Source organism: Xyrauchen texanus, chromosome 27 (genome assembly GCF_025860055.1).
Source record: "Xyrauchen texanus isolate HMW12.3.18 chromosome 27, RBS_HiC_50CHRs, whole genome shotgun sequence".
Lineage (NCBI taxonomy): Eukaryota > Metazoa > Chordata > Actinopteri > Cypriniformes > Catostomidae > Xyrauchen > Xyrauchen texanus.
Genome location: NC_068302.1, coordinates 27,917,149 through 28,149,123, shown reverse-complemented (window position 1 = coordinate 28,149,123; position 231,975 = coordinate 27,917,149). Strand labels below are relative to the sequence as shown.

The 231,975-nt window shown below is 37.8% G+C and overlaps 16 protein-coding genes across 69 annotated transcripts; 7 read left to right on the top strand and 9 right to left on the bottom strand.

Annotated features, from left to right (window-relative positions):
- Positions 1-6,163: 6,163 nt before the first annotated feature.
- smim24 (small integral membrane protein 24) lies at positions 6,164-8,462 on the bottom strand. Its single transcript, XM_052094957.1, has 3 exons — positions 8,308-8,462; positions 7,810-7,942; positions 6,164-7,189 (listed from the first exon to the last, which is right to left on the bottom strand). The coding sequence occupies exons 1-3, from the start codon at positions 8,372-8,374 to the stop codon at positions 7,090-7,092; spliced, it is 300 nt and encodes a 99-aa protein (XP_051950917.1). The 5' UTR covers positions 8,375-8,462; the 3' UTR covers positions 6,164-7,089.
- Positions 8,463-15,392: 6,930 nt separating this feature from the next.
- dohh (deoxyhypusine hydroxylase/monooxygenase) lies at positions 15,393-25,647 on the bottom strand. 2 transcript variants are annotated; one of them, XM_052094462.1, is made up of 5 exons: positions 25,529-25,647; positions 18,423-18,790; positions 18,254-18,330; positions 17,441-17,690; positions 15,393-16,182 (listed from the first exon to the last, which is right to left on the bottom strand). In XM_052094462.1, exons 2-5 carry the CDS (start codon positions 18,691-18,693, stop codon positions 15,866-15,868), a joined length of 915 nt encoding a protein of 304 aa, XP_051950422.1. In that variant the 5' UTR covers positions 18,694-18,790; positions 25,529-25,647; the 3' UTR covers positions 15,393-15,865. The 2 variants fall into 2 exon arrangements, with proteins under 2 accessions (XP_051950422.1, XP_051950421.1); XM_052094461.1 differs by lacking the exon at positions 25,529-25,647 and adding an exon at positions 22,499-22,655.
- Positions 25,648-26,951: 1,304 nt separating this feature from the next.
- On the top strand, positions 26,952-38,334 carry LOC127620931 (fizzy-related protein homolog). Its single transcript, XM_052094288.1, has 14 exons — positions 26,952-27,125; positions 27,833-27,953; positions 28,151-28,282; positions 29,982-30,045; positions 31,266-31,396; positions 31,490-31,569; positions 31,664-31,847; positions 33,091-33,156; positions 33,265-33,367; positions 34,553-34,737; positions 37,121-37,354; positions 37,462-37,566; positions 37,649-37,741; positions 37,848-38,334. Exons 2-14 carry the CDS (start codon positions 27,885-27,887, stop codon positions 37,887-37,889), a joined length of 1,488 nt encoding a protein of 495 aa, XP_051950248.1. The 5' UTR covers positions 26,952-27,125; positions 27,833-27,884; the 3' UTR covers positions 37,890-38,334.
- A 522-nt stretch (positions 38,335-38,856) lies between these two features.
- Positions 38,857-49,405, bottom strand: LOC127620930 (HAUS augmin-like complex subunit 5). The gene is made up of 19 exons (XM_052094286.1): positions 49,236-49,405; positions 49,093-49,155; positions 48,288-48,320; positions 47,493-47,517; positions 47,273-47,405; positions 45,764-45,923; positions 45,463-45,538; positions 44,501-44,586; positions 44,363-44,417; positions 44,128-44,261; positions 43,970-44,048; positions 43,706-43,848; positions 43,143-43,305; positions 42,952-43,032; positions 42,343-42,488; positions 42,161-42,257; positions 40,055-40,193; positions 39,582-39,714; positions 38,857-39,053 (listed from the first exon to the last, which is right to left on the bottom strand). The coding sequence occupies exons 1-19, from the start codon at positions 49,325-49,327 to the stop codon at positions 38,933-38,935; spliced, it is 1,959 nt and encodes a 652-aa protein (XP_051950246.1). The 5' UTR covers positions 49,328-49,405; the 3' UTR covers positions 38,857-38,932.
- Positions 49,406-53,661: 4,256 nt separating this feature from the next.
- On the top strand, positions 53,662-62,861 carry LOC127621062 (uncharacterized). Of its 2 annotated transcripts, none has more exons than XM_052094498.1 (14): positions 53,662-53,816; positions 53,972-54,194; positions 55,412-55,539; positions 55,639-55,727; positions 55,810-55,922; positions 58,546-58,590; positions 58,741-58,778; positions 59,005-59,091; positions 59,294-59,371; positions 59,698-59,822; positions 61,334-61,392; positions 61,575-61,718; positions 61,955-61,983; positions 62,278-62,861. In XM_052094498.1, the coding sequence occupies exons 2-14, from the start codon at positions 53,972-53,974 to the stop codon at positions 62,380-62,382; spliced, it is 1,263 nt and encodes a 420-aa protein (XP_051950458.1). In that variant the 5' UTR covers positions 53,662-53,816; the 3' UTR covers positions 62,383-62,861. The 2 variants fall into 2 exon arrangements, with proteins under 2 accessions (XP_051950458.1, XP_051950457.1); XM_052094497.1 differs by having other exon boundaries at positions 61,572-61,718; positions 62,278-62,856.
- Positions 62,862-65,308: 2,447 nt separating this feature from the next.
- On the bottom strand, positions 65,309-69,874 carry LOC127620985 (torsin-1A-interacting protein 2-like). Of its 3 annotated transcripts, none has more exons than XM_052094373.1 (8): positions 69,737-69,874; positions 69,298-69,432; positions 69,035-69,214; positions 67,896-68,060; positions 67,674-67,733; positions 67,362-67,490; positions 66,938-66,991; positions 65,309-66,857 (listed from the first exon to the last, which is right to left on the bottom strand). In XM_052094373.1, the coding sequence occupies exons 1-8, from the start codon at positions 69,804-69,806 to the stop codon at positions 66,070-66,072; spliced, it is 1,581 nt and encodes a 526-aa protein (XP_051950333.1). In that variant the 5' UTR covers positions 69,807-69,874; the 3' UTR covers positions 65,309-66,069. The 3 variants fall into 3 exon arrangements, with proteins under 3 accessions (XP_051950333.1, XP_051950335.1, XP_051950336.1); XM_052094375.1 differs by having other exon boundaries at positions 69,301-69,432; XM_052094376.1 differs by lacking the exon at positions 69,298-69,432.
- A 153-nt stretch (positions 69,875-70,027) lies between these two features.
- On the bottom strand, positions 70,028-90,444 carry zgc:112962 (uncharacterized protein LOC548348 homolog). 48 transcript variants are annotated; one of them, XM_052094119.1, is made up of 16 exons: positions 90,213-90,426; positions 89,839-89,909; positions 89,648-89,734; positions 87,202-87,324; positions 86,791-86,910; positions 84,337-84,459; positions 83,927-84,046; positions 83,672-83,746; positions 82,286-82,402; positions 81,869-81,988; positions 78,752-78,826; positions 75,788-75,910; positions 75,377-75,496; positions 75,154-75,195; positions 71,413-71,478; positions 70,028-71,255 (listed from the first exon to the last, which is right to left on the bottom strand). In XM_052094119.1, the coding sequence occupies exons 2-16, from the start codon at positions 89,861-89,863 to the stop codon at positions 70,480-70,482; spliced, it is 2,112 nt and encodes a 703-aa protein (XP_051950079.1). In that variant the 5' UTR covers positions 89,864-89,909; positions 90,213-90,426; the 3' UTR covers positions 70,028-70,479. The 48 variants fall into 48 exon arrangements, with proteins under 48 accessions (XP_051950079.1, XP_051950078.1, XP_051950077.1 ...); XM_052094118.1 differs by having other exon boundaries at positions 82,280-82,402; positions 84,343-84,459; positions 90,213-90,424; XM_052094117.1 differs by having other exon boundaries at positions 75,794-75,910; positions 82,280-82,402; positions 90,213-90,416.
- Positions 90,445-96,493: 6,049 nt separating this feature from the next.
- LOC127621277 (4-trimethylaminobutyraldehyde dehydrogenase A) lies at positions 96,494-114,102 on the bottom strand. The gene is made up of 12 exons (XM_052094800.1): positions 113,958-114,102; positions 112,597-112,760; positions 110,371-110,516; positions 105,759-105,888; positions 105,312-105,446; positions 104,881-105,077; positions 98,936-99,076; positions 98,520-98,708; positions 98,080-98,167; positions 97,795-97,936; positions 97,345-97,457; positions 96,494-97,248 (listed from the first exon to the last, which is right to left on the bottom strand). The coding sequence occupies exons 2-12, from the start codon at positions 112,745-112,747 to the stop codon at positions 97,154-97,156; spliced, it is 1,527 nt and encodes a 508-aa protein (XP_051950760.1). The 5' UTR covers positions 112,748-112,760; positions 113,958-114,102; the 3' UTR covers positions 96,494-97,153.
- Positions 114,103-116,121: 2,019 nt separating this feature from the next.
- On the bottom strand, positions 116,122-118,811 carry LOC127621122 (calcium load-activated calcium channel). Its single transcript, XM_052094584.1, has 7 exons — positions 118,638-118,811; positions 118,440-118,517; positions 118,267-118,326; positions 118,139-118,185; positions 117,934-118,001; positions 117,453-117,597; positions 116,122-116,718 (listed from the first exon to the last, which is right to left on the bottom strand). The coding sequence occupies exons 1-7, from the start codon at positions 118,705-118,707 to the stop codon at positions 116,620-116,622; spliced, it is 567 nt and encodes a 188-aa protein (XP_051950544.1). The 5' UTR covers positions 118,708-118,811; the 3' UTR covers positions 116,122-116,619.
- Positions 118,812-128,839: 10,028 nt separating this feature from the next.
- LOC127620987 (uridine-cytidine kinase 2-A) lies at positions 128,840-145,948 on the top strand. The gene is made up of 7 exons (XM_052094378.1): positions 128,840-128,953; positions 134,677-134,836; positions 135,183-135,279; positions 135,413-135,555; positions 135,708-135,805; positions 140,656-140,704; positions 142,830-145,948. Exons 1-7 carry the CDS (start codon positions 128,849-128,851, stop codon positions 142,964-142,966), a joined length of 789 nt encoding a protein of 262 aa, XP_051950338.1. The 5' UTR covers positions 128,840-128,848; the 3' UTR covers positions 142,967-145,948.
- Positions 145,949-147,478: 1,530 nt separating this feature from the next.
- LOC127621205 (protein mago nashi homolog) lies at positions 147,479-149,206 on the top strand. The gene is made up of 5 exons (XM_052094713.1): positions 147,479-147,687; positions 148,030-148,088; positions 148,181-148,291; positions 148,526-148,608; positions 148,979-149,206. The coding sequence occupies exons 1-5, from the start codon at positions 147,597-147,599 to the stop codon at positions 149,076-149,078; spliced, it is 444 nt and encodes a 147-aa protein (XP_051950673.1). The 5' UTR covers positions 147,479-147,596; the 3' UTR covers positions 149,079-149,206.
- Positions 149,207-151,158: 1,952 nt separating this feature from the next.
- LOC127621098 (carnitine O-palmitoyltransferase 2, mitochondrial-like) lies at positions 151,159-154,844 on the bottom strand. Its single transcript, XM_052094552.1, has 5 exons — positions 154,383-154,844; positions 154,000-154,080; positions 153,798-153,904; positions 152,395-153,699; positions 151,159-152,234 (listed from the first exon to the last, which is right to left on the bottom strand). The coding sequence occupies exons 1-5, from the start codon at positions 154,568-154,570 to the stop codon at positions 151,906-151,908; spliced, it is 2,010 nt and encodes a 669-aa protein (XP_051950512.1). The 5' UTR covers positions 154,571-154,844; the 3' UTR covers positions 151,159-151,905.
- A 1,727-nt stretch (positions 154,845-156,571) lies between these two features.
- Positions 156,572-165,020, top strand: porcn (porcupine O-acyltransferase). The gene is made up of 15 exons (XM_052094558.1): positions 156,572-156,716; positions 157,361-157,504; positions 157,628-157,820; positions 157,942-157,985; positions 158,691-158,872; positions 159,096-159,226; positions 159,729-159,749; positions 159,978-159,992; positions 160,116-160,241; positions 160,400-160,500; positions 160,728-160,804; positions 160,902-160,965; positions 161,203-161,288; positions 163,560-163,670; positions 163,758-165,020. The coding sequence occupies exons 2-15, from the start codon at positions 157,369-157,371 to the stop codon at positions 163,857-163,859; spliced, it is 1,389 nt and encodes a 462-aa protein (XP_051950518.1). The 5' UTR covers positions 156,572-156,716; positions 157,361-157,368; the 3' UTR covers positions 163,860-165,020.
- Positions 165,021-166,582: 1,562 nt separating this feature from the next.
- On the top strand, positions 166,583-171,366 carry LOC127621200 (SPRY domain-containing protein 4-like). The gene is made up of 2 exons (XM_052094708.1): positions 166,583-166,734; positions 169,525-171,366. The coding sequence occupies exons 1-2, from the start codon at positions 166,605-166,607 to the stop codon at positions 170,064-170,066; spliced, it is 672 nt and encodes a 223-aa protein (XP_051950668.1). The 5' UTR covers positions 166,583-166,604; the 3' UTR covers positions 170,067-171,366.
- A 14-nt stretch (positions 171,367-171,380) lies between these two features.
- On the bottom strand, positions 171,381-185,151 carry LOC127621199 (glutaminase liver isoform, mitochondrial-like). 2 transcript variants are annotated; one of them, XM_052094706.1, is made up of 18 exons: positions 184,840-185,151; positions 184,589-184,676; positions 182,765-182,886; positions 182,121-182,250; positions 181,475-181,554; positions 181,201-181,364; positions 179,753-179,811; positions 176,378-176,410; positions 176,228-176,286; positions 176,037-176,103; positions 175,881-175,931; positions 175,544-175,720; positions 174,551-174,682; positions 174,049-174,141; positions 173,892-173,953; positions 173,709-173,785; positions 171,682-171,745; positions 171,381-171,589 (listed from the first exon to the last, which is right to left on the bottom strand). In XM_052094706.1, the coding sequence occupies exons 1-18, from the start codon at positions 185,037-185,039 to the stop codon at positions 171,394-171,396; spliced, it is 1,854 nt and encodes a 617-aa protein (XP_051950666.1). In that variant the 5' UTR covers positions 185,040-185,151; the 3' UTR covers positions 171,381-171,393. The 2 variants fall into 2 exon arrangements, with proteins under 2 accessions (XP_051950666.1, XP_051950667.1); XM_052094707.1 differs by lacking the exons at positions 182,765-182,886; positions 184,589-184,676; positions 184,840-185,151 and adding an exon at positions 182,364-182,753.
- Positions 185,152-198,771: 13,620 nt separating this feature from the next.
- Positions 198,772-229,656, top strand: col2a1a (collagen, type II, alpha 1a). Of its 2 annotated transcripts, XM_052094019.1 has the most exons (54): positions 198,772-199,048; positions 201,349-201,558; positions 203,107-203,123; positions 203,256-203,288; positions 203,408-203,440; positions 203,678-203,731; positions 203,908-204,009; positions 204,141-204,218; positions 205,286-205,330; positions 205,490-205,543; positions 205,728-205,781; positions 205,882-205,935; positions 206,240-206,293; positions 206,381-206,434; positions 207,079-207,123; positions 207,250-207,303; positions 207,492-207,536; positions 209,231-209,284; positions 209,431-209,529; positions 210,135-210,179; positions 210,344-210,442; positions 210,670-210,723; positions 210,922-211,029; positions 211,146-211,199; positions 211,636-211,734; positions 211,850-211,903; positions 212,907-213,005; positions 213,097-213,150; positions 213,595-213,648; positions 213,774-213,827; positions 213,979-214,032; positions 214,950-214,994; positions 215,103-215,201; positions 216,552-216,659; positions 216,787-216,840; positions 216,957-217,010; positions 217,111-217,164; positions 217,332-217,385; positions 219,116-219,223; positions 219,431-219,484; positions 219,655-219,708; positions 220,164-220,325; positions 222,008-222,115; positions 222,862-222,969; positions 223,063-223,116; positions 223,275-223,382; positions 223,922-223,975; positions 224,796-224,903; positions 224,997-225,050; positions 225,182-225,289; positions 225,970-226,258; positions 226,512-226,699; positions 227,391-227,633; positions 228,204-229,656. In XM_052094019.1, exons 1-54 carry the CDS (start codon positions 198,955-198,957, stop codon positions 228,348-228,350), a joined length of 4,476 nt encoding a protein of 1,491 aa, XP_051949979.1. In that variant the 5' UTR covers positions 198,772-198,954; the 3' UTR covers positions 228,351-229,656. The 2 variants fall into 2 exon arrangements, with proteins under 2 accessions (XP_051949979.1, XP_051949980.1); XM_052094020.1 differs by lacking the exon at positions 201,349-201,558.
- The last annotated feature ends 2,319 nt before the right edge of the window (positions 229,657-231,975 follow it).

The window sequence follows — 231,975 nt, the reverse complement described above, 5'->3', positions numbered from 1 at the left end:
TGGCATGATGACATGCATCCAAGTTCTTTTGGAAAGCATCGGATTTTAGTTATTCGTCTATGTTCCTCTAGTCTAGAACCTCGCTAAACTGAAACCTATCAGCAAAAGTCGGTAATGTCAGTTTCGAAACAGATGAGAAAACACTTTCTGATTTTCTCATGCACAACAAACTAAATTTGCCATGTGTTTTTGAACTGGTGTGAGGGGGAAATTACAGCTTTAACAATATTTCATTATAACATTGTATTCAGCCATCGCTGTTCGCAAAACAATCGCTCATGAATACAATACTGGAAGTGAGTATGTTTCCCTATGCAAAAAAAGTAAATAAAATAAAAATGAATTAAAAATAATAATAAACAAAGCTATGCTACAACTCAGAAATGATGTGACTTTGTGTTTTTCTTCCAAACAATCCACAACAAGTTTGTGCTCAGAGGTGTGTGTGTGTGTGAGAGAGAGAGAGAGAGAGATGTCTTATACGTTGTTCTGTAGTGGGTCATCCTTCACCATGGCCCTGGGTGAAGACAGGCCTCATGTGGACAAGCTAATTTTAGCTCAGCTAAAGCTCTCTCACTGTTACAGAGCCAGAGGAGGGAAAATAATTCCAGGATGTGGAATAATGTTCTATTTATTGTAATGATGCATTAAATATCCAGATTAAGAGTCATGGCAGAATAGATTTTGGGTATTGTGATGTAGTTATGGTCAAGGAATTTTGGTGCCATTGCTAAGTAGGTGTGTAGGTCCTATTTCAAATGTTTTTTGGAAAATCACCTAATTTCTTAGTGATTAGTCTACATTGCTGTTCTGCTATTGTAATTAGATGTATTTTTCATGATAGATTTTGTAATGGCCACTCGATAGTGGGAACCAGGAAGAGAATTACTAATTTCTACATAGAACAAATGTTGGCAGACAGCAGACATCTTAAATGACAGTTTTAATTCTACGAGGAGGAACTGCATAGAACAGGAGAAATTAAAGAAAGGGAATGAAAGAGTGAACCGAACACTTGCAGTTGGAGGTTTATCAGTTCGACTTGGTTGCGGAGCCTAACACACCTGATTCTAATCATACCTCAATCCATTACCCCAGATACAAGAGTGCTGGAAAAGAATTTGGAAAAATTACATTTCAGCTTTGGAAAGGAAGTCAAGTTTTAGTTCATTTTAATGGTTCAAAATAGCATAAGCCAGCACAAATAATTTGTTCTATAATACATAAAGGGGGTGAATGAGTGCAATAGCACTTGGTTAAAACTCATCAAAAGCCATAAATGGGCTCACTGCAAAATGGAATCAAATTTCATAATAGACAATAACCAGAGGTACCTGTTGAATTTCCGTATACTTCAGTGTTTCTGTGAAACTTCAGCCTGCAGACACCACGGTAATAATACTCTTGTACAGTATGATTCTGTTTCACAAATTGGCCCATGAGGGGGAAAATGCTATGTAATCATATAGGCTGTAAGTAACCGTAACAAAAAAGTACCGTGGTATGCCATCACTGTACTGTGCTATCTCCATATTGGTTTTTATGTGAGTGCAAATGTTATATATTTACAGTATGAGTAGAGCCTATGATTCAAAATCTGTAACGCTCCTCACGTATATGTGACCTAATTAAAAGGTATTCAATTATTTATAGGGAATCAATTTGGCTGCAAGATAGGGAGAGCAAAAGAATCTTGATGTGGTGCCTGGTGTTACTATATTTAATGAAACTTAAGTCATAACAGCCCAGCTCCCAAAAGCCTGGGCAGGCTTCCCCCAGCTCAGCACGTCCACTCCAATGAAAACAGCAATTCTCTGGAGTTGAGTGAACTGCAGCTCAAACGCGGGAGGAAACACAGCTCACTTCATGAAAACTCTCAAAGTATCCAAAGGAACATTTTAATTACAGGCTAAGCTGATCTTGGCCAAATTAAAGGGTCACTACTCTACTGCCATGCGTACCAACACAGAACCTCGAAACATGGTAAGTCATGGTTACAGGAGTAAACATATGGTATACAGATGTAAACAAATGTTTGTTCAGCTATGTAAACATGCATTGATTGTAAACGTGTTAAGTACCACAAAGTAATTTTTACCCACATAAGATTGAAGTGATATTTTTTAGCTAACAGTGCTCTGCTGTATGTAAACTACAACTACATTGTAAAATATGACATTTTAATTCCATTGTAATACTCAAATGCTACCGTAAAACTTGTCAGTTGGTTGACTAAGTTACAGTGGAAAAGCTATATATAATGCATGCAACAAAATAAAGTTTTTTCAAACACATCATAACACTTACTAAAGTTAATCATGATTTTATAGTAGTAGTAACCAAAATGCCAAACATTTTTATTTACAGTCCTACAGTCACCCTATACTAGCCCCAACCCCTAAACCTAACCTCCTCTTACAAGAATTTACCATGGTTTTACTACAGTTTACTAAAGTATCAACATGGTATTTTGTAGTAAAATTATATTAACCACAAAATTAAACATGGTTACTATGATAAAAGCACATTACTGTAATAACACCATGTTTATTTGCATTAAAAGTATGGTCTCTGCCAAAAAAAAAAAAAAACATTTGAAATATTACTATAGTAAAACCATGGTTAATTTTACTCTGATGAAACCTTCACCATGACCAAATCACTATGAGGCAATTAGACTTTATATTAATTGTTAATAAGTTATATTATAGGAAATGTTAAGAATGGAAACAGGATGGGAAAAATTGGGATATAAAGGGGAATTGAACCCAGGTCGTCCACATGAATAAGCACATCCACACTGTCTCTACACACTACTTTGAGTGTAAATACTGATGCAATTATTCAGTTCAAACAGGGTGGACAATCTGGTGCTTTCGCAGCCTCCAGCATTTTTTCAGCAGCCCAGACTCTTTTCTCTCTCGCCGCAATAACGTAATCTTTCCCCGCTTGCTATAAATACATTAGAGTTTCCGAGTGCTGATGCAGTGACACGGTTAGAGATGTAGTGTATTTAATGAACGTAGTGAGGAGCAGAGATATCATAGCGAGTTCAAACATGATTCAGCTGAGAAAGAACAAGAGGTAAGGGTGAAAATATTTTAAGCTTTGGGCATCACAAGCCCAAAAGCTCAGCTGAATGTAACCTGTCATTTTGTTAGAGAAACCCAAGAGAAAGGAGATAATAGTGTAATAAAGATACTATTAAATCTGTGATTAAAGACTTAACTATTATTTCATTAATGCTTCTTTGTAATCTAAAATAGCCTAAAACTTCATACATGAACATCACATAATTTCTGACTCAATTTGAACACCAACTTATAATATTTTAAGTGGAATTTATTGGACCACATTTGTATTAAAACTGTGGCATTTGTAGGTAAAGTTTCTAAATGTATTAAGGCTACTATATATTTTTTTTGTATTATTATTTATTTTATTTAGAAAGACTAACTACATTGAGGAATCAAGGAGTCAACCGTGGTCTTACCTGCACTTAAATGGCATTGCACTTTAAATATACACTCTCTGAACACTTTATTAGGAACCCTTTGGTCCTAATAAAGTGCCTGATGTGGTCTTCTGCTGTTCCTCCTCAAGTTTTGACTTGCTGTGCATTCTAAGATGCTATTCTGCTCACTACATTTGTACAGAGTGGTTATCCGATTTACTGTAGCCTTTCTGTCAGCTTGAACCTGGACATTCTCCGTTGACCTCTCGCATCAACAAGCCGTTTCCGTCTTTCTCTTGTGTAATGTACGTTCTGTTTGAATGATGTTTGATATTAGCAAATAAACTTGAAATAATACTGTGCTGCGTCGCCACTTGATGTCCAATGTAAAATATGTGATACAAAGTAAAACCACTTGAGGACCATAGACATGCACCTCAATACATAAAATTTGTCACCATGTTTTTATATATTTTTCTGTCAAACAAACATTTTACAGGATTGTTTTAATATTATTATAACAGCGTTATGGCTCTTTGCATGTTCAGCAGCCTACTGTGTTCTTTTTATGTTTTTTATTTATTTTTGCAATAATACAGGACATACATTTTACAAGTACAGGATGGAGGTGGTCTGTTTTGTACCGCGAGACACTGAGAACTGCACAAGGTTGAATTGTGGCTGTTTTGATTATGTCTATTTAGACTTAAACTGATTTCTCTCTCCTCATTTTCTCTCCAGCTCTCTGGCTGTGCTTATGAATTTAATACCTCAATTTACAAAATGTGATGTGAAGGGCTTGTAAAAGCATGCAGCAATAATGGTCTCCAGATGTTTTAACAAAGGACTGCAGCTCCCTGAGGACCCCCCTCTCTGCAACACGATCACAATCAGGCCACTCTTTACAGAGTAATGGGAGTGAGATCTGTGTGCCCATCCAGTATGTTAGTGACCCCTGCTTCTCACATGCTCCCTAGCAAAGTTTTTGTGACCCAATATTTTGAATATAGATTTATATTAGTTTCTGTGAAATGGCAAAGGGAAGGTTGTAATGTCACTTTAAAGCAAGTGTGCAAACAGCAAGGCATTTCAGAGATATTTTATACAACTTTAATTTGTATTGGTTTAAGAAAGAAACAGAACAGATTGAAAGTTCATTTCATTCACACAGATTTGCCTGGTGCAGAGCTCAACTGATTGACTGATGAGTGTTTCATCGGTATCACTTACTCTTTGGCTTTCACAGTGTTTATATCTGGGGTTTTGTCTTTAACATTGCAATAATTAATGTTAGAAGGGAATGAATAACTCCTCTCTCACAGGCTCCCCAGTCTCTCAGATGCCAGAATAAAAAACATTGGAATACAAATTTCAAAGGCAGCAGTGGGTGAATGTGGAGACTAAACTCTCTCTCTCTCTCTCTCTCACACACACACACACACACTCTCTCACGTTCTCATTTTAAGGACCACAAGTTTAGCTGTCCACTATGAGATTTAGTTAAAGATTAATTTAAAAGGTAATCTAAAATGTTATGAAATAGCCAGGGATGTAAAGTACTTGAATAATTAAACCTCATTACTATACTTACTGAATACTTGGACTTTTACTCAATTAGGTTTATATTTTGTAGAAGACAAAAAAAAACATTATTTTTGCTCCTTACATTCAGACTCCCAAAGTACAAAGTAATTTTAGGATATAGGTTTCAGTGTAACATCAAGCGTTTCATAAGCCTCAAGAAGTTAGGAGGCTGAGAAAATTGTGATTCAATAAGTTGCTTTATATTGTCTATACATTAAAGGTAAATGAGGAGAATATCCATTGGTTCTGGATTTCAACCAGCAATTTCAAAAGCTGTGGGGGAAAAAATATTTTTTTTTTTTTGCTTTTTAATACTTGGGTACAATTAAATATCCCAGTACTTTTTAAGCCACTGGAAATAGCACTGGTTCTAAGTAATCTGTACTCACTGTATGAGAGTCCCCAAATTTAATTTTTGGAATATTTTAGCATTAAAAACTATACAGTCAACAATATAGTTTGTGAGCCTCACCAATGTTTTTGCATTGCACTTTGCTACGTATGAGGCTGCGTTGCCACAGACCATTCAGAGTGCTCATGATGACCCCAGTCCACTGTCGAAAGCACCTACAATGGGCATGTGAGCATCAGAAATGGGCATTAGAAGTGGAAGGTCACCTGGTCCGATGAGTCCCATTTTCGTTTAGATCATGTGGACGGCCGTGTACGTGTGTACATTTAGCTGGAGTTGCACCAGGACGATGGCACCAAGATGCACTGTGGGACAACGACAAGCCGGTGGAGGGAGTGTGATGCCTTGGACAATGTTCTGCTGGGAAACCCTGGGTCCGGGCATTCATGTACATGTCAATTTGACATGTGCCACCTACCTAAACATACTGCAGACCAGGTACACCCCTTCATGGCAATGATATTTGTGACCTCCTTCCGCAGGCTAATGTACCATGCCACACTGCACAAATTGTTCGGGAATGGTTTGTTAGTACAGACTGATTTATGAAATTAACCAATTAATGGTGAATCACTGTCTTGTATAGATTGCTCATGTTGGCAAATATGCTTGCATACAAACTGCAGAAAATGTTCGATACCAGATCATGATGATCACATGATGTTGTGGAGATGTCATTGTGAAAAAGTATTTTGTAGAATTGTGCTTTAGGTTTTTTTTACTGAGAAGCAGGTGAGCTTAAAAACATTGCATAGAAACCTGTCTGCATTATAAGATGTTTTGAATGTATCTGTGATGAAGGCACAGAAAAAGTCAGTTCAGTTTTTACTGGGTATGTACGTTGAAAGTTAAAAATTAGCTTTTATGTTCATAAACATGTAAAAGGAGGCACTGTAGATGTGTAGGGAGGGTGTATTGTTTCAAGGAGTTTAATGGACTAACAGCCTACCAGTTTTCCTGTTCACAGATTGTTAATTTAGGTGTTGACTGACCAAAGTCTACTTTCTACTTTCACAAGCATTGCACAGCATAACTATACATTACATCATTTTACTGGAAGCATTTTACATGTCCAAACTGTCACTCAAAATGAATAATGCATCTCATAGCCTTGTCCATTTAGAATACATGCATGCTGAACCCAGACATGTCATACAAGTCAAACCCCAGTTAATCAGCACATTATGTGGATCCTGTGACTCATTGAGCCAGTATTCATTTCTTTCAACATTATCGATGTTTAAATTCATTATAAATGAATGTTTAAAATTAAAGTTTGCTTCAGATACACCATAGTAGTAAATTATTACATTGTGAAAATGCCAAAAAATTAATCTCAACTTAATTCTTTAGGATATAGTTTTACCACATGTTGATTGTTGAAAGCTTTGACCCAGCGAAGGCCAGGCTGTACCATCTAGTGGATGATGTAAGTAACAACACACACCATATAAATAAAAAATGCATAAACAAAACAGATCAAAAGGGTTTTACATTTGGCTCATTTTATAAACCTCCTTCAAACTTAATCTGCAAATAAATTGCTCAAATTATAATACATAAATAATTACTCTGTGTAAAGCTGTGCAATAACATCCGGAGAGATTTTTCTTGACTGTGACCCTCTCTGATACTCTCATTAAAAATTGGTCTGCTTGGTGTCCTCATTTGCTTCCAAATCAGCTGCTTTGTTTTCATAAAATGCATGGTTTTCCTCCTCCATTTCTTCTTTCTCATCTCTGCAAGGGGAGACATGCATTGTGATGTGCGGTATGTTCAGAGAGTAACATTCCACAGAGGCAGGGCAGTTTTATAATTAATTCTCATACTAACTCAAATTGGTGTTTAAGTTGTGTAAATCAAATGGGAATGGCGGTAAATTGTTGTTTAAAATAGAAATCAATAGAAATAATTTTCACAATAGAAAAAACGGGCAAATAAAAACAATATTATCATCAAAGTGTTTCATTAATGTTTAAATATGGATATGACTGATGAGATGTCCTTGGTAATATGACTGTGCTTTCTGAAGTGTGGCTTGACTAATCATATGTCAGATTTGTGACTGTGTCTTTGGCAGTATCTTGTAGTGTACCGTAATAAAATGTCAGTAATCAACTCTCAAGTCATAAACACCTTATTACTATCCTGCTGTTTGGTAAGTATTCAACTGATTAATTACTGTCACAAGTATTATTGCCAATTTTAATATAGAGACGTGTTTATCCCGTCAAACTAAACTAAAACCACTAAAACTTTTTTGATAAAAATTGCATAAAGTATTTTATGTTTTGAAATGTTTGAGATATATTAATGATGACTGACTGCATATTTTAAAGATGTTAAAATGTTTACTCACTTGTCTTTCTTGAAAAAGATTCTTTGCACAATGAGGAGGACAAAAACAATAAAGAGGAATCCAACAACAGCTGCCAGTCCCACCAGCCATGGCTGTAACGTGACTTTAGATGTGTCCGCGGCTCTCAGACCACCTGAGTAACATTGTATCATATAAAGGTTTATTGCCTGTAAAGGTTTTACACAGCTGTATACTCTCTAAAGGTATTACCGTATATACTACTACTATATATTAAATCAAATGAACCTCTACTGAATAGATTCAAGATTTAAGCAATCTATCAATTGTTTTGTATTGTAGGACAGTATGACAGCAATTTAGTGAGCAAATTATCAAGAACAAGATACCTTCATAGAAAGTAACATTTGACAGACTCATGAGAGCATACTATAACCGAAAATATAACGCTTGCAAGTCAAGGAATACTAACAGGATTTCTTAGATATCAAAGATATTTTTTTTTAAGAATCACTTAAAAATGTTTCTAATTTTACTCACCAGCTTTCGCATGACAAATGTAGACAGACAGTAATGTCAAGGCAACAATATTCTTTAGATGAAACATGATGGTATTTGTACTCCGTGGACTCTGCTTTGTCTCTCTCTCTACTGTCTGTAAATATGTGAAGGATTCTTGATGGCCAAAGTACAAAAACCATTAGAGAGATCACAGATCACAACATGTCACTCGCAGACTAACCAAGCATAATTATCATTACGTAATCTCTTATTGGAGATGTTTTGTGCTGTTACGTTGTAAAGATAAAAAACAAATTACCAGCCAACCCATTATTCTAACAATAAACAGGTGGGTGTAGAATAAAATACTCAGTCAATTGTTTTGCCATGAAGATTCAAGTAGAGCAAACTAAATACTTTTAATAATAATTAAATACTGAAAAAAAATATAATAGAAATATAGTGCACCAGTAGTGAAAAAAAATGTGGAAACACTTTTTATTATTATTATTAAATCATGCAAATTAATTAAGAAAACAAGATCAACAACAACATTATATTACATAAAATTACAGAACCTAAACTTTTGTAGGTGATAGCTGTATGAACTGTATATTGTTCAAACAATGGCTTTTTTGGTGTTTATGAGAGATTTAATAAAAATAAAAAAATACCAGAAACACTTTGATACTCACACAAGTTTGATTTTGCAGAGCAGAAATGCTGAAATTTATCTTGCTTTTATTTCAAGTATATTGTAATCTAGTTGACGCTATTAACTCTGGGTCGGGAGGGTAGGGCGCACAGCTTATACCAGTCTGATATAACCCAGATGGCTGGCATTTCTTCTGTGCCCTCCATGAGTACTTCAATCTTTTCAACTTTAATCATGGCCTCCAGTTCAGTGCTGGTGTCTGGAATCCAATTTACCCTGAACTTATCTTGTCTTTCCCAGGGATACACATCCTCTTCCACAGGCTGCTCTCCGAACAGGAAATCTGCATGGTTCTGACAAAATATGGCGAGAGTGTTCAGCTTCATCTTGCCATTTAGTTCTTTCACTATGACAGAACTGTCATGTTTTTATTCAATAACAAATAATTAAAAAATGATTCACATTTCACTGATAGATATTCTTTCTTGGGATGTTGAAAGCTATTATAAGTATTATGTCATGAATAAAACTAAACAAACTGTCAGTCAAGCATTTACCAGTTAAATATAAAGTGTGTAATTTCTGCATCAGTCAAACAGAGAGCCCCGCCCCAAACTCACGCCACTCAATGCATTTACATGCACTTTAAAAGTTTGAATTTAGCCGGACAAAAACTATAATTTATCTTTTTTAAATTATCTTTAAAACGAGCCCACACACAACATAATCAAATGCATAGATCAGCAGATAATCCATAGAAAGCATACTGTGCACATAATGTGCTATCTGGGTAAAAACACATTCGATTTTCTGGATCAGATGACTTCATCAGAAATTATTTAGTACTTTGTCCAGCATCATGGAATGCTAAACCAATCATATTAGGATTCATCGCTGCAACCAGAGGTGGAAATCATTCAAATATGGGCAGAGAGGATTGTTCACTCTAATTACAATGGCTACCAGGAGATGGCGCCAAGTACATGACACAGACTCGATGGCTCAAATAGAATGGAATTTTTTTTATAAGCCTTTCATTTTGGGTATGCCGTTGAAACAGGAAATCTTTACAACACCCTCAGAGCTTAACAAGTTAAACTGAGATGTGAGAAAGTATTTTAACATTGGAAAAACATATACATTGCCTTTTAATAGGAATTTTTGAACAAATAGCGGTGCATAGAGGATTTGTAGTACATGTGTACAGTTTTTTTGTCACATACCTGCAAGATCGTGGATCAGATCTTTGATGAGGTGTTTTATGATGGCGAACAGAGTGATCAGTGTCACGCCAGCAGAATGTAGATGACATGCTTGGGTAGAGTAATCAGATTTTTTCCAGGGGTTTATAGTCCTTGAAAAACACATCCTCGTTAAGAGGATTTTTGTTGTTTTTGTCAAAATCCATAAGTACTTTCTTTTTCAACTTCACAATAGCTTGATAGTTTCCATATTATTCCTGTTGATCAGTGTGAAAACACCAAGTAAACATTTTGACATGAATCATTATATATTTTTGAGACTATTCATAAAGTTATGATATTTGTATATTACCTGTGTACTGTCTTTAATTGGGTCAAGGACATTGTGCTTATTTTTTTGTCTGGATCTATTATTACTTGATTCAAAAATACATTCAAAATGCAATTCATACAATGACTTCAAATGCAATATACCTCTTTGAACATAGGATGATAAAATTATGTAATTAATGAAAAGAAACCCTTATTTGGTAAAACTTTACAATGAGGTTCCATTTGTTAATATTAGTTAATGCAGGTATCATGAACAAACAATTAGCAATACATCGTTTAAAGCATTTATGAATCTTTGTTTATGTTAGTTAATAAAAATACAATTGTTCATTGTTAGATGATGTTAGTTCATAGTGCACTGACTAACATTAAAAAACAACATTTGATTTAAAAAACATTTATTGGTGTAGGTTGAAATGAACAATCAAGATTAATAAATGTTGTAAAAGTATTGTTCATTGTTAGTTCATGTTAACTAATGTTGTTAACTGTAGTAATTCAGCTTAATCTTTTATTTTTGTTATTTCTTAATATTATATGTAGTAAAGCTAAACGTAATTTCCTTTTCAAAAATATTTTTGGCATGTGAAATGGTACAACCCCTCTAAAACTAAATGTTTATTCATTTAAAATTAATTATGTTTGTAATCAAAACAAATCCCAAAAATTAATTCAAGGTGTAATAAGTAATGATAAGCTAATCTAAATAAATATTCAATACATTTTTACTTCATGGTTGCATTACCTGTCAAGAAATACCTTTTTTTTTTTTGTTCAAAATTACATGAACCCGAAATGAATACAAATATTGCATTTCTATAAAAATTTGGCACATGCATTTTAAACGAGGCGAGAATTATCTCAGACACCCTTATTTGTCATTGACTCAATTTGTCATAACACAACATAATGCTAAATTATTGTAAAGTCTGGATGTCATTATCAGTAGCCACGTTTAGGGATGTGTTAGAGAGATACTGTGTTGTGTACGTACCATTCGTTAAGCTTTTTTGTTCTCCTCATTTACAGACACCTGTCACCCTCCAACTTAATTCCTCGCTTACCTTCATTCTGGCTCTCTTGCTGATATCAATTGCTCCTCAATTGTTTTATTTACTGTTGCATATTCACAAAATCACAACAAAGGACACCACAAAATGCTAGGTCAGATGACAAGACTTCATCAAACTCAAAGTACTTAAACAGCAGAAGACAATCAAGATAATGTTCTAAGAAGGCTTGAGCCTGGATTTAGTTTTTTCTAGTGTCTACGTCTTAACACCAGCTGTTGTACTCTGAAGTACAATGGAGCCAGGGACATCAATATATCAACTGTGTCAGCATGTGTATGGGCCCGTTTTTGTTTAGACATTTCAGATCACGGTTAGAAAATGACCCTTTGTCGTTACTGAAGACGTCTTCTTAGAATGTACCATTTTCAGCTAAATCAAACACCCCTTGAAATGTTTGATTTTAAAGGGAAAGGGTTTCAGAAATGTTACCATACGGATCACAGTCCAGGATGTACAAATTGCTTGTAAATCCAAGTAGGTTTCAGCTTTCACTGAGAAAGACAAACAAAAGGCATGTCCTCTGTCTTCATTGAGCGCTTTACTGGAGTCAATGCATATTAAACATGCTAATGAGTTCAGAGTACTCAGGATCCCGAGTACCATATAAACAACCCAGTACCTTCTATACTTTATTCATTTATTATTGAGGCAATCAGATACATGCAGAAGAGTCAGAAGACTGACAGATATTCACTATGTGAGTGCATATAAAGTATTTTAGGATATCTGCAATAAGAACTTTTACAATTGAAAAACAATGGTTAGAATGGTTTACAAAAGCAAAACACACATTTTACTATAGACTTCAGCACATTATAAGCTTCCTTTTTGGGAGGGTAAATTACATCAGGCCGAAATGAGCACAACTGATGAACAAAGATGACAAAATTGCCAATTAGTTTAATTTCTGGAAATTGGGGAGAGATTAAGGAGAAGATTTGGGGTTGGAGACAGAGGAATGAGAGGGAGAGAAGAGATTATTTATAAATGTAGGCCTATTCATTGACACTTAAAAAACTTCATGATCATAAGATGTGTTTTGGAATAACACAGGTCACACAGAATAATTCCCTTCCGGTCCTCTTCCGCAGTCAGTATGTACCTCCTTTGTGTGTGTTTTCTCTCCCTCATCCCTCTGTTTGGTTCTTCTTTCTCTTCATCATCAGGGTAAGGGCCAAGGATCTAAGTGGAAAGTAAATGTGTGCCAATATTTAATGCAGTCTAAGATTAAAAAAAATTCTTAATTCTGTTTTAAAGGTCAGCGAATGGGCTCTGAAATAGCCTGATATGACTCTCTTAATCCCAGTCTTAATCCTTTGGTTTACATCTTGCTGACTCTGATATTCCAAGGCTGGTATTTGCAGCTGTCTTTCGTAAAGGTGAAATCTTTTACTCAAGGGTTAGCTATTCTGTAATCCACCTAATCCTGTCAGAGATGTTACTAAGGACTCTACATTTGGAGTGTGTATCTTATAAATTGTATATTAAATTACAGTTCTTTCACCAATTATATTCTGTTAATATGTGCCATACATTTTCCAATTAATTTCAATTTCCCATGCATGGAAAATTAAAATTATGATGATTAAAGAAAATCTAATGCAGGAGAAAGAGCAAACTTAGCTGTATTTTGTTTCCTAAATTATTATTATTATTTATCTATGTGGATGGGAACAGTAAGTAACCCATACAATTATTTTGTACCATCAAATTAAACTGAAAATGTAATATTTAACTAAATAAAATAATTAATCAACACTACAATAATAACACTGGTACCAGTGTTTGTCTTCCAGTAAAAATATGTAAACATACTTTAAAACAATTTACTTGATAATCAAAATTGTGTAATATCTTGATGTTTGTTTTTCTTTTCTCATTGTTTTTCCCCTTCTTCTTATTTTAAGCATACCTTTAAAAAAGTTTTTAAAAAAAAACATTGTGAGTTTATGCTTAAAACAAGAAAAAACTATTGGTCAATTGGCAAATTTAAGTAAAAAAAAAAAAAACTTAATTCAATACATAAGTCTAACAATGTTATGCAATTCGTTTTTTTTTTTTTTTTTAAGTATTTTTAAAAATTAGTATTTTTTTGTGTATTTTTTAAAGTAAATTGATCTTGTTTCAAGGATGTTTAATTTATTATTATTGATTTTTTTTGTGGAAAACAGGACAAAATACTGAATTTATTTATTTAGTATTAATTTTTGGCAGAAACCAGCAAAATATCAATGACAAGTTTGTAATCCAATAATAAACACTACAGTTCTTGACATATTAACGCAATTAAGGCAATTAAACCCAATTACACCTAGAACATTAATGCTACTCACTCAAACAGGAACTTGCTCTAGTTTGGGTACATCCTCAGTCTTCTTGCCAAAGTTCCAGTAGACAATGGTTAGAGATGTGTTGGCAGTCACTAAGCCGATCAATATGGGATGCATCTCTAGTTTTAGCTGTGGTGGTGTTCTTAACCAGAGGTTGATGCACAAACTTGAGCCAGTGACCCAGACAGATTTCCAGTTCTGATCTTTTATATGTCTCTTTATGAATCATATGATCTATATTTCTCCTCCCCCTCCCGCGATGTTGCAAAAAAAAAGTGCAAGCATTCAAGTCAGCATTCACAAGCACAGATGCCACATTCTTCTGGTAAGAGACATATAAACTAAAAATGTTACCAGGAGAAAACCCTTGAAATTTGGAATCATGGGAAATTTGCTTAGTCAAATTATTCAAATGGAAAAATAAATTCAGATTTTCTATACTAAAATAAAAGAATTATGCACAAGTGCACGAAACAAACTCTACCCTAACCTTCTCTATATAACCTATAACCGTATCTACACAGTTGGTTAAGCAGGGTTGTCTTTTTTGGCTTCATCTTCAATCTTCTTGTGAAAAGCTTCTGTCAGAATGAAGATCCAGTATGCAATGGCGATGGAGGTATTAATTGTAACAATGCCGATCATGAATGGGTGTAGCATGTTTGCAGGTTTTTCTCTGATTGCTGTCTACAGCCTTTTTCTGCTTTCCATCACTTTTAGTCTTTTTCTGTAGTTTGGTCCAGCCTCTCGCAGCAGTAAGTGGTCTTCTCTCCTCCCCCAGGCTCAAATAAGGCTTAAAAACCTCAGAGCCATTGCTGAGCACAGAACATTCCAGACTGATCACTTTCCACCAACATTATAATCTAGACATCATCACTAAATTAACAATGTACTTTTGTCTACTTAGGAAAACAAAACATGCAATACCCGGCTAAATGTTTTATGATTTTTCTTTTAATCAACCTCAGAATTTACGTTTTGAGATTTTAGGTGCTGTAATTGGTCATCTTTTTATGAATTTTTCACCATTTTTAATTAAAAAAAATTCTTAATTTATACATTTCAAAAGTCCTTAGGAATGACAAGTACAAATGTTCCATAGAGTCTCAATTAATATGGTTGTAAAAAAAATACTAAATTGGCAAAAGGCTGTTTAAAATTGTAGAAGATGGATAGCAGGTCACCCACACCTTCCCTTATACAGATTATTATTACCATTTAATATATTTAAAGATAATAGCTTCAAAAGCATCAGAGTGCAGTGCTTCTTATTTCTGTTTACTTATATTTATTTTGGTAGATATGCTACACAGGTTTGATCGCATAAGGATTAGAGCATTTAGTTTTAATTCTGTGTGTTTATTTGTAGAGTGAGAAATCTTAGTGAATGAGAGACTGCTGTGTGGATTAGTTAGTCATAATGTTGAGTACTGTTGTCTACCTCACACAAGCTCTATCTTTGCTGCCCTAATCACCTCTGTCCAGGGTTGAAGGATTTAGCCACAGTTACATAGACATCATTAAAAAAGAATAAACTTAATTAGTGAGGTCACTTAAATGTTTATGAAGCAGAATCTGCATGTGTAAGGACTTACAGTTCAAGAGAACAAGACAGTCGGTTATGTGGCCAAAGAAATGCATTTATTCTGTACAGATCTTCTTCATACTGGATTTTAAAAGGAGGAAATGTTCAGATTTATCTGAAAGTACTGATTATAGTGAATAGCTCACCCAGAAATACAATTAATTTACTCACCCTTATGTTGTTCCAAAACCATATAACTTACTATGTTACACAAAACAAGATGTAAGGCAGAATGTTAGAATGAGACTAACATTGTGTTCCACAAAGAAAGTCATGCATGTTTGGAATAACGTCAGAATTTAAATGACAGAATTTTAACAAAAACAAGCAGTGATTTACTGTCTCAGTCTTCATTCAAGTTTTATACATGAGCCTGTCGTGGAACAGTAACATGTTCTGGGAAATGTCTGTCAAAGTTTTCACTGGGTGCCCTGCAGTCTAAGAAGTACATCTGCGTATTGGAACTGTGAGCTGTTCTCATACTCCAGCATGTCCAGTGCTACCTCACAGCTCTCCTTCACCACCCGCTCCTGGTCTTTCCTGTAGCGCTCCAAGATCTTTAAGCATGCCTCCTTCCCAATGGAGCCCAGTGCTTCGGCACACTCATGCCTGACCATGGGGTTCTCATCCTCCTTTTCCAGAGCAGCCTGTAGCTGGGGGATACTGGCCTCGTGCTGGATCTGGCCCAAGACATAACCGATCTCATGACGGAATAAGGCGCTGCTGCACTGAAGACCTGGGAGAGGAAGATCATTGTCAAATAACTTACATTTAAAAAGTAATGAATGGTGACTAAAACATTCATTAATGAATAATGATGATGAATGAGCACTCTCCCTTTTATTTCATCCATTTAGAGCACAACAATGGGATTAAGGAAGTAATAGTCTCATTCACCTTTAATTGATTTTAGCGATAATGTTTTAAACTTGAAACACAGACCTAACATGAGCTTTGATGTTATTAAATGATGACATTCCAGACTGATCACTTTTCTGCACGATTCTTGTAAAATTCTTGTAAATTGATATCTATTGTATAGAATAAATTTAATTATTGGTAAATTACTGGATGTGGATAGTCCACATACAGTAAAATTAATAATATTATATATTCAATATTCAAACTTATTAACAGCTGATTTAAATTGACCAAGTTACTCCGTTCGATAAGCCCTTAGGTGGCTAGAAAGGGGACCATTCATCCTGTTAGATCTTCATAGTGATCTTGTTCATGTAAGATCATCGTTAGAGCATTTTTGGCCTCAGTGGTTGCAATTTGGAAATTAAAAACAGTAATTTGCGATCTGAGTTTGTACGATTCGTGAAAATGTTAAATCTACCAATACCCGCTGCATGGCAAATGGTCTTATTAGAGCAAATGCGATAACAATTAAGGTGTTAGTTTTCTATTGACCGCGATCACGTTCCCGCTTAGCCAGACGGGATTCAGTTGATAAATGTTTTTTGTTTTTTTGGTTTATGTAGGAGTCAGTGTTGTGCTGGAAACTGGACATTTGCTGGATTGCATCTCTAAGATAACATTACCTAGTGTTGCATATTGGAAGAAAAGCACTGAGGCTAGGTCGCATAAATGTCACATCATTTGGATTTTCCTGGCAAAAGTGACCCTCTCCCTTCGCATGAAAATCAGTCTTAATAGGCAACCTAGGTAGTCCTAGGATTGGAAGGATTCGTTTTTTTTTTTTTATTGCATTACAAGCCGTTCACACATTGGCAAATAAAATTGCACCTTTAAACAATTTAAAGGCAATGATACCAAATACTAACAAAGTGTATGTAAACTTCTGACCCACTTGGAATGTGATGAAAGAAATAAGTTTAAATAATTAATTCTCTCAACTATTATTCTGAAATTTCCCAAGTTTTCCTATTGTAGGACTGAGCTTAGCGTAAATGTATCCCTAAGAAATACATCCACTTACATATTCAATTTGCAAATAATATTTTTTTCCTCAAAAAAGCCTCTCTCACCATCTCCCAAAGCAAGAACAGCCTCCTCAGTCCCAAGGTTCCTCAAGGCGAACATAGCTCTGTATCGCTCAAACAGGGGCAGGCTTTCGTCCAAGAGTTGCGTCCTCAGTTCTGTGACACTTTTTCTAGGGGCTGGGGGTGCAGGGTCCACAGAGCAGTAGGGGTTTTCATCAGTTTTCTCTGCTGTCTTATCCCCACCGTTCATCAGCCACTCCAGCCTCCGGACTGCCAGTTGACACGTCTCTGCCACCTATAAAGGAACACAATTAACTTAACAAGCCAGATAAAAACATGTGGTGGCACAGCTCAATATGGGTTCATCTCAAATGTTGCTCATGGTAGATACACGTATTTAAAGTGATTGTTCACCAAAAAATGAAAATTCTCTCATCATTTGCTCACCGTCATGCCATCCCAGATGTGTATGACTTTCTTCTGCAGAACACAAACTTATTAGAAGCATATTTCAGCTCCTCACCTACTGGGCAGGGAGAATTTATAGTTAAAAAAGTACTTAAATATTAGACTTTGACTCACCCAAACCTATCAAATTGCTTCTGAAGATATAGATTCAACCACTGGAGTCTTATGGATTACTTTAATGATGCCTTTATATGCTTTATGGAGCTTGATAGCGCTGGCCACATTCACTTGCATATATATATATATATAGACCTACAGAGCTGAAATATCCTTCTAAACATCTTCATTTGTGTTCAGTAGAGGAAAGCCACATCTTGAATGGCACAAGGACAAGTAAATGATGAGAGAATTTTTATTTTTGGGTGACCATTCCTTCAAGAACTACTGTACCTCGATAACTGGATCTTCTGCATACTTCTTCAGTAAATCTAGGACTTTTGGATTTCCAATGGCTCCCAAAGCTTCCCCTTGAGATGATATGAATAAAAAGAATATACTGAATGTGACATCACTTATCTCATCCAAAAACAAAAAAAGACATGTCATTTTTGTGTCTCACCTGCTTCATGTCTGACCATTGGCTCTTGATTAGTGTCTTTCAGCACTGTCTCTAGAATAGGAATGGCTAGCTCATCCCGCATTTGTCCAAGGCAGTATGCCAGCTCATGCTTCAGAAGTGCAGATTCATCTACAAAAGCCTCACTGATCCATTTAATGGCCTCTTGTCCACCAAGATTACGCAGAGTAAAAAGTGCTCTAAAACGTGTTGTCAAGTCCTGCTTGGGGTTGACAAGTATTGACCCCACTGCTGCAATGTCCTTATTTGCCATGAGGAAGGTTTTGATGTGATTGCCTCTATATGTTCTTATGCTCAAGATAAACCACAAGATATCCCAGACAGCCTTTTCTGCACCACAGATTCAGCACCTACATATGCAAGCGAAAGAAGATCAGACACACACTTAGCAAGGTTGACAACTTCTGTTAAGTTGGCACCCCATATAATTAAATCATTACCAAATCTATACCATTTGTTTGTGCTGATTTGTGCCACAAATTAAAAAGAATCTGAATAATTTGTCTATATTAGCATTATGTACAGCTTTGTTCAGCAATGTCACATATAGCCTATATACTGTACAAATGATAATCTGCAGCACCATTTTGCATTTGTTGTTTGATGGGGTGAAAAAAAAAAATCTTTGCCCAAAAATGAATGCTTCAATGATAAACTAGAAGACAGCAAAAACGATAGAGACGGGTGAGAGATTTAATTATATTGAGTGCCAATTAGGGTTGGGTACCGAAACACCTACAGGTGAAACTCGAAAAATTAGAATATCGTGCAAAAGTTCATTCATTTCAGTAATTCAACTTAAAAGGTGAAACTCATAATCATTACAAGCAAAGTAAGATATTTCAAGCCTTTATTTGATATAATTTTGATGATTATGGCTTACAGCTTATGAAAACCCCAAATTCAGAATCTCAGAAAATTAGAATATTGTGAAAAGGTTTAGTATTGTAGGCTCAAAGTGTCACACTCTAATCAGCTAAACACCTGCAAAGGGTTCCTGAGCCTTTAAATGGTCTCTCAGTCTGGTTCAGTTGAATTCACAATCATGGGGAAGACTGCTGACCTGACAGTTGTGCAGAAAACCATCATTGACACCCTCCACAAGGAGGGAAAGCCTCAAAAGGTAATTGCAAAAGAAGTTGGATGTTCTCAAAGTGCTGTATCAAAGCACATTAATAGAAAGTTAAGTGGAAGGGAAAAGTGTGGAAGAAAAAGGTGCACAAGCAGCAGGGATGACCGTAGCCTGGAGAGGATTGTCAGGAAAAGGCCATTCAAATGTGTGGGGAGCTTCACAAGGAGTGGACTGAGGCTGGAGTTACTGCATCAAGAGCCACCACACACAGACGGGTCCTGGACATGGGCTTCAAATGTCAAATGTCTTACCTGGGCTAAAGAAAAAAAGAACTGGTCTGTTGCTCAGTGGTCCAAAGTCCTCTTTTCTGATGAGAGCAAATTTTGCATCTCATTTGGAAACCAAGGTCCCAGAGTCTGGAGGAAGAATGGAGAGGCACACAATCCAAGATGCTTGAAGTCCAGTGTGAAGTTTCCACAGTCTGTGTTGGTTTGGGGAGCCATGTCATCGGCTGGTGTTGGTCCACTGTGCTTTATTAAGTCCAGAGTCAACGCAGCTGTCTACCGGGACATTTTAGAGCACTTCATGCTTCCTTCAGCAGACAAACTTTATGGAGATGCTGACCTCATTTTCCAGCAGGACTTGGCACCTGCCCACACTGCCAAAAGTACCAAAACCTGGTTCAATGACCATGGTATTACTGTGCTTGATTGGCCAGCAAACTCGCCTGACCTGAACCCCATAGAGAATCTATGGGGCATTGCCAAGAGAAAGATGAGAGACATGAGACCAAACAATGCAGAAGAGCTGAAGGCCGCTATTGAAGCATCTTGGTCTTCCATAACACCTCAGCAGTGCCACAGGCTGATAGCATCCATGCCACGCCACATTGAGGCAGTAATTAATGCAAAAGGGGCCCAAACCAAGTACTGAGTACATATGCATGATTATACTTTTCAGAGGGCCGACATTTCTGTATTTAAAATCCTTTTTTTATTGATTTCATGTAATATTCTAATTTTCTGAGATTCTGAATTTGGGGTTTTCATAAGCTGTAAGCCATAATCATCAAAATTATATCAAATAAAGGCTTGAAATATCTTACTTTGCTTGTAATGAGTCTATATAATATATTAGTTTCACCTTTTAAGTTGAATTACTGAAATTAATGAACTTTTGCACGATATTCTAATTTTTCGAGTTTCACCTGTATATGACCGGTATGTACCGGACTGAATCAGAACACAGATTTCGTTGCCACTTAAATACCTGAGCTGTCGTTTAAAATATTTGACCTCTGGTGCGTAAGAAGGACGTAAGAAGCATCATCACCGCACATGATCGCTAGTTAAATTATACTGCATTCATGTGGTTTCAGAATAATTGGAAAAATTATTTCCCGACTGAGAAAATTCACATGAATGAATGAACAAGTCGGAGAACAAGTCGGAACAACAACACGGAAAGTCGAAGAACATGGCAGACAACAGTGATTGGTTGATGGTAATACACTTTTGATTAATGGGGCAAAATCACGTATTGCATATAAATGTTTTGCTAACATGTCATTTGTAATATGGTATTAGGTTATAACGGTTAGTTGCTGTCCATGTAGATTGACGTAGATTAATTAGAAAAGTTATTTATTAACCCTTTTCAGGTAAAGCAATATTTAGTGGTTTCAGGTAATGTACTGGTGCAGTAACAACTCTGGAACAAAATCACTTCGTAATATAAAGCTCTGATAATACAAACATTTGTAGTAACGTTAGTGTCCATGTTGTTTTCACATTCCGACTTAAAAGCACAACTCGGAAAATGAGTCCATCCGAGGAGCGCGTGAATGCAGCAATTACACTTGCTCAGCAGCAGGTTTCTTAGCTAGCTAAAAGAAACGTGCTTAAATTAATGTGAATAAATAAAATGCCTAACGCTAATGTGTGGCTTCGCAAGAAAGGATTCCGACACCGCGACGTGCAACAAATGTTTTACAACAATTGCGTGTAAAGGGGGAAACACGTCAAACCTAATGAAACATTTGAGGACACACGGGATAAACTTCAAAAAGCAGAAGGATGCACCGTGTTCGACAGCTTACGGACATCAGCTGGCAGTGTGGGCGTCCCCGGCCCTAGTCAGACCAACCCTAGCAATGTGGAGACCATTGATAATGACAATAAGTCAGGAGAGGTGTCGTATTTTGCCAGAGAATGCAAATATGGTCATATTTCTGCTAAATAATTGCTCAAATTTGAAGCTGTTTTTTGTATAATATCGACTACTTTGCTTTTATTAGTAGCCTACTGTAACTGTTATTTAGTGTTAAATAATTGTAGTTGGGTTAGGTGGCTTAGGTTTTATTGTGAATGTATGTACATTTTTTATTTTTTTTTATTATTTATATATACTTTAAAGTTTTAATATATTGTTCAATTGAAATAATGGTGTGTGTATATATATTTATATATATAAGCAAGCTGTTTTTTTAACGTCATCCACCGTCTTTATGTGGCACTTTTTTAAATATCGGTTCAGGCACGGGTACCGTTTTAAAAGTATCGATTTGGCACCTGTATTATAAAAACCCCGAACGATACCCAACCCTAGGTGTTTCAAAACTTAGTGAACCGTTAACCGAGATAGCATTTCTGGGCACTGAACATTCAGAGCACACCGTTAATGTCAAAATATGTTGTCTAACTAGGCAGCTCACTAGGTACTCATGGATGATGTTGCACTGTGGTGGAAAAAACTTCCGACATGATACACCCTCTTTGTCTACGCAATAAAATAGTATTATACAAATAAAAGTGTAAAATTTTTCCAAGCTGATGAGAGAGAGCGAGAGAACATCGCATATTTATGCAGCAGTCAATGGGTGTCACTCAGTTTCACATGTGTTCAAGCGTGTTATGTAGCCGGCGGAGTAATGGATTACGATACAAAAGACAACATGACATTTGATTGTTGCAGACCACAAACTTACTGTAAGCGGAGATGTTTTGTCACTCATTGAGTGCTCTCCATCCACCTTTCCATGCCGTCCACGGGAAAAGGAACTGCTTTGCTCTCGTTGTCCAGTGGCGAGTTTTACAGTAGCGCCACCAATTGGATTGGAGTCAACCGCCGTTCGACAACTAAAACCTTGCACTTCTCGCACATTTTGAACATATTGTCAGTCACCACAACTACTTTATTTTCACGAACCCAAAAGTAAACAAATGTTACTCTATCACTAAGAAAGCAATATTTTGGTGGATCCAGTCTTTACTATGTCTGTGCACGAGTCATACAAGAGAACTTCTAAAAGTTAAAGGAATGTTCCAGGTTCAACAAGTTAATCTCAATCAACCGCATTTGTGGCATAATGTTGATAGCCACAAAAAAAAACCTACAATATTCTTTATGTCCATACAGTGCAAGTGAATGGTGACAAGAATTTTAAAGCTCCAGAAATCACAAAGGCAGCATAAAAGTAATCCATAGGAGTATGACTCTAGGGGTTAAATCCTTGTCTACAGAAGCAACATGACAGTGGGTGAGCAACAGATCAATATTTAATACATTTTTAACTATTAAACCACTGGAGATGATTTTTGGAGCTTCAAAGTTCTGACCAGCATTCACTTGCATTGTAGAGCAGAATAATTCTTCTAAAAATCTTCATTTGTATGTAAGAAAGAAAGCAACACAGATATGGGATGCCATGATGGTGAATAAACAATGAGATCATTTTCATTTTTGGGTGAACCACCACTTTAATATTTACTTCCATTGTAACTTTCTAAGTGCCATAATGTAATCGTGATGTTTGGGACATCTAATATATATATATATATATATATATATATATATATATATACACACACTCACCTAAAGGATTATTAGGAACACCTGTTCAATTTCTCATTAATGCAATTATCTAATCAACCAATCACATGGCAGTTGCTTCAATGCATTTAGGGGTGTGGTCCTGGTCAAGACAATCTCCTGAACTCCAAACTGAATGTCAGAATGGGAAAGAAAGGTGATTTAAGCAATTTTGAGCATGGCATGGTTGTTGGTGCCAGACGGCCGGTCTGAGTATTTCACAATCTGCTCAGTTACTGGGATTTTCATGCACAACCATTTCTAGGGTTTACAAAGAATGTCCTGTGGGCGAAAATATCTTGTTGATGCTAGAGGTCAGAGGAGAATGGGCCGACTGATTCAAGCTGATAGAAGAGCAACTTTGACTGAAATAACCACTCGTTACAACCGAGGTATGCAGCAAAGCATTTGTGAAGCCACAACACGCACAACCTTGAGGCGGATGGGCTACAACAGCAGAAGACCCCCGCCGGGTACCACTCATCTCCACTACAAATAGGAAAAAGAGGCTACAATTTGCAAGAGCTCACCAAAATTGGACAGTTGAAGAATGGAAAAATGTTGCCTGGTCTGATGAGTCTCGATTTCTGTTGAGACATTCAGATGGTAGAGTCAGAATCTGGCGTAAACAGAATGAGAACATGGATCCATCATGCCTTGTTACCACTGTTCAGGCTGGTGGTGGTGGTGTAATGGTGTGGGGGATGTTTTCTTGGCACACTTTAGGCCCCTTAGTGCCAATTGGGCATCGTTTAAATGCCATGGCCTACCTGAGCATTGTTTCTGACCATGGCCATCCCTTTATGGCCACCATGTACCCATCCTCTGATGGCTACTTCCAGCAGGATAATGCACCATGTCACAAAGCTCGAATCATTTCAACTTGGTTTCTTGAACATGACAATGAGTTCACTGTACTAAAATGGCCCCCACAGTCACCAGATCTCAACCCAATAGAGCATCTTTGGGATGTGGTGAAACGGGAGCTTCATGCCCTGGATGCGCATCCCACAAATCTCCATCAACTGCAAGATGCTATCCTATCAATATGGGCCAACATTTCTAAAGAATGCTTTCAGCACCTTGTTGAATCAATGCCACGTAGAATTAAGGCAGATCTGAAGGCGAAAGGGGGTCAAACACAGTATTAGTATGGTGTTCCTAATAATCCTTTAGGTGAGTGTATATTCCGACATGTTAATCAACAGAATTTGTTGCATAAAATATATATATATATATATATATATATATATATTATTATGCAACAAATTCTGTTGATTAAGCTTAATTTACATTGAACCTGCAACATTCCTTTAAGACAGACAATCTTAGGAGTCTTCTCTGAATAATGTCCATAAACCATCAATGAGAAAACAAGGACATCTTATTTAAGTGCAGGCAATACTGTTTCTGTGCTGTCCACTTGAGGGGGCTCTCGCACTCCAGCCCTGGGCTGGAGATTGGAGACTTGACTGATCGAGTGGATTGATCAGCTGTTCTTGCAAAAAAGTTACAGATCAGAGAGCGAACAGCCTCTGCGTTTGGATTATCTATATAGAGTGCAGACACATCTGTGGGCTGTGGACATTCATTCTGACTCAATGCTTCAATCCCTTCCTCTTTAAATGTGATTTGATGCTCATTACAGATATTGTGCAAGATACAGCAGGCTACAGCCATCTTGGATACCAAGTCCATTTTACTGTCGTAACACTGTAGCTTTGAGGCGCTGGAAGGCATGCTCAGTGATTTTAAGACAGTGCTTTAGCTGGATGTTAAATGTTTGCTGTTGTTGGGTTAGGTTTGGGGACAGAGGGTAGAACTTTTTAGCTAGGTCTGCTGTGAATAAGCAGCGTCCCAATGGCTGACCCAGAATTTCTTTGTGCGGCTGAGAGCAGAGGCCTCCTTGTTAATGGTCTACATTTCTAAGATCTGCTAAATGGTCATGTCAACTGTTCTGCCAGTAAACCCAGAACAAATATCCCAGAAAGTCCCTTATGGAGACTTATTTTGGAAGCCACCAAGTATTTCATCTTTGCAGGATCTCTTGCCTCGTCCATTTTCAAGTCTGAACGCGTTTGTGTGTGTGATGTGTACAAATAAATACCGTGTAGTGTTTTTACATGCAATTCATTTAAAACATTACCGTTTCTCGATTAGGTGACATTCGTTTATATTCCTCAGATGGAGTACAAGCACAAAGCCGAAGTATCCACAATAATCGTCTGCAGAACAGTGTGGGCGTTTTCAAACCGGGATGGGTGTTTCTAAACTATCCAATTAAATGAGGGAATCTAAGAACCAGTGACGCAAATCAGGTGCACGAGCTCATCCACTTCCAGTGTCATGTGAATGTTTCAAAATAAAAGTATCTTGGGAGACGTTTAGGAGGATATTATTACAAAAAGAAGAACGCTTATGTATGATGTACATGTAACAATTTTAAAAACATTGTTTCAAAATAAACGTGCAGGGGTAATAAAGATAAATATAATAGACACAAATATTTATTTATATTACATTTACATTTATGCATTTGGCAGACGCTTTTATCCAAATAAATCAAATAGTCAATTGACTTTGGTAAATCAAACCCACAACCTTCTGATTACCAGTTATGTGCTTCAGACCATTACACCACCACCACTCCATATATATATATATATATATATATATATATATATATATATATATATATATATATATATATATATATATATATATATATATATATATATTTTTATATATAGCCTTTTTTGTCAACTCGACCCAGTCTGGTCTTTCTCTGTTGACCTCTCTCATCAACAAGTTGTTTCTGTCTACAGTACTGTATTTTTTTGTTTGTTTGTTTTTGTCACTATTCTGAGTAAACTCTAGAGACTGTTGTGCGTGAAAATCCCAGGAGATCAGCAGTTATAGAAATACTCAAACCAGCCCATCTGGCACTAATAATAACGGAGATCACATTTTTCCCCATTATGATGGTTGATGTGAAAATTAACTGAAGTTCATGACCCTTATCTCCATTATTTTATGCATTGCACTACTTCTCACGATTGGCTGATTAGATAACCGCATGAATACGTAGGTTTACAAGTGTTCCTAATAATGTGCTTAGTGAGTGTACATTTTAACATAGCATCTATTTGTTTAAAATAAATAATAATATTGGCTTCTTTTTGAAAAATACTTTTTAATTATTTCCGAAATTCTTGTGCTTAGGACAATCCGAATAATATAACTCTTTTATTTCAGTGCTAATTCTAATCTAGGGCTTTGATTTACCCTACCACTCTTCCTTAATTACTTTTTTCGTTCTCATTTTAGAAGATTATAACACCTGCATCTTATAATGATCCTCTTTATAATATAAATTAAAAAATCTATATATAAAAATCACAAACTCCCTCAAATGTAATGCATAGATTAACTTGACTTAAAAACTATACATTACAATAAGAGAGGGGGGAAACCCCACACAACATGATATTAAATTCGTAGGTCATAGCAACGTGACTTTATTTTGTTTCAAATATCGTGACGTCACACTTAACTACGTCCCATGATTCGTTGCGGTGCCATCGATAACAACAGCCTTGGCTTGCTAACGTTATCGGGACAGCATATCTTACATTATTTTTCAAATATTTCCGCATTATCTCTTCAAGGTTTTGACTCGAATGCTTTGTTGTGTTGTAAATTGAGCAGATCAGACTATAAAGTCAACGAATAACGCAATCAAGGTTAGTCTGATGACTTGTGAGATCAAATTAGCCTTACTAGCTACTCAGTGATCCATTGTCAATCAGCAGTATGATAATAATCAGGGTATTTTGGTATGTGCTATACATTATTACAACTAATATTGTTGTATTACATTCATCTGTATCTATGTGGTAATTGTATATGTGACGAAGAGTCACAGAAAGACGGATAAGTCTGCATCCATTTACACTGCTGTCTATGTTGACAAAGGAAAGTAGACACTCAGCATTCAGGGTTGAGAGCTTGGGACCTTTAAATTGGGTTGAGTTTAATGTGTGCTGTTTTTTTTTTCTATACGTGAGCTTTCAGTAAAGAAGCATTTGCCGTCTTGAAACTGCACAGGTCAGATTTGTACCAAGTGAATACATTTCAAGACCTTGTGTCTTTTAATGAATTTACATGTAATGTGAATTTCAGCCATAGTTAAATTCCCGTTTCTATCTATTTGACCGATGTTTGGGAGGTGGACGATTTGAGCAGCTGTTGTTTGACCCCTGTGTAAGGGGTATTGAACTGATGGCATTTGCTGAAGAGTCTCTGAACAGATTTCTGCCTCGTTAAACAGCAAACAAATGAATGCAATTTAAAGTGTAATCCTGCAGCTCTAGTTGTTCCATACAGTTAACTGTATACATACATTTATTTGTTAAATTTTTCTTGTACATCATTTTTTTCATGCATGCAGTTAGACACCGTGCCCCTGGAACTCCACACTCACAGACTTTTGAATCACATCCATGGATCAGGACTATGAGCGCCGGTTACTGCGGCAAATCAATGTCCAGAATGACAACACCAGCCCCATGGTAAGATTGTCATATTCCCAAATACTACAGACTTAAAAGAAACACAATATGGCACATTAATAGTATATAATACAATATTTTGTCATTTATATTTTCATAATAATTAGTTTTATGACATTTTCAATGTCTCTTCCGACTATTTATTTTATCTTATTTATTTCGTAATTTTATTCTACTGTGGGGATTACCACAAACAGAAAGTAAAAGATGTGATCTGTCACCTGACCCCCACCCCTGAGTCACCCCTGTCATCACCCAGCAAGCACGGTGACAGATTTATACCGTCTCGAGCTGGAGCTAACTGGAGCATCAACTTCCACAGAATCAATGTGGGTGAAATATTTAATATGTTTTTTTGTCATACAGTTGAAGTCAGAAGTTTACATACACCTTAGCCAAATCAATTTAATCTCAGTTATTCACAATTCCTGACATTTAATCGTACAAAACTCTCCCTGTCTTAGGTCAGTGAGGATCTTTATTTTAAGAATGTGAAGTGTCAGAATAATAGTAGAGAAATTATTTATTTCAGCTTTTATTTCTTTCATCACATTCCCAGTGGATCAGAAGTTTACATACACTTTGTTAGTATTTGGTAGCATTGCCTTTAAATTGTTTAACTTGGGTCAAACATTTTGGTAGCCTTCCACAAGCTTCTCACAATAAGTTACTGGAATTTTGGTCCATTCCTCCAGCCAGAACTGGTGTTACTGAGTCAGGTTTGTAGGCCTCATTGCTCGCACATGCTTTTTCAGTTCTGCTCCCAAATTCTCTATCGGTAAGGGCTTTGTGATGGCCACTCCAATACCTTGACTTTATTGTCCTTAAGCCATTTTGCCACAACTTTGGAGGTATGCTTGGGGTCATTGTCCATTTGGAAGACCCATTTGCGACCGAGTTTTAACTTCCTGGCTGATGTCTTGAGATGTTTCTTCAATATTTTTACGTAATTTTTCTTCCTCATGATGCCATCTATTTTGTGATGTGCACCAGTCCCTCCTGCAGCAAACACCCCCACAACATGATGCTGCAACCCCCATGCTTCATGGTTGGGATGGTGTTCTTTGGCTTGTAAGCCTTACCTTTTTTCCTCCAAGCATAAAGATGGTCATTATGGCCAAACAGTAACATTTTGGTTTTATCAGACCGGAGTATATTTTTCCAATATATCTTTGTCCCCATGTGGACTTGAAAACTGTAGTCTGTATTTTTTATGGTGGTTTTGAAGCAGTGGCTTCTTCCTTGCTGAGCAGCCTTTCAGGTTATGTCTTTATAGGACTTTACTTTGGATATAGATACTTATTTACCCGTTTCTTCCAGCATCTTCACAAGGTCCTTTGCTGCTGTTCTGGGATTGATTTACACTTTTCACACCAAATTACGTTAATCTCAAGGAGACCGAATTAATTAGGTTTGATGGCTGCATGGTCAAATGGTGTTTATACTTGCGTACTATTGTTTGTACAGTTGAACGTGGTATCTTCAGTGGTTTGGAAATTGCCAGACAAGGATGAATCAAACTTGTGGAGGTCCACAATTTTTGTTTCTGAGGTCTTGGCTGATTTATTTTGATTTTCCCATGATGTCAAGCAAAGATGCACTGAGTTTGAAGATAGGCCTTAAAATATATCCATAAGTACACCTCCAATTGACTCCAAATCTCCAATTAGACTATCAGAAGCTAATTGCCTAAAAGCTTGACATCATTTTCTGGAATTTTCCAAGCTGCTTAAAGGCACAGTTAACTTGGTGTATGTAAACTTCTGACCCACTGGAATTGTGATATAGTCAATTAAAAGTGAAACAATCTGTCTATAAACAATTGTTGGAACATTTACTCATGTCATGCACAAAGTAGATGTCCTAAACGGCTTGCCAAAACTATAGTTTGCTAATATGAAAACTGTGGAGTGATTAAAAAATTAGTTTTTATGACTTCAAGTGTATGTAAACTTCTGACTTCAACTGTATATTAAAATAACTGGAATTCTATTGTGTTTTAACTATTATTTTTCTCCCTTATTAAAGGAAAATGAAAAGTCCCCAAGCCAGAATAAAAAAACCAAAGATGCAACATCAGATACTGGCAAAGGTGAGTGTCGGGATGGGTTCTGTTCATAATTGTATTGATTTCTATCAACTGTTTTCACAACCTTCATTAATAAACTTGAAAGAGAGTGTGACAGAGGTTTGCTGTTTTATTTTGTTAATCATGCTGCTTAAAGGATATTCTGTGATGCTGTCAATTGAAGCTTAAGCTTCAATTGACAGCATTTGTTTCATAATGTTGATTACCACAACAATTAATTTAGATGCCAGCCTTTTCTTAAAAAAAAGCTAAAATCTGGGTTAAAGTTAGGCACTTACAAAGGAAGTGAATGGGGCCAATCTGTAGATGTTAAAATACTCACTGTTCCAAATGAATAGCCACCAGACTTAAACAATATGCATGATAAAATCACTCGCTAACCTTTTCTGTGTGAAGTTATATCCAATTTTACAACTTCGTTACCATGACAATGTAACACCTTAAACCCTGTAATCCTGCAAAAACAATCATTTAAGTAGCATTAAATGTTAGGTAATACACAGGTTTTTACAAAATATTTAAAATACTTTTATAAAATTATACATTTGAAATTTCTGCCTTTTTTAAACCCTCAAAAAATTGCCCCTATTCACTTCCATTGTATGTGCCTCACTGTAACTTCAATTTTAATTTTGTTTTATGTGTTTTAGTTTTTTTAGGAAAAGGGATGTCGAAATCAAATTTTTGTAGTAACATTATGCCACAAATACTATTGTTTCCTTTAATCACAGTTTTGATGTTAAACAAGTACTATAATCTTCTGTAAACAAGAGATACAAAATGTAAATTTTCTCTGAAAGAGCTCATTCAAATGCACCATCACTCCTCACATCCTTATAGGTGCATGCAGTAAAATTTTGTTTGTGTTATTTTGGACACAAAATCATTCAAAATCAATAGTTTTCAGTTACAGATTCCATTGTAAAAATTCCCTAGTCACAATCAGCCATGTATAATTCTAATTACTGAGTGTACCTTTAAATTCGGCTAACTTTTTCAAAACCATTAATGGCAATTTTTATGAATTTGCTAATACAGTCTCATATCAGTTTTTGTGAGAACCTTTAAAGACTATTTGTAGGTGATATTACAAACTTTAACTTCTTACTTGGTGGATCACATTTCCAAATTTGATGAGGCTATGATGCTGTAATACTTTTGAGTCGTACTACTTGCAGTGCAATACAGCATCAATTTTCTCCTTTTATCATATTGACTGATAGCGGATGGCTTGGCTTATTCTGCCCTGCTGAAAAATGAGTTGCTTGGAGCTGGGATTGAGAAGGTTCTGGATCCTCAAACAGAAGATAGGAGGCTGCAGCCCTCCACACCAGAGAGGAGGAGCCTCTTTAGTGTAATTCTCATTTTATTATCTGTTCATATTGTACATATGGAGTATGTTGATCTGTGTTTAATAGTAACTTTGGGCTTGTGTTTCTGTGCTCAGTATTCTCTTAGTGCCAAGAGATTCACGCCTGATGATAACAGTGTTTCTCCATACTCCCTCTCGCCTGTTAGCAGCAAAAGGTAAGTTAAATATCTTCTCTTGCGAAATACCATAATAGATAAAAAAAAAAGGAGCATATATGGTTTTAATTATATGCATGATTTTGGTTTACAGTCAGAAGTTGCTGCGGTCACCTAGGAAACCCACTCGCAAAATTTCAAAAATTCCATTTAAGGTTCTAGATGCACCCGAGTTACAAGATGATTTCTACCTCAACTTAGTGGACTGGTCATCCTTAAACGTTCTCAGTGTTGGTCTGGGGACTTGTGTTTACCTTTGGAGTGCCTGCACTAGTCAAGTAAGCATAATCTTGATATACTGTATGTCTATAATACTGTAAACTACATTGAACACTTGGACTTATCTTAAATGTATAAAAACCTCCAAAAAACTCCAGCCTAAAAAAAAACTGTTTGCGAAACAGAACTATTAACTGTAGAGTTCTGTTTAGTGGTCGACCGATATGTTTTTTTTTTTTTTTATGGCTGATGCCGATATACAGAGTGCAGGGTGGCCAATATATCACACAGTATAATATAGTAAATAAAATGAATGAACTCTTATTTAGCAATATTGTTTTCTCAATTTCCCACAAAATTTGTACTTTGAAAAAATAATATATATATTGCATTTTAAATGGTAGATAACAGTTTCTTCTGATTTCTGTATAGTCAGCAAATTTTTGTAATTTATTTGCCCATGAAGAAATTGTTAACATATTAGGAAGGAAAATAACAGTACACGCAGTAGTCCAGCAACCATGGATGGCATGTCCATGTCAGCAATCACATTTTGTCAAATCAATTGAACATACCGTGCATTGTGAATATGACATTTACTTATAGCGCACATGAAGCGCTTTAATTTTAAGTTGCACTCGTGCGCTCCTGCGGATCCAGCATGACAGTTTAAATGGCCTGGATCGCCTACTTTGATTGTCATGGAGTTACCGTCTTAATTTATGAATCAGAGGAACTTTGATCTGGATACAGAAGTTTTGATTCTGGCTGATAGATATACATGCTTCAGAGGAAGTTATTAGATAAGCGCTTGACAGGAAGAAAACGCTGGATTTTCATGAGGTTCGTGAATTGCATCTGTTTAAACGAGATATCTGAGTATTTGCAGATGGTATATAATATACGTTTTATTGATATTTGACTTTTATCATTAGAAAATAAAGTTTAAAGTGACAGGGAACTGTTGAGGAGAGACTGTTAGAATACATCAGAGGAAGATTTATAAGCACTCCACAGGATGCTGGATCTGCTGATGTTGTGTGAGGTTTACTTTATTACATCTGTTTAAATGAGATATGTGCGTATTTGTAGACTGAATGTGATATTCGTTTTATCAATATTTGCCTTTTTATCATTAGACAAGACAGTTAAAGGTTACAGGGAATTGTTGAGGAGAGAGAGGGAGCACTTTAACATAATTAGCTCAAACGCGTCTGCCGCAGCTCTGATATGCATCTGCAATAAATCAGTCAGTCACTATATCTGTTTACAGATTTTATCATCTCTTTGCTTTGTCTGCAGGTTACACGACTATGTGATCTATCAGTAGAGGGAGATTCAGTCACATCGGTGGGGTGGTCTGAGAGAGTGAGTAAAATCTTTACGACTTAGACTTTCAGAAATGAGCAGTTCTCAGGTAAAAGGTGCTTTAGTGTAGATTTGGCTGTTTTAAAAGTAGTTCTCACTCTGTTATAGGGTAATCTTGTTGCTGTGGGTACACACAAAGGCTTTGTACAAATTTGGGATGCTACTGCTGGTAAAAAACTGTTTGCCTTGGAGGGACACACAGCAAGAGTTGGTAAGAAGTTCATTGGAATGTTTACTTTTTTCCTTTGGTACTCCTCACATCTTGTCATGAATATATGTGATCACACAGGCTCAAAAAATAATAATAAAGTTTATTTTGGGGCTATTGTTTACAAATTATGAAAATTGAGGAGAAGTGTTTAGGTCTGCTAAAGCCCTATTACATTATCAACCCACATATGAAAACAATGGTTGTATAGAAATCATATAGAAGTCATTTTCTTAAGAATGGATTTGGGAAAAAAAAGATACAATTTCTATTCTTTAGTTCTGTTCTATAAAGTATCATCCTATTCAGTGAGGAGAAACTTTGTCCTGCAAATATTGTGAATTTGCACACAATGCCAATGCAGGAGCCAGATTATTTGTGCAGATATGTCATTGGCAAAAGAACAACTGAGTTGATTCTGTTCATGAGAGGGCTGATTCACACCTGTATATAGAATCAAATACAGTATAATCAGAATATTTGAAGGTTCAGTTTAGGTTATCACTTTTTTTATGAGAACTACAGACCCTGAACAACGACCGTTTGATACTTCATGATTAGTGAATAAAAGCAAAATATTCAGCGCATTTTCTTTGAACGATTGGTTTTCATAACCGATTTCTCTTTTGTTGCCTGGTGTGCATATATTTTGGCAACATGTCTGTAACATCTGCGGTGATAATTTTTGTATCTGTAGATTTGACCGCACACCACACAACTAAGCAATTTATGTAAATACATTTGATTGAAAAAGACACAATCAAATGCTCACCTAAACGGTGTGATGCATGTTTAGCAAAGCAGTGTAACGAAACGATTGCCAGAAAAGCTTAAACGCATGCACTGGTCTGGAAAACTGATGCTATTCGAATACTGTTGCATGCACCATTGAGCATTGTTAAACTCCCTGCTGATTGTGAAGGCTCAGGCTTAGGAACGCTGAGTTTTGAACAGAGGGTGCTTTGGTATTTGGTGAGGCAATTTCAACAAAAATCAGTCAGAGGGCCAGACAAAGATGATTGGCGGCCCACCAATTGACTAGCCTTGCTCTAAAGCTTTGTCTTGGACTGAAATATAATTTAGGTCTTTTATTATTATTATTATTATTATTATTCTAATCATGTCTAGTCCTTTTGTTATATGTTCAAAGTAAACCAGTTATGAAAACTGAGAGAAATATGCCCACAGGTGCATTGGCCTGGAATGCAGATCAGCTGTCATCAGGCAGCCGTGACCGAATGATCCTTCAGAGAGACATAAGGACACCACCTCTGCAGTCAGAGCGCAGGCTGCAGGGCCATAGGCAAGAGGTCTGCGGACTGAAGTGGAGCACTGACCATCAGCTGCTGGCCTCTGGAGGAAATGACAATAAGGTGACCGCTTGTTCTTGAGAATGCGTTAAGAAATTGTTCACCCAAAATATGTTATTCTCTCATTATTCACTTAGCCTGATGCCATACCAGATGTGTATGACTGTCTTTCTTCAGCAGAATACAAATGAAGATTTTTAGAAGATGGAGCTTATAATGTTAGAGGTCCTTACAATGGAAGGACATGGGTGCCAGCACATTGACTGTCCAGAAGTCATATTTAGGCAGCATAAAAGTAAAATGTCTTCTGAAGCAAATTGACATGTTCGTGTAAAAAATAAATCTATAATTAAAATGTTATTAACTTTTAAAAAAGCGCTTCCTGCAAGCAGCTGACATGAAGTGTGACGTAAGCACGTTGGCGAGTTCACACAAAAATTCAGAAGCAGTGCTTATTTACAACAGAAGAACGAACGTCATGCGAGAGGTTGGATATTTCAAACAGCATCAGAGCACTGGATGGAAGCGCTGATTTAAAGTTAAAAACTTTGTAATTATCGACTTGTTTCTTACATAAACCTATTGATTAGCTTCAGATGACATTCATTCATTGATTGACTGCTTGATTCATTGAGTCACATTAATTACTTTTATGCTGCCTAAATGTGACTTTTGGACTGTCCAAGTGCTGGCACCCATGTACTTCCATTATAAGGACCTGACAGAGCTCTTCTAAAAATCTTAAGACATACACATTTGGGATGGCATCAGTGTAAATGAATGAGAGAATTTAAATTTTTGGGTTAACTTCATTTAAGAAACATTAAGAATTTGTGTGTTAAACGGAAATATTCAGACCGTTTTTTGGACCATTCTTTCACATTCCATATATCAAATTTATATTAGCTTGACATTTCAAACACAATCTTTCTTGGAAGAGCTTGTGCTCCAACAAAAGGTTTGAACCTGTCAGTGTTCAACATGGAATACTAGCATCACAGAGCCCATTAGAGGATAGGACAGATATATATTTTTTTATTAATTGGTTTGCATGCCCTTGCAATAAATTTATCAAAACTAAAGTAATAATATAGGAAAATGAAAACTATGGTAATACAAATCTACATTTTGTGGTGATTATTATTTTACTAGAAACCAGAAGAATTACCATGGTACATTTTTTTGTAAAACCATGGGTAACATATGGATACAGTATACTGAATTTAAACTCTAATAACCACAAAATTATGATTTTTATTTCCATAGTTTTTATTTTCTTGTATTGCCATTAGGGATGTCCCAATGCCAATACTGGTATCGGTATCTGGTCCAATATCATGCTCATGTACTTGTACTCATAAAAATGCTCCGATACCAAAAAAACAATACCATCTGATGTACGAATGTCATTACGTAAACATTCAGCGCTAAAATTAAAATCACGTTATGTCCTAGTGAGATTATTTTACAGCAAAAGCTGTGATTTAATAATATAAATATATAGTTTGCATGAGTGGTGCGCTGTAAATGTGAGCACTTGTGAATGTGGGGAGACAGTGTTGTGCATATGCCAGCTGCACGTACATTTTAATCCTCCTTGGCTCGTACAAGGAACGAATGACCAGCAAGCACTCTGTTTGAAGCAGATGACAGCAAACGGAGCACAAATTCACTTTTTAAAAACAGAGTACATAATACAATATTATGTTGAAAATGTATTGTTATATTTAAGTTTGAATGAATTTATTTAAACATTTTGATGATAAAACTGACATAAACTTGATGTGCAGGTATCAGACTCTGTATCGGCGACCGATACCAAAAAATAAATTAAAATAATGTATTGGGACATCCCTAATTACCACTATGAATATCATGGTTAAAATAGGGTTACTGTAGTAAAATCATGGTAGACTTTTGCGAGGGCACACAAAACTATTTCAGAAAAAGAATTCCCACCCTGTCCTCTAAGGGGCTCCGTAATGCTCAGTATACTGCCTATAATCAAAAATGGCAAGTGAAATGGTAGATATTATTCAACAGTAAACCTTTAAAATGACCATTTCATTGAGCTAATGCTTTTTATTTAACATTGTGAGCAAAAATGCCTATTTTGCATTAAGAGATGTTAAAAATCAGTGCAGTAATTACTTCTGATTCATCTTCATACTGGAAATAGAAGATCAATTGAGTATGTTACATGTGGGATACAGCATTCCATGCAGGATGCTCTTTTGCATAATGCATTTGCATGCTTATTTTGCCAAATGTAGTAGGTGTTTTTGGAATTTTATGCATAAAAATTCTATCAAACATAGCCATGTTTCCTGATCATGCCCTGCCCATCATTTCCTGTCCTCTCTGCTGTACTGTGAACATACAAAAAATATGAAAATTTAACTGATCTAAATGCTTTCCTATTTTTTATTTTTATTTTTTTTTGCAGCTGTTGGTGTGGAACCACTCCAGCGTGTTACCAATGCAGCAGTACACGGAGCATCTGGCCGCAGTGAAGGCCATCGCCTGGTCTCCTCATCAGCATGGGCTGCTAGCCTCTGGAGGGGGAACTGCAGACCGCTGCATCCGCTTCTGGAACACTCTCACAGCACAACCGCTGCAGTGTATTGACACAGGGTCACAGGTCTGCAACCTGGCCTGGTCCAAACACACCAATGAACTGGTATGTATATTCTGATCAATTAGATTAGTTCATTAGATTATATTTTACTCTATAATGCTTGATTTTGACTCTTGACTCTTGTATAATCCAATGTTTGTCTTCATTAGGTGAGCACACATGGTTACTCTCAGAATCAGATCCTTGTGTGGAAATACCCGTCGCTCACTCAAGTAGCCAAATTAACCGGCCACTCTTACAGGGTGCTCTACCTGGTGAGTTTTCTCTGGCATTTTATTATTGACACATTTTTCAGTACATGGGACTGTTTACTGATACAATCCTTTTATCCTTAAGGCGATGTCTCCAGACGGGGAGGCGATAGTGACAGGGGCAGGTGATGAAACTCTGCGCTTTTGGAATGTATTTAGTAAAACACGATCAACAAAGGTAAGCTCCCGTCACTATTTTTTAAGTACGTACAAATATTATACTTTGATGACAGAGAATAAAGGTTTTCAACGTGTCTTTAACGCATACATTCTTTATCTTTCAGGAATCTGTGTCAGTTTTAAACCTGTTCACCAGAATACGATAATTGGACTGCTAGAAAGGATTTCATTGTTATATCATATCCATGTCACTGTTCACATGCAGTAGACCGGTCAACAACAAAAAAAAGACAGCACAACTAAAGGATCTACTGCTATCTTTGGACATTTTTGATTCTCCTCTGCATTGACATTTCATTTTAAGTTCAGATGTTATCTTTACTTTTATGTGTACAGTTCTGTTCCTGATTTTATGTGTTTTGTTTTTGGTTACAAAGAAGTCTGTATTATGAACGTCTTATCCAAGCCTTAAGCCAGAAACAATGCCATTGAATCAGGGTGTAAAGAAAAGAGAAAAAAACAGCCATTGTGAAACAGCTGCCTCTTGAATAATTTGAGTGGGCATTTGATTGTGAGGGTGAAAAAAATTCTCTTTTTAACTCAAGTTGCATAAGATTGATATGAAGTATTATAAAACACCCTGAAAGACGATTACATGCATTGTTGTTTCTTGTGAAAAATGAATGAAAATTAATTTATTTTTGTTTTACCAGAAATGTTTCAGTGACATATTAATAGAGGGGATGGCGGAAATAATTTCAGCCATGTGTAAGGCAGGCAACAGGTTCTGATGAAAGACCTGAATCTTCTGCTTCCCAAAGCATTACAGTTGTCTTTAGATGAACATCCTTGCTAGCTGGAAAATGTCATAAATTCTACCCAAAATGCGTAGAGAGAACTGTGGAAAAAAACACCTAGTCACATCAGATCTATATAGGGTCAGTTTGACTAAACAGGTTAAAGATGTAAAAGTAATTGTTCTTCACTCTGGGTAGCTCAAAATTCACTAAAACCCTTTAAAAAAAAAAAAAAAGACAACACAAAATGAAATCCACATGATCCTTTTCCCCAGAGTCCAACAGATTAGTTTGAGAAATCCTGTAAAATGAGTGATGAGATTAAACATCCTCAAACACCAATTGAATGTGGTTGAAGTAGTGTTAATGACTGGTAATGCTAATCAGTTTATTTTAAAAAGGTAAATTGAAATGACTTGTGTACAGAAACTGTCTATTAAGATTTTCATTTCTTAAAACTTGACAACTAAATCAGGAGTCTTTGTTGCCAGTTTCCATCGTTGTAGCCACTGTTGGAAAGTCAGACCCTCTCTCTGCATCTCTGGCAGGGCAAACTGACCAGGCTGCTCCCACCTGCACAGTGAAATAGTACCTTATATCATAGTTTGGACAGCTTGGCATCACAATTGCTGCTGTACATCTCATTTTAAAGGTGCACTATTAGACTCATACCTAGGGACATGGATGCAGCATTACTCAGTTTTCGGTTATTGAAGCCATTGTAGAAAATCACTTTTCACAGTCAGCCATGATTAAATTAATCTACAAGTGAAAGTGTCCAATCATACTTTCCAGACAGTCATGTGATCATAACATGGATGCCCCCATGAAAGGACCCTCTCCATGTAGAATAAAACAGCTTTAACACTGTTACTGATATGACTGGAGTCTTCATCTCATGTGAATGGTCATGATTTTATACAGGTGTCAAAATTGCAATTACTTCCTTTGAGTAAAACTTTTTTTAATGAGGAAAAATATACTGAGTGCACCTTTAAACATTTCCATCCCATGAAGGAACCATATTGGAAACATTTTAAAAATCACTCTTAGAATCTAAGATGTTAAGAGACACCTCTGCCCCCATTTCTGAACTCTTACCAGTGTGTGATAGCAGTTATTACTTGTTCGGCATAAAGCAGGCCCTTAGAGCACCTCTGGGTTACCTCACAGGCCCGAGGGAGCAACGTGTGCAGAATCTCTCCTTCTACCATCTTCACTTTCTGCAGCAAAGCTGAAACAAAAATGGTCTATTCTTAGTGAGAGGAATTTGGACCCTTTAACCACCCACTTGAATTCAATTGGAAGATGTGCTTATTTACAATCTCAAAATTAACACAATTTTGCTTAACCAAAAGTCAGTCGAGAAAATGTCAAATGTAACTGAGCACAAGCATGGTTGTATGTCTATGATTTAAGGTAGTTATCTGGGACTGGTACCTATACATACATTTGCAATACCTGTGAAATTTACTGTTTCAGTTACACTATGGAATCACCTAATGAGGCAGGCCATAAAAGGGAGTCTGAGCCTCTTCTGTAAAAATGATTAAAAAAGTACTGTGATGACATACTCTGATGATCGGGGGAGGGCAGCTCTGCCGTCAGCTTCTGCATGTCTGCTGCTGACTCTGAAAGAAGCTGAAGGAGTCTGTGAAAATTTCGTAGCTCCAGCCTCTGGGCTGCAGCCTGAGACCACAACTCCTCTGGAGCCTGGAAGATAGAACAAACAGAGGAAATGTAATGAAAGATGAGTCTACTGATAGACTCCATATGTTTTGTTAGATATTGGGTTGAATCAAACGTTTAGTATGGAAACTATCAATCTTTGCAGCCAATGCATTTGCAGTAACCATCAATGTGTTTGGGAAGTTTGTTGTACAGAGAGTAGACATTTAAGGTCTGTTTTGTAAAAAAAAAAATACAACACAGAGCATGGCACCTAAATTGCAAGCAGTGTTTTTAAATGTAGTCTAGGGTTCGTGACAGCTTGGCAACATGCGCACCGCAGCGGAAGGTGACCCAAATATGATTTTCTGCTCAAATCAAATTTGTGACGTTCACACTACATTTTAAATAAAACCCATATCAGACACTAGTCTGAACCACCGACGCTCGTTAATTTACTCACATCCCTATAACAAACCCTGATATGTTTATTAATTTAATATGTATTATTAAATTAACTAATATTGTTATCAGCAGGTTTTTTTTTTTTTTACCAAAATGGGACACTTATTGTCTATCTAATAAAATATCCATAAGTGATTGTAAATGGATAAAGTAATTTTAAATTAAGTTATTTGGAGTTGCATGGTGGAATTTGATTACGACTGAAACTCAAGAATGTAATATGCGTGAGACATCATAAAAATCGAAGGACAGCAGGAAAAACAGCATTATATACTGTACGTACACCAATCAGCCACAACATTAAAACCACCTTCCAATTATTGTGTAGGTCCCCCCTGTGCCACCCCGCATCTGAGAATAGCATTCTGAAATTATATTCTTCTCACCACAATTGTACAGAGTGGTTATCCGAGTTACAGTAAACTTCAAACCAGTTCAGTTCAAACCAATCTGGCCATTCTCTGTTGACCTCTCTCATCAACAAGGCATTTCTGTCCACAGAACTGCTGCTCACTGGATGTGTTTTTTTTTTAAACTCTACAGACTGTTGTGCATAAAAATCCCAGGAGATCAGCAGTTACAGAAATACTCAAACCAGCCCATCTGGCATCAACAATGATGCCATGCTCCAAATCACTGATCACATTTTTCCACATTCTGATGGTTGATGTGAACTATAACTGAAGCTCCTGACCCGTATCTGATTGATTTTATGCACTGCAGTCAATTGGCTGATTAGATAATCGCATGGATGATTGTTGGTGCCAGACGGGCTGGTTTGAGTATAGAGTAGGTAAGATAAGAGTTGTTATCTGACATTTGTTTCAGATTTCCATCAAGATTCTTGTTTTTGATACAGTTTGAGAAATATAGAAACTGTTTTCTGCATGAGCATGAATGACATAAGCAAAGAGCAGTGTTACTTGCCTAAATCCATCTCTGCATGTTTTCATGTGCATATTTTAATATGTGAAGCCTGTAATATTCATTTCTTAAAAAGGAACTAAATGCATTAACTAGAAAAGATATGACTCGAAATTAATGGTTCAAAGAAATACAATTTTTAAACCATAAGAGGATTATTACGTGGTAAATCAAGCATGCGAGTAAAGAATGTTGAGTCACTGATCTAAAAAAAAAAAAAAAAAAAAAACATTAAATCTGACCATACTGTTCACTCTGAAGGGACACATTGGAAAAAATCTGATAGATATCTGATATATTTCCACATATAAAAGTGGCCCAGATTGGATTTGAAAATGTCAGATTCAAAGTGCTTGTAGCTGTTCACACTGTCATCTAATTAAAATATGTGTCACATGTGAGTGAAAAAACAACAATAAAAACAGATTTGGGCCACTTTCAGCTGCGGCTCTAATGTGTTTATGTGTCATGTCAAAAAAGCAACAATAAGATGGTCAAATTTTACCTTTACTCACAGCTGCTTTGTGAGCCAATTCTTAATAATACTTATAATTCTTAAAATAGCCTTCAGAAAGATGAGGATAAAACTAAAAGTATTGAAGCACTAGAAGTGAGAGTTTTACCATATACATGGGAAATGAGAGACTTTCACAGAGTTTGTGGAAAGCAGGAGACTGTATCCGGTGAATGGAAAGCTGTGCTGCTGGTAGCTTCTTCCCCCTGCAGATTAAAGAAAACTAGATATTTTAAAAAGCTGGTTAAATCCCACTAATGATGGAAGAACAAGAAATAGAGATTTGCTGACCCCTTTATGACCCTGCGGTCCAGTGCGGCCAGTGATACAAAACTGAAGTGCATGACCCCTTTTGACACAGAGTTATGCAGTCCTTCGCAAGCTTTAATAATTTTACCAAACTGAGGACTGAGTTCTTCCAGCACAAACTGTCCAACCTGGGAAAAAAAAAGAAAAAAGGTTTTTTGTTACAATTTATCAAATTGTTCACGTTGAGATCAAACTGGCTTTTTAAGGAATTACTCTCCCAAAAATGAATGTCCCAAATATCTATATTGCTTACAGTACTTTCATCCATAGAACAGAAAATAAGATATTGAGAAGAATCTCTAAGCTGCTGATTTTCACACAATGAAAGCATATTATAACCAGGGGATTCAAGCTCCAAATTAGACAAAAAAGCCATATAAACGTACATAAATGACTGTAAATCATTAGATATATTGTTTATAGAAATTCAAAAGTATCTTATGTTGTGTTCCATAGAAGTCAGTCATATGTGTCTGAAACAACACAAGGGTACATTTTATTTTTTGGATGAACTTTTCCTTTAAATTGTGTTCTTTAAAACCAAAAGACTGCATTTCTGGGTACAAGTAATGTACTAGAATGAGATGATACCTCTGCATGGACAGTGGTTAATTCAGTCTTCACAGAGGAGTTCCCCTTGATTAGGCTCTGTATTTGTTTTTGTCTCCTGTCCTACAAACACAAAACTCATACTGTCAGTCACATCATATTCCTTTGTTAACATATTAAATGCCATAAGTTTGCAGACATTCGTAAGCAATTACCTCTCATTTGTTACATACCACAAGCTGTCTGAAGTCCATGACACTTTCCCACTGTGTCTGAAGGGTCCTGATGGCCTCTTGTCCTTCTCTTGCTTGTAGCTGTAGCAGAGTACACTGCTCCCTGATGCTGTCTCTAACTCCTGCCTGTTTCACTCCCTCCATCTCCAACTCAAACACACTCCTGTTTAGAGACAGAGCTAAACTATCATTTCTATTTTATAACATAATATACACAGACTGACCAGGAATAGACTTTAGTCAGACTCAGGATAGATGCTACATATAATTTCACACAAAATAAAACAAGTCTGTGAGTGATAGATGTAGTCTGTTCAATGGGTTGTACAGTTGTGGGACAGTGTCGATCGTTCAGCTGACAAAAAAACCTGTAAATATTTTTTTATAAAACTTTGTGGAAGAGTTCAAACAAACGTCTTTCACGATGTCATTATGGGGTATTGTTTGTAGAATTTTGAGGAAAATAATTAATTTAATCCATTTTGGAATAAGGCTGTAACATAACAAAATGTGGAAAAATTGAAGCGCTGTACAATATTCTGATTGGATGAGATAAGTTTTACCTGGTTAGTGGGTCTGTTTCTGGTGCCAGCACACCAACCTTTGCCTTTCTCATCAAAGCATTAAGATCAGTGTTCAGCTGCCCACGTCTGCAGCGAGTCTGTAATAATTCAATATAACTGTGCTCCACCTCTTCCCAGGCAGACTGTACAAAAATACAAAGCGAGAAATGTGAGATAAGTGGAAAATGCATTATTGTGTTCCCCATTTGCAAGGATGATTCAATGTATTTGAGAAAAAATGAGACTACTATTTGTGATGATCACCTGTAATAGACTTCTGACAGGAGGTAACTTCTCTTCCTCAGCTGACACATCTATAAGGTGATCATTCTTGTAATGAAACCTACAGTGCCAGAGTAACAGGCAGTTAAAAATGATGAAAATGGTGGTAGGTTTTTAGAATACACAATCTAATTGTTTACCCTAAAGCGGATCCGTCACTGCTCCGCTCTACATCAAAAGATGCAATCTTCTCCTCTAATGCCACCTGCTGTCTGGATGTCAGAGCTTGAAGAGCTGAGAGCACTTGGTTTGGAGGGTGGGAGTGTAGGATGTTCTGAAGAACAAAACAAGTTGAGGTCAGCATGGTGGGGTGTTAATTAGTTTGAAGGAAAAAACAAAAAAGAAATACATATATTAACTCAAAAAGACACATACCTCCACTGCACTCACCCAGTGCTGGATCATAGCATTCCTTTGATCATGAGTAAATCTGGATGCAAAGAAATGAATTAGTACGGTCAAAGGAGAAGCAAATGATCTATGATGTCAGGATTTGAGACCAGTTGTTCTTACTCAGTCGATGAATTTGATGTCAGTTCACTCTCTAGCAGGCATTGGAAAAAGAAAACTCTATCATCACAGAGGTCTCGGATATCTCTCTGAAATTAAATAGAAATACATTTTAAGGAATAGTTCAGCCCAAAATTTTAGTTCTCTCATCGTTTACTCACCCTAATGCCATCTTAGATGTGCATAATTTATTTACATCTGCAGAACAGAAATTAAGATTTTTAGAAGAATATCTCAGCTCTGTTGCTCCATAAAAGGCAAGTGACTGATGACCAAAACGTTGAAGCTTCAAAAAGCACATAAAGGTAGCATAAAAATAATTCATCAGACTCCAGTGATTTAATCGTGTCTTTTAATGCAATCAGATAAGAACAGATCAAAATATAACTCCTTTTAGACTTTACATCCTGCCATTGCAGACTTTAGGCTTGATGCACAGAAGTGTAATCGAGCTTGAAATCATGATCACCAAGGAGACTGCAGATGTCAAGATTTACAGTAAAAAAGGAGTTACAATTTGGTTTGTCCTCAACCAAAATTAATTGGATCACTTCAGAAGACATGAATTAAACCACTGGAATCATATGGATTACTTTTATGCTGCCTTTATGGGATTTTGGAGCTTCAAAGTTTGGTCACCATTCACAGCGGAGATATTCTTCTAAAGTTTGTGTTCTGCAGAATAAATAAAGTCATAAACATCTTGGATCGCATGAGGGTGAGTAAATGATGAGAAAATGTTTATCTTTGGGTGAACTATCCCTTTAAGGTAAGATTTTAATTCTAGGTACCATAACTATTGTTAGTCTTACTGATACTAAATGCATACATGCATAACTGATGCAGGCTTTGAGTGTTTATGATAATTTCTCTTCAACATATTCTGAATAGTCATGGAGTCAAAAACAGCCTTTAAAATATGAAAGTGTGCATCACAAATCCAATTAAATACAGCATTCTCTTACTAAAACCAAAGGATCTGCACCAATTCCACATTTTGTATTGCCGGATGGCCCAAACACCTGCTTCACTTCTGCTTTCCTGGACAAGAGAAAAATAAAAACTTTTGACTTGCTGCTTTTATGCAATATAAACAATTTTCACAATCTTTAATTTTATTATCTACAATTTACTGGTAGTTTTGTCTGTGAGTTACTATTTTAAAGTAGTAATACCATAGTTTTCCACTTTTACATCAATAACATATGTGAAACATGTCTGCAGCTTTAAAGCTACAGTTTGTAATTTCTGCAGCACTTTTCTCACTTGGACAGCTCTTCCAGGGCATATTGATGGGTGCCAATCATACGCGTGTCCTCTAGAACAAAGTTTCTATCCTCAGTGCAGCGTTGCCTAAAGGAATCCAACAGCAAACTTCTCCGCCTGTTCTCCATAAATTCCTCCCAGTTCCTGTTCACATTCTGCTCTGCTCAACAGTCAACAGAAAGAAGAGATATTAACAATATTAGGGACTGATTTCCTTTACAGTGAACCTGAAATACCATTCAGAACTTATTTTATTTCCATAACCTTGTGTATTTTCAAACATATGCTTGATTTTATCAGTCGGAAATTGACTGGAATGTGAAAAGTGTTCTCAATATGAAAAGTAGTTGGAGGGGACGTTAAATGACAGGGCTTGGTGACATCAGCTGAAAATTACAGAAACCCTGAACTGCACCATGAATTTTTTTTTTTTTTAGGTGTCTAGTACCTATGTCCTAATGTCTTTTTTCTCTCAAATTTATTTTCCCTCTCTAAATGTTTTTTCTCTTTATAAATTTTTTGTCCTCTCTCTCAAAAACTGTTTTGAGAGAGTGTAAATGTTAGCTAGCAAGTAAAATGTTTTTTTACTTGCTAGCTAACAATTAGCATGTGGTACCATCCCACTATCTGCCACTATCAATACTGCCACTATCAGTAAGCATGAAATCTTAGGCGACAGATGACAGCTGTGGTACTTGGCCAGTTGATTTATAGTTGTATAATACTCCAACAAGAATGTTTTGCAAACCTTAATCAATGAAAGAAATGTATATTAATGTTTGAGAGTCTACTAATACATGAAATACTACAATTAAAATAATATACCTCAGGTTACATATGTTTCATATGGCATTCATTGTCAAGTGGGACAACGGGAGTTGTTAATGGTTGTTTGATGACATTCACCACCAGGAATACTGATGCTGCTATTGATATTGTGCTTTTTTAATTTGTAGGCCCATTTAAACATGCACTGGATAGACATCTTTGGATCAAACTGAAGGACAGGCTCAAGAATGCACTAGAAACCTAAAAAAAAAAAACGTAACCTACAAATCTTTTTTTTCATGGAGGGGTTCAGGGCTTCCATAGAAAAGGAAAGTAATTTCAGTGGTGGAGCGAGACTTTCAGTTTAATGAAAAACATTCGCCAATGAATTGTGCACAATAAGATCAGGAATGTGCACTTAGAAACTTTTTGTTTGTGTTGTGCTGGCCAATATAATCATCTTCGACTTATACTGACATCCTGTGGCCTGGATGCCGCATCACACAAAAGCAATAATTTTCAGTTCAGTTAGCTGGTCATGTGATGCCCACGAGGCAACCCAGCTCCATATAAATTAACTGGAGTCTTCATCCAGAAAATGTACATGACTTAAAAAAAAATTCAAAATAATTATTCCTTTGAAACTTTTTAATGAGGTCCAATTTGATTTCATGTTGACAGACTATTTGTAGTATAGAGGGGAATTAGAAGAGAAAAACAGAAAGTAAAGACAGTATTCACCTTCAGCAGCAAGCTGATCCTCCACCCGACTGATCTTTGTGTCCAGTTGAGCAAGTTCAGTCTGAAGTGCATTAATCTCTCTCTGAAGCTCAAGTCTTCTTGTTTCTGTATTCTGATTTGTTAACTGTTCCAGCTACACAGAATTAATGAGAACTTTCACATACAATTTAAATCCTCCTACTTTAAATTTGGAAAGTGGCATTAAGCTTGTCTTTCTTACCTCTTCATCTTGTAAAACTTGGTACCTTAAGATTCAGACTGTCAAGGGAAATGACACTGTATATTTGCCCCCATAATCTCCCACAGCTCACATATGGTAGTCTGATATTAAAAGGAATTTTCCGGGTTCAATACAAGTTAAGCTCAATCAACAGCATTTGTGGTGAAATGTTGATGACCACAAAAAAATATTTTGACTCGTCCGTCCTTTTCTTTAAAAAAAAAAAAAAAAAAGCGAATATCGAAGTTACAGTGAGACACTCACAATGAAAGTGAAGGGAGCCCATTTTGGAAGGTTTAAAAAGGCAGAAATGTGAAGCTTATAATTTTATAAAAGCACTTGCATTAACTCTTCTGTTAAAACATGTATTATTTAAGATGCAAAGTTGTTTAATTTGTCAATTTTTGTCATTTAAGGGTTTGCTGACATTACATCGTCATGACATATAAGTTTTAAACTAAGTATTTTAACGTTTAGAGATTGGCCCCCTTTCACTTCCATTGTAAGTGCCTCACTGGAACCCACATTTTTGCTTTTTTTAAAGAAAAGGAGAGGCTAGTCAAAATACATTTTGTGATATTCAATATTATGCCACAAATACTGTTGATTGAGCTTAACTTGTATTGAACCTGGGATATTCCTTTAACAACTAAAGGAATTTTGACACTACACTATTAATGCAAGGACAATGTTGGGTCTTGTGATTACCTTTATATCTCACATGAATATTGTTTTATGTGCCATACATTATGCATTTATCCATATTAACAGGCTAACAGAGAAATAAAAGGATACCACCGAAGATTCCCCCGCATGACCCGAACATTCCTAAAAAGAGTATTTTGAAGTTACTTACATGAAAGTAGTAGTTAACAAATAATGCATATTTTAAGTACTATAATTGTTTGACATGTCTTTCATCCTTTTTCTATTATTTCATTTTAAATTACCTTAACTTAAATCACCAGCTATTTTTCTTTTCACTTAAATAGTCCAGCAGTAGGAAAAAAAAATTAAAATATATATAATTGAATTTATCCCCTATTCGGAATGCCCAATTCCCACTACTGAGTACTCAATCTGGGTGGCGGAGGACAATTCTCAGTTACCTCCGCTTCTGAGACAGTCCGCGCATCTTATCACGTGACTCGTTGTGCATGACACGTGGAGACTCATGCTACTCTCTGATCCAGGCACAACTACCACGCACCCCACTGAGAGCAAGAAACACTAATCGCGACCATGATGAGGTTACCCCATCACCCTAGATTTGAACTGGAGAGTCCAGGGGTGGTAGTCAGCATCAATACTCACCGAGCTACCCAGGCCCCCGACAAAATATTTTTTAAAGTATAAATATTCCTTGCGTCACAAATAATATAAGGTAATAAAAACAAAGTATGATGTTATAAAAAAAAAATATATAAAAATGGTTTAAAATAATTGAAGATTAAGGATAGCATATCACTGCTTGACACACACACACACACACACACACACACACACACACACACACACACACACACACACACACACACACACACACACACACATATATTCTGCATCAAAACTATCATCGTGTGGACTCTTGAAACCTCACCTCTCTTTATAAACATGCTGCGTGATATATTTCCAAATGGAAGCTCCGGGACCAACGCACAACCTAAACAAAAATGCAAACATATAATCACTCTAAAACCTTTGGTGAGAAATGAATGTTATGATTCACAACAACAAACGTACGTCTTTATATATCCGTCATCAGGGAGTCTGGCTAATGGCAGATCAAGTTCCTCAACAGCCCAACGCTTTAAATCATGGCTGAGGCTCGACATCTTTTATTAGAATTAAAAATGAACGAACTGATACATCCAAATCTCAGAAAATAAACAGTAGTCAAAATTAGCGGGAGAAGTTTCTTCGCCTCCGTTTGATTTCCGAATAGTCACAGATGATGCTGCCCCCACTGGTCTTAAACGACAATCAGAACATTTAAATATTATGACCCTTTTGCAAGAGACCCACTTCCTTTTATATAAAAGTAGCTTTAAAGTATTTTTTTATGTAAAACCAATTTAGCCCGAGTGTACTGGTGGTGACACAATTGACGGCAATTTGTTGCCAGTGACGCTAGTGTCAAACTTTTAATTCAGTGTCTAGTTGTTTTCAGAGCCATATAGAGAGAGTGTTGCGACAACGGAAGTTCTAAATGCTTGATCGTCGGAAGATAAATGCAGATAGTTCCAGGAAGTGCTTTTGCGGTCGTTCCAAACTGTTAGAGTAGAGTGACAGAACTGCGATTTCTGGTAATTAGTAGTCAATAAATGCATTTATTTTATATATTTATGTAACACACCGACATATGTATGTAGCATGAGTATGTTGTTACAGCGATGTTGTTTTTTTAAAGATCAAATCAGCTAATATTTGAGGATTAGTGTTCGCTTACCGTTATTTGCCTCAACTTATTTCAGGCTAGGGTTTCTGTTGCCTTTTTATGTTACCTCATGTTCATTGTTTTCACTAATCTCATGGTAACTAATGTCATATTTATGACTTTTCAGATAGTACAGAGACAGACTGGCGACAGGTGATTTCCAGCTCGCACCGCACAATGGGTCAATGAACTATTAACTATTAGCAGCAGTTACGTAAATGTAAAATTTAGTGAAATGAAGCTTATTGTTTACAATTCTTACAATTCTATATATAGTAATATAATTATTTATGTATTATAAATATTACATATCTAATGTATAATTCTTACAATACTTATTCATATAAACAATATATTCAGCTTTAAAACAACTTAAGCATACTCGTATATAAACTGCCGTTCAAAAGTAATGAGGCTGAAAATTCAGCTTGGCATCACAGGAGTAAATTACATTTTAAAATACATTAAAATAGAAAACAGTTATTTTAAATTGTAATAACATATTACGATATTACTTTTTTTTTGTATTTTTATTCAAATAAATGCAATAACTATTTACAGCAATTCATGAGTACATTTCTAATAAATTAAATAGCATGCCAAGCATTTTGTATGTGTCCTTTCTTTCATGTTGTCGTTGCATAGTCTTCACCATGGTTTGCTGTGCTGCATGGGGATGCTCCAATCAGCTCAGAGAAAGGTGTGCTGAATGTATGGCTTCCCCACTGACATGGAGAGGAGAAAAAAATGGTTGGCTCAAGTCAGCAGGAGCAATCTAAATATAAATAAAAATTACAACAACAAAAAAAATGTGTGAGGTATTTGCAAAGATTTTACAATTAACAGGGTGTTCGTTACTAACTTTATCCAGCTCCAATCCTTGCCTAATCTGTTAGTTATCCGATAACATCCCTTATCTCCTAATTTAATGAGTAATACTCAACTATAAGGTTTTAATTTACAAGTTATTTTTATTTAGATGTACTGATAATATACATAATAAGATAATATTATTCTTTAAACGTCTCACCTTTTAAAAGTGCATCGCAAACGGTTTGTTCTGCTTCATCTCTACGGTGCGGCATGTGTTTGCTGCTACTTCCGGGAACTATTGAGAGGCTCCACGAGCCGCCATTGCTGTAAAAAAAACGTTCCATTGGAGTCAATGGAGTTGTCGCAACTCTCTCTCTATATGGCTCTGGTTGTTTTCAATTCATTTTTCTTTTGTTCTACGAACCATTAGTTCGCGCCCAGTGGCAGAGCTAGGGGTGGCCACGGCAGTGAGTATTGATGCTGACTGCCACCCCAAGAGTCTCCAGTTCAAATCCAGGGTGTGCTGAGTGACTCCAGCCAGGTCTCCTAAGCAAACCCCACTCGCAGTTGCTGTTTTAGTAACAACAGTAGTATTTTTTTTTTCTCACAATTTAGTTATTTAGAGGTGAAATCATCTCTGTACAAATGTACAAACATGTGCGCACACCAAGGTCGGTGCACCACTCTATCCTGGGTGTCATTGTATCCACTTCTTTTTTTACTTGTTGCAGATATCGACAAAAGTTCATTTTAAAGTAGCAAAACTAAAAATACACATGAAAGTAAATTTTCATCTATGTTTTAACTGTTTATTTCAAATGAGGAAAACGTATCTTTTTAATCTCCAATGTTTTAGCTAGCATCTTACGTTAACATTTTAATTACATTAATTATGTGATAGCCAGCAGAAGTGACCAGCTAGGTTTAAATACCAGTTGCATCATAACACTGCTTTACAATTTGCCCCAGTTACAATTTAGTTATTTTTTAAATGGAGCAAATACATGCTTTTTTCCTATTGTGGAATAATAAATGCTTCTCAACAACTTCTCTGGTGATGTAATGTGGAATAATGAAGGCCTCTTTTAAACTTCTTTTGTTGGGTAGCTGCAGCTGTTCCCTGTTCTGAAGATGTTCTAAGGAACGTGTTTTTTTCTCTCTCACCTTTCACACGTAACTGAAACATGTATGTCACCCCCATATAAGGTAAAGAACTATTTCATTGGTGGGGGTCCAGTGGAATGTGGTTTTCTGGACCATATAGCAGAATGCTGAAACAATAAACGTTGAAGAGAGATTTTGATACCGTTGAGTCTATGTCATCTCTTTCTTCCCTCAGCTGAGCCGTATCGAGACGGGGATTGCAGATCAACAAATAAATTAAATACATTGGATGACAAAATAACCTAACACCTATTTTCTGTTTGCTGTATCATAGAGCACTGCAGACCAATTGAGTAAATGATGCAGCAAAAATTGTGTGGTTGGTATGGATGTCAGAGTGTGTTTTGTATGTGTGAAATGTGTGTGTGTAAAAAACAACAGTGGCATTATGTAAACAAACTGGAATATAAAGGGTTAAAATCTTGCAAATGAATATTTGGTAGTTATGATCAGGACTGATGTTGGTTAAAAATTTACTCATTGAAAGTGGACATAATATTAATATATAATATTATTATGGCAGTTTCTTGATGTGGACCTCTGAGTAACATTTTTATTGATGCACAAGGGTTAAATAAAGATTTCTTTGGTAAATGATGGTATAATATTACCCACTTCTGTCTTCTCATCTCTCTCTCTCTCTCTCTCTCTCTCTCTCTCTCTCAATAAAATCCAAAAAGGATTTTGGCTAGTACGGCCATATTTGTGCCTTTTGTTGGTGTTGGATGGATGGGGACAGAGTGTACTTTAATTTCTTTATTTGGATAGAATTTAAGTAAGTCATATTAGATTAGTGCCATAACACAAACGGTGAGACATGTATAATTTTAGCAAGCCTTGAACAAAAAATAACCATATTTCGATAGATTTTGCACCTGTTGTTACTCTAAAACTGCATAATGAAAATAAGTTTTGGGGGCATTAAAAACAATCCTGGGGAGTATGCCCAGACTCCCCTAAAAGAGGATTAGCCCCTTATCCACGAATCTCTAGTGACATCTCTGTATAAATATATACAATATATATAAATACAGAATAGACTTATACATGTACTGAGCACTTTAATAGGAACACCTGTACACTACTTATTAATGTGATTATCTAATCAGCCAATTGTGTGACAGCAGAGCAATGCATAAAATCATGCAGATACAGGTTGAGGATTTCTGTAACTGCTGATCTCCTGGGATCTACAGTTTCTAGACTCTATAGAGGCTATATTGTGTCAACACAAGGTGAGGAGGAGGGTCCGAGTGCACCAAAGAATCCAAGCATAGTGCTGAGTTTGGAATTGGATTCCATAGACCCATATGGTAGAAGTAATAAGAGTAGTATGGGTAGTATGCCAGGTCTCTGGAAATCTGTGGGCGTTTTCAAACTGGGAATGGCGTTTCTAAACTATCTAATGAAAGTGGGGAATCTCAATGGTTTGAAAATGCCCACTGATTGGGAAAAGCCCATTTTTGTTCTCCAAAGAGACATGTCTCAAAGAATCTCCAAGGATCACAGCTGGAAAATGGCAGAAATAAGTTGTTAATAAATACTATTTGCATCATTATAATAGCCTAACAGCCTACATTTATGAGATCCATTCCGAATGCTGCACTTTACAAGCTGTAATCATTATCACTTTCTTTGTGTGAGTTCATAATTGAGTTTACCAAAAGAGGGCATCAGATACACTTCATAGAAAGATTTCACAAGGTAGGCTATAAACTTGTTTGATCGGAAGGGTGATAAGAGGAAGAGATGAAACCGAAGAATCGACCCACAGATTCTCACAGTGAGGCTTTGAATACGGTTCACTTTTTTCTTTCTCAACTTTGATCAACAAACAGGTCTTGCGCGCGGCATACCAAACACGATTTATATAAATAAATCTTCATTATTGTGGACTACATAAAGAGACTGTAAGTTTTTGCTTTTATTCTTGTAGTTTAAATGTAGTAAATGTTGCCGAAAAACTATCATATCAAAACGTTGACATATCAAAACGTTTTACTGGAGCAATTTATTTTATGATTTTGATCAAACTGTTGTTATTTTTAATGTATGGTCGTTTCAGATGAATACGGACTGTCTCCTTTTTCTGTTATGTGGAGTTTCCATGTTTCCGTTCATCAGCTGTTACAGTGATGGAAGTTTATTGGAAGACCAATGTCAAGAAATGAATATCATTCATAGTGATGGATCTGATGAAATACCAGCACAAAACACGGAAGCTCCTTTTAATATCACGCCAGAAGTGCAAACCTTCAACTATTCTCAAATGGGGTCCACCATTACTGGTAGGTTACACTGAAAAAAACAACTTGTTTTTACCAAAAAAAAAAAAAAAAAAAAAACTGACAGCTGTGGTAGCCAGAATAATTGTGTAAAAATGTAAACAACTTTACATAACCTGTATATTTTACAGTTTTAAACGGTTGTAATTTACATGACCACGATAGTACTGTTAAAAAAAAGAAAATCTGTTAAATTAACAGTGATAAAAATGTGATGAACTTGATATTAGCCTTCTGAAACTGAAAAAAATCTGATTTTTACTTTATAAGGTATTTGATGATCACTGCAGTAACTACAAAAAGGCACATGATGACATGAAGTTCATCAATAGTGGCTCTTCCAGGAGCAATGACAAATAAACATGTAGTGACAGCTCAGTGTCACTCACACAAACAGTAAACACCATCAGGGTAACACATGTGAGATTTAAATAATGCAGTAAACATTAACTAAACTACATCAGATATAACACAGAACACCCCAATGTACATAACTGATGTAAAAATAAGAAGAAACAACTATTCCCATCAAAAATAATGAAATGTAAATGGTCACACAGGGAATTCTGGGAACACCCAATAACTGTTTTATTTACTCTAGTTTTAACAATAATGTACTGTAGAAATTTCATGTACTCTCTTGTTTAACATAATGTACATTTTGACCATTAATTATACAGGACAATCATACTTTTTTAAATGTAAAAAAAATTTAATGTTTTAGATTTTTAACGTTTTATTGTAAAAACTTTATTGTCTACTACTGTATATTTACTGTATATTTTACAGTGAATACTCATTAATCAACTATTATTTTGTAGCATTTTTACAGTCTTTTACTGTTAAAATGACAGACATTGTTTACAGTGTATACTAAAAAAATTGTAAACTGCTAAGGATTTATTTCTACTTGATCTCATCCACAACATGTATTTACATGTATTTAAATGTATTTTGTTTAAGCTAATTAAAGAACATTTCTGATTTTAATAAAACCAGTTAATTCAGATGTTACTACATGAGTCAAACTTTATACGTTTTCTGACAAAACATTTTTAACAGTGTAGATTCTCTCTCTCTCTCTCTCTCTCTCTCTCTCTCTCTCTCTCTCTCTCTCTCTCTCTCTCTCTCTCTCTCTCTCTTTCAGTTTAATGTGCTTTATGGACATGAAAAATAAGTGTGCATAAGTATCTGTTTTTGTTCATCTCTTTTTATCACAGTGTCACTTACGGCCATCAATTCAGTGTCATTTATTGGTTTTATGTTGGATGCTCGTAAGTGTGATAGCTGTCCACCTGCTGGTACTTTTAGTTTGGTTGACTTGAGCAGCACACTCCTGATCTGTAATGTGAGTCCACTGCCTATGTCCTTTTGCTCTTTAAATCATTCTCTTAAAATATCAAATGAATTCGTGAAATAACTTGTGTACCATACTGGTATATTTCAGAGCAGGGCTGTGAGTCACACTAATAATCTAGATAAAACATCCATCACAGTGAAATGGGTTGTTCCTGAGAATGGAACATTCTACTTCAGGTAGTTCTGCTGTGAATTGATAAGATGAAATTAAATAAAATACCCTATTGCATTTTCATTTTATCTTCAACTTTATTTTCAGAGGTGCGTTCACTAAGGACTTCTTCACATTTTGGCGAAGAAAGCCAATAATACTTCCGACGACTGCACCTACATCTGTGGCCACTACAATAAAATCCACTTCAAGCCAAACAGGTCTTTATAGTTTTAATAATCTTCCTTTTTCTTAGTTTTTTAGCAAATGCTTAAGTTGTAGTAGCTCTCTACATTTTGTGAAAACCCCATTCAGTTTTAATCTTATTTTAAATCTCATACATTTTCTGGAACTATTTTTGAGAACCACAATTCAAGCTGATCAATTATTATATTTTTAGGTTGATCCCATTTTTTTTTTCAGATTAATATGTTACATATAAACAACATTTCTGTGATTTGCGAACTGATATTAACTCCTCTTCAATCCCTTTTACTCCCAATATAATTATCTACATAATATAATAATTGTAACATAATAGAAGTGAAATGTATATATTTGAAAAAAGGCATAATCGCTGATATACAACTTGTATAAAGTTATTCAAAATACACCTTTATTATCAGTAAAGGGTCACATTTTATGTTGATAAAAATGGCAAGAACATTGCATAAAGGTTCACTTTTCATAGGGGAACTTTAGGAGTCATTACTTTTTTAATGAAGAAAAAATGACTGAGTGACCTTTAAATTAATACATTGTCTTTGTATGCTAGTCTGGAGTGAACTGGTGACACGCTGTTCTGTCTGCATGCACAGAGCATCTGTCTGCATGCACAGCAGGGCCAGTGGTGGCTCAGTTAAGGCTCTGGGTTACTGACCAAAAGGTCGGGGGGTTCAAGCCCCAGCACCGCCAAGATACCACTGTTTGGCTCTTGAGCAAAGCCCTAGACCCTATCTGCTCCAGGGGCGCTGTTTCATGGCTGACCCTGCGCTCTGACCACAGCTTAGTTGGGATATGCGAAAACAACTGCATTTCATTGGCTCTGTACCTGTACTCTGCACAATGACAATAAAGTTGAATCTTAATGTGACAGTGTTTTTAGCACTCTCAGAATGGATCACACATATTTTAAAAACAAGTGCCTCAGGTTCATATATTTGTAACAAACATTTGTAACTGCTACAAGTTATTATATCTGAAATGCGACACAGGATAATAGAAATAGGAGTCGACAGTATTTCAACAGATTTGTAATGAAGAACACTGTAGACTGTTATATGCACACTGACAATGCAATGAACTTTCAGTATTCCACCAAAATAAAACCTTAAGGTGGAATAAATATGATTATTGTATAAAACAAACCTAATTCAATTTATGTAAATTTTGTATGCACAGGTTATTACAGGTACCTGAGCATCTGTTTATCAATCAACTTGACTGGATCTCACAAAAATAATTCAGTATTATTAACAAAACAAAATTTGGTAGAATTACTGTAATAGATAAATAATGCTTTTAATTAGACTCCTTTTAATTAGTCTCCCATGTATCAATCAATGTAAATGAGTAAATATAGATTAAAAAATATTAATTTGCATTCTAGTTTTCATATAGTGAAAAACTGGAAAACATAACAAAAATGTTACTTCATACATTAAATAGTTTGAATCCAATGGCTGTTTGGATGAAATGATGGTTCCTGTAACAAAAACAAAAATAAAAACACTTAAAAGTTTTTTAGATTGCCCAGCCCTAATATATATATATATATATATATATATTTACATGGTTTTTGTTTTTAACCATATAGTGAAGTAGTCAAGCTCAAAAAGGGGCAAACAAACACCATAAACCACTTGTGTACTGTATTCCAAGTCTTCTGAAGCCATACAGTCCAAAGAACAGTCTAAAATTTAAGTTGTTATCCTCTCTCAAATCAAATAATTGATCTTGTAACATATAGGAAGGAAGTTCAGGAGCTGGATCTAGGTGCGGCAAAAGAGTTTAATGAAAAGAAATAAACAAGTACAAAATAACAGGTAAACACAGAAACAAATAATACACCCACGATGGGAAACAATGACATAAACAGGGGGGAAACATCCACGAAGGACATGGGCAAAACACAGCAGGTCTCAATACATTCAACAACTGACAACGAATGATCAAACAACAGGGCTTTAAATACACAAAGGATAATGACTAAATGAAACACAGGTGAGGACAATGAAGGACAGCTGGCAGAGATGAGAGCAGGGAATTATGGGAAGTGTAGTCCGGGAACAGATGACAGGGGAGAAACACAGGGCAGACAACAGTGAATCGTGACAGATCTACACATATATTTACATAAATATAATGACTACGGTGCAGGTTAGATGTCAAGAATTGTCTTGTGACCAAACATCCCATGTTACCAAAAATATTTATTGATGCTATTTTGTTAGACTAATTTGAATTCTCAGCTATTATTATATATTGTAGAGTACATAGACACAAGAAACATCTTTATAAAGCAAAATTACTCTTATGTTGCTGGATTGTATGTACAATTTCCCTGACAATACCAATAGCGGTGTGTGAAAAAAAAAAAAAGTTCTGCTCTAATGATATCCTGTTTATAATGTTGTATGAAATGCTTGAAATATTTGAATATTAGGTGTAAAATGTCTATTAATATTGACTTTATAATTGTAACCATATATATATATATATATATATATATATATATATATATATATATATATATATACAGTATTTCTTTGGTTAGGACACAACTTGACAGCTGTTTAATTTATTTAATGATAACACTTACATTTTGTTTTAATTTACCTGCAGTCCCAACAACATTGCCTCCAACTTCAAATACCAACTCTGCCCCAGGTAAAACTGCAAAAGCAGGACATGATATTACAATTGTTTTGCTCCTATATATATATATATGTGTGTTAATATATATGTCTTTAAGCAGGACACAACTTGACAGCTGTTAAATTTATTTGATGATAACATTTTGTTTTAATTTATCTGCAGTTCCATCAACATTGCCTCCTCAGTGTATGGATTATGTGGTTTGTATGCATGTGTATACTGTTCATGCTGCACATATAATTTGGGTTGCAGTCTTGCATGGCTTTCTAGCCCTCTCTCCCGGATGTTTTGTCTCTGACCTTTTTCTAGCAAATACATTCAAATCTGATGGTTAAATATGCATATTTTAATGCCTCCAATCTAACTTTGGATGTGTATGTGTGTGTGTATTTGTGTGTACGTGTTTGTACTGTATGTGCATGTCAGAGATATGTTTTAGCACTGTCACTTGTTAGTCGTCTGTGTTTTCTTGACTCCTCTCTCCTGGTAATCTTCAGGCCGGTTTTAAAAATGGTAAGTGCCTCAACAAAACAACATAATTTACACTTGTTTTTTTTTTTAAGTTTTTTTTTTTTATCAACAATCTAATAGCATAATCAGTCACATAGAGTAGTATCAAGAATAAATTTTCATGACTGCATGATTTACATTACTTTCTCGTCTTTCAATTAATTTAGATAACTGTTAGAGAGGCCATTAATGTCTCTCTTCACAGGTCACCATGATATGCTCTGTCTTTGAACTAGCATTCAAAATGATTGCTGTCATCATTGTACTGATAAGATCAATTCAAGTAAGGATGATTTATTTTCACTATATTACTGTTTGCTATGTGATCTTAGATTCTGTTAGTAAGTTGGTTTAAACTGAAGTAGTAAATGCCATGACATGGGAAGTAGAATCATAAAAAGAAACCACAGACACTGACACTAAAACATCTCAAACAAATACTCACATTTACATAGATATATCAAATTTACATCACATTTACATCAAAAATATAATTCTTCTCCATTTCATGTTCATATAGTTTTATATTTTTGTGTCATTGTGGTAAATGTTTTTGTTTTTGTATTGGAGAAAATTCAAAGTGGTCACTAGTTTATAATACTTTGTTAGTATGTGTGTGTGTGTGATTGTGCTGGTTTGGAGGATGCATTTCCTACTTTGACAGTGATTGCAATGGTGACAAGCTTGCTGCACACCATCACTGTTTTCCTTCACTGTGGACCAAGTCATGAGCTGTGAGTGTTCAAATATCTTCAGATTTTACACAACTACTTGCTTGATGAGTAAAGGTGCAAAGAAATGTTCAAAACCCTGCTGAAAAGACCAGTATATCTTGCTGTTTGTATATGCTGGTGTGCTGGTATGTCTGCACCTGCAGGGTTGGGAGGGTTACTTTTAGTAACGTAATCTAAATACAGTGGGTTACTTCTTCAGCACTGGTAGATTTTTTTCCACAAAAAAATCTGCCAATACAGTAAGACAAAATATATGTTAAAAATAAATCCTAAATACCTTATGCTCCTAAAACAAGATTAAGCAAATTGATCTTGTTTTAATTTTTTTTTTCTTTTTTTTTTACAGAAATTCTACACAAGAATAAGATTTTTCCTTAATATCAAAGGTCTTAGTATAGGAAAGAATATATGATCTAACGTGGATTTTCTTGTTTAAAAAAAATATGATCGTGCCTGGTAGCATGTAAATTGGCTAGAAATAGCATTTTAGCTTAGCGTAAAGCTGACCATTTACACAAGGTTTATTTCTTTCTAAATATTAAATTAAACAAATGATAATAAATTGCAAAATAATCTCTTCCGTAATCAAAATACTTTTTGAATGTAACTGTTTTCTAATTACCAATTATTTAAACTGTAACTGTAGTGGATTTTGTATTGTTAGTATGTAATCCCGTTAAATGTATTCCGCTAATCCTCAACCCTGTGCACCATGGCTTCTTAACTAGCTGGATTAGATAACTAGCAAGCTGCCTTGGTCAGCCAGCTTCATCACAAAGACTGTGCGGTAAACTAGCTTCACCAGCTAGGGTTTCATGCTGAGCAGCATGGCTACCAGCTAAACCAACTGTAAACCAGAATTAACCTGCATAAAATGATATGAGGAAATACATGCTGGTCAAAGCTGCTCTTTTCATGCTTTAATGCTCATGCACCAAAGTCAAAATAAACCTGGACAACTTGTAATTTGCAAGCCTAATTAATTAGAGTCATTTTAATATAAAACACACCCATTGAAGATAAAAAATCTTTCAGACTTGATATAACTGCTGGCTGTTACAATCTCACTATTCTGACCTTAACAAATAATGCATTATAATATCAGTGTGCCCATCCATGAACTGAAGCTTGCAAGAATGTTTATCATTAATGATCCTAAACACATGTTAATCTACAGCTGAGTAGATGAAGCAAAATATACTTCATTAGGCATTCTAACTACACCTAACAAAAATGATGCTAGTTAGAAATATCAAGAACCTATTATCTTTCAGAAATGCCTGAAAGTACCTTCAAATCAATGTGATTGCAAAAAAAAAGTTTGAATTGAAACAGCTTGAAGGTATTGCTGCTAAATAAAATGCTGATAGTTTTAAAAATCTAAAGGTCAACTCTTTCCAAGACAGTAAATAATTTGAGTAATAATGAGATATCGCTTTTTGAACTTTAGAGTTACACAATACCTCTGTTTTTGTTTTTGTATTTAACAATCTGAAAACTTTGACACACAGGAGGAAGTATTGGCTGTGCAGCATCATAATTGTGGACCTACTAAATACTTGCATTACAAGTAAGGGTTCAGTTTTCACACAATACATTCAATTTATATTATAACGATTCTTTTCCTATTGAAAACTAATTCCGAGTGAACTACCAAAACTACCCAATTAAGCTACATTTTAGTTGCTAATTCTCTATGTGCCCATCTCTTTGTTTCCTGTCTTCTCTCATCCCTATACTCTCTTTTAGCAGCTGCAATATTTGTTGGACTGCGGTGCTTTCAAGAGCACTGGCTTCTAATTTTAATGGTAGTTTTTGTCATTTGGGAGATCATACTTTACTTCAGCTCACTTTGCTGTGACAAGATGGAAAAATACCAGATAAGAAATGGAAGAGGTAAATACATTGGTACTAACATTAATGAGATATTCCCAACAAACAACATACCGTAATTGTACTCTACAGACTTCTAAAGAATGCAATCTGTAATGAGGCACACCCAGACAAATAGTCTTGTTTACTTCCTCATGCACATCCCAGATTGAATTTTCACATTGAAAAATAATGTAAAGTGAGGTATGATTAATTACTTTACATTTTTATATCTGAACACTTGGATTTTTCCTTTGCAGAAATTCATAATCAGATTCTGGAAAAAAGGGTAAGTGAACTTTACATCTGTTTATTTATACCAATAACTGAAAGACAGCATGCCAAACCTGCTATTCTCAAAATCCATGATTATGTAAGATCATAGGTCCTAGATCTGTATTATACACTTTAAATGATCAAACACCCCAGGGTGTCTCTGCATGGCCACACAGGGGGTTGACCTCAAACATTTAATCCGTTTATTTATAAGGCCATAGACATAGACTCACTCAAAAATTTCAACTGTTACATCTTACTACCTTAAAAGCATAACACTTAAAATCTCTTGTCTTTTTACTTGCAGATATCAACATGGATCCTTGTGTTTATCATCTTCTCTGTGCTTAGTTTAATGTTTACAATTGCACTTATTACAGGAGTCTTTTCAGAAAGAATGATAACGTTCTGATCAAAATAATTTTGATTTGTAAAATGATAGCATTCTGTGTGTTTTAGCATGGTTTTTGTTGTCAAATTACTTTTAATTTCTTATCTGAAACTTTATTGCCTTTTTATTACACATTAACTTTTTTCTTTGCACAAGATAAGTGTGTTTAAATGGTTTTATTTAGAGGGATTTTTTTGCAAGTTTATATAGTGCATTTTAAAAGAGATTTCCTTCTCATTTCTTTAAAACCTGTGAGCTGTGTGACTGCTAAAAGCTGGTAAACAGATGTGTATCATTTTAAATGTTATCAAAACTAAACTGTCTGTAAATAATCTGTAAATAATAAACTTCATCTTGATTCTAGTGTCTTGGTTAATTTAAAATGTTTAAGTGTTAGAGTTGGAGAAGGAGATCTCAGAAAGATGATGAATCATTTGGCAGTTTTTATTTTCATATGTTTTTGCAGCCTTTCAGATATGTGGAGATATTCACATCTGTGATCTCGTAAACTCAGTCGAGCTTTTAACAGCATTTTAAAGAATTTTGTTAAGAATAAGGAATATTCCAGGTTTAATAAAAGTTGAGCTCAATCGACAACATTTGTGGCATAGTGTTGATTACCACAAAAAATATATATATTTCAACTTGTACCACTTTTTCTTGAAAAGAAAATGAGAAAAGCATAAATCAAGTTTAGGGAGGCACTTACAATGGAAGTGAATGGGGCCATTTTTTTTTAGGGTTTAAAGCAGAAATGTGAAGCTTGTCATTTTATAAAAGCACTTACATTATTTGAGTTGTAAAGTGATTGCCATTTTTACAGACGTTTTATGTTTATTGACATTACATCGTCATGGTAACGAAGTTCTAAAATTGGCTATAACTTTACATAGAAATTGTGATTTTACCAAATAAAAATAATTGTTCATATATTTTGTTTAAACTTTTGAAACAGTGAGTATTTTAACATTTAAAAATTGCCAATAAAAATGGTCAAAATCAAAAGTAACAGTTAGTATCTGGTGTGGCCACCAGCTGCATTAAGTACTGCAGTGCATCTCCTCCTCATGGACTGCTCCAGATTTGCCAGTTCTTGCTGTGAGATGTTATCCCACTCTTCCACCAAGGCACTTGCAAGTTCCCTGACATTTCTGTGGGGATTGGCCCTAGCCCCCACCCTCTGATCCAACAGGTTCCAGATGTGCTCAATGGGATTGAGGGAGGAGGATGTCTTCCTGTAATGCACAGTACTGAGATTGACTGCAATGACAACAAGCTCAGTCCGATGATGCTGTGACACACTGCACCAGACCCTGTCCTTCCTGTTTCCCTGTAGCACTGTTTTAGGCATCTCACAGTACAGACATTGCAATTTATTGCACTAGCCACATCTGCAGTCCTCATTCCTCCATGCAGCATGCCTAAGGCATGTATATGCAGATGAGCAGGGACCCTGGGCATCTTTTTTTTGGTGTTTTTCAGAGTCAGTAGAAAGGTCTCTTTAGTGTCCTAAGTTTTATAACTGTGAACTTAATTGCCTACCGTCTGTAACCTGACCAGATGCATGTTCATTAATTGTTTATGGCTCATTGAACAAGCATGGAAAACATTGTTTATACCCTTTACAATAAAGGTCTGTAAAGTTATTTGAATTATTTTTTTAAATTATCTTTAAAATACAGTGTCCTGAAAAAGGGACGTTGCTGAGTTTACATTCGCCTAAAAAATTGTAGAGCAAGAATAACACAAAAGGAATATCAGTTCATCTGGCAGAATGGTCACATTTGTTTTTGCCCACTAACAGAGTCATTTTCAGTCAGTTGGCTGTCATTATTTTTTTTTTGGAGGACTGCCAAGAGGAACACCTCATGTCTTTCAAGTTCATGTTTTTGTATGTTGCCATCCATTGTGTTGCTATGGCAAAAAGACTGTTTACCTTACTGTTTTCACTGTTACTGTCAAGACTTGTCTTGCACAGGCCAACAGTTTAAATAAAACAATGCTATTGTTGTTGAAAGCACTTGGGACCTGTAGATGTCTGGTGATCAGGGCCATATCTGGGGTGAAAGGTGGTAACTATTATTGGGGTCCACAGGTCCAGGGGGGCCAACAACACATTTTAAACTGTATTTTTTTTATAAGTGGGCCCAGACCAATATGCAGTCAGGTGGCACAGAATACCATGCTATGCCCCTGCTGGTAATGGATCACTTCCTCCTAGGGCACTCAAGAAAGTTTCATGAGATTGCTTAGATACAGGAGTCATATGACTCATGAGTAGACTCCACATGGAATTTGGACCCACTAATCCACTCCAATCATTCACTCAGTTCTACACATACCACTAACCTCACATGTTTGTATACATTGGCTAATTTTACTGTTTCAATTACCAATAACACAAAAATTAGGTATTCCCTGTTCTGTTTAAAGGTGCACTCAGTAACTTTTTTGTCTTTTTCAACTTAGCGGTGTGTATGCACCATCATTCAACAATCAAGTTTTCAGTTACTGATGCCATTCTAGAAATTCACTACTCACAGTCAGCCATGATTTCTTTAATCCATGAGTTGTGTTTAACATCAGGGTGGTTACTGAAATGGAGAGAAATGTATTCGACTGGTCATGTGATCCTCACATGGCTGCCTCCATTAGGGGACCTACACTAACTACTTTTATAAGGTTATTGATATGAATGTTGTCTTTATCTCATGATTTTATACATGTTAATATCTTCATGAGTAAAACTTTTTAATGACGAAAAATTTAATACTGAGAGCACATTTAACACATCTTACCATATTCAAACGCATTCCACATTTTCTCCTTAGCACAGATAATACGAGAAGCCACAGATTCAGTCTTAACTTCAACAGCAATCAGCTATTGATTCCTACACAATGGTATCATGGGGACAGTCAAGAAAGAAATGATCTGTAACCAAATCATTTTATTATGGCAACAAGCTGCAGCAATAAAGCTTCCTTCAGTTGTCTTAAAACATAATTAGTTACACAAATACTCAGTATCAATAAATTTACACAATATTTTAAACAAAACATCTGTGACAGAAAATGTGAAAGCCATATAATTTATTATGGCATCAATTTAATACTCAAAGCTCTCAAGAGATTGTGGACACAAACAATCTATCTATGACAAAACTGCCCAAACCAGAGGTCTATAAAATGAAAACTCATTCACAAATATACTCACTTTTAATTTTAATATTTTTAGTCAAACAAAGATACAATAAAGAACCAAAAAGAGAATGTGGACTTGTAAAACACATCAGTGCCAAACTTATCAGTCATTAAATCGCACCTGGACATGGGAAGAAAAAATTATTAAGCTGATTTAGGTTGCATGCCAAATGCCTCTGTATTACCATTACATTATCAAATGTTCACCTTCACACACATGTGCATAGTACATTACCAAAAACAAAACAAAAAAACTGAAAGAACAAAAACTGAGAAGAATACAAAAACATTTCTTTATTATAAAACATTTAGAAACAAATATTTAATACACTTGTCTTTTAAAAACCTCTTTGGAATAAAGATTCCCTCTGTACACTTATGTGGCCCACAAATCAAACCATTTTAACAAGACCAGTTTAAGTAAAAAAAAAAAAAAAGGTACAAAACGACAAATCCAGCTCATTACAGTGATGCAATCTCATGTTTTCTATAAAGGCCAATCAGGTTAGGCCTCACAACCCTGCTGCTCAAACTTCTCCTCTGCTGCCACTGGCAGGATGAGGTGAGAAATTCTGCTCCAGAGGCCGCTCAGTTTGTCAACATCCATTTGATTAAACAGAGCTGACTTTTCTAAGACAAACTTGTCTTTTATTTTCTCATATATCATATCTTCCACTACACTCAGACTGGCCTCTGGATCTATTGTATCCACATTGAGAATCACAGTGAAGACCAGGGAAACATTCTTGAAAGCTGCATTCTCGTGGTCACAGTAACGATAGAATATGAGCGTAGATCCAGGAGGGAGTTCCTCAAAACGGTGGATGATGGCCGCAGATTTATTACCTCCAAATGCTACCCTCAGAACTGTATCAATGTCCAGCTTGACCTGGTCACTGTCTTGTGCCGTTTTGGTGGTCCCATCGATTTCTATGATTGAGGAATTAAGGGAAGTGGAATAAACTGCAGCTAACCTTCGAGCAAGGCAGCTCAATGTCCTTTCAGCCTTAAAACCAGAGGTCAAAATTAAGCTGACTGGTTCAGTGGGATTGAGTGTCTGCAGGTGGCGCTTGAGATGTTTTCTACTCCTTGTCCAGAACACTGAGCGCTGACTGGGAAAAAGGAGCTGTAGTGCAGCTAGCTCCACATCAAACTTCTCCATTGCAGCAGCTTGGACATCATCAGTTGTAGGCAATGGGGAGTCTTGAAACTTCTGATAGCCCAGCAAGCCCAAAGCCAGCAATCCTATTACCAGAAACCACTGAAGCGACTTGCAAATGTACCATGCACACCCTAGAAAGGACATCATTTTCTAAATTAACATCTAATCTATATTTTTAATTATGTGGTAGAAGGTGTGGGATTAAAAATACCTCTAGAGGTGGAAGCTGGACTTGGTTTTGAGATGATGACTGGTTTCTTTAATTCTTCAAATAGAGACAAAGAGTAGGAATTTCAATCTACCAATTTCTATTTCACTGCCCACCTGGAATATTTACAGTGACTGATTGGTCAATCGTGGCATTCCGTAATCAAATATTTTTGAATATCACACAATTTTAGAATTAACCTTTGCCCTGGCAACCACTCTTAAACACTGCTAGTTTCACATCACTTTGTGGTTTCTTCTCAAATCAATGAATGTGGTTTCTTCTCACATTTAAAATAATTACATTTCATGTTCAGTTCTTTATTTATTTGATAAGTAGTCATGTAATAAGCGTGATGATGCCAAATGCTGAGTTTCCGGGGTTTATTTTACATGTGTAGGAATAAAAAATTAGATATTTTTCTCACCTGGAATTTTGGGATTTTTGGGTTGTTTTCTGATAGGAAGGTTATTTGTTTGGTAACCATGAATGCTGTGGGGATCAGATGGTGGTGGGTACCTGTACGAACCCGTGAGAAGCGAAAATCCAAGCGCATCTATAGTAATGGGACATAAACATTTTCAAAGCAACACTAAAATGTAGGAAATATGTAACATACTATTCAATAATTATTTTATATAAATATGTAACAGGAACATTTGAAAAAGAGCACCTTGAAGTGTTCTTCTATCAGTAAAATGACAACTACTGTAACATATAATTACAAGATTTTGCAAACCTCTGGCTTTTTCCTCCTTGTGATCCTGATATTTTATGCTGCTCCTCTTTTGCGAGACCTCTTGATGGTTTTCCAGTGATTTGAGTTGAACAGATACAGCAGTCAAATTACAGAAATATGCAAGGACAGCTACATGTTAGTGAAATAAACTGGTATTTTGATTTATTTCACTATGAATCATTAATATTCGTAAACTGGAAGACTTCAGCAGTGATAACAAACCTTTAACTGTGGGTTTTGAACTGTAATTTGCTTGCGTTTTTGGTTTGTATAGCTCAGAGTCAACAGTCTTAGGGTTAAAGGATCTTCGGCTCCTCAAATCCGGCTTTGTTTCCGGATTTACTTGCCATACATGGTTTGGGTGCTTTTCATCTATCGCACGCCCATCTATGAAACCCATGGAAAAAAACATCTTAAAGGGAATGTTCACCCAAAAATGAAAAGTCTTATCATTTACTCGCCATAATGCCACCCCAGATTTGTATGATTTACTTTCTTCTACTGAACAAAAACGAATATTTTTAGTAGAATGTCAGCTCTGTTGGTCCATTCTATGCAAGTGAATGGTTGACCTTGAATCTCCAAATAGGACATAAAGGCAGCACAAAAGTAACCCAAAAGATTCCAGTGGATAAAGGTGCACTCAGTTTCTTTTGTCTTTGTGTCATCTTGGACTTACACTGACACCTAGCGGCTTGGATGCAGCATCATTTAAAATCACTAGTTTTCAGTTTCAGATGCCATTGTAGAAATATACTATTCACAGTCGACCATGATTACTTTAATCAATGAGTGAAAGTGTCAAATAACAGGACGGTTACTGAGAAAAAGTGAGTAGTATTCGTCTGGTCATGTGATTCTAACATGACAGCCCCCATGTGCAGACCCTCTTCGTGTAGAATAAAACAACTTTTATAATATTATTGATATGACTGGAGACTTCATTTTAATGTGAATGGTCATGGTTTCCAGAAGCAATATGATGAGTGTGGGTAAGAAACAGATCAATGTTTAAGTTCTTAAATATTGGTCTGTTTCACACCAACACCTATAATATCGTTTCAGAACATATGGATTTAACCACTGGAGTCTTATGGATTACTTTTATGCTGTCTTTGTGTACATTTTGGAGCTTCAAAATGTTGGTACCCATTCACTTGCATTGCATGGGCCCACAGAGATGAGATATACTTCTATTTCATCCTTGTGTTCAGCAGAAGAAAGTCATACACAACTGAGATGACATGAGGGTGAGTATATGATGAGAGAATTTTCATTTTTGGGTGAACTATCACTTTAAGTAATACACCACTTCTGTAGTACAGATCAACATCAATTTCCTTCCTCAAACAGGATCTTACGTTTCACACTGAGCCCATGGTCCTGCTCTGCCTCCTCCTCAGAGTTCATATCTTCATCCTGGTCTACATTCTCATCCATTTCCACATCTGCTTCGTCTTTGTGACCAAATCCATCGCCACTCTCCTTACCACCCCCTGCATTTTCTGCTTCTTGAAGCTTTTGGATCTTAACAGGGGATTCTATGTTGATACAATAACAAGAAAATGAGGACAAAAGCACAGGCAATATATTGTTTTTTTAAAGGTACATTTTCACATCCCACCACCATCATCATTTCCCTTTGCGAGGCTCTTGGGCTCTTTGGATACATTGACAGCTCTGGATGCCGCATCATCTTCCCTCGCTTTTCGGGTTCTTTTCAAGGGGGGTCTGGGTTTAAGATCTGTATTAAATAAAACTAAAGAAGGCGTAGAAAATAATAATTTTATTATCGTTAGTTTTACCAAGCAAATCAAAAGCATCTTGACCGATCGAAGCATAACTTTATTGAATTGATTAAGCAGATTGAATGGTTTTAGTGGGATCACTGTCAATTAAATAAGATATGGTAACTATAAACTGAATAATTTCATGAGTAACATTTACTTAAAGGACGAAACTTGACAGTTTAGCTCTAATGCTCAAGCTAACCAGTGAGTTTCGTTTCAGTCCAGTTAGCTAGTGCTTCAACGTGGATATAAAGTCATTATACTTGAACAAACCTGTCTTTGATAATTGTCTGGTACTTCTCCTAGTGTGCGATACATCTTTTTCAGAGTCACCCGATTCCATTTGTTTTGTATTAAACCATGCCACTTCTTATCAAACTTTTCTTTCCGTTGCCTCTGAACCCGGAAAACTGAACTTCCGATTATGTCTCTCGGGGAATGATTTTAGTGGAACACTCTCCCGGAAACATTTCACAATAACACATTTTAGTTTCACTTTTATAATGACTTATTTGCGCAAATGTCTTTAGTTTTCCAAAAAAGACACGATAATGGAAACGGAGTAGAGCAGATGTATTTATTAAGGCACATTTTTCTCTATTAAACTTATAATGTAGAAAAGTACACCATGGATCGCCCACATGCTCACCATGTATTAATTCCCGACAAACAAAATGAATACATTAAGAACGATTTTATTCTTTAGATTAAACCCATTTAGATTAATAATGACAATCAGATTTGAATAAAAAACATTTTTTTTTTTTTTAAAGTGCTCAGATTCATAAGAAAATGTACATGTCCTGATTAAATAAAAATTGTGACAGGAGGATGTTTTGAGCTGGAAAAATGCAAGGCCCATTATTCATACAGTAACACACACCTGGAGACTCACCAATATTCTTATTAATTTAAAGTATAGAGCCCTCATTTGAGAGGCAAAGCAAGCGCTTAATAGTTCCAAGTAATAATTTGCGCAAAAAGTCTCACAGTCCTTTATCTACTTTCATAACGTTTCACCCTTGAGCACAGCCCTGCTGTTCAATTTTCTCTTCTGCAACCACTGGCAAAATAAGGTGAGAAATTCTGCTCCAGAGCCCACTCAGTTTGTCTACATCCATTTGATTAAATAGAGCTGACTTGTCAGATGAGATAAACCTCTCTTTTATTTGCTCATGTACCATGTCCTCCACTTTTCCAAGGGAGGCATTGGCTGGGACTTCCACTTCTGCATCAAGCATAACAGTAAAGGCCAGGAAGACATTTTTATATGCTGCATTTTCATGGTCACAATAACGGTAAAAGATGAGAGTGGATCCAGGAGGAAACTCCTCAAAACGGTGGACAACTGCAGCTTTCGTGTTTTTCTCAAAGGCTTCTCTCAGTTTACTATCAATATCCAGCTTGACCTGATCACTGTCTTGTGATGCTGTGCCTTTTCCAATAATTTCATGGTATGAAGAGTTAAGGGCGGTGGAAAATGCTTTAGCCAAGTGTTGAGCTAGGCACCCAAGTGTCCTTTCAGCCCCATGTCCAGATGTTAATATCAGGCTGACAGGCTCAGTGTGGTGGGTAGAATTTAGATGGCGTCTAAGATGAATAAGACTCCTTCTCCAGAGCTCGGAGCGCTGATTTGGAAAGCTAGACTTGACTTTTTCCATTTCCTTATTGAACAATTCCACCACATTAAACTCTTTTTGTACAGGTTGAGTTAAGTCAACATTGTACTGATATAAATTAGCACATACTACAGATAGCAGCAATGCCACAATGACACCGATCCAGGCGAGTTCTGTAAGAAAAGAAATTAAGAGTAAAATTGTTGGCTCTTCACTGAAAAAATCATTACAATCATCTCTGTAAAACATAATGATGAAGACTGCTTTATGACAAGTAAATTTAGTTTAGTTTATACAGTTATGGTCAGAATGGAGAGGAGAACTACTCACTGTAATTCTTTGGGACAGTTCTCGGTGTTTGGTTTTCTTGTTGGAGTACAGTATCATTTAGTGGCTCTAAATGTAAAAAAAAAAAAAAAAAAAACTTAAAATTGCAACAATTAAGAAAAAGAAACGTTAAGTTTAACCCTTAAACGCATACCTTGGTTCTTTAGTGACCTGGGACCTCATTTAACTAATCTAATCAATTTTTTGAAGATGTGCCGACACCTCTTTAGTAATCCTCAATCTCACTCATATAAATGGTCCCTTTTCACAAGCGGAAGTCATCATAGTTGGATAAACCCAACTATGGTGGCTCCCGAGGTGTATGCATGTTTTACCTGCTTTTGAGATGTTGAATTTTTAAATTTAAACTCAACAAAGTTTCCAAGTTATTTTTCGAGGGTTATCTGCATGAATACGAAAGGGAAGTCAAATTTTTTTTTTAATGGTTGTCCGTTAAATCAGCAGGCACATCATTAAACCAACTTCCACTTCACAAAAGTAATAAGGGTCCTCAGTGTAACACCCAAAAAATGCCAAAATTGCAAAAACTATATATATAATTTACTAATATATATATATATATATATTTACATTTATACATTTGGCAGACGCTTTTATCCAAAGCGACTTAGTGCACTTATTACAGGGACAATCCCCCCGGAGCAACCTGGATTAAGTGTCTTGCTCAAGGACACAATGGTGGTGTTTGTGGGGATCGAACCAGCGACCTTCTGATTGCCAGTTATGTGCTTTAGTCCACTACAACTCCACAAAGCTTTAGTACTAAATGGGTCAATACATACCCTAGGTATGTAAGAATGTTGTTTTTTGTTTTGTTTTTTAGACTTAAAATATGTAAGGAATAATTGACGACGGGCCGTTGAATTATTAGAAAAATAATGCACACCCGGGGTGGTAATGCGGTCACGACGCTGAGCGGAGTGGCCGTTACACCTCGGTGTGCATTATTTTTCTAATAATTCAACGCCCGAGTCAATTATTCCGCTTATACTACAGTTACCACACCTCGAAACATTGTTCAGATGATGTGATTCTAGACGTTTGTCAAGTTTTTGTCATTAAAACGCTCTTGTATGTAGGACTAATTTCTTACGCATCCAATCCCATGCCTCCTTTGCTAATTCCAAAACGTCATTTTAGAGTTAGTAACGGAGGTTTGAGCCACTGACAGCAGACTAATGCAGTTATTAGTGTAGTTATTAGAGAGACAGAGGTTGCAATAATGAGACAGAAAATCATGTGCGTCATATTATTTAATTTATTTATTAATTCATACGTTATAATTCATTCGTTAATTCGAACGAATTTATTTATTAAAATTAAACTGCACGTTAAACACATTGACAGCCCAAGCTGTTGTTTTTTTGGTGTTTTCTTCATGTTTTTCCGCCCTCGAGTCGGTCTAGCTGTTCTTCGCTGATTGTTTTATGTCTTTTGTTGTTGCCGGCTGCCTCTGATGTCCTCTTCCGTTTATTTGTTTTTTCATCTGAGCTATCCAATACTGCGGTCGCCCAGTTGTTAAAATATTTATGTTCACCATAAATATTAAAATTTACTTCCGGAAAATCAAAATAGTCTGTCATTTTTTTTCCTCTTGAAGTTGAAGTGGATTTGTCGCTGTCACTTCTTGTTGTGAATTGTATCCTATTTTCCGTTATTACAGTTGACTACGCAAAGTGATATGGAACTGTAATGCGGTCAAGACCTGCCTGGAACTACTTTAGCCGTGCGTTTCCCTGAAAATAATTGCACACCTTAGAACGTTCTCAACCAATCAGAATCAAGCATTCAACAGCCCTGTAGTATAAATATATATATTATATATAAATAAATACAATTTTATATATTGTTTATTAGTTCATATCCATCCAAGTTTACCTAAGTTTATTTACAAATAAATACTATTTCAAATAGATTTTCTGTGCGACATTGAATTATCAACAATGGTGAATTATCAGTATCCCATACGTGTATACACATACATACTATTTCTTACTCAAGGTGGTGAAAGTAATAAATCCTGTTCAAAAGACCCCAATATGTAAGTGTAAATAATTTGCATTTAAGGGTTAAACAATAATGAAAAATATTTCTTCGGTCACTACCTCTGTATGTGCCTTCCTCTAAATGTGAAGAGTATAGGGTTGCAACGGTATGAGATTTTCATGATAACCGTCTCAGAAAATATCGGTTTTTAAAGAAGATACTGAATATACCGGTTTCACGGTATACGGTATTACACAATTACTATTATTAGTGAAAACAGAAGGGTTATTTTATTTATTTTTGAGTAAACACTTTATTATAATTGAAACTTGAAAGCATTTATTTTATTGAAGTACGTGTAAAAAAAAAAAGTCTCTCTTTTGAATATAAAATATATAACATGTTATATAACTAAAGCATGTTAGTTTACATGTTATCATAGCATGTTAAATGAACTACTAAATGAAAAATAACGTCAGCTGTGTGAGCTTTTAAAGTAATATCCTATTAACAGTTAACATATACTGTAGGAGCATGACAACGAGGCAAGACAGCTCCTGTCTGTACCTTTAACTCCGTGGTTCTCTACTGGTTTTGCATCAGGATGCAGATTTTACATTGGAAATCAAGTGTCGACCTGCCATAGATTAAACATAACCTGTATTTCATGTATCCAGGGTTGCATTTCCTTTTATGTTGTATAGTTGTTCATGGTTTTCAAGTACAAGGACATGAATAAAATGACATTATTTTTGTTGTTGACGTCAAAATCTACAGGAAGTTGTCTCTCCCCCTTTTAAAAATTTAAGAGCATATTTACTTATATGAGCCCATTATTATCCCGTTTGTTACCTAATATTAAATATTTATACACATATTACACAGAAGGAAAGGCTCCTCATTACCATGGTTAGTTCAGTGTGCTAGTCTTAATAATAATAATAATAATAAATAATGTATTTATGAAAAAACAATACTAGCTGAAACACATCTTGAAACTTTAACTACAACTGCTGATATAAAATGAGGTCTAATAGATTCTACCTTTAGATTATTTCATATGAAACTATAACATTTTGTCAAACTATAACAGTTACTTTTACTCATGTAAAATCCTGAAACAAAATTGTAAAGGTGATGGTGTGTAATTATTAATATTAATTTGGCACATAGCACAGTTGCTCTTCTCCTCCTAAGTGCTGTTTGGCATGTCAGGGCTGCTACTGTTTGAGAGGTTTGACGTGAGTTCCTCCATAACACTTTAAACTAGAAAAAAAATTAATTTACATAACTTTTAATGTTTGTTGCAAAGCGGGAGAGTTTACTTTTTTCTAAAAATTAGTAGCACCAAACATCACAAGCAGCCACAAGAATGGACACAGAGTAGCCGTATAACACTTTTCCTTGAGTAGAATATTGCACTACAGATCGCTAAATTTGTTCAAAGCGAAAAGCGAGATAGAATTAGCGCACTCACGTGCATGGTTGCCAGATTGCACAAAATAAGTATAAATCTCAAACTGGGGGTGTTGCATATCTTATCTGGCAACCCTGAGCATGTTACACACTTGTGGAGACGTGTTAAGTCCCAATGAAAGTTAACTGAAATATCCAATTTATGATAAATGAGCCACGGGCCACATTAAACCATGTGGACAGCTATGTTACAGTATATTAATTGTAACATTATTATTATATAAGTCAACAAAAGTTTGAAGTCATGCATACTACACTTACCATCCTCAGATGGCCCAATCGCTGTAGAGTCTGTATTTGCATCTGACAAAAGTGAAGAGCAGTTTTAGTTATTTTATTGAGGATTGCTGTTAAATTTCTTTTTTTTTTCTCTTCATTTTTTTTAAGAGAATTATGCTGTTGTTAAGTAGATTGTGCTGCTTCTACTTCCTCTCACCTCATTTCAATCTCAGCACTGCTTATATAAGCAAACAAATGCAAATACCTTCTTTTTTCTCTCCCTTTTCATTGTCCTTCTCTCCGTCATCCACTCTTCTTGTGTCTGTTTGAGAGTGAGGGGCATCCCCATGTTGGTAAAGGGTGTCAATAGTCTCTTGAGTCCTCTCTGTTTGCCAGACAAGAAAATGTCTATGGTGTTATGTGTGAACACAGCTACAATGCATTTCAATAAACATGAAATCTGTAATAGTCTTGAAAATCAAATTATAACTTTATTCTACATAAACCATCGTCCTTTCTCCATCTATATTAACACTGAACAATACCCATGAAGCATGGATCACAATATTATAATATCACAAGTGATTTAATTACCATTAACTGTAAGGAAGGAGTCATGTTTCTGCTTATATACAAGAAAGCAAACAGGCAATAACATGATTTATGAGAAAAAGACCTTTACTCTCTCTGTGTTCAATGTTCTTGGGTTTGTCTTCTGTTCCAGTGGTTGTCTCAGAGGGAAGGAGGTTACTGTGCTGCTTGGAATCTGGCAGTCTATCTGGACTCTTTTCAGTCTTCTCTGTGTTAGTCAAGGAAGACATATATTGCATCAACAATGATCATATTAATCAACATTTATCATGATCATATTGGACTTTATGAATGCTACCCTTACTATTCTCTCTTTTATTTTCATTACTTGATAAAGAATCAGGAGATGGATCTCCTGCAGTTTAAACTTTTTAATTTAGGGGAGAAAATTGGGACGCATAAAATATATATACAGTGGGTACGGAAAGTATTCAGACCCCTTAAATTTTTCACTCTTTGTTATATTGCAGCCATTTGCTAAAATCATTTAAGTTCATTTTTTTCCTCATTATTGTACACACAGCACCCCATATTGACAGAAAAACACAGAATTGTTGACATTTTTGCACATTTATTAAAAAAGAAAAACTGAAATATCACATGGTCTTAAGTATTCAGACCCTTTGCTGTGACACTCATATATTTAACTCAGGTGCTGTCCATTTCTTCTGATCATCCTTGAGATGGTTCTACACCTTCAACTGAGTCCAGCTGTGTTTGATTATACTGACTGGACTTGATTAGGAAAGCCACACACCTGTCTATATAAGACCTTACAGCTCACAGTGCATGTCAGAGCAAATGAGAATCATGAGGTCAAAGGAACTGCCTGAAGAGCTCAGAGACAGAATTGTGGCAAGGCACAGATCTGGCCAAGGTTACAAAAAATTTCTGCTGCCCTTAAGGTTCATAAGAGCACAGTGGCCTCCATAATCCTTAAATGGAAGACGTTTGGGACGACCAGAACCCTTCCTAGAGCTCGCAGTCCAGCCAAACTGAGCTATCGGGGAGAAGAGCCTTGGTGAGAGAGGTAAAGAAGAACCCAAAGATCACTGTGGCTGAGCTCCAGAGATGCAGTCGGGAGATGGGAGAAAGTTGTAGTAAGTCAACCATCACTGCAGCCATCCACCAGTCGGGGCTTTATGGCAGAGTGGCCTGACGGAAGCCTCTCCTCAGTGCAAGACACATGAAAGCCTGCATGGAGTTTGCTAAAAAACACCTGAAGGACTCCAAGATGGTGATAAATAAGATTCTCTGGTCTGATGAGACCAAGATAGAACTTTCTGGTCTTAATTCTAAGCGGTATGTGTGGAGAAAACCAGGCACTGCTCATCACCTGTCCAATACAGTCTCAACAGTGAAGCATGGTGGTGGCAGCATCATGCTGTGGGGGTGTTTTTCAGCTTCAGGGACAGGACGACTGGTTGCAATCGAGGGAAAGATGAATGCGGCCAAGTACAGGGATATCCTGGACCGAAAACCTTCTCCAGAGTGCTCTGGACCTCAGACTGGGCCGAAGGTTCACCTTCCAACAAGACAATGACCCTAAGCACACCGCTAAAATAACGAAGGAGTTGCTTCACAACAACTCCGTGACTGTTCTTGAATGGCCCAGCCAGAGCCCTGACTTAAACCCAATTGAGCATCTCTGGAGAGACCTGAATATGGCTGTCCACCAACGTTTACCATCCAACCTGACAGAACTGGAGAGGATCTGCAAGGAGGAATGGCAGAGGATACCCAAATCCAGATGTGAAAAACTTGTTGCATCTTTCCCAAAAAGACTCATGGCTGTATTAGATCAAAAGGGTGCTTCTACTAAATACTGAACAAAGGGTCTGAATACTTAGGACCATGTGATATTTCAGTTTTTCTTTTTTAATAAATGTGCAAAAATGTCAACAATTCTGTGTTTTTCTGTCAATATGGGGTGCTGTGTGTACAATAATGAGGAAAAAAAATGAACTTAAATGATTTTAGCAAATGGCTGCAATATAACAAGAGTGAAAAATTTAAGGGGGTCTGAATACTTTCCGTACCCACTGTGTATATATATATTATATTTTAGCAGTGATAATATTTGCAATATGGAACAGCCTCGAGTGCCTTTTTGCTTTAATCAAATGGTTACTTTTACCATATTATAAAAATATTAAGGACACAATTAAAATAATTTCTAATAAAATGATCAAATGTCATTCTTCTGTTACTACAAAAGTCATGATGAACTAGTTTGGAAACACTCTTTGTTGAGAAAAATGGGACGCAGAAAAAGTAGTCACATGACAAAATTTACATCACATCTGTCCTCACATCTAACGGCACAGCAGAGAGGAACACTTGGAGTGATGAGGAGACTCAAGGAGTTTTATTAAAAACAACGACATTACCTTTATTCTTGAAGGAAGTTTTTCAAGCTTTAAACTGCATCTTTTACCAAAACACCTGGTAAAAACAACCCCAGATTATACTAATCCCATGCGATTGATATGCTGGTAAAAAACAGCGAATCTGCAATTCTTCAGCCTATAAGTCCATTATTTATGTTGTTAAAGTTCTCAGACTGTATGAAGTGGTTGCTGGTCAATGAGAAAAATGCGCTCAATACTCTCTCCATTTTACACAAATGTGGGGAAATCTGGATTGCGAAAGGTACACAATTTGTGATATCATGGCAAAAATTCTGCATGGAAACGGCACAAGGGCAGATTTCATTGGCACTAAACCAAAACTTATGAAACAAAGTTTTTGTTTTTTAAATAATTGCTTCATGATGAACACCATTTTACCAGTCAAAAGCCATTTGAATGAAAACGAGTAGGAGCCAGCAAATTTGCCATAATTCTTTTTATGCATTTCCACTTTATCCATAACAGAACAAAAAACATGGATTGAAACTTGTTTAGAGTTGGCTTTATTATTAATAAAGCACGACTATTGACCATTCAGCACCCAGGAGTGGAACAATTAATTCTGTAAATTAAATGTAACATTATTATTAATTGTAAATAAGTCAACAAAGGTTTGAAGTCATGCATACTACACTTACCATCCTCTCTTTTTATTCCTTTACTTGACAAAGAATCACCAGATGGCCCAATCGCTGTAGAGTCTGTTTTTGCATCTGACAAAAGTGAAGAGCAGTTTTAGTTATTTTATTGAGGATTGCTGTTAAATTTCTTTTTTTCCTCTTCAATTTTTTGAAGAGAATTATGCTGTTGTTAAGTAGATTGTGCTGCTTCTACTTCCTCTCACCTCACTTCAATCTCAGCACTGCTTATATAAGCAAACAAATGCAAATACCTTCTTTTTCTCTCCCTTTTCATTGTCCTTCTCTCCGTCATCCACTCTTCTTGTGTCTGTTTGAGAGTGAGGGGCTTCCCCATGTGGGTAAGTTGTGTCAATAGTCTCTTGAGTCCTCTCTGTTTGCCAGACAAGAAAATGTCTATGGTGTTATGTGTGAACACAGCTACAATGCATTTCAATAAACATGAAATCTGTAATAGTCTTGAAAATCAAATTATAACTTTATTCTACATAAACCATCGTCCTTTCTCCATCTATATTAACACTGAACAATACCCATGAAGCATGGATCACAATATTATAATATCACAAGTGATTTAATTACCATTAACTGTAAGGAAGGAGTCATGTTTCTGCTTATATACAAGAAAGCAAACAGGCAATAACATGATTTATGAGAAAAAGACCTTTACTCTCTCTGTGTTCAATGTTCTTGGGTTTGTCTTCTGTTCCAGTGGTTGTCTCAGAGGGAAGGAGGTTACTGTGCTGCTTGGAATCTGGCAGTCTATCTGGACTCTTTTCAGTCTTCTCTGTGTTAGTCAAGGAAGACATATATTGCATCAACAATGATCATATTAATCAACATTTATCATGATCATATTGGACTTTATGAATGCTACCCTTACTATTCTCTCTTTTATTTTCATTACTTGATAAAGAATCAGGAGATGGATCTCCTGCAGTTTAAACTTTTTAATTTAGGGGAGAAAATTGGGACGCATAAAATATATATACAGTGGGTACGGAAAGTATTCAGACCCCTTAAATTTTTCACTCTTTGTTATATTGCAGCCATTTGCTAAAATCATTTAAGTTCATTTTTTTCCTCATTATTGTACACACAGCACCCCATATTGACAGAAAAACACAGAATTGTTGACATTTTTGCACATTTATTAAAAAAGAAAAACTGAAATATCACATGGTCTTAAGTATTCAGACCCTTTGCTGTGACACTCATATATTTAACTCAGGTGCTGTCCATTTCTTCTGATCATCCTTGAGATGGTTCTACACCTTCAACTGAGTCCAGCTGTGTTTGATTATACTGACTGGACTTGATTAGGAAAGCCACACACCTGTCTATATAAGACCTTACAGCTCACAGTGCATGTCAGAGCAAATGAGAATCATGAGGTCAAAGGAACTGCCTGAAGAGCTCAGAGACAGAATTGTGGCAAGGCACAGATCTGGCCAAGGTTACAAAAAATTTCTGCTGCCCTTAAGGTTCATAAGAGCACAGTGGCCTCCATAATCCTTAAATGGAAGACGTTTGGGACTGACCAGAACCCTTCCTAGAGCTCGCCGTCCAGCCAAACTGAGCTATCGGGGAGAAGAGCCTTGGTGAGAGAGGTAAAGAAGAACCCAAAGATCACTGTGGCTGAGCTCCAGAGATGCAGTCGGGAGATGGGAGAAAGTTGTAGTAAGTCAACCATCACTGCAGCCATCCACCAGTCGGGGCTTTATGGCAGAGTGGCCTGACGGAAGCCTCTCCTCAGTGCAAGACACATGAAAGCCTGCATGGAGTTTGCTAAAAACACCTGAAGGACTCCAAGATGGTGATAAATAAGATTCTCTGGTCTGATGAGACCAAGATAGAACTTTCTGGTCTTAATTCTAAGCGGTATGTGTGGAGAAAACCAGGCACTGCTCATCACCTGTCCAATACAGTCTCAACAGTGAAGCATGGTGGTGGCAGCATCATGCTGTGGGGGTGTTTTTCAGCTTCAGGGACAGGACGACTGGTTGCAATCGAGGGAAAGATGAATGCGGCCAAGTACAGGGATATCCTGGACGAAAACCTTCTCCAGAGTGCTCTGGACCTCAGACTGGGCCGAAGGTTCACCTTCCAACAAGACAATGACCCTAAGCACACCGCTAAAATAACGAAGGAGTTGCTTCACAACAACTCCGTGACTGTTCTTGAATGGCCCAGCCAGAGCCCTGACTTAAACCCAATTGAGCATCTCTGGAGAGACCTGAATATGGCTGTCCACCAACGTTTACCATCCAACCTGACAGAACTGGAGAGGATCTGCAAGGAGGAATGGCAGAGGATACCCAAATCCAGATGTGAAAAACTTGTTGCATCTTTCCCAAAAAGACTCATGGCTGTATTAGATCAAAAGGGTGCTTCTACTAAATACTGAACAAAGGGTCTGAATACTTAGGACCATGTGATATTTCAGTTTTTCTTTTTAATAAATGTGCAAAAATGTCAACAATTCTGTGTTTTTCTGTCAATATGGGGTGCTGTGTGTACAATAATGAGGAAAAAAATGAACTTAAATGATTTTAGCAAATGGCTGCAATATAACAAGAGTGAAAAATTTAAGGGGTCTGAATACTTTCCGTACCCACTGTGTATATATATATTATATTTTAGCAGTGATAATATTTGCAATATGGAACAGCCTCGAGTGCCTTTTTGCTTTAATCAAATGGTTACTTTTACCATATTATAAAAATATTAAGGACACAATTAAAATAATTTCTAATAAAATGATCAAATGTCATTCTTCTGTTACTACAAAAGTCATGATGAACTAGTTTGGAAACACTCTTTGTTGAGAAAAATGGGACGCAAAAAAAGTAGTCACATGACAGAATTTACATCACATCTGTCCTCACATCTAACGGCACAGCAGAGAGGAACACTTGGAGTGATGAGGAGACTCTAGGAGTTTTATTCTTGAAGGAAGTTTTAGTTATTTTATTGAGGATTGCTGTTAAATTTCTTTTTTCTCTTCACTTTTTTTGAAGAGAATTATACTGTTGTTAAGTAGATTGTGCTGCTTCTACTTCCTCTCACCTCATTTCAATCTCAGCACTGCTTATATAAGCAAACAAATGCAAATACCTTCTTTTTTCTCTCCCTTTTCATTGTCCTTCTCTCCTTCATCCACTCTTCTTGTGTCTGTTTGAGAGTGAGGGGCATCCCCATGTGGGTAAGTTGTGTCAATAGTCTCTTGAGTCCTCTCTGTTTGCCAGACAAGAAAATGTCTATGGTGTTATGTGTGAACACAGCTACAATGCATTTCATTAAACATGAAATCTGTAATAGTCTCGAAAATCAAATTATGACTTTATTCTACATAAACCATCGTCCTTTCTCCATCTATATTAACACTGAACAATACCCATGAAGCATGGATCACAATATTATAATATCACAAGTGATTTAATTACCATTAACTGTAAGGAAGGAGTCATGTTTCTGCTTATATACAAGAAAGCAAACAGGCAATAACATGATTTATGAGAAAAAGACCTTTACTCTCTCTGTGTTCAATGTTCTTGGGTTTGTCTTCTGTTCCAGTGGTTGTCTCAGAGGGAAGGAGGTTACTGTGCTGCTTGGAATCTGGCAGTCTATCTGGACTCTTTTCAGTCTTCTCTGTGTTAGTCAAGGAAGACATATATTGCATCAACAATGATCATATTAATCAACATTTATCATGATCATATTGGACTTTATGAATGCTACCCTTACTATTCTCTCTTTTATTTTCATTACTTGATAAAGAATCAGGAGATGGATCTCCTGCAGTTTAAACTTTTTAATTTAGGGGGAGAAAAATGGGACGCATAAAAAATATATAATATATATATTATATATATATATATATATATATATATATATATATATATATATATATATATATATATATATAATATTTTAGCAGTGACAATATTTGCAATATGGAACAGCCTCGAGTGGCTTTTTGCTTTAATCAAATGGTTACTTTTACCATATTATAAAAATATTAAGGACACAATTAAAATAATTTCTAATAAAATGATCAAATGTCATTCTTCTGTTACTACAAAAGTCATGATGAACTAGTTTGGAAACACTCTTTGTTGAGAAAAATGGGACGCAAAAAAAGTAGTCACATGACAGAATTTACATCACATCTGTCCTCACATCTAACGGCACAGCAGAGAGGAACACTTGGAGTGATGAGGAGACTCAAGGAGTTTTATTAAAAACAACGACATTACCTTTATTCTTGAAGGAAGTTTTTCAAGCTTTAAACTGCATCTTTTACCAAAACACCTGGTAAAAACAACCCCAGATTATACTAATCCCATGCGATTGATATGCTGGTAAAAAACAGCGAATCTGCAATTCTTCAGCCTATAAGTCCATTATTTATGTTGTTAAAGTTCTCAGACTGTATGAAGTGGTTGCTGGTCAATGAGAAAAATGCGCTCAATACTCTCTCCATTTTACACAAATGTGGGGAAATCTGGATTGCTGAAAGGTACACAATTTGTGATATCATGGCAAAAATTCTGCATGGAAACGGCACAAGGGCAGATTTCATTGGCACTAAACCAAAACTTATGAAACAAAGTTTTTGTTTTTTAAATAATTGCTTCATGATGAACACCATTTTACCAGTCAAAAGCCATTTGAATGAAAACGAGTAGGAGCCAGCAAATTTGCCATAATTCTTTTTATGCATTTCCACTTTATCCATAACAGAACAAAAAACATGGATTGAAACTTGTTTAGAGTTGGCTTTATTATTAATAAAGCACTGACTATTGACCATTCAGCACCCAGGAGTGGAACAATTAATTCTGTAAATTAAATGTAACATTATTATTAATTGTAAATAAGTCAACAAAGGTTTGAAGTCATGCATACTACACTTACCATCCTCTCTTTTTATTCCTTTACTTGACAAAGAATCACCAGATGGCCCAATCGCTGTAGAGTCTGTTTTTGCATCTGACAAAAGTGAAGAGCAGTTTTAGTTATTTTATTGAGGATTGCTGTTAAATTTCTTTTTTTTCCTCTTCAATTTTTTGAAGAGAATTATGCTGTTGTTAAGTAGATTGTGCTGCTTCTACTTCCTCTCACCTCACTTCAATCTCAGCACTGCTTATATAAGCAAACAAATGCAAATACCTTCTTTTTTCTCTCCCTTTTCATTGTCCTTCTCTCCGTCATCCACTCTTCTTGTGTCTGTTTGAGAGTGAGGGGCATCCCCATGTGGGTAAGTTGTGTCAATAGTCTCTTGAGTCCTCTCTGTTTGCCAGACAAGAAAATGTCTATGGTGTTATGTGTGAACACAGCTACAATGCATTTCAATAAACATGAAATCTGTAATAGTCTTGAAAATCAAATTATAACTTTATTCTACATAAACCATCGTCCTTTCTCCATCTATATTAACACTGAACAATACCCATGAAGCATGGATCACAATATTATAATATCACAAGTGATTTAATTACCATTAACTGTAAGGAAGGAGTCATGTTTCTGCTTATATACAAGAAAGCAAACAGGCAATAACATGATTTATGAGAAAAGACCTTTACTCTCTCTGTGTTCAATGTTCTTGGGTTTGTCTTCTGTTCCAGTGGTTGTCTCAGAGGGAAGGAGGTTACTGTGCTGCTTGGAATCTGGCAGTCTATCTGGACTCTTTTCAGTCTTCTCTGTGTTAGTCAAGGAAGACATATATTGCATCAACAATGATCATATTAATCAACATTTATCATGATCATATTGGACTTTATGAATGCTACCCTTACTATTCTCTCTTTTATTTTCATTACTTGATAAAGAATCAGGAGATGGATCTCCTGCAGTTTAAACTTTTTAATTTAGGGGGAGAAAATTGGGACGCATAAAATATATATACAGTGGGTACGGAAAGTATTCAGACCCCCTTAAATTTTTCACTCTTTGTTATATTGCAGCCATTTGCTAAAATCATTTAAGTTCATTTTTTTTCCTCATTATTGTACACACAGCACCCCATATTGACAGAAAAACACAGAATTGTTGACATTTTTGCACATTTATTAAAAAAGAAAAACTGAAATATCACATGGTCTTAAGTATTCAGACCCTTTGCTGTGACACTCATATATTTAACTCAGGTGCTGTCCATTTCTTCTGATCATCCTTGAGATGGTTCTACACCTTCAACTGAGTCCAGCTGTGTTTGATTATACTGACTGGACTTGATTAGGAAAGCCACACACCTGTCTATATAAGACCTTACAGCTCACAGTGCATGTCAGAGCAAATGAGAATCATGAGGTCAAAGGAACTGCCTGAAGAGCTCAGAGACAGAATTGTGGCAAGGCACAGATCTGGCCAAGGTTACAAAAAATTTCTGCTGCCCTTAAGGTTCATAAGAGCACAGTGGCCTCCATAATCCTTAAATGGAAGACGTTTGGGACGACCAGAACCCTTCCTAGAGCTCGCCGTCCAGCCAAACTGAGCTATCGGGGGAGAAGAGCCTTGGTGAGAGAGGTAAAGAAGAACCCAAAGATCACTGTGGCTGAGCTCCAGAGATGCAGTCGGGAGATGGGAGAAAGTTGTAGTAAGTCAACCATCACTGCAGCCATCCACCAGTCGGGGCTTTATGGCAGAGTGGCCTGACGGAAGCCTCTCCTCAGTGCAAGACACATGAAAGCCTGCATGGAGTTTGCTAAAAAACACCTGAAGGACTCCAAGATGGTGATAAATAAGATTCTCTGGTCTGATGAGACCAAGATAGAACTTTCTGGTCTTAATTCTAAGCGGTATGTGTGGAGAAAACCAGGCACTGCTCATCACCTGTCCAATACAGTCTCAACAGTGAAGCATGGTGGTGGCAGCATCATGCTGTGGGGGTGTTTTTCAGCTTCAGGGACAGGACGACTGGTTGCAATCGAGGGAAAGATGAATGCGCCAAGTACAGGGATATCCTGGACTAAAACCTTCTCCAGAGTGCTCTGGACCTCAGACTGGGCCGAAGGTTCACCTTCCAACAAGACAATGACCCTAAGCACACCGCTAAAATAACGAAGGAGTTGCTTCACAACAACTCCGTGACTGTTCTTGAATGGCCCAGCCAGAGCCCTGACTTAAACCCAATTGAGCATCTCTGGAGAGACCTGAATATGGCTGTCCACCAACGCTTACCATCCAACCTGACAGAACTGGAGAGGATCTGCAAGGAGGAATGGCAGAGGATACCCAAATCCAGATGTGAAAAACTTGTTGCATCTTTCCCAAAAAGACTCATGGCTGTATTAGATCAAAAGGGTGCTTCTACTAAATACTGAACAAAGGGTCTGAATACTTAGGACCATGTGATATTTCAGTTTTTCTTTTTTAATAAATGTGCAAAAATGTCAACAATTCTGTGTTTTTCTGTCAATATGGGGTGCTGTGTGTACAATAATGAGGAAAAAAATGAACTTAAATGATTTTAGCAAATGGCTGCAATATAACAAGAGTGAAAAATTTAAGGGGTCTGAATACTTTCCGTACCCACTGTGTATATATATATTATATTTTAGCAGTGATAATATTTGCAATATGGAACAGCCTCGAAGTGCCTTTTTGCTTTAATCAAATGGTTACTTTTACCATATTATAAAAATATTAAGGACACAATTAAAATAATTTCTAATAAAATGATCAAATGTCATTCTTCTGTTACTACAAAAGTCATGATGAACTAGTTTGGAAACACTCTTTGTTGAGAAAAATGGGACGCAAAAAAAGTAGTCACATGACAAAATTTACATCACATCTGTCCTCACATCTAACGGCACAGCAGAGAGGAACACTTGGAGTGATGAGGAGACTCAAGGAGTTTTATTCTTGAAGGAAGTTTTAGTTATTTTATTGAGGATTGCTGTTAAATTTCTTTTTTCTCTTCACTTTTTTGAAGAGAATTATACTGTTAAGTAGATTGTGCTGCTTCTACTTCCTCTCACCTCATTTCAATCTCAGCACTGCTTATATAAGCAAACAAATGCAAATACCTTCTTTTTTCTCTCCCTTTTCATTGTCCTTCTCTCCGTCATCCACTCTTCTTGTGTCTGTTTGAGAGTGAGGGGCATCCCCATGTGGGTAAGTTGTGTCAATAGTCTCTTGAGTCCTCTCTGTTTGCCAGACAAGAAAATGTCTATGGTGTTATGTGTGAACACAGCTACAATGCATTTCATTAAACATGAAATCTGTAATAGTCTCGAAAATCAAATTATGACTTTATTCTACATAAACCATCGTCCTTTCTCCATCTATATTAACACTGAACAATACCCATGAAGCATGGATCACAATATTATAATATCACAAGTGATTTAATTACCATTAACTGTAAGGAAGGAGTCATGTTTCTGCTTATATACAAGAAAGCAAACAGGCAATAACATGATTTATGAGAAAAAGACCTTTACTCTCTCTGTGTTCAATGTTCTTGGTTTTGTCTTCTGTTCCAGTGGTTGTCTCAGAGGGAAGGAGGTTACTGTGCTGCTTGGAATCTGGCAGTCTATCTGGACTCTTTTCAGTCTTCTCTGTGTTAGTCAAGGAAGACATACAGGTGAAACTCGAAAAATTAGAATATCGTGCAAAAGTTCATTAATTTCAGTAATTCAACTTAAAAGGTGAAACTAATATATTATATAGACTCATTACAAGCAAAGTAAGATATTTCAAGCCTTTATTTGATATAATTTTGATGATTATGGCTTACAGCTTATGAAAACCCCAAATTCAGAATCTCAGAAAATTAGAATATTACATGAAATCAATAAAAAAAAAGGATTTTAAATACAGAAATGTCGGCCCTCTGAAAAGTATAATCATGCATATGTACTCAGTACTTGGTTTGGGCCCCTTTTGCATTAATTACTGCCTCAATGCGGCGTGGCATGGATGCTATCAGCCTGTGGCACTGCTGAGGTGTTATGGAAGACCAAGATGCTTCAATAGCGGCCTTCAGCTCTTCTGCATTGTTTGGTCTCATGTCTCTCATCTTTCTCTTAGTAATGCCCCATAGATTCTCTATGGGGTTCAGGTCAGGCGAGTTTGCTGGCCAATCAAGCACAGTAATACCATGGTCACTGAACCAGGTTTTGGTACTTTTGGCAGTGTGGGCAGGTGCCAAGTCCTGCTGGAAAATGAAGTCAGCATCTCCATAAAGCTTGTCTGCTGAAGGAAGCATGAAGTGCTCTAAAATGTCCCGGTAGACAGCTGCGTTGACTCTGGACTTAATAAAGCACAGTGGACCAACACCAGCCGATGACATGGCTCCCCAAACCAACACAGACTGTGGAAACTTCACACTGGACTTCAAGCCTCTTGGATTGTGTGCCTCTCCATTCTTCCTCCAGACTGTGGGACCTTGGTTTCCAAATGAGATGCAAAATTTGCTCTCATCAGAAAAGAGGACTTTGGACCACTGAGCAACAGACCAGTTCTTTTTTTCTTTAGCCCAGGTAAGACATTTGACATTTGAAGCCCATGTCCAGGACCCGTCTGTGTGTGGTGGCTCTTGATGCAGTAACTCCAGCCTCAGTCCACTCCTTTTGAAGCTCCCCCACACATCTGAATGGCCTTTTCCTGACAATCCTCTCCAGGCTACGGTCATCCCTGCTGCTTGTGCACCTTTTTCTTCCACACTTTTCCCTTCCATTTAACTTTCTATTAATGTGCTTTGATACAGCACTTTGAGAACATCCAACTTCTTTTGCAATTACCTTTTGAGACTTTCCCTCCTTGTGGAGGGTGTCAATGATGGTTTTCTGCACAACCGTCAGGTCAGCAGTCTTCCCCATGATTGTGAATTCAACTGAACCAGACCGAGAGACCATTTAAAGGCTCAGGAACCCTTTGCAGGTGTTTAGCTGATTAGAGTGTGACAGTTTGAGCCTACAATACTGAACCTTTTCACAATATTCTAATTTTCTGAGATTCTGAATTTGGGGTTTTCATAAGCTGTAAGCCATAATCATCAAAATTATATCAAATAAAGGCTTGAAATATTTTACTTTGCTTGTAATGAGTCTATATAATATATTAGTTTCACCTTTTAAGTTGAATTACTGAAATTAATGAACTTTTGCACGATATTCTAATTTTTAGAGTTTCACCTGTATATTGCATCAACAATGATCATATTAATCAACATTTATCATGATCATATTGGACTTTATGAATGCTACCCTTACTCTTCTCTCTTTTATTTTCATTACTTGATAAAGAATCAGGAGATGGATCTCCTGCAGTTTAAACTTTTAATTTAGGGGGAGAAAAATGGGATGCATAAAATATATATATATATATATATTATATTTTAGCAGTGATAATATTTGCAATATGGAACAGCCTCGAGTGCCTTTTTGCTTAATCAAATGGTTACTTTTAACATATTACCATATTATATAAATATTAAGGACACAATAAAAATAATTTCTAATAAAATTATCAAATGTCATTCTTCTGTTACTACAAAAGTCATGATGAACTAGTTTGGAAACACTCTTTGTTGAGAAAAATGGGACGCAAAAAAAGTAGTCACATGACAGAATTTACATCACATCTGTCCTCACATCTAACGGCACAGCAGAGAGGAACACTTGGAGTGATGAGGAGACTCAAGGAGTTTTATTAAAAACAACGACATTACCTTTATTCTTGAAGGAAGTTTTAGTTATTTTATTGAGGATTGCTGTTAAATGTCTTTTTTTTCTTCACTTTTTTGAAAACATGAAATCTGTAATAGTCTCGAAAATCAATTCTACATAAACCACCATCCTTTCTCCATCTATATTAACACTGAACAACACCCATGAAGCATGGATCACGATATTATAATATCACAAATGATTTAATTACCATTAACTGTAAGGGAGGAGTCATGTTTCTTGTCCGAACTGCCTTCTGCACTCTGAACAGTTGTTAAAAGTGCATCCTTGTTTCTGTCTGTGAAAGAAAGTTAAAAAAATAATAGAAATGACGTACTATAGAAGGTGAGCCACAAACACAAAAACGAGAAAATGAAAGTGAAAGCATTTTCGGATTATTACCACTGTCGACTTTTATCTCTGCCATAGCTGTTATGCTTCCTGTAGTGTGTAACCGTGCATCTGAAATGGACCTGTAAGTAAACACAAACAGCACTCTAAATCATCAATGCCCTGGTGAAAAGTATATTGCATTATTACAAACAACATCAGAATTCGTAAGTTCACGCCCACTAATAATCCAGGTTTATATATCTAATGCGACAATCTCTATTTTCAAGCAAATTCATAACTATTAGCGTCACCAGAAATTAAGTTTAATTACATTGCAATATATAAAAATACAAGGTAAGGCCTACAACGAACCACTTACTATATTCGCTATGTTGAACATGTGCCTCTAAAACCTGTGTTGCTAGTATGAAAAACAAACTCACCGACCGTCTTGCTGTGGGACCAGTCACAGATAACAGTTTGGATTTTGTCCTGTCAGACAGCGCTATCAAAAGTCGCAAGTCCAAACACGACTCCACAGTGGTGCCACTGACGCAGCAACGCTTGATTTAGGTAATGGCGTCTATGCACGGTCACTTCCGCTGCAAATTGTGAGGGCAGTAACGTCCGCAGCGCCGTTTTTGGGTTGAAGTCTGTTCCCCCCTATGTTTCTCCGTTTAGTGTTCCCCGTACCACCGTAAAATATAAAAGGGAGGAACAGACTTCGACAAAGGGGAAACATTGCATTAGTTATGTCCATTTGAGAGTTATGTCTTTAGAGGCAGTGGTGGTTCAGCGGTTAAGGCTCTGGGTTACTGACCAGAATGTCGGGGGTTCAGGCCCCAACACTGCCAAGGTGACACTGTTGCAAGGCTCTTGACCCTGCTCCAGGGGTGCCATATCATAGCTGACCCTGCACTCTGACCCCAGCTATAAATGTATGTATAATGTGTGACTAGTTCGATATATACAAATGCAACGGCCTTAATTCCTCTTTGGTATTATATACAGGTCCTTCTCAAAAAATTAGCATATTGTGATAAAGGTCATTATTTTCCATAATGTAATGATAAAAATTAAACTTTCATATATTTTAGATTCATTGCACACCAACTGAAATATTTCAGGTCTTTTATTGTTTTAATACTGATGATTTTGGCATACAGCTCATGAAAACCCAAAATTCCTATCTCAAAAAATTAGCATATCATGAAAAGGGTCTCTAAACAAGCTATTAACCTAATCATCTGAATCAACTAATTAACTCTAAACACCTGCAAAAGATTCCTGAGGCTTTTAAAAACTCCCAGCCTGTTTCATTACTCAAAACCGCAATCATGGGTAAGACTGCCGACCTGACTGCTGTCCAGAAGGCCATCATTGACACCCTCAAGCAAGAGGGTAAGACACAGAAAGAAATTTCTGAACAAATAGGCTGTTCCCAGAGTGCTGTATCAAGGCACCTCAGTGGGAAGTCTGTGGGAAGGCAAAAGTGTGGCAAAAAACGCTGCACAACGAGAAGAGGTGACCGGACCCTGAGGAAGATTGTGGAGAAGGACCGATTCCAGACCTTGGGGACCTGCGGAAGCAGTGGACTGAGTCTGGAGTAGAAACATCCCCGCATTCCCCAGGTCAAGCCACTTTTGAACCAGAAACAGCGGCAGAAGCGCCTGACCTGGGCTACAGAGAAGCAGCACTGGACTGTTGCTCAGTGGTCCAAAGTACTTTTTTCGGATGAAAGCAAATTTTGCATGTCATTCGAAATCAAGGTGCCAGAGTCTGGAGGAAGACTGGGGAGAAGGAAATGCCAAAATGCCTGAAGTCCAGTGTCAAGTACCCACAGTCAGTGATGGTCTGGGGTGCCATGTCAGCTGCTGGTGTTGGTCCACTGTGTTTTATCAAGGGCAGGGTCAATGCAGCTAGCTATCAGGAGATTTTGGAGCACTTCATGCTTCCATCTGCTGAAAAGCTTTATGGAGATGAAGATTTCATTTTTCAGCACCGACCTGGCACCTGCTCACAGTGCCAAAACCACTGGTAAATGGTTTACTGACCATGGTATTACTGTGCTCAATTGGCCTGCCAACTCTCCTGACCTGAACCCCATAGAGCATCTGTGGGATATTGTGAAGAGAAAGTTGAGAGACGCAAGACCCAACACTCTGGATGAGCTTAAGGCTGCTATCGAAGCATCCTGGTCCTCCATAACACCTCAGCAGTGCCACAGGCTGATTGCCTCCATGCCACGCCGCATTGAAGCAGTCATTTCTGCAAAAGGATTCCCGACCAAGTATTGAGTGCATAACTAGACATAATTATTTGAAGGTTGACTTTTTTTTGGTATTAAAAACACTTCTTTTATTGGTCAGATGAAATATGCTAATTTTTTGAGATAGGAATTTTGGGTTTTCATGAGCTGTATGCCAAAATCATCAGTATTAAAACAATAAAAGACCTGAAATATTTCAGTTGGTGTGCAATGAATCTAAAATATATGAAAGTTTAATTTTTATCATTACATTATGGAAAATAATGACCTTTATCACAATATGCTAATTTTTTGAGAAGGACCTGTATATGTATATGTATATATATATATATATATATATATATATATATATATATATATATATATATAGATAGATAGATATATGACTAGTTCACTAATATATATATATTAGTGAACTAGTCATATATATATATATATATAGATAGATAGATATATCATATATATATATATATATATATATATATAGATAGATAGATAGATGGATATATGACTAGTTCACTAATATATATATATTAGTGAACTAGTCATATATATATATATATATATATATATATATATATATATATAATACCAAAGAGGAATTAAGGCTGTTGCATTTGCTTAGTAAAATGAAAATATTTAAGTGTAGTAAACAATGGCTAAATGTGCTTGCTTGAAATATTTCAATCAATTAGGCAAATTGTTTTCAATTAAGTTAGTGTCATGGAAACAATTAAAATTTAATTTAATTTAAATTGGATTAAACAAAATATTGCATAGATGTCTATAAATGTATTGCATATAACTATGGATGTAAAAACTGACTTTTCCCATTTTTCCCAAAAAATCCTACAAAGTGCTTGAGAAAATACAAAACAATGTATAGTGTGCAATGTTACACTTAACACCCTCAGCTCAATCTTGATTAAATGCTCTTGGACTAATGCACTAATAGCCATAGATGTTTGTTTTCATCAGCATTCATCAGAATTTTAACTTAAAATGTGTCACGATGCTTCTTTCGCTGCTCATGCTGCCAATAATTGGCTTGACCCTGGTATTGCCGCTTGCAACTATATTTTTAATTCGTATTTTTGTCTTGATTTCCAGTAAAAATAGCTAAATATTCTAAATACATTAAAAACTAATACTAATTAAATAGTAATCTACTAATTAAGAAAAACTCTGGATACCAGAGCGTCTGACATCAAATAAAATTTACAAGGGCTGGCTAATGCTAAACGTAGATTTTCTAAAATTGTTATTCATGTCGGCACTAACTATGTCCGGCTTCACCAGTCAGAGATCACTAAAGATAATGTTAAAGAGGTGTGTGAATTTCCAAAAATTATGTCAGACACTGTAATATGCTCTGGTCACCTCCCTGCTCATAGTGGTGACGAGGTTTATAGTAGATTAGTGTCACTGTTTGGCTGGATGTCTGAGTTGTGTCTGGAGAAGAAAATAGGATTTATAGACAATTGGAAGAATTTTTGGGGTAGACGTGATCTGCTAAAGAGAGACGGACTCCACTCCAGGGAAGGTGCCGCTCTCCTCTCTAGTAATTTGGCTCATAGTCTTAATAATGATAGTATTTGATTAACTGAGGCCCAGGTCAGGAAGCAGGTCACATAAACTACAACACATAGAGATAGTATCACCTAGATATCATATAGAGACTGTGTCTGTTCCCCGAACTACCAACCACAAAACCCTCACTAAATCATTTAGAATTTTTTTTATTAAGGTCGAACATGAACAAAACAAACAAATGAAAGATAAACATCATATCAAAGTAGGGCTACTAAACATTAGATCTCTTTCTACCAAAGCATTAATTGTTAATAAAATGATTACAAATCATTTACGAAGAACTATTCTTTCGACCACTAAAGATTGCTTCACTAATAATCTATCTCATACACTCAATAAACCCCAAAGCCCAGAAGAACTTGATGAAATAACATATAATATAAATGCAGTCTTCTCTAGCACTCCTGATAGTGTCTCCCCACTTTGATTAAAGAAAATGAAAGAAATAAGCCCTGCACCATGGTAAAATGATCACACTCATGCTCTCAAGAGAGCAGCTCAGAAATTGCAGCGCATGTGGTAGAATACAAAATTAGAAGTTTTTCGTGGTGCATGGAAGGATAGTGTCTGTAACTACAGACAGGCACTAAAAGCTGCCAGGTCAGCATATTATAGTAAACTCATTGAAAATAACCACAACAATCCTAGGTGTTTATTCAGTACTGTGGCTAAATTGGTTAGGAATAAAGCCTCAACAGAACCAGATATTACACACAAGAGTAATGACTTCATGAATTTATTTTCAAATCAAATTGAAATAATCAGAAATAAAATTGCAATTATGCAATCATCTGTCATAGCACCTCAGAAAACTGTGTCTAATAATTGTCCTCACGTGCAACTTCAATCCTTCGCTGTCATAGGTCATGAAGAGCTAACAAATCTTATTGAATCATCAAAAGCCACAACATGTTTGTTAGATCCATTACCAACTAAACTCTTAAAAGAGGTATCTCCTGTAATTTCAGAACCTCTTCTTAATATTATTAACTCCTCGCTATACTTAGGACATGTCCCAATAAAGTTTAAAATGGCAGTTATCAAACCACTTATTAAGAGGCCACAAATTGATCCAGGAGAACTGGCTAATTATAGACCAATTTCAAATCTCCCTTTTATGTCGAAAATATTAGAAAAGGTAGTATCCTCCCAACTGTGTTCATTTCTACAGAGAAAGTATATATGAACAATTTCAGTCAGGATTTAGGCCTCATCAGAGTACAGAGACTACACTTATCAGAGTTACAAATGACTTACTCTTATCATCAGATCGCAGCTGCATTTAACTTCTAATGCTTTTAGTTCTTAGTGCTGCATTCGACACCATAGATCACGACATTCTCTGGAATAGGCTGGAGAATTATGTTGGCATTTGTAGAATTGCATTAGCATGGTTTAGGTCCTATATAAATGAGGAATTGTCAAACCAAACAAAAGTAAAGTATGGAGTGCCACAGGGACCAGTTTTAATTAATGCGTTCATGATCTCAAAGACTAGATTATTGTAATGCATTACTGAGAGGATGTCCAGCAAGATCAATAAATAAACTTAAATTGGTTCAAAATTGAGTCCTGACTACAACCAAGAAATATCATATTATCCCTATTTTATCATCATTACATTGGCTACCTGTTAAATTTCATATTAATTTAAAAATTCTGTTAACTATGTACAAAGCTTTGAATGGTCTAGCTCCGCAGTACTTAAGTGACCTTCTGACATGCTATATTCCGTCATGTTCATTACGATCACAAAATTCTGGCCTGTTAACAGTTCCTAGAATATCAAAATCCACAAAAGGTGGTAGATCCTTTTCATATTTGGCTCCTAAACTATGGAACAGTCTCCCTAACAGTGTTCGAGATGTAGACACACTCCCTCAGTTTAAGTCTAGACTAAAGAAAGATTCATCTATTTAGCCAGGCATACACCTAATTTATCCTTCAACCCACAATTAGGCTGCTTTAGTTTAGTCTGCTGGAACCAGAAACATTGATCATGATCTATAACTATGCAATAAATTGAATTGCATCTATGCTAATATTATTTGTTGTATTTGTTTCCCTATCACAACCTCGGGACTCCTATCCTGAGGTCACCAGAACCAGCTGTATCCAGCTCCATTCCTGCTTCGTGTTGGACTCCACTGCTACGTGTCGCTGTGTGATGACTAAATGCAGCCGGATCCAGCCAAACATCACTTCAGTCTATTATGATGGACTTCAGAGGATGAACCTGATGTCAACAAACATTTTATGGAGTTGTGTTCCTTGCCACAGTCGCCTTCGGCTTGCTCACTGGGGTTATTAATACAATTATTATTTAATTACTTATTTTTTTATACGATTAACAATCATATTTGATCTAATTATACAATGATGACTAATCAACATTATAGACATTACAGTTTTATCTTCTGTTAATACCTAATCTTCTGTAAAGCTGCTTTGAAACGATGTGTGTTGTGAAAGGCGCTACGCAAATAAAATTTAATTGAAAAGAAAAAGTGAAAAGCATAAGCCTTCAGAGTCTAGGATTGTTGGATTGTACATAAACTTGAGTCAGAAAAGAAAAATTATGTGTCAATTCTGTGCAACAAATGACTGTAAACAGCCACCCTGAAGTCTATCTACGTGCATCTGAAATGAGGGAAGAGTATTTTCAGCATAATTATGTGAATCATAATCTATATTCATACATTACAAAAGCATGAACCAAATAAAATTATGGAGTTGATTTTTGAATAGGGATGGACATAAAATGGACAGGTTTTAGCAGATGGATCTCAATAATCATAATCCCATTCAAGATCTTCAAGGTGTCCCATCATGATTCTGTTGCAAATTATTGACCAGACCACTACTGAAGTAACATGTGGATGTCAGAGAAGAAAGAATATGTTTAATAAAAATATCATCATGTGGGATTCAGTTTTAATATCCTAGTTTTTCTGAGAAGCAAATAATATAAGCATACTTCTTAATGTTTTCAAACATCGTTGATATCAAAGTTGTTCATGCCTGCGATGCCAAAAACATCTACAACATTTCACCTAGTAGAGAACACAATCGTAAAATAAAAGTAAAATAATACAATTTTCCACTTGTATACTTCTTAAGTCCACCTAAGTCTTCTATCATAAAATGTAATTATTGTTAGGTAGATACTGGAAGGCACTTTTTACCTGTTTTATGACACCATTTGTCAAACACTATGTTTCACAACACTGAAAAACATACATAGATAACAACAGTTAAGCCTATTTAAGATCTCTCACATGTTGGAAATCTACTAACTCAATTTATGGAATTCTCAAACTGGAAAGGTACAGAAATATGGATGGTCACGGGGACTGCTAGTGTTTAAAATAACATTCTACAATTTCTACAAAATGGCTACACTAGTCAAGGCCCATTAGTTGTCCCAATTCAAAATGTCCTTAAAATATGCTAGGTCCCAAACTTCACAGAAAGAGCTAAATCACATTGCCGTAAGGAATGCTGGTGGATAGCCTAAACAGACTAAAAGATGCTTTCCACGTCTCCCATTTCCACCACTACGGTCTTAAGCTGAGTGTAGTATTCAATGGTCACTTGGCCATTCTCTCTTCCAAAGCCTAAAAGGAAGAGGAAGATGATGTTAGATCTCTCTAGTATGTATGTGAACTGGTACACTTTGCAGAAAAGTTGTACAGTATCAATACTTTGAGTACCTGACATCTTGTAGCCTCCAAAAGGAACCTCAACAGGGCTGACATTGTAGTTGTTGATGAAGCATGTTCCGGCCTGAAGGTTTTCAGCCACTCTGTGGGCACGAGCTATATCTCTAAATAAAAAAGTACAGCAGAATGTTAAATCTAATCCAAGTCAACTTGTAAGAGAACCTCATATTAAATGTTTTAGTGGAGTTAAAGCAAATAAATCTGAAATAGTAAACATATGTATACATAGAAATACAGATAGTTTAAAAGATGAAGTGAATCCTTCCCCAAACTCAAGCCATTTGTTGAGTCAATGTTGTTGTCTAGAGCTGGACAGGTTGCTCAAAACAAAGATTTTTTTTTAAAGTGCTACAAAGCCACAGTGTTTATAGTTGAGAAAATGTACCTATTACAAGTCAGGTCAAACTAATACAATAATGATATATGTGATAGCAGAGCTACCTGGTGAATACTCCAGATGCCAGGCCAAATGTTGTGTTGTTAGCTCTTTGAAGAACCTCTTCCTCTGTGTCAAAAGGCAAAACAGACATCACAGGGCCAAAGATCTCCTCCTTTACACAGGTCATGTCATCCCTGCAGTTGTCTGTGTGCATTTCAGTAGAAGAAAGAAGAAAGATGCATAAAAGGAGGATTAGAATGAAGCAAACTTTGAGAATAATTTAAATGTTTGTTCAAAACAAAAGTGGAACAGAAAGAGGAGGACACAAACAATAAGGTTCCTCTCACCAAGAACACATGGGGATAAGAAGTATCCATCTTTCAGTTTGGAATCACTGGGAACAAATCGTTCTCCTCCACACAACACCTTTGCACCCTAAAGCCAATGAAAACAAGTTTTATGTTCACAAACAGTCATAAATAAAGAATAAAACATAACAAAAATGAAAAGATGAAAAAGCATTGGCTGAAATAAAGAAGTTAAAAAGGATGGTTCACCCAAAAATGAGTTTGGTCATCATTCACTCACCCTCATTTTGTTCCAAACAATTATAACTTAGCGTCAGTTACAATTCACTTTCATAAAAAAAAATTTCTCCATAAAATGAAAGTGAATGGTGAGTGTGGCTGTCATTCTGCCTGACATTTATTTGAGGGTGAGTAAATGAGGACAGAGTATCCCATTTTGGGTAAACTATAACTTTTAATAGCTAGCTGTACTGCAATACCTGTTCTTTAGCTTGGTTGATGAAGCCTAGCACTTTTTCCATTTGCGGTTTACTAATAAGAGCACCCATGCGTGTCCCTTGAAGCATTGGATCTCCCAAAGGGATGGCTTTGGTCCTCTTTACCACTTCTTCCAGGAACTGTGGCATGATCTCTCTTTGCACAAACACCCGTGTTCCATTGCAGCACACCTAGGGAAATGTATAGCAATATTAAGATCTTGTATTTAAATAGACTGGCAAAACCTCCAATATAATATAAAGTTTAGCAATTAATACATGGCTGCTTTTGAATTGGTTAATAGAAACAGGCTTTTTGGCAACATTATGGAGCAGTTATTGCATCTACCAGCAGGAGCTAATGGGCCAGGTCACTAGCTTGAAAATTTTGTAAAGTTCACATATAACCTAGTACACACCTGTCCTTGGGTAAGGAAGTTGGCCATGAGGGCCCCTTTGATTGCATTCTCCAGGTCACAGTCCTTAAAGATGATCAAAGGTGATTTGCCTCCGAGCTCTAGAGTGACCTGTTTTACACCCTTCGCTGCCATCTCCATAACCTTCATTGGAAAGATATATCAATCCATGTTAAAAATTAAAATAAAATAATATAATACAAACATACATTTTTAAGGGATATTTTATCCCAAAATGTAAATTCTATTATTATTTATCATGTCTTTCAAAACCTGTGCCATTATTTTTACATATTACATATTTTTAAAGTATTTTTATGCAGCTCTTTTCTTTCAACAACAGGTCATAGCAACCATATCTGACAAGCTCCAAAAAGGACAAAGGCACCATAAAAACACAATAAAAGTAGTTCATACAACTCATGAACTATAATGCAATTCTACTTAAAGGCATTTGAAAGCTTTGTGTGAGGAATAAATCTAAATTTAAAAGTTGTTATTCACTGATAATCTTCATCGCTATCGAAGATCGCATCAAGCTTGCCTTCACATTTAGATTAAAAAAAATGGTCAGTTGATGTCACCGACACCAAAATTACATTGGTTCTCGCTTGTGTAATAAGCGAAACGTTACATGCTTTTTTTCTAGGAATGAATTAATGTTACATTTATTTAGCACTTTTCTGACACTACACTTGGCAGCCATAGAGTGCCAGTATGCTCACCACACACCAGCTATTGGTGGAGAGGAGAGACTACAGTTATAGAGCCAATTATTGGCTGGGGATTATTAGGAGACAATGGGGGAATGACCCATCCAAAGGACAGTACCTATTTACAGTATAGCGTCCCCATCAATTTACTGGGGCATTAGGACCACACAGAGCATAGAGTGAGCACCCTGCTGGCCTGCTGGCCTCCCTAATACCTCTTCTAGCATCAATCTTAGTTTTCTTATTTTTTTCTAGTTTTAGGTCTCCCATCCAGGTACTGACCAGGCTCAACCCTACTTAGCTTCTGTGGGCAACCGGTCTTGAGCTACAAGGTGATATGGCTGTTAACTTTGTAAGTGAATGTGAGCTAGATGCGAGCTTCTGCAGAAAAGATGATTATCACGGAATTATGATTTTTGGTCTGTTCCTCACACAAAGCTATCATATGGTTTCAGAAGAATTGTGATACAGCACACAAGTCATATGGACTTATTTAAGAATACGTTTATGGTGTTTTTGAAGCTTGACTGATATGGTCACTATACAACATAAGTTCATGGAAAGAACTGTGAAAAAATAATTTAAAATCTTAAATTTATGTTTTCCCAGAAAAAAATAAAAGCATGTTGGATTGGAACATCATGAGGTGGAGTAAATAATAACAAAAAGTTTATTTACGAGTTTTGTAAATATCGATCAACATTAGGATTTAAAACCCTTGCATTTCTAGAGACAACTCTTTAGGTTACTCACGTAACCCCCCAGTTCTCTGATAACAAGAGTGAGGTTTCTTAATATAATCCGGTGTATCTGAAACTGGAAGCCCGTATCTCTCCCACAGCTGACTCCCAATCTGAGGGTGAAGCTTCCACTCTCTGCACAAAGGATTCCCCCTGGACAGGGGATCCGCCCCCGTATTCAGCACTCCCGGAACGCAATGAGAAAAAGAGCGCACTGCTCCACACAATCAGCTTCTGTGCCAAGCTGTGAAGTCACTGTGAACATGCGCCCCCTGTTTATGTATGCCACTGTTGTCATGTTGTCTGATCTGACTTGGACATGGTGGCTTTGAAGGAACAAAATGCTTCAATGCTAGAAACACTGTCAGTAACTCCAGAACGTTTATGTGCACTTTGCGTAGTGACAAGGGCCAAACCACATTCACAATCCTGCCTTCACACACCACGTCCGAACTCGTGAGTGTGTCTGTCATCACCACTTTCCTCAGTGAGACAGCCACCAAAGAGATTCCCATGAGAAGGAAAGCAGGGATTCCCCCTCTGATGTCACTCTCCCCCTGCGATTTCAGTGACTGCAAGGACACAAGTGCTGCGCTGCTATCCACAGCTTAAACTCTCTCATTCGCAATAATACCAATGGAATGACTGATGTCGTCGAGGCCATCAGACGCAATAGACACAGTGTGAATGAGACCTTTTTCCCCTCTCTGAAAAAGGGACAAACAGCTGCGAATCGATCTGATGCGCTCCTCTGACAGAAATTATCAATACAGATCGGAGTTTAATCTGAGACCCAGATATATTATTTCCTGCGAGGGCACCAGACAGCTCTTTGTCTTGTTTATTTTGAAACCTATGTTCTCTAAACAAGAAATCTTATCTACAGTATCTCTGCTTGCTGCCGCGACAGAGCACAGAGCAGTAGATCATCTAGGTAAGCAGACACTCTGAGACCCAGCATTAACACTCTCAGTGTTAATGACCGTCAGAAAGACACTGTCAAAAAATGAATTGGCAACTCCCTGAAAAGCAAACTAAACTAACTAAACTCCAATGTGAAAATATGCATCTTTCAGATCGACTGTGGTAAACTAGATTCTGGGACAAACAAATTGAGAGCGGGTTTTGAGCGTGAGAATTTAAAATTTGTACCAGGTGTATGTTGAGGTTCCACAAATCCAGAATGGGACAGAGACCTCCACCTCTCTTGGGGATGACGAAATACCTGGAGTAAAACCCTGATGGCTGTCCTCCGCCGGCACCACCCTTATAGCTCTTTTGCTCTACAAATTGGCTATTTCTTCCTCCAAAATCTGAGCTGACTCTCCCTCTGCTGTTGACATTATACCTTGTTGAAGAGAGGTGGTTTTACAGTGAATTGTAGGCGATAACCCCATTCTATTGTAAATAAAACCCAGGGGTGGACCGTGCATCTGCGCCAACTCTCTGTGTGATTAGATCAGGTGGTCAGGAATTGGCTGGTTAACCACCTGATGGCCAAAAGCATGTTTCTCCGTAGACAGCCATTCAAAAGTAGCCGTGTTTTATGACGAAATAAATCCAAGAACCATGATCAGTGATCAGTCACGTGACACCCGATCCCACAAATGAGCACCCATGAGCAAAGATGGCATCCTCCATTTCGCTAGCTTTCTGGGAACCCTGCACTAGCTGAGCACAGTCATAGAGAGTGGCGAATTCACAGGGCCAGCAAAGCCTTCTCTGCTGGCCTAACATACAATATAAATAAATATTTTTCATCCTTTCATTCTCAATTGCCTTTTTACCTACGTATGTATTTTTAATAGCTTTCCACTCTTAATTAATCTACAAATAAATAGAGAAAAACTAAAAGTTTATCCATTCAGAATTTACAACCAAAGTGTGACTGTTTCACAAATCGAATGCCAGAAGCATCACGTGAGTCTGAGCTCCACCCCGTGAGGCCTTCAGAATTTCTTCAGAATCTCTCAGCTGGCCTTAAGTGATGCAATCACGCTTTAAGCGATGCAAGTAATTCAAAAGCGAAAAGCTTAAGATCAAGCTGTTTGACGAGTTGGCTGTCATCACTGCTGGTATTGCCATTGAGAAAGAGATCCTTATGGATTTACAAACACAAGATGTTCTGCATGACCGTGTGATTGCTCAATATATTAAACAGGAATGAAGGACTGGTTTTCACTTCAAGTAAATTGGTAAGTGCTTTTTGCATTGTTATATCAACATCACAAGTTTTCTAAGTGTAAATTAGGCTGCTGGAGCCTTCAGTGTCTGATCAAGTTTTCAAAAGTAGTGCTGCATTCATTCAACTGGAAAAGTTGGATTTTCCAACTTCCTACTAGGAAAGTGCAATGGAATGCATCTTTAAGTCAGAGTTACAACTTTTAGGCATGTACAGAAATTCTCAACTCCAATTTCGCCGAGATGCAGGGGCATGATGTCACACATACAGTCAGGTCCTTAAATATTGGGACATCGACACAATTCTAATCTTGTTCTAATGAACAAGATGTGCTTTAACTGCAGATTTTCAGCTTTAATTTGAGGGTATTTACATCCAAATCAGGTGAACGGTGGACCTTTTATCAGCTCCTTGTAAATGGGATAATGAGGGAATAACACACACCTGGCCATGGAACAGCTGAGCAGCCAATTGTCCCATTACTTTTGGTCCCTTAAAAAGTGGGAGGCACATACACAAACTGTTGTAATTCCTACACCGTTCACCTGATTTGGATGTAAATACCCTCAAATTAAAGCTGAAAGTCTGCAGTTAAAGCACATCTTGTTCGATTCATTTCAAATCCATTGAGGTGGTGTATAGAGCCAAAAAGATTAGAATAGTGTCGATGTCCCAATATTTATGGTCCTGAGTGTACATGTCACCACTCAGGGAGATATACAAAGTAAGTGATAAACATTCACTTTATTAAGTAATATCTATAAATTAAGTTTGTTTCAACAAAAATTAGGCTTGCTTGTGCATTACGTGTCTCTCAAGTTCTTTCTTTCATGCATGGATGTGTTTTTAAAATGTCAACTTACCAATACTAGTAAACTGCAACATAATGTATGATGCCAAAAGGCATAGGGTGTCTTATTCATTGTGAAACTGTGTTTTCTTAATGGCATGCGTAACGCAGACTCAGGCTGATTGGGATCCATATGCGGTTTTATTGGAAGACAAACACAAGTTCATACAGGCGTGGTTCGATGATCAAGCAAACAGAGATGGAGTTAAAGCAGAATCGTAGTCAGACAGGCAGAAGATCAGGGCAGGCAGCAGACAGCAATAGTAGAGATCCAGGCGAAACACAACAAAGACAGGCGGCAAACAAACGTAATCGATGGCTCAAGGCAAGGTCGGTACACAGATAATCAATGCTAGGAGATAGTAAACGCTAGGAAATGTAGCCGGGGCAAACAGGACTTTGCAATGAGTCAACTAACAGACAGGGTTTAAATAGAGTGATGATAATATGGAACAGCTGTGGTGGAATCAGACCAGGTATGCAGGCTTATGGGAAATGCAGTTTCAAGTCAATATTTGGGTGAGCTAGATCTCAGGTGGCCGATTGAGGAGCCTTCACCGGCGTTTGAGACAGTATGAATCACACTGAAGGCCTACAATATAAATGCATGGCCCACCACTGGTCATAGAGATTAATTGGGATAAACAGATCTCTCCAGGTATTTTATAGCTCCATGGAGCAGAGAGGGGCCCAATGTAGCTCTCACTTGGGAGCTTTTTGTGTTTATTTTCACATTTTGCTGTGCCCTCGGCCCACTGCCTGGATGCATAGAGAATCATTTTATTTTTGTAACACTCATGTTTTCGTGTAAACTGTCCTTCTTTTATTTTCTGACCCTGTGGGTGGAGAGGGGAAATGCAAACTGAGAGGCACTGAGAAAACTGGTACCAACACTCTCCTTAAACGCTTTCTGTAAGAGCTGTGCAACACGAAACTTAGTTTTCGACTCTCCTGCCAAGTCCTCATGGCTGGAAGGTGGGAAAACAAACTCGCTTTTTGAGGAAGGAATGGAACAGAGAATCCGCGAGTGCTGTTCACCCACTACGTGTTCCGAACCTAGAACACTGGTTAGGTCGTCTGCCTTTTCTTGATCCCATGAAATTTAGAAGTCTTACTGCTCTGCAGGGGCTGTTTTGGCTGAGCCCCTCCCTGCACTGAATGCTGGGGCAGGGGGGGTCCTGGTCTGGGTCCTGAATCCAGATTACCCACCTCTAAAATGGTTTGGGAACCCAGAATGTGATGGCTGCAGAGCTCGAACAGTGACTTTTCAAATATCTCTCCATCGCTGCAGACATGGTGTCATTGCTTCCAGAAGCGAATGTTAGAAAGAGAACTGTGTTTATTTAAATTAGAGTGAGGACATGGAATCTCAACAAAAGGTGGCTGATGTGGTATTTTCTTGGTAGCTACCTTTCATTAATGTTAGTAACTGTTTTTAGGTTGAATTTCTTCTCACGCAATACCTTCTTTCCAGTGGGAACACTGCCAGTGAATGAGACTTTGGCCACCATGGGATGGTGACACAGCAGTCCGCCAGTCTCAGCTGCTCCTTGTACCACGTTAAAGAGTCCATCTGGAACTCCTGCCTCTTTATAGATCTCTGCCAAAATGACTGCTGTCACTGGGGCCATGGGTGATGGTTTAAACACCATGGCATTGCCTAAAAGGGAGAGATAATGCATTTCAATAGTTTTATAAGAATGTTGAGAAAAAAAGGAGAGAGGATCAGAAAATCTGTGAAAAAAAAGGGGAGTAAGGGAAATGATAGAAGAGAAAAAAAGATTAGAAACAAGAATCTTAATAACTACTCCACTTAAAGATGAAGGAAAAAAAGAATATTGTGTATACAAATCCAGACACTAAATTACAGATAAATAAAGAATACTTCACATACCACAGGCCATTGCTGGGGCTGACTTCCAGGCAGCTATCTGGAAGGGGTAGTTCCAGGCTCCTATGCCGACACACACACCCAGTGGCTCCCTTCGGGTGTAGGCAAAAGAGCCCCCTGGAAGCTGTATATGCTGGCCTGAGGACACAAAATCTATTATTAGATATAATAAATAAAATATTATAAACTCAGATTTTTGAGAATATCAACTACCTTGATATTGATCAACCAAAATGTATACATAAATTCTGCTGTAGCAAGGTATTCAGGGCCCCATGACTGTACTGTGAATTGCTCTGGGCCTCTTTCCCATAAAAAAAGTTTCTAATTTGTTGTGGGCCCCCCTAGAACTGTGGGCTGCTAGAATTGTTACCACTTTTCATCCCACTAGCTATGGACCTGCAAAGGTACCAAACCCAGTACCAAATATCCAGGTTGAGAATAGCCTACCTGTCAGTGTAGGGGCGATGCCAGCATAGTACTCAATACACTGCCAAGCAATGTCAATATCCACTACAGCTTCAGAAATGGATTTGCCATTGTTGATCACTTCCACTCTAGCAATTTCTTCTCTGCGCTCCTGTACATGATAACAGATAAATTCAATACTTTGTAGTTAAATTTTGTAGTTAAAAGGTGTATTCAGTATTTTTTGTCCATGTTAAACTCAATTTGACTGTCGTCTTGGACCTTATTAGGGATGAGTGGATCGATCCTTAAAATATCAATTCTAAAAAAAAAAACATTTTAAGCTAGGGATATTATTATTTGTTACCATGACCATGAACAATAATCATAATGCATGCATAACATAACATGCATGCTGAAAGACACAAGCAGACAAGCACTAGAGCCATCACAAGGCTCGTTCGAACAAATTATTGGTATCGGTTCAAAAAGAAATAAGTGGTATCGCCCATCCCTAGACCTTATTCTGACTGGAAAGAGAAATCGGCCCAGCAAATGTTTTCGGTTACCAATGCAATTGTAGAAATACCCTAATCGTGGTCAGCAACGATGATTTTGAAAAAAATGCAAGCGAAAGCATCCCAGAACTAGTGTGTTTCAAATTATAAATGTGTACATCATTATTAATGTATTTGTACAAATTAATATTCAGTTCTTTGTGTGTAAAACCTTTGAGAAGGAACAAAATACTAAGTGCACCTTAAATGTTTGCTTGAGATATTTGAGATGGTCACAGCCAAGTTGTTAAAGCTTTGTGCAACAAACAAATTTGGCAAAACCTCATTTTAGGCTGAATCTATAATTGTAAATTAACTGAGAAATGTTCATTAAATAACTAATAATACACTTTTTTATAGAAAGAGCTGTAGCGAGTCCACCGAGCAAGAACACCAACAAGGCACTACTCACCAAAGCACTTAAATATTTTTCTATTCTATCTCTTTTATTATTTTACTTATACATACATACTAACAGGTCTAGTTCACTAATAACACATGCCTTCAAGCACATCCCTGTTATCTGTTGTAGACCGTTCACAAGATACAGATGCAAGACAAAACGCAACCCACACAACCTACGGCCACTTTGCACTTCAACACCTGCTCCACTCTCGTTCTCAGTGGGACTCTGGAACTGCCAGTCTGCTGTGAACAAAGCTGCCTTCATTCCAGCTTTCGCCACACAGTCCACCCTCAGCATCCTGGCACTGACAGAGACATGGATACGTCCTGAGGATACAGCAACACCTACTGCTCTCTCCAACAACTTCTTCTCCCACACCCCTCAACATACTGGTAGGGGTGGGGGAACAGGTTTGCTCATTCATAATAACTGGACTTTTTCACCACAGGCTTCACTATGTAACAATACATCTTTTGAATTCCATGCCATTACTACAATGCAACCCACAAAATTACTTGTTGTTGTCGTCATCTATCGCCCTCCAGGTCAGCTGACATGCTTTCTTGAGGAGTTGGATGTCCTGCTGTCCTCCTTGCCAGAGGATGGCAGGCCACTTGTGGTTCTTGGCGATTTCAACATACACCAAGACAAGTCCCAGGCCATTGAACTGAATACTCTTCTGGCCTCATTTGACTTGGAAAGACTACACACCACAGCAACTCACAGATCGGCAACCAGCTGGACCTCATTTTTATACGTAACTGTACCACCTCAAATATTCTTGTTACACCTTTACATGTCTCTGATCACTACTGTGTTCAATTCAACATGATTCTCCCATCCATAGTAAAACAAACTCCACCTTTGGTTTCCTTTCGCCGTAACCTCCGTTCCCTCTCACCCCCTCGCCTTTCCACTGATGTCTCTGCCTCTCTTCCCACAATAAATATATTTTCCATGCTTGATGTAAACACTGCCACATACACACTTAGCTCTACTTTAGCAACCTGTCTAGACAACATCTGTCCTCTCTCCTCTAGACAGCACGTAATACACCACCCAGCCCCTGGCTGTCTGACGTCCTTCGTGAACATTGGACTGATCTCAGGGCAGCTGAGAGGAGATGGCGGAAATCTAAAGATCCAGCCGATCTAGGTAAATATCAGCTTCTGCTTGCAACTTTTTCAGATAACGTTAAAGCTGCAAAAACTTCATATTACCAGACCAAGATCAACAGCACCACAGACACTCGTAGCTTGTTTAGAACATTCAACACACTTCTCTGCCCTCCCCCTCCACCACCTGACACATCACTGATAGCAGATATCTTCGCCACATTTTTTACTAATAAGATTACAGCCATCAGCAATACATTCACTGCACCACACCCTGTCAAACACCCACCTCCTGTATGCAACTCTTCTTTCTCCATGTTCTCTTTTTAACTGACACCGAGGTCTCTAAACTCCTCCTCTCCAACCACCCCACCACCTGTTCCCTTGACCCCATTCCATCACACCTTCTCCAGGCCATCTCTCCGTCCATCCTACCTGCACTTACACACATAATTAACACATCTCTTCTTGCTGGCACTTTTCCCACTAGACTTAAGCAGGCTCGAGTAACCCCACTGCTGAAAAAACCTGCACTTAACTCCACACAGATAGAACACTACAGACCAGTCTCTCTCATCCCATTCATGGCAAAAACACTTGAAAGGGCAGTTTTCAATCAGATCTCTGCCTATCTCTCACAGAACAAGCTGCTGGATGACAATCAGTCAGGCTTCAAAAGTGGACACTCCACTGAGACTGCCCTGCTGTATATTACGGAGTCGCTGAGACAGGCGAAAGCTGAATCCAGATCACCCATTCTGATTCTGCTGGACCTTTCTGCTGCCTTTGACACAGTCAACCATCAGATCCTACTCTCCACACTCTCTAAACTGGGCATCACCAGAACTATGCTTGGCTGGTTCAACTCCTATCTCTCAGACAGGTCCTTTGAGGTAGCCTGGAGAGGGGAGGTATCCAAGCCACATCAGTTACTTACCGGGGTACCTCAGGGATCAGTGCTTGGGCCACTTCTCTTCTCCATATACACAACGTCATTAGGACCCATCATCCAGTCACATGGTTTCTCTTATCACTGCTACGCTGATGACATGCAACTCTACTTGTCTTTCCAGCCCAACTACATCACAGTGACCGCTCGAATCGCTGCCTGTCTGGCAGACATCTCAGCCTGGATGAAGGAACACCACCTGCAGCTCAACCCAGCCTAGACCGAACTCCTTGTCTTTCCAGCCAACCCTGCTGTTGAATATAACATCACCGTGCAGCTGGGTCCAACCAGAGTTTCGCCTTCAAAAACGGTCAGAAATCTAGGGGTAACCATTGATGATGAGCTAAATTTCACAGACCACATCTCAAAGACTGCAAGATCGTGTAGATTTACACTCTACAATATCAGGAAGATAAGAACTTTCCTCTCTGTACATGCCACACAACTGCTCATTCAGTCACTTGTCATAACTAGACTGGACTACTGTAACGCTCTCATTGCAGGCCTTCCTGCATGTGTTATTAGACCTCTCCAAATGATCCAGAATGCAGCAGCACGTCTGGTCTTTAATGAACCTAAGAGAGCACATGTTACACCACTCTTTGTCTCTCTCCACTGGCTGCCGGTTCATGCACGTACTAAATTCAAGGCCCTGATGCTGGCATACAAAACAGTCACTGGGTCTGCTCCAGCACACCTAAAAACATTTATGCAGAGCTACGTTCCCACCAGAAGCCTGCGGTCGGCTAAGGAACGTCGCCTTGTCATACCAAAACAAAGAGGCACCAAAACACTTTCCCGGACTTTCAGTTTCATCATACCACGGTGGTGGAATGACCTTCCCAACTCAATCCGTGAAGCTGACTCACTCTCTATCTTCAAAAAAACGGCTAAAAACACATCTTTTCCAAAAGCACTTAACCAGTCACTAAAAAAATAAAAAAATAACAAATATTTACAATTCTTGTTGCACTTAAATCTGTTTTGTATACTATTCTGATGATAGTGAAACTTTGTAGTATGGCACTTTTCATACCACAGTCTCCTTAAGATGATTCGCTTATGTTTTCCTCTTTTGTAAGTCTGTTTGGAAAAAGCGTCTGCCAAATGAATAAATGTAAATGTAAGAAAGAGTTCAATAACAGCCATTCATTTTGAAAATGATTACGAGTTGGCCATTTAACATTTTTATGAACTTGAGCGTTGTGAAATCTTATATACATGAGAGGGATCACATTTAATGCAAATGTTGAATAATCAAAACAAAAGTGTATCTATAAATTGATTAAGTCATCTGGATTCATTCAGTATTACTGAACAGAAATTTTGTTTGTGTACCGGTCACTGTGTGTGAAACAAGCAAGTTCAACAGATGTGTAGTTTCAAACAATGATTGAATAGTTAGCTCCAGTTTTTAACATTGTTTCATACATGGCTATATTGCAAAAGATTTTGTGGTTAAATAGGTTTGTAGTGTATTTTTTGCCATATTTTCTGTTGAGTTGAAAGTAGTACATGCAACAGTCATGCACAGGCAGTGTGAATGCAGTGATTCAGTATCTATAAGATTCTCAAAATATATTAAATTATCTTTAAAAGGAGCATTATGCATTATAACGGTTTTTACCCTAATAATTCTGGCAGCCTCAAGCATGATCCTGGCCCGCTCCATGCCAGATAGTTTACGCCACTTGAGGTATGCTGAATGAGCACTTTTGATGGCCTGGTCAACCTCCTCCTCTCCGCATGGAATCATATCACACAACACACGACCTTTGAAAATAACCAAGGGTGAAGTATAAGCATTTGACATGTTCAAAGGAGGAAGGCTCATTTCTGAGCACATCCTCGTATTAAGTCCCAACATTAAATTATAAGTGTTTAGATTTAAAATACTTGCTTCCACGTTTTTATAATCTTTTAAATGAGATGTGAAGCAATAGTATGCAGGGTAATTCTAGTAAATCAATAACTAACATAATGCACAACTTGTAAAACCAGGGCACTGAAATATGGTTAAAGAGTAACTGGGGTGCTCTTAGTTATGATGACATCACCAGTGTTAAATTAAGTATAAAAAATAAAAAAAGTAATCCACAAGAAATTACCAACTACTTCTCTAAAATTATAATCAGATTACTTTTTCCAATTAAATATAAGTAATCACATTACAAATTACTTTATATTTAAGTTACTTTCTAAAACACTTGTCACAACAATTTTTTGGTTTTTCTGCTCAACAAATTCAAAATATGTCTCACCCTCCAGTTGTACATATTTATGATTATTTATTACTAGGGCTGTCGAATTTACGCATTTAATCGCATGGCCCGGACCATAATAAGGAAGATTCCTGAGAAATGCAAGCTTGTAGTACCACCTGTTTATTCCAGAGGGCAGTAAGTGAAACTTCAGCTGTATGAGCAACGCACAGTTTATACAGTGAAGAAAACAATCGACAACACAGACATGCGTTACGTTCTTGAGTTCAAAACACTTGAAGGAGCACAAATGCGAACTAAGAGATCACAAGATGTGTTTAAAGATTGAGTATTAAACTATATTCAACTACACAAGCATGTCTGACGCAGGGTGTGGCTGGATTGAGATGGTGAAAAATTACCCCATAAATATTTAATCACAAATAAAATCAAAGAAATTTAATTGTGATGTCGATATATTCTGTACATTTTGTGGTCTGCAGGCGGAAACATTTTTTCATTTATTTAGGAGTTGTCCCTACTCAACTTGTTTTTGGTCTGATTTCTGCAAGATTGTTAGAGATCATATTATTCCCAGCTATGACATGTCTCTTCATAAGGAATATTATTTGATTAATGCTCTGCATTTGTTGGCAAAGTTTAGTATTCATAAATGTAAGTATGGTGGTTATAAACATTAGTTTTAATTTTTAATTCAGAGGTTAATTCAGCAATACCTAAGAACAATTTCCAATTTGAGTAACAAGAAAGCTGTAAAGTGTATTGAAATATGTAAACAATTAGATATTTTTATTTAAACTGTTTATTTATTTTCCTTTTTGTTGTTGTTTGTTTTAATATACCTCTTGGCTCTAGATGTAAAAGTTTTGTAAGCATTAATAAAAAAAAAAAAATGTCTGACATAGGTGTAAATTGACGGGTCCTTAAACAAGCCCTCATAATAAATCTAGAACTGATTTACAAATTCACTTGTGAAATGGATTGCTGTGAACTGTATGCCAAAGATTGACTTATGATCAATAATATGGTAGTAAACAATACATTGTATTCTAAAGCTGCTTTTTGTATCATCTTATTAATGATTAACGCTTCTGCTACAGGAATGTAAAGCATATTAATTATCTGAATATTTTTTATTTTATTATAATTATTTTAATATATATATATATACACATTTTTAAATATTTAAAGATAACTATGTATAATTATATATTGATATAAATATGTATAATCATTATATATTATAGTTATAAGACTATAGTTATAAAACAGCAAATATTTGTATATGCGATTAATTAATTGGGACACCATGTAATTAATTTGATTAAAAGTTTTATTCGATTGACAGCCCTATTTATTACACATAAATAATATTTTTTAGAAATATCTGTAACCAAAGTAATGTACTGAAAAGTAATTACTTTCATTGAAAGTCAGTAACTACAATCTGATTACAAGAATTAAAAATTTAATCAGTTACACTACATTTGTGCCTAAAGTAATTAGATTACAGTAACTAATTACTTTTGTCAGCAACTACACCAAACACTGGACATCATCAAATATATTCAAATATTAACTATGCACGAAAAAAGTATTATTGTACTGTAAATAAAGAACACAAATCATACCCGTTGCAGGTTCGTATACTGGCTCGGAGTTCTTCTTATCTTTCGGCTTCACTCTAGCTCCTCCCCAGAAATTCAGTGGCTCTTTCACCACGAAAGTTCCAGTTGATACGTTCTGAAACTCGGGCAGGGACAGAAGCGGTTTGTGGGCCATTTTGGTCTGGAACCTGTTAAGTAAGTGCATAGTCTTAAGATGTACTTCTAAACACCTTTCGAATAGGACAGTTTGAAACCATAGACTTGTGAAAACTGCTTTACAAATTCATGAAATTGCCCTTATATTTATTATTTATTTTATTATAATTATTTTTTTAATCATATTCTCAAGACTGTTTAATGAAATGAAAAATGTAACTTCTGTTACGGGTGCAAAAACAAAAAGTTTGAGGAAAAATAAGGTCAATGTATGTTAGGAATATTTTTTATTTTTATGATCCTTCATGCATTTAAATCGACAACATGCAATGCAGAGAGTGCAAAGGTTAATACTTAGAAGAACTGCTGCGCAATTCAGCTCGGTTATGTTGAGTGTTACAATCTTAATCAGTATATGTATGTATATATAGTGTGTGTGTGTGTGTGTGTGTGTGTGTGTGTGTGTGTGTGTGTGTGTGTGTGTGACAAACTTTAAACAATGCTAACAAATGCTAACTGCTAACTTAGATCTAACAGATGCTAACTGCTAACAAATGATGAATGATGTGTGTAACTTACTAGAAAATATATGTTAAAACCAAAAAGGCTAAAAGGATAAGTGGTAATAAGGTGTGATAAACTGCAGCTGCATTTCTGACACAGGAAATTCTTTAGGCAGGGGAACCTGGAAACAGTTTCTACATTGGAAATTCTTTAAGCAAGGAACTGATAAAAGAGAAACAATAAGAGGCAAAACCAGTAATCCCACTGCGGCAAAAAAAGATTAAAAAACTGAGAACAAAGGAATACACCCTGGGTCAGAAATGTAGAAAAGAAGGGAACACTGGAGAAACGGGGTCTTTTTGAGCGGAGCTTATGGGTGATGCAGACAAGATCCCCAGCTGGGCAAATAGAATAAGTTCAGAAACTATCTTGTTAATAAATACAAATTTTACATTAAAAACTTTACTTCGTCTCCTCAAAAAACGTCGGTTTTTTGAGGAGACGAAGTTACCACAACGTCGAAACAGTTACCACAACGTCGAAACAACAACAACAACAACAACAACAACAACTTACATTTATCCAAACACCAAGTTACAGTTTGTTCAAATAACAAAAACACAAAATTAAGCAAAAGTGCGCTACTGAATGATCAAGTTTTATGCATTCATCGTGCAAAACAAGGAAGTTTTAATAGCAGTGCATGCAATTATATAAAAAAATACCTTTTAAATACAAGTTGAATATTGCAAGTGCAGGCTGTTCGCTCTTTCAGGTCGTAGGGCGAAAGGGGATCGGCCACTCAATTGTCTCCGCCTTTAAGCAGACGGTTGCTCAAGCTGACCCAGTGATTTTGTTACCTAATATGGGTGGGTGGTGTTTGGAATGAAATATAATATTTACCTTAAGCACCGCCTCTAAAATTCGAACCGTTTTTAACACATTTCGGCCGCACAACACGTCCAGATGATGAATATGATCGGACCTTGTCTTGCACCACTGTAGACAATTATGATCTGTAAAAGTAAACTCTTTGTATATCACAGAAAGACAATCAACCAGATTGTACTGCAACAAGGACAGTAGATCTAGCACTCTTTAACCCGAAGGACAACAATTTTCCATAGTAAACAATATAGGGAGGCATTCACTTAGAAAATGCAGACTGCTACTTTATTTGCACCATTACAAAGAGTCATAAAAACTTACATTTTATTTATTATCACTCCCATTCCTTCATGGCACTCAGATGTCTGTATGCACCCTTTTTCACTTTGCAACCATGAACCACAATAAAACAACGTATGGCTACATACCTGAACGTTTAAACTGTGTCATAACCGATATCACCGTGCCCTTTTAGTTGTGTTGGTGTTGTAATGTGTCCCATAAGGCTTGTTTTGTATCTCTTAACTCTGCGGCATTATTGATATGTGTGTAACATGTATACTGAAATTATTCTGTGCTATACAATTTGTTTTTAAATCCTGCGTGTATTGTACACTCACTGAGAACATTATTAAGAACCCCTGTACACCTACTTATTCATGTGATTATCTAATCGGCCAATCGTGTGGCAGCAGTGCAATGTATAAAACCATGCAGGGTACGGGGTCAGGAGCTTCAGTTTATGTTCACATTAACCATCACAATGGGGGAAAATGTGATCTCAAGTTATTTCAACAGTGGCATGATTGTTGGTACCAGACGGGCTGGTTTGAGTATTTCCGAAACTGCTGATCTCCTTGATTTTCTCACACACTTCTGCTGAGGCACAAAGATGGTAGGGTCAGAATTTGGCACCAACAGCATAAATCCATGCACCAAACCTGCCTTGTCAACAGTCCAGGCTGGTGGTGGTGTAATGGTGTGGGGAATGTTTTCTTGGCAAACTTTGGACCTGTTAAAACCAATCAATCATCGCTTGAATGTAACAGCTAATTTGAGTATTGTTGCTGACCATGTGCATGCTTTCATGGCCACAATTTACGTCTAATGGCTACTTTTAGTATGATAATGCACCATGTCATAAAACAAGAACACTGTTCTTCAGTGGCCTGCCCAATCACTGGAGGTGAATCTAATAGAACATCTTTGGGATGTGGTAGAAAGGGAGATTCACAGCATAAATGTACAGCTAAGACATTTTCAGAAATTGTATGATGCAATCAAGTCAACAAGGACAAGAATCTTAAAGGGATGTTTCCAACAGCTTGTGAAATCCACACCACAATGATTTAAGGCTGTTTTGAGAGCAAAGGGCAAAGCATTGCCATTACCCATTCTTAATATAGTGTTCCTAATAAAGTCAGTGAATTAAAGTTAGCTCAGTGACTAAGTTTCTGTTTGAAGTCCTAAAATTCTATGTAAATATTCTATGTATAACATTATCACCAGGAAATGTCAGAGAACTACAATTTAAATTCTGCATGCAAACACAACAGCTAAATAACAATGAAAGCTAACTTGAATATCCATTACATAAGCATGTGTAAACAGTGTACTTTTTCAGCACCTATTAAAACATGTCCAAGGCTGCATTTTACAGCAACTAGAGGCTGCTACATTGAACATCTGTGCCCATAAAAAGGAACAGTATCTGTAATTTTATGGAGGAACACTGCAGAGCAATTGCAGAAGGCTTAGCCCTTAATAATATACTCCAAATTGCAAAAAAATGACTTGGAATAAAAATAATAATAAAAATAACCAACTACATTATTACATTACTAATGTAATTATTCTCTTTACTTAGTCCATAGAGTTAAATATAAAGTTTTGTCTTAGTCTTAAAATATAAAAATTTAAAACGAAGACTAAAGAAGAAAAAACAAGTTCTAAACTCAAAAAAGTAATTTATTTCACATAAATAAAACATACACAAAGATAAACATTCTAACAATTCAGGGGGTACACAGTAATCAACAATTTTATTAGTCAATGAACAAAAATTAAACATCCCGGGATCTCAATATTAATGTTATATTTATTAGCATGTCTTGTAGTTAATCATAAGATAATAAATTACAAAATATTTTTAAACCTCTGATAAACAGATACAGTAAGTTGACTTGTAAATGTACTTGAAGCATTTACAGAAATGCTATTAATATGAATTTACATTCATAACTGTTTACTCAATATTGTTCAGTTAAAAACTTCTGACTACATATAACTTATAAATGTAGTAATTTACCTAAAACTAAAAATGGGAAAAAGCAAACAAACAGCAAAAAATAAAATAATAAAAGACTGACAATTCTATGACTTCATTGGTCACCACAGATATTGGTAGCTGCACAATCTGACAAACAAACTCTGTTGTTCACACAATGTACAGCAGAGGGTGTCCACTTCCTATGTAGGGATCTCACTGTGTACAAATATTTATGAAAACTTGGCAGCTTGTGGAGGTGGTCCTAAAAATCCTCCAGCCTGTTTGGTGGCTGCACGAGAGGGAGCGAGACCAAGCATCTTCTGGATATTCTGTGGGTACACATTTATTCAGTGGTAAGGGTTAGTACATGCATTACATAAGGCCCTGTTTACACCTGGTATTAAGATGTGCTTGTGTAAATGGGGTGCAAAACATTTGTAATTGGATTACTTCTTGTATTTGTACTTTAAAAAGTTAATCCATCCTAAGTGGCCCCATACAGGAAAGGACCGCCTATTCACCTGTCAATCAACCACTGCATTAAAAGAAGTTGTAACGTAGTCAATGGAAAGGAGGCGGCGAGAACCGGCTTGTCGATATAAATCATATTTTAATGATAAACTTAAGACAAAACACACATGACGGACATGTCCGTAAACTAACTAACTCTCTCACACAATCCTCCACAGTCGGCCTTTATCCCTCTCGGAGGCATAATTAGCCTGATAAGGGTCCGGGTGTGTATGATCACAACCTCTGGCCCCGCCACAGAAGTGTTTTAGGCCACCTACACACTAGAGTTTACGCGGTATCAGATAATGCTACAAATCCATAGATTTTAACAGTGCAAATGAGTTTGTAAGAATAACGCTACAGCATGCGAGCAAAAGTTGAGAATATTCAAACTTCTGCTTCAACGCACTCTGTCATAGACATCTGTTGACCAATGAGAATGTCAGATGCAAGTCTACCCTGAATACGAACCTTCCAGTTATACAGTCATAAACCCAGAGACCCTTCCATTCACTGATTAATTAATATGTAAATAATAGCTAAAGATTACCTGTCTAATTGACATGGTGCACAGGATGTAGAGGAAGATGAATGAACAATCAGTGTAATCTTCACCAAGTAGGTTGCGGTGTGAGAGGCCTTGGATATAGGATAAGGGGACAAATGGAAGCTTGGCCACAACACGACCATCAAAGCTGGATTGAGAAACACAAAAATAAGATCTTAAGGCACAAAAGTTAAATAGCTGTCCATATCACACAACTTTAGCAAATCAAAGCAGGTATTACTGAACAGTGATAATAAAGTGGTGTGTGTAATGTCAAACAAATCTTTTTATTTGTATAGCACCTTTCACAACACAAATCGTTTCAAAGCTTTACAGAAGATCAGGCATTAACTGAAGATAATAATGTAATACCTATAATGTCTTAAAGAGTCATTGTTGTGTAGTTTAATCAAATATGATATTGAATTGTGTTTAAAAATAAGTAATTAAATAATAATTGTATTTAATGTGTTGGCCAACATACATGGAATTGAACATGCCCATCAATGCAGTGAAGCAAAAGCCAATGGCAAACATCGACTTCATCCGTACCTGCAATTAAAAATGTATCTAATGCAATACTATTTACAAATAGGCTACAACTTGCAAGATTTATCATTATAATAAGAAATAAAACATATTAAGTAATCATGAATTCTAAAATAAATGAGTAGAAAATATTACAATACCATGGACAGGTCTCTGTTATTGTTCTTGAGTTTCTCCTCTTGTCTCTCTGTTGAAAGCAATATTAAAGTCACTCTTCACATTTTTTTCCCCGTGAAAATTCGCATAAAAATTCTGTATCGTTTCTCACCAATTTTTTTCTTCTGCTGACGCCCAGCTGATTCAGTAATTGTCTCTTTCTTTTTCTCCACTAGAACAAGTTGCACAATTTTAAACCATTGTCACATGGATTAAAGAGACGCCAAGGACACAGAGATATAGACACTGTACAACGAAAATGCATCATTCGTTTAATTAACTTACGTTTTTTACTTTGTTTTTCAACCTCTGCCTTTAGTCTCTTGTACTTGTCTGTGCGGTATACAAGAGCCCATGTTATTCCTGTAAAAATAGAGCAAGGAACCCCGTTATATATGCAATGAATATCTGCTTACACAGAGCTAAATACATTCGCTTAGTTCTATCTGACAATTAAGGCACTTGAATTTACGTTTTACTTACCTTCCGCTAATAATGCCGTGCAAATAGATATAAACACAATCAGAATCGTATCTGCAAACATTGTGCTCATTTTGGAGAAAGTTTTACGATTGTGATTATGTGTTAAATCTCAATACTTTTGGTTCAAACACACGCTCGAGTGAACATCAGCGTCAGCATTAAAACGGTGACATCATCCATGTGCGTCCAAGTGTGTGCTCGAGTTCCTCGTGGGTGCTGAATTTGGTTGCGCTACGAGCTCATGACTCCTACTAGTGGCAGTGACCCAATATTGATTGGACATGAACGAACGACTGATTCAACAAAATGCAAGCCATAAGGGATGCTTTTCTGTAATTCATACTGGTGGACAACTCAACTGAAATATTGCTGTTAATAGACTCTTCCTTAATTAACAGATACAATTACTGTTTATTAGTCTACTCCACTCTACAAAATGTCAATGTAGGTACAGTATCCAGGATCTACATATGCAAGACTCTAGTGTATGTTAATATAGAAGGAATGTACAAAAACATTCCAAAACACAGTCTGAGGTGAGGGATTGATTAATTGGTGTATTAAAAGATGTTTGTTGATAGTGTATCAGCATTGTGTACACTATGGAAATATTTTAAAGTGATGATAGTTAACCCAAAATGAAAATTCTTTCATAATTTACTCGCCCTCATGCCATCCCAGATGTGTATGACTTTCTTTCTTCTGTTGAACACAAACAAAGATTTTTAGAAGAATATGTCAGCTCTGTAGGTCCTTACAATGCAAGTGAATGGGGAGTACAATTTTGAAGGTCCTAAAAACATATAAATCAGAATCAGCTTTATTGCCAAGTATGCTTACACATACAAGGAATTTGTCTTGGTGACAGGAGATTCCAGTGTACAACAATACAAAAACAGCAGCAAGACATAGATAATTAAAATACATAAATAAATAATTATACACATACACTCAGACACACAACTTCATACATACCCACATACACACGTATTGCAAATCTATTACAAATCCGTTATATAAAAAACACAAATGTAATGGCAGAAGTGGATATGTTGGATAATATAAATAGACTTAACTGTGTATTGTACATAATTATTGCTCAATGGGGAAATTTTAACTGTTCATGAGATGGATAGCCTGAGGGAAAAAACTGTTCCTGTGTCTGACGTTTCTGGTGCTCAGAGCTCTGAAGCGTCAGCCAGAAGGCAACAGTTCAATAAGGTAGTGGGCTGGGTGAGTGGGGTCCAGAGTTATATTACCAGCCTTTTTCCTCACTCTGGAAGTGTATAGTTCTTGAAGGGGGGGGGCAATAATCCTCTCAGCAGTCCGAAATGTATACTCTGTGGTCTTCTGATGTCCGATTTCATAGCTGCACCAAACCAGACAGTTATTGAAGTGCAGAGGACAGACTGCTGAGTAGAACTGTATCAGCAGCGCCTGTGACAGGTTGAACTTCCTCAGCTGGCGAAGGAAGTACATCCTCTGCTGGGCCTTTTTCACAATGGAGTCAATGTGTGTCTCCCACTTCAGGTCTTGTGAGATGGTAGTGCCCAGGAACCTGAATGACTCAACTGCTCCCACAGTGCTGTTTAGAATGGTGAGGGGGGACAATGTTGGGGTGTTCCTCCTAAAGTCCACAATCATCTCCACCGTTTTGAGCATGTTCAGCTCCAGGTTGTTTTGATTGCACCAGACAGCCAGCCATTCAACCTCCTTTCTATGTGCAGACTCATCGTCATCTCGGATGAGGCCGATGACAGTGGTGTCATCTGCAAACTTCAGGAGCTTGACAGAGGGATCCTTGGTGGTGCAGTCATTGGTGTAGAGGGAGAAGAGTAGTGGCGAGAGCAAACATCCCCGGGGGGCACCAGTGCTGATGGTACAGGTGGTGGAAGTGAATTTTACCTGTCTTACAAGCTGCTGCCTGTCCGTCAGAAAGCTGGTAATCCACTGACAGATAGACATGGGAACAGGGAGTTGGTTTAACTTAGTCTGGCGAATAGCTGGGATGATGGTGTTGAAAGCCGAGCTGAAGTCCACAAAAAGGATCATTGCGTATGTCCCTGGTCTGTCGATGTTGCAGGACATGATGCAATCTCATGTTGACTGCATCATCCACAGACCTGTTTGCTCAATAAGCAAATTGAAGGGGACCTAGAAAGGGTCCAGTGATATCCTTCAGGTGGGCCGACACCAGTCTCTCAAATCTCTTCATGACCACAGATGTCAGGGCGACAGGTCTGTAGTCATTAAGTCCTGTGATTTTTGGTTTCTTAGGGACAGGGATAATAATTGAGCAGCATAAAAGCAGCATAAATGTTATCCAAATGACTCCAGTGGTTAAATCCATGTCTTCACAAGAGATATGACAAGGGTGGGTGAGAAAAAAACCGATATGTATGTCCTTTTACAATAAATTTCTTCTTTGTTTTTTGGCAATTCACATTCTTCCTGCATATCGCCACCTGCTGGGTAAGGAGGAGAATTTATAGTAAAAATAAGAATTTTGAAAATATAGATTTAATAACTGGAGTTGCATGGATTACTTTTATGCTGCCTTTGTGCTTTTTGGAGCTTCAAAGTTCTGGCCACCATTTACTTACGCATTGATTGGACATACAGAGCAGAGATATATTTATAAAAATCTTCATTTGTGTTCAGCTGATGACAAAAAATTATTACACATCTGGCATGAGGGTGAGCAAATTATGAGATAATTTTTACTTTTCGGTGAACTGTTCCTTTAACTTAGAACAGTGTTAATGTGAGAAACTGGACTATGTCCTTGTGTGTCAATGTAAGAATATATAAGATAGAAAAAAATGCTGTTGATTAAATTAACAAGAAGCAATTCAATGGTAGTGCACACACAGAACGACTCGGTTACTAACGTAACCTCGGTTCCCTGAGAGGAGGGAACAAGTATTGCGTAAGCTGCCGTGCTTGTGCTTGGTCAGTCGCTTCAGTCGATTGAACCTAAAGAACTCTCATGACAGGGCGCCTAATAGCCTTGGCCATGCACATCTTGGCGGGCTCTGAGCGCGCGAGCGCGAAGCGCGCTCATTGGTTGCGCGTTCAGAGCTGTCTGCTGTGCAGCTGCAATGCGTTTTACATAAAGACTTCAATATTTCTCGAGAAACTGAGTTTTCCCATAGCGTAAGCTACTTACGCAATACTCGTTCCCTCCTCTCAGGGAACCGAGGTTACGTTAGTAACCGAGTCGTTCCCTCTCGAGAGGTCTCTCCTATTGCGTAAGTAGCTTACGCTACGGGAACACCATGCAAAACGCCGTGTGTGCTGACTTCGCTCTATAAAGCCAGAGGCAGATGCCTGAGCCTTTAAGCAAAGTGATTATTCAACGAGCCGGCCAACGGCGAGCTATATAATGGAATAATACAGAGCACCTTTGCCCCAAGGTGGCCCATGGTGGGGCGCTCATTGTAAAAACACAAGCACATATCTTATGTACTGATTTTTCGTTTTACTGATATGCATAAAAAACCCTCTAAGTCAGTCAGAGACGGACCTTATAAGGGAGGAGATAATGCTCAGCATATACGTACTCCAATCCATACTACAGTCAGGCTGATAGAATGTTGGAATGCAATGAGGGGACCTGTAGGTTATAAAACCTGATAAATGTTGAAGGCGAGGCCCAGCCTGCTGCCGCACAAATATCCTCAATGGGTATCCCACTTGACCACACCCACGAGGAGGCCATGCTCCTCGTAGAGTGAGCTCTGACGCCTAAGGGGCATTGAAGGCCCCTGGCTTCATAAGCCAGCGCTATAGCATCTACTATCCAGCGCAATATTCTTTGCTTTGAAACTGCGAGACCTTTAGTGCGGCCGCCAATGCATACGAATAACTGTTCCGTCTGTCTGAACGGAGCAGAACGTTCCAAGTATACTCTGAGCGCCCTGACCGGGCAGAGTAAATTAGTGTCATTTTCGTCTGCTGGAGACGATAGCGCTGCCAGAGATATCACCTGTACTCTGAAGGGTGTGGAGAGCACTTTAGGAATATACCCGTGCTTTGGCCTAAGGACAACTCTGCAGTCGTTAGGTCCAAATTCCAAGCAATCAGCGCTTGATGATAGCGCGTGCAGGTCGCCCACTCTCTTGACTGAGGCGAGTGCCAGCAAGAGCGCAGTCTTGAGCGAGAGCTGTTTAAGGTGCACGGTTCGGAGAGGTTCGAACGGGGCACTCTTGAGTGCATCCAGGACCGTGGCCAGATCCCAGACCGGTACCAAGGGGGGGCGAGGAGGGTTCATCCTCCTGGCGCCTCTTAGGAAACGAATGATTAGGTCGTTTTTCCCTAATGAGCGTCCTTTATCAGGATTGTGTGACGCCGCTATGGCAGCCACATAGACTTTGAGCATGGAGGGTGTGCGGCCCGCCTCCAGCATCTCTTGCAAAAAGGCGAGTACACTTAGTATCTCGCACGATTTGGGGTTCAAGCTCTTGGTATCACACCAGTCACTGAACACTTTCCACTTTTGGGCATATAAGCACATTTCATATTGCACATTTCACCTCCCTGATCCGACTGATGACCTGAGGTAGCATCGCGATCAGGGGAAAAGCATACAAGGGGCGGCTTGGCCAGACTTGGGCGAGCGCGTCCATGCTCTTTGAGAAGAAAAGAGGGCAGTGCGCATTTTCCCTGGAGGCGAAGAGGTCGACCTCTGCCTCGCCAAAGTTTTGCCATAACCACTGAACCGTCAGGGGGTGGAGAGACCATTCTCCTGGGAGAACTTTGTCTCTGGACAGCATGTCCGCTCCCTGGTTCAGGACGCCTGGCACATGCGTTGCTCTCAGCGAGCGCAGGTTGTGCTGTGACCATAAGATGAGCTCCCTGTCCATAGAGTGCAGGGAGTTCGACCTGAGTCCACCCTGGCGATTTATATATGATACTACTGTCATGTTGTCCGTTCGGACCAGGACGTGTTCGTTTTTCAGGTACGGAAGCAGGGCTCTGAGAGCCAAGGCGACCGCTTTCATTTCCAGACAGTTTATATGTAGGCGCTTTTCCGGGTTTGACCAAAAGCCGGAGACAGGCCTGCCCTTGTAAAGGTCCCCCCATCCTATTTTGGAGGCATCTGTCGTGATCATTTTTCTCCGTGTGTTCACACCCAGACTCACGCCGGTTTGATACCAGTCGACGGCCTTCCAGCCGTGATTCGCTCTGATTAAAAAGTGGCCCGAGCGCCACGCGTGAGTGGGGACACGGCTCTTGAGCCAGCGTTGGAGAGGACGCATGTGCAACAATCCTAGCTGGAGTACAGCTGATGCCGAGGCCATGAGAATGAGCATCCTTTGAAATCGTTTGACGGGGGCGCGCGCGCCCGCTCTGAATGATGTTGCAAGGCGCCGAATAGCGAGCGCGCGCTCTGATGAGAGGCGCGCCGTCATCTGCACTGAGTCTAGCACTATTCCCAGAAAAGAGATATTCTGGCTGGGGGATAGCACGCTCTTTGCAAAATTGATTCTCAGACCCAGGCATTCTAGATGGCTGATAATCCAAGATCTGTGTGTCGTTAATTGACTCTCTGATTGTGCTAGAATTAGCCAATCGTCGAGGTAATTCAGTATTCGCACTCCCCGCTGTCTCAGGGGGGAAAGTGCTGCGTCCATACATTTCGTGAATGTACGGGGGGCCAATGATAGGCCGAATGGTAGTACTGTGTACTGGTATGACTGTCCCTCGAAAGCGAATCTCAGAAATGGCCTGTGATGAGGCACTATCGGAATGTGAAAGTAATCGTCTTTCAAATCCACTGATAGAAACCAATCCCCGGGGCGAACTTGCGCGAGGATATGTTTGGTCGTTAACATTCTGAACGAGCGAATCATTAAAGCTTTGTTCAGATGTCTGAGATCTAGGATGGGGCGGAGGCCACCGTCCTTTTTCTGGACGAGAAAGTAGCGGCTGTAAAAACCCGCCTCACTCATAGAGGGAGGAACAGTTTCTATAGCACCCTTCTCTATCAGTTTGAGCACCTCGGTGTGTAGAACATGTGAAACATCTTTCCTCACTTTCGTCTCGACCACCTCTGAAAAGCAGGGTGGTCTGCGAGCGAATTGAAGCGAGTAACTGTTTTATTATGTTCAAAACCCATTTCGGCATGTCGGGGATTTTTTCCCAGGCTTTTGCTCGCACAGATATGGGCTGAATGCTGGCTGGGGGTGTGTCGCAGTGACGTATGGGCCCTGCCAGCGAATTGCCTTGGGCTAACACTGAGCTTACAGCTCTCAGAGGCGCGGGAGCGCGCTGAGCAGCTTTGTTGAGTGCCGAGTGCAGGGGTGCGTGTGAGATTACAGGCACGTATGCTATCTCCATAATGCTCGCAGCATGAGCTAGAGAAATGTTTGAAACTGTATAGACAGTGTTTACGGGTGGGGGTGCATACATTGTAATAGGCACGCGCTCCACTTTCATAAAGCTTCCCGTTCTTAGCGGGGAGTTTCTTGGCTCGCGCGTTGCATCTGTGATGCTCGCGGCATGAGTCAGAGAACTGTTTGAAACTGTATGGGCAGCGCTTATGGGTGGGGGTGCATATACTGTAGTAGGCACGCGCGCCACTCTCATAAAGCCTCCCGCTCGCGGCGGGGGGTTTCTGGCCATGCATAGCGTGTGTAGGGGTGCATGCATGACAGCAGGCACGCGCGCTACCTTTATAGTATTTCCCGCTTTTACTGGGGAAGTGTTTATAACTGTGGGAACAGTGCTTGTGTGTAGTGGTGGATACATGACAATAGGCACACGATCTACCTTTATGGTGCGTCCAGCTGGAGCTGGGGAAGTATTCGGCACTGTTTGGACAGTATTGATATGTGGGAATGCGCACTTTAGTGTGGACATGTGACCCCTTAGTGACACAAGCAGAAAATGACTCTTTTTGTGATTTTTGTGTGTCGCCGTTAAAACGGCGTTTGATTGCAGGTGAGCGAGTTCTGTGACTGGCCCACTGACTGCTGTACAGACATTTCCAGCCGCCTCTAAGGGGACTGGGTAATGTTTTACACGTTTTGGAGAGAGTGGTCCGGCTTTTGCGAGACACGCACTCTCTCTTTTTCTTCCTATGGCTAGGAAGACTTACGAGGCTCCGGGTTCAGCACGATCTTGGGCCGAGGTCCCCGTCGCTCAGGCGGCTGCTTTCGGTTAGCGGAATGCGAGCGGCGTCGAGCGTCTGTTTCAGGTCTGTTTTTTGGCTGAGAGACGGGAGGCGCCGCTCTGGCTCGCTGTTGCTGCTGAGGCGGTCTCTGGCGGCTCTGTGCCGAGCTGGAGCGCTTGGGCAGGAAGTGACGCATAGCCTGCGAATCCTTCCGAGCTTCAGTGAAGCGTTCCGCGAACTCTCTTACCGCCGGTCCGAACAGGCCGCTTGGAGTGATAGGCGCGTCGAGGAATGGCGCCTTATCCGCGTCCTTCATCTCTGTTAGCGTCAGCCACAGATGGCGCTCAAGGACAGTCAGGTTAGCCATGGCCCGGCCGATGGATTGGGCGGTGGCCTTTGTGGCTCGCAGGGCTACATCAGTGGCGCTGCGCAGGTCCTTGAAAGCCTCAGGTTCAGGTCCAGACTCGTCCATGGTGCGGAGAAGTTTGGCCTGATAAACTTGCAGAACAGCCATGGAATGAAGCGCTGACGCAGCTTGGCCGGCGGCGGCGTATGCGCGACCGGTGAGAGCTGAGGTAGATCGGCAGGGCTTCGAGGGATGAGAAGCTTTGGCTTTCCATCCAGCGGTGGAGGGTGGGCACAGATGGTTGGCCACAGCCTCCTCGAGGGGCGGGGTTCCCTCGTAGCCTCTTTCTCTCACGCCGTCTACCGAGGAGAGCGAGGAAGAGAAAGAAGGCTTCAGGCGAGCAGAGTGCGGGGCTTTCCACGACTTTGTGAGTTCGTCGTGAACTTCGGGGAAGAAAGGGGAGGGTCTCTGTCGAGGGGCCTGCCGGCGCCCCTGTAGGAACCACTCGTCCAGCCGGCTGCGGGTGGGTTCTTCCGGAGAAGACCAGTCGAGCCCGAGGTCTTCCACGGCTTTAGAAAGGATGCGGATGATCTCCGAGTCCATGCTGGTGCCCGTGCTTGTGTCCGCTAATGTCGACGGCGCAGGGTCGAAGGCCGAGCCCGGCCAGTTGTCGGATGCAGCATCAATGGAAAAGCTGTCATCTTTTTCACCGTCGTCCCCTGACGCGCCGAACGAGACGAGACCCACCGCACTGTTGGAGGGGTGCTGGTCCGCCTGCGTGAAATGGACTGGCGGCGGGGAGTTCTTGGGTAGTGGTGAAGCACGCGGGGACTGGCCCGGCGTGACGTCACTGAAGTCCGCGTGCTCTGGCGGCCTCTGCGAACGGCGCTTTTTCTTGCGCGGCTCGAACAGAGGGGACGACAGCACGGTGGTAGCAGGCTCGTTCGCGGTGAAGGCGGCGAAGCGAGCGCGCAGCTCGGTGAGGCCCAGGGAGTTACATTCGGGGCATCCGCCTCGAGTGAGAGCAGCTTCTACGTGGTCGGGTCCCAGGCAGCGAGCACAGATAATGTGATGGTCCCCGTCAGGAAGAAGGCCTCTGCACGAGGCGCAGGTGGAAGGCATTTGGAACAACGCCTGGAAATTGCTCTTTTACTAAAATACAAAAGCGTCGCAGAGGCGAACACTTGCAAAGTAGCTTAGCAAAAAAGGATATCAGGGTGATGCGCGCCGGATGGCGTAGCAGAAGGCTTTGAAGGCGGCTGAATGTGCCGGCGTCCTCGTAGCAGTCCTGCTGTAGGCTTGTCTACGGCGGGCGAAAAGACTCCAATAATCCGGAGGATCCAGCGAAGAGAAGGTCTTCGCTGAAGGAGATTAAATCTAAAGAACTCTCATGACAGGGCGCCTAATATATAGCCTTGGCCATGCACATCTTGGCGGGCTCTGAGCGCGCGAGCGCGAAGCGCGCTCATTGGTTGCGCATTCAGAGTTGCCCCGTCATTGGTTCGAGCAAGTTGCCGCAGCACAGCCAATGACCGAGCTGCCTCGCTCATTGCTGTCTGCTGTGCAGCTGCAATGCGTTTTACATAAAGACTTCAATATTTCTCGAGAAATTGAGTTTTCCCATAGCGTAAGCTACTTACGCAATAGGAGAGACCTCTCGAGAGGGAACCAGAAAATACCAAGTAGTATGCAAAGCACCACACTAAAGTAAAAAAATAGTACCATGGTATTTCCATGGGTTTTGGACATGGTACCATGGTAATACTATGGCTTTTGGAAATAATATTAAGTATCTTGGGGTAACTTTAATATATATATATATACCATGCTACATGAATATGGTAATCATTCAGTGCTGTAGTATCAATGTACCATGGTATTACCATTTGATACTGTAACCAGGGTGCCACTAAGATTCACTGGAACCGGAGTAAAATGTTATGGGTGGGCCCATTGAGAAGGCTTAGTGCAGTGGTTCTCAATAAGAGGGCCTGTGGCCTATGGTTGGGGCACAGCAAACTTCCAAGGGGACCTCAATAAGCTATAATATAACAATCTATCATGCTATACGAAATCTAAAAATGCTAATAAATGCAAATAATTCAAGATACAACACATAAACTGACATCGTATTTCTAATTTTAATCATACAACTCCCTTCAAAAACTGTTTTTATTGAAAAAAAAAATGGGGGCTTTGGATTTCGTGTTGAACAATGGAGGGCTTTTACTCCAAGGGCCCCCATGTCCAAGCCCCATATATCAGAAGTGTCAATAGTTTAAAATACTTGCCACAATTAACTGAGTGATTCCATAAGTTTCAGGTACTGTCAGATTATCTGTTGTAGGCCTACATGATATGATTTAAGTTAATGTCAGAATTTAAATAGTTATCCTATTTTAATATAACTTAAAATAAATTTACATCAATTTCAACAAGCCATGTTCAGGCCCCCTTGGAACTTTTTGTGTTTGCTTAGGCCTCCTAGTGGGTCCCGACACACTGTCCCTCTTGATGACACTCCTGACCATAACCACCATAGTAATACCTTTTTGGAGGGATCAGATCTGTAATACTTAAGTGGCGAGCTCGGCTAATTCCGGGTAATTTCCTAAAAGCAAATGTAATATAGCACACAACAATGCTCAAAAGGAAAAGGTTAGACAATTGAAAGGAAGGAGAGGAGGAGCGCCGCCGCTGCTTGCCGTGGTAAAAGCAGCCTAGAGCTTCAGTGTGCGCACTGACAGCATGGCAGGAGACAGCGAGAGCAAGTTGGACAATCAAGCCGAAAATGAGCATGTTGTCAGGCAACCTTTCATCATCGGGGTAGCCGGCGGCACTGCCAGCGGAAAGGTTGGCATTCTGCTTTACCTTGCATAGATCCATACATTAAGGGGATATATAATCATTCCTTTTTGTGTTTGTCTGAGAGATGAAAGCAAACTGACCGCGTGGCTCATTGTCACACGAAATCATCAGTGAGCTGGTTACATTTATTTTATTCGTCGTGACGGTTTGATGTCTCATAATGTAACAAAAATTGGCAGATTTACTTTTAGAATTTAAGGAGAGATTTAATTTATGTAAAAACTAATAATCCGATTTTATCAATTAAGATGAAATAAAATAAGAAATTATTTTAAAGCTGGTTCATACGTAGCCTACAGTGAGAAGATACGTGAGATCTTTGTTAAGTTTCTGTCCCTTATTAAAACAAAGATGTTGATTATTTTCCAGCTTTTGACAGCCCACCCATACACCATCGCCATAGTGGACTTGGCAACTTACTAATAACCATTTAATCAATATAATTTTCACCCGCAGTGCTCACAATCCAATTTAACCGGATACATTTTCGAAACGTTACAAGAAGGTTATTAATGGTTTTTAACCGCTTTAGTATCGAGGCGACACATTGAACCGACTGTCTTTTGTTGCCGGTTGAATCACCACAAACCCTCTGACATTCCATCAGATTCATTAAAATCCCATCTGCTGTTGAACGCCCTAATTACAGTTTTTAAGATACAATGTGTTGTGAAGAAAGCATAACTGTGCGGTTATATGCTGTACAACATTTGCACGCGCCAGAGGTTTTTTGATTGTGGGATGTTGTCAATTGTTATCCTAGCAGACACGAGCACAATGAACAGCGTCTATTTATTTAATATCCTAACGATGTGGGGTGATATTCGAGCATTAAATAATAGTTTCTTTATATTTGTGTTTAATTAAACCTAAATAACTAAGATATCTTGATGCTAAAGAGAAGTAATTGGGAAGCTATTGTTGGTTAACGTTATTGAGGTCAGCGGCACACTGTGTCATATCTTACCTCATTACGTGCGTAAAGGCGTGCGTAGCGCAGCGATGCGTAAAGACGGCTTATTTATTCGAGCTTGTTTGCTTTTGGGCCTATATTTTTTCATTTCGCATTAAATGTTTGTAGAGCATAATTTTTTTTCTGCTTTTCATATTTCAAATGTCATTTTCATTTGATTTATAATAATACATAATGTACTCCTTACAATTTTTTTTTTTTAAGTTTTATGTTTCTGGTTAGAATGTGTTTGTTTCTCGTCTGGTTCCGTTTTGCAAAGTTTTCTGCAGTTTGTGAATTATGTTGTGACTGTGCACCTGTCAGCTGGGAAACAGCATTCTTCTTTCTCCACCACAATGCATGGGAAAATGTGTTCCATTTCTCAGTTTTGAATACTTTCCCTGAAACCTTTTGTTATCAGTCTTGTGGGAATGTCAGTCCCGACTGTTTTGTCCATATGTTATGCCTCGAATGTAGTGTCTTCAGTGTACTGCTGTATATCCTGCATTCTCATTGAAAATGCTCTACCAAGGCAGATAGTGGAGTATTCATTAATTTGGCCAGTGACTCAGCCTTCTAATAATGCCTTTCAGTTTGATGTAGCCAGCCATTTCTCATTGGACATCTTTGTTTTTATTATTGTCTGATACACCATGAGGACCTACGAAGTAGTGGGAATTGGGAATTCCAAATTGGGGAGAAAAAAGGGGACTAAAAAAAAAATAATTTGTGGCATAATGTTGATTACCACAAAAATAAAAAAAATGTTGTACCCTACGAAGTAGTGGGAATTGGGAATTCCAAATTGGGGAGAAAAAAGGGGACTAAAAAAAAAATAATTTGTGTCATAATGTTGATTACCACAAAAATAAAAAAAATGTTGTACCCTTTTTTCTCCCCAATTTGGAATTCCCAATCCCCACTTCTTCGTAGGTCCTCATGGTGGCGCGGTTACTCTCCTCAATCCGGGTGGTGTAGGACAAGTCTCAGGTGCCTCCGGTTCTGAGACAGTCAATCCGCGCATCTTATCACGTGGCTTGTTATGCATGACACCGCAGAGACTAACAGCATGTGGAGGCTCATGCTAAGCTCCGCGATCCACGCACAACTTGCCACGCGCCCCATTGAGAGCAAGAACCACTAATCGTGACCACGAGGAGGTTACCGCATGTGAGACTATCCTCCCTAGCAACCGGGCCAATTTGGTTACTTAGGAGAACTGGCTGGAGTCACTCAGCACGCCCTGGATTTAAACTCGCGACTCCAGGGGGTAGTCAGCGTCAATACTCGCGGAGCTACCCAGGCCCCCTTGTGGATTATGCTTTAAAAGGATTGAAACATTGACAGGCAGCATTGCAGCTGGTTGAGGAAAGCTTTGTAAGCCATTTAAGCATAAACAGGCAGGTATGACTTAAATTTGGAGTTTCATATACCTTTTGTAGGATTCTTGCATGTGACCGCACTATACAATACAGTTGAAGTCAGAAGTTTTCATGCACTTAGGTTGAAGTCATTAAAACTAATTTTTTGTCCACTCCACATATTTAATATTAGCAAACTATGGTTTTGGCAAGTTGTTTTGGACACTACACAAGTAATTGTTCCAACAATTGTTTATAGACCGATTGTTTCACTTAATTTACTATATCACAATTCCATTGGGTCAGAAGTTTACATACAAGTTAACTGTGCCTTTTAGCAGCTTGGAAAAATTCCAGAAAATGATGTCAAGCCTTTAGACAATTAGCCAATTAGCTTCTGATAGAAGGTGTACTGAATTGGAGGTGTACCTGTGGATATATTTTAAGGCCTACCCTCAAACTCAGTGCCTCTTTGCTTGACATCATGAGAAAATCTAAAGAAATCAGCCAAGACCTCAGAAAACAAATTGTGGACCTTCACAAGTCTGGCTGGGAGCAATTTCCAATCACCTGAAGGTACCATGTTCATCTGTACAAACAATAGTATGCAAGTATAAACACCATGGAACCACGCAGCCATCATACATTGGTGCAAAAAGTGCAAATCAATCCCAGAACAACATCAAAGGATCTTGTAATGGTGCTGGAGGAAACGGGTAGACAAATATCTATATCCACAGTAAAACAAGTCCTATATCGACATAACCTGAAGGGGTGCTCCGCAAGGAAGAAGCCATTGCTCCAAAACGGCCATAAAACATCCAGACTACAGTTTACAAGTGCACATGGGAACAAAGATCATACTTTTTGTTGAAATGTCCTCTGGTCTAATTTTTACCGTTTGGCCAAAATTACCATTGTCATGTTTGGAGGAAAAAGGGTGAGGCTTACAAGCTGAAGAACACCATCCCAACCGTGAAACATGGGGGTGGCAGCATTATGTTGTGGGGGTGCTTTGCTGCAAGAGGGACTGGTGCACTTCCCAAAATAGATGGCATCATGGGGAAGGAAAATTATGTGGATATATTGAAGAAAATTGCTTTTAGAGAACAGTCCAACAAACCGGTCAATTATATTAAATACGTTATTTATATCACAGACAAAAATTGGCCTATTAGTTCCCGAATTTCCTACATCAAGCACATTATCTGCATTGCTCTCGTACTATGTTTTGAATTGGTGGTATTTCATCCTTAAACTGTTCAGTGATTTTAAACACATCTTTCAAGTTACAAATTGTTCTTTTTAATTCCATTATTTTGGTGGTGAACGAATCTGTGAAAGAAATCAGAAAGAGAAGCAGAATGACAAAAAGTGAAGCACCCAGTGCCATTGAACTGTATATCAGCACTCTGCCGCTTGTCCAATCAAATTTTAGGACTGGAACTAACTGTTGTATACATTTATTTATAGGGTATAGGCCTAGGATTTCACTGCACTAGCTTTCTATTATTTTATGTAGTTTGATTCATGACTTGTGATGCTGCTGACTTTTAGCATTAAAGGAATAGTTAACCCAAAAATCACAATTCTCATTTACTCGCCTCTATGCTGACTCAAAACTCGTAAGACTGAATTTCTTCTGCAGAACACAAACAAATATATTTTGATTCATTTGTGTTCATACAATGCAAGTCAATGGGGTCCAACACCTTTGAGTTCCAACAAAGACATACAGGTAATTCATAAAACTTAAGTGGTTTAGTCTATGTCATCTTTTGCGATATTATCGGTTTTGAGTGAGAACGTAGTGCTCTGTGCATGTGTCAAGTTCGAGGAAGTGTAATCAAGCTTCATGATCACCCAACCTAATTAATCACTTCAGAAGGCATGGATTAAACCACTTAAAATGTGTGGATTACCTTTATGCTGCCATTATGTCCTTTTAGGAACTTGTATGTGTTGGACCCCATTGACTTGCATTGTATGGACATAAAAAAAAAAAACGGTTCATATCTCCATCAAAATATCTTCTTTTGCAGTGGAAAGAAAATCAAAAGAATTTGAGTCAGCATAAGGGTGAGTAAACAATGAGAGATTTAACATTTTGTGAAAACTATTCCTTTAATACTTAAGTTTGCAGAGATAATGAAACCCTTCTAAATAAAAGGTGTGCTCACAGATTGTATGTCTTTTGTAAAGTCAGTTTTATATTTGAAGGTAGAGAAAGTTGTTCCTGTTTCCCCTCTTTCGTAATTTGCTTGTCCTGTTCAGGGTGTGTCCTTCTCCGTATCCATGTGCTTGGGGACTGAGGTTTGTTTTGGCTCCCTAAGTGTACTGTTTTTGGAAATAAGATCTGTATTTATGAATCAAGTCAGTCCACCAGAGACCAGGCATTGCAATGCTACAGAATTGTGCAATGCTACGGAATTCCCTTGCCTTGCAGTGACAAAGTGAGAAAGCACCTGCTTGTGCTTCTCATAACTGTTCATTGTTTGTGGGTTTTTTTTTTAGTGTAAGGCATGTCACCTGTGAGTGTATGTAGGCTATAGGCTCTTGTTTGTTTAATTTTTAATAGCACTGTTTTTATATCCGCAGAACAAATACATTTAATGTTTGAATAATCACTATATAAAAGCATTTGAAGGTATGTTGTGCAATCACAGCCAGTTCTGTTATGTAATTTTCTGTGTTTATGCTTTGAATGGGGGTGGTGTGTTTTTCTTTTTCCTTTAGGAGTAAAAGATTTGAGGCTTTTTATATTTAATGTGTTTCCATTAAACAAGGGGTACTTAAACTATTGGTTAACTACAGGTACCAACATTCTTAGTTGGTATTTTGTACATTCAGCCCTATCCACAGCTCATGAACTTGCTTTTAAACGGGATAGTTCAACCAAAAATTAACATTCTGTCATCATGTACTGACACTCACTTTCTGTCTTCGATAAAGCACATAATGAGATGTTCTGCAGTATGATAGCCTTATTCACTTTCATTGTATGGAAAAAAGATGCAACGCAATGGAATGGTGACTGAGACTAACATACCAAACATCTCCTTTTGTGTTCCATAAAAGGAAGTCATGCAGGTTTGGAACAACCCCTTATAAAAAAATCTAAACTCGTTATTTTCACATGCAAATGAGCATTTGCTTGCGGCAAAGCTCTTCGCCATTAGTGGTGAACCTCCGGCAAACCTTTGTCAACTATGGACAATTTGCCGCAAGTTTGCCTCAAAGCTGGCTCGTAGCATATTTGCCATGAACTCTCGAGTTTTCTAAGGGACAATGAGGGTGAATAAATTATGATCGATTTTGCATTGTTGGATGAACTGTCCCATAAAGCACATGCATGGAACCTACTCGCATCACAGTCTTGTCATCTGTTTCTTCAGTCATCAGTATGTGGGAAGATTATGGAGCTCCTTGGCCAGAATAAGATTGACCATCATCAGAGGCAGGTGGCCATCCTCAGTCAGGACAGTTTCTACAGGGTACTGACCTCTGAACAGAAGGCCAAGGCTCTCAAGGGACAATTTAACTTTGACCACCCAGGTAGACCAGCATTTCTTTGGATTGCTTAATTTTAATTCTTTTGGTTGACCTAATATATGGTTTAGAACTCTGATTACGTCTTCATTGCCTTCTTGCCAGTTACCACTGCTTGATGTAGTGCAATACATACTTGAGCAAAATACAGCTTATGTCATGACAGTTGATGCAATCTGTGTATTTTGGCAGCTGTGTACATGTGAGCCTGAGTGACTGTCTGCCTGACTCAGCCACCCGCATACACACACACACACATTCTATGCCAAAAAATGTGACCTATCACAATTTTAACTTTTTCAAATTCTAAGCTGCGACCCTTTGTATCATCCTAGTTTTCTCTGTCCCGCAGATGCATTTGATAACGAATTGATAGTCAAAACCCTTTGTGACATCATGGAGGGAAAAACTGTCCAAATTCCAGTCTACGACTTTGTTACCCATTCAAGGTCAGTTCAGACCGCATTTCAGAGTTTTTAGAAGCTATGATTATCTTTGCATAATGTGGACACATTTGTATTTATGCAGTCTGTTTTTCAGGTATTTCCAAATATGCTTGTTTGTTTTCCTTACACATTGCAGGAAAGAGGAGACTGTCGCAGTGTATCCAGCAGATGTGGTTTTATTTGAAGGCATCCTCATGTTTTACTCGCAAGAAATCAGAGATCTGTTTCAGATGAAGCTGTTTGTTGATACAGATGCAGATACACGTCTGTCACGCAGAGGTGTGTGTGTGGGCTTTAACAAGATCAACTTGTCTCAATAAAATCTAAGCAGAGCCAAGTTGATACATGGTGTAGTCTCAATTGGATAGCGTATTTCACAGCAGTTTGATTCATATGTCATACAATTCTCTCTTTTTCCCCTCTGCCCACAGTCCTGAGAGACATCAGTGAGAGAGGTCGTGACCTAGAGCAAGTGCTGAGCCAATACATAACATTTGTTAAGCCTGCCTTTGAGGAGTTCTGTCTGCCAGTGAGTTTCTTCAACTTATTGTTGAACTATATAGCTTATATATGCAAACTTTGTAGTATTTGGAGAGGATCTGTGGCATCTTTGTTATTATTTTCTGTATTTTGTATTCATTTTAAACATGTGGGGGTGTATAATTGTTATAGAGCTGTTTAGTTTTGCAGTGCTAAATCCCTGAAGAGGGTTGGTGTTTTCAATCTGGGTTTTTTTAAATGGCAGTTTGTAATTTATGAGTAAAATAAGGTCTGCGTTTAATGTCATTTGAAGAGACTTTTCCATTTTGTTATACAAAATAAATTACACGATAAATTCATAAAAACATTTATTTATAAAAAAATGTGTGAAAATTATCAGTGGCGAATTAGCGGCAAATTTGCAATGAACTCCTCGATTTTCGTAAGGGACGTCCTTTCTTCTGCAGAACACAATTTATTTTATTTTTTTTAAGAATATCTCAGCTCTGTAGGTCCATACTATGCAAGTGAATGGTTACCAGATCTTTGAATCTTCAAAAATCACATAAAGGCAGAATAGAAGTAATTCATAAGACTCCAGTGGTTAAAACTTCTTCTGAAGCGATATGAAAGGTGTGGGTGAGAAACGGATCAATATTTAAGTCCCTTTTTCTATAAATATCCACCTTTAATCAGCTCCGCCCAGTAGGTGGTTATATGCACAGAGAATTCGAATCGTCAAAAAATAAAGAAGAATTTGAAAGTTAAAGTGGAGATTTATGGTAAAAAAGGACTTGAATATTTATTTGTTTCTCACCCTCACCTATTATATCACTTGGATATGGATTTAACCATTGGAGTCATATAGATTCATTTTAATGCTGACTTGTGTGATTTTTGGAGATTCAGAGTTCTGGTCACCATTCACTTTAATTAAAAGGACCTACAGAACTATTGTATTCTTTTAAAATTCTTTATTTGTGTTTTGCAGATGAAAGAAATGAATACACATCTGGGATGGCATGAGGGTATATTAATAATTAATACATTTTTGGGATAACTATCCTTTTAAATTGTTTTAACAATATCGTCTTTGTTTACACATGTAACCTCGGTTCCCTGAGATTAAGGGAACGAGACATTGTGAGAATCGCTTTGGGGAATTCCTTCTGACAACTTGGTTGAAGCACATCAATCCTGAGATTGGCAATGGTGTTTGAGCCCCGCCCCTTTAGGGGCACACTTGGCCTATGCGGGTTTGCGAACACCATTTTGTTTATTTTGTGACTGAGGGACAAGTGCGCATTGCTCGACCTCTAAACTCTGAAGAAGTAGTGCAGCTAGATTTCACAATGTCTTGTTCCCTTCATCTCAAGTAACCGAGGTTACATGTGTAACTGGAGTTATCTTTCAATTTAGTTAACTCGACGTTGCGAGAATCGCTATGGGGAACCGATTCCCATCATGCCGCACTACATGACGTTATACCCCTGAGGTATAAACACTTGAAAAAGAATAGTATGTTACAGGCCTACAGGAAGGTGTCTTATTTAAGACATATCTTCAAGTGTATGAATGAATGAATGACCCCACATGGTGAAAACCAGATGGATATTAATCTCTATGAGCCAGAAAAATACACACCAACTAAATTTAATTTAGGAAATGTATTCCTTATTGGCAGTGCTTGTGACTGGTGTTGGAAGTATCCTGCAATTAGTGTTGGAAGAATAGGTGCTCTAGACAGAGAGGACTTTGGAATGGATGGACACCATTTAGTTTTTGTGACGACCAACATCTTGGTTCATATGTCCTGCAAGGACACACTATATATCCATGCCCATGAGGAGGCCATATTTCTAGTTGAATGCACTTTCACACCAATAGGGCATCTCACGCCCTGTGATTTATAAGCGAGGGCACTCACATCAACGATCCAGTGAGAGAACCTTTGCTTGGAGTTGTATTTTGTGCATCCTCCAAAACAAACAAAGAGCTGATCCTACGGTCTAAACTGGCAGGTACGCTCCGCATACACGTGTAATTCCCACACAGGGCATAACAAACATATGCATCAACTGCACCTCATCCAAAATAAATGGTGGGGGAAAGAAGGCTTGTTGGCAGACCACCTGAGCCCAAAGGGTGTGGATAGAACCTCAGGCACACCGCCTTTCTTTCTTGGTTGATGGTGGATTTTTAAAGACCCAGCCCAAATACCAGGCATGAGCTGTCAAATGACAGCACCTGTTCATCACCCACCCGATTAACTGAGGCCAGAGCTAATTGGATTGCTGTCTTCGAGAAAGCACACGCAACTCAACAAATTCCAATGGTTCGAATGGGGGCTCTTGAGCACCTTAAGCACCAAGTTTAAATCCCAAGCTTGGAGTATAGCAGGACTAAGGGTTTATGCGCCTCACTACCTTAAAAATAGTACATGTCTGCCCATGGAGGAGCCAGCCTCTGGGGTGTGGTATGCCGGCATAGTTGCTACCTAAGCGTTGATGTGGTGAGATCCGTGTCCAGCTGTTCTTGGTGGAACGCATCTCCACTATGGAGCAGTTCACCGAGTCCTTATCACGTGAAGAGCACTAAGTTGTAAACACACAGCACTTTGTGCATAGAGGCGTCTCATGGACAGTGCTGCAGCTTGCAGAATGACATTCACCCCAGCCGGGCATGGGATTTATGCAAGCTACAAATGTCATGTTGTACGATCAAATCAGAACATGGTGATTTGCTACCTCAGAATGCAAAGCCTTCAAGGCAAAGAGACGGCTAGTTTTTCCAGACGACTGAAGTGCTAGGTGCCGAAGGCTAGGTGCCCGCCGCACAGTGTGTCTGGAAGACATCGGCTGCAGAACCTTTGTGTATGCTGCAGTTCAGAACAATCTCTATCACGTTCTCTGCGAGGAGATTGTGAGATCCTTTGCGAACACAACACACAGGAGCAACATTCTGTGTAATTTCCAAGTCCCAATGAACTACAGCGGGGAGGGGGAGAGAAATTACTATGTTTGTGTGTCTAGTGAAGGTATCACAAATACTTTTCTCTTTTTTGTAAGAATCATTCTATAATTAACGCATCACATGGAAGCTAAATTTCATGTAACATCCTGGCAAACTTGGACAGGGAGTGAATGGCGTGTGTGTGTGTGTGTGTGTGTGTGTGTGTGTGTGTGTGTGCAGCGAGTAGACTCAACCAGTGCTTTCTCCATTATGTGAGAAAATCATCACACATGTAATCTCCCAGCGAAGGAGGGGAAGTGAACAGTGTGTAAATGTGCGTGCATGTCGAGCACGTGCTGTGTGCGCAGACTCAACCAGTGCTATCTCTATTGTGTGATAACATTGTTTATGTGAACACAACACAAAGGAACACACTTGTCTACCATCCCGGATTTCCCGGCGGGGATGAGTAATGTGTGCGTCTCGACAGCGAGCGCATTTCTATTTCTTGCAAGAAGATTCTCTATTTGAACACAACACAAACTATTCAACGGCTCGGCTGTCTTTGGTGGAGCTGGAGCAGCGGGGGCGGGGATGGGGATCTCTGTCAGGCACTGATCTGAAATAGAGCAGCGAGTCATCAAACTGAGTCACTGGTGACTTTGTGACCCGCAGCACCATTTTGAGGCAACCACAAAATTTCATGTCACATCCATGAATCTGTCAATGCATGTATCGGCTTGAGTCGAATGCTGGTTTTGAACCTCTAAGCCCAACCCTTATTGAGGCGGCATTCTTCCCAGAACTCCGGGAAGAATGCTGCTGCCCTTTGAGATGCAGTCTTTTTAATGTGGCCAGACTACAGGACCACTCATCCAGACAAGATATTTCCAGCTCGACTGGATGGGGACCACTGTAAACCGAGCTCCTCAACCACCTGCATGGGGAGGTGAATCAGCTCTTAGCAAGCGCATGCTCCTCACCCTCACTGGGGAAAGGGACGCGACATCCTCTGTGGACCATTCGCTCATATTGCTGTGAGGGAAATTACGTCAACCCCATTGTCAGAACCTCCAATGCGATTAGACTGTGCGCTCCGATAGAGGGCCGGAGCTCATCACGCGTATACTATACTGGCACATTGGAAGATCAAGGGGATCGAAGGGCTTGCGCCCAGGCAGCGAAAGCAGCTCTCATGTTCAGCTGACGGCAGGATGTGCCGCTTGCATGCGGAACACTTGCGGAACGACTTCTTGAAAAAGACGCATTGTACACAAGTGGCTCTTTGTGTGATACATCAACATATTAATACCTATATATGAAAAGGATACGATATCTCCTGCCGGAACACTGCGGAAAGCGGGGGTGTCTCGCTGCGAGCTTCTGAAGCAAAGAACCTATTCACCAATAAGCATATTCGACGGCTAAAGTGGCAGGGCTCAAATATCATTGTCAAGCTCAGGATTGTACAAGGGCTTCAACCAAGTCATTGGAAGGAATTCCCCATAGTGATTCTCGCAATGTTGAGTGAACAGAATTGAAAGGGAACTCATTTTTTAATTAATAAATTGAAAACCTCCATTTAAAAAATAAAAAAAAATAATAAAAAAAAAACCATGGGAAACTCCTGGGGAGCCTGTGGTGAATACATTTTCTAGGTTGGCCTTCAAATGGACGTTATGACTGAATATCTCAATGTTTTCAATAAAAGCTATTTTATTTATTTTTTATTGGTTTCTAATATTGTTATATAAAGGTGTTTGCAGGTTATCAAAATAACATTTTCAGTTTATGAGAGCACGTGATTTTGGCATTTTATCAAGAGGAAGTGGGTGGTGAAATGTTGGAATGCTGCTGCTGTTGTTTGTTTTTTTCCCAGGATGTCATCTTGACTTTATTTCCTCATGGATTCTTATATTTTTATCCTCTTATTTGCTTTGCTCTCAGACAAAGAAGTATGCTGATGTGATAATTCCAAGGGGAGCTGATAACCTGGGTGAGATTTTGAGTGTTTATTGTCCAAATGCCTTATCAAAGTATTTGAATCTATTCTCTGATAAATTCTTATATGGAAATGTTATGGAACAGTTTATCATATAGTTTGTTTTGAAGAAAGGAATGTTTTGAGGTTGCCAAGCAAGGCCAGGTTTAGTCTTTATCCTCAAGTGTTCCAACATGTTTGGTCTTCTCACACCTAGTGTCTTTTTGTTTCTCAGACATGGTTTCAACTGTGCAGTATTATATCATCAAAGAAATTACTAACGAAAACGTTCGTTTTTACTATTACAAAGAGACGAAAAGTGTGCATCATGAGATTAATTAATCGATTTTAATAAAGTATAATATTGACGAAAATATGAATAGATAAAAATTATACTGCAAGATAGTAACAGTGCAAGATATAAAAAGATACTTCTGTAGAATTTGTAAATCGAAGAAGATATTCAATATAGATTAATCTTACCCATTAATAATTGGGGATTTCTCCGCTTAAGCTGCGTGAGTGGAAAACATGAAATATGAACCACTTCCCTGGAGTGACTCCAGTCAGGTCTCCGAAGCAATCAATTTGGCCCGGTTGCTAGGGAGGGTAGAGTCACATGGAGTAACCTCCTCGTGGTCGCTATAATGTTTGTTTCTCTCTTTTGGCGGGGCACGTGGAGAGTTGTGCGTAGATGCCGCAGAGAATAGCGTGAGCCTCCACACGCGCTACGTCTTTGCAGTAATGAGCTCAACAAGCCATGTGATAAGATGCGTGGATTGACATTCTCGGATGTGGAGGCAACTGAGTTTCATCCTACGCCACCAAGATTGAGGCGAGTCACTACATCACCACGAGGACTTGGAGCGTATTGGGAATTGGGCATTCCAAATTGGGGAGAAAAGGGGTAAAATAAAAAAAAGAACGAAATTTGAACCGCTTCAAAATGGGGTAAATACCTCATTCAAACGCATCCTTTTTATACATGATTTTAATCACTATAGTAGCCTATATCCACAATATATATATGTAATATAAATTATCGGGCTAATCAAGCCTCCGAGAGGGATAAAGGCCGACTGCGGAAGATGGTGCGGGAGAGAGAGATCGTTTACGGACATGTCCGTCATGTGTGTGTTTGTCTTTTGTTTCAGTTTATCATTAAAATATTATTTATATTGTCAAGCCGGTTCTTGTCAATGATCTCAAGGCAGCTGGGACCATAGTCACCAAGAAAACAATTGTTACCACTCTACGCTGTGAAGGACTGAAGTCCTGCAGCGCCCGCAAGGTCCCTCTGCTCAAGAAAGCACATGTACAGGCCGTCTGAAGTTTGCCAATGAACATCTGAATGATTCAGAGGAGAACTGGGTGAAAGTGTTGTGGTCAGATGAGACCAAAATCAAGCTCTTTGGCCTCAACTCGCCATGTTTGGAGGAGGAGGAATGCTGCCTATGACCCCAAGAACACCATCCCCACCGTCAAACATGGAGGTGGAAACATTATGCTTTGGGGGTATTTTTCTGCTAAGGGGACAGGACAACTTTACTGCATCAAAGGGACGATGGACGGGGCCATGTACTGTCAAATCTTGGGTGAGAACCTCCTTCCCTCTCCCAGGGCATTGAAAATGGGTCGTGGATGGGTATTCCAGCATGACAATGACCCAAAACACACATCCAAGGCAACAAAGTAGTGGCTCAAGAAGAAGCACATTAAGGTCCTGGAGTTGCCTAGCCAGTCTCCAGACCTTAATCCCATAGAAAATCTGTGGAGGGAGCTGAAGGTTCGAGTTCCCAAACCTCAGCCTCGAAACCTTAATGACTTGGAAAAGATCTACAAAGAGGAGTGGGACAAAATCCCTCCTGAGATGTGCGCAAACCTGGTGGCCAACTACAAGAAATGTCTGACCACTGTGATTTCCAACAAGGGTTTTGCCACCAAGTACGAATGTATGCATATACATAAATCTCAAAATGTGTCTGTGTAAAGTGATCAGAAATTAAGTAACAGGTGCATTTCTTTTTCAGTGCCAGTGAGCCATACTGACACCGATTCATTCAAACATGTTTGTGTGTGATATACTTTCAACTCCATATTCACATGTTTATTTTTTTCTCTCTCTCTCTCCTCTCTCTAGTTGCCATAAATTTGATAGTGCAGCACATTCAGGATATTCTGAATGGGGGCTTGACCAAACGCTTGAACGGCTACCTCAATGGCCACAACACACCTCGTAAACGGCATCCCTCAGAGTCAAGCAGCAGGCCACATTGACCAGCCCTCTCCCAGGATGTTAGGAAATACAAGAGAGAGGGAATGTTCATAGGGGGGATGCAAACGGAGTGGAGTGGAGGAAGGAAAGAAGGATTTCTTGTGCATTCTATTAATAGGTCAACACTGTATTTAAGACTAAACAAATCAAGATTTTCAAAGACCACCTTTTTATTTCTTACTGCTTTTGGTTTTAATTTTGTTTTTTGACTGGCTACACTTGATGTTTTAAGGTTTGGAAAGAAAATATAACTTCTAGTTTTGGCATGGTTAAAGGTCAAAATTGAGTTTCTTTCACTATTTATTTGTTTATTTTTGTTTTATGCTTTGTACCTCTGAAAATGTTTGTTTAATAAATGGGGGGATGCAAACTGAATATTACATGAAATTACATAAATGCAACGACATGAAATGGTATTGAAGATTGAATTTTTTTAAATTAGTATTTTACCTCATTAACTCAAATTTGTTTTGATCAGAAATAACTAAATTTGCAAATGACTATTTTTGCATCATCAGAGGCCAAAGATAATGGATGTTTTGAAATTATTTTATTTATGTTTTAGTTCAAAGTTTAGTTGGTTTATTATAAGGTGTTCTGGCATTATTTACATGATGTCCCTCTAAAATCATTATATCTTACAGATAAAAATAACTTGCCTACATTTCACTATATTCAGGTAGTGTTGCTGGATCACAACAGGCCTCTCAGGGTGCTATTATTACAACACAACAATAACTCATAATTTCAGCCAAGTTGATACAGTGAACATCACTGATTTGAAAAATTGATGGAATTTACCATTAAATCTTACAATAAATTAAGCCCTCATTAAGCATGGGTGTGTAATGTTAAACCAAACCATGTGGTTGATTGTGCAGATTTGCATTCAAGTGTTAGCGTAAATGGTAAGCTATTTGTCAAAAGAATTATGTTCATGTACTATGCACTGTTCCCTTGACTCTAATAATGCAATTTGATAACTCTGTTCATGGCGCTATTTAACTGGACTTTGTGAGAGGCATTTAGCTAAATATTTGGGTTTTTTACTTAAAAATAATTCTTTATTCTATTTGTTCACTTTGTATGTCTCTTTCATGTAATTTTATTTTGTTTATAACAGATCTGTGACTAGTATTTCATCAGTGTTGTGACATCCTAGATGTCTAGACTACCCATAAAGTATACACCATGATGCCACTTTGGTCAGTCTTTGGCAAAACTACCAAAGAGTTAATTTAGTGTTCTTGAACGTATATTTTCACACTTTTTTAAGTTGTCTGGTATATACACACTGCTTATTACCTCTGTTGCTGCAGAGAGGCCAGTTCGTGGCACTCTGCGGAAATCAATTCAGGGACTTGGGATGTGAAACACCCACCTGTTGACCCAGAATTTTGAACGAAACAATCCAACTTTAAAATCTGACCCTGATTGTAAATGAATCTGTGTCTTTTCCTTTTGCTCTTTGATTTGAAATCTTCAAACAGACTTCCACTTATTACTGGGTTAATAATGACTGTTCTTATTCAATTTAATTTATTTTTACTGCATTTTCTTATCTGGCTGACTTTTGTTTTACTTCAGCATTGCTGCTATGATACAGGGTTACTCATTTACCATCCAATGTAAAGAATTCTAAATGATCAATTATTGAATGATGTAAATTAATATTTATTTGACTGAATAATTTCATGTTTCACTTTGACATGAGAATAATTTGTTAAAAATTAATCATCAGATTATTTAATCAGCGTAATAATCATCCTTTTTCTGGTTAAAATGCAAAAATCTAATTTTGTGACCGATTTGATGGGCAAAGGAATTTGCCCATCAAAGGAATCTCTTTGTTTGTTTGGCCAAAATTTTATAAATTATTGCAAATATTGTGTTAAAGTCTGGTCCATGCTCACATTTTAGTTTTTTATATTAAATGTTGTATTCAATCAACTTTGTCAAGAATAGATTTGAAATTACCAACCAATGTTCCTAAAGTCTGATTCTAATACAACAGATTTTGTGCCCTTATAATATTTGTATGTTGAAATGACTCTTTCCTTTATTTTTGTGTCAAATTCCTTTTGCAATGTTACATGGCTTAGCTAAATATGTGTAGATATTACATTTCTAAACGACACTTGTTTGGAAAGACCTACACCTCTCATGCACTATTGCAAATGGTTTGGATATATTAGCACAGATTTAAACACCAGCTTTTGACCACACAGCCCAGTCACAGGACTACAATCATGAATTTATAACTGTGATCATCTCTTAACAGTTTCCACACCCAATGTGTTATCCTACTTGACTTAAAATGATGCAAATAATCTAGTAAATTATTTTTACTGAAATGTGTAGAGTTCCAAAGATTAAAATTGTTGCAACTGTCATTGTATAGTGTGCAATCAATTAGTTGGTTCCTACACTACTTTCTGTAATAATAGTCAATTCTGCTTTTACCAGAATATACGGAAACCTTTATGTGTTTATGTTGAGATCAGACAGAAATCTGAGACTGAAACGGATGTCTGAAAACAAAGGGGGGGATGTCAAAAGTATGGGGTTCTGCATGATGGACTTGTGTTTGTTTAAACATGTTTCTTAAATTATTTATGCCTTTGAGTTTTGGTGCTTGCAAAGGGGTTGCAATATGTTCAGAAAGTCTAAATCATACTGAAAAACAACTCTTTGCAGAAAAGATTGCATGTTTGAATGATTTTGTTTGACCAAACAAAGCTACTGTTACAAGGCTTTAAAACAACATTTTAGTGATATTGCAATGAGTATAAATAACGCTTTATTTTAAAACATTTAACTCTTGAAGCTGGAGAAATAGATGGGCTTTTTTGTTCCTTTTAATGCATCTCTGTGTGGTTAAATAAATTCATAGCTGTATCATCCTGTAAATGTGTAAACAATTGCAGATAAAAATTGTATAACAGAGTGATTGACAGTGGAGCTGACTAAAATAAAAGTTTTTGTACTCCTCGTGCTTGTTAAATATTGGTTGCCTTGCTTAGATGAACACACATAGCAATATGAGAGCAGTATAGTCACATTCGCTGGTGTCAGACAATGGTCAACGCTCTCTTTTATAAGCTTTATTGCAAGTTGAACAAAATGACACAATGGTCTAGATTAGTTCAAAGACAACATGAGAGCATACATCAACTACATCAAAGTTCAGGGGGTTATATTATACACTCACCTAAAGGATTATTAGGAACACCTGTTCAATTTCTCATTAATGCAATTATCTAATCAACCAATCACATGGCAGTTGCTTCAATGTATTTAGGGGTGTGGTCCTGGTCAAGACAATCTCCTGAACTCCAAACTGAATGTCAGAATGGGAAAGAAAGGTGATTTAAGCAATTTTGAGCATGGCATGGTTGTTGATGCCAGACGGGCCGGTCTGAGTATTTCACAGTCTGCTCAGTTACTAGGATTTTCACGCACAACCATTTCTAGGGTTTACAAAGAATGGTTTGAAAAGGGAAAAACATCCAGTATGCGGCAGTCCTATGGGCGAAAATGCCTTGTTGATGCTAGAGGTCAGAGGAGAATGGGCCGACTGATTCAAGCTGATAGAAGAGCAACTTTGCCTGAAATAACCACTCGTTACAACCGAGGTATGCAGCAAAGCATTTGTGAAGCCACAACACGCACAACCTTGAGGCGGATGGGCTACAACAGCAGAAGACTCCACCGGGTACCACTCATCTCCAATACAAATAGGAAAAAGAGGCTACAATTTGCAAGAACTCACCAAAATTGGACAGTTGAAGACTGGAAAAATGTTGCCTGGTCTGATGAGTCTCGATTTCTGTTGAGACATTCAGATGGTAGATTCAGAATTTGGCGTAAAAAGAATGAGAACATGGATTCATCATGCCTTGTTACCACTGTGCAGGCTGGTGGTGGTGGTGTAATGGTGTGGGGGATGTTTTCTTGGCACACTTTAGGCCCCTTAGTGCCAATTGGGCATCGTTTAAATGCCACGGCCTACCTGAGCATTGTTTCTGACCATGTCCATCCCTTTATGGCCACCATGTACCCATCCTCTGATGGCTACTTCCAGCAGGATAATGCACCATGTCACAAAGCTCGAATCATTTCAAATTGGTTTCTTGAACATGACAATGAGTTCACTGTACTAAAATGGCCCCCACAGTCACCAGATCTCAACCCAATAGAGCATCTTTGGGATGTGGTGGAACAGGAGCTTCGTGCCCTGGATGTGCATCCCACAAATCTCCATCAAATGCAAGATGCTATCCTATCAATATGGGCCAACATTTCTAAAGAATGCTTTCAGCACCTTGTTGAATCAATGCCACGTAGAATTAAGGCAGTTCTGAAGGCGAAAGGGGGTCAAACACAGTATTAGTATGGTGTTCCTAATAATCCTTTAGGTGAGTGTACTTTCACCCCATAGAAATAGGAAAAAGCCACATTGGGCCTAGTTGCTGCATCATCATTATGCGACTATTGGATGACGTCATAGGGCGCCCTGCAGTACTCATGCGATTTCATGTTGATCGTCTAAGCTCAGGCGATTCGTTTAAGGAAGAGTATCCGTGCGTTAATTTAGATACATAGCTCCTTATTTTAATATTTTGCACAAGTATGTCCACGAGTGACTTCTATCTGAGGTACTATGTGGGCCATAAAGGAAAATTCGGCCACGAATTTCTTGAATTTGAATTCAGACCAGACGGTGAGGCGCCAACTTTAGCTTGCTAACGTGCTAACATTCTTTATGTTGATGTGCTGTTTGCATGATCCTTCTAGTAGGGCTAGAATACTGTTCTAATAATCTTGTAAGAAAGTCATTAAAGGCTGATGTTACTGTCTGATTTGTTTAGCAATGATACATATTTGTTGTGTAAAACATTTACTAATATTTTAATGCAGTTTGAGCATGGAACCCATAGAATGTTCCAGCTGTATTATTTCTATAGTTGTTCGTTTTATGATAGAATACTTCAAAGGGACATTTACAGATTAAATGCTTTCCCATAAACAACTTTTAATTGATTTATTTTGTGTTTTCAACCAGGCAAGCTGAGATATGCCAACAACAGTAACTACAAGAATGACGTCATGATCAGAAAAGAGGTAAAGTAGGCTGCTTGATAACGTCACGTTTATTATATGTCTGAATAATTTGCATTAAATGGGGTTTATGTGTTTTTTCCCACCTCTTTCAGGCATATGTTCATAAGAGTGTGATGGAAGAGTTGAAGAGGATCATAGACGATAGTGAGATTACAAAAGAAGACGATGCTTTGTGGCCTCCTCCAGACAGGGTCGGCCGACAGGTTTGTGGGCAACAATTACACCTTGTTACCTCAGCCTTTTAGTATTATGTTGATACTACCAAGTATGTACTTTTTTTTTTAAACCACTGTCTTAATATAGTCCATTTTATATGAAAGAACTACATCATGCATCAAGTTTTTTATGCAAAAACACTGTCCAGTCATTGCTGTGGTCACCGTATGGGTCTTAAATCTAATTGAACATGCTAATCATTCCTCTCTGTTCTTTTTAAGGAACTCGAGATTGTCATTGGTGATGAACACATCTCTTTCACGACTTCGAAAATCGGATCTTTAATTGATGTCAACCAGTCCAAGTAAGTATATTTCATAGATTGATTCTTAACCCGTAATCATGTAGCAGATGCATTTTTCCGAAGTGATTTCCAAAAAAGGAACATCACAAGCAATTTATCAGACAATAGACAATCACTGTAGATCAGTGAAGCCAACAATATTCACAGCAATGCCGAGTTTCAGGAGTACACAAGCGTAGTACAGAAGTAAAGATTTTGAAAGAAGAGAGTTTATTCTTAAATCACTTACAATAGGAGCTGCATTTTGTTAGTTCCCAAAAATCTACTGGTTACTTTTGTCTACTCAGTGCTGCGTTCTACAATGTCAGGTGTACTTATTGTGATCTGTGTTATAAGAGTGGTAACATACATTGGTGATCTTACTCCTCAGGGACCCAGAAGGGCTCCGAGTGTTCTACTATCTGGTCCAGGATCTCAAATGCCTTGTTTTCAGTCTCATTGGGCTTCACTTTAAAATCAAGCCCATCTAACTGCCCTGCTGCTTTTACTCTGGATGAAAATCATATTTTGGTTGTTTTCCCCACTGTCAACATTTGTATATTGCTTGGTGGTTAGCTTTTTTTGTTGTTGTCTTTTTTTTAAATAAAAACTTGGTCTATTGTTATTTCTCTTCACATTGGTTTCTCCATTTCAAAAGCACATAATTATTTTCAAGTTGGGATGAAAATGCATATGTTGTATTTTTTCAAAATTAGATCTTAAAACGATAGTTCATCCAAACATAATACTTCTCTATATTTCAGCTCTGTAGGTCCTCACAATGCAAGTGAATGGGTACCAACATTTTGAAAGGTCAAAAAAAATGTATGGTGGCATAAAATGAATCCTTAAGACTCCAGTGATTAAATGCATATCTTCAGAAGTGATATGATAGGTGTGTGTGAGAAACGGATAAACATTTACACAGGAGGCCAAAAGTTTGGAATGATGTACAGATTGTGCTGTTTAGGAAGGAAATTGGTACTTTAATTCGCCAAAGTGGCATTTAGCTGATCAAAAAGGAAAGTCAGAACATAACTGATGTAAAAAAGCACCATCACTATTTGGAAAAAAAAGTAATTTTTGATAAAATCTAGACATGCCCAATTTCCAGCAGCCATCACTCCAAAACCTTATCCTTTAGTAATCATCCAAATTGCTGATTTTGGTTATAGAAAATCACTTTCCATTATATCAAACACAGTTGAAAGCTATTTGGTTCGTTAAATGAAGCTTACCATTGTTTTGTTTTTTTGTCGTCACAGTATGCAGTAGACTGGCATGTCTTAAGGTCAATATTAAGTAAAAAATGTCTAAAAAAGAAACCACTTTTTGTTGAAACTCGTCAGTCAATCATTGTTTTGAGGAATGAAGGCTATACGATGCTTGAAATTGCCAAAAAACTGAAGATTTCATATAAAGGTGTACACTACAGTCTTCAAAGACAGGACAACTGGCTCTATCAAGGGCAGAAAGAGATGTGGAAGGCCAGATGTACAACTATAAACAAGAGGGTAAGTACATCAGAGTATCTAGTTTGAGAAATGGATGCCTCAGCTGGGAAGAATTGCAAAGAAAAAGCAATTTTGGAAACAGAAAAACAAAGAAATGGTTAGAGTGGGCAAAGAAACAGACATTGGAAAAGAGTGTTACGGATCTTAACCCCATTGAGCTTTTGTGGGATCAGCTAGACTGTAAGGTGAGTGAGAAGTGCCCGACAAGACAGCCACATCTATGGCAAGTGCTACAGGAAGCGTGGGATAAAAAGCCACCTGAGTATCTGGACAAACTGACAGTTAGAATGCCAAGGATCTGCAGAGCTGTCATTGCTGAACGTGGAGGATTTTTGATGAGAACTCTGAAAGTAGTTTAACAAGTTTAAATTTCTTTCAAATTGTAATAGTAATTTTCCATGTTATTAATGTCCTGACTATTTATTGTGATCAGTTGAAATCCACTTTGGTAATTAAAGTACCTTTTTCTTTCCATATTAGTAAAATCTGTACATTATTCCAAACTTATGACAGTCAGTTTAAGTCCTTTTTTACTATCAATCTCAACTTTCACATTCTTTTGTTTTTGAAAATTTACATTCTTTGTGTATATTGCCACCTCCTGGGCAGGGAGAAGAATTTATATTAGAAAAGGACTTAAATGTTGATCCGTCACTCAACCACACCTGTCGTAATGCTTCTGAAGATATAGGCTGCGTTCTGAATTGCATACTGCTCGTACTCCTGCCATATCTTTCTGGTAGAAATAGCAAGAGTAGTATAGTATGGTAATATGCAATTCCAAATTCATCAATAGTTTTAACCATTGGAGTCTTATGGATTACTTGAACCCTACCTTTACGTACTTTTTGTAAAATTTGGTACCTTTTCACTTGTATTATGAGGACCTACAGAGCTGAGATATTCTGCAAAAAATCTTTGTGTTCAGCAGAAGTTGTCACACATTTGGGATGGCATGAGGGCGAGTTACAGGAGAATATAAATTTTTTGGTGAACTATCCCTTTAATTGTAGTTCTTATGCACTTTGTAAGTGGAGGTCAACAGAAGGTTGTACACAATAGGCATGTGATGCCCACAAATATGTTAATTTGTGGCTGAACTATGTCAACCGATGAAAATGTTTATTCAGCTTTGTTACAGACTTTTTACAATCAGATACAGTTTCATATGACAAAGATTTATCTTTTTTTAATTCCTTTATGTTCTCGCATCTCGTTAAGGCACAGAAAAATAAATATTTAATATTTAATGTAAATTCATTTACTAAGCATTTGTGAACACTTTATATGTCCTTCTGTTGTGTATGATGCAGAGATAAATTTGGGTAAAAATGAACAAAAGTACTTCATCTTGAAGTGAAAAATCCAGTGTCCTAAATAATTACATTGATAGATAAAAGGAGCATTTAGGAGACAGGTTTCTATCAATATTGAAGATGATTGACATACCTCTACAGTGACAATAAAACTCATTTCTGATTTAATAAAGCGGAAAATTGTATTGCAAAAGTTAAAATACAGTAGATTTGCTATAATTGTTTTTTAAAACACTTGCATTTCAAAACATTATCTAGCATGCCCTAACCATTTATGTTTTTTGCTCATTGATCAGTTTCTTAAGCATCATACATTTGCCATCCAAAAAGTATAAAGCTCATTTAGATCTACAGTCAACTTTTAAAGATAACAATGATATACAATAAGTCATTGTCTGATAACAGAAAAACAAAAAACAGATGTTCTGAATCCAGACTATTTGAAAATGCCCATTGCTCTAATCGACTTCTTCAACAGATGTGATCTTTTAATGAATGGGCTTTCCATCGAGGACTGTAAAAATGTCTTCCAAGGACTTGTGAACGCACTTAAGGAATTCATGAACATTTCTGGAAGGGTAGCTGGACACGTTGCACCCAATCCATTCATCATGGACACCATAGCCCACTCCGAAACCATCAGGCACCACAGGAGCGAATCCGCCAAGACTGACCGCAGGGCTAGTGAGAGTACTGGTGGACAAAATATTGTGGTTTATGGTGGCATAGGCTGAGTCCAGGTACAGACTAGGCAGTGCAATTCCTTTAGAATTAGCCAGGTAGCGCATGGCAAAAAGATGCCGATCAAACCCTTGACCTAGGTGTAAATGCAAAAAGAAATTAACGACAATAACAGACTTAAAATCTTAAAGATATAGATTACATTTCCTAGCTCAGTATTGGTAAGATTAATATAAATGTAGCTTTCAAATGTACACTACACCTTTTGAATGTGATTTACAAGTTGTTACACTCACCCATGGCTGCCTCTTTAGTGAGTTGGCTGTGGTATTTGGAGCATTCATTCAGCAGCCCTTTTAACTGTTCAACTGTGTGCTGTCCAGGCTGCTGGATGAAGGCCTTGACACAGGATTTTGTGTGAATGCTAGCAGGACGTATAGTTTCCGTGCGACCGTGTTTAAAGGCTGCAGTGCTGCAGGACTCATATGTGGCAACAGTCTGCCCGTACTGCCGTAGGAAGCCCATCTGGAAAGCCAGTTGGGCAATGGCATCTGGGCTTAGCTTATTTTTCTTAAGTTGCACCTTTCCACCTTTCTTGAACTCCATGGCATCAATGGTGAGCTTTGACACTGCAGCATGGAAGTTCTCTTTGGCCTTTGAGATTCCAGCTTCTAACTCTGCATTAAGTTTGAACTCTAACTGCTTAACTGCAGAGGCAGAGTCCACGGATGCTGGTGGAGAACCAGGGCCAACCAGAGGCTTCTCAGTGGTGTCCTTGAAGACCTCATTCTGGAAACGTAGGACAGCCACGCCATCGCCCCAGGAGTGCTCAAAGTTGATGGCCGCCTGCCCGTCCTTAGCCAAGATGATACTGAAGGACTTGTCATACCAGCGGTTGCAGCCGTCCCCATGAAGCATGTTGTGGGAGATGTGGATATGGTCTCTCATGTCCTCCTCATCCAGGCAGAGGCAAAACAGAGCAGTGTCTACTAAATTCAGAGCTTCACCGTTTCCTGAATCCAGAAGCTTTTGTCTTAACCCTGCCCATGTGTTTCTGTTCTCACTAGTTAGAACACCCAAAGGAAATGCAGGAGCAGGTGTAGGGTCTGCTAGGATGTATTTCAGGTGAGCTTGAATCTCAGCGGGATTTATCAGGTTACCATCCCGATCCAATGCATCAAACACATACAAGTTGCCTCGTCTTATCACAAGCAGGTGGTGGCCCTTCTCATCTGTAAAGAGCTTATCGCGATTGTACTTTGGTATACGTGTGGAGTTGAAGAGGCGGAAGTATTGGGACATATCCAGAGGATACGCATTTACCATGTAAGCTCCGAACCATGAGATGGAGGAGGGCACCCATCGGATCAGCTTCTTGAAACTGTCTGTGTCACTTTTGGCAGGGTTAAGGTGAAACACCTCAGGTTCAAGCAGACCAGCACGCAGGGTCTTCATAAACCGCACAGCCGAACAGACCATGTTGGTGGCCCGCAAAAGCTGATTGTTGTACTCCAGTTTGGGGTCAGGGTTAAAGGACATGAAGGGGTTAAAGTTAAGCACAACAGACTCTCGTGCAGACAGGTACATGTCAAACCATGGAGCTACAAAACAAAACAGATAAATCGAGTAATGGGCCTGAAAATCAGAAAATATTAATTCAGTTATGCATAGAATGGTTCAAAATGGAATGGAATCCTACCTGAGATATAGCTGGTTTGCTTGTTGTTCTTGTCTAAGGTCACAAGTTCTTCATGCAACTGCTTGCCTATACCATTCTGGAAGTCATGTGCTACTTTCTCCGTATTACTGTAGGATTTCAAGGGTACAGAATAGACATAGAAATGTGAAAACTCGAGTTTATTCAGCTAAGAAATATTTATACAGATCCCTTAGCTCATTACCTGTACTGTTCATCATTAAGCAGGGGTATTTGGGCTGCCAAATATCTCTGTATTGTATCCTCCAATTTGGGGACTGGTAATCTGTAAATGTCATTCATTATTAAATGTAATTCAACCGTTAAAATTTACCACAAAAATAAATAAATAAAAGGAACTAAAATCGGAGCAAGGGGGACATATTTTCATGTAACACCGTGTCCCACATCCCCCTTGCGTATTTATAGTGCAAGGTTGCACTTTCACCTACATTCTCTAATATGACATGAAACCCACATAGACATGTTTTAAATGTAGTATTTAAGAGTTACAATCATTGTCAGTATCGTATTAAAAAAAATTGTAGAGATGCATTTATATCATATATGTGTAAGAAATCCCCCTACCTTGGTAAACTCTTCTGGTAATGCATTGTCGGGACGACACTTTTGTGCAAATACTCAATTCCAGCTCCATCATTAGTGCTGTGTTGGCGCTGAGTGGTAGTCAGGACTCTCAGTGCAGTATTATTCCTCAAAAGTTTTAATTTACCCAGTGTTGAGTAATATTGCGTAAAAAGCAACCCTGCCATCATGCAACTTTCAATGTGAGGAGTTATAAATTTGGTATTTGAAAGCGTCCGTCTTGTTTGATAGTTCTGTAAGCTGCCAACACAGTGAAAGAATTCAGGGTCTCTGATAAATGCAGAGCAATTCAGTCCCTGTCAGTAGAGCCAACAATTCAATTATGAATTACCTGTGAAAATATTAGTCAAACCTAAAAAGTTTTGTCCCAACAAGTTGCATGTTTATTAAAAAAAAAACCCGGCTACTTCACAGCTAAACAACAACAAAAATCTGATTTTAATATTTGACTCATTACTTCCGCGTCACGAACTGTCCCCTTTTTCAAAATAAAAGTCCCTGGCTCTCCATCAAAGTCTCATTAAGTAAGTCCTCTCGGCGGCCATCTTTGGCATACATTTTCTATGGATACAAGTGACTTAAAAAGTCGCAACTCCGTTGTAAAATTACAACTCCTATTTATTTGAATGGGGAAAGACGGAAATCTCCAAAACTGTTGGTCAAAATTTCGATAAAATAACAAATGTCAAATCAGCTGTAAAATCTGACAAAATTGTCTCATAAATTGTGCTAATTTAGGTCAGATTACGCAAAAAAAAAAAAAAACCCACTATTTTCAGGTTGGTTCAGCTAATGCGAATGCGCGTTCTCGAGTTGATGTCTACGGAAGAGGATTAGGGCCAAGCAATAATAAAAAAAATAAAGCCATCTCGAGATTAAAGTCATTATAATGCGAGATTAAACTCGTTAAATTTCGAGAAAAAAGTCAAAATACAATCTTGAGAATAAACTCATTAAATATCGAGAATAAAGTCATTATAATGCGAGATTAAACTTAACGAGTTTTTTCTCGAAACACAACGACTTTATTCTCGATATTTAATGAGTTTATTCTCAAGATTGTATTTCGACTTTTTTCTCGAAATTTAACGAGTTTAATCTCGCATTATAATGACTTTAATCTCGATATTTAATGAGTTTATTTCGACTTTTTTCTCGAAATTTAACGAGTTTAATCTCGCATTATAATGACTTTAATCTCGATATTTAATGAGTTTATTTCGACTTTTTTCTCGAAATTTAACGAGTTTAATCTCGCATTATAATGACTTTAATCTTGATATTTAATGAGTTTATTCTCAAGATTGTATTTAGACTTTTTTCTCGAAATTTAACGAGTTTAATCTCGATATTTAATGACTTTATTCTCAAGATTGTATTTCGACTTTTTTCTCGAAATTTAACGAGTTTAATCTCGCATTATAATGACTTTATTCTCGAGATGGTTTTATTTTTTTATTATTGCTTGGCCCTAATCCTCTTCCGTAGATGTCTGTATCTAAACGGGAATTTTTTTTTTTTTCTACATCCGCCATAATATGCGGTCCATTTTATCCCATTCATTTTAATACAAGTGGTCCGTCTTGGGCTAAATGCTCCTTGGTAAAGAAATTTGTAGGCAACGAAAATTATATTTTCTGTAAAAAAAACAATAATGTTTAATTTATAACGCCATTTCAAGGTTCAAAGTCGCTTTACAAGAAAATTACATCACGTAAACGTCACATAAACAAAGTTACTAGTTAAAAGTTAGAAATGGACATATAATGCACGGCGAGAAAAGGTAAGTTTAGTAAGGTAAATAAAGGCTCTGCTTTGCAATCCGTCTAATGATTCGACTGAAATGCATTTTGGACCTTTACTCAAAACAACGATAAATGAAGACGTCTTACCAGAAAAACATAATTCCATCAGGTTAAAAACATGAGCAATAATTCGTTGTAGATTATATACTTATTTTATTTGTAAATGTATAATACAATTAAACAATGTATTATGTCCCAAATGTCAAAATATATCAAGCTTTGACAGGCATGCAGACTCCAAGCTCACAAGCCCCACGATTGGAGGAGCATCTCCTTTTCAATCTGTTCCTCTTATATGATTGGTATAGCCGCATATGCCTAGGAAAATGATTGGTCGTGGGACGTCCCTTTTGGGATGCTGGAAGTATGAATCACGGACAGCATCAACGGGAATCAGCTACATCAGGCTCATTACCAGCATCATCTGCATTGGAAACACGACATAATTGTCCTTATTTGGATTAGAACTGGGCTGAATCTCACTTTACTTTTAATGAAAGAGGAAATTTAGGTAAGCGAAATATATATATGAGAATACATACAAACCACAATGGAAGGCACCGAAAGACGCTGGATTCTTATAGCGTTTATATCTCAGTTGGAGGAGGGGGTGAATTTATTTATCCTTCTCCTCTATTTCTATTACGAACGCTGTATTTAATTTTCGAGCATTATTTTTCGCCATTCAATGGGTGTACGCCTGTCGTCGTTTTCACAATAGCTTGTCCGTCAGACCGTTGTAGATCACGCATGCTGTCTGCATTGCGGTGCTAGGGTATTTCAAATCTGGCGGAGGTATGATTATTTGGACACTCCACGACGATCCAGGACAAAGCATTTGTTAATTTAACAAATTCATTCAGAATACCTACAATAATGCTTTTCTCAAATCTCCTTTAAATTCCAGAGGATTAATTTATGTAATTTATATGACTGACCAGTTGTAACCACATATGTGCCATGCCATGGCATTCAGTCCTGTGAGATTAATTTGACATGTACCCTGTACTGACCTCAATACAATACAGTCTTGATCTTATCTTTACATTTGAAGCTGCCCAGAACACCCCCTCCCCAACAACTCAGTGGCTTTATAGATTTATCTTTTTGCTTTTAAAATGTTTACTCTTGTTTTCCCCCCTCCATGTCCAACAGACACAGAAATGGGAGCTCTGAGCAGACATGAGTTTTTCCAGGAGCTGGGAACAAGCTGCATGCTCCCGACTGTCCTGCAGGGTCTAGAACAAGTATGGCAGCTGATGCTCATCTGCATAGTGTGTAGGCTGCTGTGGAGATTTGGTAAGATGGGTTATACAACAGGGTATTTACTGTGAAGCTTTAATGATTTTGTGCCATTAAGTACAAAATCAGGCTCTGAAGAAAATGTATTAATTTTTCAACCTATCATCCTATCTCTCTTAGGTCTGCCCTCTTTTGTGAAACACCTTAGTACGGTATCAGGTGGCTTTTACACTCTCTACCTCTTCTTTGAGCTGCACATGGTTTGGGTTGTGCTTCTCAGCGTACTCTGCTACCTCATCCTCTTCCTGTGTCGTCATTCTAGCAGCCGTGGCCCCTTTCTATCCATCACAATCCTCATCTACCTGCTTCTGGGGTGTGAAGACACATTATCTCACACTATCATCTGTGTTGCATTTTAGTATAGATAATAACTTTTAATAGAGCCTGGTAAATTCGAGGTACAGTGGTATATCATTTTGTACTTTCTGTTTCAGAGAGTTGCATATGATGGATACAATTACCTGGCATAAAATGAGAGGTCGGTCTGTAATGCTATTTTGTAAAAGGGATAGTTTGCATAAAAATGAAAATTCTCTCATTTACTCAACCTCATGTCATCCCAAATGAAGATTTTTAGAAGAATATCTCCGCTCTGTTTGTCCATTCAATGCAAGTGAATGTGGCCTGAACTTTGAAGCTCAAAAAGCACACAAAGGCAGTATAAAAGTAATCCATAAGACTCCAGTGGTTAAATCTATATCTTCAGAAGTGTTATGATAGGTGAGGGTGAGAAACAGATCAATATTTAATTCCTTTTTTCCATAAATCTCCACTTTCACTTCCACAGTCTTTTTTTTGTTTTTGGCGATTCGCATTCTTTATGCATATTGCCACCTACTAGGCAGGCTGGAGAATTTATAGAAAAAAATATTTAGCGGTTTCACTCCCACACTTATCATATCACTTGTGAAGATATGGATTTAAACACTGAAGTCAAATGTGTTACTTTTATGCTGCCTTTATTTGCTTTTCATAGCTTCAAATTGTGTTCTCCATTCACTTGCACTGTATGGACAAACAAACGATAAACATTGGGGATGGCATGAAGGGGAGTAAATTGAGGGTTTTCATTTTGGTTTGAACTATCCCTTTAATTGATATCAATGACCAGGCTAGTGGATAGATGTTCATTACACATGACTGTGCCTAAAATGGACATAATATTGTTGTCATGGTCACCCAGGTTCCCAGATGGTAGTGGCCATGAAGGCAGTTTCTCTGGCTTTTGACTTAGACAAAGGCATAGTAGAGAAAGTGCCCTCCCCAATGGAGTTCATGGGCTACATTTACTTTGTGGGGACGGTGATCTTTGGGCCCTGGATCAGCTTCAACAACTACATGGATGCAGTGGAGAGTCAAAAACTTGTGAGTCTCATCTTTAACAGCCCTCAGACAAAAAAATGGAATTGAAGGAATAGTTCACCGATATTTTTTTTAGATGAATATATCAGCTCTGATGGTCCATACAATGCATGTGAATGGTGACCAAAACTTTTAAACTCTAAAAAGCACATAAAGGCAGCATAAAAGTAATACATAAGACTCTAAAATGTTGAATTTAAATGAAATTGTCTATTCTTTTCCATAGAGCGTCTCCTGGTTTGTGAAGTCAGTCAGCAGCTGTGTGAAGAGCCAGCTCTGTCTGGTTATCTCCAACTGTGTTGCACCCTATCTTTTTCCCTATTTCATCCCAGTCTTTGGAGACAAGCTTCTCCGCAAGTGAGTGTAAATTAGAGAAGCTTCAGTTTGACCAGTCCTAGCCATCATTAATTAATAATGTCTGTATAGTGTTGAATTAACTAGTGTACTGATGTTTTAAGATGCAAAAGGGTTCTTTCGTTAGTGTTATAAAATTGCTGTTGGTATGCCATTTGGATATTTTCGCAAATATGCTGTCTTTAAAAAATATGACCAAGTGGTGGATTGAATTGTGCATTTGAATATAGATGGAGAAATATGTTTGGCTTGTTTTGTTTATGTTTTGAAGGCTCTCCATTTTTACACTGAAAACATGCTAACCTACAAATATGCTTCATATGGTAAAATTAGGTTTTTATTCAAGTCAAAAATATTATGTACTGAATCAACCTGAATACAGTAGATTACGCTAACTAAACTAATTTAAGGGTTAGATGAAGTAAAAATAGCTCCATAAGGTAACAACTGTGGGTTACAACTTTTTACAGTGTCTGATCTGTCATATCTTACTATTTTTCCCCAGCAAGAAGAGGCGAAAGATAAGGTATAATCCAACTTACTGTATATTATTGACTAGTAAAATGGAATGATGGCATGAAGAATATAGACAAATTATTGCACGCAAAGACATGTTTATCAGCTAAAACAACCGGCTTATATTTGGTTAGACTACAGAGTTATGCGTAATTTATATACATTTTATCCACTTCTATCCTTTAGTTTTGTATTGTGTTTATTTATAAATTTCACTTCATATTTCAATGTTTTTCAGAGGCTCGATTACAAGGTAAGCAAGCATCAGCCAAGCTTTTACCGACAAAACGCAATAGTGTCATGTCATGTCTGTTCTTTGCTTTTTTTTGCCTCTAACCTGTGATAACCTTCAACTTTGTGATTTCTCCTTCACTAGGTGGCTACAAGGCTATGAGAATACCCTGTCCTTCCATTTCAGTAATTACTTTGTGAGTTACCTTGGTGAGACAACTGCCACACTGGCAGGAGCTGGTTTCACAGAGGAAAAAGACAATCTTAAATGGTTTGTACAAATGAGAGATTGACATAATACCAATACACTAATGAATAAATGCCACAAAAAAAAAAAATAATTAATTGGCCTTATACTTATATTCCATCTTCTCCCCTCCTTTCTGTCTTTCACTCAGTCTTTCTATTGTGCTGTTTCTGTCTTTCCAGGGACATGACAATAGCGAAGCCACTAAATGTTGAGTTTCCAAGGTCTATGGTGGAGGTGGTCACTTCCTGGAACCTTTCCATGTCCCGCTGGCTCAATACTTGTATGTTTTTGTATGGTTATTTGTTTAAGTGTTGGTATTATTTGCTTCTGCAACACCCAGAAATATATTTTACAATTTGAAAAAGTTAATTTCACATTCCCTCCAAAGGCCAGCCTTGAAATACAGCATGACCAGCTTTAATTTAGACCGTTTATACAATGTTTTTGTTTATTGTTTTGTCTTATCTCCAAGTATTTGTATAAGTCCTATTTTCCCTCCTTTTTTAGATGTGTTTAAAAAGTCCCTTAGATATGGGAACTTTACAGCTATTATCTTGACTTATACAGTGAGCGCCCTGCTTCATGTGAGTGTGTTTTGGCTCTTTGACATAGTTCACTTGGTTTAATTAATTGCAGTCTTTCTCAGCCTTAAGTAAAACCATTTTATTTCTGTGCCCACAGGGTCTAAGCTTCCATATTGGGGCAGTGCTATTTACCCTAGGATTCATAACATACATTGAGCATGGTGAGTATCTCTTTAATAGCTAATACCTATTAATGCTGAGGTCTTTTTTGTTGTCAATTATTGCAACATCCAATAGCTCTACTTAACATTTACATCAGTGCAATTGAATTATGTTTAGCAATTTAGTTCTCAAATGGAAGTGTACCGTATAGACTTTTACATGCTATTGATTGTCTTTCAACTTAATGGGCTCTCAATTGTGTGTGTAATGGATTGTGTATTTATTGTCTGTTCCAGTGCTGAGAAAAAGATTGTCGGTAATTTTAAATGCATGTGTCCTCTCCAAGAAATGCCCATTGGACTGCAAACACCAAAATAAAAAGGTCTTGTATATTGTCATTATTTCCACAAAAAAAAATCAAAAACAAATCTGTATACAGTATCTAAAGTTACCTGTGCTAGTTATTTTGTTGTCTTAATACCCTAAAACAAAACTATCTTAACAAGCTCTGAAGTTGTTTTAAAGATTTCCTGTTTTGGAGGCATGACCAAAATTAAAGGCTTGTAACTCTACTTTTTTTATTTTATTTTTTAAAGAAAACTTTAAAAACAATTAGTGATATAGATTATGAGACTATCATCCTAAAAACTGCTGAAAAAATCTAAAACAAAAATGAACTTTTTTTCTGATTTGACTTTATATATCTCAGGGTTTAAATAAGGTAGATCCAAAAAACTGCTTTTGTTTTGTTCCAATCATGTCAATTGTGTACAATTTTGTGTTTATATGACAAAGCAATCAAATGTTAAAGCATTACAAAAATTATTTATCCTAGTGTCCAAACATTTCTCCAATGTTCAATAGCCTCTCCAAACAAATAAAACATAATAATTGTACATAAGAACTAATTACTAATTAAAATACAACAATGACTAAATGTGTGTTCTCTCTCTTAAGCATGCAGGCATGAGTAATGAGATCTCATTCAGTTCCATTCTTGGCACTTTTCCACTGCACGTTCCGGTTCGACTCGCTTTATTTTTTTGATCTGGTATATCTACTGCAGTTTAATCTCAACGTGGGGGGGGATTATAGTCTGATTTTCATAGTTGCGCCGCATCTACTGCCATGACATCATCTTAAACATGACACAAACTGACCAAAACAATAACACGACTGCTAGCTACTAGTTCATTGTGCTGCATAAATCAGTTGTTGCATGGTGATTTTACACAAGTGTAACAGTTAAATTGGCCTGGTTGTTTTAGAAGCAAGCTTCCAGTAGCCGGTCAACTAAATTAAGTGAAAGAGTTAACATTTTTCCTTGATATTTCTGTAGTCACTTAAGTTTATTTATTTATTTTTTACTTTTCCCTACACTGTATGGTAGCCATGTGTGTCCAACAGCTGAGACACTTCCTGCGAAGTTTCTCTCATCACTAACGTTTTCTGCACCTCGTTTATTGGCCATGGTGTGGTTTTGCGCACAGTTATTTCTTTTTCACAATTCGAAAGTCGCGGAAACAAATGATACTGTTATCGCTGTTGCTAACTTTAAAACTAGTAGGTTGATGTCGTGTGCCGGAAATCCAGTGATGCTGGTAGTGACGATTCTCCCTGACCAATCAGTGATCTGCAGGGTTTTGATGTCACATTAGTCTCGGCTTGCTTGGAACCTCGACCGAGGTGGTACTAAAAAAAGTACCAGGTACTATCCAGAGTGGAAAACCCCAAAAAAGCGAGCTGAGTCGAGTTGTACTGTGCAGTGGAAAAGCCCCATCTGTGTCACTTGAGACATCATTCAGTCTGTGTCATGTGTCAGTCATGTACTTAGCACCATCTCCTGGTGGCCATTTGTAATTAGAATGAACAATCTTCTCTGCCCATATTTGGATGACTTCCACCTCTGGTTGTTGCGATCTGAATCCTAATATGATTGGTTTAGCGTTCCATGACGTTGAAAAATGAAATTTCTGATGAATTTGTCTGATCCAGGAAAGCTAGCTTGTTTTAACCAGATAGCACATTTTGTACTGTGTGAACATAGTGCTTTGTGTGGGTTATCTAATGATCTATGCATCCGACTATGTTGTGTGTGGGCTCGTTTTAACGGAAATCCCCTCTAAGTAATGATATGTGATATTTCATGTTTTGTTTATTTTTCATGAAATTGTAAGCAAAAACGCAGCTTATAAGCAAAACCTTTTTAAATGTAACAAGACATATACTTAACTATTATGTGCTATATTTTAGTCTGAGAGTACAACAAATAGGTTGGTTGTATTCTACTCTGTGAGAGCTTTCCAATGACATATGACACATGGCTATTTGATGTTTTTATCGATTACAATAATATGTACAGTGCAAAATTATTAATACATTATCAAAACTGAACACTTCTGATATGTCTGCATATTTTAAAGTACTTGTTCAGTTTTGGTCATAATGCCTACATGCGTTGTAATGTACAGCTTCTAAGCTTTAAAACAATACCTATTTTGTGTTGGTCAAGACTGTAGTTATTAATATTTTGATCATTCATTTTTTTCTGCTGACAGGCCAATCCAAGCTTAAAGGGTTAAAAAAAAGTATGACATGGTACGTCTTAAACAATGTAACAGATTTATTTCTAATGTTTACTTTTTCTCCATAGGCAATGTGGGTATATGTAGTTAACGGGACTTTTAGTATGCTAGCTGTTCTACATTTAACATACGTGGGCTCTATCTTTGGCTCCAGCATAGATGATACAGATTCTGAAGAGGTACCACCCATATTTTTCATTAAATCCTATGGTATCCTAATTTAATGTTATTAATTTTTGTTTAAAATTATATCCTTTTGTCCACAGGATAGCATGGCCAACCACACCATTCAAAAATGGACACAGCTCAGCTGGACAAGCCACTGGTTGACATTTGGCCTTTGGGTCCTGTATCGCCTTATTCTATGAACACTGAAACCTACATACCTACAGAAAGATTTGGAGATAATAGCAATAACTATGTTTTGTACATATGGACTGCGGAGGGGCTGTAGCCATTTATGATATCACTGTGAACTCGGGATCACAGTGCTCAAAAACTGATTTACATTTACTATTTATCCAGATGTCTCAAAGGTGATCTAAATGACATTATATGCTGTACACTAAATGTTTTTCAAAGAAGGGTTATTTCATATATGTTTTAAATTTTTGTTCAACTTCTAGATGTGTGGAAAAAAAAAGTAAGTCTTCTCATTAGTTGTTTTAGAGAGCCCTAAAGTCAAACTGCACAAATAAAGACTCAACCAGTGTTCTTAAATTCTATTCTATAGTTAAGACACAGTTTAATGCCGTTTTAGAGATCAGACTTGCTCAAAAGGAGTTCTACTGTTGATGACCCCAGAAGTCCAGAACTCTGGAATGTTGGTTGGTTAATTTGTTCAGCCTTGACTTGGTTTTGCATCTTTCATTTTCATTCTAGATGGAAAATCAACTGCTAATGCTGTATCACTAAAGCACATACCATGCTGCGATTCACAATCAGAATATGTCCATACCTGCCTCTGATTTCAAGAGAGACAAACTTGCCACATTTTTAAATGGTCATTCATTCTCATAGGGTTCCAAATTAACATTAGCTAAATTTCACATCCTCTCTTTTTAATAAATTGTTTTAGTGGTGACAATATTGGAAACTATCTTAGAGAGTAGGCTCTATTTGTATTCAGCTCTGGGTGTCTTTACTAATGTCATGGTTTGACATGTCTTATGATTTAACTTGTTTAAATTTAGATTATTGTTCACATCCTCCAGCACACCTGAATTTAGTATTTGGGACAAGGAGTCTAGGAGGACAGTATTTGTTATTACTCTAACTTTGTTATTACTATTTAGTAGTTTTAAACATCATTAGGTTGAATTGGACACTGCTCTATGATGAGTTTTTAAGTGCACAAATAGAATAATAATTATAAATAATTGATATTGGTGTTTTAATAACTTTTCATTTATTGTGTTCTTACATTTTCAACTTATGATTAATTGTGATATTTATAAAAATGTTTTACTATATTGTTAATTCAACCCATACATTTGTTTGTAAATAACAAATACAATTAAATGAAGACTTTACAGACATAATACTTGGATGATTTAACTCTTATGTACAGTTGAAGTCAGAAGTTTACATACACCTTAGCCAAACACATTTAAACTATTTTTTTTTTTTTTCACAATTCCTGATATTTAATTGTAGAAAACATTCCCTATCTTAGGTCAGTTAGTATCACTGCTTTATTTTAAGAATGTGAAATATCAGAATAATAGTAGAGAGAATTATTTATTTCAGCTTTTATTTATTTCATCACATTCCCAGTGGGTCAGAAGTTTACATACACTTTGTTAGTATTTGGCAGCATTGCCTTATAATGTTTAACTTGGGTTAAACGTTTTGGGTATCCTTCCACAATCGTCTCACAATAAGTTGCTGGAATTTTGGTCCATTCCTCCTGACAGAACTTGTGTAATTGAGTCAGGTTTGTAGGCCTCATTGCTCGCACATGCTTTTTCAGATCGGCCTACAAATGTTCTATCAGATTGAGGTCAGGGCTTTGGGACGGTCACTCCAATACCTTGACTTTGTTGTCTTTAAGCCATTTTGTCACAACTTTGGAGGTATGCTTGGGGTCATTGTCCATTTGAAAGACCCATTTGCAACCGAGCTTTAACTTCCTGGCTGATGTTTGGAGATGTTGCTTCAGTATATCCACAGAATTTTCCATCCTCATGATGGCATCTGTTTTGTGAAGTGCACCAGTCCCTCCAGCAGCAAAGCACCCCCATCATGATGCTGCCAACCCCATGCGTCATGGCTGGAATGGTGTTCTTCAGCTTGCAAGTCTTACCCTTTTTCCTCCAAACATAACAATGGTCATTATGGCCATTTTGTTTCATCAGACCAGAGGACATGAAGAGATATTTGTCCCCATGTGCACTTTCAAACTGTAGTCTAGCTTTTTTTATGGCGGTTTTGGAGCAGTGTCTTCTTCCTTGCGGAGCAACCTTTCAGGTTATGTCGATATAGGACTCGTTTTATTGTGGATATAGACAGCATCTTCACAAGGTCCTTTGCTGTTGTTCTGGGATTGATTTGCCCCTTTCGCACCAAACTAAGTTAATCTAGGAGACCGAATGGTTCTCCTTCCTGAGTAGTATGGTGGCTGCTTGGTCCCATGGTGTTTATACTGAAGTACTATTGTTTGTACAAATGAATACCTTCAGGCATTTGGGCATTGCTCCCAAGGTTTTTTTTTCTTTCTGAGGTTTTGGCTGATTTCTTTTGATTTCCCCATGATGTTAAACAAAGAGGCTACTGAGTTTAAAGGTTGGCCTTAAAATACATCCACAGGTAGGCTACACCTCCAATTCAGTACACCTGCTATCAGAAGCTACTTGGCTAATTGTCTAAAGGCTTGACATCATATTCTGGAATTTTCCAAGCTGCTTAAAGGCACAGTTAACTGATATTTTGTTATCGAACGCGCTGATGTTCATACATTTAAAGTGTTCAAATATTTTTGATTGCCACTGTGTGGCGCTTCTTTTATATGCGAAGCCCTTTGCTTTTTTTATTTACAGTAGGTGGCAGCAGCGCAAAAGAACACTGATTAAACAAAACGAAACGAACCAGAAACGAACAACACATGGGACAATATGGCGATGTTCTCGCGCATGCTATTCTTGTGCCGTTTGACAGGCCAATCTTTAGGGTCTGTACTCGGTCACAGCCGTGGAAAAAAACTCACAGCCCAAAGATGGTATATTACTGCCAGTGCAGGGAACAGTGAGTAAAAGCATGCTTTATAATGTATGCACACACCTCAATGTTGACTCTGTACAGTCAAACCCAGAGTAGGTCAGTCAGGGGGATTTTGGAAAATGTTGCTACAATATATCGTGCAACATTTGTTTTGTTAATTAGGATGTCCTGGTAGTATACCAAGCGAAATAATGCGTAAAGCGAAATGGCATTTATTGCACATTTAATCGGATCTATAGTAGACTACAGTCATGAGGTGACCCACCTCCTCGACAGAACAAGCCAAGAATAGAGGACAAATCAGGTCAAAGTAAATTACAGCCCAGATGTCCCTTGTACCTCGATGCGATCCGGCCATGCCGTCATGAGCTCTTTAATTGCCAAAGGGAATCTCATTTTTCAACTTGTGGCTTGCCATAACTACACGTTATCATAGTAACCATAGTTTCCACCATAATACCACACTTACTATTATTGTTCATTAAACAAAATAATAGTGGTAGACCAACATATCGGATAGGCCGATTAATCCGCCAATATTTGGCCATTTTACGATTATCCGGCTGCTAGCTTGTCAGAACAGAAACGTTAGCATTCCCATGTGTCGGTTCCAAAATCTGCTAAAGATTTGTCAATGGATATTCAACACTTTCAGTTTTCAAGTTTTTTTCTTCTTTTCACGTTTATGTAAACTTGAGTAAATATTGTATAAAATAAGTGTTTGTTTCACTTCATTTTGTGTACATCTGATTTGGCTGTTATATTGGTCATCGTGCCCTCTAGATATCGGTATCGGCATCGGCATGTGCCATCGAAAAACCCATATCGGTCAACCACTACAAAACACAAATTCTAAAAATTACCATGAAATGGTACCATTGGCAATGTTGTTGTTTTTTTTTTTGGACATGTATGATGGTGCCATGTTTTGGGTACAGAACTATGGTATTTTTACAATATTCCTAAAATCAATGTAAATAAATGTTGAATAATGACTAGTGTAGAACTTTGAAACTCCAGAAAGCATATAAAGGCATACAATTAATCCATAAGACTCAGAAGTGATATGGTTTGGGTGAGAAACGGATACATATTTAATCCTTTATTATTATTATTATTATTTTACTATAAATCTCCACTTTGACTTCTTTTGTTTTTGGCATTTCACTTTCTTGAAGACAAAGGTTTTTAGAAAAATATTTCAGCTCTGTTGGACCATACAGTGTAAGTGAATAATGACTAGTCTAGAACTTTGAAGCTCCAGAAAGCAGGCATACATTTGTTTTTGGCATTTCACTTTCTTTGTGCATATCACCACTTACTGGGTGACATGGAGAAGATTTTATAGAAAAAAGTACTTTAAAGTGTATCTGTTTCTCACCCACACCCAGGGTTGGGGAGTAATGGAATACATGTAACGAGATTACGTATTTAAAAAATAAATATAATTAACTGTAATCCACTACAGTTACAATTTAAATAATACAAAATGTATTAATGATTACTTTGCATTTTATTGTCAGTTGTTTAATATTTAGTCCTTTCAGATGGAAAACATTTATACATATAAATGATACAATCCAAAGTGCATTTGAACAGCCTTGAAACACTTTCATTTGATGTGTTATGTTCATATGAGCAGACAGATAAGTAGGTTTTAAGTAATTTAGGAGCAGAAGAAATAGAAATAAACCTTGTGTAAATTATCATCTTTACGCTAAGCTAAAATGCTATTTCTAGCCATTTTGCATGCATATGTTACCAGGCACAATCTCTTTAGATCATAATTTCTTTTTTCCTAGTAAGACCTTTGATATTAGGGCAAAAATCATATACTTGATAATAATTTTTGTATTGTTTTCCTGTAAAAATATCTAAAATCCTTGTTTTATTGTCAAAACAAGTGAAAAAACAAATCTACCAGTGCTGAAGAAGTAATCCAAAGTATATAGAATACGTTACTGCCCTTGAGTAATCTAACGGTATTAGAGAAACCTTAGCAGTTACCGAAGCACCTTTACACTGTGTCCCGTTCTCACACACACACACACACACACACACACACACACACACACACACACACACACACACACACACACACACACACATACACCAATAACGGCAGACCTGTCATGTAAGGCGCTAGCCTGCCATTGGGAGAAACTTGGGGTTCAGTGTCTTGGGTCAACACTTGGGCATGTGGAGTCATGTGGGCCGGGAATTGAACCGCCAACCCTGCAATTAGTGGCCAACCCGCTATACCACCCTACCCATACCTATCCTATTGCTCCTAAAGATGTGGATTTAACCACTGCAGTCATAATGATTACTTTTATGCTGCTATTCACTTGCATTGTAATAATGAGAAAACTTACATTTTTGGGTGAACTATCTTTTTAATACCTACAATATATTCCTATTTGGTACTTATTCTGTACCATTGTAAATATCTAGTAAGTAGTACTACCAAAGTATTACCATCACTGTACCAACACAGTACTTTGTAAAACTCCCAACAACAGTATTGTAGGCACAAGTGTTGTTGAATGGCAACTATGGTTACCATGGTCAATTTCTATAAGTGTTATTATTAAGACACTGTTTCAGTCTTGTTGCTCATAATCTTTATCTGAAATGTCTATTTCTTTTTATTTATATTTTTGTTTTTACATTTTTAAGAAGTATTCTTTTCTAATTTTAAATTACATTTATAACTTATAAGTTTAAACTTTACTGTAAAAATGTATTAAAGTAACAACATAATTGAAATGAGCATTAATTTTTATAAACATGTTCAGCTCTCTTTTTCTATAGAGCTACAGTTTAAACTTGATGAGCAGACAGCCCATAGCAGTCTTGACCTTTTTAAGAAGGACAAGGGTGTGATCTATCGAATGCTAGGTCTGGACCCCTCTGTCATGCAGGATACCCCACTCCGATTCCGGGACTGGGCTGTGGTTCTTGCTGACACCCAGATTGACTCTGGACGGCACTATTGGGAGGTCACTGTTCAGAAGTCCCATGAGTTCCGAGTGGGAGTGGCTGAAGTGTCGACATCACGCGATGAATGTGTGGGCACAAATTCCACTTCCTGGGTGTTTGCTTATGTCCAGAGGAAGTGGTTTGCTATGACCACCGGTAAACAGGTCCCAGTGCCACTGGTGGGGAAACCCGATCTGGTCGGGCTCTTGCTGGACTATGAAGCTGGATGGCTCAGTCTTGTGGACACCCAGAAAGCTGAAGTGGTGCACACTATAAAAACAAAGTTCCACTCACCCATCTCTCCTGCATTTGCACTCTGGGATGGAGAGCTGCTTACACACTCTGGACTGGAGATACCACCAGGGCTTCAGTGACACACACTTGCTTATTCACACATGGATGCTACATGCCTCTTAATGGATAAAGGTGGAACAGAGGCTTTATGGAAAGAAGAAAGCAATTGTGATGGGAACAGGACTTTCAAATTTCTGTCCTAAACTAACTGAACTAAGCTGAGAAATGTGCCCAGATCTGTCTGTATGTTTGAGGAGAATATCCTCACACCTTACTGATTGTGATAATGCAGATGAACTAATTAATCTGTATATACACATATACTCTAAGAATACTTGATACTCTTAAGTCCATTTTCATTTTATGTTTCGCATCGGTGCTCGATTAGTGTGTTGAATTCAGCTATATGAGAGAAGTTTTTCTATAAAAATATGCTCTTCACCAGTAATAATTCTTTATTTACAGTTCATACACTCCATCATCCTTTGTCTTTGTCTGTTTCTTTCTGTACACTTTACATACTGTATACTTGTTTCACATTCATCTAGAACAAAAACACACTGTAACCTAACCTACATTTTATTTCCCTGTCCAATCCAAGTTCAATTTTATATCCAGCAATAAAGTTTGCAGACATTCAAGGCTCAAATACCATTTATTTCGTGCAAAATAAGATCCTTGCTCAGTCTTAAACAGCAGGCTCAGTTAAAGCTTTTGTGCCCTATAATAAATTACATTTTTAAATGACTTAATACTTTACAAAAATGTCTATTAACAAGCTTAAGAAATTCAAACATCTTAAGAAAAGTACAAATATACAAATAAATGCTCAAAATGTTTAGCTCAAGAATATAAATAGCCCAAATGTAATGGAAAGCCTCCTCACAACTTGGTTATATCATAAGTAGTCTACGGGATCTACACTTTAATGTGTTTCCACACTTGTCTTGAAAGCTAGCTTGTTAAATGAACACTTAAGTGTGCAATATGCATTTGACTTTTTACTTTGGTAATGACTATCTTTGGAGTGTAAGGATCAGATATAACAGAAAATAATTCAAGTGCACTTAGAATAACCATTTCTAAATTGGTCCAAGCACAAACCAAACAGTCCTTGAAGGACTGTACTAAAGAATTCTAAGTACTTGGTAGTTTCATATTCCACAGTAGATTGAAATGAGCTCAAAGTGATATAGAAAAGAGCAAAACTACAGTAATGAGTCTAATGACTCTTATTAGAGAACAGGGAGGTCTAAATACAGCAGAGCTTTTGTGTGAATCATAGCACTATATCACTGTGCAGGCACAGTAATGCCTGTCTTTGTCAAAAATGTGGGGGCTCACACCCACATGCTTCCCTGGAGTCACAAGAGACAGAGATTAGGGATTTTCAATGTCAATGCACACTCATACTAGACCCTCCGTGGTCTCCATGCTCTTCGGTTCCTCTGAGTCCATTGCGGAATCGGAGCAGGAGTCTGTGCGGAGCTCCTCCAGCATTAGTGTGTGAGTGTGTGTGTAAATGCTCTGGTACTCCTTTAGTAACTTGACCACACCATCATGTCCAAACTGCATAGCATCATCGAGTGGTGTGTTCCCCCATCTGAAGAACAAATAGATAAGGATGCATACAAAATGAAAAGATAAATACAGAAGAGATCAGAAATGGAGCTATAGAGGGTAGTGTTTTTCTACCTGTCCTTTGCATTTGGGTTGACTTTGCAGGTTTCAGTTAAAAACTTGACAGCATCTAAGTGCCCTGAAAGCAGAAAAATGTCCCTTAAAACAAATAATAGCAAGTTTCAGAGTCTAAAGGGATTAATGGAAAGGAAGAGGTGAGAACCGGCTTGAGAATATAAATAATATTTTAAGACAAACACACGAAGGTGTCGGACAGCGGTCCGTAAATCTCTCTCTCTGTTGCTTTGCCGTTTTCGGTTGGCCTTCATCCCTCTTGAGGGCTAATTAGCTTGATTAGGGGCCGGGTGTGTGGAATCACGACCCGGTCCCGCCCTCCGCCCTGTCACATTCCTCCCTCGTTTTCTCAGGCCGGGGAGACCCCCCGGCATGACATACACCCCCCCTCTTTCCCTGGGCCTTTCGCTCCGTCTGCCGGCAGGTCATCCCCAGGAGGGGACAAGGGGAGGGAAACAAAAACAAATTTGGCACATAAATGCCATAACGGTGATTGTGCCAAATTAACAAAACATTTAAAAAAAGAGAGGGAAAGGTCAACATGGAGCGGCAGTGGGAGAGAGAGAGAAAAAAAAACACTTACTCGCCGGTTCTCCAATAAGCTGTACCTTGGTCCTCGTCCACTCCTCCACCCTCTAATGGACGACAGCCGCGCCTGACCGGACGAATTGGAGGCAGTCCTCCGGCCCCTGGCGGACAGAACACCCCGCCGTGTTTTTGGTGGACGGTAGGGTTCTCCCCCGCCCCTGCCAGTGGTAACCGCTCCAGGCGGTTGGTTGGGAGCCCCTCCTCCACTTCCAGGCGGCCGGCTACACCGTACACCGGCGGATGGCCGCGGCTGCTCCTTTGGGGTGGATGGTAGTGGCGAGAACTCCACTACGGCACATCCCTCCTCCTTCCAGGGTATTGGCACCAGTGTAAAGGGATTCATGGAAAGGAGGAGGCGAGAACCGGCTTGACGATATTTACATTTACATTTACATTTATTCATTTGGCAGACGCTTTTATCCAAAGCGACTTACAAAAGAGGAAGAACATCAGCGAATCATCTTAGGGAGACAGTGGTACAAAAAGTGCCATATTACAAAGTTTCACTATCATTAGAATAGTATACAAAACAGATTTAAGTGCAACAAGAAATGTAAATAATTATTTTTTTTTTTAGTGACCGGTTAAGTGCTTTTGGAAAAGATGTGTTTTTAGCTGTTTTTTGAAGCTAGAGAGTGAGATAGCTTCCCGGATTGAGTTGGGAAGGTCATTCCACCACCGTGGTATGATGAAACTGAAAGTCCGGGAAAGTGTTTTGGTGCCTCTTTGTTTTGGTATGACAAGGCTACGTTCCTTAGCCGACCGCAGGCTTCTGGTGGGAACGTAGCCCTGCATAAATGTTTTTAGGTATGCTGGAGCAGACCCAGTGACTGTTTTGTATGCCAGCATCAGGTCCTTGAATAACGGACGATATAAATAGTATTCTAATACGAAACCTAAACAAAAAGACAAACGCACAAAGGTGTCGGACAGCTGTCCTTAAATCTCCCTCTCTGTCGCACTGCCGTCTTCGGCCTGTCTTTATCCCTCTCAAGGGCTAATTACCCTGATTAGGGCCCGGGTGTGCGGAATCACAACATATCAGAGACTTAGTAATAAATGAATAAATGACTTCAGCTTTGTTCACACTGCACCCAATCCCAATTTCCCAATATAGGACAGACTTTCTAAACTGTCATTATGCAAGTGATAAAATAACTATTGTTATCAATTAAACAATAACAGCACAATGTCTTTGTCACAATGTGCATGCATTTATTCATTCATTTATTACTACTTGAAATCCGATCTGACCATTCAGGCTGAAACATATTTCAATAATCTGATTATTCGGATTTAAACCACATATGATTTGGTTTGAATCAGGTGTGTAAAAATGTTTTGTAAAGGCTTGTAAAGATCAGAAACTGATTTAAGTCAAATATGACAAAAAAACAACAACATATTTTTACTGCCTGTCTTATCAAAATCATTATTACCTTCTGCCGAAGACACATGCAGGGCAGTACGTGAATCATAGTCAGTCAATTCCATATTGATCGCAGAAAGAGCAATTCTGTGAAACAAGTAATGTATTATTGATGGTACAGACTATCCCAATTAAAATTGTGAATTTATTTTTAATTACTAATACATTTAGGGCTCATGTGGTATAGTTTTACCTTTTGAGAGCTGAAACATCACCACTGTAAGCTGCAAACATCAGATCCACCACAGACTTGTTCTATAATATCCCACATTGTAAATACAATCAGTGATGAACTCTGAGTCAGTCTTATTAACAGTATTTGAAATAGCTAATTCAGTCTGTTGGCTTACCCTCTCATGGCCTGTCTGTCTACGAGGGTCTAACTTCTTGGCAAAATGTCTTAGATTGTCATAGTTGTGGAAGTTAAAAATGGAGACCAGCTCCTAAAAGAGAAACCCAATGGTTAATGGTGTGGCTATGTTCAGAATAGCATCCTACTCTTACCATTTCTGCATGTACTATATGAAATGCCTAGATGACTCATCAATCAATTTTCACATATTTTTCTTAACTAATTATTTAATTTGACTGCCAAGAGTTAAGATGTTTTTACACTATTTTGATTAAAATGTTGTATTTTCTTTCACCGAGATGACAACTGGATGCCACTAGCTGAATTACATGCGGTCACAATGGCAACAATGTATAATAATTCTGTTTAAAATGTTCATAATTGCACAATACGTTATGTGTTCAGTGTATATACTATGCAGTTAGCAATACAAATGTATTCGATTACAAACAAAGACAGAGACATAAAGGGTGAGAAAAAAAGAGATCATGAAGTAGTACTTGACAGAATTGGATGCCTCGGACACTGTTGCCCACACGGTCAAGAGGTGGAGACCAGCACATCACCCCCATGATATTAGGAACCACGAGCAGCACAGCACCAGATACACCAGACTTGGCAGGCAAGCCCACCTAAAGGGGAAAGCATACACAAAAATGACGATCTGAAGGATATTGAACTATTTCTGCATTTTTAACCTTGTGCAAGCCTGCGTACACATGAGTGGACATGTATTTTGGCTTTGCTATATGCAACGCATAATTTAAATTCATTTAAACTGACTGATCTCAATTCAGGAGACACTGTGCTGTCGTCAGTAAAGGGTTAACTTTCGATGTACGGTGTCATGTGACAAAAAAAACATGGCGCCGACCACAGCAGAGTTTGTCTTTGGGAAAAACGCCAACAAAACTACATCTGGTAAGGAACAATATTAGGTGCTACAAATGACAAATAAAAAGGGAAATGTAAAATGCACACAGCAGTCACGCTCAGTTCTCAGGAGGTTAAAGAGATAGTTCACCCAAAAATGAAAATTCTGTTATCAATTACTCAACCTCTTGTTGTTCCAAACCTACATGACCTACATATGGAGTGGTGGTGGCGAAGTGGGCTAAATCACATAACTGGTAATCAGAACGTTGCTGGTTTGATCCCCACAGCCACCACTTGAGCAAGGCCCTTAACTCCAGGTTGCTCCGGGGCGTTTGTCCCTTTAATAAGTGCACTGTAAGTCGCTTTGGATAAAAGCATCTGCCAAATGCATAAAATGTAAAAATGTAAACATGACTTTCTTCTGTAAAAAAACAAATCAAAATGTTTTAAGCATAATGTTAGCCTCAGTCCCATTGTATGTAAAAAAGATACGATGAAAGTGAATGGTGACCTCAGCTAACATTCTGCCTAACATCTCTTTTTGTGTTCCATTAAATATATGGGTTTGGAAAAACAAGAGGGTGAGTAAACAGTGTGAATGTGTCTGTGGGACTCACATGAAAGGCAAACTGGCCAGAGAAGTCATACATGCCACAGGAGTGCATGAGACTGAGCGTGTTCCGTACAGCCTCTGCACTCAGCACATGCTCGCCTGTGATTGGACAGATCCCTCCATTAGCTAACGTAGCAGCCAACACACTGCCAGATTTACACGTCACCTCAATAGAGCACAGCTGGAATTGAAATAAAGATATAGTAACATAAACAGATAAAGAGGTGGAGCATAAGTAGATTTTTATATTTTCTGAAAAAATAAATACATTTGAGTAGTGCTTCCCCATGCAAATCTCACCACCACTAAAGAGACTAAAGGACTTGAGGAGGTGGATTTACCTGAAAGTAGAAATCAAGGGCTGCCGACATGTCAACTCCACTGGGAAAACACTACAGAAAAAGAGCAGAGTAGCAAAAAATCATGAATGACAAAATCATGACCAACACAAATACTGTCAGTATGATAATAAAAGTAAATAACCCAAATGCACTCACTTTTTTCTCTTTGAGATAATAGCCAATTGCATAGTTCCTATCACCGGTCTCTTTCTCTGATTGAAAACTTTGAAAAGCAGAAAAAAGTTTTCATACACCAGTAAAACAGCACATTCTTTGATCAAATTGTAGGTTCACTTCTAAGAGAATATTACTGAACTAGACTAGATGACGTTATGTTAAAAACTTACGTGGCATTATTGAACCCAACATATTCTCTGCCAACCATTCTCTTCAGATAATCCATCATCTGAAACAGAAATCAATATTTATAACAAGCCAGATAACAGCAAACATATGATACATTTCACACGGTGGTGGAGATGTTACAATATACTCACAAAGTCAAACTTCTCTGCCTTATTGGAACCAGGCTGTGATAGAGAGAAAAAAGGAGAGAGTGAGAGGAAGACCAATAAAATCATCAAAAGTTGCACCAATTAAACTCAATAGAGACATTCACAGGATTCCCCACACTTGTTGACCAATAAATGTCCATGACTTTTCCATAACCTTTCCAGTTGTTTATGATTACTGGGATTATTAAAGACTATTAAAAGTTATTTAGATTCAGAAAAATTCACTAATTAATCATTCAGACAGGTTTAGAACAATTTTGACAAATTCATTGATTAGAACAAACTCAAGAGAACAATTGTCTTACAAATTGGACATCACTATGGCAGATGGTCTACTCTAACACATTCAACATTTACAACATTCACTGTTTAGCTAAACATTTACACTTAGCTAAATAGGCCCAACATTTGCAATAAATAAGATTTTGTTTTGTTTTTGTTAGGCAAAACAACAAAATAAAAAATTCCAGTGGCATAGGGCTTGTTTGGGAACTTACTTTATCTAGAGATCCAGTGAAGTTCAAACATTAACAGTGCAGTATTCAGTCTGACACATGGTGGCAGTGTATGTGTGTGAATTGGAGGACAGAATGGATAAAGATGTTATGATCTGAGCAAAACTGCTTCATACTTTAAAAATGATAACCTGAACCACTGTGAGAAAAATGTGTTAATTAAATGTGTATTCTGCATGTGAAATGCTACCAGCAGCATCTTCAATAACAACTTGATAGGTAAAGTTTGATAATACAAACTCTGATGTTGGCTTGACAAAGCCTAATGTCTTAAAGTTTGAAGGTTACACAGACAGACAGACAGAGAGATAGACAGACAGACAGACAGACAGACAGACAGACAGACAGATAGATAGATAGACAGACAGACAGACAGACAGACAGACAGACAGACAGACAGACAGACAGACAGACAGACAGACAGATAGATAGATAGATAGATAGATAGATAGATAGATAGATAGATAGATAGATAGATAGATAGGAAAAAATAAAACAATACAAGAAGGAGAGAGAGAGATTTATCAGATAAAGGCATTTTAGAATGTAGAAAAAAATAAAACTAAACAATGATTAGGTATGTCCAATCTTTTGACTGGTAGTTTGTTTTCCATTTCACTTGAACCCCTGATGTTTTAAATGGCTATAAATATGAAGTCAAATGACTTAGTATGAACCATGATAATAAGCATGGACCATGATAATAAGCATGAAGGTTGAAGTCAAATTATTAAATATGAGCTATTGGTTCCTACAGACTTGTACAGGAGACAAAATGTTCCACATATTGGGTTTCATATGTCTTAAAAAGTGACATCAAGATGACCAGTTCCACAAGCTCCAAAGGGGAGTACCATGAGGAAAGGTCAGCGCAATGCGATCACGGCTGTGAAATGTCTTCGTCGTAGAAAGAACTCCTGTGTGCGTCTGTGCTCAGTGACATGTTGTGTAATTCGAGCACATATCAGAAAACAAACTTTTGCACTTTCGAACTTGCACTGTATGATGAAAATAGGGACCATTTAAACAGTTCTAGAACTGCTAGTGATTATGAACAAGTACTGCAGAAAATGTTACCCTTAACGAACAACCCTGATAGGGGTGTCTCTCAACGTGCCCTCTGATTGGTTGTTTGGACACACCTCTTGAACACTTGAAGCTCTTATTATGTCATTCCCCATATGACCACCCACTCCCCAATACACACAAACAAACCATTTTAACAGCTATTTAAAACCAGGTCAAAAGAAAAGGACAGAAAACAATTCTGTTCCACAGTACAATAAGCATATCTGATTTAATAGCCTGCAATACAGCAATGCTGCAGAATTTAAAGTTCTTGTAAAGGCCACCATCATAAGATAATCATCACTTTTAGACTTCTCCATCAAACAGAGCTGCTATTTAAACAGGGTCTCAAATAATTTGGTCTCAAATAATTTTCCACCACATCAGAACCAAAATGTGCAGATTTAAGGCCAGTTTCTACCTGTGGGCTACATGCATATTGCCAATCAAACATTTAGTGAGAAACAAACTGAATTATCATAAACCATCAAAGAAACCATTTAAAATATTATATAGTTGCCACTTATCCTACCGCTTCATCTATGTATAGTCCTTATTTTTATTCAAAACACTTAATTTATTATGTTCTTTATTAACATCAAATGTTTGATGTGCAATAAATGCACATGTATATTGTTAAAACTTATACACTGTGCAGAGGAAGTAAGTAGCATTGAGAAATCCAATGTATCTGTTACATGTGACAAATAAACTTGTTGCAACCGCTGTCTGTCTCACCGCAGAATACACATCATTAAACCACATCTTTAAAATCTTTTAAAGGAATATTCCAGGTTCAATACAAGTTAAGCTCAATCGACAGCATTTGTGGCATAATGTTGATTACCACAAAAAATTATATAGTCTCGTCTGTCCTTTTCTTTGAAAAAAAGCAAAAATCAAGGGGACAGTGAGGCACTTACAATGGAAATGAATGGGGGCAATAGTTTGGAGGGTTTAAAGGCTGAAATGTGATGCTTAAAAGTTTATAAATGCACTTACATTAACTCTTTTGTTAAAATGGATGTATTATTTGAGCTGTAAAGTTGTTTAAATCGTCATTTTTGGGTTTTAGTACATCATCATGGTAAAAAAGTTGTAAAATTGGATATAACTTTACACAAAAAAGATTAGTAAGCTATTTTATCACACTAAAATCCTGTTAACATGCATTTTTTGTGTTTACAGATTGGCTCCATTCACATCCACTGTAAGTGCCTCACTGGTTTATGCTTTTTTTTTTTTTTAAAGAAAAGGATGTACAAGTCAAAATAAATGTTTGTGGTAATTAATATTATGCCACAAATGCTGTCGATAGAGCTTAACTTGTATTGAACTCGGAATATTCCTTTAGTCAGAGTTATTCATGCCATTACAGTTCAAGGTAAATGAGGTTGCAAGAAGGACCATCTAATCTTTATGAATATGAGAGTGGCCTTCCCAGCTGAAAAGACAATCTTAGACCAACATGAATTGCCATGCTGGACCAATCTGGTTCATGGTAATTAGCGCTAGTTTTTATGCTGCTCTTGCTGGATCACCACCATGGTGAAACTGTTCGACCAGCACAGTTTTATAACAAAGTTATTCTTGCTGGTTAAGCTTGTCAAGCAGCCTTGTTAGAACACCAGCTTTGCTTCTTTTTCAGCTGGGTTGTAACCCACAACTTTCCATTACACACACTCTGAATAAGATGATATAATGCAACATTTTTACCAATAGAGAACTGTAAATGTCTAAAAAAAAACAAAAAAGCATTGAAAGATTTGCTTACCTTTATGAGAGAGCTGATTACAATGGCCCCTGCATTCACCATGGGATTATGGGGTTTATCTGAAAAAAATTAATAAAATCAAGTAGGGTTTACAAAATGTCAAATCTGCATCTTGTTGAAAAGGAACATATCTTGTAAAGACTGCAGATGCAATGTTCCTCATAAGATTTCTAATAAAAAGAGGTCTGAGAACCTGTCTATCTGCTCTATAGCTTCCTCTCATTCCATGACCTTGTGTTGCAATAGAACACAAAGACTCTGTGATATCTCTAATTTAGAGTCATGCCCTTGGTTTTAACCCTTTTGTCAACAAGTAGTGTTTCGAAGAAATACATCTAACTGCCTGCTTCAGTATCAGTTATTGCCTGATAAATTATCTGTATATGCAAAGGAAGGGTTCTTAGTGTAAGTGTTTTACATATAGATTGTGATACAGGGGTCCTAAAAGTACACTCAAGTCACACATAAATAGTGATAGTTCACATAAAAATGGAAATGCTCCCATCATTTACTTATCCTCATGCCATCCAGATGTCTTCTGCTGAACACAAATGAAGATTTTTAAAAGAATATCTCAGCTCTGTAGGTCCATACAATGCAAGTGAATGGTGGTTATAAATGTAAAGTTCCAATAAGCATATAAAGGCAGCATTAATGTAATTCATATGACATATGTTAAATATGTCTTCTGAAGTGATGTAATCACTTTGAGTGAGCAATAGATCAATATTTAAATACTTTTTTTACTATAAATTATCCTCCATGCCTAGTAGGTGGCGATATGCACAAATAATGTGAATCGCAAAAAACAAAAGATTTATTTTTTTGGGATATATACAGTAAAAAATGACTTAAATATTTTTGTGTTTCTGACCCACACATATCATATCAATTCTGAAGACCACTGGAGTCTTATGGATTACTTTTATGCTGCCTTTATATGCTTTTTGGAACGTCACACGCCATTCACATTTTTCTAAAGATCTTTCTTTGTGTTCTGCAGAAGTCAGGAAGTCATACACATCTGTGATGTCATGAGGGTGAATAAATGATGAGAGAATTTTCATTTTGGGTGAACTATCCCTTTAAAAATGCATGAATATCATTGCATTATATAAAACATTTCAAACCACGTGGCATTTATAATAATAGATATACTGTCCAACTTAGTGGAATATGTACAAACTTAATGATATACACTTGTGGGTGCTCTGCTGGGGGAACCTGTATGCACCTGAAGGTTACTGACATCAAAAAGAAAAAAAGAAATATTAATTGCTTACTGAATAGTTTAATATTTATTTATCTAATGCAATGACATTCATACATTTCAAGTGTGGCTTAAGCGCTCATATACCTTTGGGGCTACTGTACTGTATGTGGTCGTATGGTTGAGTCATAGAACAATGATCAAAATAAGAGTGAAATTCCAGTAATTTGTTTCTCACCCTCTTCATCTAAATAGAGCTTGTTGAATTTGAGGCCACTAGGTTCTTTCCCCACATATCTGTGCACAAGTTCAGTTCCAGACTCATGCACCGCCAGCGCATACTCCAGAGGCTTCACACATGACTGAAGACAGAACGGCATGTTTGTGTCTCCTATAGAGTGCCTACGTAAAGAGGAAATGTATAAGCAAGAGAGGTAGTTAGAGAAGGAAAGGAAGAATGAGAGATTTACACTCATCACATAGATGTGAGTAAAGAAGATGGAATATCTTACCTCTGACCATCCACTGTACACAAAGAAACTCCCCAGAGATCAGGGCTGAACTTTGCCAACTGAGGAATGTAGTTTGCTACCTGCCCAAACAAACACATATAGAAAAGAGAGCAATGCATAAAATCATGCAGATACAGGGCAGGAGCTTCAGTTAACACTCACATCAACCATCAGAATGGGGAAAAATGTGATCTCAGTGATTTCGATGATTGTTGATGAAACATAATTGCCAGGGCCGTAGCTTAGCGGGCTTTGCTCATGACATGTTGTGCTAATACATTGTGGGTGACCAGAGTTCAAGTCCTGGCTTGTGAGGTCCTTTCCCAATCCCATTCCCACTCTTCTCCCTCTCATTTCCTGTCACTTCTCCACTTTCCTTATCCCAGTTAAAAGCCAAAAAGGCCATAAAAAAAGTCCTGCCTTTGTTTCCATTTCATTGTGTGTTAAAACATTGTCCATCTAGCTGTTTTTGAAAGCAAGAAAGTGTCTTATGTAAATGTCTCCCTAAGAAACATGTCCGATAGGTGTCAGGTGAACTAGACAAATTAGTCAACGAATCGTTTAAGCAACCTATCGACTAGTTTATTTTGAAAATTTGTACTTTTGCACATATGATAAAAAGAGACAGCGAGCGTGAACATCATACCTTCCCTCCTTGTTGAGCCTTTGCGTTATGATACAGATGGTTGATGAGGGAGGAAAAGGCCTCAAAGTCTGGTATAATGAACTTTCTTTGAAAGGCTTGAGTCAGGAGGACTATATTACTGCCAACACACCTAGAAACAAAAATACACACATGTGCCCATGTTACACAACTGTAATCCATAATGTGTTAAACCATTGTACATGTCTGAAAATGGATATTTGATCCACGTTTATTAACACTTACTGAATTGGTTCAGTTGAGATAAGCCATGGCTCAGAGGAGAAACAAACATCCTGTTAATGGCTTAGGTGCTCAAGCTCAACACACACAATTACAGCAAACACAACAGGTGGTGCGTTGTTGGCACTGTTGGTGAGCAGAGTGTCAGAAGAACCATTTGTATGCGATAGTGTGTGTGTGTGTGTGTGCGTGTGTGTGTGAAGAAGGTGCTGAAGAAATGACTGATAGTATTTCCAGCCTTCCAGGAACATTGGGCTCTCATTCACCATGCAAGTGCCAACATTCCAATAAACATATATGTACTGTATATGTCATAGCAGCTGTGGGTCATAAAACTGAAAATGCTGCCACACTCTCACGCACTCTTATACAGATTTGCATTGCTGAGTACATTTCCCACTTACTTTCTGAACAGTTCCTGGTCCATTATTGCTGTCCCAGCAGACTCTTGGACTGCCTGGTGAATCTGCCTCATGCAGTCTCTCAAACGGGGGTCAGAGGTCAGCAAGCCTGTGCTCCTTAGTGCCTAAGACATTCAAGAACACACCTTGGAATATCTGAACAATTAAATGCCAAAAAACAGTTCAGTGCTCAACATACACTCTATTGTGTGTTAAGTGGATTCTCTGGTTTTCTTTGGGAGTTGCCAGATACATACATATTTTATACCCACCTATACGTTGAGGAAGATATCATGGTTATATCACTGGCTATATAGGTAACTGATGTATAACATATCAGTAAAAACAGCATGCATTATGATTGTAAAAGAATTATCAAAGTGCTGTCTAAATTAGGTTTAGATGGAATACTGCATGTCACACTGTCACATGTCACCTTCCCAAAAGCATTTAATGTGAACTACCCATATATAGAGCTTTTAAAGTCAACATAAAATGACTTTCACAACCCATTTTACTTCACTAAAGTGGCATATTTCTGAGTGAAATAGGCAGGACTTCATTTTATCAATATGGAATTGTGAAAATTGGCCTCTATATGAGAGGTGGCTGGAGGAGAGGAGTTGAAAAATATATATATTTTTTGTTTTGTCACAACATAAGCCCCATAAATGGAACTATGGGAATTATGTTTTGACTAAACAAAATCCAAAATAAATCAAAACTGTGTTATATTTTAGCATCTTCAAAGTAGTCACCCTTTGCATAGAATTTGCAGAAATGTACTCTTGACATTTTCTCAACTAACTTCTTGGGGTATCACTCTGGGATGCTTTTTAAACAGTATTGAACACATCTATGTTGGGCACTTATTAGCTGCTTTTCTTTATTATTTGGTCCAAGTCATCAATTTCAAAAACTTATTTTTTTTATTAAATTTTAGTTTTATAATTAAATAAATGAATATGTTGGCACAATTATATTTTTGTCTACAAAACTAATTTCAAACATTTAAGCATATGCCTTCAGATAAAAAAATAAATAAATAAATAAATAAATATATTATATAATAATTATAGTATATTTGACTAATGAAAGAATCACCAGTCATTTGGTATGAACATGTTTTCTTAAGTAAAAAATATAGAGCTGTTAAATTTCAGCACGTTGTCTTGTGATTTACAGTGTTTTTGTTATTAGATTAATTGGTGAGAAAAACATCATGTATATACAAAACAACACCATGAACAAACAGTTTATTTTAGCAGGGTAAGTGAGGTCAGACTTTAATGGTTGTCTCTATTTTAGGGTGGCATGTGCAACATGTGTGCAGATAGGAACATGTCTGGAAGTAAAGACTAATGTGCCTGGGTGTTTGTTTTGTATTGGTTAATACAGTCCATCATGTAACCTTCATGATGTAATATAAACATGTAATATAAACCCAAATATCTAAATACAGATCCAAAATTGTTTGGGGATTATATTTAATAGAGACTTGCTTGACGATAACCTTTTTGGCCCAACAACATGGCCCAAACCTGATGTGTATTTATAGTAACATTACATAATACCAAGGATTTATGAATATAACCAAAGTGTAAATGTGCCTTAAATCAGTCATACTTTAAAGGCGCAAACAGTTCACTGGCTGCATCTAAATGGAACATTGCATGTAGGGTTAAAGCTAATCTATGTATAATTTTTTTTAATTTTTTGTTTTTGTTCAATTTGTATCTAGAAAGATAAAAAGTCACTGCAGTACATACTGAATTAGAGTCACACACGTCATGTCGTCAGCAGAGACAATCTGTTAGTGCTACTTACAGCCAGGAAACGTGCCACTGAGATCTGATCTTCTCCCTGGGTGATGGTGTAGAACAATAGGTCCTCTAACCCAGCAACTACTTTCTTACTGCTCAAAACACAACACAATACTGAAAACAAAATAACTAATCACATTTTCTTAACGCAATACATGTCGGTATTATTATTCACTTAATAAAGTCAACAACTCTTCAAAAGGTACTATATTTGTGGCAGCATAATGAATAGGAAACGCCTCTCTAGGGATTCACCTGTACGTCCCTGGATCTGCATCTGTGATCACGTGCTGATGGCGCAGGTGCTGGCCAGGTGATGCGCTCGTATGCAATAACAGCAGCGCAGGTGGGTGCCTTCTACCGCAGCTTTCCAAACTTCCTCTTTCCAATATTCCAGCATTTCTAATAAAAATTAATCCAGCTCTAGACGCCCGCAGAGTTTTAACACAATGCATAATTAGCACAGAGAGTGTATACTTCTGTAAACGACCTATAATATATCTAAATTAGACTGAATAAACAGCGAGCGTCTCATATGCTTATGAATAGTCTTCTTTATTCCACGAGTCTAATCGTTCCACGAGGAATGGGAGTGACTGTTGACAAATTTAGACGGTAACCGAGGGCTGTTACGCAGGTGAGGACACGCCCCCTAGTGGGGGCGAGGGCGTGGCTAAGAGAGCAATACAGTTATAGTAATAAGTACCAAGTAATACTTATGGATGAAGCTACCTTTCTCATGCAATAAAACAAAAATACGGAAACGATTAAGAAATCGTTTTTATGAGGATGCCTTTTGTCCTGTCCCCAACCATGTGTTCCCAACTTCTCCTTGGGTATTAGCAAATATGAACATGTTTTATTTAATAAATAAATAAATATATGGAAATAAAAGCTAGTATTTAGTATTGATATACTGTATATTTTTATGTTTCAGTTGACATAATATATTTTTAAAGCCTTAAAGTTTTGTGTCAAAAAGTTTTTATCACTTTATCCTACATTTTGTTAGGTTTGTCAGTGGGGGGCAATTTTAACTTGTCATCCCTGTTACCATGATTTTGTACAGAAAACAACTGATAATCTAAAAGTGGATATTTGTTAAAATATCAGCTTTAAAGGGATTGTTCACCTCAAAACAAAAATCCTCTTTTCATTTACTCACCCTCATGCCATACTAGATGTGTATGACTGTCTTTCTAAAATGTCTTTAGAAGAATATTTCAGCTTTGTAGCTGCATTCAATGCAAGTGAATGGTGACCAAAATCTTGAAGCTACAAAAAGCACATGAAGGCAGCATAAAAGTAATCCATAAGACATAAGTCCTCTTTTACTATAAATACTTCTTCCCATGTGAATTGCCAAAAACAAAAGAAGAAAATGAAAGTGGAAACTGATGGTAAAAATCAAACTCTTTCTAACACACACCTATCATATCTCTTCTGAAGATATAGATTTAACCACTGGTGTCTTATAGATTACTTTTATGCTGCCTTTATGTGCTTTGGAGCTTCATAAATTTGGTACCCATTCACTGCATTGTGTGGACCTACAGAGCTGAAATATTCTACTAAAGGAAGAAAGAAAGTACACATACACATCTGGGATGGCATGGATGTGAGTAAATGATGAGAGGATGTTTTATTTGGGTGAACTATTCCTTTAAATACTGTTTCTAATAAACGCATTGTAGTGTCCTATCATAGTGTTGGGGCCACTTAGTATAATATCAAATCGCATGGTATGGTAGGGGCACATTTTTATGGGTGGTCCCACTTCCCCCAGGCCTGATTAGTGGGCCCCCTCAAGGGATAACATTTGGAATAAACAAACAAATAAATAAATAAATAAATAAATAAATAATAATAATAATAATAATAATAATAATAATTACAATAGATTCCTCCTACGGAGGAATCTAATAATAATAATAATAATAATAATAATAATAAATAGACATAATAAAGGCTGAGAGCCTTGACTTGACTTGCAATACCTGCTGTTCCGGAGCTCCCCCTGGTGGACATTATTGTAAATACATAATTTAAGCCCAAATTGAGGTATGTGCTCTTCAACATTTCAAAGTTGGCACTCTGAATTTGTATTTTACATTTATTTATTGAAATTAAATGACTTATTAAATCCATTTGATCTGTTTAAAATGACATGATTATCTCAAATGGGGGTTATGAGGATGGCAGGGGGCATTTACAGTGGAGTGCTTGAGATTGCTTCCCTTTCCAACATTCCAGACTCATAGTATCTAATTTTGCCTGCAGAGGGCAGACCACACCAATTCACCTGTACAAACAGATACATAAAATGAACTCTGACAAGCCTGACTTTCCCAGAGCCAAATACCAATGCAGACATTATCCTTTCAGTTATACTGGGGGGTTTATCTAGAGCCTGAGTTTTGTCAGTTTGTGGAGGAGCATAAAAATAAGTGTTCTTTTTTGAGGACTGCACTGACAGAATTGCCAGTTAACTCTGATTGAATGCATTCCAGTGAGGCTATGCAGGCCATTGTGCTGTAGTCTTTGGGTACTGGTAACACACACACACACACACACACACACACACACACACACACACACACACACACACACACACACACACACACACACACACACACACACACCTTTTAGGGCACCTTATAACCAGAGGCTGGAGTAAAATTACACCCACTTATTATCTGATCAAATACCCCTTCCCCTCGTATAATTTCTCTTGGTACTGGCACATGCACACACACCCTAACCCATGCTCTACTGATGACCATGCGTCTCTTGGTGGAGAATGTTTTTCATTCCTTCTCTGTGTCCATGAATGCTGGCTTTGTCTACCTGCTCCATCTTAAACCCCCTCTCTCTCCTTAATCTTCCTCTTTTCTGCTTTTCCCAACATTTTTTGATCTCCCCCTTACTGGCCAGAAAGGCCTTGTGTGTATGGTGACATATATTATACATGATGTGCCTATTCAAGAAAATTCCAAAAAGCATTTCGACCATAAACTTAATAATAATATTTGTATTATGCTCTCATTATTGACAAATGATATGGTAACAATTTACAATAAGGTTGCATTCGTTAACATTAGTTAACTACATTAGTTAATTTACAGCAGTTATTAATCTTGTTCAACGTTAATATTTTATATATCGTAAGTACAGTTTTATATTAAAAGTAGTATACATCAACATTAGTTAATGTTAGCTAAAGTTCATTTTTTGTTAATGTTACCAAATGTATTAACTAAAGTTAATGAATAGAACCATAAAGTGTTACCAATGATGTTTACAGTATACTTACTGTATGCACTTAAATTAATCACTTTATGTATGACTCTTCAAGTCATTAATTTTCATATTAGAACTAACACTTTACATTAATGTTCCCTATGTTAAGGCTTCATAAAGGGGTTTATTAATAACTAATGAGTAGTTTACAAATGCATTATAAATCATTGATATGCAATTATAACAACATGACTAAAAAGGCTGACTTTCCTGCAAATAGTATTTTAACTTAAATAAATGCTTAACAAATACACTTAATCATACTTATATTAATATAAAAAATGTAATTCCCTTATTCATGATTTATTTTGCAACGCAGCAAAAAGATATGATTATAGGGAGCTTAAAAGGAGGGATTATATCATATATATATACAGGCTGCTTTGTTTTATTATTGTAATGTCTTGACTCACTTTAATTTTCATGTTGATATCAAAAGAATGGTGCTTACCTAGCCCTATTACCTAAAGTCCTCTGGAAAAAAAAAAAAGACTTTTCAGGTCTTCTTGCTCATTAACAGCATATATCATACAATAAAGCCTGATTATCAATTATCAATAAATCACTTTATGTATATAGGTTTCTAAGTAACTCTTAATAAATTCTTCATATGTGCCCACTTTACATTAAAGGAATAGGTCACCCAAAAATGTAAATTTTCTCATCATATACTCACCCTCATGCCCACCCTCATGCCATCCCAGATACGATTTAAGTCCTATTTTACTATAAATTATCCTCCCTGCACAGTAGGTGGTGATATGCATGAAGAATGTGAATTGACAAAAATAAAAGAAGAAAAATGTGAAAGTGAAAGTGGAGACTGATAGTAATAAAATGACTTAATATTGATATGTTTCTCACCCACACATATCATCGCTACTGAAGATATGGATTTAACCACTGGAGTCTTTTGGATTACTTTTATGCTGCCTTTAGCCTATGTCCTCTTGGAGCTTCAAAATGTTGGAACCCATTCACTTGCATTGTGAGAAATTCTTCTAAAAATCTTTGTTTGTGTTCAGGAGAAGAATGAAAGTCATTCACATCTGGGATAGCATGAGTGTGAGTATATAATGAGAGAATTTACATTTAATTTTAACATTCATTTTCACAGGTAAAATGGTTCACTATTTGGCAAGGATTGCATGAAAGTCAGCCTTATCATGCATGCTGTTATAATTGCTTATCAATGATTTATAATGCTGTTGTAAATGAATTATTAGTCATTAACGAACCCCTTTACAAAGGGAAAATTAATGCAGTGTTACCAAATTACATACTGTATGTAAATATGTTGAATTATGTTTGTACATAGATTCATTTTTTACAATTCTTTTTTTTATTTAGCTTAGCAACTACATATTGAAACAAATGCAGATATTATATAATTACAAAAATAACATTAAAAGAAAGATTGACTGTTCATATCGAACATTTGAGGGGAACCTCAACTCTTCCATGTCATTGTGGTCACCACCCCAACACGATTTCTTGCACACACATTAAACTCCTTATCTTTGAAACATATCTAATAAGCCCAAATATGTAATGTGGTAAATAATTATCTTGATATTTTAAATAAACAGTAGGTCTGAAATGTCAATAAAATATCCTGATGGTTTTTGACTTGGCTTTGTTGATACTTCTTGTTGTGTTGGTGTCATGTAAAAGATCAATTTTGATGAGACTAACAATCCACATACCACCTGGATTCTTTGCAAAATGGTATAACAAACCGGGTCAGTTTCTCAGGGCAGTTCTCAGGACTTAACTCTCACCCTCAAATGTGTACCAGGGAGCTGCTAAGAATGAAGAATTATGTGGTGAACTGTTTGTTCTGTTTTAAGTAATCATTGTATATGAGTGTGTGTTTGTTCTAGCACCCAAGAAAACAAAAAGAAATACGGAAGCCAGGCCATAAAAGTTGCACACACACACACACACACACACACACACACACACACACACACACACACACACACACACACACACACACACACACACACAAAGAGAAAATGAGGTTCAGAGTACAAGATCCATTGAGAAAAATATTTTACTGAAGATTTGTTATGTATAGTAACAAAGGTGTACAAACGTGTACACAAAATTTAATGTGCACAAAGAAAAAAGAAAAAGAAAAGAAAAACATAAACGTTTCAGTCCATTATGGACCATCTCCTGTGCTTAACATCTTCAATGTAGATAGTATATATACACAAACACAAATCAAGTGCAACTTTGATTATAGACACTGATTGGAGACACTGGATAATGATCAGGCATAACAAGAGACTAGTTAATCACTTAACAAATAAGTGAATGATACAGAAGTACCGCCCACATAGGTGGAGTAATCCATTGTATACACAAAAGCAACAAATACAGGTGGATGGGAATGACACCTACAGAAAACAGGAAAGGTATTAGGTTTCATTAAGGCAAAGAGGCTGTATCCATTTAAAAAAAAAAAATCCATCTATCAAGGGAGCGGGGTCCAGAGGCCTGGGATGTGGCACCAGGAAGGGAGCGAGGTCCCGTGGTTTGGGTGGCAGCTCCAGAAAGGGGCAGGGTCTGGAGGACAGGGAGGTGGCTCCAGGAAGGGAGTGGGATCCGGAGGCCTTGGATGCTTCCTGGGGTGTGGAGCAGTGCCTTACAAGGCAGAGTGGCACATGGAATCTCAGGGGGTGGTACCGATGGAGTCTCAGGAGGTAGAGCCAAGGGGCGGATCAGTATGTGGCTCACTAGGTAGAGCGGATGGAGTCACAGGAGGTGGAGACTCAGGGAGCGGAGCAGCAAGAGGCAGAAATTCAGGGGGCGGAGCAGCAAGAGGCAAAGCCGCAATTAGCGGAGTGGGCAGAGCTACAAGAAGCGAAGTGGGCGGAGCAGCAGGAGGAAGACTCTCAGGAGGAGGAGAGGGCGGAGCCATAGGAGGAAGAGTCTCAGGAGGAGGAGCAGGCGGAGCCACTGGAGGAGGAACGGGCGGAGCCTTAGGAGCCTCGGAGGGCTGAGCCGTGGAAGACTTGGGGGTTTCAGGGATCAAGGCGGCCTGGAACTCATGTGCTGGCTCTGGGATGGAAGAGGCTTCAGGCTCTAGCTCTGAGATGGACAAGGCTTCATACTCTAGCTCTGGGATCAACAAGGCTTCAAACGCTAGCTCTGGGACACAGAGCCTTCAGAAACTGGCTATTTGACCATAGCAGGCATTGGCGCTGGCTCGTTGACCGTGGCAGGCGTGGGTGCTGGGTCGTTGTCCGTGGAAGGCGTGGGCGCTGGCTCGTTGACTGTGGCAGGCATGGGCACTGGTTCGTTGACCGTGGCAGGTGTGGGCGCTGGCTCGTGGACCGTGGCAGGCGTGGATGCTGACAGGTGCAGGGGAATGCACTCTGGCAGCAGCAGGGCACTGGCCTCCGTGGTCGTGGATGCTGGCAACGGCAGGGGCATGACCGTGGACACTGACAGTTGCAGATGAGCAGGGACCCCTCTCCGCCTCTTCCGGATGGCTGTATACACAACGGCGGGATTGGCCGCCGCCTCCTGGCGGTCAGCAGTGCACAAAGGTTGAGCAGCTGGTAAGGGCTGGGAAGTGGTAGCAGTGAAGTTGGGTTCCCACAGCCCGAGTAGGAACCTCTTCTCCATGATTTCACAGACACAAACAACAACCTCCCAGAACGACCAAGCCTCCAGGCCTTCCCATAACTCTCAATCCACTTGTTCATCTAGTCCGGACAGGAAGAGGTATATCAGGACGGCCTCACTATAACCCAAGCCCTGAGCAGCATCGAAGAGTGCCTCGGCATAAACATCAAAAGGGCGGTTTCTCTGACACCAACTTCCAGGATTGCAGTCCAAGGCTGAGTCATGGGAGGCCGGTTCCTTCCAGACTGGAGCAGGAGTTAAGAAAATGCCCATCGCCTCCACTGGGTCCATTTTGTCGGTCGGTTCTTCTGTCAGGGTTTATGCAGGGAAGAGATGAGAGAGTGAGGATCCAAACATAGAACTTTAATTTGAACAAAAGAAGTGAATATAACAATGAAGGTAATATACGAACACGAAGGTAAAACAAATTCTATAGCCGTATGCTGGTTACACACTAACATACAAACAAGAACTGATAAAGTAGCAAAGAAACTGAGGACATACTGTATATACAAATGATAACAAGATAAATGGGGAACACCTGGGATAAAAGTAAGGAAGGAACTGAAGACAGAGTCAATGGAGGGAAACAAAAGAACTTCAAAATAAGAGTCTTAACAGGAGTCCAATACGTGACAGGTACCCTCTTAGCAGAATGGTCAGCCTCTCTCTGAGGCTGTATCTAACATTTTCTTAGATATTTTCTTTGAAAAATGTGATTGTACAAGACTGTGCATTCACAATTCTCTGAATTAAAAGTCAATAATAGTCATTAAAACTGGCTATAAGGTACACTGCATTTCAAAGATCTTGTATGGAAACTCTTCATGCAAAACACTGTTGTCAGTATGTTTTACATAAAGTTCTGTTCTCAAATAAAACCAATGTGTCAAACATTTTTACAAATCTCAGATTTAATTCAAGACAGAACTTGATGTTTACAGGCAGGGAATTCAATAGTCTCAAAAAGAGAACAATTCCATATCACTACCATTAAATATAAGAAATATGTCATCAATGTAACATCTGTAAAAATAACATTAGAAGAAAAAATATAATTGTTATGGACATGTTGATACTCTTGGTTACCCATAAAAAGATTGGTGTAATCAGGGGCAAAAGTTGCCCCATTACGGTACCCAGAAGTTGTAAAAAGTAATCATCCTGAAACATAAAACAATTCTTTAAAAAGAATCAAATTTATTTCAATTTATTCTCTTGTGTTAAGAAAAAATTTAAGTGCCTGTAATCCCATAGAATGAGGAATGCCTCGGCAAAGACTAGTCACATCAAGAGTTTCCAGATAGATATTGTCATCAACAATTTGAACCAGAGACAGTTGTTCTAGAAAATCACTCGTGTCTATAAGATATGATGACAGTTGAGTCACTAGAGGTCTAATATGGGCATCAGTAAATTTGGAAAGAGGCTCAGTCAGTGATCCTATCCCAGACACCATTGATCGACCAGGAACAATAGTGAGGGATTTACTGTATGTATCTTAGGTAAAATGTAAATGGCAAGTGTTGTAGGGAATTCACAGTTTAGATATTATTTTTCAACATCACTGAAACATCCAGATTCAAAAGCATTTTGAACAAATTTGTCAATGTCAAGTTTGAAGCGTTTCATTTTTTATTTTTTGTAAAACTGATCATCAGATAACTGTCATCTAATTTCACCTGTTATAATTCCAGATCCTTTTCAGGTAAAAATGGAAAGTTGTTGACTACTTTGCTGACTACTTCTGTAGCTGACAATAGGCCTAAAATTAAGCCCAAAAGTCAGTTTTGTCCCCAACTTTTGAGTGCTGCTGTAAATTGGTAGAAAGGTGTATAATCATTCTTTCAGACCTCTGATTTTCAAATAAGACATAACATCACTAAGGCAGAAAATGAGGCCCTTCACAATTTGAGCAAAAATGGAGACCTCATCATTAAACCAGCAGATTTAAGTTTTAGGATGATTTTTGCGCATCTTATCACATGGCTCATGGTGCATGACACCGAAGAGACTCACAGAACGTGGAGGAAATCAATACTCGCTGTGCTACCCAGACCCGATGACCTATTTCTTATATTTCATGGGAGTGAGGCGGAATTGTTCTCTTTTTGAGACGTTTTCAATTCCCTGCTTGTAAACATCAATTTCTCTCTTGAATTCAAATGGAGATCTATAAACTTTTTAGACACATTGGTTTTATTTGAGAACAGAACTCTATGTAAAATCTACTGACAAAAACAGTGTTTTGCATGCAAAGAGTTTACACACAAGATCTTTGAAACAAAGTATACCTTAGAGTTTTTACGACTACACAGAATTTGCAGCAATTCAGAGAATTTTGAGTGCCAAGCCAAAGTCTTGTACAATCAATTTATTCAAAGATAATATCCAAGAAAGTGGTTAGATACAGCCTTTGAGGGAGCACATACTGTTGACCTTTCTGCTAAGAGGGTACCAAAGAGCAGTTAATATTCACACATTTTTGTTCCACAAACTACAGTCCTATTAGTGCTAAAGTGAAGGATATAATTATAAATACTGGCATGTGTTAACAGTCGACAATGAAGGCAAGGATGTATTTACTAACTTTCCTCCATTTGTTCATACTAGAGGACAAACCATCAGGGACCATTGGTTCACGCTGACTGCAGCACAACAACAGTTGGACGGGATAAGACTTTGGAAGTTCCAAATGTGTTTTTTTCCCCTTGCAGACATTGTCATTCTTGTCGCAACTCAAAAAATACACTTTGTTAGTTTTGTTACTAAAAAGCAATACAGAATGACTTGGTTTATTACTTGTAGTTCCACTAATTTTGTTTACATTTTGACTTGTGGCTTGCAGTACATTGGCAAAACCAACAGACAACTCTGTGTCTGCATTAATGAACATCGTAGTTCCATCTACAGAGGTGACTCAAAATCTCTGGTTGCCTGTCCACACTCTCTCTGTTTGTGGCATAGATAGAGTTACCGTGTCCTGTAGATAATCAAATCTGGAACAAAGATTACTGCAGTGTGAAAGTTGATGTTTTTTTTTATTATCGAAACCTCTTGGTCTTAATGAAACCTTTTCTATTTTCTGTAGGTGTCATTCACATCCATCTGTAGTTGTTGCTGTTGTGTGGATTACTCCACCTATGTGGGTGGTACTTGTGTATCATTCACTTATTGGTTAAGTGATTAACTAGCCTCTTGTTATCCCTGATCAGTATCATTATCATCGTTTCCAGTCATTGTCTATAATCAATGTTGCACTTGATTTGTGTGTTTGTATATACATGTATATATAATGCTATCTACATTAAAGATGTTAAGCACTGAAGATAGTCCATAATGGACTGAAACGCTTGCTATTTTCTTTTCTTTTTTATTTGTGCTCATGTTCACTTTTTTGTTTGTGCACGTTTGTTACAATAAATGGCAAATCTTCAGTAAAAAATCTTTTTTCAATGGATCTTTGACTCTGAACCTTATTTTCTCTTTATTTAATTTTTGTTTTGCAACTTTTATGGACTGGTGTGCAGATTCCTTTTTGTTTTCTTTGATCTATTTGAATTGAATCAACGCACCCACTTAAAACTTGTGACTTTATCAACTGCCATAGGACTTCATTTGTATTTTTTGTTCTAGCATCCAGCAATGGTAAATAGCATTGTTCCACTGAAAGTTGAGAACAGCTTCTGCAACCTTTAACATTGGTTTTGCCAAAGCTCTACAAAACATAATTACACCTGATGAAATATTCCAGAAGACAAAGGTCTGGACTGTTCAATTATCTAGCTTTGACTAAATCATATAGTGAAAGCTGGATCAGATTTGAAGAACATTAAGTTTTGGACAAAGTTAGAAGGGGAGCTATTAAACATGGACAGGGGTGTCCAAGAATAATTAAGCTTAGTTGTGTACTAAATCACATTATCAATGAGGACTTTTCATTTAGAAACTTCTTTCTAAAATCTTACGTCCCAGGACACTGGCCCTCTGTTTGCCATAGCTTATCTCAAAAGTTATGAGAATAAATAGAAAGCTTTATGAGACCAAACAAAGACAGAGCGATCCCTCTCCTTCTCCCCCGTCTGGCCCCCCATGTGGACTGTAATATCAAACAGAATCATATGGTTTCCCACGGCCATCACAGTTTGATTAGACTCAAGGCATAAAATCACAGAAAATTTTATTTTAGCTTGCTTCCATGCAAATGAGGCCTCTAAAAGTGTAACCAAGAAACAGAGAGAGTACTGAAAGGATATTTTTCACTGCTGGTATTTTTAAGCATTTTAATTACAGTTTAGTCTGAGCTGACACAAATCTCCACTCATGTGAAGCCATTTGGGCATCTTATCTTGGCACATGGATCAGAGCATTTTGTAAAGTGAATGTTTTAGGGTGTTGCTTCAAATCAAATTACTTTATTTTCACTCCACCATATATACAAGTGTTATGAAAAACGTGGGTGCGTGGGCCCCTCAGTACAGTCGTTTGTCAGGAGAGAGTAACATACACTGTACATAATAAACAGTGCTGGGTAGATTACTTCTGATATGTAATATGGTACTGATTACAAATTGCATGTCTAAAATAGTAGTCAGTAACAAAATCTCTTGGATTACATTTTAAAGTAATATAATCTGATTGCTTTGGGATTACAATTGGATTACTTCTGAACTAATGCTTATTTATTTGATGTCACACGCATTCAAGTAGAATAAGCTTGTACCATTCTGACATAATGTTGCTTAAATGCATAAAATAGAACATACTTTATGGACCGAAATATGAGAATTTATATGATTTTTGTCTGTGTTTTACTTGCTATTTGTCTGTTTCTGAGTGAAATTAAAAAAGGTTCACAAAAGTTAGGCAATTTTGGCATTACAAACGGCATCCATGTGTCAAGTTACAGATCAGACCAGTCATAATTATGAATCAACGTCTCAAAAATGTTCACAAAAGCAAAACCGTATTCCTGTACATTTTGAAGCCAAGTACAAATGAAACAAATTAAAGCAATTCTTGGATAAAATGTATTTTTAATAGCCAATTTAGTTTTTTCAGTGTATGAAATTCTCTCATCTGTGAAACACAGAAATCTCAGTCACCATTCACTTTCATTACATTTTTTCCATTCAGGTCCATGGTTACTGAAGCTGTCAGTCTCTAAAATTCTGTCTTAAATCTGCTTTTTTGTTCTACTGAAGAAAGAAAGTCATACAATGACTCAACATGAGGGGATGAGTAAATTATGACAGAATTTTCATTTTTGGGCAAACTATCACTTTAAACAGTTACATACCATCTAGTTGATTTTTGTTTGCCTAATTCTTCTTTCTTCCTCTTTAGCTATAAAGGAATGGTCTAAAAGTTCCAGGTTTAGTAGAAAAGCCTGGTCAGTGCTTAATCCTTGGGCATGGATCGGCCCTCTGTCGCCAGGGCTTATGGTTGTTGTTTTGCTGCTCGTTTTGGATCTTTTGCCAATCAGCAGGCCTCACATCATCTGATCTCCAACAACCCAGCCACCCTACACACCCCTGGAGCCTCGCCGTGTTCCTGCCACCACTCTTCTCCTCTCCTCATCCCTCTACCTTTCTGCACCCTCCCTCCATCCACACCCGTGGTTCTCTTCTCCCCCACTGCCTGGTGCTCTCTCACATTCCTCAGGTTTGCACACAGAGCCGCATTGTGTGTGTGTCTTACAGAGCACACAGTCAGGGCTCATTTTGGGCACACACACATTCACATCGAAAAGGGTGTGCACGCATATCCCTTCATAAAACTAATAGACATTAGAGCATGAGCATACAACCACAAACATATGCACATTTGCTTTCAGCAACACACACATACAGACCTGTACACACTCATCTACATACACAGGATGTCTCATACGGAGGCCGAGATTCCAATATCCTCATTCGTGTTTCTTTTTCACTCTTTCAAGCCTCACTCTCTTTCACTTCTTACAGATTGATCTTTAAATCCCAAGAGCATTACAGTGTTCCTCTCCTCCTCTGTTCCCACAGTGGGATAGATGATATGGTAGATGTTTTATTGTGATTGGATTGAGAAACAGATGCATAGAGAAACAGTAGGAAACAAACTTGTGTGTATTGCCAACTAAACTGGAGAAAACACAACATAAATTCATCTGTGACAGACATTTTCTCCAGTCTGAAAAGGCAATGAAGCCCTACCAACCCCAAAAATTCCTCATTTACTGTAAAAGCAGACCACTTTACAGTCATACTCTAAAGATCAACAGTATTTATTCAACAGATGTGATACATTTGAGATAACAAATTGGACATGTGAAACAAAGAGCTGCTGTTAGGTTATATAACATCTATACTGAAGCCGCTGGCGATCCACCAGAGAAATAATGTAATCTTAGTTTAGATTCAGTCAGGTTATGCCAAGTATTGAAGGTTAGCTAATTACACAAAAGGGTGATACAATGAGGACTAACAAGGACAATAAAAGTTCTAGAATTGTGGTATTGTTGAATCAAAAAGACAATATACTGTATGACGCCAACCTGTTTCAAACCAGTACAAATGTTTAATAAGCCCCCCAAAATAAAAGCCTCAGTACAAAGAAATTAGTTAATCAAATTGTTACATTAGGTCCAAGTGAATATATACCAGACACATCCCTATTAGAAAGTTACCATGTCAGAAAGTTACAATAGTACGGCCCTTGCTAGCATTATGAACCCTTGAATCCGTGTATGGAATTCTTTACATCTAAATGCATAAACTTCTTTATATGTCTGTTTTAGGTCTAGTTTTAGATTTAGAACCTATGGTTCTATAAAGAATATTTTGAATGTTTCAAGAGTGTGCTTGCATTTAAACAGCTCATTTTCACTTCTGTTCAGTTTCACCTCAATTACTATAGCATTGAGGTTTACTTGAGTTTTAAATGGTTATGTGCAACTATGTAGGTGAATTGACTTTGCATTTATTTTGGTTCCCCAAGTCTCCTTTTTATTTTCTGAGCAAAGGTCATTCTGATGAACGTTCACACAAAGGCACATAGAGAGAGAGAGACCACTTGCCAGGAAAGGGCAATGTGAAGGGGGTGGATGGGTTTGGATAGAATTGTTCTTGAGACAGAGGAGTGGCAGATTTTTTTTCTCTTTTTTCCCAATGGGGTGAGTTGGGGGACTGATATGGCTCGAATTTCAGCGCTCATGGGGGTCGGGGTTGGACTCACTTTTTGGGATATACTAAGATTCATAAATGCGCCGGTGGACATAAAACCGCGGTGCTCTGACTGACGCGGTGGGTGCAGTCTGTGTGCCTGGCGTCTGATCCTCCCAAGAAACATCCACATCCACTTTTACCCTACCCGCGAGCACAGAGCGGCAGATACGCCGATTTTTCGGCGACTTTCACCTCTGAGGAGCTGCATGTCTAATCTTTAGATATGTTCAGATTAGTGGATTCACGGACTCTCCTGCTACTTGTAGCATCACATTGTATTTTGGTATCCCTTGTCAGATGCCAACAAGAAGAAGAACGTAAGTTGGAGCTTTTCACATTGAATTCAAAAGTTTACTGCTAAACAATTGTACGCTGTTGCCATGGTGACAGGAGATGAAAGCATGAAATGTATCAAGGCAACGCTATTAGGTTTGCGTGCTTCACCTCTGGACTGTGGATACCTTTGCTAATTTTTATGAAAGAGACCCTGTTTTCAGATTTCTAGAAACGTTTTGGCGGGTGTTACATGCAGTCTACACTGCAAATATTAAATGCCAAGCCACCGGCGTAAACTACAACGCTCCCATTATAATAATGAACGAAGCTGTCTACACTGTACACAATGTTTTTGTTAGGTTACCTAAAAAGTGTAATTTTATTAAATAAATTGAAAAAAATGCTACTTAATCCGAATAAGTTTACCTGACAAATTGGGTTACTCCAACGAAAGTAATTTTAATGTGGGTAAAAAAATACAAAATAAATAATTCAGGTAACATTTTTAGTAATTAGCGTTTAGTTTGAGCGTTCTAGTTGTCGCGAGCCGCTCTTGTGAACATTGCAATAGAAAGAAAGATGCTGATGCAGATGCTGATGTTGCGCTTTAGAAGTTTATAGAAACGGTTGTGTTGTGTTAGAAAGTTAACAAAGTTGAAATAACGGCTTAATTGAAAAACTGAAGATTTGCTGTTTCTGTCTAAACTGGTCATGCTTCAAAATTAGATGAAATCTGCTTTTATCAAGGTTAATTTGACCCAAAGGCTGTGTTAGCATGTATTTCCGTGTTTGTAAATGTATTTTTGTGATAGTTCTAGAAACTGTACTCGTAGAGAGGTTTGTGTGTAACACTTTTGATTTTGTACGGTAATGACTGATATCCCGATATAGGCCAGTTCATCCACTGTGCGTGTGTGTGTGTGTGTGTGTGTGTGTGTGTAGCCTACTGTTTCAAAGAAGATTAGGATATGTTTTTCCTACTACGGTTCAAACGGTGCACCTTCAAGCACACGTGCAAATTGGTTGGAAAGCAAGAGCTGCACAAATATTCAGGGTTTAGTTCAGGGGATTTTACTTTGATTAGAGGGAGATTTGGGCAACTAAATTTGGTGGGTGGATGGCGTCTGGAATCCTGTCTGAAAGTAGTGAACCCACTTGAGCCAAAACATCAGACTGGCAACTTCAAAGTGCAACTATCATCTTGGAATGAGAAAGAGAGCGAGAGATGTGAAGTGTAACACTGTTATAACTGTGATATTTGGTAAACTTTGACAGAAGAAAAATGAATGGCTCACATGATGATTTCCTTGTGCTCTCCTTAATCTCTTAATCTAGAGTATAAACAAGGAAATGTTAATTACAAAGAAAGCTTGCTCAGATCGACCAGTATTTGCATCAAAGTAAACTGGACTTTCCGTATTAGATTTAAACAGCTATAATTGCCCCATTCATGCCCACTATTGGACTGGGACTTGATACCAAATTACACTTTCATATGAATATTTGGAAAGCAAACACATCAAGGACTCTTTCTGTGTGTATTTGCATTAGGGCTGTCCTTTCCGACCCACTAGGGTGTGTTTGCCCTGGTGGTAAGCGAGACCATTAGATCCAGATGGAGTTTAGTGAGGGGTGTGTTTGCATAAGGCACCAGGTTGTCAATGCAGCCCTTTCTGTATTTGAGAAAGCCCCATTCATGGCTTGTTTAGTAGATTTGGGGTTCAGTTACTCACATTCAGATTCCAGGAGCCCACATTTTACACCAGGGTGTCAAATATGTGCCCTGCAAATATTACTAGCCAGTGTTGTGCTGAATGCATAATCTTAATGTAACAAGCCGCTAGGTGGACTTCAATAGGTATGGCCAACTATGCATGTATTACATGCTTATGTATTACTATGCATGTATTACAGTTTCATGAACTGGGGACTATTAAAGACTATTTGATTAGTAAGATATTTGATGATAATTGCAGCTGATTTGGTTAATTTACTATAGATGGACCACATGGTGTTGCAGAGTAAGACATATTGTCTCTTGAGCAAAAGGTTGATATTTGTTGTGTGGTTTTATTAGTTTTTTTTATCAATCTTTTTGTTTTTATTCTAGAGTAGCAGTGGGACAGTGTAAACAGGAAAGTAGGGGTTAGAGAGGGGGAAATGGGATCGGGACATGACCCAGGTTGGATTCGAACAGCTCTGACAATTGTTTGACTTTATAATTACAATAATAGGAGCATATTGGGAACATCGTGTGTGTGTGTGTGTGTGTGTGTGTGTTGCTCACCTGTCTCTTACCCCGACACATCTTCTTTCTGTTGCCCCCTGCTGGTGGCTACAGAGGACATGTTAGGCGGCTGCATCCAAGATGGCCAGCAGTATGCAGACCGTGACGTATGGAAGTCGGAAGCGTGCCGCGTCTGCGTGTGCGACTCGGGGGCAGTACTGTGTGACGAGGTCATCTGTGAGGACCTGAGAGACTGTGCCAATCCCATCATTCCACCTGGAGAGTGCTGTCCCATCTGCCCAGCTGATACTGACGAACCTATTGGTCCGCTTTCTGCTCACACACCTCTTTGCTTATCATACCTGTCCTACCAACCCCACAACCTTACTGTCTGCTTTGTGTTCTATAACAATGGCAACAGTGTCACTTTCTAACAGACTACAACTTTCAACTATATATATATTATACTATTATATGGCTTGTGTTTTGGTCATGTGATTGTGTTTAACTCAAAGCAAACATGTAGTATGGGGAGAAAGCAACACTTCTAAGTTATATTTAACTTTGTCAGTTACTTTTTCACATTTTAGACTCAGCAGTCTATGGCTAAAAGGTGTCCATAATAGAACTTAGATAGTAATTTGCTTTATACACACAATATTGTGCATTCTTGCCACCAATTTGCTGTGGAGACCATGCTTTTCTATCAGGAGATGTGCATTTTAGTTTAAAGTTATAGCATAAATGATACACTTAAGCCTTAGTATACTTAACACATGATTTGTCTGTGTTTCTCTAGGTAGCCCAAAATAATGAGAATAGCCTTATTGGTTTTCATTAGGTCAAATTTTGCAGGAAAGATTAAATTAAATGTAAAAACAAATCAAATATTGTTTTTAGAATGGACTCACCTTAGCCATAGACTGCTTTTGTTTGGAATTTGAGCCTGAGAATGAGCGGTCATAGAATGACCTCTTTCAGACAACCTAATTAACAAAGAATTTAGAAGTGTTCTTTCAAGTTTTTCATGCACCTCATGTTCAATCAAACTTGACAGCTGATATTGTTCATTTTCCAAATTATGTGTGTTGCTGCTGCGTAGACACACACAATAACAAGATGAACATACTTGTTGAAACATTTTTCTCAATATTTCAATATACTCTAGCTCTCTGTATTCAGCTCATGACACTGATCCAGAATGAGTTTTCACAATATATCTGGTTTGATATGTTGTCTCATTTGCTGGGGAGCATATAACAATGGCCTTAATGTCGCTTCTAATATTCAGCTACAGCATAATGTGCTGCCTATCATGTTTTAATCTTAACATGAGCTTGCAGTTTCTTATTTAGTTTTTAACATTTTAACTGAAGCAGACTGGGAAGAGAATGATGCTGTTTTGGTACACTGCCTCATGGGGTGCCGTTAAGCCTTTTCAATTATGTTGTTTCATCTACTGTTCATTAGTTCATACAGCAACACTGAGAGTGTCTAACAGGTTTAGTGTCCTCATTATGAGTTAGTATTAACTGATTACTTCGTTCGAAGCATTTTTTTACATCTGTGACTCTTTGGTGACCTCTCGCTTTTTCTGACATGCCTTCAGTGCTGTTAGACTGTTTACGACACTGTTGTGATTTGGATGTTAATGACTACAGACAGCCATGAACTGTTATTCCGTGGTTTTGATAGATTATTTGCAGCAGCATTTATGCGTTATAAGAATTTGATGCAAGGCTGATTCTATTTTTTCCATGGGAAGTTATTTAATTGAATAACTGCTGATTGATAAAATGCAAGAAAATCAAATTCCTTGAGTTTCTAATTGCTGATCTATTTCTTTCCTTTTTCCTTGACCTGACTCAATAGGGTCGATTGGTGCAAAGGTGAGACATTTACTTGACTTTATTTTTGAGATTTATCATTGTGCTTAATAAATGTCTAATGTTGTATAGATTACTTAATTATACATTTTGTAATTAGTCATAAATACGTTTTTTCTATGTGCTCCTTCACAGGGACAAAAAGGAGAACCAGGTGATATTGCTGATGTAAGTCGTATTCCTGAAGTAAACAGGTGTAATAGTGCAGAGTAGCTCAAAGACTGCACTTTCAACTTTGTGTTTTAGACTGATTTTTTGACTGAGCTTTTGGTCATTTGTTTCTGTAGGTTGTAGGACCAAGAGGACCCGCTGGCCCAATGGTGAGAGGAATTAGAAACTCCCACTTTGGTTGTTGTTTTCTTAATTATTTGGCATCATGCTGTTGGGGTTAAATTCACTACCTGCTTAGTGCTTAGGGTTCTCCTCAAAGTTTACTTAAACTCTGTGGAAACTCTACTTTTCTTTTGGAATTCTCTTTAGAGTTAACAAAAAAAAAAAAATGTCATGCTTTTTAACTGTTTTGACAATGGTTTTAAATTTTCTTTCTGCCATTTCAGGGACCCCCAGGAGAGCAGGGACCACGTGGCGAGAGAGGAGATAAGGGTGAGAAGGTGAGACATTCTGCGTCTTCAAACTATTTATTTTTTCACACTTGTTTGGTAAAGTGATGTCAGACTTTATTAGCGGTTATGTGGAGGCAGTAGATACACTCTGGGGACTGTCATGTGAAAAGGCTTTAGTTAATCTCTCTATTTTCTGCTCATATGGCCTATGTTCCCCTCCTTAGGGAAATCTTGGCCCAAGAGGAAGAGATGGTGAGCCTGGTACACCTGGTAACCCTGGACCCCCTGGTCCAGCTGGACCACCAGGACCAAATGGACTTGGAGGAGTATGTTTCTACTTCTCTTCTCTTCTCTTCTCTTCTCTTCTCTTCTCTTCTCTTCTCTTCTCTCTTCTCTTCTCTTCATTATTGTACAAAATGTTATCTTATGGGTTTATTGTGTTTCTCTGTGTGCGCAGAACTTTGCTGCTCAGATGGCTGGTGGTTTTGATGAGAAGGCAGGAGGTGCTCAGATTGGTGTGATGCAGGGACCAATGGTGAGAAACCCCCCACCCCCAATGGTGGTTTCTTTCTACACACAAGCATATCTAAATCTATTTACTGTTCAAAACATACTCACTGTCATATCTCCTTCACACTACAACCCAGATTGGATGAAATATCCTATCTGATCAATGTTTTGAAAGTCCACTCAGTTAGGCTAATACACAATATAAAGTTTTGTTAATCGTCTATGAGTTAGACATAACAGTATTAGGGCCATAGAGAGCACTTGTTACCTCTATTTATTGGAACATTTGAAAGGTCTGCCCTCTTGTGGTATACACTGGAATAAACATTTCATTTCGAGTAGCAACTCACCTGAAGTCTCAATATTTAGAATTAAGATGATCATAGTCCTGCATTTAAGGTGATGCTCTTTTCAAATAAATCAACAATATTAATTTTAGAGCTTTGAAATACAATATGCCAGATACATACAGTGCCAAAAAGCTTTAAATTAAATTAGAGCTGTCAGTCAATTAAAATATTTAATTGAATGAATTACATGATATGCCAATGAATTCATAAAATTAATTGCAATTAATTGCGTATATCAATATTTCTTGAGAAAATAATAATTAAAATAATTCATGTTATAATGATTAAATAATGATAAACAATTATATTTCAATATAAATAAATAGAATATATACAGTAAATGTAATAATTAAGATAATAATTACGCATGTCCCGTGCAGCTGGATATATGCTTACTGATCCCTACTGAAAACAGGAAGTTGGTACTTTATGCTTGAATTGCTTTCTTTTATTTCTATTTAAATATTAAAGAAATTAATATTTCTTATTACGTTCTAGTTTACGGTAAAGTATGTAATTTTTTAACACTTTTATTTTTATATAATTAATCACAATAAATTAACACATTATATCGACAGACCTAATTTAAATATATTATCTCTTGATCAAGTCATAAACATACAGAGAAATTTCAATAAGAAAGAACAGAAATGCTCTCACTGGTGCCTCCTACTGTCAAAAATGATCTATGCTGTTTTTATTTATCTGGGTCAAATTGGCAATGTTGCAATTTTTCCTACAGGGTCCAATGGGTCCCCGTGGTCCTCCCGGCCCCTCTGGAGCTCCTGTAAGTAAATACACACACACTCTTTTTAATTATTAAATGTAATGATATAATGTAGATAATTTCCTCAACAGAATCTACCATTGATGAGAAGATCTGTGTAATCTCTAAGCTCCCACAAATGACAGCTCATAACCCCACTGCCATTTGTTTCATTTCCAGGGCCCACAAGGTTTCCAAGGCAACCCTGGAGAGACTGGTGAACCCGGCCCTGCTGTGAGTGTCCCAACTGATGGTTTCAAAAATATGCCTACACATATGACTTTTATATACCCACACACATTCAGACATACATGGCCTACACAAATGACACATTCATACCCACATATCAAATGACATGGCTTTACAAACAGAAATGTACCTACTAGCCCATTGATTTATAACTTTTGTGTTACTTTAGGGTGCCCTTGGACCCCGTGGCCCACCAGGGCCTCCTGGAAAACCCGGAAGTGATGTGAGTAGCCTTTTCTATGGCTTGATAAGGAGCTTAGTCTTGGTGAATACTTGATAGATGTACTAACTACTCTGTCTGTACCTGTCGTCTCTCCTTCTAGGGTGAGGCTGGAAAGCCTGGTAAGGCTGGTGAACGTGGAGGCCCAGGCCCTCAAGTAAATATAAATGCTTTTCAAAGTCTTCAAAAACCAACATGTGTCATTGTTGATCGATTGTTTTATTCTACTCAGTGTCTGTAATTCAGTATGTGAGTTGCTTTAGCTTTACTGGCAGAGCATGTTGCTAGCAACAGTTTCCCGGGAACACACACATATTGATAAATGTATACCTTAAATGCAATGTAATTTGCTTGGGAATAAAGTACCTCCTAAATGCATTAATGTAAACTTGTCACAGTCATATATTTTGTGCATAGATATGCACTTTCATAATCAAATATGTTTCTCATTTGTTTTACAGGGAGCTCGTGGATTTCCTGGAACCCCTGGCCTTCCTGGCATCAAGGGACACAGAGTGAGTTTCATCTAAGGCTGGCATCTTGCTCCTCTGTATGTTTGTTTCTGTATGTACACATCTCTAACATTTGAATCTGTTTTGTAGGGACACCCAGGTATTGATGGAGCTAAAGGAGAGAGCGGTGCTGCAGGTGCTAAGGTACAGAAACATAATACAATTCACATTCAAGCCAAAACACCCAACTGTGATAAAGTATGTAAAACTCACCCAGACACACAGTCTATAATCATATCAGACAATCAGCGTGTAAGTATGTGCTGGCAGGAAGGCTGAAAGCAGCTCATCATATATTCTAAAAGACATTAACTTCATGTAATGTAGATGCTGCATAGATGAAGCTATAACTATGAAGAGTATACTGAGTATACAACATAGTGACATGTATTACCTGTTAATTTACAAATGCTTAATATGCTAATTCATTTTAGCTCAATGTTTTGAGCAATATAATTTGAGTTTATGTGATGCTTGATCTGATTTGGTTAACTAATTTTAAATTTGCAACACTCAGGGTCCAAGTTGTATATTTGCAGAAATGTGTGCAGTTGTAAGGACTAATTTACAAATCTCTCAGTGAGAACTAACACAGTTTGTGCACACAGGCCAGCTATGATATAATTATCCTAGTGGAATCTGATAAAAATTTAAGTCTGATCTCATTTCTGTGCAAAACCTATTTAAATTAGATATCTTTCTTATGCAAGACAGGTGTCTGTATCCCTTTCTTAAAATGTATCATCCTTAGTTTTATCTCTCTTTATTCTCTCTCTCTCTTTTTCCAGGGTGAATCAGGTTCTTCTGGTGAGAATGGTGCCCCTGGACCAATGGTGAGTAGCTACAGTAAAATGACCATATAGTTAGATAACAGGTATAACAGATTACCTGGATCTCCTATGTCATAGAGTGAGGGAGAACATTTTTACACTTTAATTTTCTTCTTCCTTGTCACTCAGGGTCCACGTGGTCTGCCTGGTGAGAGAGGTCGTCCTGGAGCACCTGGTTCTGCTGTAAGTGTAGACTTTGATAACTGTCTTTCTTAAAAATACTATATTGTAACTATGCTATAATCCAATAAAGCATAATGCGAGATGATATTTCATAGTTAAGCATTGTGATAATGGAGACTATAGTATAATGATATCTACTGATAATTGTTCCTTTAAGTCATAAAGATCCTTTCCATATCTGTTCATAGGGTGCTCGTGGTAATGATGGTCTGCCCGGTCCTGCTGGTCCTCCTGTAAGTGCATTTACTCAAAATGTTTTCCCACTCTAAGATATCATTGAATAGCTCTACCAGTGTTGTAGTCAAGTCACTAGATCTTGAGTTCGAGTCGAGTCCGAGTACGAGTCCTCACTTCTCAAGTCAGCATGATCTTATGTTCCCCTACTTATGATTATAACTCGTAATAATGATTTACTGAAAAATCCTTTATGTGTTCTAGACAAACTTGTGCAGGTAAGTTTTCTACTGAGGTGAAAGTTTTGAGACGACATGAGATACAACGTGTTCTTTGTTAACGGTTTCTATCCTTTGATTTACTCATCTCTTTTACATTGTCAGTGAGCATCAGAATATCATTTTTACAGTACAACTTTAACCATGTCTTATGCACCACCGCGTTGATTCCTCAGACTACAGTATTCTCCCTCGCTAAACCACGTCTACAGAGGCAGAATATTTATATGGATAAACAGAGGCAGAGTTATGTTTTGAATGGCTCACATACTCCCTGAACAAGAGCAGAGAGATTTGAGTGTGCTCGTACAGATTTGAGTGAAAGCAATGGAAATCCGCGTGCGAGTGCAGAGATTCACGCTCGTGCAACCGGTACATGGCATGACATGCATGTTGATTTCATGCCATAAAAGGGCAGAAAGCAAAAGTTAATGGTTGGAACGAGTCCTCTCCTCCAAGTCAGAATGCACCCAATGCTCGAGTCTAAGACCGAGGCATTAATGTTCAAGTCCAAGACGAGTCACGACTCATGAGTAATCAATATCAGGACTCGAGTACTACAGCACTGAGCTCTAACTTTTTTTAAAGCTATCAAACAAATGCTGGTGGTCGACTAATATGGGGTTTTCAATGGCTGATAATGTTTGAATTAGTATAATACAAATTGATAGCAAATGAAAAGTATATAAAATTGCTGGAATTGAAAGAACACTTATTTTAAAGACTTTGGTCATTAATCTTACAGTTCAAACACAATCTATGTTTAATCAATGACCCTTATCACTTAGTTTAATAATTTTAAACCATGATTTTACCTATACATAATTAATATTTACGTTACATTCATAATGTTAGCCAGAGGGGAACTGGCCCCCACAGTGAGTCTGGTTTCTCCCAAGGTTATTTTTCTCCATTAATCTACATCTTATGGAGTTTTGTGTTCCTTGCCACAGTCGCCTACAGCTTGCTCACTGGGGTTATTAGTACAATTATCATTTAATTATTTATAAACACTATTAAAATTCGTATTTTATCTAAATTACACAATGATGATTAATCGACTTTATAGACATTACAGTTCTTATCATCTGTTAATGATAATATTCTGTAAAGCTGCTTTGAAACGATGTGTGTTGTGAAAGGCGCTATACAAATAAAATTGACTTGACTTGACTTATTTTATACAACATTTACTCAAAATTCACTAAGAAATATTTGAAATCAGAAAATTTGCTTTATCCATTGACAAAGCTGTTGGTACACTTTAGAATGGACAAAAGGAAGAAACCTCCGCCTCTAAGTAATCCTAAAATGACCAAACAGATATCTGATATATCTTGGTATACACAGTATATTATCTGATATATATTATTAACTGTACTATATGTCTCAGAATGACAGTAAATTAATCTGCAGTTGTTTAGGGTGCATAAAGTAGTAATCACACTTCTTGCTGTCCTGATATCTGTTCTCAGGGCCCTGTTGGTCCTGCCGGTGCTCCAGGTTTCCCAGGATCCCCTGGTGCTAAGGTAAAATACCTCTCATTTGCAGCTCATTTCTTTCAATTTCTTTAAAACTTTACATTTTAATATGAACAAATAGTATGATTAAAATGGTTAGCCTTGCTAATGTGATGGAAAAGTCTGGTGGACTGATGTGATCTTCACTCCTATAGGGAGAAGCTGGTCCTACTGGTGCTCGCGGACCTGAGGGTGCACAAGGACCCCGTGGAGAGGGTGGTACACCTGGATCACCTGGGCCCTCTGGAGCTTCTGTGAGTAAAATTATAGATTTTGTGAAAAGAATGATTTTTTGCAAGAGTTTAAGCTGAAAAGACCAGCTTAACCAGCATGCAATTCCTATGCAAAAAAATCCCTTGAAAAGAAAAAGAAAACACAAACACTTTCCTCAATCAGTATGGAAGACACATAGGACGAAACTTTGCATCAGGCACTTTATACTAAAGAGGAACACATTACAGTGACTTACAAAGTATGCAGTATGTCACACAAGTCAAGTTATCTTTAACAAATATTATATTCCACTTTATAACTCCAAAATGATGATTGTGTTAATCTAATTTCAGTGAAGTAGACTATGCAATCTGAACATTCTACAAATGAATTCACCAAGGATTGTAATGTTAATCCAAATTTACAATTACAAAAACTTGAACAATAGAAACTGAAGATATGGTAAACTTAGTACACTTTTTCTTTTTATAACAGTTCAGGCATTGTAATACATTATTGTGATGCATTTTCAGGTGTTTCGTACTTCATGACAATATTTTAAATTAATATATAAAATGTTTAATTAAATTACAATAAGTTCTATTTATATGTCAATATTAAATGTTCACATGTTAATATTCTACAGGGTAATCCTGGTACTGATGGTATTCCTGGAGCCAAAGGATCTGCTGTGAGTATATTCTTCCCTATCATTTGCCGTCAACAAAATTACATCTCCACCTAATTTTCTTTGATTTAAGATTAAGATTAAAAGTCTTAGTACAATATTTATTTAGTGCATTATTACAGCGAATCTCTTGCTAACATACTTAATTGCTTTGTGCCTTCTTGCAGGGTGGTCCTGGTATTGCTGGTGCCCCAGGTTTCCCAGGACCCCGTGGCCCACCAGGACCTCAGGGAGCTACTGGACCTCTTGGACCTAAAGGCCAGTCTGTACGTAATTATGTCCCAAACCAATTATTAAAAATGACTTTTATGTTTTTCAGACATCTGAAAATAACTTTACATGATATACTGACTGTTACAGATTTTTGTGCTAAACATCCTTTGTGTGGTTTTTGAATTGTCCTTACTCTTGGGCAGATGTTGGATAATTATTGCATCTTGATATGATGTATTTATGCATTGTACTAACTGAAAACACTATTGTATTTATACAGGGAGACCCCGGTATCCCAGGATTTAAAGGAGAGGCTGGACCCAAGGGAGAGCGTGTAAGTACCATAAACATCAACATCATACTTATCATTATCTATAATATTATGACTTCAATTTGGAAACTAGTTACAACTCTTCCTAAGTTTTTTTAAGAAAAGTAGCTAGAGTTGTTCATCCCTTTCTATCCACTTAAAGACTGTTGGTCATCACCATAATCTAGCAAAATAATCAGGCATTTGTTTTTTCTTATACAGGGTGTTGTAGGACCTCAGGGTGCCCCTGGGCCCTCTGGAGAGGAAGGCAAGAGGGGACCAAGAGGAGAACCTGGTTCTGCTGGACCTTTGGGACCTCCTGGAGAGAGAGTAAATACCATACTCTTAATCAATTTTACTCTGTGGGAGAGCTGAATGATAAAGCTCCAACAAACACCACACTAATAAGTCTATATACTTATGCATGATGTGTTCTTCCCTGCAAGGGATCTCCAGGTAACCGTGGATTTCCTGGTCAGGATGGTCTAGCTGGAGCAAAGGTTGGTCAGATAATACACCTTAATGCACAATTGTTAAGGTGCAGTCACACTCGATTCAAATGCATGAGAATTTTCCAGTAAAAGTCTATACTGACATACAGTGCATATATAATATAATAAACATTCTTGAGGAGCAAAATTACATTGATATTAAATATTGTTCTCAGAGAAGTCTAACAAAATGTAGTGAGGTTTAGCTTAAAGCAAGTAAAAACTGTTTGCCAAGAAAACAGTTTTGGTAAGAAAAATAAACCTGTTTTTTTTTTCATTACAAAGAATACAAACTTGAAGGCTGCAGTGTTGTGGAGTATATTGTATATTTAAACATTTTGAATTTATTAATATTTGTCTTGTGTGACTGCACCTTTAGAATCAAAGTAACTCAACACAGTTGATTCCACTTGCCCCTGTATTGACATTTTGCCTACTGTATTAGGGTGCACCTGGTGATCGTGGTGTTCCAGGTGTGACTGGACCAAAAGGATCAACTGGAGATCCTGGCCGCACTGGGGAGTCTGGTCTGCCTGGGGCCAGGGTGAGTCATTATTATTGTGACATTCATATGATTATCTGGGAAACAGATTGTTCAAGTCATGAATCAATGCATTTTTCACCATTAATTTTGAATCTCCTGTCCCCTCTCCTCATAGGGTCTCACTGGTCGCCCCGGTGATGCTGGACCCCAAGGAAAAGTTGGAGCATCTGTAAGTAGCTCTACCTTTTAAAGTTTCCCTATATGCACCCTGATGAAAATAAACCCCAGCTGAAACTAGGCTGATGGTTTGTTGGCCTTAGCTGGTCTCCCAACTTGGCCAAGCTTGTCTTCAACTGGTAGTCAGCTGGGTTCAGCTGATCTAGCTGGTCTCCTAGCCTGGTCAAGCTGGTCTTAAGCTGGTGTTCTGCTGACTTTAGTAGATCTAGCTGGTCTCCCAACTTGGCCAAGCTGGTCTTCAACGGGTGTTTTGCTGGCTTTATCTGATCTAGCTGGTCTCCTTGTCTGGCCAAGCTAATCTTCAACCGGTGTTCAGCTGGCATTAGCTAATCTACCTGATCTCCCAGCCTGGTCAAGCTGGTCTTCAGCTGGTTTTCAGCTGGTTTTAGCTGATCTAGCTGATCTCCCAACCTGGCCAAGCTGGTCTTCAGCTAGTGTTCAGCTGATCAAGCTGGTCTTCTAGCCTGGCCACGAAGGTCTTCAACTGGTGTTCAGTTGGCTTAAGCTGATCTAACTGGTCTCCAAGCCTGGCCAAGCTGGCGTTCAACTGGTGTTCAGCTGGCTTTATCTGATCTAGCTAGACTCCTACCTGGCCAAGCTGGTCTTCAATTGGTTTAGCCTTTCCAAGTTGGTTCTTAGCTGGTTTAGGTGGTCAGCCAGCTGGTTGCCTAGCCAAGACAAGTACTTTGCACCCAAAACACCTCTAAAACAGCACACAGACCAGCTTGATTAGGCTGTAAGAGTGGCTAAAACCAGCCTACAATTTTACGCTTATTTAAACAGTTTTTATCTGCAATGTACTCACTTTAACAGTAAAGAAATACAGCCTACAAACAGATGTAAGCTTTAACCTAACAGCCACCAAAAATTTACTATTCAGATAATGACGCTAAACGCTGTGTCTCAACACAGTGAATTTCCAGTATGCCAATATTTCACTCATAACAAGTGGATGAGAGTCTGAGGGTTTGATGATTGTGTTTTAATTGCTGTAGGGCGCCTCTGGTGATGATGGTCGTCCTGGTCCTCCTGGCCCTCTGGGAGCTCGTGGTCAGCCTGGTGTCATGGGATTCCCCGGTCCCAAGGGAGCCAATGTATGACCATCATTAATATATTAATTACTACAGTGTTCATATTCAGGTGTGTATGTGTTGCTCTTCATGAGATCATATCTCTTTCACACAGGGTGAACCTGGAAAAACTGGAGAGAAAGGACTTGTTGGACGCCCCGGTCTTAGGGTAAGTCATTGTCTCAGCATTATCCAACTGACATGTTTAGATGACCTGGTTTTATCTGGTTTGCCAATATAATAACACCAGATCACTCAGGCTACATTCAAATAAAATATAATCAAGCATTACTAATCAGACTTACAGTTTTTACTAGACAGACCATAAATAAATAAAAAAAATACAACACATTGACATTGAAGGAGGGACCCAAGCCATAATACCAGAATATCATAGACTTGGGGGGTGGGCTCTTTTGACATGGGCCAGTAAGCAACCATCTACCAGCACTGTAGCAACCAACCAGAACACCATACCAACAACACAGAAATGCTCTAAAAACAAGGACCTGGCAACGGCCCACAACAACCTAGCATTGTGGTGCCAATTTCTTCAGAAAATGTAAAAATACAGTTTTCTCAGTATTAGTCTGATTGTTTATTCCTCAATTAGGGTTTGCCTGGGAAAGATGGAGAGACTGGACCTACTGGCCCATCTGGCCCTCCTGTGAGTAGCACTTTACATTATCAACAATGCCTAATGACTTCAATCTTGCTGTAAATCAGTAGTTTTATTTTTACATTGACAGCTGTCTTCACGCAGCCTAAATTCTGATTTCAATGTAATTTTAGGGTGTTGCTGGTGAGAGAGGAGAGCAGGGTCAGCCTGGTCCTTCTGGCTTCCAGGTAAATTTTTTGAAGCACACAATAACAAATGCAGTCTCTTTTAATTACTGACTAACAGAGGAATCAAAACAACATTTATTAAAAGCAATAAAAATTGCAGTCTTCAGGAATAATAGATGTTGTTTAAGAATTACTCTCTGTTTCTGCACAGGGTCTACCTGGACCAACTGGTGCCCCCGGAGAGCCTGGTAAACCAGGTGACCAGGTAAGAAATGCTTTGAATATTTGTTATTTTACTTCATTTGTGCTCCTATGATGTCAATAGTGACCTTAACCTCTTCAACTCTGCATACCTAAAAGGGGACGCCATGTCATGGAAAAAGTTTACGCTCAATATGTTTAAGTCTCCGACTACATAATTCTGGCATATGAGGTATCGTTTGAAAGCTTAGAATCGGAACATTTCACAGATAAACATTTTCATTCATAAAATAATGAAATAAATCCTGAAAACATGTGCATTGCAAATCAGTGCCACCTAGAGTTCATGTGATAGAAACATTAATATGATTTTAAGTCATTTAAATTGCACTTAAAAAGACAAATCATATATCAAATGGAAGCTCTTATACTAAGAAATATGACTGTTTGAAAGATTTTCAAAAGAATCACAAAGTTTAATATGATATCTGTAAGACACCAAATACAAATGTCTATTTTATGCACTGATCACTGATGCTTTAATCCCCAAATAGCTAAAAACTTTAGGCAGTTTTCTAAAAAATAAGCAATTTTCTTACTTGTCTGTGAACTTGCTTGTGTGAATAATCCAGTGTTATATCTTAGATGTCCAGATCAAAATATTTCGGTCCAACAGGATAAGCATGCTAAACAAATCATCGGAAATATATTTTATAGACTCTTGATGATAAAATTAGTTGTTGTACATCATCGCAAAGGGGAGGTTCTCAGCTTTCTAATGACATATATTTTGAGCTTCTAGTTCTGACAAAATTACACAAATTGTTGGCAATTAGTCCACAGTATGTCTAAATGGTGAGCTTTTAAATTTGAGTGTGAAAAATTGCAGACAACATCCCAAAAAGGTTGAAGAAGTTCCTTGAAGCAACTTATCTACAGTATGCTGAATTTATCTTTTACTCTTCCTGTCCTTCTCTATAGGGTGTTCCTGGAGAGGGTGGTGCTGCGGGTCTCACTGGACCGAGAGTGAGTTCATGTCCTTGACTTACATGGCTACAAAATTACAGTTGATGGAAATCACAAGTAATGTTTTGCACAGAAATAACCCTGTCTTTCTGCCTGTGCTTCTATCAGGGTGAACGTGGTTTCCCTGGAGAGAGAGGAGGTTCTGGCCCTCAGGGTCTCCAGGGACCCAGGGGTCTTCCAGGAACTCCCGGAACTGATGGACCCAAAGTGAGACACCAAAATATGCTGAGACCGCTCCATCTCAAATCTGTCCATCCTTCTTAATTCTCTGTTTGTGTACTTACTTTCATAATGTGGACATATCTCCTCGAAGAGTCATATCATGAATGGTATAAATCATATACAGTGGCCCCAATAAGTGTTTGGACACTTAAAGGGATAGATCACCCAAAAAATGTAAATGCTCTCATCATTTACTCACCCTGATGAACAAAAAGCAAGATTTTTAGTAGAATATCTCAGCTCTGTAGGTCCATACAAACAATTCACTTTCATTGTATGGACAAATAGAGCTGAGATACTTGTCTAAAAATCTTTGTTTGTGTTCAGCAGAAGAAAGAATGTCATAGGCATCTGGGATGGCATGAGGGTGAGTAAATGATGAGAGATTTTTCAGTTTTGGGTGAACTACTGTATCCTTAAGCCACACTTAAAAGTGTATAAATGTCATTAAAAAGTGGTATTAACTTAGAGAAAGATAGCACACACACACTTTTCAAGCAAAACGTTTAACAAAAAGCAGTTAGTTGGGTTTACACCATTGTGTCCTTGAGCAAGGCACTTAACTCCAGGTTGTTCCGGGGGTATTGTCCCTGTAATAATTGCACTGTAAGTCGCTTTGGATAAAAGCGTCTGCCAAATGCATAAATGTAAATGTAAATAAGACAGAATCAGTATTTATATTAAAATGAACAGAATGTATTTTCTGTTTAAAATGAAGACAAAAAGGTATCTGGACAATTTCTGGTTGTCAAACGAGTGGAACATGTTCATTTGATGAAATATACTTGTAGTTACTCTGTTAGGGCACCTGTGTAAATCTCAGAAAAACTGACTTCAATGATCTTTGGACCAAATGGTTAAAAGTACTTGCAAAAATGGCTAAAAAAAGTTAGTTCTAAGAAAAGGTTATGTAATGAAATTCAAACATATTTTTTAACAAATAATATTGGGGGTACTTTGAGGCCACTTACTGTACATTCTAGCTTTACTTTTGTCATTTATCTCTCTATCAACCTTTTTCTTCAACTCTCTGGAGACTGAAAATCTTAAATGTTAAACAACCAACATGAAGCCAACTAGAGCTACAATACAAGAATCTACATAATTTTTCATTACCAGCTTAAATTAAGTAATTTTGTTCATTCTCAATTCAATGTATTGGACATGTCAATGCCAAATCACACAGCTTGCTACAGCTTAACAAGCTTACTTATCGAGTGTCATTTACCTATAACAATTTTGTCACATTTATATGACAATATGATATGACCACTTTAGCACAACATTCTGCCATCTTTCAAACTCCACCTCATATCTATGTTTGATCTGCAACAGGGTGCAATTGGACCAGCAGGAGTTGTTGGAGCTCTGGGCCCTCCCGGTCTGCAGGGAATGCCTGGCGAGAGAGGAGCTTCTGGAATCGCTGGACCTAAAGGTGACAGAGTAAGTATCTTTAGGATAATCTTTCCTCCCAGTGATTACATAAACCGAAAAAGGTTTACTCCAAACTATCCAATGTATAAGCTAAATTAATGATTACAAATGACTTATTGAGGATCTCCTTCACTAGGGTGACAGTGGAGAGAAAGGACCTGAAGGTGCTCCTGGCAAAGATGGTTCAAGAGTAAGTACTGTTTAGTTCTGAGCTCAAATATAGGCAACTAATGTCTAAAGTCTGGAAATGCTTGCTTTGTTTCTTACCTGTTATACATAATGATGTTTCTATCATCTTTCTGTTAGGGTTTAACTGGTCCGATTGGTCCACCTGGTCCTTCTGGCCCCAATGGCGCAAAGGTGAATGTCTAATATCTACTCTGGTCTGCAACCCAAAGTTGTATGGTGAATTTTTGTAGCGATTACTGTTTAATTTGTTATTCTTTTTCTTCTTTCATAGGGTGAAACTGGTGCAATTGGACCAAATGGTGCTACTGGTACTCGTGGTGCCCCAGTAAGCAAAAATCTATTTTGTTTAATTTGATCAGTGCCATTTATTAGACGCTGTAACATTACAGCTAGGGAGTTCGGGTTTCCTGAAAGTGTAATATCTCAAAGTCATCATTAAATTGTACATTCTATAAAAGCACCTCTTCCCTCATTCTCTCCTCTTCCTATCAGGGTGATCGTGGTGAGGTTGGTCCACCTGGACCTGCTGGCTTTGCTGGACCTCCTGTAAGTAGAACCACATTTACATTAACCCAATTATTTATTATGTCTGCTGTGAATCCATGATAAGATTAAGGGCTGTCATTTATCATGAAAGATAATTTTCCTCAGTTTTGACTTCATAATTGAAAATGACTTCTAACAAACCAAACTTTATAAACAATACTGACATAGTGACTTATTAATATTGTAGGCAGCAGATTAAATTTAACTTAAAAAAGCAGTGAAAAGTAACCAGTTAAAGGAATATTATGGGTTCAATACAAGTTAAGCTCATTTGACAGAATTTGTGGCATAAGGTTGATTACCACAAAAAATTATTTTCACTCGTCTGTCCTTTTCTTTAAAAAATTTTTAAATCTAGGTGACAGTAAGGCACTTACAATGGAAGTGTATGTGGGAAATTTTAGAAATGTGAGGCTTATAATTTTATTAAAGCACTTACATTCCTTCTTCTGTTAAAATTAATGTATTATTAGAGCTGTAAAGATGTTTAAATCATATTTTTTACAGTCGTTTTAGGGTTTGTTGACATTACATTGTCGTGGCAATGAAATTGGCTGTAACTTTACACAGAAATGGTTAGTACGCAATTTTATTGCATTAAAGTCATGTTATCATGCCTGTCTACATATTGTGGCTATACTTTTGAAACAGTGAGTATTTTAACATTTACAGATTGGCCCCATTCACTTCCATTTGAAGTGCCTCACTTTAACCCAGATACATTTTTATTTTTTTTATCTATCCCTATTCTCTCCAATTTGGAATGCCCAATTCCCACTACTTAGAAGGTCCTCATGGTGGCACAGTTACTCACCTCAATATGGGTGTCAGAGGACAAGTTTCAGTTACCTCTGCTTCTGAGACAGTCTGCGCATCTTATCACGTGGCTTGTTGTGCATGACACCGTGGAGACTCCCAGCATGTGGAGGCTCATGCTACTCTCTGCTATCCACACACAACTTACCACGCACCCCATTGAGAGCGAGAACTATAAAATCGCGACCACAACGAGGTTACCCCATGTGACTCTACCCTCGCTAGAAACTGGACCAATTTGTTTGCTTAGGAGACCTGGCTGGAGTCACTCAGCACACCCTGGATTCGAACTCGTGACTCCAGGGGTGGTAGTCAGTGTCAGTACTCTCTGAGCTTCCCAGGCACCCCGATTTTAGCTATTTTTAAAGAAAAGGAAGGACAAGTCAATACATTACATACAATAATATTGTAATCAATATTATGCCACAAATGCTGTTGATTGTTCTTAACTTGTATTGAATCCGGAATATTCCTTTAAGAAAATTTCAGGGAAGTCAGACTCATTGATGATAACACAATTCCATTAGTATGGCCAATAGTTAACCATTATGAATTACATTTTATCGGTTAAATTTAAAATGGAACATTCTTTTGACAGTTAAGGTGTAAAGACCATCATATAACTGCAAATAAATGAAAACAAAAACACCTTTCGAACTGTCACCACAATTCTTAAGGAAACCAAATAGATGTGCTGCTAAACTCAATATGCTGTAGTTATACAATGAACAAAATGAACAAAACATTTTTAATATACCTTTTTATTGTATTTGACTCTCTCAAATAACCTAGTGACATGTCATATGCTCAAATAAGGAGCAATATTGTTAGAGTAAAACTTGTAAGTAGTCAGCAGGAGTGTTAAATCATGAGAATACTAAATCCTGAAACCTGTTACCTCTGTCTCTCTTCAGGGTTCTGATGGCCAGCCTGGAATTAAGGGAGAACAGGGTGAGTCAGGACAGAAGGGTGATTCTGGAGCCCCTGGACCTCAGGGACCATCCGGAGCACCCGGCCCAGTGGTAAGTGCATCACTAACTCAGCTTATTTGGAGAGATTATCGCTGTGTACACCGGTTTTACACTGATATGCAATTACAAGTGGTTATTGTCACTTCACACTTGTAATATCAACTGTCTGCAAAGATACATTTAAAGTTTAGTCTCTACTTTGGAGAAATGATTATGTATACTGTATTTAGCTCATCTATGTTTATTGCTTGATATCAGGGCCCAACTGGTGTTACAGGAACTAAGGGAGCACGCGGAGCCCAAGGAGCCCCTGTAAGTAAATTAGTCATCAATTAGCCATTGATTTCTATTAATATGCAGTCCTGTGTTTAGTATTTACTCAAGCCTGTTAATTTCACAATGAAGATTTTTACTGTATTGAGTTGACATTTTCTTGTTTAGTTTACTTGTTTAATTAAAAATAACATATCTCTTCATTTTAGGGGTCCACTGGTTTCCCAGGTGCTGCAGGAAGAGTTGGACCACCTGGCCCCAATGTAAGCCCCTTCATTTTACATATATACAGTATCTCTCAATGTTGTACAAAGACATAGTACAAACATTTTAAAAAAGCACACTGTTACAATAGAAATACAGTACATTAGTGGTGCTTGCACTACTACTGTTTAAGCTATGGACATCTCCACAAATGTTTGAGGAGAGATGTGCTATAAGTTTTCTAAGCAATCTTACTAACGATGTTCACCTAATAGGCAATAAGAAAAATCCCATTAATTTACATTGATGGAACCACTAGCCATTTGTAGGGACCAGAATATCATAGACTTGTGGGCTCTTTTGACTTGAACCAGTAACACCCAAACAACCGCATACAAACATGGTAAACAACACTCAAAACACCTTAGCAACGACATCATGGCGGCAACACTGAAAATCATTTTTGTCTTTATCTCTAATTAATTTATTCATGTATTTTTCTCTCTCTTCTCAGGGTAATCCTGGTTCTGCTGGCCCTGCAGGTCCTGCAGGTAAAGATGGTCCCAAGGGAGTTCGTGGTGATGCTGGTCCTCCAGGAAGACCAGGAGATGCTGGACTGCGTGGACTTTCTGGTGCCCCTGGAGAGAAGGGAGAGGCTGGAGCAGATGGTCCTCCTGTAGGGCTCAGATTTATTAATACATGCTCATTTCAGAATTAAATTCACATTTGACTAATGATGCATGTACAGTTGAAGTCGGAAGTTTACATACACTTTGGTTGAAGTCACTGAAACTCATTATTTAACCACTCCACCGATTTAATATTAGCAAACTATAGTTTTGGCAAGTCGTTTAGGACATCCACTTTGTGCATGACATGAGTAATTTTTCCAACAATTGTTTACAGACAGATTGTTTCACTTTTAATTCATTATATATCAAAATTCCAGTGGATCATACATTTACATACACTAAGTTAACTGTGCCTTTAAGCAGCTTGGAAAATTCCAGAAAATTATGTCAAGACCTTAGACAATTAGCCAATTAGCTTCTGATAAGAGGTGTACTGAATTGGAGATGTACCTGTGGTTGTATTTTAAGGCCTACCTTCAAACTCTGTGACTTTTTGCTTGACATCATGGGAAAATCAAAAGAAATCAGCCAAGACCTCAGAAAATAATTGTGGACCTCCAGAAGTCTGGTTCATCCTTGGGAGCAATTTCCAAATGCCGGAAAGTACCACGTTTACCTGTATAATCAATAGTACACAAGTATAAACACCATGGGACCATGCAGCCATCATACCACTCAGGAAGGAGACACATTCTGTCTCCTAGAGATGAATGCAGTTTGGTGCAAAAAGTGCAAATCAATCCCAGAACAGCAAAGGACCTTGTGAAGATGCTGGAGGAAACGGATAGACAAGAATCTATAACCACTGTAATATGAGTCCTATACTGACATAACCTGAAAGGCTGCTCAGCAAGGAAGAAGCCACTGCTCCAAAACCACAATAAAAAAGCCAGTTTGGCCATAATGACCATCATTATGTTTGGAGGAAAAAGGGTGAGGCTTGCAAGGCGAAGAGCACCATCCCAACCGTAAAGCATGGGGGTGGAAGCATCATGATGTGGGGGTGCTTTGCTGCAGGAGGGACCGATGCACTTCACAAAATAGATGGCATCACGAGGAAGGAAAATTATGTTGATATATTGAAGCAACATCTCAAGACATCAGCCAGAAAATTAAAGCTTGTCGCAAATGGGTCTTTCAAATGGACAATGAACCCAAGCATACCTCCAAAGTTGTGGCAAAATGGCTTAAGAACAACAAAGTCAAGGTATTGGAGTGGCCATCACAAAGCACTGACCTCAATCTGATAGAACATTTGTGGACAGAACTAAAAAAGCATGTGCGAGCAATGAGGCCTACAAACCTGACTCAGTAACACCAGTTCTGGCTGGAGGAATGGGCCAAATTCCAGCAACTTATTGTGAGAAGCTTGTGGAAGACTACCCAAAAAGCTTGACCCAAGTTAAACAATTTAAAGGCAATGCTACCAAATACTAACAAAGTGTATGTAAACTTCTGACCCACTGGGAATGTGATGAAAGTAAAATAAAATCTGAAATAATTAGTTCTCTCTACTATTATTCTGACAATTCACATTCTTAAAATATAGTAGATCCTAACTGACCTAAGACAGATAATGCTTTCTATGATTAAATGTCAGGAATTGTGGAAAAAAGACTTTAAATGTATTTGACTAATGTGTATGTAAACTTCTGACTTCAACTGTAATTCCATTCTGCCTACTCTCGAATCAGATTCCTAACCTTTCTTCTTCATCCATATGTAGGGTCCTATTGGTCCTTCCGGTCCTGCTGGACTCGGTGGTCAGCGTGGTATTGTTGGTTTGCCTGGTCAGCGTGGTGAAAGAGGTTTCTCAGGTCTTCCAGGACCCTCTGTAAGTAGACAAAAGCACCAGAAACATCAGTATAAAATTAAATAAGTGTTCAGATATCAGGTTATATCAGAGTAAGTGTCAGGTAGTTAATATTAAAGGTGACGTGTGTAACTTTTAAATGTTAAAATAATTTCTGTTTTCATAATGTATTGTCCAGACACAAAGGCCATTTGTAGGATGATTTCCCCGAAACATGTAAACATTATAGGCTCTGTGGAGCTATCAAAACATTAGTCTGATTGTTTAAGCAACCTAACCAGCCCACAGAGAAACAATGGTTCAACCAATAGATTGTGGAGGGACTATCTGTTTGTTTGACCAATGGAAGACAGTGGGACACTGGAGTGTACAGAAAACCTATTTAAAAACATACATTGTATCTGAAATTCCATTTGGTGACACTAATAACACAGAAATTACATATTTCACCTAAGTGGTACTTTCATACTAAAACCAAAAGTTAAACAATTATTTTAATATTTTGTCTTTCTAAAAATGCCTCTTTAAAGAAAACAGTCACATATTTCTAGCCCACTCATATTTAAATATTTTTTCTTAAATTATTAATCTCCATATTTTTTAATGTATTAAACTGTATTGTATTAGAATATATAATTCTTATAATTAATCTCCTGAATTAACTGTATTAAACTGGAATATATCTTTTGCCCAAAAATTCTGATGCAATCTTATTATACCTAATCTGACACTAATTCTGTGATGAATATGCTTGATTTGTACCACAGGGTGAGCCTGGCAAACAGGGAGCTCCTGGTGGTTCTGGTGACCGTGGAGCTCCTGGCCCTGTTGGACCTCCTGGATTAACTGGACCTGCTGGAGAGCCTGGACGTGAGGTAAATAAAGCACACATGAAATGCATAGTAAATATATGACAATATATGACTCTTAACAGTGAGCACTCAGTCATCCATACTCTTTGTCTTCAGGGTAGTGCTGGTTCTGATGGTCCACCTGGTAGAGATGGTGCTCCTGGTGTGAAGGTGAGGAAACAAACAAGCAAACACCTATAATTTAAAAAAAATAATTATCAATTAGTCCATCTTGACCATGTACTATATTTTCCATGAAGTCAAATGCAGGAACATTCCACTTTCCAGCCATCTGCAATATGTAATGTGTTTTGCTTGATCTCCTCTAGGGTGAGCGTGGTAATACTGGCCCTATTGGATCTCCTGGATCTCCTGGTGCCCCAGGTGCTCCAGGTTCCGTTGGCCCAATTGGCAAACAGGGAGACAGAGGAGAGAATGTGAGTACTGAAACTTAAGGGATCTCATATTCACTCATATAAGGAATATATAAGTAGCTTCTGGATATAAGAATGCATGACACATAAGCAGTAACATTCCCTCTACTGGTATGGTCAAGACCATTATTGCCACCATTATTTAAATCGGTGTAACCAATGTTTACAAAGCTATCTTCCGGTTACCTTATTTACGGCACTCATAGCAACACAATCACAATTATTCCCACTTTATTTTGGATAACATTGATAAATATATTTAGTTCGGACAACAATCAACAACATTTCAATCAACAAAAACCTATAAACATTTTTCCCATTTCACCCACAAAATTCCCATCTGCATTTTCAAGATGCACATTTTCATAGATATCTTTCATCATGCTTCTCATCAATGTTCTCAGCACTAAAATAAGCCAAACCATCCTTACAAAGATTAAAAGCCCAGAGCTTAAGAGCTTTAGCAATGTTAACCACTTATATTACATATATTTTGTTTATTCATTGTTATATTTATCACCTCTTTTTATTAATTTCTAAAGGGTCCACAAGGACCATCTGGACCCCCTGGAGCTGCTGGAGCTAGAGGCATGGTTGTAAGTATATTTTGTAATAAGAGCAGAAAGCTAAAAAATTATGTTGCCAAAGTTAAATGCTCAAAACAGTAAGTTTTAATATTTTGACATCAACCCACACTACACTTCACCCTGCTGGCTAAAAACACATATACATTAACCTGGAGAGTAGAGTTTTCCAAGATTTCCAACTACATTAAATCTAAAATGTTTGTCAGAAGCACCTAAAATGTGCTTCATGTGGTAACATCTGATTTAACTGGTTTTATTCTGGTCAAAATATAATTTAATTAGACTCCATCAGCCTAAAATACAGTACATTATGTTACATGAACAAAAGTCAATTATTAAGGGTCATATCAGTTAGAAATTTTGGTAACACTTCCATTTGTTAACATTAGTTAACGACATTACTTAACATGACGTAACAATGAACAAAACCTTTACAAAATTTACTAATCTTGGTTAATGTAAGTTATACTAATAAATTTTTTTTTTTATCAAAAGTTGTACTGTATATATTAACTTTAGTTAATGCACTATGAACTAAAATTTAAAATGAATAACTGTATTTTTATTAACATGAACATAGATCAATAAAAGCTGTATAAAATATATTGTTCATTGTTTGTTTATGATACCAACAGCATTAACTAATATTAAAGAATGGAAACTTATTGTAAAGTGTTTCCGAAATAGCTCTTTAAGGTAACAACTGCACAGTTTAACTTTTAACTTCTTACCTTTAACCAAAATAAGTTCATTTGTGGTGGTTTTACTGTATATTATTACTTTGTAGTGAGCCATGTGTTGATGGATCTTTTTTATTTCGGTGCATCAGGGACCCCAAGGACCTCGTGGTGATAAGGGTGAGTCTGGAGAAACTGGAGAAAGAGGACTGAAGGGACACAGAGGATTCACCGGTCTGCAGGGTCTGCCTGGACCTCCTGTAAGTCCTGTCTACCAGCCTATATAAAGGCAACAATGATAAAATAGACATATGAGATTTGTTAATACTTTTCTGTTGTGTCTCTCCTGAAAGGGTTCTCCTGGAGACCAGGGTGCTGCTGGACCTGCTGGACCAAGTGGAGCTAAGGTGAGTTCCTGCCTTCTTTTACAAGTTCTCAAAGTTTAGATGTGAAGAAGCAAATGCAGAACCACACTTTAGAACCTTTAATTCTCTGGTTGGTTACTAAAGTTCTGTTTAAACCACCTTGTTTGGAACAGGGACCTTCTGGGCCTGTTGGACCAGCTGGTAAAGATGGATCTAATGGTCAGCCTGGACCCATTGGACCACCTGGGCCTCGTGGACGTTCTGGAGAGAGTGGCCCATCTGTGAGTACAACATATACTATAAAATGGCTTCTTAACCATTCTCTATTGCATACATAGAAGAACTCATCCATGTTGGAAACACATTTCTCAACTAGTACATAATGAATCTTGCACATAATAATTAGTTTAATGATTCTGGGTCTGAGTTTGTTCCTATTTAACGATTCCATGAATGATTCTTTAATTTTACTTATTTTGTCTCAGTTAGTTAATGAGTGAGTCATTAGGCCAAGTTCAAGTTTAAGATTTGAGTTGATTTGTTGAGTTCCTCAACTTATTGATTTAAAAGAACAGGCTCATAAAATACATTTGTTTGCTAATTGGACTACAGTAGTTGCACTCATTAAAAATATCCAACAAATCTATCAAAAGAATGATTTGTTCACGAATTGGACATTGCTCACGGGAAATGCTGTCAGAATTTTCTAGTATGGTGTTCCATCTACATCGGTAGAAGAACAAAGATTCGACCATTAACTGAACCGAATTAAATCATTAACTTTTTTAATGAAACCAGAACTGATTCTTTATTTCCAAACCTACTCTCTAAATTCAAAACCTCAAATACTATGTTTGATCACTACAGTTCCCAGATGTCTTCTTAATAGGTTTATATAGCTTGTTAATTGGAAAAGAACATGTCTGATTACATTTTTCGTCTTCTTGTTTCATCTCTTCAGGGTCCACCTGGTAACCCTGGACCCCCTGGTCCTCCTGGTCCCCCAGGCCCTGGCATTGACATGTCTGCCTTTGCTGGGTTGTCTCAGCCCGAGAAGGGACCTGATCCTCTGCGTTACATGCGTGCTGATGAGGCCTCCAGCTCTCTCAGACAACATGATGTGGAAGTGGATGCTACACTGAAGTCAATCAACAGCCAGATCGAGGACATCCGCAGCCCTGATGGCTCCCGGAAGAACCCTGCAAGATCCTGCCAAGACCTGCAACTCTGCCACCCAGAATGGAAGAGCGGTAAGAAAAAATGACAAAAGAAAGAGAGAAATGCAGAGACAATCTAGGAATAGAAAAAGTTATATGTGTGCTTTCGAAACTAGAAGGCCAGAAGGATCAAAAACATGTTGATATGCACCACAATAGTGCTTCTAAATGGCAATTTGATAGTGCACTTTTTGAATTACAGTACAAGTATTTGTGTGATACATATACTCTATATTCAATATTACTCTCTATAATATCATTATTGTAACCTTTTTGCTGTCCACAGGTGACTACTGGGTAGATCCTAACCTTGGCAGCAGTGCTGATGCCATCAAAGTCTTCTGCAACATGGAGACTGGAGAGACCTGTGTGAAGCCCAGCACTCCCAAAATCCCACGCAAGAACTGGTGGAGCAGCAAGAGCAAGACACAAAAGCATGTGTGGTTCGGAGAGAGCATGAATGGTGGATTCCACGTAAGTAATCCAGTCATCTTGGATGAGCTGCTCAATGATTTTGGTTTCTGCACATGGGCCTTTAAACTTAATTAAGAGACCTAATAAGCCATCTGAAAAGATCAGCATTAGCTAAAATTGGCAAAGACGTTGACAAAGCTGGTGGACCAGCATTCTGGTAAGGCTGGTTTACCAAGGAGGTCTTGTTGGTTAAGCTAGATGAGAATCCTTGTTGTAACACCAGTACACCAGTATCCAATATACAAAATGTGCTGGTGACCAACTTTGTCTGTTTTTTTTTATCATGTTTCCTATCACAAATCAATGCCAGATATTTCTAAATAGAAATCAGAAGACTGTGTTTTACCACAAAAGGCACACCTGGATTTGATTTTAATGCCTGTTATCCATAGCCAAATTTCCATAGCTGTTTTAGGGAGCTGTTCAGGGTTCTGAATCTCTGTTGGTCCATGGTGCTGAAAATCTATTTAATATTTAATCATACACCATGTGAGAAAAGGAAGCATTTAATTTCATGTCCAGAGATGGAACTGTGCTGAAATATAACTACTTCCTACTTTGCCCTTTGTCTCCATCTACAGTATTTGGTTTGTGTATTTATGATATTTTATGTTAAATCACATCTGATTTCCTTAAACTAATGTTAATTACTTGTTTGGTAAGTCAAAAGCTTTTCTTTTTTCTTTTACAGTTCAGCTATTCTGAAAATGGCCAGACTGCTAGTTCTACCACCATCCAGATGAACTTCCTGAGACTGCTTTCTACTGAGGCCTCTCAGACCGTCACCTACCACTGCAAGAATAGCGTGGCTTACATGGATCAAGCCACAGGAAACCTGAAGAAGGCCCTTCTGCTGCAGGGCTCCAATGATGTGGAGATCAGAGCAGAGGGCAACAGCCGCTTTACATACGGCGTCCTGGAGGATGGCTGCAAGGTGAGCCACACAATATAATATATTTTCAAGCATGCAGATAATGGTAAATAATATATAGGGGAGAATGTGGCTAGTCATAACACAGTGAATCTTTTTCAGGGTAGGTTTTATTTTTGAAGGTCAATTTTTGTATAGTCACATATCTTGAAGACTTGGCTGCAAAAAAGCTATTGACAATTTCCACTCTTATTGATGTGGAAAAAAGATACAGTTTATATAACTTGTTGACCATTTGTTGCAACACTATATTGTTTACGTTATCCAAATGGATCCAGCTAGTAAAAATCCTATTACAGTCTATTTAGAAAAATGCTTGAAACAGCAAAATAGTAAAAGGTTACATATAACATATCAAAATATTGTTTTGACCAACAGAAACTGTAATTTATCGTATAAAATAACATATGAAGCACATGTGACAACCTACCACACTTAAAATATGTAATTGGACTTCAATATCTGTGTGACATCTAGCCTCGTTCTCCCCTAATATAATTTGTTTTATCTGATGGATGGACAATAGTAAGTGACACTCCCACTTACATTGCTTTTTTCTGCTGTGTCTTACAGAAGCACACAGGTCAGTGGGCCAAGACTGTGATTGAGTACAAAACTCAGAAGACATCCAGGCTGCCCATTGTGGACATTGCTCCCATGGACATCGGAGGAGCAGATCAGGAGTTTGGAGTGGACATTGGTGCAGTCTGCTTCTTGTAAAAAAATAAAACATATGTGGATTAAATAAGACATGGAAAAATACCAATGATGAGCAATAACCGTGAAGATGCAATACACACTCCAAATAATGAAATACGGAAGAAAAGAAATTTTAAAATTGACGAAAGCTTTTTTTTCTCTAAAACACAAAAAGTCATGCTGTCCACGTTTAGTGCACAGGAAACCAGCACTAAACGGGATCATCCCAACTAGTCTCTCCCTCTGAAATCCAGCCATGTTTCCCAAAAACCCTCAGAGCAGTGCCTCCTCCTGATGGGATCCAAGAGGGGGACGGAACGAGTGCGTACAACCAAATGAGCAAGATATTAAATGAAAGACAGAAACATGGCTTGATGTCATCACATCCTGCGGGGGTGGGTGGGTGATGCTGTAGGGCGTTGGCTGGATACCACAGTAGTCCCTCCCACTAAAGAAAGAAGGCCACGCCCAGTCCCACTTTACCCCTCCCTCTTGAGTGTGACTCAAAAGAAAATATCACATTATGCAAGATTTTGTGAAATGTTAAGCCAGAGGAGGGAATAAGTTAATATTTACTATGTATAATAACAAGAAATCATGATTCAGTTGTTGTAAAAGTGGTGCAGCCAGATCTATATATTTTCACAATTATGTGTTTGTTTGTGTGTGTGTGTGAGCATGTGCCTATGCACACCAACAATATTTTAGGGGAAGTGCAGTTCCATTTTGTTTTTTTCCCTTTTTTGTGTACATCAACATTTTTCCCTTGATTGCCCATAAAAGGAAGTTTTGGTCCCTTAACAGAAAAGCAAAAACTAAATATCAAATAAATATGGAAACAATTTCTATTATTGTTTATTTGCATGATCTTCATTTGTCAAGAAAAGCTACCTCACACAGGAAAAACGGTTAAAATCTGGATGTGAACAGAAGCAGCCTGGGGGTCAGGACAACACCCCGTCGTGGCTCGGTCCATCTTCAGAAGGTGCTATTAGTTTTGAGCTATCAGTCAGTATTCCCAGAATTTCCAGACCATCCCTCTCCCCAACTAGCCTCATTCAACACACACCGCCTGCTCAGAGGATGCGGAACCAATGGACAGAGGGACTCCTTTGGGAATGCTGAAATTTGGCTCCCAAAGCTTCACCGCAGCACTGAGCAGGATGTGTGTGTGCGTGAGGGTGTGTATATTTTTGTTATAATTAATATTATTATGGTCATGATCTTTTGTTTTTGGTTTGTTTGTTTGTCCTCTCTTTTTGGTTCTGGTTTTGTTACGATTTTAATTAATGTAAATTGAAAATAAAAGAAAAAACAAGGAATTATGAAGTCAGATTTTAATTGTGTTTTTAATCATTACTAATGAGAAAATTGGTAAATTAATTTGTGCTAACTAAAGTTTGTGTGTGTGTGTGTGTGTGTGTGTGTGTGTGAGAGAGAGAGAGAGTTTTGTTTGTGAATTTGCTGGTCCTTTAATAACAAGTTTCAGACAAAGGCCTTGCATAACATGCTCGCTTACTATCATCAGAAATAGCTTTCTAAAAATATAAATAGTATAGAAAAAGTGAAGGAGAGCTTTTACCCCGATAACATCAATCCAAGAGAGTAGTCTCTCATTTACATTAAACAGAAATTTAGACCCTTGAGGCTTGGCAGGACTGAATGGCAGAAGTATATACTGTGTATATATATATATATATATATAATTTATATATGGCTGCTTTAAAGAGAACTCACATTCTGAAATGAGGTAATACAGGAGAAACTGACCAAATCTCAACTTTGCTCATATCACAATAATTGTCAGGATAGCTGCTTTAGCCCTGAATTAAGACTTGATTTATACTTGCATGCAACTAATCCAACATGCCATGAGGCTGGAGAAAAGCTTTGAGTATATTCCTAAATCAGATTTTTTTTATGGTTGCCAAACCCACAGCCCAATAAATAAATTAATAAAACCTTAGCTAAATAAATATGATGTCATGAACAATCTCAAGTCATTTTCCATTAATTTCCACTTTGGATCAAGTTGCTGTCAAGATTTGTCAAAATGATATCACGTAACCAAAAACCAAAGCAATGGACTGTGAAGTACAATTCTATCACTGTACCCATGCAACTGCAATATATACTGTATATATAAAGTTAAGTATGGTGTTGGTGATATCTGTGGCCAACTGTTTTATTATCAGGGACTGGGCATCTTGGTTAAACAAATTTTTGACTTTATTTTATTTTTACAAAATTTACAAGCACGATAATACATACTTTATATAATATATTTGAGAATAAACAAACACAATAAAGCCAAAGGCTTATATCCATTGTGGTCCTCTAAGCATTTTTTATGAAATAGTGAAATTATAGTAAAATAGCAGGTTCAGAGATTTTAAAATGTTTGTTTGTTAATGAGTTTAGTCTTATTCATCTAATCTCATTCTTCTGATCTAAAATGGACCAATGAACCTTCTCAAAACAATTACTTTTTCAATTTGAGCATCTAAGTGACCAAAAAGACTCACCATTCAGTGACTTTTTCTTAAATTTCACCCAAAAAGCAAAATGGTTTCATCATTTACTGTGTCTGCTGAACACAAACGAAGATTTTAGAAGAATATTTCAGCTCTGTATGTCCTTCCAATGCAAGTAAATGGTGGCAGCATAAAAGTAATCTATACAACTCCTGTGGTTTAATGTACTGTATGTCCAGAATCAGAATGAGGTTAATTGCCAAGTATGCTTACACATACAAGGATTTTTTCTGGGTGACAGAAGCTTGCAGTGCACAAACAATACAGAGATAATAATAATAATAATAAAAAGCCAATAGAAAACACAGGTATACATACTGTATATATATATATACACTGTATGTAGGCTAGTCGGCCAGAAGGCAACAGTTAAAAGTTCATCATACACAGATATGTTTACTCTATAAGCGAATTGAAGGGGATCCAGAAACAGTCCAGTTTCGTTGTCTCCTGAACAGACATTCAAAAATCATAATTTTTCATATGAATCTACCAAGGAGGTCTAAAATACCTGCAAAAATCTATCTAATAATATTTGTGATTTAAATGTTGCTTGCAATACATTTCGTTTTGTCAGGGTACACGTTATGCTGCGTTCCATTCAAGTTGGATGTGGGATATTCCTACTCGGTATCTCCGACCATAATTGCATTCCATTCCCCGATATTCAGAAGACTGCAATACTCCCGTTAGCAGGAGTTTGACTGTCATTTGAGATGTCTCCTAGCAATCCAACTGATAAATGATGCTGCAGCACTAGCATTTGTGCTTCGATTGTCAAAAGAGATTACGTTTTATACACCTGTTTCTGCAGGCATTTGTTAAACAAGCTTTAATATCATGTAATGTGGAAAAAAACTCATTTATCGATAATAAAGTGAATGTTTATCACTTACTTTGTATATCTCCCTAGTGTCGACGTGTTTGTGTGACGTCATGCCCCTGCATCTCAGCGAAATTGAGTTGAGAATTTCTGCACGAGCCTACAAGTTGTAATTCTGACTTCAAGATGCATATCGCACTTTTCTAGTAGGAAGTTGTAAAATCCGACTTTCCGAGTTGAATGCAACGCAGCACTACTTTTCAAAACTTGACACTGAATACTCCAGCAG

What these genes read in the sequence shown, in the direction of transcription:
- smim24 (XM_052094957.1), bottom strand. Translation starts at nt 8,374, where the DNA reads ATGTTTCATCTAAAGAATATTGTTGCCTTGACATTACTGTCTGTCTAC. An exon ending in CATTTGTCATGCGAAAGCTG is followed by an intron (nt 7,943 to 8,307) that starts GTGAGTAAAATT and finishes AATGTTACTCAG; the next exon opens with GTGGTCTGAGAGCCGCGGAC. An exon ending in ATCTTTTTCAAGAAAGACAA is followed by an intron (nt 7,190 to 7,809) that starts GTGAGTAAACAT and finishes CTCCCCTTGCAG; the next exon opens with AGATGAGAAAGAAGAAATGG.
- dohh (XM_052094462.1), bottom strand. Translation starts at nt 18,693, where the DNA reads ATGGCAAATAAGGACATTGCAGCAGTGGGGTCAATACTTGTCAACCCC. An exon ending in AATGGTCAGACATGAAGCAG is followed by an intron (nt 18,331 to 18,422) that starts GTGAGACACAAA and finishes TATCATCTCAAG; the next exon opens with GGGAAGCTTTGGGAGCCATT. An exon ending in CAGAAGATCCAGTTATCGAG is followed by an intron (nt 17,691 to 18,253) that starts GTACAGTAGTTC and finishes GTTCCTTTATAG; the next exon opens with GTGGCAGAGACGTGTCAACT.
- LOC127620931 (XM_052094288.1), top strand. Translation starts at nt 27,885, where the DNA reads ATGGATCAGGACTATGAGCGCCGGTTACTGCGGCAAATCAATGTCCAG. An exon ending in CGGTGGGGTGGTCTGAGAGA is followed by an intron (nt 33,157 to 33,264) that starts GTGAGTAAAATC and finishes ACTCTGTTATAG; the next exon opens with GGTAATCTTGTTGCTGTGGG. An exon ending in GTAAAACACGATCAACAAAG is followed by an intron (nt 37,742 to 37,847) that starts GTAAGCTCCCGT and finishes TTTATCTTTCAG; the next exon opens with GAATCTGTGTCAGTTTTAAA.
- LOC127620930 (XM_052094286.1), bottom strand. Translation starts at nt 49,327, where the DNA reads ATGTCGAGCCTCAGCCATGATTTAAAGCGTTGGGCTGTTGAGGAACTT. An exon ending in GGATCAGCTTGCTGCTGAAG is followed by an intron (nt 45,924 to 47,272) that starts GTGAATACTGTC and finishes ACTGTTGAGCAG; the next exon opens with AGCAGAATGTGAACAGGAAC. An exon ending in GAAACAGACCCACTAACCAG is followed by an intron (nt 43,306 to 43,705) that starts GTAAAACTTATC and finishes GTCTCTAAACAG; the next exon opens with GAGTGTGTTTGAGTTGGAGA.
- LOC127621062 (XM_052094497.1), top strand. Translation starts at nt 53,972, where the DNA reads ATGAATACGGACTGTCTCCTTTTTCTGTTATGTGGAGTTTCCATGTTT. An exon ending in GCACACTCCTGATCTGTAAT is followed by an intron (nt 55,540 to 55,638) that starts GTGAGTCCACTG and finishes GGTATATTTCAG; the next exon opens with AGCAGGGCTGTGAGTCACAC. An exon ending in ATCAGATTCTGGAAAAAAGG is followed by an intron (nt 61,984 to 62,277) that starts GTAAGTGAACTT and finishes TTTTACTTGCAG; the next exon opens with ATATCAACATGGATCCTTGT.
- LOC127620985 (XM_052094373.1), bottom strand. Translation starts at nt 69,806, where the DNA reads ATGGAATCGGGTGACTCTGAAAAAGATGTATCGCACACTAGGAGAAGT. An exon ending in CAGACAATTATCAAAGACAG is followed by an intron (nt 69,433 to 69,736) that starts GTTTGTTCAAGT and finishes CGCCTTCTTTAG; the next exon opens with TTTTATTTAATACAGATCTT. An exon ending in CAAAAATCCCAAAATTCCAG is followed by an intron (nt 66,992 to 67,361) that starts GTGAGAAAAATA and finishes CTCTATTTGAAG; the next exon opens with AATTAAAGAAACCAGTCATC.
- zgc:112962 (XM_052094115.1), bottom strand. Translation starts at nt 89,863, where the DNA reads ATGGCAGAGATAAAAGTCGACAGTG. An exon ending in TGAACACAGAGAGAGTAAAG is followed by an intron (nt 81,989 to 82,279) that starts GTCTTTTTCTCA and finishes TCTGGCAAACAG; the next exon opens with AGAGGACTCAAGAGACTATT. An exon ending in AAAGGGAGAGAAAAAAGAAG is followed by an intron (nt 75,196 to 75,376) that starts GTATTTGCATTT and finishes CACTTTTGTCAG; the next exon opens with ATGCAAATACAGACTCTACA.
- LOC127621277 (XM_052094800.1), bottom strand. Translation starts at nt 112,747, where the DNA reads ATGGCCCACAAACCGCTTCTGTCCCTGCCCGAGTTTCAGAACGTATCA. An exon ending in AGGCTGCCAGAATTATTAGG is followed by an intron (nt 105,889 to 110,370) that starts GTAAAAACCGTT and finishes TATCATGTACAG; the next exon opens with GAGCGCAGAGAAGAAATTGC. An exon ending in CATCGCCCCTACACTGACAG is followed by an intron (nt 105,447 to 105,758) that starts GTAGGCTATTCT and finishes TTGTGTCCTCAG; the next exon opens with GCCAGCATATACAGCTTCCA.
- LOC127621122 (XM_052094584.1), bottom strand. Translation starts at nt 118,707, where the DNA reads ATGAGCACAATGTTTGCAGATACGATTCTGATTGTGTTTATATCTATT. An exon ending in TGAAAAACAAAGTAAAAAAC is followed by an intron (nt 118,327 to 118,439) that starts GTAAGTTAATTA and finishes AACTTGTTCTAG; the next exon opens with TGGAGAAAAAGAAAGAGACA. An exon ending in GCACCATGTCAATTAGACAG is followed by an intron (nt 116,719 to 117,452) that starts GTAATCTTTAGC and finishes GTGTACCCACAG; the next exon opens with AATATCCAGAAGATGCTTGG.
- LOC127620987 (XM_052094378.1), top strand. Translation starts at nt 128,849, where the DNA reads ATGGCAGGAGACAGCGAGAGCAAGTTGGACAATCAAGCCGAAAATGAG. An exon ending in TACACGTCTGTCACGCAGAG is followed by an intron (nt 135,556 to 135,707) that starts GTGTGTGTGTGG and finishes CTCTGCCCACAG; the next exon opens with TCCTGAGAGACATCAGTGAG. An exon ending in AAGGGGAGCTGATAACCTGG is followed by an intron (nt 140,705 to 142,829) that starts GTGAGATTTTGA and finishes TCCTCTCTCTAG; the next exon opens with TTGCCATAAATTTGATAGTG.
- LOC127621205 (XM_052094713.1), top strand. Translation starts at nt 147,597, where the DNA reads ATGTCCACGAGTGACTTCTATCTGAGGTACTATGTGGGCCATAAAGGA. An exon ending in ACGTCATGATCAGAAAAGAG is followed by an intron (nt 148,089 to 148,180) that starts GTAAAGTAGGCT and finishes CACCTCTTTCAG; the next exon opens with GCATATGTTCATAAGAGTGT. An exon ending in CAGACAGGGTCGGCCGACAG is followed by an intron (nt 148,292 to 148,525) that starts GTTTGTGGGCAA and finishes GTTCTTTTTAAG; the next exon opens with GAACTCGAGATTGTCATTGG.
- LOC127621098 (XM_052094552.1), bottom strand. Translation starts at nt 154,570, where the DNA reads ATGATGGCAGGGTTGCTTTTTACGCAATATTACTCAACACTGGGTAAA. An exon ending in CTTAATGATGAACAGTACAG is followed by an intron (nt 153,905 to 153,999) that starts GTAATGAGCTAA and finishes GAAATCCTACAG; the next exon opens with TAATACGGAGAAAGTAGCAC. An exon ending in CACTAAAGAGGCAGCCATGG is followed by an intron (nt 152,235 to 152,394) that starts GTGAGTGTAACA and finishes ATTTACACCTAG; the next exon opens with GTCAAGGGTTTGATCGGCAT.
- porcn (XM_052094558.1), top strand. Translation starts at nt 157,369, where the DNA reads ATGGGAGCTCTGAGCAGACATGAGTTTTTCCAGGAGCTGGGAACAAGC. An exon ending in GGAGACAAGCTTCTCCGCAA is followed by an intron (nt 159,227 to 159,728) that starts GTGAGTGTAAAT and finishes ATTTTTCCCCAG; the next exon opens with CAAGAAGAGGCGAAAGATAA. An exon ending in GTCCCGCTGGCTCAATACTT is followed by an intron (nt 160,501 to 160,727) that starts GTATGTTTTTGT and finishes CTCCTTTTTTAG; the next exon opens with ATGTGTTTAAAAAGTCCCTT.
- LOC127621200 (XM_052094708.1), top strand. Translation starts at nt 166,605, where the DNA reads ATGGCGATGTTCTCGCGCATGCTATTCTTGTGCCGTTTGACAGGCCAA. An exon ending in TACTGCCAGTGCAGGGAACA is followed by an intron (nt 166,735 to 169,524) that starts GTGAGTAAAAGC and finishes CTTTTTCTATAG; the next exon opens with AGCTACAGTTTAAACTTGAT.
- LOC127621199 (XM_052094706.1), bottom strand. Translation starts at nt 185,039, where the DNA reads ATGCATTGTGTTAAAACTCTGCGGGCGTCTAGAGCTGGATTAATTTTT. An exon ending in CAGTGGCACGTTTCCTGGCT is followed by an intron (nt 182,887 to 184,588) that starts GTAAGTAGCACT and finishes TGAATGTCTTAG; the next exon opens with GCACTAAGGAGCACAGGCTT. An exon ending in TGTACAGTGGATGGTCAGAG is followed by an intron (nt 181,365 to 181,474) that starts GTAAGATATTCC and finishes CTCTTTACGTAG; the next exon opens with GCACTCTATAGGAGACACAA.
- col2a1a (XM_052094019.1), top strand. Translation starts at nt 198,955, where the DNA reads ATGTTCAGATTAGTGGATTCACGGACTCTCCTGCTACTTGTAGCATCA. An exon ending in CTGGAGCCAAAGGATCTGCT is followed by an intron (nt 210,180 to 210,343) that starts GTGAGTATATTC and finishes GCCTTCTTGCAG; the next exon opens with GGTGGTCCTGGTATTGCTGG. An exon ending in AGGGTCTGCCTGGACCTCCT is followed by an intron (nt 224,904 to 224,996) that starts GTAAGTCCTGTC and finishes CTCTCCTGAAAG; the next exon opens with GGTTCTCCTGGAGACCAGGG.